The sequence below is a fragment of the Hyla sarda genome, chromosome 2, assembly GCF_029499605.1.
Source record: "Hyla sarda isolate aHylSar1 chromosome 2, aHylSar1.hap1, whole genome shotgun sequence".
NCBI lineage: Eukaryota > Metazoa > Chordata > Amphibia > Anura > Hylidae > Hyla > Hyla sarda.
This window is the reverse complement of record NC_079190.1, coordinates 338,524,915-338,813,272: the sequence shown is the minus strand read 5'-3', so window position 1 is coordinate 338,813,272 and position 288,358 is coordinate 338,524,915. Positions and strand designations below refer to the sequence as shown.

Below are 288,358 nucleotides of genomic sequence, written 5' to 3'. Positions count from 1 at the left end.
GTTTAACATTGAAGTTACACAGGGGAGTACCCCTATCTGCTTGGATCATCAAGAAATCGGTGATGGCTTTTCTTTGTTCGTATAGTCTGTCCAACATATGGAGAGTGGAATTCCAACGTGTGGCAATGTCACAAATAAGACTATGTTGAATCACACAGAGAAGGGTAAAAGACCTCTGGCCACCATCTTAGCTGGTCTGGATCCCAAGATCTGAGGTGCATTGGCGATCACGCCAATGTCTGGAATTAGTGGTGAGCCCTGGCTACTAATAGCAATGAAAACTTACTGGATTTGAAGCAAGCTCAGAGCCTCAGCTCACTTCAAAGTCATGTCCGTCAGTGTCATGTCAGTGTCCTCTAGGGGTTAAAAACAATATGCAAGGGATAATGCAAGGGATAATAAAAATGACCTATATAAATTGCATTACAAATACAGACTAATAACTGCATTAAAATATAAAATGTACAAAAAAGAAAGTTGCAACAGCACTCGTGCCACACCCTCCAACTTACAAAGTAAAAACAAAAGGAAAAATAGCCAGCACAACAACTTAATACACAGGTGCCCGCTGCTGTGGCAAATACAAAATGTACAAAAAAGAAAGTTGCAACAGCACTCTTGGTCAAAAAATGGAGGCTCTTAGCGCACTTTTTCATCAAAATGTGTCCCCCCATCCACCACGCGGAGGTGGCCTCATATCGGATGGGACCCTAACATGATAACTCACCTCTGCTGTGCATATAGCTTCTGACTGTGTGTTTTGATCAAAAAGTGCGCTAAGAGCCTCAATTTTTTGACCAAGAGTGCTGTTGCAACTTTCTTTTTTGTACATTTTGTATTTGCCACAGCAGCGGGCACCTGTGTATTTGGTTGTTGTGCTTGCTATTTTTCCTTTTGTTTTTGCATTAATATATATATATATATATAAAAATATTACTTCACATTTGACAGGTTACACTGTCATAAATTATACCTCCAGCTGCTGTAGCTTCAATGTCTCTGACTGCAGGCTCTCTGTATATGACTGTGGATGGTTGTGGCAGGCGGCGGATCAGCAAAGCTGTGTAGTGAACAAATCCCATCAGAGATATTAGTCTATTATATTCTCTATACCAGCTCTGCTGCTCCTCGCCTGGGTCTATTATTAATAGGGGCGGAGCAGCAGAGTTGTATAGAGAACATCCAGAGTTCTGCACATCACGTTGTACAGTAACAGCTCTATCACTCAGAACAGATGGCGTCATGGTGACAAAAATTTCACTTTAAGAGTCACTGAAGACATTTTTTTTATTTTATTTTATTTTTTTACACTAATTGGACCAGAATTTGGTTGTCTTTAAAGTTTTTAACCTACAGAAGATTGGACAAGCACCTCAAACAATAATGTACACACAAAAAACATAGGTCTAATCCTGCTGCAAAATAAGGCAGTGTGAGGTTTTGAGACCAGACACCGGGAATAAGACCAATGGCAGGGCCCAATAAGTCACACTGCTGCTCAACCAATCACTGACCAAGGTGCCACACTGAATCCAGCCAATGATTAGCTGAGCTAAAGTCTAATGCATTGACCACCTGCACCAGGAAGAGGATGGCAGCAGAGGCCACGGCAGCGATACTGGAGGAACGGTGGAGTGACGGGAGGTAATTAGAGTTTTTGTGATTAAAGCCTGGGCTGTTTATTTTTATTTTAAATTTTTATTTTTTTTAAAAGGAGCACTCCTTTACTACCTATACCTTTTTACATTTTCCACCTACAAACCCATTTTGGGCTTGTTTTTTGCTTCACCAATTGTAATGCCCTCACTCATTTTACCACAGTAGGAAATTACATTATTTGTAGGGTGAAAAAAGCAACAAGGCAATTTTGCAACTTTTGTGGGCTTCAGTTTTTACGTAGTGCTCTTTTCAGTACATATGACACGCTATCTATATTCTGTAGGTACATATGATTACAGCTATACCAATTTATATAGGTTTTGTTTTATTTTTACTACTTTTAAATTTTTTTTTACTTTTTGTAAGAAAATTAATGAGGGAGATTTATCAAAACTTATGTAGAGGAAGAGTGGGGCAGTTGCCTACAGCAACCAATCAGATTGCTTCTTTTATTTTTTACAGGCCTCTTTAAAATGAAAGAAACAAGCTGATCGGTTGCTATGGTCAACTGCACCACTCTTCATCTACACAGGTTTTGATAAATTTCCCCAAATATGCTTAAACTGCACCACTCTTCATCTACACAGGTTTTGATAGATTTCCCCAAATATGCTTAAAATTTTCAAATTCTGACCCCTATACGGCTGGGTTCACATATGTCTGGCATCTGGCATTGGTGTGTTCCCCTGTCCGGTGACCTCTGGCGTGTCCAACCATCCGTCGTCAAAATTGGGATGTTGGATGATTGTAAACTATCCCATTCAAATGAATGGGATCAGTTCTAGGATAATTTTCCGTCCGATGCACGCCAGGGAAAATGTGCCGGACGCCACACATATGTGAACTTATCCTAACTCTTCTATTTTCAAATATACAGGGATATAAGACAGGTCATTTTTGTGCCATAACCTGTAAATTTTATCAAAACCTTTTTTTTATATAACTGTTTATTTATTGAGTTTTTAAAATGTTTAAACAAAGCATTGTCCACAATTCTCAGCATAAGACAACAACACCGATCCATCTGCACATATGCAACATTGGAATAAATCAATGTTTCTATTTGCAGTTGGCATACAGGATTTGCAGGTTTTCACAAGAACATTTACACTTAACAAGGTAACAGTAGTGTATAGTTGTTTAATAATATATTTTTTTAAAAGAGCAAATACTTAATCTTTACTATTCGGATGTAGCCTATGGAGGTACTGTATAGAACTACAGTCATGGCTGTAAATGTTGGCAACCCTGAAATTGTTCTAAAAAATGTTGTATTTCTCACAAAAAAGGATTCCAGTAACACATGTTTTGCTATACACTTTTTTATTCCCTTTGTGTGTATTGGAACTAAACAGAAAAAGGGAGGACAATAAAGCAAAGTGGTCATAATTCCACGCCAAACTCCAAAAATGGCATGGACAAAATTATTGGCACCCTTTCAAAATTGTTGAAAAATAAGATTGTTTCAAGCATGTGATGCTCCTTTAAACTCACCTTGGGCAAGTAACAGGTGTGGGCAATATAAAAATCACACCTGAAAGCAGATAAAAAGGAGAGAAGTTCACTTAGTCTTTGCATTGTGTGTCTGTGTGTGCCGCACTAAGTATGGACAACAGAAGGAGGCGTAGAGAACTGTCTTGAGAACAAAAATTGGACTTGAGAACCAAAACTGTGGAAAAATATCAACAATCTCAAGGTTACAAGTCCATCTCCAGAGATCTAGATTTGCCTTTGTCCACAGTGCGCATCATTATCAAAAAGTTTGCAACCCATGGCACTGTAGCTAATCTCCCTGGGCGTGGATGGAAGAGAAAAATTGATGAAAGGTGTCCACGCAGGATAGTCCGGATGGTGGATAAGCAGCCCCAAACAAGTTCCAAAGATATTCATGCTGTCCTGCAGGCTCAGGGAGCATCAGTGTCAACCCAAACTATCCGTCAACATTTAACCCCTTAAGGACTGTCACGATTCGGCTTACAGGTAGTGGATCCTCTGTGTCAGCGAGGGATTGGCGTGGACCGTGCTGGTGGACCGGTTCTAAGAGGCTACTGGTTTTTACCAGAGCCCGCCGCAAAGCGGGATGGTCTTGCTGCGGCAGTAGCAACCAGGTCGTATCCACTAGCAACGGCTCAACCTCGCTGACTGCTGAGAAGGCGTGGGACAGAAGGACTAGGCAGAGGCAAGGTCAAACGTAGCAGAAGGTCGGGGGCAGGCGGCAAGGTTCGTAGTCAAGATGGATAGCAAGGGTTCAGGTAACACAGGCTTTGGACACACTAAACGCTTTCACTGGCACAAGGCAACAAGATCCGGCAAGGGAGTGCAGGGGAAGTGAACAGATATAGTATGGGAGCAGATGGAAGCCAATTAAGCTAATTGGGCCAGGCACCAATCATTGGTGCACTGGCCCTTTAAGTCTCAGAGAGCTGGCGCGCGCGCGCCCTAGAGAGCGGAGCCGCGCGCGCCAGCACATGACAGCAGAGGACCGGGACGGGTAAGTGACCTGGGATGCGACTCGCGAGCGGGCGCGTCCCGCTGTGCGAATCGCATCCCCGACGGCCATGTCAGTGCAGCGCTCCCGGTCAGCAGGACCGACCGGGGCGCTGCAGGGAGAGACACGCCGTGAGCGCTCCGGGGAGGAGCGGGGACCCGGAGCGCTAGGCGTAACAGTACCCCCCCCCCCTTAGGTCTCCCCCTTTTTTTGTCCGACAAGTGCTTTACCTGGGACGAGGACACCGGGAGTGAATGGAGGGTTTCCTCAAAGGCAGGGAGTACAGCAGGAGTGGGAGTGGGGAGGGAGGGCAGAGGGTGAAGCTTGGCACGGGGCAGGGTGACACAAGGACGGGGGCCATGAGGAGGCACTGAGGCTTGCCTGACGGGACTGGGAGGGGGGGAGAGGCACTTCCTATGGCAGGCAGAGTCCCAGTTCTTGATCTCCCCGGTGGTCCAGTCAAGGGTGGGAGAATGAAGCCGGAGCCATGGCAGACCGAGGAGGACCTCAGAGGTACAGTTGGGAAGGACGAAGAACTCGATCACTTCGTGATGGGGTCCAATATACATCAGGAGGGGTTCTGTGCGGTAACGTACGATGCAATCCAATCTGACTCCGTTGACCGCGGAAATGTAGAGCGGCTTGACGAGACGGGTCACCGGGATGCGGAATTTATTCACCAAAGAATCCAGAATAAAATTCCCAGAGGCACCAGAGTCCAAGCAGGCCACGGCTGAGAGGGAGGAGTTGGCTGAAGGAGAAATCCGCACGGGCACCGTGAGACGTGGAGAAGCAGACTTAGAACCAAGAGACGCCACACCCACATGAGCTGTGTGCGTGCGTTTCCCAGACGTGGAGGACGAATAGGGCAATCCACCAAGAAATGCTCGGTACTGGCACAGTATAGACAAAGATTTTCTTCCCTACGGCGATTCCTCTCTTCCTGGGTCAGGCGAGACCGATCCACTTGCATGGCCTCCTCGGCGGGAGGCCCAGGCGTAGATTGCAACGGATACTGTGGGAGAGGTGCCCAGAGATCTAAGTCTTTTTCCTGGCGGAGCTCTTGGTGTTGCTCAGAAAAACGCATGTCAATGCGGGTAGCCAAATGGATGAGTTCTTGCAGGTTGGCAGGAATCTCTCGTGCGGCCAGCACATCCTTGATGCGACTGGATAGGCCTTTTTTAAAGGTCGCGCAGAGAGCCTCGTTATTCCATGATAATTCGGAAGCAAGAGTACGAAACTGGATGGCGTACTCGCCCACTGAAGAATTACCCTGGACCAGGTTTTCACCAGAGCCCGCCGCAAAGTGGGATGGTCTTGCTGCGGCAGTAGCAACCAGGTCGTATCCACTAGCAACGGCTCAACCTCGCTGACTGCTGAGAAGGCGTGGGACAGAAGGACTAGGCAGAGGCAAGGTCAGACGTAGCAGAAGGTCGGGGGCAGGCGGCAAGGTTCGTAGTCAAGATGGATAGCAAGGGTTCAGGTAACACAGGCTTTGGACACACTAAACGCTTTCACTGGCACAAGGCAACAAGATCCGGCAAGGGAGTGCAGGGGAAGTGAACAGATATAGTCTGGGAGCAGATGGAAGCCAATTAAGCTAATTGGGCCAGGCACCAATCATAGAGAGCTTCAGAGAGCTGGCGCGCGCGCGCCCTAGAGAGCGGAGCCGCGCGCGCCAGCACATGACAGCAGAGGACCGGGACGGGTAAGTGACCTGGGATGCGACTCGCGAGCGGGCACGTCCCGCTGTGTGTATCGCATCCCCGACGGCCATGTCAGTGCAGCGCTCCCGGTCAGCGGGACCGACCGGGGCGCTGCAGGGAGAGACACGCCGTGAGCGCTCCGGGGAGGAGCGGGGACCCGGAGCGCTAGGCGTAACAAGGACTCAGGGTTTTTCCGTTTTTGCACTTTCGTTTTTTCCTCCTTACCTTTTAAAAATCATAACTCTTTCTATTTTCCACCTAAAAATCCATATTATGGCTTATTTTTTGCGTCGCCAATTCTACTTTGCAGTGAAATTAGTCATTTTACCCAAAAATGCATGGCGAAATGGAAAAAAAATCATTGTGCGACAAAATCGAAGAAAAAACGCCATTTTGTAACTTTTGGGGGCTTCCGTTTCTATGCAGTGCATATTTCGGTAAAAATGACACCTTATCATTATTCTGTAGGTCCATACGGTTAAAATGATATCCTACTTATATAGGTTTTGTCGTACTTCTGGAAAAAATCATAACTACATGCAGGAAAATGTATACGTTTAAAAATGTCATCTTCTGACCCCTATAACTTTTTTATTTTTCCACATACAGGGCGGTATTAGGACTCATTTTTTGCGCCATAATCTGAAGTTTTTATCGGTATGATTTTTGTTTTGATTGGACTTTTTGATCACTTTTTATTAATTTTTTAATGGTATAAAAAGTGACCAAAATACGCTTTTGTGGACTTTGGAATTCTTTTGCGCGTACGCCATTGACCGTGCGGTTTAATTAATGATATATTTTTATAGTTCGGACATTTACGCACGCGGCGATACCACATTATTAGGGAAGGGGTTAAATGACCTTTATTAACACTTTTTTTGTAACTTTTTTTTTGCAGTGTTATAAGTCCCATAGGGACCTATAACACTGCACACACTGATCTCTCATCCTGATCACAGGCCTGTATTAACACGCCTGTGATCAGTGTTATCGGCGCTTCACTGCTCCTGCCTGGATCTCAGGCACGGAGCAGTCATTCGCCGATCGGACACCGAGGAGGCAGGTAAGGGCCCTACCGGTGTCCTGTCAGCTGTTCGGGACGCCGCGATTTCAGCCGGGTCACTTTCGCTTTAGAAGCGGCGGTCAGCCGCCCCCCCCCCCCCCCCAGCCTCCTCAGTAACGTCCCCCTCAGTAACGTCCTCCTCCTCCTGCTGCACATACCTCTGTATACAGCTCTGCAGTCAGACAGAAGGGGAGGGACTGCAGGTTGCACCTGAAAGCAGAGAAGTTGGCCATGTGTTAAGGGACAGCAGTACTTCAAGCTGTGTTAATCAATCTCTTTACAACCTGTAACATATAAGAATTGTTATATTATTACTCATTTGGAATTGACGATATAAAAGTCTCAAGTTGGTTAAATGACTGTGTGTGCTGTGACTGTGTGACATAGCCCACAAAGAGGCCGTCATTTTCCTCAATCCAAAATACCTGTGGTCCTGCCACAAGCGCTGGACAGTGTTGGCTTAGCCTACCTTTACACCACATTTGTGCAATATGGATGCCCGTGGGGGAATTAAAAAAAACAGCCGCTGCGGTATCCCTGCTGGACCCGCGTCACAACCCCATTCATTTGAATGAGCCAAACAGAGTAACATAGTCATTCCAGTAAACTCATTTTTGGACCGTATCCGGCTTTGTTGCCGGACTGAAAACCACGGACTACCATGGTTTTTAGTCCAGCAATAGAACTGATTGGCTCGTTCAAATGAATGGGGTGTGACGTGGGTCTGGCAGGTAACCGTCAGCTGCCAGTTTTTTTATTCCCCTGATGAATTTGGTGTCTGTATTGCACAAATGTGGTGTGAATGCACCCTTACACATATCTTAGATAAAGGTGTTGTATTATTGATCTGTAAGGGCAGTAACAATGAATTTCGGTTTTATGTGGCTTCTCTTCTCTATATTGGCAATGCTGTTGTAGGAATAGTGTATTCGGAAATCACATATAAAGACTAGGAGTTTAGAATTTCCTAAAATGAGGCACATATAGTTATTTAATGTAACTGACAGATCTAGTATAATTAGTGATAATCCACTAGTGACATCTTTTGGTCAGTTAGGGCATAGTTTCCCACTCCATATATCTATTTAAGGCTGTGTTCACACTACATTTGTAGTGTATGGGAACCGGATATGGCTGGGGGGAGCGAAAACCAGGCGCTCCCGTATCCCGGCCGGATCCGGCCCGAACCACATTCATTTCAATGAGCCGACCGGAATCAAACACTGACTCCGGTCGGCTTACTTTTGCCCCCTTTACAGTTTTCTGACCGGCAAAAATTAGCCGACTGGAGTCAGCATTTCACTCCGGTTGGCTCATTGCAATGCATTACAGACGGGCCAGGGCTGGCTGGAATACAGGAGCACCTGGTTTTGGCTCCCCTCAGCCATATCAGATTCCCGTATTGTCAAATCGTAGTGTACACCTGCCCTAACTCGGGGTAGGAGTCAAACGGTTTTTCCTGGTTCAAGGAAACCAGTTGTTAAAAATCCCAGCCTGTTCACCTGCTTGCCTAAAGAGACATTGCCACAATCTTGTCAGAAGAGTCTGGAGGAGGACAGAGGGGATGAAAAACAGTCTTATAAAAAAATTGCAGACCAGCCCCACAGCATTTTGTCAGCCACATGCAGATTTATCACTTTAAACTACACTATCTATCTATTAAGGAAATAAATTGCCACTGTAGTTCACTATATTAGAGCCATTTTACTTTTTTATATAAGTGCATTATCAAACTGTATACCTCTAAATGAGTCATACATTAACCAAGTAACAATAGTATAAAGAGGAAAGAAAATATCACCACCATACTGTAACTGACCTAATTCTTAAGGCTCTGTTCACACTTCAGAACATCTGCACGGAAAATCTCTGTGCCGACATTCTGCAGACTGCGGGCGCCGATATAACTTGCCAACGCTAGGACCCCACAGGAATGAGCTGCCTGATAGACGACAATTCATTCTGTGGGAGTCTGCAGAAAGAATGGACAGGTTCATTCTTTCTGTGGTCACAGAAATCGGAATTTCAGCACAGCAGAATCCCAGAATTCCAATGCAGAATTCTACACGGAAATTCTGACGTGTGAACTTGGCCTAATACTGAGACCAATATTACTATAATATTACTAATAATACCAGTATACAAGGAGGAATATTATCACTATACATATCACCATCATACTGTTACTGACCAAATCCTGTATACTGAGACCAATATTACCAATAATACCAGTATACAAGGGACAAATAATACCAATACACTATGACCACTACCACAACAGAATGACTAATACCCCCACACTGCTATTGAATTATCAACTGTACAAAGACCAATATTTCCCCCATACAGTTAGCATATACAGGTAGATATACGATCTGCAGTGCCTGTGTAGGTTTGATAAGTGATTCAGTTAGGGACTCAAAGGTAATGTCTTCTCTAAGTTAATCACATCTGAGGTTTTCTTTGTTGAAAGTCGTTCACCTTTCCTTTTCTTCTTCATCTGTCCTGGGTATCATGAAGACTTCTTCCAGTCAAGACTTGACTCCACATAATCTGCCAGACAAATATTTTAGGCTCCTCGATTAAGCACCATCCACACCTCTATACAAACTTACCATCAATATTACACATAGTAATAGTGCCCTCATATAGCGGTTAGGCCCTTGTCACGTATGGGCAGGGAACATTGAAGCCCTAACTCACCCACAGCCACTGGCCCTACCTATCTGCCCTAAGTGACGGATCGATGTGTTGTCAAAATAATAAAATACAAAACATTCTGAGTCAGAGAACAGTTGGAGACACACAAAATTAACAGAGATAAATCTAGACAAGCACAAATTAAAGCAAGTTCGGACTAGCTGGGGTCGATAACAGGAGTAGGGAGACTAACAGAACACTAAGCAGGAGAGTAGTCAAAAAGCCGAGCCAAAGATCAAAAACTAAAGTCAGAAACACTAAGATTACTGGTTACTAAAAAGAGTCTTTCACTGGCAAGGACTAGAAGCACACTGCAGGTTTAAATAGCCAGCTACACAGGTGCGATCTCAACATGGTCAGCTGACCAGTCCAGATAGCTAGGGTGTAGCCAGCAACCAAACCAAGCCAGCTCAAGAGAGTTTAACCCTTCGGGTCAGACACGAACGAGTCATTACAGCCCCTCTGTGCCCTCATATAGCACTTAGGCCCCCTCTGTGCCCCCATATAGTAGTTAGGCCCCCTCTGTGTCCCATTGAGTAGTTAAGCTCCCATATTAGCTTGGAAGAACATTTCAATATTAGGAAAGTAGGCTTCTCCCCCTCTCTCCCTTAATATTAGCTAAGCATATCTCCTCCCCCACCCTCTTATATTAGGCAGGTTGGAGACTTCTCCCCCTCCCGTTAGGTAGATAGGTGCCTTCTTCTCCCCCTCCCCTTAGATAGGAAGGTAGGTGGCATCTTAGGTAGATAGCCACTTGAGGGGGGGGGCTGCCTAAGTAGATGGCTTCCCCTTCCCTGTTCTTAGGTAGGGAAGTGGCTTTAGTTAAAGGAGTACTCTGGTGCAGACTACTCCTGCTCCGTACTGCCTGGGCTGCAAAAAAATGAAAAAAAAAATCATCACTCACCTTCCTGGGTTCCCGCGGAGCACCACTACAGCTGATCGGTCCTCCGGTCCATCTTCTTCATACTTCCGTGTGAACGAAGCGTCACATGGCGCTCAGTCTATTTTGGGCCGAGGCAGAACATCGCGGTATCCGGCGATAGGCTGAGCGCCATGTGACGCTTCAGAGAAGATGGACCAGAGGACCGATCAGCTGTAGTGGTGCTTCGCAGGAACCCAGGAAGGTTAGTGATGGTTTATTTTCATTTTTTTTGCAGCCCGGGCAGGACGGAGCAGGAGTAGTCTGCACCAGAGTACTCCTTTAAGTTCCTCCCCCCCCCCCCTTAGATAGGTAGGTGGTTTTTCCATCCCCCCTTGGGTAGGTGGCTTCAGCTCCCCCTCCTTAGGTAGGTAGGAGGTTGTAGTGGGGAAACAACTGGAGGCACCCTGTGGTGAAAACAGTACGGGTGTTACGGCGATGGCCCCACGTTATAGAAAGGGAGCAGACTCAGGGCATACAGGTACGCTCTGGGTCCTTAAGTGGTTAAGGCCAAAATGGTCTTGGTCCTTAAGGGGTAAAGGAGGAGTGGAGATGGTTTGGGAGTTGAGCCTTTTCCATATTTGGCGTTTGTCAGCATTTTTCAGTCCAGGTCAAGTAAATTACTAAGAGTATGTTCACACTTAGGAATCTATGCTCGTGGAATTCCAATCAGGAAAACCTTCGGTGGTAGGACCACACAGACCGGCGCCATCACCATTTTGGGGGATCAATTTCTGCTGTGGAATTCTCCACCCGTGAAATTTCATAGTGGAAATGGGTCAGAAGAAGGCCCATTCATACCAATGTTATGGTTCACAAAGCAGAATTCAAGAGTGCAATTTCATGTGCGCAAATTCCATAGTATGAACATACTCTAAAAGGAAATTAAAATATTTGATGTATGGCTGTATATTTTGTGCTACAAGCAGGATATGATCTCAGGGTGGAGTAGGGTGGGATCTAGCTGGTTCTCCTCAGTTCCTGCAAACCTAAATCACAGGCAGTTCCCTGAATAGGGAATAAGCAGTACCCTAATCCTTACCCACTATCAATCTTTTTTCCAAAACATCCCTTTTTTAGCACAAAATTTACCGCTCCGATATGGTGTTGTAAAAACGCGATATGACTGGCAGGTGTAAAAAGACACTTTTGGTGTGAATAAAGCTATATCTTTGGCAATCATCAAAAAAAATGAAGATTATTTTGCACAGCTGTAAACCTGCCTCATAATGGAAGTTTTGGAGAGAGACTTCGGCTTGATATAGTTGCCTTGGATACAGGACCACTGGCACTAACACCCTGCTGTGAGATTTTTCCTTTGATCAGGAGTGGTGAACAGCCGTAATAACTGTAATAAATGTAAATAACTTTTTAGAGATTTTTCACATTGACATTAAAGGTTTTTTTTTATAGTTGAAAAGATATTTTAAAAAATTAAAATAATAATCTATAGTGACTGTATGTATTATTGCCAGTTGCTTGCTCTACGTGTATTAAAAGATGTGGTATTTAGATTGAACCCCATATTTAAAAAGTCAAGGTTCACTTTTTCTAACACTTATCACAGTTATTGCAATTTCCATCAGCTTTAATTTGAACCTGAGAACAGTGCCAAAGTTTTCCATTATTTCCTATTTATGTATATGTAATGAAATATAATAGGTAACTCAATGTTTTGCAGTAATAAATAACTTCTTTCTTCTTCCATTTCTATGTTGCTGTTACTACCACGGGAGAAGTAGGGACAAGACACTGCTGTAAATGCTGTGAGAATGTTTGCTACTTTAAGGGTACATTCACACGGCCGGATCTTCTGCGTAAATTCGAGAGAAAAAAATGGCCCCATTTAAGTCAATGTAATCTGCTGTGGAAAATCCTCCTTGGAACCACCCACCACGGCTTAAACTTGCAGTGTGAACATACCTTAAGGGAAAGTAGTTTCTGTGACTATAGCGGGGGACAGGGGTGGTACCCAATTTAAAGAAAGGAGAACACTGCCATGACAATCTGTAACACAGTAACATGGTTTGTAAGGCTGAAAAAATATTTTGATACTATTATTCTGCAATAAGCAGAAAGAAAAACGGCAGCACAGCACTCACCCTTCCAAAAAGGACGTGGTTTATTCAGGGTCCATGCAGTACAGTGGGACGGGGGGAGGTGAAGGAAAGAGGGCTCACCTGAGCCCAGAAAACGACAGCACCGTTTCGTGGAGTGACCAAGCGGTTTTACCGCGAAACGGTGCTGTCGTTTTCTGGGCTCAGTTGAGCCCTCTTTCCTTCACCTCCCCCCGTCCCACTGTACTGCATGGACCCCAAATAAACCACGTCCTTTTTGGAAGGGTGAGTGCTGTGCTGCCGTTTTTCTTTCTGCTTATTGTACGCACCTGGGTCTACAGTATCCTGCACCACCATCCATTACAGTACAGATATCCCGATATCTACAAGTGATTGCTCACAGGTTCCAGTGCCAGGTACTCATATCTATTTTTGCAACAGCAAATTATTCTGCAATACTGTCCAAAGTATGGGGGGCATTCACACCATGTTTTTGTGGTGACCCAGTACAGAGTCATGTACTCCTCCGTATTCCTGCCCATCCTGGCTCTCAGATCCTGCTCGATATCTGTCATGGGTCCCCTTTTCCTAGAACTCTCTTTATTGTACTAAAGAATGCACTTGTTACCTAAGAGTTAATATATTGTGTTGTATATGTACTGTTACCTTAAAGGAGTACTCTGGTGCAGAGTATTCCTGCTCCGTCCTGCCCGGGCTGCAAAAAAAATGAAAATGAACCATCTCTCACCTTCCTGGGTTCCCGCGGAGCGCCACTACAGCTGATCGGTCCTCTGGTCCATCCTCTTCATACTTCCGTGTGTAACGAAGCGTCACATGGCGCTCAGCCTATCACTGCAGCCGCGATGTTCTGTCTCGGCCGGCGATAGGCTGAGTGCCATGTGACGCTTCGTTACACATGGAAGTATGAAGAGGATGGACCAGAGGACCGATCAGCTGTAGTGGCGCTCCGCGGGAACCCAGGAAGGTGAGAGATGGTTCATTTTAACTTTTTTTGCAGCCCGGGCAGGACGGAGCAGGAATACTATGCACCAGAGTACTCCTTTAAATCTATGTTGCTAATGAGTCTTTGTTGCCAAGGGGAGTATGCAAGGTGAACAGGTGGCTGGTCAGTGACCAATGGGATCTCTCTAAACTGTCCCCCCTATATAGTGAGGTCAGGGTTCAGCTCACTCTCTTGAGCTCTAGCTCTCTTGCAGCTGAGGTACAGTGAAGACAAGTCTGAGGAGTCTCTGGAGTGTTCCTAAAGGAGGAGGCCTGAGGCCTAGTCCAGCAACCACATATCTGCTTCAAGTTAACTCCTGCACCGTGGGTGAAAGTCAAAGCCAACGGTAGGATCTAAACATAGTGGGGAATTCTGTTGAAGTCCAGTCCAAGTAGTCAAGTATGTAAATTACTAAATTCAAGCATGGTTGCATTAGTCTATACAACTGCAAGTCCCAGCAAGCCCATAAGCTTCCCTAAGTTCACCCTGCATCTCCTTAGTGCCTATCTGAGCTGTATGGACTTTAACACCTTGTCTACTTCAGTAAAGCATACCAGTTAACTGTAACCTTGCATCTGAGTGATTATTTGCCCCATGCCTGGCACAGGTGAAGCTGGTCTACCTCAGATGGTGTATAGGTCAACCACGACCTGGCGTCACGAAGAGGTTACTACATATAATACCCCGACCGACACCACATTTTATGTCTTTGGGAGACCTAGGCTGGAGAATTTCAAAACCGCCTGCTGCTATATCCATGTCGGACCCATTCCATACTGCTTTCTATCCAATGAGCTGGACAAATCCTTTTAGTGACTCTGGTCAGGTGATTTTCCAATTGCATTCAGCTTTTCTCTTGGACAGAAAACCATAGCAGACCATGGTTTTCAGCACAAAGCGTGGTGTGAATGCACCCTACGACAAGAAATCTCCATTAGGGGATTTTTCAAATTTTGGGGAACATTTTTTTTCCTAACCTCATATCTGGCAATTGGAATAAATCCTGGATCAGAGGATAGACCATCAACTTAAAAAAATAGATGACCTTGTTAAACCTCATCTGCCTCGTCGCTGTTCAACTCATCCAGATCCATTTGTAACAGTGCACTGTCCTTTATAGAGAGTTTATTATCATTTGCAAAACTCAATCGGGGACATTTGTCATCGTTGCTTTGGTATGCAAGATCTGTAGGCATTTTTTTTCTTTTTTTTTTAGTTTTGCTTATGTGTGACATTTATAATACTATCACAGGGGGTTGATAAATTTTGCTCACATAACTCAAAAAACAATAAATCCCTTTTCAATACCATTTTTTTAGCACACATAAGCAAAAATCAATAAATTACTTCAGAACACCAATTTGCAGCTTTGAAAAAAATGTGCGATATATATGTTTATTACATTTTTTTTAACCACTTATTTTCCTCTAAATGTACTAACTATTTTATTTTTTTACTTCTCATTTCAGATCCATGTATCCTGTGGATTACTTTAGATTCGGAGGAGTATGGCGTGTTTTTTAAATGGTTACCGAGGGCTTTTGGGGGAGTGTTTTTTTGGAATACATTTTTTTTTAAAACATGTTGTATTTTTATTTCCTTGACAGGCTTAGTAGAGGAATCTGTCTTATAGACAGAATCCATTACTAAGTCGGGCTTAGTGTTAGCCACAAAAACAGCTAACCCCCAATTATTACCCCGGCACCCACCACCACATGCAGTCCACTGAATCCGAAGTAGTCCACAGGATACATGGATCTGAAATAAGAAAAGAAAAATAGGTTAATACATTTATTGTCACCCGCCCGTGCATCTCCCATGCTGCACGACTACAACTCCCAGCATGCCCTTACAGTAAGGACATTCTGGCAGTTGTACTCATGTGGTGCGGAAGATGTGCGGGCGGGGACAAGTTTGTCACCTAACCCCCACTGCTCGATTACAACTCTCAACATGCCCTTACAGTAAGTTCTGCGGCAAGTGACAAGCTTGTCACCTGCCACACAAGTACAACTCCCAGTAGGGATGCATGATATGGGTAAAATGTGCGATTGCGATTTTGGGCCTAAAATTGCGATTTGCGATTGTGAAATCCCCCCATTTCATGTCCAATCGCCTCTATTTCACATCTATCCACCCATTTTATGCCCACCGCCTATTTCACTATTGCAGACAGTCTGTGGACCCATTCAAATCAATGGTAGTGTAACTCACAGCAAGTTTCCCGCAGCGTGAAACGCGCTGCAAGTAATAGCGTGTGAACACACCCTCAAATTAGTTAACACAGTTACAAAGAAGTTAGACTGTTACCAACCTGAACTTAAACCTAAAGAGAAGAGTAAGGTGTACCAAGAAAGAAGCCCTTACCAGCCCAGCTGCTTTTAAGGGAAAGGCTTTTTGTGGTTCAAGTCTATCCTGGTTGCCAGCAGTTGGAGCCTAGTTTATCCATGGAGACAAAACTACTGTCTGGCTGGATGTAAGTACAAGACATACCCCAAAGTTTGGAGGCCCTCTGGAATGCCAGTGAGAAGCTAAAACAGGCTAGTGCAGTTTGGTAGTGAAAATCTTAAAATCTGCTAGGGACTCTTGTTGAAGAATGGTTGTTAAGTAAACCGTTCCTCATTGCACAAGCTCCCTGGTTCCTGGTGTCTGTCTCTCTGCACCCACATGATGGGTACCCTACACTCCACCAGGCAGACACTGTAATGAGTGGGACTCTGGGATCTATTATAACATCTTGTGATTACTGTTGTGACCCACAGAAAAGTGCCACAGCCAGAAAACCCATGATGGTGGTTGTGACAAGTTTCCCTGTTGCTTGTGCCAGCTGTCTTGTTCCCTAACATCAGGGCTACTCCTGCTGGGTCAGAGCACCCATATCAAATGCTTCATAAAAATCAGGATATATAGGAAGGAGAGACATGACATTGTAAAGATTTCTGTGGGGAAAGCCACTGCTGTTGATTGTTGTGAAGGAAAGGAAAGCAAAGCACTGCCAAGACTTCTGTGGTTGATGGGAGCAAAGCACTGCCGTGACTACTGTGAATGATGGGAGCAAAGCACTGCCGTGACTACTGTGAATGATGGGAGCAAAGCACTGCCATGACTACTGTGGATGATGGGAGCAAAGCACTGCCGTGACTACTGTGGATGATGGGAGCACAGCACTGCCATGACAACTGTGGATGATGGGAGCAAAGAACTGCCGTGACTACTGTGGATGATGGGGCAAAGCACTGCCGTGACTACTGTGAATGATGGGATCAAAGCACTGCCGTAACTACTGTGAATGATGGGAGCAAAGCACTGCCGTGACTACTGTGGATGATGGGAGCACAGCACTGCCGTGACTACTGTGGATGATGGGAGCAAAGTACTGCCGTGACTACAGTGGATGATGGGGCAAAGCACTGCCGTGACTACTGTGAATGATGGGAGCAAAGCACTGCCGTGACTACTGTGGATGATGGGAGCAAAGCACTGCCGTGACTAATGTGAATGATGGGAGCAAAGCACTGCCGTGACTACTGTGGATGATGGGAGCAAAGCACTGCCGTGACTACTGTGAATGATGGGAGCAAAGCACTGCCGTGACTACTGTGAATGATGGGAGCAAAGCACTGCCGTGACTACTGTGGATGATGGGAGCAAAGCACTGCCGTGACTACTGTGGTTGATGGGGCAAAGCACTGCTGTGACTACTGTGGATGATGGGAGCATAGCACTGCCGTGACTACTGTGAATGATGGGAGCAAAGCACTGCTGTGACTACTGTGGATGATGGAAACAAAGCACTGCTGTGACTACTGTGGATGATGGGAGCACAGCACTGCCGTGACTACTGTGGATGATGGGAGCAAAGAACTGCCGTGACTACTGTGGATGATGGGGCAAAGCACTGCTGTGACTACTGTGGATGATGGGAGCATAGCACTGCCGTGACTACTGTGAATGATGGGAGCAAAGCACTGCTGTGACTACTGTGGATGATGGAAACAAAGCACTGCTGTGACTACTGTGGATGATGGGGGCAAAGCACTGCCGTGACTACTGTGGATGATGGGAGCAAAGCACTGCCGTGACTACTGTGGATGATGGGAGCAAAGCACTGCCGTGACTACTGTGAATGATGGGAGCAAAGCACTGCTGTGACTACTGTCGATGATGGAAACAAAGCACTGCTGTGACTACTGTGGTTGATGGGGGAAAAGCACTGCCGTGACTACTGTGGATGATGGGAGCAAAGCGCTGCCGTGACTACTGTGGATGATGGGAGCAAAGCGCTGCCATGACTACTGTGGATGATGGGAGCAAAGCACTGCCATAACTACTGTGGATGATGGGGCAAAGCACTGCTGTGACTACTGTGGATGATGGCATCAAAGTTCTGCCATAACTACTGTGGATGATGGGAGCAAAGCACTGCCGTGACTACTGTGAATGATGGGAGCAAAGCACTGCCGTAACTACTGTGGATGATGGGAGCAAAGCACTGCCATGACTAATGTGGATGATGGGGCAAAGCACTGCCGTGACTACTGTGAATGTTGGGAGCAAAGCACTGCCGTGACTACTGTGAATGATGGGAGCAAAGCACTGCCGTGACTACTGTGGATGATGGGAGCAAAGCACTGCCATGACTACTGTGAATGATGGGAGCAAAGCACTGCCGTGACTACTGTGGATGATGGGAGCAAAGCACTGCCGTGACTACTGTGGATGATGGGAGCACAGCACGGTCGTGACTACTGTGGATGATGGGAGCAAAGAACTGCCGTGACTACTGTGGATGATGGGGCAAAGCACTGCTGTGACCACTGTCTATGATGGGAGCAAAGCACTGCCGTGACTACTGTGAATGATGGGAGCAAAGTACTGCTGTGACTACTGTCGATGATGGAAACAAAGCACTGCTGTGACTACTGTGGTTGATGGGGGAAAAGCACTGCCGTGACTACTGTGGATGATGGGAGAAAAGCACTGCCGTGACTACTGTGGATGATGGGAGCAAAGCACTGCCGTGACTACTGTGGATGATGGGAGCAAATCACTGCCGTAACTACTGTGGATGATGGGGCAAAGCACTGCCGTGACTACTGTAGATGATGGGATCAAAGCACTGCCGTAACTACTGTGGATGATGGGAGCAAAGCACTGCCGTGACTACTGTGGATGATGGGGGCAAAGCACTGCCGTGACTACTGTGGATGATGGGGCAAAGCACTGCCGTGACTACTGTGGATGATGGGGCAAAGCACTGCCATGACTACTGTGGATGATGGGATCAAAGCACTGCCGTAACTACTGTGGATGATGGGATCAAAGCACTGCCGTAACTACTGTGGATGATGGGAGCAAAGCACTGCCGTGACTACTGTGGATGATGGGGGCAAAGCACTGCCGTGACTACTGTGGATGATGGGGCAAAGCACTGCCGTGACTACTGTGGATGATGGGATCAAAGCACTGCCGTAACTACTGTGGATGATGGGGCAAAGCACTGCCGTGACTACTGTGGATGATGGGATCAAAGTACTGCCGTAACTACTGTGGATGATGGGAGCAAAGCACTGCCGTGACTACTGTGGATGATGGGAGCAAAGCACTGCCGTGACTACTGTGGATGATGGGATCAAAGTTCTGCCCTAACTACTGTGGATGATGGGATCAAAGCACTGCCGTAACTACCGTGGATGATGGGAGCAAAGCACTGCCGTGACTACTGTGGATGATGGGAGCAAAGCACTGCCGTGACTACTGTGGATGATGGGGCAAAGCACTGCCGTGACTACTGTGGATGATGGGATCAAAGCACTGCCGTGACTACTGTGGATGATGGGAGCAAAGCACTGCCGTGACTACTGTGGATGATGGGGCAAAGCACTGCCGTAACTACTGTGGATGATGGGGCAAAGCACTGCCGTGACTACTGTGGATGATGGGATCAAAGTACTGCCATAACTACTGTGGATGATGGGATAAAAGCACTGCCGTGACTACTGTGGATGATGGGAGCAAAGCACTGCCGTGACTACTGTGGATGATGGGAGCAAAGAACTGCCGTAACTACTGTGGATGATGGGAGCAAAGCACTGCCGTGACTACTGTGGATGATGGGAGCAAAGCACTGCCGTGACTACTGTGGATGATGGGAGCAAAGCACTGCTGTGACTACTGTGGACGATGGGAGCAAAGCATGCTGTGACTACTGTGGGGGATGGGGCATTGCTGTGACTACTGTAGGGGAATTGGGCATTGCTGTCACCATTTTGCAAAAACGAGAAATAAAAAAAAAAGTCTAAGACGTGACAACATCTACTGTGTAATCCCTGGTGCAACTATTAATTTCTCTACAGACATTAGTCGCGCCACTGTGATATGACCGTGCCAATTTTCAGTCACACAGTAGTATTATTCACAGCTATTTATAATTACTATATGCCATATTAATAATATTGCTCCCTAATGAGAATAAAAGAGCACCATTCATTGTAACCATCAGAGGCAGACTTTACCACCTGGGGTACAATTTGGTTACACAAAACATCCAACCCTTAGGAAGGCAGAGTAAAAAGTAAATTTATTTTCTGTTACAGTTAAATAGTAAATTAAGCACAAACCAAGTGGTACACAGAGTGAAGAATTTAATATACAGTTGTATTTATTCACTAGCTTCACAATGTTCTAAGAAAACATATTCATTTAGATAATCATCCATCCACCTCTTCTCCCTGGAGGTTTACTGGCAGCTATACAATGATCTGTGCCCCCTTGAAATAACCTTCTCCTTCCTCTGCTAGTACTTACCGAGTAAAACAGCAGCCACAGTAAAAGTACATAAACTGAGCATGAAGGCATCTTAATGTTGGATGATGTAAATCCTCCTCCAGGAAAAACACAGGGAGTAGTAATAAGCTTATTAATACTCGAGTAGCACATCTACATAGGGGAGCATGCAATGGAATTACTGTAGAAGTTACCATCAAACTATTATAAGTGCTTTAAATTTTATTTTATTATATATACAGGAGGATACAGCAGCACACTGCTATCACAAAGATACAGATAAAACATGAAATGCTATATTGTTACAATGCAAAAAATGCAAAAATGAGGTACTTAGCTCACAATTTGGCGGCCAAATAGTTTGGACCATCCCATATATATATATATATATATATATATATATATATATATATAGATATAGATATATATAGATATATATATATATATATATATATATATATATATATATATACACACACACACACACACACCATTATTGGTTCTGTAATATCTAAATGGTGTAGCTTCTGCCTTACTAGAAGCTATTACATTACTGGTTGTAATACTCTACATGGCCAAAAGTGTATGGAAAAACTTATTCTAAGTGCATGGACATTAACTGAGAAGAAAGTGATTTGACCTATAATCATAATTAGGTGTTTTATAAATACGTTTTTAATATTTAGATATAATGTAAGACAATGTATATTTCTTTCAGTGTCAGGGGTCAAGTTGACCACATGACAAAGACCCAGAGTCTGTTTATGTGGACAAATATCTAAAAATAATGATATTGCTAGGTTCTTAACAGGTGTGATAATACAAATTAACTAGTCCATTGTCAACCTTTCTGCGGAGAAAGTAAACTATAAGCTATTCAATGTACTCTTGGAAAAGTGTAGCATAGCGCAGAAACGGATTTTGCTGAAACAGCCAGAGAAGTCCCAGCACGACACTGATGTGGATAGTAAGCACCGTTCCATTCACAACAGATTGTAAGATGAATCTTACCAGAATTTCCATAGTGTGAACAGGACCTAAACAGTTCTCAGTCTATATGCTCACATGTAAAGATTCTAAAAAATAACCACAAGGTGGAGCCATGGATTAAACCAGAATGTGGTACTGTAATGATTTCCATAATATTAATGGTCTGGGTGAATAAGAAAGAATTCTGTGGTTTCCCCCACAGTCCAAAAGAGTTCCAAATTCATTCCTTAAAGAGGTTTTACGGCTAAACACATTTATCACCTGAATTTATTCAGAATTTGTTCCCTTATGCTGGAGACAATGTGGAATCATATTCTTTGGTTATGCCCTCTTACTCTGAGTTACTGGTCACAATTTAAGAATATTCTATAGAACATTTTTCAGTATAAGATATTTTTAACACCTTGTCTGACTATTAATTCATGTGCTCTCCTTTTAAAATCTTATTTTGCTAAATTGTTTCTATCCCGCCACTGGAAATCATCCACTATACCACAATTGGAAGAAGAGATTTCGAACATAAAAAACGCCATTTATAAAAGGATATTGGCATATAATCACTCCTGTCATTTAACTCAATATGGCTCCCATGGGAATGTAGCATTTACGTCACCTTTAGTTACTATTCACAAGTTTCCATGTGCTCTTTATGAATGGAATGGTAGTGCACTTACCTGACCGCCACTCCAATCACTACTATGGAATTGACGGAGATCATGCTCAACAATCTCTGTTCCCATAGCAGTAAATGCAGCAGCAGTCATGCAAGAGAACTGCTGTTTATTCACAAAAGGCACTTTTTAACCTTCATTCTCATGATCAATGGGGATCCCAGTGGTCGGACCCTCAGAGATCACACATTTGTCACCTATGCTTTTATTGGTAAAACCCCTTCAAGGACAGGGTTGGCAACAATCCATAAATTTATGGATCTCCCACAATAAACAGGTGTTTTTTTTTCTTATGTCCATAGTGTCAGAGATAACATGGTCTGTGATTGTTTTTCTAATGTTTTCTCTGCACATACCAAATACCTAGTGCATACAGGGTCTCTCAGGTAGCCATCACCAAGCTATGTGGAAAAGGGAGTAAGGATGGTCTGACTCTCGAACCGGAAAGTTTCATCAGGTAAAAAGAACAGCAGCAGACTGGTATGAGTCCAGACAACAGAAGAGTTACATACTGCTGTGCTGGTGGGAGTGAACAGAGAGGAGCAACATGTAGTGGTGAGAAAGGGAGTTTGATGAGGACTTAGGCTACTTTCACATTGCTATTGTGCCCTGTCAGGAACGGCCGTCATTTTAATGGGGCAACACCGGGTCCCGATGTACCCCATTATAGTCAATGGGGTCCGTCGGGCGCCACTGTTTTTCAGTGGGAGTAGCGGGAAGAAAAGACGGTACAAGCAGTATTTTTTCTCCTGCTGTTCTCCTCAGAGGTAGTGAGAAATTAGCCTCAGAGGGTCTCTGGATATATAATATATAATACTAGACAAGCAGAAAGTGTGGTACTTTCCCTAGGTGCAATATGCCTACTAACTTTTGCGCACAGTAAAAACATTTGGACTGTAACCAGGAACAGCACTACAGTTGTCAATAGTCCCAAATTTGTGTTCAATGATAACTTTTGCCAACACAGTCCAATGAACAATGATGCTTGCAGTATGAAGTGTAATCTCCTTCAACCTCTTAGTACTGAATGGAGAGATGGCCATGCAAGTGCCACTTCTGTTCCATTCACAAGGGGCACCCAGGGACCTCTGGGTTTGCTGGGGCTCCTGGGTGCCAGTAACTAGCAATCACCCATATCACCTAGCTATCCAGCAGATAGCCAATAAATGCTAAGTATCATTAGTTAACTCCGTTTTCAAAGTTATTATTTTTTTACTTTAAAAAGTATGTGGTGGCTACAGCAACATGTCAGACTATGTCGAAAGTAATAGTTCCTGATAGATGTGTCATGTAGCTGAGTGGCGTTAACCAGTAGTTACTCTGGGAACCCCACAATAATCTTTTTTAAATGAAGCTGTCCCTGTATAAGAAGCCCAGGAATGAGCTTCCAGTAAACAACTTCAAACTTTACTAAACTCATTTTGCAAATGCAAAAATACACAGCCTCTGGTATATGACTGTGACAGTGCTGCTTTGGAATTTAGAGAATGATGAATTGGTCAATGTCTCTTTAAATAATACTGCTTTTGCCAATGTTTTGCTGAAAAAAATCTTTAGCACCTGTATGTAGAACTGCATTCTCTACAGGTATGTGTAAATGTTTAGGGCTATTTAGGGTTAGCTTGCAAGTTCTAATGTTCAATTTACTAAAACGCTTTACAAGTAGTGTTGAGCGGCATAGGCCATATTCGAATTCGCGAATATATGGAGGAATATTTGTCATATATTCGCTAAATTCGAATATTCGTAATATTCTCATTTTATTTTCGCATATGCGAAAAATCGCGTTTGCGAAAATTAACATATGCTAAAATTAGCATATCAAAAAATTAGCATAAGCCAATTCGCACACCAGTCTCACATAGTATTAGAGCCTTCTTTACACCACACAAGCTGGAAGCAGAGAGGGGTGATCACTGTGATGTGTACTGTGGAAAAAAATATGAAAATAAAAAAGAATATTCGTAATTACGAATATATAGTGCTATATTCGCGAATATGCGATATTCGCGAATAAAATTCGCATTGCGAATATACGCGAGCAAAACACTATTTACAAGTAGTAAACTATGGTGTGATGCAATATAAAGGACTCCATTTTACTTAAATTTTTGTTGGCAACAAATCATATCCAGGGAATCCTCTCTGACTTGGCAGATAGGCTAGCACTGGTGTGACCAGAGGCCAAATAAAGATCCAGTGAAAGGCAGAACTGTTCTTGAGAAATGCCTCTTGGTCTAGCAAGACTAAAGACTGTATCTTTGCAAAAACTGGAACTTTAGCTGACAACTCCTGCTCCTGCTCCTATACATGTGAGGTATGCTTAAATGGGCACTGTCATGAAAACAAAAAATTGATATGTTGTAGTACTTCAGTACTACAACATATCTCTAATATAGTTTAATTAAAAAAAGTGATTTTAAAACAGTTTAAAATCACTTTTAAATTCGGCCACTAGGGGTCGCCCTCCTAGTGGCCGAATGCATTCAGCAGTGACGTCACCACTGAATTTCGACTCGTTGAAGCCTGGCAACGAGTCGAAATTCAGGCACTGCAGTGCTCGCTCCCGCCTGTCAATCAAACAGGCGGGAGCGAGCGCTTTGAAGGAAGAAGACGCGCGCAGGCTCGGGGACAAGGTAAAGTATTATGTTCACTGTATTATGTATACTGTTCACCTATACAGTATGCCTCCAGTTCCCCCACTACAACTCCCAGCATGCCCTGGGAGTTTTAGTGGGGAAGCCTGGAGGGACACTGTATAGGTGAACTGAGGGGTAGTGGGTTGAGCGGAGCAGCGGGGCCGGGGGGGGGGATTTGCGGGCTGCTCGGCGTGGAGGGAGTACTCTGGGTGAACTAAGGGGGAGGGGGGGGGGGGGAGTTGAGTGGCGCGACGGGGGCGGGGGGGGGTTTGCGGGCTGCACGGCGGGTGATGTGCTCCGGTGTTCATCTATACAGAGTGCCTCCAGTTGTTTCCCCACTACAACTCCCAGCATGCCCTGACAGCCAATAGATGTCAGGGCAAGCTGGGAGTTGCAGTGGGGAAAAAGCTGGAGGCACCCTGTATAGGTGAACTACGGGCGGAAGTGCCGGCCCCAGCAGGCATCAGTGACGTGGTGCCTGCTGGGGAAGTCTGCCTGGTAGTGAGCACACTACCAGGCAGACAAAAAAGCATTTTTAATATGTAAAAAAAAAAAATTAAAGGCAGGGAGGGGGTTAGGGATAGATGGGTAATAGGCAGGGACAGAAAAGAAAAAAAAAGTGATGGTGGGAGCTACCCTTTAACATTAACCCCTTCCCGCAGAATGTCATATATAAACGCCGGGTTGTGCAGTGCGTTCGCGCATCCCGGCGTTTATAAATGACATTCAGTTAACCCGGCGATGCGCAGCATCGCACGGGTTAACTGGCAGAAGTCCCGCTGTTTCCAGCAGGGGACAACTTCTGCTTCACCCCCAGGACCATCCATTGATGGTCCTGGTCAGCGATCACTGTGATTGGTCCATGTGGACCAATCACAGTGATCTGGGGTGAAAGTTTAGATCCCCCGCACTGCCCGCCCCTGGAAGTCGGGCAGAACGGGGGACGAAGGCTGCAGGGACTCGCGGGGACCTGCGGCACACGGGGGGAACAGGTGGGGACCGGCGGACTTACCTGGAGCAGCGGCAGGACCGAGGAGCAGCGGCAGGACCGGCCACGTGGACGAGCAGCGACGGGACCGGCAGGTAAGTATGTAGTCCTCAGAGGCAGCAGTGAAGATCTTCACTGCTGCTTCTAGGAGTCTGAAAACTACAACTCCCAGCATGCCTAGACAGCCTTTGGCTGTCTGGGCATGCTGGGAGTTGTAGTTTTGCAACATCTGGAGGGCCCCCGTTTGGAGACCATTGTATAATGGTCTCCAATCTGTGCTCTTCCAGCTGTTGCAAAACTACAACTCCCAGCATGCACTGACTGTCCAGGCATGCTGGGAGTTTTAGTTAAGCAACATCTGGCCCTTCAGATGTTGCCGAACTACAACTCCCAGCATGCCCTTCAGCTGTCTGGGCATGCTGGGAGTTGTAGTTTTGCAACAGCTGGAGACACACTGGTTGGGAAACATTGTTTCTAACTCAGTGTTTCCTAACCTGTGTGCCTCCAGCTGTTGCAAAACTATAACTCCCAGCATGCACTAAAAGACCATGCATGCTGGGAGTTGTAGTTTTGCAACATCTGGAGGGCCCCAGTTTGGAGACCATTGTATAATGGTCTCCAATCTGTGCTCTTCCAGCTGTTGCAAAACTACAACTCCCAGTATGCACTGACTGTCCATGCATGCTGGGAGTTTTAGTTCAGCAACATCTGGCCCTTCAGATGTTGCCGAACTACAACTCCCAGCATGCCCTTCAGCTGTCTGGGCATGCTGGGAGTTGTAGTTTTGCAACAACTGGAGACACACTGGTTGGGAAACATTGTCTGTTTCTAACTCAGTGTTTCCTAACCTGTGTGCCTCCAGCTGTTGCAAAACTATGACTCCCAGCATGCACTAACAGACCATGCATGCTGGGAGTTGTGGTTTTGCAACAGCTGGTGCACCCCCCCTCCCCCCCCCCTGTGAATGTACAGGGTACATTCACATGGGCGAGGCTTTTACAGTGGGTTTCTCGCATCTTCAGATGCAGCAAATTTTGCGCTGGGAAACTCGCTGTAATCCCCCGCCCATGTGACTGTACCCTAAAAACACTACACTACACGAACACAAAATAAAATAAAAAGTTAAAAACACTACATATACACATACCCCTACACAGCCCCCCTCCCCCAATAAGAACGTCCGGTACACCACTGTTTCCAAAGCAGAGCCTCCAGCTGTTGAAAAACAACAACTCCCAGTATTGTCGGACAGCCGTTGACTGTCCAGGCATGCTGGGAGTTTTGCAACAGCTGGAGGCACCCTGTTTGGGAATCACTGGCGTAGAATACCCCTATGTCCACCCCTATGCAAATCCCTAATTTAGGCCTCAAATGCACATGGCGCTCTCACTTTGGAGCCCTGTCGTATTTCAGGGCAACAGTTTAGGGCCACATATGGGGTATCGCTGTACTCGGGAGAAATTGCGTTACAAGGTTTGTTTTTTTTTTCTTCTTTAACCCTTCATGAAAAGGAAATGTTGGGGTCTACACCAGAATGTTAGTGTAAAATTTTTTTATTTTTTACACTAACATGCTGATGTTGCCCTATACTTTACATTTTCACAAGAGGTAAAAGGGAAAAAAGCCCCCCAAAATTTGTAACGCAATTTCTCCCGACTACAGAGATACTCCATATGTGAGCGCAAAGTGCTCTGGGGGCACACAACAAGGCCCAGAAGGGAGAGCGCACCATGTACATTTGAGGTGATTTGCACAGGGGTGGCTGATTGTTACAGCGGTTTTGACAAACGCAAAAAAAACAAAACCCCACATGTGACCCCATTTCGGAAACGACACCCCTCACGGAAGGCAATGAGGGGTGCAGTGAGAATTTACCCCCCACAGGTGTCTGACGGATCTTTGGAACAGTGGTCCATGAAAATGAAAACTTGTACAGCCCACTGTTCCAAAGATCTGTCAGACACCAGTGGGGGGCAAATGCTCACTGTACCCCTTGTTACGTTCCTCAAGGGGTCTAGTTTCCAAAATGGTATGCCATGTGTGGTTTTTTTTGCTGTTCTGGCACCTTAGGGGCTTCCTAAATGCGACATGCTCCCCGAGCAAAATTTGCTCTCAAAAAGCCAAGTATGACTCCTTCTCTTCTGAGCATTGTAGTTCGCCCATAGTGCACTTCAGGTCAACTTATGGGGTACCTCCATACTCAGAAGAGATGGGGTTACAAATTTTGGGGGGTATTTTCTGCTATTAACCCTTGCAAAAAGGTGAAATTAGGGGGGAAACACACATTTTAGTGGAATTTTTTTTTTTTTTTTTTTACATATGCAAGTCGTGAAACACCTGTGGGGAAATAAGGCTCACTTTATTCCTTATTACATTCCTCAAGGGGTCTAGTTTCCAAAATGGTATGCCATGTGTTTTTTTTTGCTGTTCTGGCACCATAGGGGCTTCCTAAATGTGACATGCCCCCCGAGCAAAATTTGCTCTCAAAAAGCCAAATATGACTCCTTCTCTTCTGAGCATTGTAGTTCGCCCATAGTGCACTTCAGGTGAACTTATGGGGTACCTCCATACTCAGAAGAGAAGGGGTTACAAATATTGGGGGGTATTTCCTGCTATTAACCCTTGGAAAAATGTGAAATTTGGGGGGAAACACACATTTTAGTGAAAAAAAAAATTTTTTTTTACATATGCAAAAGTTGTGAAACACCTGTGGGGTATTAAGGCTCACTTTATTCCTTGTTATGTTCCTCAAGGGGTCTAGTTTCCAAAATGGTATGCCATGTGAGGGTTTTTTGCTGTTCTGGCACCATAAGGGCTTCCTAAATGCAACATGCCCCCCAAAAACCATTTCAGAAAAACGTACTCTCCAAAATCCCCTTATCGCTCTTTCCCTTCTGAGCCCTCTACTGCGCCCGCCGAACACTTTACATAGACATATGAGGTATGTGCTTACTCGAGAGAAATCAGGCTACAAATATAAGTATACATTTTCTCCTTTTACCCCTTGTAAAAATTCAAAAATTGGGTCTACAAGAACATGCGAGTGTAAAAAATGAAGATTGTGAATTTTCTCCTTCACTTTGCTTCTATTCCTGTGAAACACCTAAAGGGTTAAAATGATGACTGAATGTCATTTTGAATACTTTGGGGGTGCAGTTTTTATAATGGGGGCTTTTGTGGGGTATTTCTAATAAGAAGACCCTTCAAATCCACTTCAAACCTGAACTGGTCCCTGAAAAATAGTGAGTTTGAAAATTTTGTGAAAAATTGGAAAATTGCTGCTGAACTTTGAAGCCCTCTGGTGTCTTCCAAAAGTAAAAACTCGTCACTTTTATGATGCAGACATAAAGTAGACATATTGTATATGTGAATAAAAATTTTTTTTATTTGTAATATCCATTTTCCTTACAAGCAGAGAGCTTCAAAGTTAGAAAAATGCTAAATTTTCAAATTTTTCATCAAATTTTAGGATTTTTCACAAGGAAAGGATGCAAGTTACCACAAAAATTTACCACCATGTTAAAGTAGAATATGTCACGAAAAAACAATCTCGGAATCAGAATGATAACTAAAAGCATTCCAGAGTTATTAATGTTTAAAGTGACAGTGGTCAGATGTGCAAAAAACGCTCTGGTCCTTAAGGCCAAAATGGGCTTGGTCCTGAAGGGGTTAACAGTACTCTGACCCACTAAATTTAGTCTCCTCAGCATTAGCAGGTCTGAGGGACAAGACATGTGGTTTTGGTGAAGGGCAGATTAAAAGGGTTATCCACCATAAGGTGATTTTAGAACGTACCTGCCAGACAGTAATGGACATACTTTGGAAGGATCAGCGCTTGTCTCGGGGCTTAATGGCTATGTTGTGAGATTAGCATAACCTTGTGGCTATCTTTTTGTGAACTGGCTATTTCCTGTTGGAATTCGTTCACGCAAACTACAAATCCCATAGTTCCTTGTTTGTAAGTGTGAAATCACTTTCCTCCCTCCCACACATCAGCCACCCCACCCATTGAAACAAATGAGCTGCATTTCATTCAGAAGACCAGTGTTTTCTAACCATAGTTCCTCCAGCTGTTGCAAAAATACAATTAGTTGCAGAATGATCTCTCTCCCACCAAGCGGTCGCTCCATCCACTGAAGCAGGACAGGCTCCCTTTGCACACCTGACATGTGATGTCATGTCTCAGCTGCACTGCAACCTGAGAAAACCTGAGTAATTTTGTATGCTGTTAAAAATAAATATGGAGGCGAAATACACATAAGAATTGCGAGACCACCGTCACACAGGTACCGACACTATATTATGAACTACAGACTCTGTAGCATAGTCAAATAAAATTAAAAAAAAATGGAATACCCTTTAACATCACCAGAGCAAAGGTAAGTCAACCTCTTTTCCCCAGGAAAGGAGGACAAACATGGAACTGGCTCCTGCATTCACTGGACAGGAGTCTGTATGTGAAAAAATCATAATTTTAACTAAACAGAAAATGCAATGCACTGTGAGCACTTTAAAGGATAATTTTTTTCCCCTATATGCCTGGGCTTCCACAATAAAGATAAAAAACATAAACTTTCCTTTTGCCCCCGCCTCGGTTTCGCTGGAGTCGTTCTCCTGCCCTCCGTCTTCTTCCAACTTCTAAAACAGCACACTGTGGTCAGCTAATCCACAGTCACAGAGACGTCTCACCTCGAACGGTGATTGGCTGAGTGGCAGTGTCATGTAACTAGCGGCAGTGTCATATAATGAGCTGCAGTGTCATCATGTATTGAGCCCGGGCCTGTTACATAAAACAAACCAAAAGGCAGACACAGCAAAAAATAAAGCTGCCATAAGCTAGATGTATGGTAGCCCTTGGGGGGTGTATAGTAGTGGGGATGTTGTATCGGTATATGAGGGGTTAATGTTAACCCTATAGTTCGTGACGCCAGGCTGAGGGCTAGTATGCTGAGGTAATTCTCCGGCCTATCGCTGCCCTTCCTAGTAATGATAGGTGCATGAAATGACTGAAGGTCCAGAAGGAGATTTAACTTGAACTTGAACAACTTTACTTAATTGCTTACGGTACATCCAAGGCACAGTAACAGTCTAATATAACAGTCCTTATATTGCTCAGTGACTGCCAGTTGTTGCGGACCTTGAGGTATTTAGAAAGTCTCTGAATTTAGGGTAGATATTGCAGATCCGTCCGGATTTAGGGGTTAGATTAGGTCCGGTGATACTGCAGAGTGTCTGGGGATTGATACACTCTCGATTTAGTATTGATCAGCCGTCGCCGCAGGCGAGAATAGCTGTGCAGGTCCTTCTCGGTTGACAGCCCAGGAACAAGAGAGAAAATAATGGCCGCCGCTCCCTTATATGGGCAGGGGCGGGGTGAATCTGATTGGTCCGAATACCTGTCATTCACTCGTACACAGAATGATGGGATTGCATACGTCATAGGGACCTCCACAGGTCCTCAAGCAGAAATACCATAGAGTTCACCTAGTCACATGACCCGCAGGTCCTGGTACACTACTCGCAGGTATCTAACTATTCATTTACAGTTATATAACTATATTTACATAAACCTTGCATAAGTTACTGGCTTACTAGATGGAATAGAGGTGACAAGGGGTAGACTATACAACATGGACCCCTATGTCCTAGGGACTCTGGCTATGGGGACCCATACACATAAAGGGACCGCATAGGATGCGGTACCAGGCCACCACTAACCCCCTCACTTAAGATAAGTCGACCTCGACGTCTGTCCCCTGAGACAGAGGGACTAGGACTAGAACAGGATGCTCTGAAAAGTGATTGGCAGAGCATTGAAGTGGGTTTTCAAAGGTACTATGTGTGCAGGTACTAAATGTGAGTCCTGGTACCTTATGGGTAGTTTGCCCTGTGTAGTCCTTTGAGATCGCTGCAACACCACCTCCGAGTCATCAGGAGTTCCTTCACTTGAGGATTCTTCAAGAACTTCAGTCCCCGAGGGACCAGCAGGAGGGCTGGAAATGGAAGCAACATCTTCGGTTGAACTGAGGGATTCTCTTAAGACAGGAGGAGTAGTGGCATCAATATCTGGAGCAGTCACTGGAGCAGGACTGATGTTGGGTGTAGCAACCAATGGTAGTTGACAGGGAGCAACAGCTACTGGCAACTGACTGGGTGGTGCAACCAGTGGCGGGTGGCTGGATGGAGCTGGGAACGGTATACCCCAATACATGGTAGGCTGCTGAGATGTGAACAAAGGAACGTCCATAGTGGGATGAATTCCTTCTCCCGGCACATATTCTCTCATTGGCCTTGGTGGAGGTGGAGTAGAAGAAGCAGGAGGATCAGAAGGAGTAGGAGGAGATGGGCCAAGCACATCTTCTTTCAGGCACACTTTTATCCTATTCCGGTGAACCACCTGTGGCTCGAACCCGTCTTTTTGTATCTCGTACACGTCCGTTTCGGGATAAGGAACCGCAGTAATGGTGTATGGCTCCGTTTCCCACAGGGAGTCCAATTTATGGGTTCTAGGAAATTTTCTGAGCCACACTTTATCTCCAAGCTGCAAGGGCTGAGCCGAAGCATGTCGATTATAATCTTTCTGCTGGCGTTCATGAACTTCACCAATTTTCTTCTCAACAATGTCCTTGGCTTCCTCAATTCTTCGTTGATGCTCTGACACCCAACCTTGGGAAGCCTGAGGAGAATTGTTGAAAGGTGCCTGTAGCCTGAAGGTTCGATCGTTTGGCAATTGGCCGTGTCGGCCCATCATCAGGAAAAAGGGCGTATACCCTGTAGAACAGTGAACAGTGTTGTTGTAAATTTCCAGGAGTTCAGGCAACAGCTGAGGCCACTCTTTATGCTTTGAGACAGAGGCTGCTCTGAGCATCTGGATGAACACTTGATTGATCCTCTCGCAGAGCCCATTTCCTTGGGGATGGTAGGCCGCTGTCCGGAGCTTCTTGCAATCATGCAACTGGCAAAGTTCCTGGAACAACTGGGCTTCAAAGGCGGTTCCCTGATCCGTGAGGACCGATTCAGGACACCCCAGAGATTGGATCCAATGTTGATAGAAGAGTTGAGCAGCAGTCTTGGCGGTAAGATCCTTGACGGGGACCACAACCACCCACTTGGAATAATGATCCACCATAGTTAGAGCATGACAATAGCCAGAACGAGTGGGGGCCAGCTTCACATGGTCCAAGGCAACAATTTGATTCGGCCTATCTGTACAGATGGGATGCAAAGGGGCTCTTGCGTCCCTCCGGGGGTCCTTTATCACGTTGCACACAGAGCACTCGGCACACCATTTCTCGATGTCTCCCCGCATCCCAATCCAATAAAATCTCCTTCTGACGGTGATCTCTGTCTTATGGACCCCGAAGTGTAACGGATTGATCATGATAGGCATTCAGAACCATGGCTGCATCCCTTCTGGGAACCACAATCTGGTGTATGCGGTCTCCTGAGACTGGGTCCAGGGAATTTCGGTAGACCAACCCCTTGTGCAGGAACAGGCGATTCCTCTGCCGCCACAGCCACTTCAATTCAAAGTCTCCATGGGCCTTGCGCACCCGAGTAGGCACTTTCTTGTGGAGGCAATAGTCGAGGAGGTCCCCAATAACCCTGCTTTCATCCTGAAGCGTCTTCCAGGTGGACAGATCTTCAGAGACTTTGGGAGATTCAGGTCCGTCACCCACCTGGGCAGTTACAGCATTCTGGCTCACGAACCTTCGGTAGAAGGGAGGCATTTCTACATCTTCCTACACATCTTCAGTAGGAGGTGCTTCTCCCGGGGCCATGCGAGAAAGTACATCCCCATTAACATTGGTTTTTCCGCTGCGGTACTTAATGTTGAAATCATAGTTGGCCAACCGAGAGGCCCAACGCTGTTCAAGAGCTCCCAACTTAGCAGTGTTCAAATGGGCCAAGGGGTTGTTATCAGTGTAGACCGTGAAGGGAGTAGCAGCCAGATAGTCCTTAAACTTCTCAGTAATAGCCCAAACCAGGGCCAGGAGCTCCAGCTTGAAGGAGCTATAGTTAGCATCATTCTTCTCAGCACCTCGAAGATGCGGGCTGGCATAGGCAATCACCCTCAGGGCTCGAAAGGCATCTTCTTGTTCTTCGGCCCACTGGATGGGAAGCCTCCCATTATAATTATCCCGGGCAGTCCCTCTCAGTAATTCGGTCAAGGGTCCAGCAATTTGAGCAAAATGGGGGATGAAGCGCCGGTAATATCCAGCAAACCCCAGGAAACTTTGGACTTCTCGTACCATCCTGGGTGTAGGCCACTCTTTCACAGCACTCACTTTGTTTGGATCAGGCTGGACTCCTTGAGCACTGACGACATGTCCTAGGTAGTGCACTTGTGGCTTTAGTAAGTGACATTTGGTAGGTTTAACCTTGAGTCCATGTCGGAGAAGGACTTGGAAAACTTCTTTCAGGTGATCCAGGTGTTCCTGATATGTTCGAGAATAGACGATAACGTCATCTAAATACAACAGAACACTCTGGAAGTTAAGATCCCCCAAGCATCGCTCAATTAGGCGTTGGAAAGTAGCTGGTGCATTGCACAGTCCAAAGGGCATACTTTTGAACTTGAAGAGACCCATAGGGGTCACAAATGCAGTCTTCTCTCTGTCCTCTTCTGCCATTGGCACCTGCCAGTAGCCACTCGTCAGATCCAGTGTGGAAAAGTAGGCGGCAGACCCCAACGCTGTCAAGGATTCTTCGATGCGAGGCAGAGGATATGCATCCTTATGAGTTATGTTGTTCAATTTCCGGTAATCCACGCAAAAGCGGATAGTTCCATCTTTTTTCTTCCCCATGACCAAAGGTGCAACCCACGGACTCTGGCTTTTTTGGATGACATTGGCCTCTTTCATCTCAACTAGCATTTTCTTTATGGTCTGATACATCCCAGGAGCCACAGGGCGATGCCTCTCTTTAATGGGTGGATTGTCTCCGGTGAGAATCCTATGTTTGATCATGGTGGTCCTGCCAAAGTCTGTGGGGAACTTGCTGAAAGCTTCTTGATGTTTCTTAGCCACCTGGATGACTCATTCCACCTGTTCCTTGGGGGTATCTTTGCCTCCTATCTGTAGTTGGCTCCACCAAGGTTCCACAGGAACTGGTCAGGTCCTCGTTGGACCACCTGTGACTTCGAGACTACATCTCGGACGTCTAGATGCTGTAGAGTAGCCACTGGGGTATACTTGGGTAGTTGGACCGCAACTTGAGAGAGATTAATAAGTCTCACTGGAACCTTCCCATTACGTACGGTTACCAGGCTTCTAGCAGCTCGCACCAAGGGACAATCTTCCAGTAGAAGGGGTTCCAAGAGCACTTGGTAATCTTGATTTTTCTCCCCGGGTCGGGCATGGCACCAAATAACTGTCTCCGTCTGTGGCTGTAGACGAACAGCTCGGATATCTTGAATCCTTACTCAACAGATTTCTCCTTGATGATTCACGAACTTCTGTTTCCCCAAGAAGACAAGTGCGGCAACTGGGGCTCCCAACACATAGGGAGAGACTGAAGGTGGACTTATTGGGTCCTGTTCCGCCTGTGCTAGAGGTCTCGCTGGAATCACAGGCAGAGCACGTCCTTGTGAGGTCGAAAGTGTTGGTGAAGGCGGCAACACTCTTCTGGCTTGGGGTGGAGACCCCATTGGTAGGGCCACTGGAGCATCGCCCCCTTGCTGTGCAGGTGGGGACTGTGGGACTGCAGGTTCTGACATCTCTGTATTTGGTATGCTGGCCCTTTAAACAGGTCTTGAGTTCCTAGGTCCCAAAGAAATACGCAGTTGTTCTCTGATCTGGAACTTGAGAGCGTAGATTTCAAATTTGAGAGCGGTGACCTGAACTCAACGGCCTTTAATTGCAATTTGAGTGCGTTGATCGTTAGCTGAAGCGACTCTATGCGGGACTTCAATTCGGCAATCTGATGTCTCAGAGTCCCGTACTGTTCCAGTTCCTCACAGCTTCCAGCCCGTTGTCGCACTCTGCGCCTTTTCCCGCACTGACCTGTCTCTCTTTGTTGGTTTCTGGCACTAGACTCCAACATAATGGCCACCGCGGCACCGAGAGCTTCGGTGGGCTGGGTCTCTGGATCATGTGCGCCGGGATGTCCCGCGCTAACTTGTAGCTCCGCTGTACTGTTCGCCTCCCCCTTACTTTACATGTGCACTTCCTCCACACAGCACCGTGTGCTCAACCCCTTACTCCGGAGTATAAGTCACAGTACATAAATAAAGTCTGTTATCTGGGGGGGGGGAGTACACTTTCACTTATGGCGACTGTAGTAGGCACACACCCGTATCCTGTTCGTGCAACGCCAAAAAGGCTTTGTGGTAACCCTTTGGGGGTGTATAGTAGTGGGGATGTTGTATCGGTATATGAGGGGTTAATGTTAACCCTATATTTCGTGACGCCAGGCTGAGGGCTAGTATGCTGAGGTAATTCTCAGGCATACGATTGCATACGTCATAGGGACCTCCACAGGTCCTCAAGCAAAAATACCATAGAGTTCACCTAGTCATGTGACCCGCAGGTCCTGGTACGCTACGCGCAGGTAATTAACTATTCATTTACAGTTATATAACTATGTTTATATAAACCTTGCATAAGTTACTGGCTTACTAGATGGAAAAGAGGTGACAAGGGGTAGACTATACAACATGGACCCCTACGTCCTAGGGACTCTGGCTATGGGGACCCATACACATAAATGGACCGCATAGGATGCGGTACCGGGACACCACAGATGTATATATGTATGTTAGATATGTGCGTATATTTATTATTTGTGCACGGTGGGGCAAAAAAGTATTTAGTCAGCCACCAATTGTGCAAGTTCTCCCACTTAAAAAGATGAGAGAGGCCTGTAATTTTCATCATAGGTATACCTCAACTATGAGAGACATAATGAGAAAAAGAATCCAAAAAATCACATTGTCTGATTTTTAAAGAATTTATTTGCAACTTATGGTGGAAAATAAGTATTTGGTCACCTACAAACAAGAAAGATTTCTGGCTCTCACAGAGCTGTAACTTCTTCTTTAAGAGTCTCCTCCACTCGTTACCTGTATTAATGGCGCCTGTTTGAACTTATTATCAGTATAAAAGACACCTGTCCACAACCTCAAACAGTCACACTCCAAACTCAGGTGCTTCGAACCCACGATACGTCAGTGATGCGGGGGGCACCAAAATGCACCTTTGTTTAGACAAAAATCCTTGCATGCTATGCACACAGTAGTATAATATTACCAAAGAATTATAAAAAGTATATAAATACCCAAGTACATATAAATACAGTCAAGTGATGTGCAATACCAAAACACATACAACCTAAAGTGTCATATATGCCCTCAACAATGTCAAAAACAACTGTGCCTAAATCTCTGACCCATCCATGGGTCAGAGTCTCCTCTAGTACCACCCCTGATGTGGCGTGTGCTGCCGCCAGAAGCGGGGGAAATAAGAGACCATAGCCAAACGGAAGTATGACAATGTGCACTAAAAAAGTAATGCACCACTATATTTCATACCCGGTGCGCATGCACCGGAAGTGGGGCACCGTCCTCACCAATCCCAGAGTGAAATGTAGAAGAACTGGAATTAGGACAACTATAGTTATGCCGGAAGTGGGGCTCCAAAGTCCCCATTACCAGACGGAAGTGAAGTATATGAACAATTATAACTAAATGGCATACTAAATAACAACAGGTACAACTTCCGCCCTCTCTCTCAGCATAAAAGAGGCAGCCAATCATGGCAGGGCTCCTCCATCCCTTACACATGCAGAATGGAGGGGGATCGGAGCAGACCTGCCTTGCTGCTGCACACAGTATTCACCCTCCCCTGCATAATTGAAAGGCAAAGAGTGTGCGCTGTGCTGTGATCCGGTCCCACCCCAGTTTTCCTGACCAAAACCCCAGCGTGAGGAGACAGGGAATCTGGGCAGGACCTGAAAGGAGACCCCTGGTGGCCAAAATTTTTGTATTGTTTTTAACTAAATATATTAATAATATTTAATATAAGTATATTAGAACATGTATTAGAACAGTACAGACTACAACATATTAAATTGTGCCAGTTGTACCAGGAAGTATAGAGTATAATGTGCTCTCACATACAAAACACTACCAGTCCAGGGAATTCCTTAGAATAATAGGCGTTGTATGTAAAGAGTACCTGTCACTTCACTCTTCTCAGAACAGTAGTTACAGGTCCATTGAGGTTACATGTTTTATGTACAAACCCTCCTGTGTTCCTTAGTAATTATACTGCCTGCCCAGTGCAAAAAAGTGGCCCTCGTGCTTATAGATGACAAATTATTCTCTGTACATACAGTCAAGCTGTGATTTGTCAACTAGAAGGAGGACAGAGGGCAGTCTTAGTCTTGAAAATATAATAGATATGTGAATTCAAATAGAGGGGGAAAAAAACATGGTCGCACATCTACAACATGTACAGTGATCTAAGGCTTCTCAGCAAAATTTAAACAGGTCGTTATTGTACGTTATGATCATGAAGCGCAAGCCCGCTAGCCACGTCATGGCCACTTGTAAGTAGCGGTTCCCTAACAACCCTAGCATAAAATTGCACTGCACTGGTGGGAACTGGTGTTGGTCGCCGCTCAGTGTGGCGCCATTTTATGCTAGAGATGTTAGGGACCCGCTACTTATAGGTGGCCATGACGTGGCTAGCGGGCTTGCACTTCATAATCATTAAATACACTAACCGCCTGTTAGTGTAATACATTTTGCTGAGAAGCCTTAGATCACTGTGCATGTTGTGGATGTGGGACCAGGTCTGTTTTTTCTCTATTTGAATTCAAATATAATAGATATACTATTATTATTCCCAGGATGATTTGGTGATTTGGTGCTCTGAAAAAATGTCTTTTGTCACATTATAAAATAAAATGCTTCTTTATCATAAAAGGACCGCCATAGTTTCCTGTGTGAACACTCTTCTCACAGACATGTTAAATGTGAAAAGAGTGTGTGGCATCAGGTTTTCTTTTATATGACAAACTTTTTTCTATTTTTTATTTATTTATTATGCCCTATCCTTATTACCGTATATACTCGAGTATAAGCCGAGTTTTTCAGCACGATTTTTCGTGCTGAAAACACCCCCCTCGGCTTATACTCGAGTGAACTCTCCACCCGCAGTGGTCTTCAACCTGCGGACCTCCAGAGGTTTCAAAACTACAACTCCCAGCAAGCCCGGGCAGCCCCCTCTAACCCCCTTTACTTCTGTACAGTTCTCGCCTCCGCTCGGCGCTGGTCCGGTGCTGCAGGACTGTCCGGTGAGGAGGTCATCCGGTGGGATAGTGGTTCCGGGCTGCTATCTTCACCGGGGAGGCCTCTTCTAAGCGCTTCGGGCCTGGCCCCAGAATAGTCACGTTGCCTTGCCAACGACGCAGAGGTACGTTCATTGCCAACGTACTTCTGCGTCATCGTCCAGGCAACGCCCCCAGTGAAGATAGCAGCCCGGAACCACTATCCCACTGGACGACCTCCCCACCGGACAGTCCTGCAGCACCGGACCAGCGCCGAGCGGAGGTGAGTACTGTACAGAACTAAAGGGGGGTGAGAGGGGGCTGGATGATGTCGAAGGCCGCAGTGGTCTTCAACCTGCGGACCTCCGGAGGTTTCAAAACTACAACTCACAGCAAGCCCGGACAGCCGATGGCTGCCCGGGCTTGCTGGGAGTTGTAGTTTTGAAACCTCTGGAGGTCCGCAGGTTGAAGACCACTGAGGGCGGATGATGACAAGAGGATGATGAAGGGGGGGTGTGGGATGATGACAAGAGGATGATGAAGGGGGGGTGTGGGATGATGAAGGGGGGTGGGGATGATGACAAGGGGATGATGAAGGGGGGGGGTGTGGGATGATTACAAGGGGATGATGAAGGGGGGGTGTGGGATGATTACAAGGGGATGATGAAGGGGGGTGGGGATGATGACAAGGGGATGATGAAGGGGGGGGTGTGGGATGATGACAAGGGGATGATGACAGGGGATGATGATGAGGGTCTGGATGATGACAGGCGGTGATGATGATGAGGATGTTAATGACGGGTCTGGATGATGACAGGGGGGGATGATGTATTTCCCACCCTAGGCTTATACTCGAGTCAATAACTTTTCCTGGGATTTCGGGTTGAAATTAGGGGTCTCGGCTTATACTCGGGTCGGCTTATACTCAAGTATATACGGTAGTTCAAGAAAAAAGCAGTGTCTGCAAATTCGATTGAGCTTGGTTTTGCGTGCTGAGCTTAATATTATATTAGGCCACATAAAACATTTTAATAGCTTCTTTATGTCTGTGTTTTTTTGCCATTACCATTCAGGATACATGTCCTCTCTCTCTTTATAGATCCTAACTATGCCACTAGTAGGTCTTGGAAACTCGTGGACATTTTTTGGGGGGGGGGTGTTCTGGGGCTGAAGGGCATTTGTTTTATCCACCTAGGGCACAGATACCTTGCCCTGGGTTGTTACCAATTATGTATGTTTACATTTTTTTTTTATCACTATGAGGGACTAAAGTTACTGTGGCGTCCCAGTACTGGAGTGGGTCCTGTCAGGTAAATATTGCCTCGGGTACCTGTGCTGTGCCCTACTGCTTAGGGCAGGTGATGCCTTGATATGTATTACAGTGTGGTAGAGCCTGGTTTACCTGTTGATTTATAATGTTTTGCACTGTCTCTTTAAGGATATCTGTCAAGAGGAATGATGCAGAGTAAGTCATATGACCATGATGCCCAATGGGAGGCCCCGAGCTAGCCCATATATATATATATATATATATATATATATATATATATATATATATATATATATATAGTGTAAGGGGAGAAGAGTTATTTAGTCTAGAGAGTCTGGAGAGTTTTTTCAATGCAGAGCTCAGTGGGAGCTACAGTGTGGAGAGGAGTCAGTAGGAGTGTGAGGCGATTAAAGGAAAGCCTAAAGAAAATCTTCAAGTGATGGCCATGCTGCAAGTGTTCCCCGCCCAAGAGAAGTCGGAAATTCCTAACTGTGGGCACAGGAGCCGGTGAGTCGACAGGTCAAACAGTGCTAGTTCGGTATAGATACAATAGAAAGCCTATTCTAGGCAGCTGGATCTCAAAGGCTAGTTCATACCCTAGCGGTGTAGCTTTAATTAGACATTATCGAAACCCTAGTCAGCATGGGATACCTCAAAATACCTAAAAAAAAGTCCTATGGGGGTCCTGAAACACGTCCAGCCTATGATATACTGATATCTGTTACCACCACTAGTACCGCATTGTGCCCTATTTGACACTTATTGACTTTTTTACCCAAGGAATATTTGCCTGTCATCAAGCACCGGCAGGCGCCTGTAACATACACGAGGATGCCACCGAGTGTATGAGCTTCCTTTACTGCTGAAGCGCTGCAGTCCACCGAGTCAGAGGCCACTGTACCCAGCACTGCGATTCTGTGAGATGGCTAAGTCTCCAGCAGCGCTCGTTCCTCCAAGGAGAGGCGGCACAGATGATTAAGCCCAGCGTTACAGGAAGGTAAATTTTCCTCACCTTTATCCAACATTCTAGGATTGGCAACATTGCAATCAAACGTACTGTATGCATTGCTTTTATACCTCTGAGGATACTAACGGAGTACTATCCTCAAGTCTGCTTGTATAGCATACCAGCCGAGTAATTTTTGCACTAAGAGACAGTAACAGAACTTGCTATTTGAAATACTTGGACTAGTTCTATTAGATGTATGGTCACATGTTATATCAGTCTACTCTCTTTTATATATTTTTTACATTTCCAATGATCTGAATAGTATTTTATTGATTAAGAGGTGACCCAGACAACTCACAAGGGCCCTGTGAGTCGCAGGTCATATTTTATTATATAATTGTGTATAATTTACTTTTAATGAACCGTTTATTAGTTAAATATCCACGACCCTGAGGCCCATATTTTTTGTACTATAATAGTCTAAAGTATACTTGAAAAAAACCTTTATATTTTAATAGATCGGACAGTTTCTCACTCTGCAACACCAAATATGTTTATTTATTTTTTAAATTGGCAGAGGGGAGTGATTAAAACTTTTATTGGGGGAGGGGTTTTGACATTATTTTTTACACTTTTTTTTGTCCCCATAAGGGACAAAAACCTGCATTTGTTAGATTGCTAACACTGTTCAATGCTATGCCATAGGACAGCATTGATCAGTGCTGTTGGTGCTCTGCTTTTCCAGCCTGCTTTGGCAGACTTGGAGTAAATATCAGATTGCATGGAGGCAGGTAGGGACCATCTTGCCATCATGTCAGATGATCAGGAAACCACAGTCCCATCTCCCCTCCCCCCCCTGCCCCCAACCAACCGATAACAGAAATTTATCTGCCCCCCCCCCCCCAACCAACCGATAACAGGAATTTACCTGTTTTAGGTCCCATGATCTACATTGATCATAGGATCTAAAGGGTTAAAGGCTTCAGAGGATTAATAGACTATTGTCTGCTATTACCTGTTGCCCTGGTGCCTGGTATTGAGCAGGATCATGTCAAAATCCTACTCCAAAGCCTGTCCCTCCTCTGCAGGACATACCCATATGTCCTACAGTGGTAAGGGGTTATTAGTGATAGTAGCAGTAGTAGTATCCCATACATATTACATTGTTACGGCGTCCATTTTAGGACATCGTCAGTCATCAGCAGTAACTCCGTCCCAAAACAGCGTCCCGCCTCCTCCCTTGGACCAATCTCCGTCAGGAGTCAGCCACAACTCCCTCCTCCATCATCCAAAACTCCCTCATCCGAAACTCCGTCATCCCTCAGACGAAAAACTTCTTGCTATGTAGCAGAGCCGAATCGGTGTCGGCTTTGCTATATGGGTTCTGCTGTACATGCTATTCAGTGTCGGCTCTGCTATACAGACTCTGTAGAACATGTAGTGTCTGTAGTACACGTGCAAGTTTCACAGTTTCGATTCTGCTATACATGCTATGCAGCGTCGGCTCTGCTATGCGGCAGGAAGTTTTGTCTGAGGGAGAATCGTGTGAGGGATAACAGAGTTTTGGACGAGGGAGTTTCGGATGAGGGAGTAGCAGCTGATGACTGACGGAGGATTGGTGTGAGGGAGGCAGAGGTGTACCTAGTGCCCCTTGCGCCCCTGGCAAGGTGATGTATCGGCGCCCCCCCCCCCCCTCCCCCAAAATACATATGGATTAAATACTCCTCTTTGCTGTTTGGATTAGATACTGGCTTCCCCTATATGGATTAAATACCTTGCCCCCCGATATGCATTAAATACTGTCCTGGTATGATACTGTGCCCCCCCCCCTCCCAATGGATTAGATACTGTGCCCCCCCTTATGGGTTTGATACAGTGCCCCCTTAATGGATTAGATACTGTAAAGGTATCATACTAGCCCCCCCCCCCCCCCCCCCACAGGGATTAAATACTCTGCTACCATGTATGGAAAAGTTAAATGCACCCATATATCTAATCCATACATGGATCCATATGGATTAGATACTGTGCCCCCCATATGGAATAGATACTGACAGTGCCCTCCCTCTGTATGGAATGTGGCCTGCTGGAATAGGGTAATATGTGGCTTAAATCTTCTATATATACTTATTAAAGATAACTAAATAAACATTAACTTTTTGAACTACTCTTGTATGCTCCAGAGACTACAGGCCCCGCCCAGATTGCTCTGGGCCCCCCTGCCAGACTGGGAACAAAACTAAGCCTATTTTTAGTGGGGGTCCCACTCCTGGGACCTCCATCAAAATTACCTCCAGTAGCCAGTGTGCCTCAGGCATGATGGGAGTTGTAGTTTTGCAACAGCTGTAGAGCCACAGATTGGAGTACAGTTTCACTCATCATTACTGCAGAACTTGCAAGTGACTCCAGCTATGATGGGACAGTCAGGAGAATACACAATGATATCAGTGACCTGAGTGATGTCTTCTCTGTTGTCTTTCCTTTTCTTCTTCATGTACTGCTATGGAGGAAGCACAGTGGCATGTATTGTCACATGCTTCTCCATAGGCAGCTATGTATGGGCAATAAAAGTCCAGCTGTAGGCAGGGACAGAATACCGGGCCAAAACGGAGCAATGTGACAGAAGCCTCGGAGTATGTATAAGTAATAAATCATACTCATAGCAGGGTTAAAAGTCATGTTAAAGCTGTCCAACCCCTTTATTGCACCAGGACGTACATTCATAGACTGTAAGTGACGGATGCTATCAGTCAGTATCACTGTCATTAATCCCTTAATAATTGTTGTAATCAAAAGTGATCACTGCACTTAAGTGCTGCCATCAACAATATTCCCCCTAACAATCGGAACCCAATAACATGTATGCAGGGGTCGGATTGGTTTGAATGCCCGCCGGAGGTCCTCTCAGCTGCTCCTAGTGGGTTTCCGGTTTGATATGCTGATTAGACCCTGCTGACTGACTCATGCTCTATCAGTAGATCACCAATAACACTCAGCAATGCTATGCATAGGATAGGGGATAATTTTTCTTTTGCTGCAGATATCCTTTAAGGGATAAAACAGGCATGCTGTCTAAACGCTATGTTCAGACAAGGAAATGTCTGCACGGAAAATCTCAACTTTCCACTGACAGCAGACAGCAATACATTTCCGTGCAGACTTTGCAGAAAGAATTGACATGTCCATTCTTTCTGCGGACACCAGAAGCTGACTTTCCATGCCAGAAACATCTTGCGTGGAAATTCTGCCATGTGACTGTGCAGCAGAATACTAATGAAATCAATGGGACTATGCTGCTGCAGAATCTATTCTAATGCAGAATTCTGCACAGAAATTCCATTGTGTGAACATAGCCTGGGTACGTTGACACTGCGGAGCAGAATTCCGCCCAGTGAACGTTACCATCAGTGTGAATGGGTCTTCTGCAAGACCCGTTCACACTGCAGAATGTTCATTCTTTGCACGGAGTTCCGAGAGTACTGCATAGCCGTCAATAGTGACGGCACAGTGCCCCACGTCCTACTACCGAAGTATTTTCGGCGGTGGGAACCTAACAGAATCTCCGCTCGCGGAATTCCGCTCAGAGAGATTCCGCAGTGTGAACGTAAGGGAGAGACAATCAAAGAGAAATGGAAACTTTTATCTGTTTCTGTAAAAGCAGGAGGACAGGCAAAACTGTTAGGTGTAAAATAATTTTTCGATTTGGCCTTTGCCTAGTTACATAGACTACCCGGAAAGTTGTGTGGCAACTAATATTGAGCGCACTGCATGGGCTAACATATGTATATATATATATATATATATATATATATATATATATATATATATAATTTTGTGGGGAAGCCACAGGGGTGTCTTGGGGTGCAAAGTTGAGGTAGATGGGGCAGATGTTGTAGCCCAGGGGCAAGTTGTTATTAACCCCTAAATGTTTGTGACACCAGGGCGTGGTTTTCCCGGTAACCACTCGAACAGTAGTACCGCTATCCCAATGTTAGGCAGGGCAATAATAGTCCAAGGCCAGGTAAGGGTTAACGGTAGCTTTAGACAGATAGAAATGGTCTTTACAGCTAGGCCAGGATCCTAGAGAGGTGGCCAGTAACACAGAAGGAACTTGCAGCTTGCTGGGACTTGTAGTGACTTTGATAGACTTTATTTCAGCCACGCAGACTATAATAGACTTGACTTTGGACTTGACTGGACTGTAGGTAGTGACAGCAGACATAGACTTGACTTACTGGCATGTGGCTGTAGGTAGGCTTGAGGCCTCCAGATGTGCTGGACAGTAGCTCTGAGACATCTGGTCTTTACTGTTCCTCAGGATCTAAGAGAGAGATGGTAATGGCTGCCCCTCTTATAAAGGGGGGCTGAGCCAGAAGCCCATAGGTCAAGCTGCAGGTCACCTGGTTAGCTGGTGCTCTCTGGGTAACAAACACATCATGTAACTAAATCAAAGGTCCTTAATACATAACACACATAACACTATACATTCTATATATTATTATGGGGGAGACGCTGCAGGAGGACCCCTAGGACACAGATGGACTCAACCTGACAGGGCTTAAGTACTGTACGGGACTATATCCTGTAATGGGACATCACAATTTACTTCTCTCTACAACCTTGTTTCCCAATCAGGGTGCCTCCAGCTATTGCAAAACTACAATTCCCAGCATGTCCAGACAGCCAAAGGCTGTCTGTGCATGCTGGGAATTGCAGTTTTGCAACAGCTGGAGGAACCCTGTTTGGGAAACACTACTCTACAGAAATGGTGCTCTTTGAGGTTGTGGATGAGGAGGGAGGTTTATTACAGGTTATCAGTGATCTGACCTGTCACTGACCTCTCCAGGCTTCCTTCCATAAGCAGTGTCTTCTCTCCTGTTGCTTCCTTAACATCGGGGTGCAGGAGTGTTGCTAGGTCTCCAAAAGACCTAGGGCTAGAGCCCTTCGCACAGCCACACCCCTAACCACACCCCAGACAGGGCCCTCTTTTTCCACTACTATACACAACACCCCACACATATGCTACCAACATTCCATTTATGGTTTAAGGAGCAGTGCCTCTCCATAGAGCAGTGATGTCCAAACCGATTTTGGAAAACTACAACTCCCAGCATGCCTTGACCGTTTGCTGTCTGGGCATGCTGGGATTTGTAGTTTTGCGACATCTGGAGGCACCCTGGTTGTACAACACTGCCTTGGAAGGCTTGTAAGGCAGCGTTCCCCAACCAATGTACCACAAGCTGTTGCAAAACTACAACTCAGCATGCATGCTCAAACAGATTTTGGCTGTCTGGGAATGCTGAGAGTTGTAGTTTTGCAACACCTGGAGGCACCCTGGTTGTAGAACAATGGTTGGGGAACACTGCCTTAGAAGCCTTCCAAGGCAGTGTTTAGAGATGAACGAAGTTATTGTGATTCAATTCGTCACAAACTTCTCAGCTTGGTGACTTTAGCCTGCATAAATTAGTTCAGCTTTCAGGTGCTCCGTGGGCTGGAAAAGGTTGATACAGTCCTAGGAGAGAGTCACTTAGGACTGTATACACCTTTTCCAGCCCACCAGAGCAACTGAAAGCTAAACTAATTTTTTGCAGGCTAAAGTCACCAAACGCTGAGCCGCAAGGTTCGTGACGAATCGAATCACTGGAACTTCGCTCATCTCTAGCAGTGTTCTACAACCAGGGTGCCTCCGGGTGTTGCAAAACTACAACTCCCAGTATGCCCAGACAGACAAAATCTGTTTGAGCATGCTGAGAGTTGTAGTTTTGCACACAGCCTTTGGCTTTCTGGGCATGCTGGTAGCTGTAGTTTTGCAACACCTGGAGGCACCCTGGTTGTAGAACACTGCCTTGGAAGGCTTCTAAGGATCCGATCCCCAACAACTCTCTGCATGCCTAGACAGCCAAAATATGTTTGAGCATGCTGGGAGTTGTAGTTTTGCAACAGCTTGAGGTACATTGGTTGGGGAACATTGCCTTACAAGCCTATGTACCTCAAGTTGTTGCAAAACTACAACTCTCAGCATGCTCAAACAGCCTTTGGCTGACTGGGCATGCTGGGAGTTGTAGTTTTGCAAACCTGGAGGCACCCTGGTTGTGGAACACTGCCTTGGAAGCCTCAGTTTCAATGAAGTGTTTTTTTACCAATATGCCTCCAGATGTTGCAAAACTACAACTCCCAGCAGGCCCAGTGAAAGGTGTAGTTTTACTATATCTACAGAGGGACATGGCGGTGGGGTGGTAGTGTGTCATATACCTTGCTATGTCCTGCCAACCCTGTCCTGTAACGCTGTGCCTCCTGAATGTATACGCTGAGCCTGCAATGCAGAATGCCACGCACCACTGCGCGAAACTGAGGGGTGGGCCGCCGTTTTTTGGTGCGCTAGAAGACGCATGCCCTCCCCACTTGACCTCCCATGAGCCACCACATTTGTAAAGCTGCATTGGCAAATAAAAAAAAAATCCAGCCTGAAATTAGACCCGGGGCTATTGGAAGGACACCCGGGGCTAAAGCCCATTACGCCCCCCCCCCCCCCCTAACAACGCCACTGCTGGGGTCGCGGGAGGGAGCTCAGGAGACCAGGAGGCTTCCTTATCATTCTGCACTGTTAACATTTAGGGAGCACAGCACATGGTGTTCTCTGTCATTCCCCTGTACAGTTTTTTTCTTCAATTGAATGTCCCAGCCATTCACTACTAGAAGAAAGGAGATCAGAAGAATATGCAGGGCCATGGATGAGGTGGAGTCTCCAAAATGTGGCTGTCTGGAGACTCTGCCTGGTGGTGCAGGGGAGAGGGAGGAGCATAGCTCCGTGCCTTCCAAGGAAGTCTTCGGCACGTGTATGTTATAATCTTGTATTGTGCCGGCGCTCCCCCAGGATGTGCGCCCTGCTGGGGGCCGGGTTCACCAAACGGTAGGTACGCCACTGGAGGGAGGAGGCGGGATGCTGTTCCGCCTGACGGGGGACAGAGTTATGGTTGACGACTGACGATGTCCTAAAATGGACGCCGTACACTGTGGCCATGGCTGAGTTTATTTCCCTACCACAAAGATGTGTATACAAAGAAGCTACTGCCCATTTCATATGCAAATATTAAACCGTCCTGTATATCTATGTTGTGGGCGTAGAAACTGAAGCAACAGGTGCACATCTAAACTGAAAAAAACTTATACACATGGGTTGTTAAATCTCCAACGTAATTTGCAAAATCATTGTAAATGACAAACCTTTTGTTCTGCACTAATACATTGTTACTAAGAGACTTCCAGAAGAGGGACACAGTCCTAGCAAATAAAATCTGCCACTACCTCTGCTCCAGTCTAAGTATGGAAAACGTATTTGCATCAGCACCTTGATGTGATCTAAACCCATGTCCTTTGTTGTTTGAATGGACCGCTATGGTATCCAAGCAGTACCATGTTAAATCATGTCTCCTAGACATACACTGCTCAAAAATAAAGGGAACACTAAGATAAAACATCCTAGATCTGAATGAATGAACTAATCATATGCAATACTTTTGCCTTTACATAGTTGAATGTGCTGACAACAAAATCACACAAAAATTATAAATGAAAATCAAATTTATAAACCCATGGAGGTCTGGATATGGAGTCACACTCAAAATCAAAGTGAAAAACCACACTACAGGCTGATCCAACTTTGATGTAATGTCCTTAAAACAAGTCAAAATGAGGCTCAGTAGTGTGTGTGGCCTCCATGTTCCCGTATGACCTTCCTACAATGCCTGGGCATGCTCCTGATGAGGTGGCGGATGGTCTCCTGAGGGATGTCCTCCCAGACCTGGACTAAAGCATCCACCAACTCCTGGACAGTCTGTGGTGCAACGTGGCAATGGTGGATGGAGCGAGACATGATGTCCCAGATGTGCTCAATCGGATTCAGGTCTGGGGAACGGGCGGGCCAGTTCACAGCATCAATGCCTTCCTCTTGACGAAACTGCTGACAGACTCTAGAAACATTAGGTCTAGCATTGTCTTGCATTAGGAGGAACCCAGGGCCAACCGCACCAGCATATTGTCTCACAAGGGATCTGAGGATCTCATCTCGGTACCTAATGGCAGTCAGGCTACCTCTGGCAAGCACATGGCGGGCTGTGTGACCCCCCAAAGAAATGCCACCCCACACCATTACTGACCCACCGCCAAACCGGTCATGCTGGAGGATGTCACGTCTGTCACATGTGCTCAATGTGAACCTGCTTTCATCTGTGAAGAGCACAGGGCGTCAGTGGCGAATTTGCCAATCTTGGTGTTCTCTGATAAATGCCAAACGTCCTGCCCGGTGTTGAGCTGTAAGCACAACCCCCACCTGTGGATGTCGGGCCCTCATACCACCTTCATGGAGTCTGTTTCTGAAAGTTTGAGTGGACACGTGCACATTTGTGGTCTGCTGGAGGTCATTTTTCAGTACTCTGGCAGTACTACCAATGTGTTTTACAAATAAACATATAATGGTATAATCTATGTTATATAAACGGCTTTTCTTCACAACAGGTACACTTTAAAAACCTGCCACAAGGTGGCAACCAGCACAAGGAGTTTACAGTCTCTACTACTGGAACATGTCAGGAGATGATAAAAGAGAAAAGTTCTGTACAGAAATCAGAACAGAAACTAGAAAGATATATATAACAAGGCATTTATAGAATGAGCAAATGCTAAAACACTGATATAAGTTCACATGGCATTTTCCTCATAAGTGTCAAATAGGGATGTCGACATATGCAACACAAGAAATGACAGCATGCTTTTTGAGTTTCATAGACCAAATGTACTCAACCAGAAACTACATTAGGTCCATTTCCTGAATGTAAACGAGTATTTTGCAAGACCTAATAGTGTGGTCTGCTTTGTTTTTTGAGTCCCGCAAGATGACCGCAGAATACCTGTGTGAAGTTGGCACCCCATGTTCACAAAAGCTGAATATGAATGCACCATTCGTTTGTGCTGCGTTTGTGCTGGTTTGTGCCGGTTCGGTTCCTGAGTTATTGTAAGTTAGATTTTTATGAAGCCCCGCCTACTTTCCACCCCATGAAGTCAAAATTAAAAAACAAATACACCATTTGTTTGTGCTGGTTTGTGCTGCAAAAATTAACGTTTGCGCCGCTTTGGTTTCCGAGATATTGTGCGCTTGATTTTCTAAAACCCCGCCCACTTTCCACCCCATGAAGTCAAAATTCAAAAACAAATATACCATTTGTTTGTGCTGCGTTTGTGCTGGTTTGTACCGCAAAAATGAACGTTTGTGTCGCTTTGGTTTCCGAGATATTGTGCGCTTAATTTGCTGAAACCCCGCCCACTTTCCACCCCATGTTGTTAAATTTCAAAAACAAATACACCATTCGTTATTGCTGCGTTTGTGCTGGTTTGTGCCGCAGAAATGAGCGTTTGTGCCGGTTCGGTTCCAGAGATATTGCACGTTAGATTTTTGTGAAGCCCCGCCCACTTTCCACCCCATGAAGTCAAAATTAAAAAACAAATACACCATTTGTTTGTGCTGCGTTTGTGCTGGTTTGTGCTGCAAAAATGAACGTTTGCGCCAGTTTGGTTTCCGAGATATTGTGCGCTTGATTTGCTGAAACACCGCCCACTTTCCACCCCATGTAGTAAAAATTCAAACGAACGTTTGTGCGGCTTTGGTTTCCGAGATATTGTGCGCGCCATATGTGGGAACCCCGCCCACTTTCCACCCCATGTTGTCAAAATGTAAAAACAAATACACCATTCGTTAGTGCTGCGTTTGTGCTGCTTTGTGCCGCAGAAATGAGCGTTTGTGCCGGTTCGGTTCCAGAGATATTGCGTGTTAGATTTTTATGAAGCCCCGCCCACTTTCCACCCCATGAAGTCAAAATTCCAAAACAAATACACCCATTCGTTTGTGCTGCGTTTGTGCTGCAAAAATGAGCGTTTGCGCCGCTTTGGTTTCTGAGATCAGAGAAGTTAATTTAGCATTATGGGATTAACATAGCAATATATGATTTATTATGATATACACACAGTTATTACTACATATTACTACAGAGGTGAAAATGTCTGTATGTGCGTCTGTATGATGTCATAGGAATGTCATAGAGATGTCATGGAGATGTCATAGGGACGTCATAGGGATGTCATAGAGACGTCATAGGAATGTCATAGTGTCAGAGATGTCATAGAGATGTCATAGGGACGTCATAGGGATGTCGTAGGGATGTCATAGTGTCAGAGATGTCATAGGGATGTCATAGTGTCAGAGATGTCATAGAGATGTCATAGGGACGTCATAGGGATGTCATAGGGATGTCATAGGGATGTCATAGTGTCAGAGATGTCATAGAGATGTCATAGGGATGTCATAGAGATGTCATAGAGACGTCATAGGGATGTCATAGTGTCAGAGATGTTATAGAGATATCATAGGGAAGTCATAGGGATGTCATAGAGACATCATAGGGATGTCATAGTGTCAAAGATGTCATAGAGATGTCATAGGGACGTCATAGGGATGTCATAGTGTCAGAGATGTCATAGAGATGTCATAGGGATGTCATAGAGACGTCATAGGGATGTCATAGGGACGTCGTAGTGATGTCGTAGGGATGTCATAGGGATGTCATAGGGACGTCATAGGGATGTCATGGGGATGTCATAGGGATGTCATAGGGATGTCAAAGAGACGTCATAGAGATGCCATAGGGACTTCATAGGGAGGTCATAGAGATGTCATAGGGACATCATAGGGACGTCATAGGGAGGTCATAGAGATGTCGTAGGGACGTCATAGGGATGTCATAGGGATGTCATAGGGACGTCATAGGGACGTCATAGGGACGTCATAGGGATGTCATAGGGATGTCATAGAGATGTCATAGGGATGTCATAGGGAAGTCATAGGGACATCATAGGGACATCATAGGGATGTCATAGGGATGTCATAGGGATGTCATAGAGCTGTCATAGGGATGTCATAGGGACGTCATAGGGACGTCATAGGGATGTCATAGGGATGTCATAGGGACGTCATATGGATGAGCATTCTGTAATTGCTAATGTCCACTCTGTGTACATTTTATTATACACAATGGAGGTTATTGGCTGAGCAGCATTAGTTGACACTCTCAGCTGTTGAAGGGGGGGGTGAAAGACTGTAGAATCAAGAGTTTGTCCGGCGCAGAAAGGAACCATCAGGGAGCAGGATAAAATCAAGGGATTTATTAAATGCAATGCGTTTTGCTGCGCATGCGCATCTTCTTCAGGCATGATGCTCCCTGACGGTTCCTTTCTGCGCCGGACAAACTCCTGATTCTACGGTCTTTCAGCCCCCCTTCAACAGCTGAGAGTGTCAACTAATGCTGCTCAGCCAATAACCTCCATTGTGTATAATAAAATGTACACAGAGGGGACATTAGCAATTACAGAATGCTCGTCCCTATGACGTCCCTACGACATCCCTATGACATCTCTATGACATCCCTATGACGTCCCTATGACATCCCTATGACATCTCTATGACATCCCTATGACATCCCTATGACGTCCCTATGACATCCCTATGACATCTCTATGACATCCCTATGACATCTCTATGACATCCCTATGGCGTCCCTATGACGTCCCCATGACATCCCTATGACGTCTCTATGACATCCCTATGACATCCCTATGACATCTCTATGACTTCCCTATGACGTCCCTATGACGTCCCTATGACGTCCCTATGACATCCCTATGACATCCCTATGACGTCTCTATGACATCCCTATGACATCCCTATGACGTCCCAATGACATCTCTACGACGTTCCTATGACATCCCTATGACATCTCTATGACCTCCCTATGACGTCCCTATGACATCTCTATGACATCCCTATGACATCCCTATGACGTCTCTATGACATCTCTATGACATCTCTATGACCTCCCTATGACATCCCTGTGATGTCCCTATGACATCCCTATGACGTCTCTATGACATCCCTATGACATCCCTTTGACATCCCTTTGACATCCCTATGACATCTCTATGACATCCCTATGACATCCCTATGACATCTCTATGACGTCCATATGACATCTCTATGACCTCCCAATGACGTCCCTATGACGTCCCTATGATGTCCCTATGACATCTCTATGACGTCCCTATGATGTCCCTAAGACATTCCTATGACGTCTCTATGACATCCCGATGACATCTCTATGACCTCCCTATGACATCTCTATGACATCCCTATGACGTCCCTATGACATCTCTATGACATCTCTGACACTGTGACATCCCTATGACGTCTCTATGACATCCCTATGATGTCCCTATGACATCTCTATGACATCTCTGATACTATGACATCCCTATGACGTCTCTATGACATCCCTATGACATCCCTATGATGTCCCTATGACATCCCTATGACGTCTCTATGACATCCCTATGACGTCCCTATGACATCTTTATGACATCTCTGACACTATGACATCCCTATGACGTCCCTATGACATCTCTATGATATCTCTGACACTATGACATCCCTATGACATCCCTATGACATCCCAATGACATCTCTATGACATCTCTGACACTATGACATCCCTATGACGTCTCTATGACATCCTTATGACGTCCCTATGGCATCTCTATGACATCTCTATGACATCTCTATGACATCTCTATGACATCATACAGACACACATACAGACATTTCCACCTCTGTAGTAATATGTAGCAATAACTGTGTATATATCATAATAAATCATATATTGCTACGTTAATCCCATAATGTTAAATTAACTTATCTGATCTCAGAAACCAAAGCGGCGCAAACGCTAATTTTTGCAGCACAAACAAGCACAAACGCAGCACAAACAATGGTGTATTTGTTTTTACATCTTGACAACATGGGGTGGAAAGTGGGCGGGGCTTCATAAAAATCTAACGCGCAATATCTCTGGAACCGAACCGGCACAAACGCTCATTTCTGCGGCACAAACGCAGCACTAACGAATGGTGTATTTGTTTTTACATTTTGACAACATGGGGTGGAAAGTGGGCGGGGTTCCCACATATGGCGCGCACAATATCTCGGAAACCAAAGTGACGCAAACGTTCATTTTTGCAGCACAAACCAGCACAAATGCAGCACAAACAAATGGTGTATTTGTTTTTGAATTTTGACTTCATGGGGTGGAAAGTGGTCGGGGTATCAGAAAATCAAGCGCACGATATCTTGGAAACCAAAGCGGTGCAAACGTTCATTTTTGCAGCACAAACCAGCACAAACGCAGCACAAACAAATGGTGTATTTGTTTTTTAATTTTGACTTCATGAGGTGGAAAGTGGACGGGGCTTCATAAAAATCTAACGCGCAATAACTCAGGAACCGAACCGACACAAACGCTCATTTCTGCTGCACAAACGAATGGTGCTTTCATATTCAGCTTTTGCGAACATGGGGTGCCAACTTCACACAGGTCCGCAAAATGAACATGTGCATTTAGAAAATTGACTGAAAGCATGAGTTTTCAGTCATTTCAATTCCACACTGAAATTACTTGATAATGCTCCCTACTTTTCCTAGGAATTTCATCTGTGCTTTATTTTGGTACGAAATGGGGGACACACATAGCAGTTTACCCTGCCTCATCAAAACTTTAAATAATGCTCCAAAATATGCTCACCTGTTTGGTAATTACAGTTCCGGGGCGCGCTTCCATCCACTGCTCCATGTCAGACGCCGATGACGCCATCACATGGCACCGAGCCCATCGCGTTACGTGATCCGGCTCACGTGATCGCACAGCCCACCCCACGGCCGAGGATGGTCCTCCTCCATAGGGCAATGCCAGCGTCACTGATGTGCTGAACAAGTGACGCCATCCAGTCCGACGGCTGCATACACTGGAGGGAATAAACAGAATATGAGGCAGGCAGAATGGATACCACTTATGGTGCATGCGCACCCCGTTTTTGCTAAACAGTTCCCATATACGGTTTCAAGTTAAAAAACCATATGGAACTGTATAGAAAACTGTATGCATTGACTTAACACTGTCCAGTTTTTTACCCGTACCCAAAACCGTAGTCTACCACGTTTTTTGGTCCAAGTGAAAAACTGTATTAAACCGTATACGTTTTGTTTTTTTTTTAACATGGGAGTCAATGGGAACCGTACAGAACTGTATGTGCGTATGGTTCCATCAGGTTTTCACCATACGGTTTTTGACTTTGCACAGTTTTTTTTCTTGGAATTACAATCAAACAAGTGAAACTTTATTCAAAATGGAGGGAAAAGTTAAAAACTTATACAACCGGACAATCACAGGTTTTGAGGAATCCGTTTTTCATCAAAAACCTGATACGGGAACTATATTGCAAAAACGTGGTGTTCATGCACCCTAACCCAGAGCAAGGGAGTTGCATGGGACAAACATTCACTTATACAACCTAATACTCAGTGAGGAGTAAACCAACAAAGGTTAAGTGGACATAGAACTATAAAAAAAATATTTACAAAATATATACAATATCCTGGCAATAGATGAAAATGTCTTATTAAAAAGAATGGAAAGTTAATAATAATAATAATAATAAGGTAGAATAGAAGGAGGAAGCATACTGGTATTTAAAGGAACACAGATATGTCTGTTTTGTCATAAAGACCTGGGGGGCCCATTGCGTCCGTCTTCAATATCCATTTAGCTTCTTGTTGGAGCAGCAGCTTATTCCTATTACCCTCATTATGGGAATTATATACTATTTTCAACCCTGCAAACTTTAGGATGTCAGGGTTACCCCCATGTTCTTTTCTGACATGTTCGATTAAACATGGGGATCCGATGCCCGTGCGGATCAACTTGAAATGCTTTTGCACCCTAACATAAAGACATCGAATCGTCTTACCTGTATAATATAATCCAATAGGATTGCATACACCACATATTTGATTTTACATATGATAAAGCTCCTAATCTTACATTCAATACCTCCCAGTCCCAGGAATTTAGCTTCTGAATTAAATTTACAGTGAGTATATTTCCTGCACTTGTGATTACGTTGGGGGGAGGCACTCTCTAGCCATTGTTACGCCGAGCGCTCCGGGTCCCTGCTCCTCCCCGGAGCGCTCGCGGCGTTCACCTTCTTGCAGCGCCCCGGTCAGACCCGCTGACCGGGAGCACTGCATTAATGTTACCGGCGGGGATGCGACCCGCGTAGCGGGACGCGCCTGCTCGCGACTCGCATCCCGGTCTCCTCATCCGTCCTGTTCCCCGACGGCTCAGTCCAGGCGCGCGTGGCCCCGCTCCCTAGGGCGCGCGGGCTCTCTGCGATTTAAAGGGCCAGTGCGCCACTGATTGGCGCCTGCCCCAATTAGTGCTCACACCTGTGCCCTCTCTGTATAACCTCACTTCCCCTTCCCAGTATTGCTGGATCTTGTTGCCTTGTGCAGTGAAAGCGTTTCCTTGTATGTCCCAAGCCAGTGTTCCAGACCCTCTGCAGTTGCCCCTGACTACGATCCTTGCTGCCTGCCCTGACCTTCTGCTACGTCCGACCTTGCTCTTGCCTAATCCCTTGTACCGCGCCTGTCTCAGCCGTCAGTTGGGGTTGAGTCGCTATCGGGTGGAACGACCTGGGGGTTACCTGCCGCTACAAGTCCATCCCGCTTTGCGGCGGGCTCTGGTGAAAACCAGTAACCCCTTAGACTCCGTTCCCCTGGAATGGCCCACGTCATCACCCCACTGACACAGAGGATCCACCACCAGTATCCTCACAGTATCCCGATCCTGACAGCCATGTTATAGATGTTGTTCTGAATTGATTGCTCCCAAGACGCTTCCTATTGTTTTATTTCTACGGTAGCTAAATAATGGACGCCGCTCTGCTATTTCTTTTTGTTGGAGTCACTTTCGATGATGCACCAATGTTTGCGTACAGCATTTTAGATGACTTCATCCATATTAGTATGCTTTAAAGAAAAGACATATCTTTTGTCTGATTTTTTTCGGCGTTTTTCTTTCAGCAACTCGTTCCTATCTAAAGATTTAGCTTTTTCATCGGGACAGTGGGACTCTGCTGCTGCAGAATGTCTGTGCAGAAGATTCATGTGGAATGCTGCTGTGTGAACATAGCATAAATAGCATAGCATAGCCTAAGACTCGCACCTATCTACTGAACAGGGCTCCCCCCTGTAACCAGATGGAACAGTGGTCACGCATGTGTGCATACCTCTCTCTATTTTCATGTAGCTTCAATCACCCCACGCTTAACAGCAAAAAAGATCTTTATCTCAGAGCTGCTCTTATGAATAACAATCAAAAATGAAAGAAACAAAAAAGACAGCAGGGAGCGTCCTTCGTGAGGACCGCTAGGGTATAATGAAGCAGTAATAAAATTGTCTCCTTACCCTTAGGTGTTGCTCTCAGAGCACAACACCTACAGTAGCGTTGGGAATGTCAAGGTATGTGGCAGCTGCCACAGGGAAGTGCCGGAGATGACACTGTCAGTCCGGTATATTGATGAAAATCGGAAGGGTATGAAAACTTGCTTCCCTAGATGAAGGCGCTTGTTCCAGGAGAGGTACTAAACAATTTTTATTTAATGTTGGCTACGTGTTTCGATCCCAAACTAGACGAAGATCCTAGTTCAGGATCGAAATGCGTTGCCAACCCAAAAGAAAAATTGTTCAGTACCTCTCCTGGAGCATTCGCCTTTATCTAGGCAAGCAAGTTTTCATACCCTTCCGATTTTCATGAATAGGAATCAGGCAGATATGTAGCATCACTAAACCCCAAGGAAACAAGAACTGACCTCTAACTCTAAAACCTAGTATGGTTAGTATGAATAGGAAGAACTGCAGTTCTCCTTTGGCCTCTCACTAAGGAAATTATTACTTACAAAGAAGAAGTCCACAACGCTTGTGAGGATACATTGCATATGGAACTTCTTCATTGCCCATAGCAGGACAGAACATGTGAGGAAAGGTCAAACACTAGCACTCTCCGCTAAGTGTTTGACTTGTCCTTACATCTCCTGTCCTCCAATATAGCAATACAAAAGTCTTATTTTCAACGTATCCTCACAACTGCCATGAACTTCTTTTAAGTGACTTTCAATGACCTTGCTGAGCGCACTGAGCACCATGGTCTGTTACTTTAGATGTGTCCCAGATTATAGTAAACTGCATGTAGGAAAGCTTAGTAGTGCCCATCCTATTAATCTTCTGTGTATTTGCAATTTATTTGAGGGGCAATTATTTCTCCACTTGTAAGAGTCTCCTATATGCTCAAAGTTCTCTCCCCTTCAAAGGTATTTGTGTCATAGTGGGAAGACAATATCATCTTTACTGACCTCAATCTATTTGCTGGTAGTATTTAGTGGTAGTATTTAGTGCCCAAGGGATACTAGATAATGAAGATGACCAGATGCAGACATGTATTTTGTCCTCTTTTCAGCTGTCTATTGAACACATCTCGGTATTGAGAAAAGGACTAAGGTTTACACCAACGCCTAAGTGTGACCTGTTTAAGTGAACAAAAGATATAAACTTGTTTGCACACAAATTAGATTTGGATAACTTCCATACAAATATGAAAGGAAATCCAAATATGGCTATACGTAGAGAGCAGCAAGTGATTGCTACTTTGGGGAACTGGAACAAGAAAACGAAACAGGGTTTAGACTACTAGAGCCACCATTTTCTAGTCTACATCTCAGGTGTACCTTTAAACCACACTTTTCCCATTATTCTGTAATTCATACATTTGTTAAAATGGTGACCAGAGATCTATCTAAATTAAAGTTCCACAATGTGTCATTGCCTTCCAATTTATCCAATGGTGAACCTAAAGTGCTTAAAGAGATTCAAGAGAATGACCACATTATTTGTAAACTGTCAGATAACGGTGGTAATATTGTAATAATGCTCTGCCATGACTACAAAGATATGGTCATATGACTCCTTCAAGATGAAGAGACCCGCTATTGCAACAGTTTGTGTAACCCGAGATCCATGAGTGCAGTCACCCTGTCCCTGGCACTCAACTTTTTCTCATCATTTTCTGCCCCCTTTCTTACAACCTTACCATTGTATATTAGAGATACCAAAGATGCAGTCACAAAGCTGCAGGAGATCACATTTCCTCCTTATAGTTTCATTGCCATCTTAGACATGGAGTCTTTTTATACAAATATAAAGCACAATTTGATTTTATCAGCTGTTCAGCACTTTTTGAGTGCAAAAGATATACAGTAGACTGTACACAACCAATTAATTTTGGCACTACTACACCTTTTTTTTATTTGATCAATGGTTTTACGGGAACCCCATGAGCACCAAACCATGTAAATTTATGTCTTGGGTGGTGTGGAGACAGAATTGTTTTTTTCAGAGGATTTCCCTAAATATCATATTTAGTTTTGGGTCATTTTTGTCACGTCTATGCAGGGAAAGAGTGGAGCCCTGAACTCACCCACAGCCTCTGTGACTGCCTACTTACGTACCTGCCCTAGGCAGTGGGTCCATAACCATGGCGCCAGTCCCTTCCTATATAAGTGATGGCCGTAACAGTCAACACAATAAACTGCGAAAAGCAGGAACAGTATGGAGGCACACAAACTAACAGAAATAATACTAAACAAACACGCAATAAAGTCAAAGTCAACTAGCCAAGTCTGCAACAGGAAATGTTGGGGTACCAAGAAGCAAATACAGTAGAAAAGTCAGAAAGCTAAGCCGAGATCAAATAACAAATATCAGGAATCACAGGGAACACAATGCTAGTTACTGGAGACAAACTATTTCACAGGCAAAGCCTGGATATGAAAGGCTTCTTTAAAGGGGTACTACGGTGGAAAACTTTTTTTTTTTTAAATCAACTGGTGCCAGAAAATTAAACAGATTTGTAAATTACTTCTATTAAAAAATCTTAATCCTTCCAGTACTTATTAGCTGCTGAATACTACAGAGGAAATTATTTTCTTTTTGGAACACAGTGCTCTCTGCTGACATCATGAGCACAGTGCAGTATATGTTTGCTATGGGGATTTTCTCCTACTCTGGTTCATTCTTAAAATGGACAGAGATGTCAGCAGGGAGCACTATGCTCATGATGTCACCAGAGAGCTCTGTGTTCCAAAAAGAAAGTAATTTCCTCTGTAGTATTCAGCAGATGATAAGAGCTGGAAGGAATAAGATTTTTTAATAGAAGTAATTTACAAATCTGTTTAACTTTCTTGTACCAGTTGATTTAAAAAAAAAAAAGTTTTCCACCTGAGTACCCCTTTAAAGGGGTACTCCGGCGCTTTGACATCTTATCCCCTATCCAAAGGATAGGGGATAAGACGCCTGATCGCGGGGGTCCCCCCGTGTGACGTCACGCTCTGCCTCCTCAATGCAAGCCTATGGGAGCTGTCACGCCCCCTCCCATAGGCTTGTATTGAGGGGGAGGGCGTGTCGTCACACGGGGGCGGAGCCGTGACGTCACAATGCTCCGGCCCCGTGATTGACAGTAATCAGACCCGGAGCGAACACGATCCGGGGTCTGATTTTAACGGGGTGCCGCGGGGACCCTTTGGGTAGGAGATAAGATGTCTAAGCGCTGGAGTACCCCTTTAAATACACTTGGGAATCTGCAGGAGAACTCAGCAACTGATCACACCCAGAAGCACATGTGTAGCCCTAGCAACGAAAATAAACAAAAACTCTCAGGGATGTTCAAACCCTTTGGGTTATTACAGTTTTATAGACAACATTTAGATTTTTATGGCACTAAACAACACTTTCTTTTTGTTAAATCACTTAATTCAAACACAAAAGGAATGCACTTCACTTCAGACATTCACAATAATAAACTTTTTTTTTTTTTTTTAGATCTAGCAATTTAATTGGACCGTAATGGTCATGGTCACACAGAGTAAACCCAAGTCCACAAATTGTCTTTTAAAGGGGTACTCCTTTGAAAAACTTTTTTTTTTTAAATCAACTGATTCCAGAAAGTGAAACAGATTTGTAAATTACTTCTAGTAAAAAAATCTTAATCCTTCCAGTATGTATTAGCGGCTGTATACTACAGAGGAAGTTCTTTTCTTTTGGGATTTCTTTTCTCTCATGACCACAGTGCTCTCTGCTGACACCTATGTCCATTTTAGGAACTGTCCAGAGCAGCATATGTTTACTATGGGGATTTTCTCCTACTCTGGACAGTTCCTGACATGGACAGAGGTGTCAGCAGAGAGCACTGTGGTTGTGACAGAAAATAAATCCCATAAGAATAGAATTTCCTTTGTAGTATACAGCCGCTAATATGTACTGGAAGGATTAAGAATTTTTAATAGAAGTGATTTACAAATCTGTTTAACTTTCTGTCACCAGTTGATAAAAAAAAAAAAAAGGTTTCCACCGGCGTACCCCTTTAAGTTGGCAAAGCTTTCATCCTAAACCTCCTAAAAGGGAGATCCTAGTAAGGCAATACTTAAGAGCCATAATAAATTGGGGGAGATTTATCAAAACCTTTCCAGATGAAAAGTTGCTGAGTTGCCAATAGCAACCAATCAGATTGCTTCTTTCATTTTGAAAAATGAAAGAAGCGATCTAATTGATTGCTATGGGCAACTTTTCCTCTGGACAGGTTTTAATAAATCTCCCCCATTGTTCTGATCCCCAAAAGTTTCAGAAGGTGTGTGATCTTCTGTATCGTTGCTTTGTGGCCCATGGCTATCCAAAGAAAGTCTTATACAGGACTTATGCCAGGGCCAGGGTGACTCAGCGAGAGGATCTTTTAGTGGATAAACTAAAGACACCGGAGACTAAGATTATCAGGTGCATATGTGCCTATGACCAAAATAACAGAATAATCTTGTGTATTTTAGTATTGCTCACCATTCCCATCTTTAAAGGAGTACTATGGCACTTTTTTTTTATTAACTCTCCGTGCCCGGGCTGCAAAATGAAACAAAACAAACTTTAATTCACCTGCCTACATTCCCCCATTGCTCCGATGTCGGTGTCCCATTCTCCGATACCTGTCTTCTTCCTGAGGGTCGGTGAGTCACACTGCTCTAAGCGTATCACCGGCTGCAGCAATGTCCCGCTGCGGCTGGTGATATGCTGAGAGCAGCGTGACTCACCGACCCGCAGGAAGCAAAAGAAGACAGGGACCGGAGAATGGGACACCGACATCGGAGCAATGGGGGAACATAGGCAGGTGAGTTAAAGTTTGTTTTGTTTCATTTTGCAGCCCGGACACGGAGGGTTAATATAAAAAAAAAAGCACCATAGTACTCCTTTTACTTACTGTCATGGATGGAATTTTAGAGATCAACTATTATGCAGGTGTTATGCTGAGAAACCAATGGTTATTTGATTCCTATAAAAATTGGCACACCCTATTTGAGACACATGGGAAAAATCCTACACATTTAAAATTCTGAGGGATTACCCAGTGTAAATTGGGCCCCAGAAAAGGAAATGTATATAAAGTTCTGTTTTGTAAAGGAGTACGATAGATACATGATCTTCAGGTCTTGAGTGCTTTGGGACTAAACAAAGGCTTTCCAGTAACCTGTAATTTAATAATAAAGTGAATGCCTTGGATGCATTTTTTATAGCCAAGTTCAGGATGATGTCTGATTTACTATTCACATAAAGTTTGAGATGCAAACTCCTTTATCAGCAGTATTGTCTACTAATTGTATGCTGTACATGCACGTAGAGATACACGAGTTATGCTAGTGTTATTAATCCCTTGCTGACCAGGATTCTAATATAGTTTTGTATCTTGAATTGTCATTTAAATATCTGCTATCAATATCTTGTTTTATCAAAATTCATTTGATATCTGGCCTCTCATCAATATGGCATGCCTTAGTGACTATTCCAATATGGAAATAGATGTATGAATCCCTTAGCAGAAATATCTGTTATGAGTATTGTGGTTCACCAAAATATGTTTAATATTGTTCTGTTACCAATATGGTATATGTAAGGAAATGGATATATGAATTCCGTAAGATCAATGTAAGAACTCAAAGGGTTAAAGCCCCCTGAGGTTTGGTTTGGCCTAGTTGCTTGGTTACGCCCTAGCCAATCTGGGCTGTGAGCAGCTAACCAGGCTGAGCCTGCACCTGTGGGGATAACTACTTAAATCCCGCCCACTCTGGTTGCAGTTGCCAGTGAAAGAACTTAGTTTGAGTAACCATCATTGTTTGTCTCTGTTATCTGTATATTGATATTGGCTTGGCTTTTGAACTTTCTTCTGCTCTTGTGTATTGGTACTTCGCTATCTCCAGTTACTGACCTGGCTAGATTTCTGTATGTGTGTTTAGATTTACTTTTGTTAGTTCTGTATTCCTCCAGCTGTTCCCTGACTCAAACTGTTTTGTATTTTATTGTTTTTACTCTGTCTGTCCCTGCACGTAGTTAGGAAGAGACCGTCCTCGTGGTTGTGGACCTGTTGTTTAGGGCGGGAACGCAAGTAGGCATGGACAGAGGGTGTAGGCTTCACTCTATCCCTGCCCAACGTGACGATCAATATATGATATTGCCCCTATGAATGTAGTTTAGTAATATGGATGCATAAGAGAGTTCTCATTCTGGAGGGATTTTTTTGTACCCCCATTTTTTGAATTCCTACTTTTGTAGTGACCAAAAGCAGTCTTTTAAGTCCATGGTACAGAAAGCTGTAATATAAAGCAAATGAGAGACTTTATGTAATGGACTGCAATATGTCCACCAGTGTTATGTTATGTCCAACTTATTTAATGATATAGCATAGTATGAAATGTATTGTTTATTAAACATGATTTGGATTTAAAAACTCTATATGCAAACTTGACCTATGGAATCAGGGCCGGCTCTACCCATAGGTAAAGTAGGCGGCTGTCTAGAGAGCCCCCCTTATGAGGGTGCTGCCTGTGGCCACAGTTTCTTTTAGTGAAGCCGGCGGCATTACACTTGCTCCTCTATCTGGTTGTCAGGAGCACAGCACTGTATATGTGATATGATGTGACAGTGCTGACGGCCGTTAGCCTGATAGAGGTGCGCATGCTCCTCCACGGCACAACCACGATTATCCAGGGCTCGATTTCTGCAAGACCAACCCTAGAATTATGCTTACTCCTCCCTCCGCCTCCTCTCCCACCCGGCCTACTAGATGGTGAAGGTGATTGATGTCAATCAGTAGTATGAGATGCCAATCAGCAGTTGCTCCCATGGCATTACAAATCATGTAGATACTAGGTGCTGATTGATTGATGTAGCTGTTAATCGTGTGAGCATCATTAAAGGGAGGTTATATAACCCCCCAGCCTGGCTAACATAAATGTAATTTACCCATTTGTCCTTAGAAAAGCCACTGCAGTGGTCGTGTGTGGTGGTGGGGATACAATTTAGGATTTTAACTTCCAACCCTCTGGTCTAAGTGTGAAATAGCAAGTGTGGACTGCAGCCATGTTTGGATAAAAGAATCATCTAGTCTGGACACATAACAATGAAACCAGTGGGTTAAGGTTTCTAATCTTTAGTTAGCACCTTCATAAAAGTTATGTTTTGAACATAGGATGGTTAATTTTCTTGTGATCACCTAGGTCAGTGGTACTCAACTATTTTTAGTGAGCGTCTTATCCAGGTCTGCCATCCGGTGAAGGTCCAAGCTAAACGCTAAAGCCTGGTTTACCTAGCGGCCACAGTGCCATGAAAGAAATAGGCGCTGCCTGTTGTAGAACATTACTATTGCACTAATAATAAGTCACAGGGTTAAATGAGCGACTGAAGTGTGGAGTATGCAAATTTACTCTCCCCTGTATGACATAAATGCTGCCACACACTGTGCCTCAGGATATCATACTGCCGCATGCTGTGGTGCTGAATATTATACTGCTAAACACTGTGCACTGAACATGTTACTGTCACACACTGTGACCCTGAATATTTTACTGCCACACACTGTGACCCTGAATCTGTTACTGCCACACACTGTGCCCCTGAATATTACTGTCACACACCTCTGAATATATAACTGCCACAAATTGCGTGTAATACTGCCACACGCTGTGCCCTCAAATATAATATTGCCAAACACTGTGCTCTGAATCAAATAATTGTACCTGTGCCACTAATGAACTGTGTCATTATGCCCCCCATGAACTGAGCCACTGTGCCCTCAATGAACTTTGCCACCTCATAAACTTTGTCATTATGCCACTATGTCCCCCATGAACTGTGTCACTTTGCCCTCACATGAACTGTGCCACTATGCCCCCCCATAAACTGTGCCACTATGCCACAACATGAACTGTGCCACCATGCCCCCACATGTACTGTGTCATTATGCCTCATATGTGCACTTAAATAATTTCTTGTGATTCTTCAGCTGTTGTGACTACAGAAGATCATGATGGGAGCTGTAGTTTTGCAAGAACTGAAGAGTCACACGTAGGGGAACACGAGCAACTGTCTCCCTGTCCCACGCTGATCTGCTGCTCTGGCACCTTCTAGTCCGGCCAGGCATAACAAAATGATGCAGGCGGTGCAAACTGCACCACCTGAATCATAGGAGAAGCACCGAGGAGGTGGGCAAGGAACAGAATTTTCTCTTGCTCCGGGCCACACTCAGCTACTCATTTGTATTTGTGTCTTAACGACTCCAATACAGATGAACGTAGGGAGAGTGGATAATTGGTGGCCACGGTCCGGATCTTCCAGTTAAAGGGGTACTCTGGTGGTCAACGTGTTTTTCCGTTTTTGACTTACCCTTTTTGTTTTGTTTCATTTCTTTTCTTGTTTTTTAGGCTACTCTATTTCCGTTCTTTGTTGTCTTTTTATCCCCCACTTTGTTTTCCTACCTTTGCTTCTATTTCTTGTTTTTTGCTGTGCTGAAAACTACAAATCCCAGCACGCCACACGCCTTGCTGGTTTGGGGCGGCTCCTTTTTTTTTTTTTTGGTCCACCCTTTACCCACCCTACTATTTTCCCGGGTCGGCCCCCTTATATATAGCACACTAATATAATCAGCCCTGGTTGGGATACACTGGCATACACACACAAAAGGGACTACAACTCCCAGCATGTGTCATTCAGGAGTCTTTAGTCTATGGTATAACACCAGCATGCTGCCTCTGTAGTCTCTGGGTGTTGTAGTTCACCACACCTATATAGGGCATACACCAGTGTTTTTCAACCAGGGTGCCAAAAGCTGTCCTGGCATGCTGGGAGTTGTAGTTTTAATACAGCTGAAGACACCCTGGTTGGGAAATAATGCACTTTGTTTGTAATATACTGAATATGCTAGGCCAGTGTTTCAAAATCACTGTGCCTCCAGCTGTTGCAAAACTACAACTCTCAGCATGCCCAATGGCTGTCAGGACATGCTGGGAGTTGTAGTTTTGCAACAGCTGGAGGCACACTGGTTTGTAAACACTAGCATACACACACATAACATTGACTACAACTCCCAGCATGTGTCATTCAGGAGTTCCCCCCTTCACACATAGAAATCATCCCCAGTTTGAGATTTATTCCCCTGCAGTCTATACATTCCGAGACCATGCACTTTGTTATCCTCCCCTTCAGATAACACTCTTATTTTCTCGGTCTTCTTTCAGTGCAGACCTGCATCCTCAGAAAACAGAGCAGGGGAGGGGAGATGAGGAGCTGTGCATGTCCTCTCTCTCCCCCTGCTCTTGCTTCTTTCTCATGCACACCTGTGTCCTCCAGGAGGGGGAGATGAGGGGGCGTGGCCTATTTCTCTCATGCACACCTTTGTCCTCCAGGAGGGAGAGATGAGGGGGCGTGGCTTATCACTCTCATGCAGTTCTGAAAGAACAGAGAAAAAAAAGCCCTGACATGTTGTCCACAGCCTCATCCTAACATGTGGACAACAGTCAGAGATCCAACACAGAACTATAGAACTTCCTGGCCCACAAACAGGTAAGAAAAAAGACAAATGGTACACAAACATATAATATATGTCAATTGAAAAAAACATGAACATTAAAAGAAGATGCAATATAGCCAAAAATCGTAACCACCGGAGTACCCCTTTAACCACTTAACCCCTTAACCCCTTAAGGACACATGACGTACTGGAACGTCATGTGTCCACTCCCGATCTATAACGCGGGGCCACGGCGTGGCCCCGCGTCATAGCGGGTCGGGCCCGGCCTCTAACAACGGCCGGGACCCGTGGCTAATAGCGCGCGGCATTGATCGCTGTGCCGCGCGCTATTAACCCTTTAGACGCGGCGTTCAAAGTTGAACTGTTGAGCAGTCATGCGGCAGAATCATCGATCACTGGTTTCTTATGAGAAACCAGTGATCAATGTAAAAGATCAGTGTGTGCAGTGTTATAGGTCCCTATGGGACCTATAACACTGCAAAAAAAAAGTGCAAAAAAAAAGTGAATAAACATCATTTAACCCCTTCCCTATTAAAAGTTTGAATCACCCCCCTTTTCCCATAAAAGAAAAAACACAGTGTAAATAAAAATAAAAATAAACATAAATGGTATCGCCGCGTGCGGAAATGTCCGAATTATAAAAATATATCGTTAATTAAACCGCACGGTCAATGGCGTGCGCGCAAAAAAATTCCAAAGTCCAAAATAGTGCATTTTTGGTCACTTTTTATATCATGAAAAAATGAATAAAAAGCGATCAATAAGTCCTATCAATGCAAAGATGGTACCGTTAAAAACTTCAGATCACGGCGCAAAAAATGAGCCCTCATACCGCCCCATACACGGAAAAATAAAAAAGTTATAGGGGTCAGAAGATGACAATTTTAAACGTATTAATTTTCCTGCATGTAGTTATGATTTTTTCCAGAAGTCCGACAAAATCAAACCTATATAAGTAGGGTATCATTTTAATCGTATGGACCTACAGAATACATATCAGGTGTCATTTTTACCGAAAAATGTACTACGTAGAAACGGAAGCCCCCAAAAGTTACAAAACAGCGTTTTTTTTTAAATTTTGTCGCACAATGATTTTTTTTCCCGCTTCACCATAGATTTTTGGGCAAAATGACTGACGTTATTACAAAGTAGAATTGGTGGCGCAAAAAATAAGCCATCATATGGATTTTTAGGTGTAAATTTGAAAGAGTTATGATTTTTTAAAGGCAAGGAGCAAAAAACGAAAATGCAAAAACGGAAAAACCTCCGGTCCTTAAGGGGTTAAGGACCAGGCCATTTTACACCTTAAGGACCAGAGCGTTTTTTGAAAATCTGACCACTGTCACTTTAAACATTAATAACTCTGGAATTCTTTTACTGATCATTCTGATTCCGAGATTATTTTTTCGTGACATATTCTACTTTAACTTAGTGGTAAAATTTTGTGGTAACTTGCATCCTTTCTTGGTGAAAAATCCCAAAATTTGATGAAAAAAATGAAAATTTTGCATTTTTCTAACTTTGAAGCTCTCTGCTTGTAAGGAAAATGGATATTCAAAATATATTTTTTTGGGGTTCACATATACAATATGTCTATTTTATGTTTGCATCATAAAATTTATGAGTTTTTACTTTTGGAAGACACCAGAGGGCTTCAAAGTTCAGCAGCAATTTTGAAATTTTTCACAAAATTTTCAAACTCACTATTTTTCAGGGACCAGTTCAGTTTTGAAGTGGATGTGAAGGGTCTTCATATTAGAAATACCCCATACATAACCCCATTATAAAAACTACACCCCCCAAAGTATTCAAAATGACATTCAGTAAGTGTATTAACCCTTTAGGTGTTTCACAGGAATAGCAGCAAAGTGAAGGAGAAAATTCAAAATCTTCATTTTTTACACTCGAATGTTCTTGTAGACCCAATTTTTGAATTTTTGCAAGGGGTAAAAAGAAGAAAATTTTTACTTGTATTTGTAGCCCAATTTCTCTCGAGTAAGCACATACCTCATATGTCTATGTTAATTGTTCAGCGGGCGCAGTAGAGGGCTCAGAAGGGAAGGAGCGACAAATGGTTTTTGGGGGGCATGTCACCTTTAGGAAGCCCCTATGGTGCCAGGGCAGCAAAAAAAACACATGGCATACCATTTTGGAAACTAGACCCCTTGGGGAACGTAATAAGGGGTAAAGTGAACCTTAATACCCCACAGGTGATTCACAACTTTTGCATATGTAAAAAATATGCACAGTAGTTTCTCGCTGGCAGTTTGAGCTGCGGCAGAAAATTTGCCGCAGCTCAAACTTGCAGCCAGATACTTACTGTAATCCTCCGCCCATGTGAGTGTACACTGTACATTCACATTGGGGGGTGGGGTGGGTGAACATCCAGCTGTTGCAAAACTACAACTCCCAGCATGTACGGTCTATCAGTGCATGCTGGGAGTTGTAGTTTTGCAACAGCTGGAGGCACACTGGTTGTGAAACACCGAGTTTGGTAACAAACTCAGTGTTTTGCAACCAGTGTGCCTTCAGCTGTTGCAAAAGCTACAACCCCCAGCATGTACGGACAGCGAAAGGGCATGCTGGGTCTTGTAGTTATGCAACAGCTGGAGGCATACTACTTTGGCTGGGGATGCTGGGGATTGTAGTTATGCAACAGATGGAGACACACTGGTATGCTACTTTACTCAGTGTGCCTTCAGCTGTTGCAAAACTACAACTCTCAGCAGTCACCGACAGCCAACGGGCATGCTGGGAGTTGTAGTTATTCAACCACCAGATGCACCACTACAACTCCCAGCATGCACTTTAGCTGACTGTGCAAGCTGGGAGTTGTAGTTATACAACAGCTGAAGGTACACTTTTCCATAGAAAGAATGTGCCTCCAGCTGTTGCAAAACTACAAGTCCCAGCATGCCCATAAGGGCATGCTGGGAGTTGTGGTGGTCTGCCTCCTGCTGTTGCATAACTACAGCTCCCAGCATGCCCTTTTTGCATGCTGAGAGCTGTTGCTAAGCAACAGCAGGAGGCTGTCACTCACCTCCAACGATCCAGCCGCATCAGGTCAGTCCCTCGTCGACGCCGCCGCCGCTGCTCCTGGGGCCCCGATCCCAACATGGACGCCGGGGATCGGGGTCCCCAGCACCCGGGGTGCACGTCCCGCACCCGCTCACGTCCTCCGGAAGAGGGGCGGAGCGGGTTGCGGGAGTGACACCCGCAGCAGGTGCCCTGATTGGTCGGCCGGTGGCTCTGGCTGTTCGGGGCCGTCTCTGACGGCCCCGATCAGCCAATAATTCCGGGTCACCGGGTCACTGGAGACCCGATTGACCCGGAATCCGCCGCAGATCGCTGGACTGAATTGTCCAGCGACCTGCCATCGCCGACATGGGGGGTCATCATGACCCCCCCATGGCGATATGCCCCGATGCCTGCTGAACGATTTCGGCAGGCATCGGGCACTGGCTCCGCTCCAGATGATTGCGGGGGCCGGTAAAACACATGACGTTCTCATACGTCATGTGTCCTTAAGTACTCGGAAATGGAGACGTATGAGGACGTCATGTGTCCTTAAGGGGTTAAGGACCAAGGACGTACAGGTACGTCCTTGGTCCTGCTCCCGTGATATAACGCGGGGGTTACACGGTAACCCCGCATCATATCACGGCGGGCGCCGCGCGCTATTAACCCTTTAGCCGCGCGCTCAGAGCTGAGCCGCGCAGCTAAAAGTGAAAGTAAAAGCTGCCGGTTAACTCAGTGGGCTGTTCAGGATAGCCGCGGCGAAATCACGGCATCCCGAACAGCTTACAGGATGGCGGGAGGGCCCCTACCTGCCTCCTCGCTGTCCTGAGATCCAGACATGAGCAGTCAAGCGGCAGAATCATCGATCACTGGTTTCCTATGAGAAACCAGTGATCAATGATAAAGATCAGTGTGTGCAGTGTTATAGGTCCCTATGGGAGCGATAACACTGCAAAAAAAAAAGTGGAAAAAAAAGTGAATGAATATCATTTAACCCCTCCCCTATTAAAAGTTTGAATCACCCCCCTTTTCCCATAAAAAAAAACACAGTGTAAATAAAAATAAACATATATGGTATCACCGCATGTGGAAATGTCCGAATTATAAAAATATATCGTTAAGTAAACCGCTCGGTCAATGGCGTAAGCGCAAATAAATTCCAAAGTCCAAAATAGTGCATTTTTGGTCACTTTTTATATCATTTAAAAATTAATAAGTCCTATCAATGCACAAATGGTACCGTTAAAAACTTCAGATCACGGCGCAAAAAATGAGCCCTCATACCGCCCCATACACGGAAAAATAAAAAAGTTATAGGGGTCAGAAGATGACAATTTTAAACGTATAAATTTTCCTGCATGTAGTTATGATTTTTTCCAGAAGTATGACAAAATCAAACCTATATAAGTAGGGTATAATTTTAATCGTATGGACCTACAGAATAAAGATAAGGTGTCATTTTTACCGAAAAAGGTACTACGTAGAAACGGAAGCCCCCAAAATTACAAAACGGCGTTTTTTTTTTAAATTTTGTCGCCCATTTTTTTTTTTCGTTTCACCGTAGATTTTTGGGCAAAATGACTGACGTCATTACAAAGTAGAATTGGTGGCGCAAAAAATAAGCAATCATATGGATTTTTAGCTGCAAAATTGAAAGAGTTATGATTTTTTAAAGGCAAGGAGCAAAAAACGAAAATGCAAAAACGGAAAAAACCCCGGTCCTTAAGGGGTTAAGTACCGCTGACCTAGGTGACCAATTGTATATAAATTAGGTGATGTGGAGTATTTTAGTTTTTCCTTTTTAATAATTTATCAAAGAGTTATCTGTTAATATTTGTTTTTGCTTTGTTATTACGGGGTATTAAGCACAGATTGATTGGGGGGAGGGGCATCATTTTTTTTAGGCCACAACATAACATAAAAAAAAGCATGAAGACTTTCCAAGTGCATTGTCAGGTTTTTACTGGTGGGAAATCATTTCAGACTTGCAGGATTCCACCTTATTTACTATGGGGATCACACATTTACAAGTCGGGAAAAGTTTCTGACCAGCTTTTTCTAGGTAGAAATTTCCAGCCATTTATCCACAGGATTTACTGTGAATTCAATAGTAAATAGGTCGGGTTGTGAAACCACGCCCCTGTTGGGCCGACCACACCCCTTTGCGACAGACCATGCCCCCTTTGCGGCTTTTCACAGTGCAATGTTGGGTTTGTCAGATTTTCCTGACACACACTGTCGAACACTGGCGCAGACTGGCACAGACATGTCGCAGACACTGGCCCTTATTTACTAAGAGTGTTGTGTAGGTTTCTTTGTTGGTTTTAATTCCCTACAATTTATTTTCCACTGTATTTACTAAGGTTTCCCTACATTTTCCACTTTTCCCTACACTTTGCTTTTTTTACACATGCTCTGATCTGTCTGGTTTTCCTCAGCTCAAATCCACCACATTTTATGTGGAAACCTTAGTAAATATGTTGGATTTTTGTGAAAATGTCGGGAACACGCCCCTCTTCGGTGACCACACCCCTTTCCCGGTGGCCATGCACCTTTTTCAGGTTTTCTTAGCAAAATGGAGAGTTAGTCTGGGTTTTTTCAATTTTGGCGCAAATTCTGGCACAAAGCCACATCTGGCTCAGACAGAATTTCTGGCACAATGCGACAGAATCTGGCGCACAACCCGACAAAACATGCCGGGTCTGCAATAGTAAATGAGAGCCACTCTGCGCCATAATAACCCGACAAAAACTGGTTGGTTTCAGCTTAGTAAATGAGGCCCATTGTCTTGACTTATTAATACCACCATACTGATTCTGAATTAAAAACACTGTGCATAGACCAGTATCACCCCATACAGTGACAATAGAATGCTGATCCAATCTCTACACAAGTTTTGCAAACCTCATAAGTGATTACAGTGCAGTTACATCCAGTAACTCACAAACAGAGGCTTTCTGGAGTTTTTCTCTTTTGTTTTCTTCTCTATCTGGCTCAAAATGCCACGAATACTTTGTTCAACCAAGATTTATGTCTGCACAATCTGCCAAACATCTTAGGCTCTGCACTTTTCCAGCAATGTATTAACATCCCAGTTTAGGACCCTGCAGTCATAGCCTGTGGTATGGTTACTAGTTCGGTAGCCTGACATGGACAAGAGCTAAGCCCACATCTACGTAAAGTCCCCGCAGATGCGGCTTAAGCTCTTGTTGATGTCAGGCTACCGAACCAGTAACTGTACTACAAGATAGGACTGCTGGGTCCTGACCTGGGATGTCATTACTCACAGTACCAGCAGATGTATTGGTCCTGTTTTCCTTACAGGACATATAAAGTCACCTGCATTTCCATTGTTTAGAGTTTCAGCAGATGTTTTGATGTTGCTAACCGTACAGGATGTATGAAAAGACATCTGTAACGCTGCTGAATAATATTGTGTGACTCTTTGTAGTGGTGTTTGGTTGGCACTGAACAGTATGAGAACTATATGGTCAATAAATACTACATACCTGCTTGTAGTGGTTGGCCCAGCCGGCGATTTGTCCTACTTCATTTTGGCATTTTCTATTTAGGGGTTCAAATTCTATTTAGGTGTTCCAATAACATCCTGTGTTGTTGTTTCCTAGTGTACATTGCAAAGTTGTGATATTCTAATCCTGCTCTCCTGTTTATCCTGACCTAGGACAATTTTCTGGACTACAATTCTGCCTCATCTGTACTTTACTGTAAAATCCCTCCTGTTGCTGACCCAGATTGCTGATCTGAACCACTGCCACCTGCCTCTATCTGCTTGTATCGGACTTTACCTCTACCTCTTCCCTGTTACCATTTTGACTCTCCAGATTACAACCCAGCTGTTACGCCGAGCGCTCCGGGTCCCTGCTCCTCCCCGGAGCGCTCACGGCGTCTCTCTCCCTGCAGCGCCCCGGTCAGACCCGCTGACCGGGAGCGCTGAACTGACATTGCCGGCGGGGATGCGATTCGCACAGCGGGACGCGCCCGCTCGCGAATCGCATCCCAAGTCACTTACCCGTCCCGGTCCCCGGCTGTCATGTGCTGGCGCGCGCGGCTCCGCTCTCTAGGGCGCGCGCGCGCCAGCTCTCTAAGACTTAAAGGGCCAGTGCACCAATGATTGGTGCCTGGCCCAATTAGCTTATTGGCTTCCACCTGCTCCCTGGCTATATCTGCTCACTGCCCCTGCACTCCCTGGCCGGATCTTGTTGCCATTGTGCCAGTGAAAGCGTTTCCTTGTGTGTTCCTAGCCTGTGTTCCAGACCTCCTGCCGTTGCCCCTGACTACGATCCTTGCTGCCTGCCCTGACCTTCTGCTACGTCCAACCTTGCTCTTGTCTACTCCCTTGTACCGCGCCTATCTTCAGCAGTCAGAGAGGTTGAGCCGTTGCTGGTGGATACGACCTGGTTGCTACCGCCGCTGCAAGACCATCCCGCTTTGCGGCGGGCTCTGGTGAATACCAGTAGCAACTTAGAACCGGTCCACCAGCACGGTCCACGCCAATCCCTCTCTGGCACAGAGGATCCACCTCCAGCCAGCCGAATCGTGACAGTAGATCCGGCCATGGATCCCGCTGAAGTGCCGCTGCCAAGTCTCGCTGACCTTACCATGGTGGTCGCTCAGCAATCGCAGCAGATTGCCCAACAAGGACAGCAGCTGTCGCAGTTGACCGCCACGTTACAGCAACTTCTGCCTCTGCTACAGCAGCAACCATCTCCTCCGCCAGCTCCTGCACCTCCTCCGCAGTGAGTGGCCGCTCCTAGCCTCCGCTTGTCCCTGCCGGACAAATTTGATGGGGACTCTAGACTCTGCCATGGATTTCTGTCTCAATGTTCCCTGCATATGGAGATGTTGTCGGACTTGTTTCCTACAGAACGGTCTAAGGTGGGGTTCGTAGTGAGCCTTCTTTCAGGAAAGGCCTTGTCTTGGGCCACACCGCTCTGGGACCGCAATGATCCTGCCACAGCCACAGTCCAGTCCTTCTTCGCTGAAGTCCGTAGTGTCTTCGAGGAACCAGCCCGAGCTTCTTCTGCCGAGACTGCCCTGCTGAACCTGGTCCAGGGTAATTCTTCAGTGGGCGAGTACGCCATCCAATTTCGTACTCTTGCTTCCGAATTATCATGGAATAACGAGGCTCTCTGCGCGACCTTTAAAAAAGGCCTATCCAGTAGCATCAAGGATGTGCTGGCCGCACAAGAGATTCCTGCCAACCTGCAAGAACTTATCCATTTGGCCACCCGCATTGACATGCGTTTTTCTGAGAGACATCAGGAGCTCCGCCAGGAAAAAGACTTAGATCTCTGGGCACCTCTCCCACAGCATCCTTTGCAGTCTACGCCTGGGCCTCCCGCCGAGGAGGCCATGCAAGTGGATCGGTCTCGCCTGACCCAGGAAGAGAGGAATCGCCGTAGGGAAGAAAATTTTTGTCTGTATTGTGCCAGTACCGAGCATTTCTTGGTGGATTGCCCTATTCGTCCTCCACGTCTGGGAAACGCACGCACGCACCCAGCTCACGTGGGTGTGGCGTCTCTTGGTTCAAAGTCTGCTTCTCCACGTCTCACGGTGCCCGTGCGGATTTCTCCTTCAGCCAACTCCTCCCTCTCAGCCGTGGCCTGCTTGGACCCTGGTGCCTCTGGGAATTTCATTTTGGAGTCTTTGGTGAATAAGTTCTGCATCCCGGTGACCCGTCTCGTCAAGCCGCTCTACATTTCCGCGGTCAACCGAGTTAGATTGGATTGCACCGCGCGTTACCGCACAAAACCCCTCTTAATGTGCATTGGACCCCACCACGAAAGGATTGAATTTTTCGTCCTTCCCAACTGCACCTCTGAGGTCCTCCTCAGTCTGCCATGGCTCCAGCTTCATTCTCCCACCCTTGACTGGACCACCGGGGAGATCAAGAACTGGGACTCTGCTTGCCATAAGAAATGCCTCTCCCCCCCTCCCAGTCCTGTCAGGCAAGCCTCAGTGCCTCCTCGTACACCTGGTCCCCCCAAGGCTTATCTGGACTGTGCCTTGCCTCCTCATGGCCCCCGTCCTGGTGACACCCTGTCCCATGCCATGTTTCACCCCCTGCCCTCCCTCCCCATTCCCACTCCTGCTGTACGGCCTGCCTTTGAGGAAACCCTTCAATCACTCCCGGTGTCCTCATCCCATGGGAAGCAGTTGCCAGACAAAGAAAGGGGGAGACCTAAGGGGGGGGGTACTGTTACGCCGAGCGCTCCAGGTCCCTGCTCCTCCCCGGAGCGCTCACGGCGTCTCTCTCCCTGCAGCGTCCCGGTCAGACCCGCTGACCGGGAGCGCTGCACTGACATTGCCGGCGGGGATGCGATTCGCACAGCGGGACGCGCCCGCTCGCGAATCGCATCCCAAGTCACTTACCCGTCCCGGTCCCCGGCTGTCATGTGCTGGCGCGCGCGGCTCCGCTCTCTAGGGCGCGCGCGCGCCAGCTCTCTGAGACTTAAAGGGCCAGTGCACCAATGATTGGTGCCTGGCCCAATTAGCTTATTGGCTTCCACCTGCTCCCTGGCTATATCTGCTCACTGCCCCTGCACTCCCTGGCCAGATCTTGTTGCCATTGTGCCAGTGAAAGCGTTTCCTTGTGTGTTCCTAGCCTGTGTTCCAGACCTCCTGCCGTTGCCCCTGACTACGATCCTTGCTGCCTGCCCTGACCTTCTGCTACGTCCGACCTTACTCTTGTCTACTCCCTTGTACCGCGCCTATCTTCAGCAGTCAGAGAGGTTGAGCCGTTGCTGGTGGATACGACCTGGTTGCTACCGCCGCTGCAAGACCATCCCGCTTTGCGGCGGGCTCTGGTGAATACCAGTAGCAACTTAGAACCGGTCCACCAGCACGGTCCACGCCAATCCCTCTCTGGCACAGAGGATCCACCTCCAGCCAGCCGAATCGTGACACCAGCCAGCTGACTACATTTACCTACGAGACCCCATTGTGCCACTAACTGGCACCATCTGACCTGCTGTAAAATCCCAGACAAGGACCAAGCTTGTGGAGCAACCTGATACACTCTAAGGGTGCAGTCACACCACGTTTTTGCAATACAGTTACCGAATCAGGTTTTTGATGAACAATGGATTCCTTAAAAAAAAACATACTAAACTGTATCAAAACGTGTGTACAAATTTTAACCCATATAGAGTTAAAAACCGTATACGGTTTTAAAAATGATGACCGGTTGCATCCGCTTTAAAAAAACAAAAAACATATACGTTTTTAACTTTTCACTCCATTATAAATAAAGTTTCATTTGTTTGAATGAAATTCCAAGAAAAAAACTGTGCAAGTCAAAAACCGTATGGTGCAAACCACATGGAACCATACGCACATATGGTTCTCTACGCTTCCCATTGACTCCCATGTTTTAAAAAAATGTATACGGTTTCAATACAGTTTTTCACCCAGACCAAAAACCGTGGTAGGCTAAGGTTTTGGGTACGGGGAAAAAAACGGACAATATCGTAAAAGACGCCAAACGGATGCAACTGTATGCATTGTTTGGCATATAGTTTTCAATGGAGAGTAAATGCATACGGTGTTCAATACGGTTCCACACGGTTTTCAAATTGAAAACATATGCGGGAACTGTATTGCAAAAACGTGGTGTGAATGCACCCTAACAGCAAAAGTCCAGGTTCCTGGAGTTAGAAAAGGATGAAAACCTAGAGGGTCCTTAGAGTTCTGAGCTTGGCCCAAATTGGGTCTATGCCTGTTGCCCCTTACAACTGGCAGTTATGTGTGTGCATATTTACACTGTACATTTCTGAATATACATTGTTTGAAATGGCAGAAATGTCACCTGGGACTTACATCTATTTCTAAAACAGCATTCCTGCCCAGTGGTCAGGATTACGAAAACAGATGAGCAGGACAGACTTCCGGTTCCGTCGCTGCTATGAGAGGACGCGGCTGAAAGAGCTCCCGCGCCTCCCGACAACGAACGCACCTCTCAACCTGCTACAGCGGTTTCCCGGGACTGCCTTCCACCCGGGACCCTTCTCCTGCTCACCGGGCATCTGCATGGAGAGATACCTACTCCGCAGCTCCCGCGATTCACCGGCAGACCGGACTCCCCGCAAGGCCTCGGAGCGTGCGACCGCAACGCCACGTGACACGGCGCCTGCAGAGGACTCGCCACAGCAGCGCCTCTCCCAATACGCATACCGGCAGCGGAGGAGACAAAATCGGGCCAGCAGCAACCGGAGTGAGCCACCCCGCTCCCCTGCACGATCTACTCCTGGGAACAAGGTCAGTGCTATTCACAGTGTGTCCCCCACTCCTCCCCTGGACTCTGCATATACTGGGGAGCACAACATGGAGGTAGGAGGATCCCTCATCCCCCCTCTGACTGGGGCTCCTATCTTACCTGCTCAGGACTCCTTGCCTACTACAAGTACTCACCTCAGCCCCACCATGTGCACTGAACTGATATCGGGGGCTGCAGCTACAGTCCCTTTACCCTCTGATCTCTCACAGGGCTTTGATTTTAAATTGCTGGCAGCTAAGATCATCGCACAAGTTATGCCTGATATCCAAAAGTCTCTGGAGGCAACTCTGCAGGCATCTTTTGCTTCTCTACGGCAGGATTTATCCCAAACCAATTCATCAGTGGCTACTCTTAAGACTGAAGTGGCTATGTTGCGCCAGCATCACTCTGATACCTAGTCCCAAATGTCGGAGTTATTGCAGGAAAATGCCAGTTTATGGGCCAAAATTGATGACTTGGAAAACCGTTCGAGACGGAAAAATTTACGTATCGTGGGCTTATCAGAACAGGTACCTGCCTTAGACCTCCAGCACTTATGTGAAATCGAATTGACGGAAGCACTGGGCATAGATCACTACTGCAGGGTGGAGAGGGCGCACAGACTGGGCCCGGACCAGGGAAGTCGGGGGGATGCATCTCGCCCACCACAACCGGGACAATCCAATCGACCCCATCAGGTCATTTTCAAGCTTCTTGACTACAATGATCGCCAGGCTACACTGAGGGCTTTTAGGAGGCGCTCCACTCCACTGATTATCCGTGACTGCACTATACTCATATTCGTTGGCTAGACGACGCAGGGCATTCAGTGGAATATGTTCCGAATTGTTTTCCCGCAAGATCAAATTTCAGCTGCAATTTCCTGCTTCCCTACGTGTCTTTCATGGAGATTTATTTACATTTGATCACTAAGTGATTACTAAGACCCTAAATTTACCACCCATCAAATGATATCTAAAATATAACTTTTATTCCTTGCCATAAACATTAAAATTTAAAGTGGATTTGTCTCCGGTAGAGATTATGATCAATGCATGATACTACATGCTATTGTATGTATGTCTGCATTGCTGTGGCTGCAGCCCACAAGCAACATTGCTGGGACTCCACTCTATATTAAAAACTGTCACACACTACCCCCCCCCCCCCCGACGTTTCACCACAACCTGTGGCTTTATCAAGGGCTATGGGGTCAATGGCGTGTGTTTGGGCTCCGTTTGGGGTTTTATAACCTCCTATTTAGTGATGTCATCAAAGGAAATGATCTCACAAGCAAATAGACCCATATCATTGGTATTTTCCATGATTGACTTCTGAGGGAGCCAATCCCCTCTTCTCACAACACAGTATCCAGTCATTCGATTCATTATGACATCATGATGGACATTCATAGTCTCCAATCACTGCTTCAACCTTATCCTTACCTTTCTTATTGGCCAATCTACCAACTGCATCTCTGCGCTAAAGCTTCCTGCGCGAACTGATAGTATTTCCAGTGCTTTTCTTGCTTATTGCGCAGGCGTCCCTGTTTTGTTTACATACCTCTTGATTGGCTCCTTGGTGGTGACGTATATGCGCTAACAGCAGCTGCGCGTACTGTTAGTGTGTTATTCAGTTCACGTCCCACTGACGTCTTACTTCAACCATGTTCTACATTCAGGCTCCCTGCCCCTCCACTCCAACACAGCCACTATAAAACTCCTTCTGAAGCCAGGGAAGGACCCACTCCAGCCCCAATCATACCGACCAATTTCACTTATAAATCAGGATCTTAAAGTGATTTCCAAAATATTGGCTGATCGCCTTAGCACATTTCTGCCCACACTGATTGGCCCCTCCCAGGTTGGGTTTGTCCGAAATCGTTCCGCAGTCACTAACATACGCAAAGTACTGACTGTATTAGACAGGGTGCAGCACTGTCCCGAGCCAGGTGAACAGCCGGTGTTATTGACACTAGACGCCGAAAAAGCTTTTGACAACGTGAGATGGGACTGGCTCGGGATGGTGCTGGACAGGGTCGGTATCACGGGGAGTTTTTAGAACCTTCCTGGGCAGCCTTTACGAAGCCCCTATGGCCCGAGTGTTTACATCAGGGCTCCTGTCCCCATCATTCCCCCTCTTCAAGGGAACCAGGCAGGGATGTCCCTTATCCCCTCTCTTATTCAACCTGGCACTTGAACCATTGGCCCGACATCTAGAAGATTCGACAGTTTATAGGGGTATTACCATTCAGCGGGAGGCTATCAAATTGACCCTTTTCGCAGACGATATTCTTATCTTTCTAGCAGATCCGCAAGCCCATTACCATGCCCTGATGTCTACCCTGTCACATTATGAGACATTCACTGGATACAAAATTAACCAGCTCAAAAGCGAATTATTACCGCTAGGTCCACCCAAACCTGCATCCTATTGGGCTTCCATGGGAATTTCGACAGGACTGGTAAAAACCTCCATCACCTACTTAGGAATTAGAATCGGCAAGGTTCCCTCTTCTCTCTACACCTTAAATTATCCACCGTTGTTTAAACAGATTCGTGATGAACTTGAGCGTTGGCATCACCTCCCCATCACATTTTTGGGAAAATGTCATCTAATAAAAATGGTCAGCTTCCCGAGACTGCTCTACCAGCTCCAGACCCTCCCGATTCTGCTAAAACACGCGGACATCGTCTCCCTTAACACGGCATTCTCACGATTCATATGGGGGGGGAAACGCCCGCGAATTTCGTTGCAAAAGTTGATGCTTCATAAGGCAGATGGCGGGGTTGGCTCCCCTAACCTACGGGGGTATAATTTAGCCTGTCTCCTTAGACATGTACTGGACTGGCTGTATGAGTCCAACTTCCACTCAAATCATACCATTGAAGCCGATTATGCCTATCCCTGGAATCTAATGTCCTGCCTTCACGCTCGAATCGCGGGTCTCCCCTCCTACATAAAACGATCACTCGTGATCAGAGACACTATCATGACATGGCGTGCGGTACGTAAGACATACGGTCTCCCATTCTTGTTATCCGGGCGCCTCAACCTTTGGGGCCACCCGGAGTTTACTCCGGGTAGGGAGAACAAATTATTTGACGAATGGCGTTTCAGAGGGGTGGAGGTGGCCAAACAATTGATGCATGTCGAGGAAAAACGTTGGTTATCACCCAATGAAGTGCTACAGACATTTGCTTTACCGGCCACACACTTCCTACCGGTGTTACAAATTCTGTCATTTTGCACATCCAGATTGCGTGATCCCTCTCCCGAGGTGTCCCCCTCCCCTTTTGAGAGCTTGGTGGGTACTCAGCCTAGAAAAACTTCCATATCTTCCCTGTACAGGGCGCTCAGTGACCGCTTACTAAAGGTATCCAAACATGACATTTTCACTAAATGGGGGTCAATCTTGAATACACCTGACGTTAGAGACCATATCTTAGAGGGCTGGTCAAGGGTCAGGGCCACTGTGATCAATGAGCGCTGGCGAGAATCATATTTTAAAATGATGCACCATGGTTTTTTAGGGTTCAACATTCCTGTCACGTCTGCTTTCCCAAACAGGATCACCTCATGCCCAAAATGTGGTACTCCCTCAACTAATTTTTTTCATGGCATGTGGTCCTGTACGGACACACAACATTTTTGGAGTGAGGTAATTGGTTATGTGGTCAAGCACTGGAAGGTCAGACTTCCGTTGTCACCCCTAACGCTTCTGTTTCAGTCTGTCGACCCCGCCATGGCGGACTCGGTAGGCCTTAGCACTATCCCAAAATTTGTCCATGTTATCCTGCTAGTCGCAAAACGAATCATTCTGCGGGAATGGATCAAACCGGCAATGCCGTCCATATCCGCAGTGATCGAGGAATTAAAGGACTTCCTGGAGGTGGACAGACTAGACACAGAAAGACATCGTGAGCGACATGCAAAGAAATTTTTCGCTAAATGGCGCACTTTTATGATTGCTCATCTCTCCAGGGACCAAATTGAGGCCATTGTCATTCCATTCAGGCATACGGAGTGGTACTCTCTAGCCTCACTGAGCAACACCTTAGGTCCATTAAGATTATCCGATCTTTGAGAGGCCTGTTTCAGAGATCTGGTCGTCCTGTCCTCAGTCTTCCCTTTCATTACCAATTCTTTAGCACATCAGATACCTCCTTCCCTAACCTGAGACTTTTTTTATTTATTTTTTTTTAATTTTTTTTTTATTTATTATTTTTTTTTCCTCTTCACCCCCACCCCCGGTGTTTTATTCGATTTAATTATACATTTCTTTTTACTATTTTTATTTTGATTTGTCTGAATGAAAGTGTGTGTGTGATTGGCCAAGCTTATCCTTTGTGTATTGTTGTTTTTCCCAGGATATATCTATGCCAAATGGTACAGTTGTTCTCTTTCTGCATTCGCTGACCATTCGAGTTTCTTATATGTAATAGTATATGCTGATGGATGTTCTTTGCATTCTTTATTATTACTTTGTATGTTTTAAATACTGAAAATCTTTACTAAACAAAGTTTAAAAAAAAAACAAAAAAAACAGATGAGCAGGCTGGTCAACGCTGTTTTTGTAATACCCATAGATATATAGACAGATATTTACCCTGCAGCATTACACCTGTATTAATTTTGGGAAATCCTATGCCTGCTTACATTAACATGCACTTGGATGCACATACTGTATGTAACATGTATCTTGTTAGTATTTGAAACATCACAACCTATAGGCGTAGGATGAATTACAAGAAATGATAGAGATGGCAAAGACTTTCTCCATTTTACCAGTACCAGATCATTTTCGACTTATTTGTAGGAGAATGACATAGAAACAGGGTGGGTGTAGAGACATCCCCCAAAGCTCTAAGTGTCCTAGTGACAATGATGCAGCTGTATTTTGTACCAGTCATGAATGCTTGTATTACTAACCCTTTGTGCCAATACAAACAGGCCTATTAAGTGTTCCACAGCTTTGCCTGTTACACATCTCAGAGAATTTATACATTTTTAGAAGAAGCAATGATGCCAGACTTCCTTGGTCGAATAACAGCTTTACAAGTCACCTTTTTGTAATCTGACAACAAAACACTGCCTTTAGGGTCACCAGTCCTGTCAGTGCTGGTACTGCGTATTGCAGGTTGTCTCATTAAAGTGAATAGGATGAACTGCAAAGCTCGGTACAGCCTCTGCCAAGAGTATGGCACTGTGACTGGTACAGAGTAAAAGGCTTTAGTACCCACAAGCCCCCTCAATTGATTATCCAAGAAAAGGTCAAATGGAGGACAACACTTAACAAATGAAAGCACTTCATTGCAGTTTTTCAGCCTAGCAAGTATGATGAAGACCTGTTGCTGGGCTGAAACATTGCAATGCTGGATTAAAATACCAATTTACAATAAGTCCAAGGCACGTAAAGTAGCTGACAGAGCTAGCAAGGAACTATCATTACATCATAGCATCTAATGGGTTAATGCAAGAAGGTTCTCTTTAAGCTCCTAACCTCTACTTAAGGCCAAAACCCTTCCATTCCACAGATAATAATTCTTCTAGCCAAAGTTCTTGGCAACCAGGATATCCTTTACTTCAAAAATATTGTCAGAACTCATTGTCACTGAAACTGGAATGGAAGCAGCCCTAAAATAATGGAACGGGTAGTGGAATGCAAGAATGCTGACTGCACAGTATAAAAAATAAAGATGACCCAGGGGATTCACTAGTATGATAGTTGTAGGAGAATTCTGCCCACAGGAAATATACACCTAGTTGTCATGTTGGTTAGATAATAAATATTGTAGATAATTTTTTTAAACTTGACCAATTAACCCCTTAATGATGCAGGACGTAAATGTACGTCCTGGTGAGCTGGTACTTAATCCCACCATCCTATTTTTATTTATTTTTTTGCTAGCCCGTTCCCTCCTCCCCCCCCAGCCCCGCATACCCCGCTACCTCATTACACTTGCAGTTACTGCAGAGTCCTGCAGCGGGCGTGCAGGCATAGCGGTGGCAACGAGGCGGCGGCGGTGATGTGCGGGAGGAGTGGCCTCCCAGCCAGTGGCCGGGGAGCCAATGCGCTCGCTCCCGTCTGTCTGATTGACAGGCAGGGAGCGAGTGCAGCCTAACTGAAAAAGGACTGATTGCCACTCCAAAATCAGTCCTTTTTCAGTGACCGGTTTTTAAATGTAAATTAAACCTTTTTAATGAAAAAAAAAATTATAAAAGTATATTAGAGATATGTTGTAGTACATAAGTACTACAACATATAAAAAAAATAAAGTTGGTGACAGTGCCCATTTAACGCACCAGGACATACATTTACGTCCTAAGCATAACCGCGAGCATCGGAGCGATGCCCGGATCATGTGCGGCAGGTCCCGGCTGCTGATCGCAGCCAGGGACCCATCCGTAATGGCGGACATCCGCGATCCCGTGGATGTCCGCCATTAACCCCTCAGATGCCGTGATCAATACAGATCACGGCATCTGCAGCATCGCAGTCAGTAAAATGGATGATCGGATCGCCCGCAGCGCTGCCGCGGCAATCCAATCATCCAGCATGGCGGCCGGAGGTCCCCTCACCTTGCTCCGCTGCCTTCCCGGCGTCTTTTGCTCTGATCTGCCTTCCCGCAGACCAGAGCAGAAGATGACCGATAACACTGATCAGTGCTATGTCCTATACATAGCACTGAACAGTATTAGCAATCGAATGATTGCTATAAAAAGTCCATTATGGCTACTATTCAAGTGTAAAAATAAAAGTAAAAAAAGTAAAATGATAAAGTTAACAAAAATGTGAAAAATTTTCCCTATTTCACCCCCAAAAAGTATTTAAAAAATATTTTATATACATATTTGGTATCGCCGTGTGCGTAAATATCTGAACTATTAAAATAAAATGGAAATGATACCGTACGGTGAACGGCGTGAACCAAAAAGAAAAAAAACCTGCTTTTTTATAACATTTTATTCCAAAAAAAATTAATAAAAAATGGATTAAAAGTTTTATATAAGCAAATATGGTATCAATAAAAAGTACAGATCACAGTGCAAAAAATTAGCCCTCATACCTTATTCCGCTTATACGGAAAAATGAAAAAGTTATAGGTCTTCAAAATAGGGGGATTTTAAACTAATTTGGTTAAAAAGTTTGCGATTTTTTTTAAGCACAACAGTAATAGAAAAGTATGTAATCATGGGTATCATTTTAATCATATTGACCCAAAGAATAAACAACACGTCATTTTTACTGTAAATTGTACGGCGTGAAAACGAAACCTTTCAAAATTAGCAAAATTGCGGTTTTCTTTTTAATTTCACCACACAAATAGCCTTTTTTTTGGTTGTGTCATACATTTTATGGTAAAGTGAGTGATAGCATTACAACGGACAACTGGTCGCGCAAAAAACAAGCCCTCATACTAGTCTGTGGATGAAAATATAAAAGAGTTATGATTTTTTGAGGGCGAGGATGAAAAAAGGAAAACGTAAAAATAAAATTGTCTGCGTCCTTAAGGCACAAATGGGCTGCTTCCTTAAGGGGTTAAATAGGGACAATACCCAAAAGGGAAGTCTAACTTGCTTGAGTAAGGGTTCGGGTGCTCTCTAGAGTTTTAAAGTAAACTGAAAATCTCAGTCAAAAACTATGTGCTGTTACAGACCATGGAGACATAAAACAATGTTCCACAAAGAGTCTAGTAAGACAGATATTTGAACACAGACCAGGAAGGGGAACAAAATAAGCCATCTTAGAGAAGTGGTTCACAACTACTCAGATAACAGTAGTACCAGCAGAAGATGAGAGATCAGTGATGGAATCCATAGAAATGTGTTGCCATGGGGCATATAGAACAGGAAGAAGCAGAAGTAAGCTTGGACCTGGAGGCTTTGTTTTGAGCACAAATTGTACAGGCCGGGGTGTACACATGCACATTTTTTGAGAGTGTAGGCCACCAGCGGTGTTGGGACAGAAGCTCAATTGTATTGTGTATCTCTGGATGCTCAGGCAAAAATGCATCTCCTTTTGGCAAAGGTATGAAAGTCTTGCCTGGAGGGATATTCCTGATCAAGACTTCTGCACCGAAACCAGTGGAATTGATGATACATTCAGGTTTTTTATCTTGATCCATAGAATAAAAAAAAGACAGAATTCAGATTTAGATTAGATGCAGAGTTATATGCATATAGGTAAGATTTTCGTCTTTGGTGTAGGTGACCACCAGATGCAGCACATCCTCCAACACGTATGGTACTTCTTCTCAGCAGAGAAATAGAGCTTAGGGGTTTTCTCTCAGGACTGTTGCAGCTCCAACAGAGGCATTGACTTCTTGGAAAAAAGTGCTTGGAGATGTCCGGATGGTATAGCACTGGGGTTCAAGTGTAATTTTCTTTTACTGCATGCAGCCTCCACCTCTGTCCAGTCCATGCTTTAGTCTGAAGACATTGGGGCACATATTAATAAAAATTTGCACCAAATTTGCACAATTTTTACCATGATTTAGAAAAATCTTGACTGTATCTCAACAGTACCGCAAATAAAATGAAACATGCAAACACAACCGCAAGTGTTTCTTTGTCAGCATGTAAAAAAAACTTTTTGGGGGGATTTTAACTTTTTTGGCTTATTTTTAGCAGTTGTGTTCTTATTAACATCAATATTTTATTCAGATGCTGATGTTTCAAATGAAGTCTTTAGCCATGTGTCTTTCAGATAATTTTTTAGTTGCAAAGTCAAGGCAGGCTTTCATGTGTCTTTTTCTAAGGAAAGAGCTTCTTACTTCCCATAAAGCTCAGATTGGTAGAGTGCTGCAGTTGACATTCAGGAAGTTTCTCCGATCAGAATCTTGGAGCTCAGCCAGAATTATCCTTCTTCCCTGATTGGTGAGGTATTTAGTTCCAGGATGAGTCCTGGTTGTTCCAACTTCTTTTATGTAAGATTTATGGAGGCCACTGTGCTCTTGGGAACTTTCAGTAAAGCAGAAATTTGTGTACCCTTCTCCAGATCGGTGCCTCCACAAAATCCTGTCTCTGAGCTCTACATGCAGTTCTTTCCCACTCATAGCTTGTTTTTTGCTCTGATAGGCATTGTTAGCATATAGGGTTGTTACCATATAGGATAGGGTGTGTCTTTCCAAATTTGTCCAATAAATTTATCAACTGAGGTTTACCAACCAACGTGTATAAATATCTCAGATATGATCAAGAGAAATGGGAGGCCCACAGAGCTAATTATAAGTGTCATAGCAAAGGATCTGAACACTTGTGTTCATGTAAAATTTTAGTTTCAGTAAACTAGCAAACATTTGTAAAAATCAATTTTCACATTCTCTGTTTCAATCTTTTCATTGAATTTTGCGATTAACAATAGAACATGCAATAACAGTGCAGTAAGTAGTATTTTCACATTCTTATTATGAATTATTGCAGGTAGAATGATGGGGGAAAATAGATGTTTTTTTTTCAATATCAGCACAAGGTCTTAACAGAATAAAATGTGAAAAAGTGAAAGGGTCTGAAAACTTGAATGCATTGTATCTTGTTTCTCTTCTTATCTACATCCACAACTCGACTGCTATAACTTGTTGCTCTTTGTTTCCCCTGCCCATGATGCCTTGTCTTTCTTCACTAAGGCTGTCAGCGGAGACCCTTCATGACTACTACTTTCATCTAATTGAACATAATTTATGAAAACCAATTCCTTCACTTGGATCTTTTTTATTTAACTCCCCGACCAAAATTAATAACATTTTCATTACTGAAAGAAACATGTTAGCACACCCAACTTCTTTTTAGGGCAAATGCTATGGTCAGGGATAGGTTGTGGATAGTGTTGGGTAGATCACTCAGTATATTTTGTCTTTTTATTGATCTTGTAGCCCTCATTTAGGGTTTATTAGGGCTAATGACAGCTAGTGATAGGCTTGTCATTTACCAGAACTGAAGTTGGGTAGTTGACAGTGACAATAGAAGAGAGGAGAATGGATATTGGGATAATTTTAATGTCTGTCTCTTGGATTACAGTTTTTTTTTTCTTATCTGTTGGTTAATAGTTTTCCGTTTTCCTTTTTTTCAAGTACACTAAGGCTCATTTTTATTTGTACTTGGAAATCCATTTGACACCATATTCCATGGTCTTATATGGTGTTGACTTTTAAAAGCAATACATACTATGTTTTATAATCTCACCCTCTCTGTGTCATAATCATATATATAGTAAAACAGCAGTGTTCAGGAAGGTGCTGTGATCCTGTGTACAGTATTGTTCTACTTAGGCTTCTTTCACACTGCTGTTTGAACAAGGCAGTGCAAAGCATGTCAAGGAAACAGGGGAAAATAGCGGGAGAAAATACATCATGCCATGTCTTTTTCTCCAGCTACTCCCATTAAAAAACAACAATGCCCGATGGACCCCATAATAGTGAATGGGATCTGTCAGTACTCGTTGTTGCCCGTTGTGCCCCGTCCACATAACGGCCGTTAAAGGCACAACATTTTTTATTTTATTTTTTAAAAGAGCATTACGGACATTTTCTGACGGGGCACAATAGCAGTGTGAAAGGGGCTTTACCTTCCATTATAGAAGGACACTTTTTTTTTTTTTTAGAAATAAATGAGTTGCTCCTGATGTGACTCTAGGGGCCAACAAAAACTGCTCACTGTGTTACTAATGTGTTGCTGGACATTCATAAATACGGTGTCTGGCATAAAGCCCATCCAGTTTGGGGCAATAGGGCATGTATCGGATGTCAGTACATTAATACATCTGACATTAGTGCATTTATCTATTAACTAGGGATCGACCGATATCGATTTTTTAGGGCCGATACCGATAATCTGTGGAGGTTAAGGCCGATAGCCGATAATTTATACCGATACTCTGGTATAAATTATCGGCTATTTCTCCTCCCTCCCCCCACGACGCCACTGCACATCATTGATTTAAAGCGGGCGCTTTAAATCAATAATGTGCAGCGGCTTTTGCGGTGCCAGAGACTGCCGCCGCCACCGGCTTCTCTCCCCCTGCTTGTCCTGGGGTCTTCCTGAGTCCTACCACTGCCGCTTCCCCCCCCCCTACCTATCCTCTGCCCAGAGACCGCTGCCGCCCGCTTCTCGCCCCCTGCCGGTCCTTAGTCCAACCACCGCCGCTGCCCCATTGCCTCCCCCATCCCCGGGCTCTGGTGGCGTCCTGAGTTGTCACTGTGCACAATGACGGTGACGTCGCGTTGAGGACATCACTCATCATTGTGCAGCGCACAGCGTAACGCAGGACGTGGCAGTAGCCAGAAGAAGTGCGGACCCCAGGAACAGGTAATTATAAAACCGGGGATGGGGAGGCAAAGGGGCAGCGGTGGCAGCGGTCTCTGGCCAGGGCGGTGTGGTGGGGGGTGCGGTGCGGCGGTCGGGGCATTATCAGATTATCGGCAAGGTAATTGCCGATACCGATAACGTCCAAAATCGTGAATATCGGCCGATAATATCGGCCAAACTGATAATCGGTCGATCCCTACTATTAACAGCAGTTTAATACACCTAATATGACTATATTGATACATCTGACATTATCTGATAACTGTACATTGATATGCATCTGACATGTTGGTAAATGAATACACCTGACAGGACAATATTGATACATGAAATAATAGTGTATTTCTCTGATAACTGTACATTGATATGCATCTCACATGTTGGTAAATGAATACACCTGACAGGACTATATTGATACATGAAATAATAGTGTATTTATCTGATAACTGTACATTGATATGCATCTCACATGTTAGCACACTGATACACCTGACAGGACTATATTGATACATCAGATAATAGTGTATTTTTCTATCCAATAACAGTACATTGATACATCAGATATAAGCGCATGAATCTGATAACAGCACGTTGAAATATCTGACAGGACTATAATGATATATCAGATATTAGTGTATTTATCTGATAACAGTACATTGATATATCTGACAGGCCTATATTTATATATATCAGATATTAGTGTATTTATGTGATTAATAGTAATAGTACATTGATATATCTGACAGGCCTATATTTATATATATCAGATATTAGTGTATTAATGTGATTAATAGTAATAGTACATTGATATATCTGACAGGATTATATTGATACATCAGATATTAGTGTATTTATCTGATTAATAGTACATTGATATATCTGACAGGATTATATTGATATATCAGATATTAGTGTATTTATCTATCTGATAACAGTACATTGATATATCTGACAGGACTATATTGATATATTAGATATTAGTGTATTTATGTGATTAATAGTACATTGATATATCTGACAGGATTATATTGATATATCAGATATTAGTGTATTTATCTATCTGATAACAGTACATTGATATATCTGACAGGACTATATTGATATACTAGATATTAGTGTATTTATGTGATTAATAGTACATTGATATATCTGACAGGATTATATTGATACATCAAATATTAGTGTATTTATCTGATAACAGTACATTGATATATCTGACAGGACTATATTGATACATCAGATATTAGTGTATTTATCTGATAACAGCACGTTGAAATATCTGACAGGACTATATTGATATATTAGATATTAGTGTATTTATCTGATAACAGTACATTGATATATCTGACAGGACTATATTGATACATCAGATATTAGTGTATTTATCTGATAACAGCACGTTGAAATATCTGACAGGACTATATTGATATATTAGATATTAGTGTATTTATCTGATAACAGTACATTGATATATCTGACAGGACTATATTTATATATATATCAGATATTAGTGTATTTATGTGATTAATAGTACATTGATATATCTGACAGGACTATATTGATATATCAGATATTAGTGTATTTATCTGATTAATAGTACATTGTTACATCAGATATTAGTGTATTTATCTATCTGATAACAGTACATTGATATATCTGACAGGACTATATTGATACATCGGATATTAGTGTATTTATGTGATTAATAGTACATTGATATATCTGAAAGGACTATATTGATACATCAGATATTAGTGTATTTATCTAATAACAGTACATTGATATATCTGACAGGATTATATTGATACATCAGATATTAGTGTATTTATCTAATAACAGTACATTGATATATCTGACAGGATTATATTGATACATCAGATATTAGTGTATTTATCTAATAACAGTACATTGATATATCTGACAGGACTATATTGATACATCAGATATTAGTGTATTTATCTAATAACAGTACATTGATATATCTGACAGGACTATATTGATACATCAGATATTAGTGTATTTATCTGATAACAGTACATTGATATATCTGACAGGACTATATTGATACATCAGATATTAGTGTATTTATCTGATAACAGTACATTGATATATCTGACAGGACTATATTGATACATCAGATATTAGTGTATTTATCTGATAACAGTACATTGATATATCTGACAGGACTATATTGATACATCAGATATTAGTGTATTTATCTGATAACAGTACATTGATATATCTGACAGGACTATATTGATACATCAGATATTAGTGTATTTATCTGATAACAGTACATTGATATATCTGACAGGATTATATTGATACATCAGATATTAGTGTATTTATCTAATAACAGTACATTGATATATCTGACAGGATTATATTGATACATCAGATATTAGTGTATTTATCTGATAACAGTACATTGATATATCTGACAGGACTATATTGATACATCAGATATTAGTGTATTTATCTGATAACAGTACATTGATATATCTGACAGGACTATATTGATACATCAGATATTAGTGTATTTATCTGATAACAGTACATTGATATATCTGACAGGATTATATTGATACATCAGATATTAGTGTATTTATCTAATAACAGTACATTGATATATCTGACAGGACTATATTGATACATCAGATATTAGTGTATTTATCTGATTAATAGCACATTGATACATCACATATAGGCGCATGTATCTATCAGATATGGGTGCATGATCCCCCTTACACTAGCCTGTGAATGGTCCCCGTGCAGGACCACCTTGTATAGAATGGCCGGGGTGTGCCGGGAGTCCCGTCCACCATATGCTCCTGTAGGTTCCTCTATGCATTGTTCTGCTGTCACTCATTCACACTCCTCTCCACAAGGCAGCGCGCTCCCGGCCCGGCAGCTGTGAGGAGAGTGTCGCGCGCGCGCGTGGATCTGCTCTCGGGGACGCGCACGCAGGTTTCTGCCCTAATGCGGTGCACGAAGAGAGGGACAGCTCCCTGACAGCCTGTCACACAGCACCGAGCGCCCGGCAGCCGCAGCTCATCCTGGTCAGCGCTCAGCCGGGGGAGGGAAGCCGCAGCTACACCCGCTCCATGCATCACCCCTCATCTCCGTACTCCGTGCCCGTATAGGAGCGCCCCATCCACATTCCTGCATCATCCAGCATCCTCCGGCGGATTGCGCAGTCAGGACCATTGCGGTCACCTACATTGTGCACGTCGGGACCGGCAGCCGGAGATGTGACAGGTCAGCATTGCGGGTGCAGGGAGGGGGGGAAGGCTCCTATCAGATCTCCTGTATCCCATCTCCCTGTATGGTGGGAGCACTGCTCCAGCCTCTTACCTGCCTCATTGTCCCCACGGCCATACCTCTGTGTCACACTGTCTTTGTGTGTTCTGCACTGAAAACTCTTCTGGCTCCTGTCCTGCTCCTGCCCATAGTCATTGTGCTTTCTCCTTGTGGATCCTCTGGTACTGAATAGGTTAATCCCCTGTCTATGGCTTTGACATTGTAAAGTCATCAATATGGTTCCTATAGACTGCATCTTTTTATGAGGCTGAACCTCAACTTCACCCAAGCATGGCCTGCAGAAGAGGGGGACCCAAACCTGGACCTTATCCTTGGTACTTACCACACTCCCCCATCCTGGGATGGGGGGCTAAATGGTTTATACCACTTCCCAACCAGGGTGCCTCCAGCTGTTGCAAAACTACAACTCCCAGCATGCCCGGACAGCCGAAGGCTGTCCGGGCATGCTGGGAGTTGTAGTTTTGCAACAGCTGGAGGCACCCTGGTTGGGAAACACTCTACTATGTGGAATAGGAGGCCTGCACTAGCCTCATAGTAGCTGCATAGGCTGCCTGTAGGGTGCTGCCCTCCTAATATTTGGCACAAGGTTGTTTCATTGATCATGTGATGGGATTATTTAGATCCTATCATATAGTTTAATATTTATTCCTATACGACTCATCGTAATATTGGCGAATCATAGGGTTAATATGGCAGACCTGTGTGTATGAGTATTTTCAGCTCTGTTCTCTTTCTATTGACCTTGTATCAGATCAGAATGTTTTTATTTACAGTTTGTTTATTTTTTTTTTATTTTTTTTAAGATTCATGGCCGGGCTGCATAATATTTGTGACCCAGTGTATTAAAGGGGTACTCCCCTGGAAACCTTTTTATTTTAAAATCAACTGGTGCCAGAAAGTTAAACAGATTTGTAAATCACTTCTATTAAAAAAAATCTTAATCCTTCCAGTACTTTTTAGGGGCTGTATACTAAAGAGAAATCCAAAAAAGAAATGCATTTCCTGTGATGTCATGACCACAGTGCTCTCTGCTGACCTCTGCAATCCATTTTAGGAACTGTCCAGAAAAGGAGAAAATCCCCATAGCAAACATATGCTGCTCTGAAAAGTTCCTAAAATGGACATCAGAAGTCAGCAGAGAACACTGTGCACAGGGCATCACAGGAAATGCATTTCTTTTTTTGATTTCCTTTTAGTATACAGCCCCTAAAAAGTACTGGAAGGATTAAGATTTTTTTAATAGAAGTGATTTACAAATCTGTTTAACTTTCTGGCACCGGTTGATTTAAAAAAAAAAAAAAAAGGTTTCCACGGGAGTACCCCTTTAATTCAGTATCCTAGATCATACCAGAGGGGGGGGGGAATGCTACTCATACCCAATATAAAGTTGGTAGTCACTTCCTACTTGAGAATGTCCAGTCAACTCATGGAAATATGCATAACATTTTTCTGCCTGATCTTAGACTACTGTAACCAAACATTGTGGTCACCCAAATATCACCCAACAAATCAGTATAGAGGCCTCTTGTGACTTTTCATGATCTGTTTATTTGCATGTACAGTCACGGCCGTAAATGTTGGCACCCCTGAAACTTTTCAGGAAAAGTAAGTATTTCTCACAGAAAAGGATTGCAGTAAACCATGTTTTGCTATACACATGTTTATTCCCTTTGTGTGTATTGGAACTAAACCAAAAAAGGGTGGAAAAAAAAGCAAATTGGACATAATGTCACAACAAACTCCAAAAATGGTCTGGACACAATGATTGGCACACTTTCAAAATTTAGGAAAAATAAGATTGTTTCAAGCATGTGATGCTCCTTTAAACTCACCTGAGGCAAGTAACAGGTGTGGGCAATATAAAAATCACACCTGAAAGCAGGTAAAAAGGAGAGAAGTTCATTTAGTCTTTGCATTGTGTGTCTGTGTGCCACACTAAGCATGGACAACAGAAAGAGGAGGAGAGAACTGTCTGAGGACTTGAGAACCAAAATTGATGAAAAATATCAACAATCTCAAGATTACAAGTCCATCTCCAGAGATGTAGATTTGCCTTTGTCCACAGTGAGCAACATTATCAAGTAGTTTGCAACCCATGGCACTGTAGCTAATCTCCCTGGGCGTGGACAGAAGAGAAAAATTGATGGTGTCAACGCAGGATAGTCCGGATGGTGGATAAGCAGCCCCAAACAAGTTCCAAAGTTATTCAAGCTGTCCTGCAGGATCAGGGAGCATCAGTGTCAGCGCAAACTATCCGTCGACATTTAAATGAAATGAAACACTATGTTAGGAGACCCGGGAGGACCCCACTGCTGACACAGAGACATAAAAAAGCAAGACTACATTTTGTCAAAATGAACTTGAGTAAGACAAAATCCTTCTGGCAAAACGTCTTGTGGACAGATAAGACTAAGATAGAGCTTTTTGGTAAAGCACCTCATTCAGTGAAATATGGTGGAGGTTCAATGATGTTTTGGGGTTGTTTTGCTGCCTCTGGCACTGGGTGCCTTGAATGTGTGCAAGGCATCATGAAATCTGAGGATTACCAACGGATTTTGGGTGGCACTGTACAACCCAGTGTCAGAAAGCTGGGTTTGCATCCGAGATCTTGGGTATTCCAGCAGGACAATGACCCCAAACATACATCAAAAAGCACCCAGATATGGATGGCAACAAAGCGCTGGAGAGTTCTGAAGTGACCAGCAATGAGTCCAGATCCAAATCCCATTGAACACCTGTGGAGAGATCTTAAAATTGCTGTTGGGAAAAGGCGCCTTCCAATAAGAGACCTGGAGCAGTTTGCAAAGGAAGAGTGGTCCAACATTCCGGCTGAGAGGTGTAAGAAGCTTATTGATGGTTATAGGAAAAGACTGATTTCAGTTGTTTTTTCCAAAGGGTGTGCAACCAAATATTAAGTTTTTGGTGTGACATTATGTCCAATTTGCTTTTTTAACTCAATGTTTTGGTTTAGTTCATATAAACACAAAGGGAATAAACATGTGTATAGGGAATAAACACATGTTACTGCAGTCTTTTTCTGTGAGAAATACTTCATATTCTTGAAAAATGTCAGGGGTGCCAACATTTACGGCCATGACTGTATTATACATTGCATGGTGAGTAATGCAGTAGTTTGATGCAAGTGGTTGCTGGTATGTAATATGGTCCATCCATCCCACAGACGACTCTTCCATAGCCCATTGTTATATCTTTTTGTTATACCCAGTTGTTTCTGGGTATCCAGGCTGGTCACAGGACTCCTAGCATCAATCATATTTGGTTGAGGATAGGAAGCTTAATGCTATCTCCTCTGTGTCTTGTTCTGGTTAATGCAAGTTCAGATGCAGAGCGAGAGTCTTCATGGTTTGGCTGATAGCAGATCTGTTTCTTATGACCCAGTAAGTGCTCTAGACATGACTGCACTTCTACTTAATGGATAGAGATACATTATATAAAAATTTTAGTTTTAAGTCTGCTTTTTGAGACACATAGGGTTTTTATTACCACTTATAATAATTCTATATAGGAAACATTTGACAATGATCGTTTCTGATATCACTTCAAATGATAAGGACAGGCAGAACAACTTAACCTAGAGCGGTATGACCAAACATGTGTTTCACAGTATTTTTGTAACTTATGGAGGTTTCACGGTATGTAACAGTATTTCTCCCCCCCCCCCAAATCATGTGACCCGCGAGCGCTGTTCTCCTTCTCCCTTCCCCCCCAATTAATTATCAGCCCAGCGTTGCGCTGTCCCCATCGGGGAACTACTTACATGTCACCCTCATGCTCTGCCCTCCTCGTCTTCCTGTTTGTTGCAGGCCACCGGCGCTGGAACTCTATACTGTACGCTGTATCCCTATGCCCGGGCTGCAAAAGATAAACAAAATAAACTTTAACGCACCTTCCTATGTTGGCCTCATGCTCTTCCTGGGGACGGGAACGTTGAAGAGCCGTCAGCCTATCACCGGCCGCAGCGATGTTCCGCTTAGGCTGGCTTCTTACTTGACAACATCGCTGCGGCTGGTGATAGGCTGACAGCTCTCAGACGTTCCCGTCCCCAGGAAGCAGGTCCGGACCAACGGGGAACGTAGGAAGGTGCGTTAATGTTTATTTTGTTTATCTTTTGCAACCCAGGCATAGGGATACAGCATACAGTATAGAGTTCCAGTGCCGGCGGCCCGCAACAAACAGGAGGAGGACAGCGCATGCGGGTGATGTGATTAGTTCCCCCGATGACAGCGCAGCGCTTGGCTGTTAATGAATTGGGGGGGGGGGGGGAAGCAGAACAGCGCTCACCGGTCACATATGATTAGTTCCCCGATGTGGGGACAGCGCAGCGCTGGGTTGATAATTCATTCATTCCCGAGGGGGAGGGGCCCAACCAATATTGCGATATGGGAAAATTTTATATCGTGCAGCACAAAAATTTCGGTATTCGGTATGAAACGGTATACCGCCTAGCACTATCTTAACCTTCAGAATATGGGGGTTGGATGAGACACACTCTCCATACTCCTACAACTATGGGTTAGATGTATCTGGCAAGAAGTGTCCATAACCCTAAATTCCTGATTGTTAACAACATGACATCCCTTAATGGTTTTCTTAAATATGTTACTTCCAGGAACACCAAGCATTTTAGCATAACCCACTTCAGCTATTTGCTTACGACAATTTGTGAAGTATACTTTAATAGAAAGTGAAGTGACTACTAATTCTGAACTCCCCACTGTTGGTATGGCCTCACACCCACCTCTGCTCATACATTAAATGGAGCACAGCTCAGTACAGTGGTCATAGCGTCTGGTCACATGGGGACCTATTAGAGATCTTCTGAAACCCCACAACATTTGGGCTGTACAATATACCAAGGCATACCTGCAATGTACTTATTTTTTGTCTAGTAATGACCATTTATACCCAGCTAATTTTTAGAAATGAATTATTATTATTCTAAATGGCGTGAATGTTGCCAGCACTACTGTTGAGTTAGTAGTTGAGCCAGTAGGAGATGAACTACTAACTCAATGTTGGACTTTGCACTTAGACTTAGGCCTTATGCACATGCCTTTGTGCATTTACTCCTGTGAGATAGTGGAACCTTATTGCGGCTCATATAGTTCTATGTGGTATGATATCATAGACCACGTTTTCTCCTAGAGAACAGAAAACAGTGCTGCTAGGGGGAACATAGTTCATATACTGCAGACAGTGAAACATGCGGCAACCCCCATGTACTGCTAAATTTTTGTAAGGGAGTATACAGGGCAACATTGAAATACATAAAAACTAGAGATATGCCAAAAGTGAATCTTAGATTGGCCACAGCATGGTCATGAGGTCTTAGGCTGCTAAATAACCTATATGACGTTTTTGTGCTATGTAACATACTGCTATACCTCGCAATATGATCTAAGTGGTAAGGGTATGCTGGCAGTTGTAGTTTCACTAATTTTAACTTCAGAACTTAAATGTAATTCCAGCTCTGATAGGACATACACAGAATACCCTATATTATCACTGACTCACTGGTGACATCTTCTCTATTGTCTTTTTTTTCTTCTCCATCTTATCTAGACCACCAAAACTTCTTCTAGCTACATCTTCTCTGTGAAGTTTGATGCTCGGACATCTTTGGTTTCTCACTTTGTTGGCAGATCCTCATCCTTTATATAAAGACAGTAATTAATATAACCCTGCCACACACTGTGCCCCCTGAATATGTAACTGCCACACACTGCGCCCTCTGAAAATAACCCTGCCAGATGTTGGTAGTAGTGTCTTCAATAAGAAACCTGGCTTGCTATAGACTGTGTCGTCTTTAGCAACAAATCCAGGTTCTGTTTGGGATCCAATGACAGCGGGGTTGGAATATGAAGATCTTGTGGGGAGCTCTTTAAAGGGCTACTCCACTGCTCAGCGTTTGGAACAAACTGTTCCGAATGATGGAGCCGTCGCTGGGAGCTCATGACGTCATAGCCCCGCCCCCTCAATGCAAGTCTGTCACGCCCCCTTCCATAGTCTTGCATTGAGGGGGCAAGGCGTGAAATCATGATGGGGCTATGACATCACGAGCTCCCGGCGCCGGCTCCAGCTTTTGGAACAGTTTGTTCCAAATTCTGAGCAGTGGAGTACCCCTTTAATCCTGCCTTTGCTGTCATCACATACAGTAGGATAGTTGGTCACCACTAGTAGTGATACGAGTGACACTAACAGCTCAGCCATATGTGCAGGACACCCTGGAGCCACATGTGTCGCCTCTCATGGCTTACAGCTGGCATTATTCAGCAGGATAATGCTTTCCTACTTAAAACAAGGGTTTCCCGTGAATGTCTCGACCAGATTGTAACACTTCCTTGACCTGCCCAGTTTCCAGATTTATTGCCATATTAGCATTTATGGCACCAGCTTCAGCAACCTACAAGTGTGCAGGATCTACAAGCCCAGTTGTAACATTTATGGGCAAATGTGCTACAGGATGCCATATTCAACCTGTATACTTCCATGTATCCCAACCCTATCTCATGTGGTATCCAGGCTACAGGTGCCCAACAGTTTACTGGAGCCTTCATGTATCCCAACCTTATCTCATCTTGTATCTTGGATTGAGGTGCCCAACAGTGTACTAGAGTTTTCATGAATCACTAGCATATCTCCTATATCCTGGCTAGAGGCACCTAATAGGGTACTACTGCTTTCTTTCAATTGTACAGTTTTCTCCAACAAACTTCTTCTTTCACTGTAATATTGTAATTATATATACCCTTATATCCAGATTTTATCTATTTATTATATATCTATCTATAATATATATATATATATATATATATATATATATACATATATATATATATAACATACGCATGGAGATGGCAATTGCCTCTTCACCCCTACACGACCTTCAGCTCCAGGCATGGTCCCCAGCGTGCGGCGCCTGCTCAGAGACAGGGACAGTGCAGTTATCCAGATCAGTGGGAGCAGGGAGCTGCAGAGTTTAACTTTATGTGTGTCATGAGAGAAACAGATAAAGTTGAAAACAGAGATGCATGCTAGTGGGCCCTGCTCTAGTGGCACGGCTAGTTCTTTTGGCAGCCAATGCCCTCACCCAGTTCCAAAATCAATGGGGGAAAAAAGGAGGCACAAAGCATTTAAGAGGAGGGACAGTTGCTTCCCCTTGCCCCCCTGTAGTGACGCCATTGCTATTTATTTTAAAGAGTAAATGCTGTTTCAGCATATTTCTATATTTATGCATGATTATCTTTTTTACCTTTGGATATATACTGTTGGAGAGTAGTGCAGACAGCCATTAGTACAATCTATATACATCATTGATTATCTGCACCTGCACTTTATTCTGTGGCTCTTGTGATTACTATATTTCTTATAGGGTTTTGAGCCCTCTCTCCCTTGATTCTGGCTGTCTGTCCTTAGTATGCACTCTCATCTATGTGAGCAACTCTACATGTTTGTCACTTTAATTCAATAAACATGTTTCTTTTATTATTGGCAGCAATTGGTCTACAGTGTTTGTGGTGGTGTTGTATATAAATATGGAAGACTGCCAATACTTGGGATACTGAGATGTAACCATACATAATATTTTTAAGCAGCATTTCTAGCATACCTATTTTGGTTTATGCAGAGGCGGCTCTAGCATTAGGCCACTTAGGCCGCCACCTAAGACCTCACGCTGGTGGGGGCCTCTGTTAGGCCCCACCCACAACTAAAGTTTAACTTGACCAGTGCCTGCGGGCCACGACACTGTGTCCGACCAGCCCCTGCTGCCCCTTTGCGAGAAGGGGCTGCTGGGGCTTGTTGCGTCTCTGCCCCCGGCTGCTCACCGGAGTCCTGGAACAAGAAGAGAGAGTCACTGTCTCACAGGCTTTGCCTCTCTCCTCCTGCAAGCTGCGACCCGCAAAGCAGGTCAGGGCCTTCAGTCCTCCATTCCCGTTTCCCAGTAAGCATAAGGGCCCGGCAGGCTGTCTGAAGATATATATTGCTTGTTACTGTATGCCAATGACTGTGCTGTGTGTGACCACTGTCTCACCATATGATATATGTAGTATGGGCCAGCCAGAGCAGAGGGCACAACACAGTCATTGGTATACAGACAGTGACATAATACTGCAAGGGATATATACATCAACTGTGCTGTGCCCACTGCCCTGTTGACCATATACATGCATATATATCGTGGCCAGGGCTTATATATAAGCAAAGAGAGAAGAAGCTGCACTCTAGCTGAAAGAGATAGCATTCGAATGCTATAGACGAGGGGTCCCAGTTCGCGGGCCGCAGATGAAAACAAAGAAGAAGAATGATCGTAGCACGCAAAGATGAAGGGAATGAGTGTAACTTTAGTCCAATACCTGGGTTGGAATAAAGCTAAACTCATTCACTAAAGCTAAACTAATTCTTCTTCTTTGTATATATATATATATATATATATATATATATATATATACATATATATATATATACATATATATATACATATATATATATATATATATATATATACCATGCAGTATAGTATACTGTACATTAACCCTGTACTGTGGCATCACTGTGTATATTAACCCTCTACTATAGCATCACTGTGTATATTAACCCTGTATTGTGACGTCATAGTACAGGGTTAATATGCACAGTGACGTCACAGTACAGGGATAATAAACAAGGATGTCACAGTACATGGGGCAATACACATGGGGAGTTTGCAAAGAGGGGGGAATGGTGCTATAGGAAGGAACCGAAAATGTTTGTCTGGCAGATTCTGCAGAGATAAGTCTAAACAGGGAGAAGTCATCAAGGCGATCTGAGCCAGATAGAGAAGAAAAGTAAAAGTAAATGACTGATCAGAGAAAATGACACCTGTGAGATTCTAGATGTAACTGTACTCACTTATGTGGTCTGTAGATGGCTCAAGTACAGCTACAATCTACCACTATATGGTCACTGTATGTGGGAATATTGATCTTTATATTGTGGATATTACACTGTAACGGTTTTGTGGTGCTAGTCATTAGTCAGATGCAATGGTAGTCGTGGTCATGGTATTATTTGTACCTTGTTGGTAACACACACAGTGTGCACCTGTGCACGTATTTCATTTTGTCTGGAAGTGCTCACATTTTTTCTTGTTTTGTACTGGTATTATTGGTAATATTGGTCTCAGTATACAGGACTTGGTCAGTAACAGTATGATGGTAATATGTATGGTGATAATATTCCTTCTTGTATACTGGTATTATCCGTAATATTGGTCTCAGTATACAGGATTTGGTTGGTAACAATATGATGGTAATATGTATGGTGATAATATTCCTTCTTGTATACTGGTATTATTGGTAATATTGGTCTCAGTATACAGGATTTGATCAGTAACAGTATGATGTAATATGTATAGTTATAATATTCCTCCCTATATACTGGTATTTTTTGCCATGGGGCTCACAGGACACTAGTTACACCTTGATCTTATATTCTTAATTTTGGTGCTCTGGCAGATCGGTTCAGGATGGTAAGTCTGCAGAAAATGATGTGGGGCCTCATGTTCGAGTTTCGCCTAAAGCCTTACAAAGTCTTGAGCCGCCTCTGGGTTTATGATTGGTTCTTTGTTAGTAGATGCCAGATTTTTAACATTTCCAGAATATAAAGTGGTGGAATACCAGAATGTGACTGGACCATGGGGCTGTTCTGCTCACATGTATAATTAATTTTAAGTAATGGTCATCCTTTATAGGTGAACATTTAAATGCTGGTCTTTGGATCAAAAGAAAATGACAAAAATAAAGGACTCTGTAATTAGAAAATATAACCAAAAATATATAAAAGGCACGAAATACCGTAGTATAGAAGTAATACAGTACCGTAATTCATTATATGGCTAGTGGGGCTGCAACCAGGCTAATACTATTTTAGATGGATTATAATAAAATATTTAGTGAACTGGCAGTGACTGGGAAGAATGAAACGGATTTCTATCAGCAGATTAAGGGAATTAGAAGCATTTTTAGACATTGCACATCATCTTCTTATATCGACACACCAATACCGCCATGCATTATAGAACTGGAGAGTAATGATATGTTAATTCCAATGACAGATTACTTAGAAGCAGGATAGTCATTTACAGTGTTTGTTTCATTCTAATACTGGATTATCCGTATTTTATTCTCAGCTAATCTTTACATTATTGTTTATATGTATGTACAGTTTTACCAAATGTGCACAACTGCTTGAACAAAATAATGTCAGAAGGGATACAGAACTTATGCAGAAGTCCTAAAAAATTGAAATTTTACCCAGCGACAGCGCCTCATTGCAATTTGGGGAATTTTCTACATCATGTCATGTTACTTAGGGTCTCGACATGCCATTTAGCTGTGGGTTTAAGTCTATAAAAACCTTTTTGGCAAAGGCAATAAAATTAAGAAGCAGGGATTGTCGTGAACAAAAGTAGTGATGCACAGGGTTACCTTTTAATATTCTTATCCAACCATAGTTGTATTAGTTCTAAAACATAGTGGAGAAGATTAACTTAGCTGTGTGTGCCAAAAATCGGTTCATTTGCACCAAAAACTGGCGTTCTTGACCTGTACCACGTCTAGTTTGTTTTAGCCACTTTTGTACTTCTCTCAACAAGTGGGAGCGGATTGCTGGGAAGATGGCTTAAATTGACACTATGTGCCATAAATGCGCCAAAATTGTTCCATAGTTTTGCCATAATATAAATGTATAAGTCTAAACGTAGCCCAGACAGTCAAAATGATGTGCCAGATTATCAAACAGCCTGAGCCACTGTGATACATTTTGTGCAATTTCTGACAGTGCTAAAATTTCCAGTACGTATGGATTGTGTATTTGAAATCCATCCAATGTACTGTACTGTGAATTGCTGTAGATTTGCAATGTGGAATCCTCACCACAAACCTGCTGCAGATCTGCCATGTCTGAATTTGCCCTTATTTATCTTTATAAAACTGCACTGCGAAATAGAATGCACTTGTGATGAGACAAAGGCATGTTAGATATGAGAAATAGGTGAATGAATACGTGATATAAGTGCCCACTCCATATGCCATCCAGTAGAACTAGTTAACAAAGCTCTCCCATCTAAAAGGAGTCCTGTCTATCTGTCAATCCCACCAGGCAACATCTGGAGGTCCGCAGGTTGAAGACCACTGGTAGAGGAAGTTGTACTCACCTGTCCCCGCCGCTTCGGACTGTCACCGCTCGTCACCACTGCCCAGGATGTCGCCTTCCATTGCTGTCGTCGCGTCCCCGTGGTGTCCCCGACGCTCCGGCAAGGCCTCTGCTTCCCTGGCATCCTCGCTCTCCGTTGCCGCTCTCCGTCACCGCCATCACTTCGCTACGCACGCCGCTCCTATTGGATGACGGGATAGCGTGCGCAGCGACGTGATGACGATGATGGAGAGCACCGACCATGCAGGGGATCCCGAAGAGGACGTGCCGGAGCCCCGAGGACAGGTAAGAGATCGTCAGTGGACCACACGGGGCACCGTAAACGGCTATCCGGTGGCAGCTAAAGAAATCTGCGCTGCTGGATAGCCGTTTATGCGATGGCCCCGACGTACAAAAGCATCGTATGTTGATGCTGCCTTCAACATGCGAAGGCCTCTGAGAGGCCATCGTATGTTGAAATGATCGTATGTCGGGGCCATCGTAGGTCGGGCGATCACTGTATTATACACTTGTCTCAGGAGAGCCGTGCTTTAGGATTACGTTTTTTTTTACCTCAGAAGGGAATTTATGTCAACGGTTGGTGGCATTACAATATAAGATACTTTAGCATAGGTCTTATAGCACATTTAAATATTATTGTTCTGCATGCTATATATAGGAATAGCTCTAGTCAGCTTGCTGGAGATATCTGTGCATCCACGTTTCCTACTTCCATAGCCACTGGGATCAGTTATGGAAACCAGTGTAAACTAGCAAATCATTTTTACCATTTTCTGGTAATGATAAAATGATCTTCTGTAATTCATTTGGTTATTATTGGCAATGCTCCCAGTTTTTAGAGTCCACATACAGTTTGTGAGTGTAGCTTCCTACTTAGAACCTCAAGAAAGTAGTCCCTCAGACACAAGGCTCCTGGTTAATGGCAAACCTAGGAGGATTTCTCTAAAAGAAATACAAGCCCTGGACAAAACTGGAAGAAGACATATCAACTAAACGTCTATCATACTCCTTCTCCCGCTTCTCCTCTAGCATGTGTTCACATTTTTGTTCCTATTCACACTCAGCTCCACCTCTACATCTGTCCTGTCTCTCTCTTTATCTCACTGTATCCTTTCTCTTTGAGCTTATTTAGCTTTATTTCTATTAGTCTCCATATCCCTTTCAGTTCTTTCCAAGTACCCCCTGCTGTTTTACCTTCTGTCACTCTCAAAGCTTTTTCTAGATTATCACACATTGACACCCTTCTGCCAAAGATTTCTCACAATATGGTGGCATGTGTGTACCTCCAGTATGCCTGCAGATATGGCAGTGTCCTACCATAAAATGTTATGTACCTGTGGTTTGTTATGGGTAGGTCTGTGGGCTTCTCCCTCCCTGTTTCCTCGAAATCATAAAGTCATCAGTGCTTCTTTAGTCCGACCCATCTTGACTTCTGTATGGAGTGAAGAAAGTCTTCCTCAGCAGAGTCTATTTCATACAGAGGACCATACAACACTTAAAACTGGGTAAGAAAACCCTCAAGATCAACCCTAACACAGGCAAAAATGGAATTTTCATAGTTTTTGCTCTAAGGTAGGTTTCTGGCTACATATATTCAAATAACCTGTTAGATTATTGAGCGGGGATGCCTGTTCAGACTCTTCATTTATCCAAAACAGAGTAGAGAAATATGGAGGATGATGCCTGTCAGTGCCTTTCATTCAGCTCATTCCATTGGGGGAGATTGATCAAAACCTGCCCAGGAAAAGTTACCCAGTTGCCCATAGCAACCAATCAGATTGCCTCTTTCATTTTTAACAAGACCTTAGAAAAATGAAAGAAGCGATCTGATTGGTTGCTATGGGCAACTGAGCAATTTTTTCCTCTGCCCTGGTTTTGATAAATCTCCCCCATTGTTTTTAATGCAAAATGTGTAATACGTCATATCTTCCTTGCTGATACTGCAGGGAAAATAAAGGGGCTTTCTGGGCTTAAAAATGCTTGTGCCTGTTAAAGCCAGTGATTGGCCGCAATGTCTTGTGCACAGTGCAGGGGGGTGTCACCAGATTACAGATCTATGATGGGGATTACAGTAGTGTCACTCTCTATGATCATTTTATAGAAAGGTAACTCTTCTAATAAAGAGCAAGTGTCCAATCCAAAGTAGAAAATACCTTGAACATATGAAGAGCCTTTAGAATAAGTTGTGTATGCACCAGATAGTCACTCAGCATTGAAAGGTCAGTAAGGCTGCTTTCACAATATGAATTTCTCCGTTTAGGAACTTCCGTCAGAAGTTCCGTCACTACAGCTGCGAAACCCGGCCGTTACAAAACCCCTGACGGCCGTGACTAAATTGCATTGCAGCCTATGGGGTTTTGTAACTGCCCGTTTGCACCCGTATATATGCCCGTAATTCATTACGGACGTTATACTGTGACGGGACATCGTGGCGGAAAAATTACTGCATGCATACGGGCATATACGGGTGCAAACGGGCATTTACAAAACCCCATAGGCCGGGTTTCACAGCTGTAGTGATGGAACTTCTGACGGAAGTTCCTAAACGGAGAAATTCATAGTGTGAAAGCAGCCTAATTCTAGGTTTCCACACAGGTTTTTTTTTTTGGGCATTTGATTTATCAAGGATGGTGTAGATGAATGTATTTTGTATACCTAATTTTTGTAGCAACAATGTGTATGTGCACCAAAGGTATTAAATGATTACAAATGATAAATAGGTGCTAGTACATTTTTTTAGTTATAATTCAGTATATCACTTTATTTGGTTCCCCCTCTGCAGTGTGTATGTGCAATTTTTTAACCCATTGTGCCAAAATGTGTAACTTTTTATAAATGCTGTCCACAGCCAGTTTTGTAAGCCAGGTCTGGGCTGGTGTAGGTTTGCGACAAATTGAGTGCTTTACAACAAATTGTTTAACAAATTGCACATGATAAATTCATGACCACTGCAAAAAGTTATCGAGATTATGGCATAGCTACACAATAAAAGAAAAAAGCATCCAAAGCAAAAGTCACAATAAAAATCTCTAAACAGTAACAGAGACAAATTGTGAGACAAAGCTGCACCACAAAAACAGGGTAAGGCTTCTTTCACACTGCCATTGCGCCCCGTCAAGAACGGCTGTCAAACTTTCTTTGTTTTTTATGCTTTTGACGTCCGTCATTGTGACGGGGCGCAACAGCGGGTCATGGTGGACCCCATTATAGTCAATGCGGTCCGTCGGGCACCACTGTTTTTCAGCGGGAGTAGCGGGAGAAAAAGACAGTGCAAGTATTTTTTCTCCCGCTATTTTCCTTGACTGCCGTCATGCTACCCTGCCACAACGAATGTGTAAAAGAGGCCTAAAACCAATAACAAATTTCTCCCATTGTTTATATTTTTATTGGAAAATAATGACTAATGATTAACCTTTCATAGTCCCATATGGGACCAGAGCTTGATGACTTTATTAGTGGGTATAAGTTGAAGTGACTTCACACCATGAACAGCAGTCATGTTTCACAGTGAGAAATGATATTTCACCTCATCGAATCACAAACCAGTTTAGTAGATCTTATACTTTCAGATGTCTAGGTCAGACTTGGACCGACAAAAGACAGAGCAAGAAAAATAGTACGAATCAGGAAATATTAAGCAATAGTTTTGAGTTTCTGTGTTTTAGAGCGCAATCTGGATGAACTTTCTCTGGGTATTGGTCAGTGGTCAGAAGGTAGAAACTTCTTACTTTCTTAATATGGTAAAAGGACAGATGTCCAGCATGAGACAGCTGACCTCCCATTGTCCAATGACCTTAGTTGGACCAGACAAAGGAGCTTCCAGCCAATGGTCAGCAGCTGCTCAGCTAAGGCATAAGCCTTCTGCTTGTAACATCAGCTGTGACATCTGTGGATGAGGGGGATACATAGACTTACAGGGTAAAAAACTGCTGTCACTGGAAGGTCAATTCTATAACAAGGTTATTCACATTTAATAAAGAGTGTGTGCAGCAAGCAACTTATATATGGCCTCAACTGAAATATACAGTAATAATTGGTGTTCAGTGTGCATGCCCTTGGAGAATTGATAATTCATGGACCATGTTTGAGGGATCAGGCAAAACAAATTTCTTTTATTTCTTATGGGATTCATATTCAACTGTATGTTGTAATAGAATAGAATTGTTGTAATAGAATAGCACAGTCATAAAACATGGCAGCAAATAAAATAATGAAATGACCCCTCTTCAAAAGTCTACATACCCCTAGTTCTTAATCCTGTTGTATTGCCCCCTTTATCAATGACCGTGTACAGGCTTCTGTAATATTTGTCGATGAGGCCCTGAATTCTTGTAGGTGGTATAGCTGCCCATTCGTCTTGGCAAAATGCTTCCAGGTCATGTAAAAGCTTTGGTCGTCCTGTATGTACCCCACAGTGGCTCGATGATATTAAGGTCAGGAGACTGTGATGGCCACTCCAGAACCTTCACCTTTTTCTGCTGTAACCACATGAGGGTCAACTTGTCCTTGTGCTTAGAGTTATTGTTGTGCTTGAAAATCTAAGAGTGTCCCATGTGCAGATCTTTATACAGAAGAATGCAAATTGGCAGTATTTTCTGATAACATGCAGCATTCATTTTGCCATCAATTTTTACAAGAACCCCCATTCCTTTAGAGCTCCCCCCCCAAAAAAAAATAAAAAAAATAATCCACAACGCTTATGGTTGTCACTATAAACCTCTATTTTGGTCTTTTCACACCAAATTACAGTGTGCCAGAAGCTCTGAGGCATCACAAGGTGTTTTGGGGCATATTGCAGCCAGGCTTTTTGTGGCATTGGTGCAGTAAAGCCTTCTTTCTGACAACTTGACCATGCATCTCATTTTTGTCAAAGTATTGTCGTATTGTGGTCCATTAAACAACCACTGTCTTTTTCCAGAGAAGTCTGTATCTCTTCTGAGCTAACCTGTGTGTTTTTTTGTATCCTGAACACATCTTATAATCAAAGATAATCATCAATTCTTTATAAAAAAAAATTATCAGAACTTTTATCATGTATATATTTATTCTTTTATTTGTTCTGTTATAGAAATTTGCACAGTTTCATATCCACTTTACTTTGGTAAAGAACCCATAGTACTGTTCATCCTGATTTCTTTGGTTTATCATTATGCCGATGTGAACCAGTAGGGATTCTGAATATGAACTATATATGCTTTATCATATACCAGGACAGCTCAAGATCTTTTCAAAGGTGACTGTAAAAAAGTGACCTTATTACCCATATCAACCCATCAGTCTGGCTGCAATGAACAACAAAATGACTGCCTAATGCAGGAGATCGTCTTATGTTTATTAACATGTAATGCCATTTTACCCACACATGTCAGGGAAATGATACTCAATAGCTTATAGTGGTGAAATGGTTAATTAACTCTGTCAATGTATTTGTGCAATGCCACTTCACAGATGTCACAGATGTCCCATCCATATGCAGTGGTAGAAGGAGGTAGTGTTTTCTGTGTTTGGCAGATGCAGGATTATAAAGAATGAGGCAGTGACGGAAGGAGGTGGGGGTGGGAGATGATCTGCAGAAGGAGCAAGCACCAGCCTGGTACCCAGCACTCTCTGACACAGTCCGCATAAAGAATTCCTCTACTGGGTGATTAATAATGGGGAACATTTCTTAAACTATATGGAGCAGGCTCATAGTGACCCCTATATATTGTTTGTACTATCATTGGACTATAATGATAGGTGATAGGCATTATTTAGTGGAGGGGTTATGTTAGAGGAGAATAAACCAGTTTGTGTTTCAAAGGGGTTTCTGTGGTTAAAGCTTTTTAAATATTTGTCTGGGAATGATGTAAAAATATTTAAAAAAAAGCTATACTGACTTAGCCCTATACCCCTCAGATGCCGTTCCAATGCTCCTGGTCACTATTCATTACTGCTCCTTCCTGGTGTTGTTCCTGCAACTTCCCATTCAGCTAATCAGTGGCGACAGCAAGCGCTGGCCCACATCAGTCAGTGACTGGCTGAGTGGGAAGTTCTTGCAGTGACAACACATCACTAGGAACCAGGAAGAAACGGTGACGAGCATGGATTGGAAGCCATCATAACGGCAGCTGCAGGGGAATGGGGTAGGTAGGTATCACTTCTTTTTTTATTTCTAAACCATCCCCATCTAGATATGAAAAATGTTTAATCCTGGGGAAACCCTCTTAACTCCGTTTTATGCAATTAGATGAAAAGTTATGTTTGCATGGACACTTATTTAAGGGTGTATTCACACCACGTTTTTGTAATACAGTTCCTGTATATGCTTTAAATTTGAAAACCATATGAAACCGCATTGAAAACAGTATGCATTGACTCTCCATTGAAAACTTTATGCCAAATGATGCATCCAGTTGCATCCGTTTTGCGTCTTGTACGGTTTTGTCAATTTTTTCCCATACCCAAAACCGTAGCCTACCACAGTTTTTGGTCCGGGTGAAAAACTGTATTGAAACATGGGAACCGTAGAGAACCGTATGTGCGTACGGTACCATCTGGTTTGCACTATACGGTTTTTGACTTGAAATTTTTCTTGGAATTTTCTTTAAAAAAAACAATGCAACCGGACGTCATTTTTGAAATAGTATACGGGTTAAAATTTGTACACACGTTTTGATACAGTTTAGTCAGGTTTTGAGGAATCCTTTTTTCATCAAAGACCTGATACGGGAACTGTATTGCAAAAAACGTGGTGTGAATGCAGCCTTACATCGTATTTAGGCTCAAACTGGCCCCCAGGGGAAGAGGTGGATCATCGAATGGGCTCCGGAGTATTGCCGAGACATGTTTCTACATTTTGCTGCAACACAGTCGTGGTACTGGTTTTGCGTAAATCATGAAATATTTGTGGCTCATCCTGAAGGTCTAAAAAGGGTACAACACCCACTGTACAGGGAACTATAGCACAGCTCCATTCAAGTGAATGTGACAGTATGGTAACTCCATGCGCAGCAGGTGGTAGATCAGTAAAGATGCAGCAGCACTACCTGATGCTGGGTAGATCACATCATTTCCTTTTATATGGTATGTGTTCTCTTGTACTATTCAGTAGTGACCGCACCAGTTCACTACTTCATAGATCTGTTCAATGTTCTTCCTTTTTTGTTGAAAATATAACACTCTTATGGAATTATCTGAACAGTTTATTCAGATAGAGTTGTTCTTTCCATTGTGAGATGAAATTAAAGATGAATAACATGTCACAGAACAGGACAATGGAATGAATGGCTTTATACAACGACTTGTATCCAGCAGCAATCCTTCTTGTGTTTACACATCCAGGCTTGATAGCTGTCATTTATAACACTAGCCTGGACTGGTTTCCTCTCCAGTCAGGGGTAATAGATTGGATACACAAGTGATACATTGATTGATACAAAGTGACACATAATTTGCATGTTTCATGTCAGTCTTCAGACATTGGGCACATCTGGGAGGCTAATAAACAGCTCCTTCATCTTCTAAAGACTAAATAACATTTATCAAATCATTAGCTTTGTACCATATGAGAACTGTGGATGTCAATTCTCCAGAGAGAGAGAGAACTGGTCTTTATCAGGCCACATAAAGCCTTGTCTGTGAGGATGATCTTGATTGTAGAGCACATAGATACTGTAGATGTGGCACATATATGGTACAGTACTCAGTAAATAGTGCTTTGAGGCTGATAAACCACTGCATTTAAAGGGGTACTCCAGTGTAAATTTTTTTTTTTATCAACTGGTGCCAGAAAGTTAAACAGATTTGTAAATTACTTCTATTAAAAAAATCTTAATCCTTCCAGTACTTATTAGCTGCTGAATACTACAGAGGAAGTTCTTTTCTTTTTGGAACACAGAGCTCTGTGCTGACTTTATGACCACAGTGCTGATATCTCTGTCCATTTTAAGAACTGTCCAGAGTAGGAGAAAATCCCCATAGAAAACATATGCTTCTCTGGACAGTTCCTAAAATGGCCAGAGATGTCAGCAGAGAGTACTGTGGTCCAAAAAGAAAACCATTTCCTCTGTAGTGTACAGACCCTAAAAAATACTGGAAAGATTAAGATTTTTTAATAGAAGTAATTTACAAATCTGTTTAACTTGCTGGCACCAGTTGATTAAAAAAAAAAGTTTTCCACCGGAGTACCCCTTTAATATGGGAATATATCAATGAAAATTATTTCTTCTAAGCAAAATAGAATGTTAAAGTGTTGTAATCATCTGTGCTTATTCACATGGGGTTCCATAGTCCTCAGTACCACATAGAAGAATGGCAGTGCTTTGTGATGGCAGCGAGGAGTCACATGACTGTAATAATGCTACCCTATACAAAGATCAACTCACAATATGCCCCAAAATAGTGATAGCTCCCAGCAACGAAAGATAATATACACTGCTCACAATAATAAAGGGAAGATCTGAATGAACTAATTGTATGCAATACTTTCGTCTTTACATAGCTGAATGTGCTGACAACAAAATCACACAAAAATTATCAATGAAAATCAAATTTATCAACCCATGGAGGTCTGGATATGGAGTCACTCAAAATCAAAGTGGAAAACCACATTACAGGCTGATCCAACTTTGATGTAATGTCCTTAAAAAAGTAAAAATGAGGCTCAGTAGTGTATGTGGCCTCCACGTGCCCGTATGACCTCCCTACAACTCCTGGGCATGCTCCTGATGAGGTGGCGGATGGTCTCCTGAGGGATGTCCTTCCAGATCAGTATTAAATCATCCGTCAACTCCTGGACAGTCTGTGGTGCAATGTGGTGTTGGTGGATGGAGCGAGACATGATGTCCCAGATGTGCTCAATCGGATTCAGGTCTGGGGAAATAACGGGCGGGTCCATAGCATCAATGCCTTCCTCTTGCAGGAACTGCTGACACCCTCCAGCCACATGAGGTCTAGCATTGTCTTGCATTAGGAGGAACCCAGGGCCAACCACACCAGCATATGGTCTCACAAGGGGTCTGAGGATCTCATCTCGGTACCAAATGGCAGTCAGGCTACCTCTGGCAAGCACATGGGAGGGCTGTGCAGCCCCCCAAAGAAATGCCGCCCCATATCATTACTGACCTATCGCCAAGCCGGTCATGCTGGAGGATGTTTCAGGCAGCAGAACATTCTCAATAGCGTCTCAAGACTCTGTCACATCTGTCACGTGCTCAGTGTGAACCTAATCTGTGAAGAGCACAGGGCGCCAGTTGCAAATTTGCCAATCTTGGTGTTCTCTGGCAAATGCCAAACGTCCTGCACAGTGTAGGGCTGTAAGCACAACCTCCCCCTGTGGACATCTGGCCGTCATACCACAGGGGTGTGGAAATTTTATAAAAAAACTACTTGTCCACGGGACTAAAATGGAGCAAAATCTACTTGTCCCTCATGACGATCCACTTGTCCGGGCCAATTTTCGCTTTTACGCTCTAATTTTTTCCTCCTTGCCCTATAATAGCCATAACTACCTACTATAATGATAACTTTTAATTTTTCAATAACATATTCTCTGAACCCAACAAAAATATATATATTAAGGGAAGTGAAATTGAAATAGTGAAAGATAATTTAGCAGATTTGGTAGTTTTCTTTTCTGCGCCATTTACTTTGTGGTCAGATAACATGTTAGTTTTATACTTTAGGCCGCCTGATTACAGCGATACCAGATTTGTATAGTTTACGTCATGTTTTACTAATTCTGAACTTTTTAAAAAAAATTTAATTGCCATCTTTTAACCCCTGTAGCTTAATTTTTTTTCCGCATACCAGGCTGTATGAGGGCTCATTTTCTGCGCCATAATCTGTTTTTTGTATCGGTACCATTTTGGTATTGATCTTACTTTTTAATTGCTTTTAACTTTTGTTTCTGGGATATTATAAAAATTGCATATTTGTGGTTTGGTATTTTTTTTTTATTTACCATACGGGATACATAATGTTATATTTTAATAGTTTGTACAATTACGCACGAAGCGATACCAAATATGTTTATTTTTATTATGTTTACATGTTTTTATATAGGAAAAGGGGGTGATTTGAACTTTTAACATGGAACGGGTTAATGCAGCGGTCTTCAAACTGTGGCCCTCCAGATGTTGCAAAACTACAACTCCCAGCATGCCCGGACAGCCAACAGCTGTCCTGGCATGCTGGAAATTGTAGTTTTGTAACATCAGGAGGGCCACAGTTTGAAGACCACTGGGTTAATGTGTGTCTTTTGTGTCAAACTTTTATTAAAACCTGGCCAGGATCTATCAATGACAGAGCCACAGGACAGCAGGGAACAGAGGTAAGCCCTCCGGCTACCTCCATAGTGGACCGCCCCCCTGCGATCGCGCTGCGGGGGGGCGATCTACCCCACTAGCCCACCAAGGAGCATACACATGTCCCTTTAGACACCGCTGTCAGCTTTGAGTCCGGAGTCCGGGGCCCGCTCCATACAAACTGCTGAGCGCCGCATGCAGTCTCCCCGTGCAGACTTGCGTCCGCTCCTCCCCCCAGCTCTCCGAAGCTAGAGCTGGGGGAGCGAAGGCAGAGGACGCAGGTCTGCACGGGGAGCAAGAAGCCACGCCCCCTCATCTCCCCCAGCAGATCTGCAGAGCAGGGGAGAGAAGACAAATACACAGCTTCTCATCTCCCCTGCTCTGCTTTGGAGGACACAGTTTTTTACAGCCGGGGGCTGCAGAGTATGGAGCGGGCAGGAGTCAGGAGCCCGCTCCATACAGACTGCAGATCGCCGCCACGCTTGTCAGGTCCGGCCCTGCTTGCCCGAAGCCGGGCTAAGGGCCGGACAAATTCACCTGCCCGGCGCCCGAAACTGCATGTTCCGGGCGTCGGGCGATAGGAATTCCACATCCCTGTACCACCCTCATGGAATCTGTTTCTGACCGTTTGGACACATGCACATTTGTGGTCTGCTGGAGGTCATTTTGCAGTGCTCTGGCAGTGCTCCTCCTTGCACAAAGGAGGGTTGTTGCCCTCCTACGGCCTCCTCCACGTCTCCTGATGTACTGGCCTGTCTCCTGGTAGCTCCTCAATGCTCTGGACACTAAGTTGACAGACACAGCAAACCTTCTTGCCACAGCTCGCATTGATGTACCATTGATGTGCCACTTGTGTGGGTTGTAGACTCCATCTCATGCTACCACTAGAGTGAAAGCACCGCCAGCATTCAAAAGTGACCAATAGCCAGGAAGCATTGGAACTGAGAAGTGGTCTGTGGTCACCACCTGCAGAACCACTCCTTTATTGGGGGTGTCTTGCTAATTGCCTATAATTTCCACCTGTTGTCTGTTCCATTTGCACAACAGCATGTGAAATTGATTGTCAATCAGTGTTGCTTCCTGAGTGGACATTGTGCTTTCACAGAAGTGTGATTGACTTGGAGTTACATTGTGTTGTTTATGTTTTTTTGAGCAGTGTACAAAAGAACATGCGTATAAAGATCAAAAAATATCCATCTTTATTGAGACATAGATGCAAAGCACAATACATTTTAAATAATATAAAATATGTAGTGAAAACAATACACACAATCTAGAAGAAGCACCCAGTTACATGAGTGAAAATTAGTGAAAATGGGGCTCCTGTGAGAGTCTAAAGATAGATGAGAACACAAATAATGTATGGAAGGGGAATGCATATACAGTATACACATACACAGTTCCCCACCATTGGGGCCTAATAGTACCACAAATATCAGCAAATTGCATTGCATTATTGCATTATTAACATATCAAAGACCATTGGTGCAAGTATAATGTAAAGTGGGAACAAAAAAACACCTATGCATAGTAGAATACCATATATACAAAAAGCATGCCAAGAAGTGGAGAAAGTATAACAGGAGGACCCATTAACACAACATTTCGCGCTCACTGGCTGACTGGCTTCTGCAGTGCAGGGAACACTCCTTCAGTTTTATGACAGTTGACCAATGGGAGAACTCAAAACAAGGATACAATGGCCAGCATTTATCATTGTAGTGTAAGTGAAGCATTTTATACACCTTTTTTTTGTGTGATGGTAATATGTAGGAGCACCAGATTTATTAAATGGTCGCAGAGCATTTGATACATTTTGTGCAGTTTCACATTTTCTGAAATTTCTCTTTTCACATACACCAAAAAGCTAAGCTAAGTCTGGGCTGGTGTAGTTTTAGAGACTTTTCAGTGGCACAGTTCATAAAACCCTTCCATATCATATGTATTGCCAAAATCAGTGGATTGTAACTAAAAATCAGCAGAAATGTGTAAACCAAAAGGCGCAAAAAAGGCGCAAAGAAACCCTGCTCACGCCTTTCTTGCGCCTCTTCTAGACACAAAAAACAGTCTAAAGTCAATGATAAATGTTGGCCAATATAACCAAGCCAACAATGTAGGAAAGGGGGATCTAATACTTATACATTGGCCCTCATTTACTATTCTAAACCCGACTTGTTTTGTTTTTTTTTTTGTCGCATCTTTGTCTGCAACATGTCGCAGACATCATGCGCCAGTCTGCGACACGATGCAACATTTTTTCCCGACGGACCCCATGTGGATTCTCCCAAACCCGAAAAAGGGGCGTAACCCGACATTTCTGAGCTTTCCCACGTATTTATAAAGGTTTCCAACCCAAATTTGTTGAATTGTTGTGGATTTTTTCCCGACAGCTCAGAGGAGTTGGAAACCAAAACCAACAAAACCCACGTGCGACAAACAGGATGCGACATAATAATAAATACCAGGGGAAAAAAGCAGTCGGATAAGAAAGCAAGATAGACTTACAACCTGATTTTCTAAGTAAATGAGGGCCATTATGTTTTTGGATTATAGTGCACATGAGAATTATTAAAAATTTATAAATTAATTATGTATAGAAATGCATGCATAAAATAATGGTCTGATTGAAGTCAAAAGTCAAAAATCTGCAGCAAAATAGGTGCATGTAATCGTACCCTGAGGGTGAGGTCACTTGTGCCGTATTTTGTTGTGTACTTTCTGCAGCAGATTTTGTTCTCCATTGACTTCAAGATACACAGCAAAATACGGCACGTGTGACCCTACCCCAAAGGTGTTTTCTGAGACTGTACCACTGATGATGGTCTAAGCCAGCAATGGTAAAAGTGTATTTCAGCTTGAGCAGACAAATAATATTGCTTGTATAATGAAAACTGTTTACAGTGGGGGAAATTTTAAAGCCATTATGTCTGGTTTCAGGATTTAAAAAGTTGCAAATGTTTGTGAAAACCCCTGGTTTGTGTGAGCATTTGAGACTTTTTGTAATTTATGCTGCTCTTGCCACTTTTAGTTGAGTGAGCGGTGCTTATCAGAAAGGGGGCCTCCCATGCATGGCAAATTTACTACAACTTACACTAGTAAACCAGCTCAAAGCTAGCGTAGGTTTCAGAGCACTGCACAGGCAGCCACAGCAGAACTGGCAGATTTATTTAAAAGGTTCTTGCCTCTTAATAGATCTGCTGATTGGAATGCCAGTGGGTTTTGTGTGCAACAACAAACACAAAAGGGGAGCACTGCGTATTATATTTGTACATATCAAAAACATAAAGGTGGACGCTTACTTATAAAAAGTACCTGTCACCAAATAAACTTTTATTAAACTAACTCAGGCTATGTTCTCTAACTACTCCTAACACCCCTCCCACATTAAAAAAAAAAGCTTTAAAAAGCTGTATATGTTACATTTATTCTTGCTCACAGAGTGCAATCTCCAAGCAGTAGAAAGTGGGCGTTTCCCAGCAGGTATGACATCACTGAAGTCTGCTGGAGGACCACTTCTGCCATCGTTGCAATGCTGGGATGAATAGAAGACATCAGGCTCTTTGCAGCTGTCAGTGAGGCTCTGTGCAGCTGTCAGTGAGGCTCTGTGCAGCTGTCAATCAAGGTCAGAGCAGAGAAGCACTTCCTGAGTTTGGTCTCCTGCCAGGCCTGGAGGTGACCAAACTCACTGTATTAATAGCAGCAGGAAACAAAACAGAGCCACCTAGTGGCTGTTTATTCTATTACATTTTAATCATATTGATATATGTTGATAATTTTAAAAGCAAGTGAATGGGAAAGTGTCAGCTAACTACACAAGGAACACAATAGTAAAAGTTTTATTTGGTGACAGGTTCTCTTTAAGAGTTATGCAAAGTTATAGGTAAAACAGACATAGATAAATCCGCCACTTTGCTCCTTTTATTGATGTCCAAAGCCCCTTTTGCAGGAGGTAGGAATTTCGAAAGCAAATCACAACCAAGTCTAGGTTGTGAAGGATCTGGGACTCTGGGTGCTTGCCATCTGGGTGCTTTCCATCAACGATCGCTCAGAGATTCCCGGATTCCTGACAACCCAGTCCTGGTTGTGATTTGCTATGACTTAAGACTAGCATATGAAACACCAGTCTTCCCTCTTCTTGTTGTCATTCAGTAGGAAAATTCACTGATTAATTCTCATTGCTAAAAATTAGTCCTGGTCACGTTATGGACACACAAGTCCATAACTCCCAAGTACATGACTCACAGCTAGGGTAGGTTCAGATGTACATAATCTGCTAAGGATTTCCTACTGCGGATTTTCCACCCATTGAGGTCAATAGGTGGCAACATGATCTGCTGCAGATATTCTGCAGTGGGTATCTGCAGCAGAATTTCCACAGTGGATTGGACATGTTCATTCTTTTGGCAGAATCCGCTCGGAAAAGCCCGTTATTCACTGAGCCTTTTATTTCCAACAACTATTACTGCAGTAAAATGATGTGCAAAATAAGGAACTATTCTGATCGTTGTAGATCTGTTGATGTAATTCAGCAAGGAATTCTATTTTAATTTCATAGTGTGCGTGGACCATAAGGTGTATTGTAACTAGCCATGCTGCTGTGTGTCTCTCACAAGACCAGATAGAAGGGAGGACTTCCAAGGGATGAATGGCTAAAGATGGCGCTGACAAGGACAATCCTCCTTCTCCTGCGGTAGACAGCCAAACAAGCAGCGCAGATCGAAGAGGTTTGTCAAACCTCTTCGATCTGCGCTGCTTGTTTGGTTGTCTACTGCAGGAGAAGGAGGATTGTCCTGTTCAGCGCCGTCTTTAGCCATTCATCCCTTGGAAGTCCTCCCTTCTATCAAGCTTTGTGATTTGGAAGGCTGCAGACCGGGCATTATTACCCCTCCATGCTTACCATTGTTGTGTGTGGGGTCACGCAACCATCGATGGTAAGAGTTCCTAGTTATTATACCAGATTACCTGAAGGTGGTTTTACGCTATGGAGCGCTCTCCTCTTTTCCTTTGATTTATACAGATCTCACAAGACCAGGACAGGTTTATACCTGCTAGAAGTAAACAATCAAGGTTCCTAGTTAATGTCTGTAAGCAGAGATATTGAAAACAATCAAATATTGCTTTGGAAAGTATGTAATATATTTCTTTATATAAAGAATAACATTTATTTGCTAAAATTGAATACTCCTCTTCTGCAGGGTGAATCGGCCATGGTGGCCATGAGAGTGCTGCCCTCTTTTCCTTCTTTACAGAAAAAATATTTTGAAACAATTCAAGATATACAGCTATAGATGAAGACACATGCTTGAGTATTCCAGCTTGTTCATGTCTTAGTGTCCAAATGATGTGCCCTTCCAGTGGCAATAGATACAAAAGATGGACGTGCCAGCCAAGATTTATTATTGTCTGTAACAAAGGATAAAAGGAGCCTTTTGCAGCTGAAACGGCCCCAATTTCGTGTCAGACATCAAAGTGAGTTAATCTGCCGTCCTTGAAGGCGATGGAGCTACTTTTAATGTTTAATGATTATCTGTTAAACCAGGAATCTCTGGAACTAAACATGTCTCTGAAATTATAACTGGCCACCATCTGATGGAAAAGATTTTGCTTTGACATAAAGAAGGATACAGTATGTTATCACACCATAGATATATGAAAAGAAGAAGTCTAATTGAATACTTGTAGCAGGGGATATAGACAGCAGGGGCTTCTGGAAAAATCTGGTATTATCACCTCTATTGTTTGGTCACAAGCCAAGACACACGATTGCCTTTGTCTACTGAACGTGTCTATTGCTGAATATATACTAAGGTTAAATTGTGGGGCTTTCCCTTAAACATGGGATATATATAAAAAGACACGATGACAGAATCTTAGTAGTGGAGAAATCTAAGCTTTATGCAGTGACTTAAAAACTAGTTTTCTTTAGGGCTGGGCGGTGTACCGGTTCATGCCGAATACCGAAATTTTTGTGCTGCAAGATATGAATTTTAACCCATACTGCAATACCAGTTTGGCCCCTCCCCCTCGGGAATGAATGAATTGTCAGCCCAGCGCTGCACTGTCCCCACATCGGGGAACTAATCATATGTGACCCGCAAGCGCTGCCCTCCTAGTCCTCCTGTTTGTTGCAGCCGCCGGCGCTGACACTCTATACCAGTGGTCTTCAACCTCCAGATATTTCAAAACTACAACTCCCAGCATGCCCGGACAGCCGTTGGCTGTCCGGGCATGCTGGGAGTTGTAGTTTTGCAACATCTGGAGGTTTGCAGGTTGAAGACCACTGCTCTATACTGTATCCCTATGCCCGGGCTGCAAAAGGTAAACAAAAATAAACTTTAACGCATGTTCCCACGTCGGCCTTATGCTCTTCCTGGGGACGTGAACGTCGGACGGCCGTCATCCTATCACCGGCCACAGCGATGTTCCGCCTCGGCCGGTGATAGGTTCAGCCCACTGTCATGTAAGAAGCCGGCTTCTTACATGACAGTTGGCTCAGCCTATCACAGGCCAAGGAGGAACATCGCTGCGGCCGGTGATAGGATGACGGCCGTCCGACGTTCACGTCCCCAGGAAGAGCATAAGGCCGACGTGGGAACATGCGTTAAAGTTTATTTTTGTTTACCTTTTGCAGCCCGGGATTAGGGATACAGCTATAGAGTGTCAGCGCCGGCGGCCGCAACAAACAGGAGGACGAGGAGGGAAGCGCTTGCGGGTGACGTGAGTAGTACCCCGATGGAGACAGAGCAGCGCTGGGCTAATAATTAATTTATTTTTTTTGGACAAGCTTGCTGTATCTAAGGAGATCTGAAAGACCACCCCAAAAATCTTTATTATTCTACCCTTGTAATAATGGGAGTAACTGGGAGACCTTTGGGTGGTTACAATACTCAAATTAAAGCAAGATACATTACATAAGTTCATGTGACAGTATATTGGCAATATCTTATAGTAGAGTTTAGGTAATACTTGTTACTGACATCCTATTGCACATAGAGGCATATTCTTAGGTTACAGCAAAATCTAAAGGGAAACTTTCTTGAGGATATAAACGCAGCTGCTTCACTACAGAGGCTGCAGCACACTGGGCGACACACTGGATCTTCTTGCTCTTGTGTTGATCACCATTTCGCTACAGTGTGTTGATGTGCAGAGACATAACTGAAAGCTTCTTAGCTTCTTTGCAGTAATGTAAAATCTGTAAAAGGCCCCCTATAGCTTTGATGTACAGTTTATAATAGTAGAGTTTTCTTGTGTTGCATAGTTGGCATCTGAGCCCACTTAGGCATTGGGTCCTCTGTGCTACTGCTACAGTCTTATTTATTATGTCTGTAGTGATCTCTTTTTTTGTTATAATTATCTTATGAAGCAAAAATGTCGACCTGCTATTCTTTTTTTTTTTTTTACATTTTTTTAATTAGATGTTGTTTATTGAAAATTTGGGGTAAACTAACTAACTGTGAGAAAGTTTTTAGTGGGTGAACGCTTCCAACACCACCCCTGACCATGCCAAATGTTTACTCCATTTCTTCTCAAACTTAACATGGCTCTCTGTTTTATGTACAACCGCCTATTAGAATAGTCATGTTAACAAAATTAATAACTTCCCTAATGGACAGCACTTTCTCCTGGAGCCAATATTTTGCTATCATTGTAGTATCGCTAGTAGTTCTACTTCAGGGCTTGGCGAGTCACCCACATATCCCAGTAGTCCAATAGTTTTCAGGAGTAAGAGGTTTGGAACAGCAAAAACCTTGTAAATAAACTCTCTTATCTCTCACAAAAACACTGCCAGCAAGCTACACTGCAAGAATATGTGTTTCAAGTCGACTACTTCCTCTGGACATTTTAGACACTATGCATCTGGCCGATACCCCATTTTATACAGGACCAGTGGGGTTATGTACATCCTACAGATAAGAAATAGTGGGGATCTCCAATGTGCTACATTAATAGAGAGAACTTTAGGGGACACAACCACATTCTTCCGCTCTCCCTACTGTAACCCCCTGACATCTACCTACCACTCACCTGCACCAGCTGGTCACACGTGATGTCAGACAACAATTTTCCATAAGCCATTGATATTAGGACTTTAGTACTGGAAGTGACAGGTAGTACAGAAGCATTGTAATGTAAATGTTGTTCGGACAGGTAGACACCATGTAAAACATTTAGTGATGTGTCTACATAGTCTGCAGTGCTTTGCAAATGAATGATGAAGAGGATCTATGTTGTCTTTCCTGTAACACGCTGGTAAATAACGCTGACTCATTCTTGTCCCAAATCTGGGACTGCCATCCACTTAGCTGCTTTCAGAAAATACTGCTAGAACAAGCTAAATATACATTGTAACATTACGGAGGATTCAATCTACTGAGAGACGCTCTGGAAGATGAATCATCAGTATGGTTTTCTGTGGCTATGCGCTATATGCCTACACTGGCATTAAATATAATTTATGTACATAACTTGTACATATTTGTCTTCTCATTTTAAAGGAAAAGGGTCACATTAAAAAACGTATCCTCTATAGAAGGGAAAGGGGATACATTTTAGATCACGGGGGTCCGACCTCGTTGTCCCCCTGTGATCTCCTGTACAGGGCTCTGCCTCTCTCTGGGAATGGAGTGCCACAACCCCGGCACAAAGCGTCAGCCGATACGTCCCCTCCACATATCTCTATGGGAGAGCTGAAGATAGCCGAACAGCTCTCCAATAGAGATACATGGAGGGGGTGTGTCGGCTGCTGCTTCATGCGAGAGTTGGCACGACCAGCCCACAGGGAGAGCGGGGCCCCTGGCAGGAAATTGTGGGGGTCCCAGTGGTCGGATCCCCCATGATCTAAAACTCATGGATCCTTTTGATAGGGGATAGGTTTTTTACCGTGATATTTCCTATAAGGATCTCAAACTTTATAAGGTAGCCCTATTGATTTTATCTATATCTTGTCTTAATTAGGCATTTGCCCTGATTTACTAAAAGTGGAGTGTCGTTTTCTTTGTGGGTTTTGATTCCTGACAGGTATTTTCCAATGATATTTACTAATGTTTCCCTACAGTTTTCACTTTTCCCTATGTTTTGCTTTTTTTTTTTACAACTGCTCTGAGCTGTGGGGTTTTCCAGAGCTCAAATCCACAACATTTTCTGTAAAAACATTAGTAAATATGTTGGGATTTTTTGAATATGTTGGGGACACGCCCCTTTTTACGAGTGGTCACGCTCTCTTTTCAGGTTTCCAGATTAAAATTGAGAGTTGGTTGTAGAGACTGCACATAAGCGACGCCAATCTTAATGGACCTTACCTGGTCTTCTTTTGAGTATTTGGTAAACAGGGATCCAATAGACTGCATTTCTAACACCTCTGTTAAGCTACACCTCTGGTGTCTGTCTACAGTTTTTCTCACATTCAAACTAGAATGTATGTTAATGGGGGTTCAGGGATAAAAAATGTTTCTAGACTACAGTTATCTAATGTGCTTTAACCCCTTAAGAACATGCACCGTAAATGTATGGCGCTGCATAGCATCACTTAGCGCACAGCGCCGTACATTTACGGCGCGGCTGTGACATGAGTGCAGGAGCTGTGTTCGATTCATTCCCGGCGGGTCCCGGCGGCCTTCAGCAATCGCAGACCCGCTGGTAATGGCGGACATCAGCGGTCGCACGGATGTCTGTCATTACCCCTCAGGTGCCGTGCTCACGGCATCTGTGGCAGTGCGACACTTATAATGGCTGATCTGATCATCCACGGCACTGCCGCGGTGATCAGATCAGCCAAGATGGCGGATGGAGGTCCCCTCACCTGCCTCCGTCCGTCTCCTGGGGTCTTCTGCACTGATCTGCCTTTCAGCAGACCAGAGCAGAAGATCGCCGATAATACTGATCAGTGCTATTCATCTTACAAATTATTTTTTTTTGTTTCAGAGCATAAGTTATGGAAAAATGAAAGGTGTCGTTACAAAGTATAATTAGTCCCCCAACAAACAAGACTCATATGTGTCTGTAGATGGAAAAATAAGAGTTATGGCTATTATAGGGCGAGGAGATAAAAACAAAAGACCTTATTTACAAACTATTTTGGTTAAAATTATTTTGTTTACCAGGACAAGTGGATTTTCATGAGGGACAAGTAGTTGTGTCCCGTTTTAGTCCCTTGGACAAGTAGTTTTTTATTTTTTTTATTTCCACACCCCTGGGGGATATGTTATTTTTCGACGGAGCACTCATTTAAAGTTAAAAAAAAATCCCCTAATGTTTAAAGATTTTAGATTATATTGTAGTTAGGCTAGGTTTACATATGTCAGTTTTGTCAGGCTCAGTTTTTTTTTACTAAACTGTTCACAACTGATGGCACGACTGATGCTCAAAAAGTGCATAAATTGTCATCAGTCAAAACCATCAGTTGCCATCAGTTTGAGCAATTACAGTTTTTTTTCCAAGTTTTGTACCACTAGCCCAACAGGATTGACGATGCCTTCCTTGAAAATAAAGCTGTGGGGAAAGGTAGGCATAGTCAATCCTGTTGGGCTAGTGGTACATGACCTGAAAAAAATAAAAAATAAACTGTAATTGCTCAAACCAGGGTGCTTCTAGCATTAGACAGGGTGCCTACAGCACTTGAACTCCCAGAATGCCCTCTGGGAGCTGCAGGAAGTTGTGGTTTTGCAACAGCAGGAGGCACCCTGGTTGTGTAGTACCAGTCCTCCAAACTTCAACTGTACTTTCTGTACAGTGAGGATCCCTCCCAAAATCAATCCCAGCAGCCGAGATGGAGTGCTGGCGGCAAAAGCCGATGCTTGCAATATGCTTTCAGTTCTGTCTGGTGATGCCTCCGGCGCTCAATAGATGAACACAGGGTCCGACATCTGAAGCGCTTGACAGGTATGCAGCATGGACAGGGGAACGCAGCAAGATGCGAGCCAAATCATCCGGAGTCTAAACTGAGACGCCGGATGATTGTGAACAGTCCCATTCAAATGAATGGGATCGGATCTGGTTTCATTTTCCCTCTGGCGCAGATTTTGCAGCGCCGGAGGGAACTGACAACGGATGATGTATATAATAAAGGGACCCTTAGATAGTTTATATTGTAGGCGTTACAATAAGATGGCTATACAATAAATCATATTGCTGATTTACACAATTTTCTACTAGTTAACAGCACCTTGATATGGACAAGTGTGACAGATATCTGCTGTATTGGATTCTTTTCATTTTTGCTGTAGTGGAAAGGTTGGTCATGCTTAAAGGGGTTATCCAGGAAAAAACTTTTACTTTAATTTTACTATGTGGATTTGCTTCTAAACTGGGCGGTTCCCGAGACAAGTATCATCAGAGAGCACTTAGACAGAAAAGAACAACCTTAACTTCAGAAGCTCATAAGTACTGAAAGGATTAAGATTTTTTAATAGAAGTAATTTACAAATCTGTTTACCTTTCTGGAGCCAGTTGATATATATAAAAAAAAGTTTTTTCCTGGAATACCCCTTTAATCTGCATCCCCTAAATAGGAGCCCTGATCACTGCAGATCAATCTGTGACTTTGTCATAGTATCATCTTAGCTTATGGCTTTGATGTCCAAGACAACAACTTTGACAGATCATCTTTAACTTATTCTAGTTGCTAAGGTAACACCACAATAAAGTAACATTGTTTGAATGAATTCTGAAATAGTCTGACCACAAGAATGTCTTTCTTGCATAACATTAGTTATTAAGATTTGTAAGTGGTCAGGACTCCCTTCTAACATCTGTCAGCAGAACAGCTTATCCGTATACAGATAAGAAGATGCCAGATGTTCTGACAGCCTATTCCAGATGAGTTCTTAAACACAAAAAGATCCAAACCCTTCTTGAGAGAACACACAGAACTAAATATGTATGTACATAGCTTAAGGGTTTCTTCACAGAAGGATTTGCAAACCCACCAATAAATAAATAGAATCAACACCAGATACACTGCAATAAGGTTCTTCTGGCCTTCAGGCTAAGTAGGAAATCACTTGAATGCCTTTGGCTCCTAAGTAGTAGTAAAATTATGTTTTTCCGTCACTGTATAAAAATTAAGAATATTGCAAAAGTGTTTGCACAAAACTGCCGACTAAATGGCTGCAGTAAGACTGACCAACAGCAGGGTTTACAATGGACTGTGACTGCCCAACCAGTACGTTTATACTAAACTGTGGACTGATCACAGAATTTACTTTCTATACTGTACATCCTGGTTACCTGCAGACACCAGTAGAGGGATGGTAGGTACTTACTGCATACTATCATACATTGAACTCAATAATAATATAGCATGCAGAGAGCTCATGTGCTTCCTTTAGTGGTGTCCTTAGGCCATCTATGCAGCTGAGCTGCAGGCTATCTATTTTTGGTCTCTTTGGCAAACACTTTAGTCACCATGTGAAGCCCTTTTATGTTTTTGTTGTTATAGGGTGTTAAAGGGGTTATCCAGGAAAAAACTTTTTTTTATATATATCAACCTGCTCCAGAAAGTTAAAGGGGTACTCCGGTGCTTAGACATCTTATCCCCTATCCAAAGGATAGGGGATAAGATGCCTGATCGCAGGAGTCCCGCCGCTGGGGACCCCCGTGATCTTGCACACGGCACCCCGTTTGTAATCAGTCCTTGGAGCGTGTACTGATTACCGGCGACTACAGGGCCGACGGCATGTGACGTCACGCCTCCGCCCCCATGTTACGTCACGCTCCGCCCCTCAATGCAAGCCTACGGGAGGGTGCGTGATAGCTGTCACGCCCCCTCCCATAGACTTGCATTGAGGGGCGGAGCGTGATGTCACACGGGGGCGGAGGCGTGACATCACACACCGCCGGCCCCGTGATGGACAGTAATCAGACCCGGAGCAAACACGCTCCGGGGACTGATTACAAACAGGGTGCCGTGTGCAAGATCACGGGGGGTCCCCAGCGGCGGGACTCCTGCGATTAGGCATCTTATCCCCTATCCTTTGGATAGGGGGTAAGATGTCTAAGCACCGGAGAACCCCTTTAAACAGATTTGTAAATTACTTCTATTAAAAAAATATTAATCCTTTCAGTACTTATGAGCTCCTGAAGTTAAGGTTGTTCTTTTCTATCTAAGTGCTCTCTGATGACACCTGTCTCGGGAAATGCCCAGTTTAGAAGCAAATCCCCATAGCAAACCTCTTCTAAACTGGGCGTTTCCCGAGACACGTGTCATCAGAGAGCACTTAGACAGAAAAGAACAACCTTAACTTCAGAAGCTCATAAGTACTGAAAGGATTAAGATTTTTTTAATAGAAGTAATTTACAAATCTGTTTAACTTTCTGGAGCCAGTTGATATTTAAAAAAAAGTTTTTTCCTGGCATACCCCTTTAACCCCTTAAGGACTCAGCCCATTTTGGCCTTAAGGACTCAGACAATTTAATTTTTACGTTTTCATTTTTTCCTCCTCGCCTTCTAAAAATCATAACTCTTTTATATTTTCATCCACAGACTAGTATGAGGGCTTGTTTTTTGCGCGACCAGTTGTCCTTTGTAATGACATCACTCATTATATCATAAAATGTATGGCGCAACCAAAAAACACTATTTTTGTGGGGAAATTAAAATGAAAAACGCAATTTTGCTAATTTTGGAAGGTTTTGTTTTCACGCCGTACAATTTCTGGTAAAAATGACGTGTTCTTTATTCTGAGGGTCAGTCCGATTAAAATGATACCCATTATTATATACTTTTATATTATTGTTGTGCTTAAAAAAATCACAAACTTTTTAACCAAATTAGTACGTTTATAATCCCTTTATTTTGATGACCTATAACTTTTTTATTTTTCCGTATAAGCGGCGGTATGGGGGCTCATTTTTTGCGCCATGATCTGTACTTTTTTTTGATACCACATTTGCATATAAAAAACTTTTAATACATTTTTTATAATTTTTTAAAAATAAAATGTATTAAAAAAGTAGGAATTTTGGACTTTTTTAATTTTTTTTCGTTCACGCCGTTCACCGTACGGGATCATTAACATTTTATTTTAATAGTTCGGACATTTACGCACGCGGCGATACCAAATATGTCTATAAAAAAAGTTTTTTACGCTTTTTGGGGGTAAAATAGGAAAAAACGGACGTTTTACTTTTTTATTGGGGGAGGGGATTTTTCACTTTTTTTTTACTTTTACTTTTACAATTTTTTACATTTTTTTTTTACACTTGAATAGTCCCCATAGGGGACTATTCATAGCAATACCATGATTGCTAATACTGATCTGTTCTATGTATAGGACATAGAACAGATCAGTATTATCGGTCATCTCCTGCTCTGGTCTGCTCGATCACAGACCAGAGCAGGAGACGCCGTGAGCCGCACGGAGGAAGGAGAGGGGACCTCCGTGCGGCGTTATGAATGATCGGATCCCCGCAGCAGCGCTGCGGGCGATCCGATCGTTCATTTTAATCGCGAACTGCCGCAGATGCTGGGATCGGTATTGATCACGGCACCTGAGGGGTTAATGGCGGACGCCCGCGAGATCACGGGCGTCGGCCATTGCCGGCGGGTCCCTGGCTGCGATCAGCAGCCGGGATCAGCCGCGCATGACACGGGCATCGCTCCGATGCCCGCGGTTATGCTTAGGACGTAAATGTACGTCCTGGTGCGTTAAGTACCACCTCACCAGGACGTACATTTACGTCCTGCGTCCTTAAGGGGTTAATGAGTATTAAAACAAACCCTTAGACATGCTTTGTTTTCAAAGTGTCCCTGTTATTTAAAAAGTTGTGATCGATCAGGGTCTTAGTGTTGAGACCCCGACCAGGAGAATGAGCAAGCATAAGTGAGTGACTTTCTGGGGATTTAGCTATGAAAGAACAATGAGAGCCAAGGAGTAAAGCACATACTTAACCCAGCTCGTTCTTTTGATTGGTGGGGTCTCTTTCACAGGTACACTTAAGGTCACACATTGACATCAACATTTTGCTCCTAGATGTGCCCGTATGACTTTCATAAATATGAAGCATTTTATCATTCTTAGCCATGACTTCATTTTCCCTCTTTGTGTTGGAGTATAGCAACAGCTAAACGTATGTTCTTACTGGTTATATGTAACGTTATTCTTGTTGATAAGTGCCGATGCTTCTGGTCAAATATTCAACTTTTTGTAGTTAGGCATAAAAAGATTCTAAAACACAATAAATGTGACGTATGTCAGATACTCTGTTTTAGGCTTTTGTTCACATCTGCATGCGGATTTCCATTTTTTTTATTCTATTGTAGGAACACAAAAATGAAAATAAGGCCAGTGCCAGATCCTGTGCCTGATAGACACAAGCTATCAGGTTTCCAGTGAGTTACTGTATTTTTCACCCTATAGGACGCTTCGGCATATATGACGCACCCAATTTTAAATGAGGAAAATCTAGAATACAATGTAAAGTATAGGTCACAGTGATCTTCAACCAGCGGACCTCCAGATGTTGCAAAACTACAACTCCCAGCATGCCCGGACAGCCGTTGGCTGTCCGGGCATGCCAGGAGTTGTAGTTTTGCAACATCTGGAGGTCTGCAGGTTGAAGACCACTGGTATAGGAGGTAATACTCACCTGTCCCCGCCGCTCCGGACCCGCCACCGCTCGTCACCGCTGCCCTGGATGTCGCCCTCCACCGCTGTCCCCGGGGTGTCCTCGTCGCTCCGGAACATCTCTGCTGCCCGGTATCCTTGCTCTCCGTCGCCGTCATCACGTCGCTACGCACGCCGCTCCTATTGGATGATGGGGCGGTGTGCGCGATGACGTGATGACGACGAAGGAGAGCGCCGGCCATGCAGGGGATCCCGGCACGGAGCGGACATCGAGGAGGCAGGTAAGGTCCCTCCCGGTGCAGCCGGGTTAGTGTCACTTTCGCTTCAGACACGGCGGTCAGCTTTGATCGCGCGTCTGAAGGTTTAATACAGGGCATCACCGCGATCAGCGATGTCCTGTATTAGCCGCGGGTCCCGGCCGTTGATGGCCGCAGGGACCGCCGCGATAGGTATGTATTCGCCGTATAAGATGCACCAACTTTTCCCCCCCTGTTTTGGCGAAGAAAAAGTGCGTCTTATATGGCGAAAAATACGGTATCTGTCATTTTAATGGAAAAAAAATTAAATAGCTACAGTAGGTTGTGCTATTTTTCCCAGCTTTGTTGATGGAATGATGGATGGAGCCTTTGATGCAGATGTGAACATAGTTTTAATGCAAATTGCACGTGACTTCAGGTGCATTTTGCTTAGAATTGCTACATAAATGAGGGCAAGGTAACGGGAAAGAAATTAGGGCCCTGTCTCGCTCTTTATCCTCCACTGTCTTAAAGTGGATTTGTCTTCAGTATATTTTTCTCTATTTAATGGTAGCATTTTACAATGACAGATTCATTGGGCTATTATACCAAATGGCATACAAGTACTGTGTAGCTGGTTTATAGCAGTTACAGCAGACTCATAGTTGAGGGTACATTGTAGTCGTGAGGAAAGAGCTCCCCCCGCCTCCCACGCCTGACCAGTCATTCGTGACTATAACTATGCCTCCGCTGTATTATTTTATCGTGGCTATTTTCAGATGACACATCGGGCTGTGTTATAACATAGCCCAGCATATCTGTCCTTATCGTATGCTACACTTAGCATGTCAGTAGGATATCCCATCACTTTGTGATCCATTAGGGTCCGATTTTTAGGATCCTCACAGTCCAGTTGCCCCTTGAAAGGTTTCCATATGTTGTTTGGGAATAATATTTTTCTCTTTAAAGCAATAGAGGGGTTTATTGGATGTCAAAGAAGAAAAGCCCTATTGTAAAAATAGAATATGAGATGGAAGCTTTGTCCTTTGCACTGACGGACAGGCAAATAAAAGAAAAGCTCCTTTGTATCAAAGAAGTATGGCACTGCGCTATAAATATTTTAAAGTCCTCTCGGCTGTAGAGGCATTGCAAGGGAACATTTTCACAAGTGATACGACACCTAAAGTCAAGGACCATTCCTAGAAAAACCAAGGGTGATACAGTCTGGAATATGAGTGACATGTGTCTGTCTTGTGAGGGTATTATTACTGTACTATGATTCCCTGCAGATCACTTTATGTATATAGAAACGTGTTTGACAATCTTTTAATGTATAATGATTTTCCCTTTGTTTTCACATTTTGCATAGTCCTCTGGGAAATGCAGTGTTTGTTGCCACAGAGACCAAATTCAAGCCAGTCCCTTGAGGTGATTCAGGAGATTCACGGAAGGGACAAGAGCTATTGATTAATCAGTGATGGGTGCATACATCCAGAAAACTGCAGCTTAATCTTTGCCCACAGGGACCCATCATGTCTCTCCTAGCTTTACATGGACAGACACTGTGGAACGCAGGAAATGTCAGGGCCACAGTCACAAGAATATTTTTCATAACACACCATGAACCGACTAATAGATCCATAACTGCATTTGCCGCCTACTCCCACACTGCAGCCACAAATCCATATGGATGAGGCTTAGCTGCCTGCGGGGAGAGGGCAATGTTCTGTACTCATCTGCATATTAACTGGTCTGCCTGCTGATCTGCTGCACCAGGCCCTCTGGCCCCGCTCCATACAAACACTCAGACCCCGGCCTCCTGCTTTTTTCCATTCCTAGAAGCATCAGGATTGAATATTTGTAACTAAGACTGCAGACTGTAAAGGTTAAAGGGTAAATGGACTCATTTTCTGCTGGAAAAATAGACTCGCAATAAAGAAAGCATTTATGCACGGGCCGGCTGCTATGTAAATAGTGGTTTAATGAATGTGTGAATGCATCTTCATACATTACAAATGTTTAGACATGGAGCAAAGATTGCTACCACGGAGCTGGGAAATATGTGAGTAGGATACAGTAATGTCACACTGAGGAGAGGGTGTAGATTGATACAATTATATGGAGCATCCAGAGTGTCCATAGCAGAGAGTGGAGGCCTTGTGGTACACAGAATGGGATGGAATTAGTGTCTCTATATATGTTATATAAGGGTATTCACAGGCATGTCCTATCTAATTCTTGTCAGTAGGCATTCTTCTTGTGTTGCAAAAATTATGCTTGCAGTATATATATATATATATATATATATATATATATATATATATATATACAGTCATGGCTGTAAATGTTAGCACCCCTGAATTTTTTCTAGAAAATGAAGTATTTCTCACAGAAAAGGATTGCAGTAACACATGTTTTGCTATACACACATTTGTTCCCTTTGTGTGTATTGGAACTTAACCAAAAAAAGGGATGAAAAAAAGCTAACTGGACATAATTGGCACCCTTTCAAAATTATGGAAAAATAAGATTGTTTCAAGCATGTAATGCTCCTTTAAACTCATCTGGGGCAAGTAACAGGTGTGGGCAATATAAAAATCACACCTGAAAGAAGATAAAAAGGAGAGAAGTTCACTTAGTCTTTGCATTGTGTGTCTGTGTGTGCCACACTAAGCATGGACAACAGAAAGAGGAGAAGAGAACTGTCTCAGGACATGAGAACCAAAATTATGGAAAATATCAACAATCTCAAGATTACAAGTCCATCTCCAGAGATCTAGATTTGCCTTTGTCCACAGTGCACAACATTATCAAGAAATTTGCAACCAATGGCACTGTAGCTAACCTCCCTGGGCATGGACGGAAGAGAAAAATTGATGAAAGGTGTCAACGCAGGATAGTCCGGATGGTGAATAAGCAGCCCCAAACAAGTTCCAAAGATATTCAAGCTGTCCTGCAGGCTCAGGGAGCATCAGTGTCAGCGCGAACTATCCGTCAACATTTAAATGAAATGAAACGCTATGGCAGGAGACCCAGGAGGACCCCACTGCTGACACAGAGACAGAAAAAAGCAAGACTACATTTTGCCAAAATGAACTTGAGTAAGCCAATATCCTTCTGGGAAAATGTCTTGTGGGCAGAGGAAACCAAGATAGAGCTTTTTGGTAAAGCACATCATTCTACTGTTTACCGAAAACAAAATGAGGCCTACAAAGAAAAGAACACAGTACCTACAGTGAAATATGGTGGAGGTTCAATTATGTTTTGGGGTTGTTTTGCTGCCTCTGGCACTGGGTGCCTTGAAAGTGTGCAAGGCATCATTAAATCTGAGGATTACCAATGGATTTTGGGTCACACTTTACAGCTAAGTGTCAAAAAACTGGGTTTGCATCCGAGATCTTGGGTCTTCCAGCAGGACAAAGACCTCCAAACATACGTCAAAAAGCACCCAGAAATGGATGGAAACAAAGCGCTGGAGAGTTCTGAAGGGGCCAGCAATGAGTCCAGATCTAAATCCCATTGAAGACCTGTGGAGAGATCTTAAAATTGCTGTTGGGAAAAGGCACCCTTCCAATAAGATAGACCTGGAGCAATTTGCAAAGGAAGAGTGGGCCAACATTCCGGCTGAGAGGTGTAAGAAGCTTATTGATGGTTATAGGAAGCGACTGATTTCAGTTATTTTTTCCAAAGGGTGTGCAACCAAATATTAAGTTAAGAGTGCCAATAATTTTGTCCAGCCCATTTTTGGAGTTTGGTGTGACATTATGTCCAATTTGCTTTTTTTCCTCCCTTTTTTGGTTTAGTTCCAATACACACAAAGGGAAGAAACATGTGTATAGCAAAACATGTGTTACTGCAATCCTTTTCTGTGAGAAATACCGTATTTATCGGCGTATAACACGCACTTTTTAGGCTAAAATTTTTAGCCTAAAGTCTGTGTGCGTGTTATACGCCGATACACCCCCAGGAAAGGCAGGGGGAGAGAGGCCGTCGCTGCCCGCTTCTCTCCCCCTGCCTTTCCTGGGGTCTAGAGCGCTGCTGTCGGCCCTTTTCACCCCCTGGTTATCGGCGCCGCTGCCCGTTCTGCGTCTTGCGTCCCCGGCGTCATTGCTATGCGCTGAACGGCGCATGACGTCAGTGCGCCGCGCCGTGCATAGCAACGACGCTGGGGACGCACGACGGAGGCCTGGAGCAGCGCGGACCGGACTCAGGTAATTATGCCACCGGGGATGGGGGGAGGCAACGGGGCAGCGGCGCCGGCAATGGGTGCCGCTGCCCCTTCTCTCCCCCTGGCTGTTGGCGCTGCTTCTCTCCCCCTGGCTATCGGCGCCGGCACCGATAGTCAGGGGGACAGAACGGGCAGCGGCGCCGATAACCAGGGGGTGAAAAGGGCCGACAGCAGCGCTCTAGACCCCAGGAAAGGCAGGGGGAGAGAAGCGGGCAGCGACGGCCACTCTCCCCCTGCCTTTCCTGGGGGTATATCGGGGTATACACGCGCACACACGCACCCTCATTTTTTCATGGATATTTGGGTAAAAAACTTTTTTTACCCAAATATCCGTGGTAAAATGAGGGTGCGTGTTATAGGCCGGTGCGTGGTATACCCCGATAAATACGGTACTTCATTTTCTAGAAAAATTTCAAGTGTGCCAACATTTACGGCCATGACTGTATGTTACTGTATAACTTCCAAACAGCTGGAAATATTTTGATAATACTCAGTCACGTTACTTATATGTCCACTAAAAATATAGGATAGTTAATTTAACCCTAACCTTCCCTCATTTGCAAGGGTCGAGAGTTTTGTTTAAAGTCCAATGCAAATCTATGGGAAATGTATGTTCCAGCATAACTTCCGTGCGGCTGGAGATATTTAGATAATACTTGGTCACATGTTACTTATATGTCAAATAAAAATATATGATAGTTAAATTAACCCCTAACCTACCCCCATATGTGAAGGATGTTTTTTTTGCTTCAAGTCCCCTGCAAGTATATAGGACTTCTGGTACTATACTCCACAAGCTCGGCTCTGCATCTCCTGGTGAATGCATCAGTCCGGCTGGCAAGCCACACCCTCCCTGCATTCCATGCCCTATCTTGCAAAGACACGCCCACCCTTTAAGCCACACCCCTTTTATTTTCAGCTTACAATATCTTTACCACAATGCAGCCCCACCTGAGGACGGGATATGATAATCAGAAATGAGGATTAGATATGGGGGCGGGATATGAAGACGGGATATGAGGACTGCATATGAGGACTGCATATAAGGATGCGATATGGGGACAGGATATGAGGTCAGGATATGAGGTCGGGATATGGGGAGGGGATATAGGAATGGGATATGAGGTTTAGATATGGGGACGGCATATGAGAAGGGGATATGAGGTCGGGCTATGAGGTCAAGATATGAGGACAAAATATGAGGACAGGGTATGAGGTCAGAATACGAGGAAGGGATTTGTGGTCAGAGGGGATATGGGGTCAGGATTTAAGGACGGCATATGGGGACAAAAGCTTCCTACTTTGTAGCTTTTCCTCCTCCACAAGGATAAAGTAGGAAAAACTGGGCAGCGCTGGGTACTCAGCTAGTATGCTATAATTTACATTCGAAAACTGGCGTACATTGCAGCTAGGAGCTGGCATAGATTTCTCTCTGAGTTGCAAGGACACCTGCAGAGGCAAATCATCACTTTACTCCCTGTAACTGAAATCTGAAGTGTGAAATGCCAGTCTTTAGTGGATCTGCTCTTTTGTGTGCAAACATCGTATGGATAGAAAGTCCTGTTATAATAAAGAGCCCAAAAATTTCCTGGTGCTGCATGTTAAGGGTATGTTCACATGGGGAAAATTCAGCAGAAATTTTTTCCAGCAAAGCTTGCAGAATTCTGCTGAACTTCAAGCCCCATTGATTTCAATAAGATTCCACTAGTCTAATATTTTGACAGAATGCAAAAAGCAGAATTGTGGAAATTCTTCTACCTGGAAGGGACTGTGAAATCCCATTCAAATCAGTATGAAGTAAATGATGGCGGAATTTCCTTCTGAATTCTTCTGCAGAATTCCGCACGGAAATTCTGCCTGTGAAAATACCCTAACACTGCGAATGAAGTAGCAGAATGGGCAAATTATATGAGCATAAATATTCTTTTAAATGAAAGATAAACTTCTGAATTAAGAGAACTACCTTACATGTAAGGTACTTCGTACCCCAAGTGTTTAGACCCTGAGCGATTGCTAGAACGAGCAGGGAGAGAAGCGCACAGCTAAGCACTTCTGTCCCCGCTCCATATTTATGTAAGCAATAAGGTCCCATAAGCATACATAATGAGTCCATCTCAGTTACGTGACACAGAGTCAGGAGTAAATTTCTCCCTGCTTGTTTTATTTAATCGTGAGAATAGTTTTTAACTTCTCTTGAGATTGTGTGACACCCCTGCCAGGCTTCCTTCTACGTTCCTCTTCCAGACATGATGGTAATGTCGGTTGGAACTTGGTGAACCTCTGGATGAGGAAGGCCACTTGTAAACGTTTAAAATCAAGAGCTTTCAACATTAATAACAAGTAATGTCTTTTAATGGGAAAGTCAAGGTCGCTATACAAATAGTTATATAGCAGAGAAACAAAGTGACGTCCAAAGACAAAGTGTGGGTAACATTCCATTCCATTGATGGCCGCAATGTGGGCAGCTGAGAACATTTCCCAACCTACTGAAACACAGACTGCTCAATGAAGTTGAACTTGTCCTTTGTGTGAAATGCCAAATCTGTTGGGCGGATGGGGTGGAGCTCGAGCGCTGGGTAAACATGCACAGTTTCAGACAAGCTTTGAGCATGTATATTGCGTTACAGTTAGTATTCTCTCTTTATATCATGTTTTCCGGAAGAGCCTCTGGATGTAAATAAGAATGTTTCCATTCACGGATAGCGGCAAATATCTTTCAAATAAAGAATCAATATATATATATATATATATATATATATATATATATATATATATAAATATATATAGTATGTTAGTACGATACAGGACTAGGGATCGACCGATATCAGTTTTTTAGGGCCGATAGCCGATAACTTATACCGATATTCCGGTATAAGTTATCGGCTATTTATCCCCCCGCGACACCGCTGCAGATCATTGATTTAAAGCGGGTGCTTTAAAACAATGCACTGCAGTGGCTTTTGCGGTGCCATAGACCGCCGCCGCCACCCGCTTCTTTCCCCCTGCCTGTCCGGGGGTCCTGAGACCTATAACTGCCACCACTCCCCCCGCCGCGCCGCGCCGCACCGCGCCTAGGGGTGCCTCCAGCTGTTGCAAAACTTCTACTCCCAGCATGCCCGGACAGCCGTTGGCTGTCCGGGCATGCTGGGAGTTGTAGTTTTGCAACAGCTGGAGGGCCTCAACAGCTGGAGGGCCTACTGTAGATATAGTATATTATACAGACCCCTGTCCATCCCAGAACCCTGACTCACCTTCCCAGTTACTGCAGGGACCGTCCGGGGAGGGTGGTCCGGGCCATCCATCCTTCCTGTAGTGTCCGGCGGCATTCCGGGTGGAGGGTGAACCGGTCCGGGCTGTCCTACTTCTCCGGGGGTCCTCTTCTCCACTCCGGGCAGGCTCCGGCCTAGTAACGCTGCGGGGGGGGGGGGGGGGGGGATGAGTTCGCGGTGCGTTGGGGGCGGGGGGCGGGGCATTATCCGCTTATCGGCAAGGTAATTGCCGATACTGATAATGCCCAAATCGTGATTATCGGCCCATAATATCGGCCATACCGATAATCGGTCGATCCCTATACAGGACTTTACATTTTACAGTAATTACTTATAATCTGAAACCCCCTTTTAACCCCTGCAGGACTGGGCCTTTTTTGACCTTGTAACATTCTAAGAGCCATTACTTTTTTTTATTTTTCTGTTAATGTGGCAGTTTTTTGTTGTTGCAAAAGACAATGCATTTTTTTATTATTAAAAAATACCCTTTTCTATGCATATAATGATTATTTCTTCAGAGAATGGAAAAAAACAACAAACTTCTGGCATTGTTTATTTGCATTTCAAATGATGTGCCATCCCTCTGCAGCATAAATAATGCATGAATATAGTGATGGCAAATATTTCTTTTTTATTTATTTTTTTATCATTGCACAATAAATTGTTTGGAATTAATGTAACACTTTTACTAAATTAATCCACTTTTTTAAATGGAAAATTATTGTTTTTTTACTGTGCTGATTTTTTTTTTTAAATAAACTTTATTTGAATAATATTTTACTCCTACTAGGGATTGCTTGTATAATGCTTTGGTATACCAGTAAACTGACATGCAATCTGTTAGGGTATATTTACACTGCAGAATCTCCACCCAGGTCAGAGATTCCAGCGTCCGCATGGACCCGTGCTGTCACCATTAAACATAATTCCACTGCGTGAATTTTTGCAGCAGAATTTTCCATCACTGAAATTCCACAGTGTAAATGGGTCAATGGAAAACTTCTTCACACCAATCAGTTTTAATATTTTGTATTCAGTCCACCGGACATTTTAAAGATTTGAATAAACTGGATAAGCTTAAACCATTCCTGAGTGCTGGACTATCTCTGGATGAGGAGTTTCGTTTTCCATGCTTCACACCAATGCTACATAAGGGCAGCAGAATTCCTGATCGCTCTTCCGGGGTGAGATTCTGCTGTGTGAACATACCCTTAGACAGTGTCATTTCTATGGCCTTAAAAAATTCCTGTCACCAAATAAACCTTTCTAAACTAACTCAGGCCATGTTCCCTAACTACTCCTAACGCTCTTCCCACTCTTAAAAAGTTCTGTATCGTACCTTTATTCTTGCACACATAGTGCAATCCCCCAGCAGGAAAAAGTGGGCATTTCCCAGCAGGCATGACATCACTGAAGCCCTCACTTGGTTGCAGCTCTGTGATGAAAGATCTCAAGCTCTGTGCATCTTTCAGTGAGGCTCTTTGCAGCTGTCAATCAAGCTCAGTGCAGAGAAACACTTCCTGATTTCAGACTCTTGCCAGGCTGGGAGGAGACCAAACTCACTGTATTTATTGCAGCAGGGAACAACAGAGCCACCTAGTGGCCGTTTTTTCTATTACATTTTAAACATATTTATGTTGATAATTTTAAAAGAAAGTGAATGGAAAAGTGTCTGCTAATTACACAAGGAACACTATATTAAAAGTTTTTAAATCTTAGGGATGTGTTGCCTGGGATTTAGGGACCATTTGTCAGTTTTAAAGATCAAAAAAGTTCTTATTCAAATCCACAGTTGTGGCTTTTGCTGAGAATCCACAGCACATTTGCTGCAAAATTTTCAACACCTCCAGATTTCAATTTCCCGATATCTACAATAAATCTACAACACATTTTATCTGGAGCATATGGGTGAGATTTCTCTCATCCAATTTGCTGCTACTGCATTTGCATGGAGATGCTATGTGACAGTGTCAATACAGTTATGGCCCTCTTTAAGGCTTTGTTAGGGCCCTTGCACACTACTGAATTTTCACTCAGAATTATCCAGAGCGGAATCTTCACTTGCAGCAGCCTCCGACGAGATCGGAGTTTAAAGGGGTACTCCACTGCTCAGCGTTTGGAACAAACCTTTAATGGCCGACTCATTGACTGCAACTCAGTTTCAGACGGAAGTCGAATTTGCCTCCGAAATTCCGCTACTGAATTTCTGTAAGGTATACAGTGCAGCAAAATCCTATTGAGATTAGTTGGATTCTGCTGCAAGTGGAATTCCACTCTGAACAGTTCAGAGCAGAATTTCCATAGTGTGCAATAGCCCTTAGGTCCCCACATGCCATGGCAGCTCATCTGAACTCAGATCATGCTCATGGGGCACTGATGGGTTCTCACTCCCTCTGACTAACCATCTAACCTGCCAGATGTAACCCTACACCCTTTGCCATTACAGCACCAAAAAAATGGGCATACAGTTGACTGGTTGCAAAGTTACACTACTCTATAGTTACATGTCTCTTATGCTAGCACAAGAGGACCCTACACAATATTAGACAAGTGGTATTATTGTTAGGGCTGATCGGTGTATCGGAGTATGCAGAAGCCTGATAATATTCTTTTGTAACCTGTGCATGCTTTGCTTTATAGCAGAGCAATTTATCTCCCTGTACATGGAGGTTATGACATATAGTTAAGGTGTTTTCCTGGAGGGGAGCCTGTTTTTTCTGATGATAATACATAGTGATGGATGCCAGGATGTTTTAACTTTAGGTTATAAAAGCAACTGATAAGGAGTTGCCTTTTATTTGACAGAACCGGCGGGCTAAGAATGTAAAAATAGACCTAGCGCAAGAGCAATGTGTCCCAGGAGCTATGAACATCACTGACACGTCTGCTTGTCTACCACTTACCATCCTGGGAATCACAGCTGCTAATCTCTGGATTTGCTCATTAATTTCCTTGTGTGTCATTTACATCAGGACGTCTATCCCTGTTTCTGTCTACTGTATAGCATTGGATTCCTTTCACAAGAATCCATTTGCCTAATTTTACTTACATATGTCACATTTGGGTACCATGCAAAGCGTGACTAGTTTGGCGTCAGAATGGGATTTATTGGTCAAAAAGACATTTGCATGTAAAAGTGTGCACATAACACCACAGTATATACACATTACATGGCAGCTGAATGCTAAGTATATAATATAGCTTAGTGAAATGGATACTTTTTGACAGAAACAGAAATACAAATAAGGCTGAGTTCACACTACTATTTGCAACTACGATTCCCGTATACGGCTGGGAGGAGGGGGGCGGGGCTTAATCACAGCGCCCGCACTCAGCCGTATAGGTGAACCATATTTAATGCATGTCTATGAGCCGACCTGAGTGAACCGCAGCCTCCTGTCGGCTGCGTTTTCGTCCGTATGCGGTTTCCCGACCGCAGGCAAAAATGTGGTCGACCGCGTTTTTGCCTACGGTCTGGAAACCGCATACGGACGAAAAAGCAGCCGACCGGAGGCTGCGGTTCACTCTGGTCGGCTCATAGACATGCATTAAATACGCTTCCCGTATACGGCTGAGTGCGGGCGCCGCGATTAAGCCCCGCCCCCTCCTCCCAGCCGTATACGGAAACCGTAGTTACAGATCGTAGTGTGAACCCAGCCTAACACTACGGGTTAGAGTTATCAATAGTGCTGTAAACTGCATCATTTTTCGAAATGGTGAAAATGGAACAATGGGGAGATTTATCAAAACCTGTCCAGAGGAAAAGTTGCCCAGTTGCCCATAGCAACCAATCAGATCGCTTCTTTAATTTTTAACAAGGCCTCTGAAAAATGAAAGAAGTGATCTGATTGGTTGATATGGGCAACTTGGCAACTTTTTCTTTGGACAGGTTTTGATAAATCTCCCCCAGAGTGCGTTAAACTGATAAAAAGGGTGCACAGAGTTATAAATCTGTCAGAGCAGACTCGACATGGTAGACCTCACCAGTATATTAAAGTATACATTGAGGGGGAAAAAAAACTTGAGAAAAACTTTTTTATTTGTATGATATGGTTGTTATAACCCTGAAGCTTCAGAATCCATTACTGTATTTCTTATGAATTTAAACCCAGGACCCTAGCCCTGTCAGGCAACAATGCCAACCCCTGAGCCACTCTTCTGAGCCACCATGCTGCCCATATCCATTGAAGTAACTAAGGAAAAGTACAGAATGTATAATTTATTATACCACAAGTTTGCCCGACCATGACTTCTAGGAGGAAGATCTTTTACCTTTGAAACTGTATCTCTTATCATTGGTTTATCTGTTTGTAGGTTTTGCTGTATACAGTTTTCTCATGTATATTTTAGTGTGCCACAAACCATTTCAGATTACAAAGGCAAAATAATACAGTGGTCCCTTAACATACGATGGTAATCTGTTCCGAACGGACCATCGTTTGTTGAAACCATCGTATGTTGAGGGATCCGTGCAATGTAAAGTATAGGACAGTGGTCTACAACCTGCGGACCTCCAGATGTTGCAAAACTACAACACCCAGCATGCCCGGACAGCCGTTGGCTGTCCGGGCATGCTGGGAGTTGTAGTTTTGCAACATCTGGAGGTCCGCAGGTTGAAGACCACTGGTATAGGAAGTTGTACTCACCTGTCCCCGCCGCTCCGGACCGTCACCGCTCCTCACCGCTGCCCTGGATGTCGCCCTCCATCGCTGTCGCCGCGTCCCCGGGTGTCCCCGACGCTCCGGCAAGGCCTCTGCTTCCCCGGCATCGCTCTCCATCGCTGCCATCACGTCACTACGCACGCCGCTCCTATTGGATAACAGGACGGCGTGCGCAGCGACGTGATGACGACGATGGAGAGCGCCGACGATGCAGAGGATCCCGTGAAGGACGCGCCGGAGCCCCGAGGACAGGTAAGTGATCGTCAGCGGACCACACGGGGCACCGTAAACGGATATCCGGCTGCAGCTGAAGCAGGCTGGGCTGCCAGATAGCCGTTTATGCGATGGCCCCGACATACAAAATAATTGTATGTTGATGCTGCCTTCAACATGCGATGGCCTCTGAGAGGCCATCGTATGTTGAAATGATCGTATGTTTGGGCCATCGTAGGTCGGGGGGGTCACTGTATATAGCTTTCTGTTTTATTTTGTACCTGACCAACAGGCGATCCAATAGTTAGACATTGTGTTTACCCTGATAGGTTTGTGTGGGACTATTTCTAAGATGCTTACTTACCAACGATATATTTTCTTTTAGATTGAAGCAAAAGCTACAAAAGGAAAACGGAGACGTGTAAAGGTAAGCAAATAGTATAATATTGTTTCTCCACAATTCTATGTGGTATATAGCATGACGAGTATAAGAGTGGGGCGATTGAGGGGATTTTACAGGGTGTTTAAAAAAGATGGGTCAATTTCCAAGCAGTATGTTTCACAATGTCAGAATTACATTAGAACTTACGAATGATTTATTGAGTGATCATGTTTTAGTGACCATTATATAAATGATTTTGTGCCCTCCACCTACCTGATGTATGGACAACATGGAGACGTTAGTTGATTTTGTCCCAAACGCCCCTCCAAGTGTCTTCTCCCATTGAGGTCACTGCAGCCATGGTTCTGTTTTTAAGGTTATTCAGATTAGCTGCTAATGCTGGCACAAAAATACAGCCTTTGACATATGCCCCTCGAGAATAAGTCACAGGATGAAGTGTCTGGGGATCTCGGGTACCAAGAGGGCACCAAGAGTCTTGGGGTACAATATGGCCTGTGTAGTGTTGATGCCTTGTCATTTTACAAAGCATTGAACCTGCAGGACCAATGTGGTGGTGCTCTGTTGTGCTGAAAAATAAAATCATTAAGTTGTGAAAAGAACCAGTTCTGCAGCATTTTACACATTTGCTCCGTAACTGCATTTCCTTAGAAGAAGAAACCATTCTTTGAGAAAAGAATCAAATTATTTTTTTGTGAAGGCTGAAAGTACAAAGTAAAAATCCTCAATACATAATAATCGTCTTTTCAGTAGTTTCACCATTTCTGGCCATTCACTGACCCAAAACGTTATGCACCAATGACTGGAGACATGGGCCTTATTTCCAGTCCCTACTATGGATTGTAAAGCAAGACAACAATAAATCAATTACTGAAGAATATCACAGAAATATCTATGTTCAAAAAACTATAATTTGCAGCAATGGCATAAGAAGATAAATGAATAGGAGCAACTCACCCAAGACCCGAGAGGTAGTAGCAAAATCTTACTTTATTGCATTTCGTGCAGACATAGATGCAAGCCACGGGGGGCAGATGTCACGGTGGGGGAGTAGCAGACAACAGCGGGCCACGGTCCGTATCGTGCTATCAAAGCACTTCGTCAGGCCCCTACAGGGTAGGGGCCTGACGAAGTGCTTTGATAGCACGATACGGACCGTGGCCCGCTGTTGTCTGCTACTCCCCCACCGTGACATCTGCCCCCCGTGGCTTGCATCTATGTCTGCACGAAATGCAATAAAGTAAGATTTTGCTACTACCTCTCGGGTCTTGGGTGAGTTGCTCCTATTCATTTATCTTCTTATGCCATTGCCATTTGGACTATACCGCACAGTGTGAGCACCACCCGCAGCAGGCACATTACTTCCTACGCCTTTTCCACAATATACAGGAACATATACATACGTCTCCAGCTTATACTACTAGTGCCAGGCTTCTTTGCTTCCACTATATTGACTGTCTATAATTTGCAGCAGATTTCTCACAGCAGATCTTGCTACCAATTGAAGTCAATAGGTAGCAAAATCATCTGCAGAAAATCTGCAGCAAAATTTGCCATAGTGAATGTACCTTTACACTTCTATGTATTTACTCAGGGCAGTGTACAATCTTGCATTTTAATAGAATGCTTTTGGTACCTTGGACAGTTCAGTTGGTTTAATATACAAGACTTATCCTTGCATGAAAGCCCATCTCAAGTTACTCAGAAAATGATTTGCAAGTGACTCAGAAGATCCACAATAAAATAAGATGTGCTGCGTGCAGGAATTTATTATTGTTACTTATGTGCACATGGAAGCATTTTGTACAGTGTGTAGTAAGATAATCAAATAATGGCAACCCCTTTAGGTACACATTATGAGCATGTTAACATTGTTACAGAATTTACTTTACACCTTAATATAATATTTTGCGCTAATGATCATACAGGTTCATATTCTGATCTAAAGTTGTTTTTTTACACACAAATATACTGTACATAGTGAATCAATAGTAGGAAGTAATCACTATATGCCAAGGTGTACTCCTGCTGCATTTACAGTATTATGTAGTGATGGTTCTGCATTAGCTTTAATGGGAGTTAAGCTGCAGTAATGCGGCACCACTACTACACCATGAATGGCACACGGCTTCTGGTCCACCATTTACTGTGTAGTGAACAGCTAAATGGTGAAGGTGTCAGAGATTGGCACGCTGCTGATCAGCAATTAAGGTCCTATCCTAAAAATATTAAATTATTATTTAAGCCCAGAAAACCCCTTTAGGTTAGGGTCACACGTGCGTATTTTCTGCTACAGATTAGCTGTAGCAGATTTTGCTACCCATTGAAGTCAATGGGCAGCAAAATCTGCAGCAGTTATGCAGCAAAAATACGCACATGTGAGCGTACCCTAAGGGTACGGTCCTACGTAGCTACGAAGCGTATTTTGCTGTGTATTTTCTGCAGCTGATTTTGCTACCCATTGATCTTAATAGGTAGGAAAATACGAAGCAGCAGATACGCAGCAAAATACGTTGCGTATACGCTATGTGGGATCTCCCCCTAAGGGTGTATTAACACACAAACTATACGATGCATATTTGAAGCTCAGGATTTAAAGCTGCATATTTGAATACTTGTTCAGTCATTTAGCTTTCAAATGACCATAACACTGGTAGGAAAACTGGTACGAAAGGACCTGCATATATAGGTAGGGGTAGGTTCACACCACGTTTTTTGCAATACAGTTTTTTTTCAGGTTTTTGATTAAAAAAAACGGATTCCTCAGAACCTGACTAAACTGTATCAAAACGTGTGTACAAAGTTTTATCTGTATATGGTTGAAAACCGTATACGGTTTGAAAAGTGATGTCCGGTTGCATCCCATTTTTAAGGAAAAAAACGTACACGTTTTGAACTTTTCACTCCATTATGAATTAAGTTTCACTTGTTTGATTGAAATTCCAAGAAAAAAAAACTGTGCAAAGTCAAAAACCGTATGGTAAAAACTGGATTGAACCGTACACACATACAGGTCTGTACGGTTCCCATTGACTCCCATGTTAAAAAAAAAACGTATACGGGTCAATACGGTTTTTCACCTGGACCAAAAACCGTGGTAGGCCACGGTTTTCTGTCCAGAAAAAAAAAAGTAAAAAATCGTGTGGTGTGAAAAACGGAGACAACCGTATGCAATATGGTGCATACGATTTTGAATGGAAAGTCTATGGCCACGGTTTGCTGTACGGTTGCATATGTTTTTTTTTTTTGGTTATTTTTTTAACGTATCCAAAAACTGTATAGAAAATCGTGGTGTGAACCCACCCTACCTCACACAAAATGGGAATATATTTTTCTCACATTTAGTCTATTGGTTCAGTTAAATGCAGTTGTAGAGGAGCGGAATATGAACAGTTAGTAGACATTATAGGATGGGAATTGGCTGATACAGTGTCCCTTTATTCCATTAATAGATAGGAAGACATGTCAGGAACGCTCTCTTCCCACAATCAAAAGATTTTATTGAATTGTTATAAATTCTGATCAAACATTTGCTTATATTTTGGCTGCTATTAGACGTTAATAACAATGTTGGCAAACCTAAATCTTTGGATCTGATGCTAACAAATTTCCCACTTATGTCACGTCTGGAAGGTGTCTTTTTCCTAATTCTGTATATGGCACCTGCTCCTTCTCGATGAGCGATAAGATATGTTTATTCATGCTTCATTTGCCTAAATGACATCCGAGAATAGGTAAAGGACTTTGACTTCTCGTCTAGTCAGGTTGGTGTCATCCAATACCTTCCTTTCACTATATGTGACATCTCTCACGTCATTCTGCTGTAATGGTCAGATGAACTTCCGGGGTTAGACCACAATGGCCATTACCACAGAGGTGGGGGAGGTGCTGTGACGTAGGCAGCAGCTGGCTTTACAAACAGATGGGCACAGAGCACGGCCTGAGGCTTGTGCAAATGAGAGTTAAGAGAGGGGGCAAAAAGAGAAGAATGGAGTGTGAATCCATCATAGTGTAATGGACTCTTAATGCACTATTGTACTTCTCCTCCTAACTTGCAGATTCCATGTTTGTCTGAAAAAGGCCAGGACCAAGTTGTGATAAAAATGTATTTATTTTATTCATTCAATGCCGTACAGAAAGGAAATATACAGAGTTTGTTAAATGAATAAATAAATAAAAACATAACATTTGTCTTAACTTTATATTTGAATTATTGACATACAGGTTTCAGAACAAGTATTTGTATACAGTACAGTGGTCCCTCAAGTTACAATATTAATTGGTTCCAGGAAGACCATTGTATGTTGAAACCATTGTATGTTGAGATCATAACTCTATGGACACCTGGTAATTGGTTCTGAAGCCCCAAAATGTCATCCAAAAATAGGAAAAAGTGAAGATTAAAGATGAATAAGTAGATAACTAATATAGCTAAAGCAAATCCTTACATATAAAAGTAATAAAGATCGGGGGGCGTGGCTTGGATGGCTGCCTGAGCAGACGTGTGTGAGGGGAGCTCCTGCCATCCTGTAATCCATCCTGCAGATATCTCACCCATCCTGCTTCTACCTGTGTGCTGCCTTGCCCTGTAGGACCCGTGCTGCTTGGGGGATCCCTGTGGAGGAGTTATTTGGAGGAGAGAGGGCATGGATTGCGAGCCCAGCTGGGCGGAGCGATCTAGGCCCTGAAGCCTGCGGCCTCTGCTGCCCCTTCTGGCCGTCATCTGGGCGTCGCTGCACTCCCTGGGGAGCTGAAGAGGCCTCTTACCGGGACTTGTGGCTCCTTGCGGACGGGACCGGAGACCGGACCGCGTTAGCAGCAGGAGGCCTGCGGTGGAGACTGGCGGGGATCCTTTCCTGGGCCGCGGCGGGATCCTGGGCGCCATCTTGTGACACTCCTTCCGGCCCTTTGTCTCCGGCTGCTAGTTTTTGCGTGGAGGTGCGTGCTGGTGCCTCCGGACACCTGCGCTGTCTGCTGGGCACCTGCGCTGTCCTTGGAGGCTGTGGAGAGCGGCGAGGACCTTGGAGGTGCGGAGGGACATTCCCGTGGTGCGGGAAGGAGAGCGGCCTCGTGCGGTGCCGGCCGCCATCTTGCAAGCCTGCAGGGCCTCTTGCCGAGGTCCCTGCATTTTGCTCAGTGAGTACCTGGCCCTTCTGAGGGTAGTCAGTGGACAGTGTCCTGTGTGAGAGGGGCGCCCACCATACTTGGAGTCTCAACAGTTGGAGGTCCCCTGGGTTGCTGTGTGAGGAGCTGTGGGGGGCATTGCTGAGGGCGGGGGGGGGGGCTACTGTAGCTTGGGGGACCCCTCCTGCCCTTTGCACCATACCTGGGTGAACAATCACGTCATCTCTTTCTTCCCTGATTTCTCAGCGGAGGTGCAAAAGAAGCGTGCCTCTTTCTTGGATGTCAAAAAGAGACTGCGGGCCTTGGATGTACAATATTCCATGCTGTATCCTGCCAGGTTGAGGGTGGTTGCCTTGGGTACCACCCACTTTTTTGAGGGAGTGGATGTTGCTGTGAGATGGTTGAATTCCCATGATTCCCAGCTGCGCCGGAGGGCCTGTGGAGCGGACCCGGACTGATCTGTTCCTCCCTGTGCTCATGCTGATGTTGTCATGTTGATATTTGCTATTACCTGAAGTTGTTGACTCATGTATTTCTCTGCATATTATAGCTTAGGTTACCATGTAAGACATATTGGGCATTATTGTTAGCGGCCCTTTTTGATTATTTTATCTATTCTGTTTTTAGTTCCATGTGTGGGGCCTCTGTATTGCCTTAATGTCTGACCGGTCTTCTCTCCTGTCTTTCCTTTGAGGGGGGGGGGGGGGAGTTGGATTCTGGAGGGGATAGCGCACATAGGCTTACTGTACGAGATATCTGTGACTTGTTTTCGTTTCTGGAGTTGTACAAATGCATACTTGCCTGTGTTCGGTTGGCCGATTGTATGCCTGCTGTATGCTCTCACTTTACTGATTTTCTCCTGAAGTGTTTCCTTGGTACGACTGGTTATCAGTGGTGTGGGTATACTAGCGCCCCTGAGTGCCGTGTGACGCGGCGACTTGTGTGGATGTATTTGTACCTTGTTTTGGGGTGTTTGTTTGTTTTGTTTTCCGTCTCTCCTTTTGTTGCTATATGTACTGTCTGTAGGTTTCCTGGGAATGTACGGGTGGGCTCCCCTGATTTCAGTGTTGACATAATAGCCCTTTTCTGCTCCAGTATCCCTGATGGCTTTAATTTTATAGGATGGAATGTTAGGGGGTTGGGGGATGTGGCGAAACGCTATGCAATATTTAACTCGGTGAGACAGTTTCACCCTGCCATACTCTGCCTCACTGAAACTCATCTGACAGCTGAAACCACCTCAGCCCTTCATAGGGCATGGGTCGGTCACTCTTACCATTCTACCTTTTCCTCTCATGCTAGAGGGGTTAGTCTGCTGGTCCACGAATCTATTCCGTTTAAGGCTGTCTCCTCTAGCACTGACCCGGATGGTAGATTTGTGTGCGTATTGTGTGAGGTGTCTCATCGACTGCTTATTATAGTTGATGTATATATCCCTCCTCCTTATAGTGGTGATGTCGTATGGCGTATTCTAACAATATCTGGATTCCCAGTGGCCCCTGTGCTTATGTGTGGTGATTTTAATCAGGTCTTGGATGCTTCTAAGAATAAGTTTTGGGGTACTCAGGCCCCTCTCCCTTCTAGACCTACTGGTCTTGCTAAGCTGTTGACCGAAATAGACCTATTCGATCTGTGGCGCCTCCGTAATCCCAGTGTTAGACAGTTCTCCTGTTACTCGGCCACGCATGGCACTCTATCTAGGATAGACATGGCAGTTGGGGATGGGACCATGGCTGGACTGGTTGGAGAAATTGCATATCTGGTCAGGGGGTTGTCGGATCACTCCCTGATCCGTTTGCGACTTGATTTATCGAGGGGAGCTGGTGGGGTGCGCCCTCTGTGGAGACTGAACCCGTTCTGGCTACATTTGCTGACTACTACTGAACTAGTTTGTGCGGAACTCAGGGACTTTCTTGCCCTTAATGAAGCCTCGGCTTCGGTCTCCATGGTTTGGGACTCTCTTATGGTGTTCCTCTGCGGCCTGTTTATTCGGGACATAAGTGTCCACAAGTCCTTCACCAGAGAGAGGGAGGAATAGTTGACACTATTAGTGACTGAAGCTGAAGCTAGATATGTTTTGCACCCTACCCCTGGATCGAGGGAAGTGTGGCTGAGGACGCAGGATGATTATACTAAATACTTGGAGGAGACGGCCGAGCATAAGAGGTTTTTTAGTAAGCAGCGCTACTTTGAGTGTGGTGAGGGAACGGGCAAACTGTTGGCTTCCATTGATCGGGCTCAGCAGGGGGTTGCGTATATTGGCTGTTTGAGGGATGATCGGGGGAGTGAGGTCACGGAGGTGTGATGGTAGACTTTTATAAGGAGGTTTAATCTACTAAGGCTTCTTGTACTGGGGAGGCCTTGGGGGCGTATGTGGGCAGGGCATCACTTACTTCCCTTTCTCTGGAGCAGAGGGACGAGCTGGACTCGCCATCTCTCTGGAGGAATTGGAACTGGCTCTGAAAGATGCTGCTAATGAAAAGGCCCCTGGCCCAGATGGCCTTCCGAGTGAGGTATACAAAAAATTCTCAGGGATACTCCTTCCCCAGCTGTTGCGAGTGGTCGAGTCGGCGGCTTTGGAGGGCGATTTGCCTCGATCCATGCTGGAGGCCATCGTAGTACTTATACCTAAACCGGGCAAGGACCCTTTATGTGCTGGTTCTTACAGACTGATCTCATAACTGTGTGCTGACGTGAAGTTGCCGCCCCCACCTGGAGCCCAATAAGCAGCTAACCCTGGTACAGGTAAAGAGTAGCACAGAACATGTAATACCTCCCTGTACTGTAGGGGGCGCTATCCGACAGGAATTCAGTGCATGCACTTTAGGAATACATGGGGTTTTTCCAGTGAATGCCCATTCTGATTGGTCGGTTCTTCCAGCCATTGACACGTTTCGCAGATTCCATAGCATTGAATGTTGAGTCTGGTTTCAAGTTACAATGGTCCAGAAAAGACCATTATATGTTGAAACTATTGTGTTGAGGTAAGTTGAGGGATGACTGTATGACAGGATTTCTCGGAGAGGAGCTAGGCGGTCATGTACTGTTGCTTTCCTGTCAGCACCTCTTCATTAGTCAGTGGCCAGCTGCTATGCTGAGAGTTGTAGTTTTACATGCGTTACATGAGGCAAACCACTGCTCTATAATTTGGGTCACTGGAGCAAACTACACACCCATATAAATAATGGGCATGCTGACACAGTCTCGCAGGATACTATATCATACTATATGGTAACTATGGACCGTGTTATTAATAGCCCTTTTTTCTATTGTTGCAGATCTGCTCTGCAGGCGTGAAAGGAGGCGCACTAACCCTACATCCGAGGAACAGAATGAAGTGTCACCCGAGTTTATGCATATCTTTTATTGTGTTCCTTCTTCACTTGGTCTGTGCTATTAAAGTTCCTCAGGACCGTAAGTTTAAGGGGAGAAGGGTACGATGTATCCCAGGGTTTGTTATTCTTTGTCTTTGTTATTCATGCATAGAGTGAAATATATTGGTAGATTCATTTTACATAAGAATATATCATTTTTAATCAGCCATCTATAATCATAGTCATTCATGTTTATGGACCCATGACCAATCTTTTACCTGTCCAGTCTGAGAAGAGACGTGAAGCAATCCCCATTGTGCAGATGGTTCTTAAGAAGCAGCTGTGTCTCTTAGCATCCACCACTGCCCCCATACAATAGCTCAATGACCCTGTCATGTTTAGGCTCCATTGGTGACAGGGGACTAGTGAGCATACACAATGAGGACTCACTCTGTCCGGCATTGCAGGTGGTAGTTAAGAATAAACCCAGCAGCTGCCTCTTTCTGGGGATACTTTGTTGTAGAAACTGAACTTTATGCTTGTCATCCTCCTCTCCGCAAGACGAGGAAGCAGGATCTCTAGACATCTTAAGTGTCAGGCTAGACAGTACATGCAGCATGAACTTGAGAACATGTCAGAGGTTCAGTCACTTAGATGTACAATGTAAAAAAAATACAAGTCTGCAGCCCCTTACAATAGAGCCTCTGAATTAAAAAAATATATATTTTCCAGGTTTCAGAAATAATTTTCTCAAACATTTTTATTATTTTTATTGTTTCCATTATGGTTCTAATTCAGTAACTTTGCAAGTTAATGAATTAGAACAATTTTAGAGCTCTAAAGAGAAAAAAAATAATAATTAAGCAATCTGATTTGTTGCTATGAGCAACCACTCTCCCCCAAAGTGTGTTTTTTAGGACTGATTTCTCACACATAGGGGGAGATTTATCAAGACCTATGCAAAGGAAAAATTGACCAGTTGCCCATAGCAACCAAGCAGATCGCTTCTTACATTTTTCAGAGGCCTTTTCAAAAATAAAAGAAGCTAAAAAAAGAAGTTAAGTACCAGCTCACCAGGACGTACAATTACGTCTGGCATCGTTAAGGTGTTAAAAATGAAAGAACAGATCTGATTGGTTGCTATGGGCAACTCAGCAACTTTTTCTCTAAACAGGTCTAAACATAGGGGGAGATTTATCAAAACCTGTCCAAAGGAAAAAATGCTGAGTTGCCCATAGCAACCAATCAGATCTGTTCTTTGATTTTTAACCCCTTAACGACGCCGGACGTAAATGTATGTCCTGGTGAGCTGGTACTTAACGCACCAGGACGTACATTTACGTCCTATGCATAACCGCGAGCATCGGAGCAATGCTCGGGCCATGTGCGGCAGGTCCCGGCTGCTGATAGCAGCCAGGGTCCCGCCAGTAATGGCTGACATCCGGCATCGTGCGGATGTCCGCCATTAACCCCTCAGATGCCGTGATCAATACAGATCACGGCATCTGCAGCATTGCGGTCACTAAAATGGATGATCGGATCACCCGCAGCGCTGCCGCGGCGGTCCGTTCATCCAGAACGGCAGACGGAGGTCCCCTCACCTGCCTTCCATGGGTCTTCTGCTCTGGTCTGCGATCTCGGAGACCAGAGCAGAAGATGACCGATAATACTGATCAGTGCCATGCCCTATGCATAGCACTGAACAGTATTAGCAATTGAATGATTGCTATAAATAGTCCCCTGTTGGGACTATTAAAGTGTAAAAATTAAAGTAAAAAAAAAAAAAAAGTTAACAAAAATGGGAAAAACCGCCTCCCCCAATAAAAAGGTAAATTGTCCCATTTTCCTTATTTCACCCCCAAAAAGTTTAAAAAAATATATTTTATATACATATTTGGTATCGCCACGTGCGTAAATATCCAAACTATTAAAATTAAATGTTAATGATACCGTACGGTGAACGACGTGAAAAGTTTTATATAAGCAAATATAATATCAATGAAAAGTACAGATTACGGCGCAAAAAATGAGCCCTCATTCTGCCGCTTATACGGAAAAATTAAAAAGTTATAGGTCTTCAAAATAGGGGGATTTTAAACGTACTAATTTCGTTAAAAAGTTTGCGATTTTTTTTAAGCGCAACAGTAATAGAAAAGTATGTTATCATGGATATCATTTTAATCGTATTGACCCAAAGAACAAAGAACACGTCATTTTTACTGTAAATTGTACGGCGTGAAAACGAAACCTTTTCTTTTTAATTTCCCCACACAAATAGTATTTTTTTGGTTGCGCCATACATTTTATGGTAAAGGGAGTGATGGCATTACAACGGACAACTGGTCGTGCAATAGTTTTGTACATTCGGATGATATTCCTAGTCTGCCTCTTGAGATTGTGATTACTGAGAGACCTGCATAAAGTGACATCTCTGAATGAATATATTCTACCCCTGCTAAATCCTGTAATATCTAGCTGGTGAAGTATTTTTCCATATCCAAATTTAAGGGCCATATTAGGTGGGCAAACCTGCTTTGTATACAAGGGCCAATCTCTACAAAGCCTGTTATATGGGTCGAGCAACATGTGGGAAAGACCATATGAATGGATTTGGATTGTTCGTGTGCTCCTTTGTGGCAGTCAGTCGTCATCCGCATAACCCACACAACAGTATTGTATGGGAAGATATGTGGCCAAAGACCAATGATTTATTAGCCAGTCAAGATGACCTGATCTCCTGATAAACAAAGCATTTGCTCATTCATCAGCTGACGTTGTCAGCCTGTTCGGGTGATAATTGTCTAGTGTAACAGGGCCCTAGGTATTTTTTTGTCCCAGGGACAGTAGAATGAATACAGTTTTGTCTTGTTATCATTGCTAAATAAAACCCACCCTGTTTTCTACTGGTAACAGTCCTTACAATGATGATTTGATGATTTAATATTAACATCATATAAGCCACTCTATCCCCAATCATATAACTTTGTGTACTGTCATGTGCATATCCAAGATACAAGCATGTCTGTTGTCTGTTTTCCTATGGATTCCCGATGTAGTCTCATTAGAATCGTCACCATTTCTGTTTATTTCCTCAGTTTTTGTTTGTTAAATGTAATTTTGTGTTTTCTAACTTTGTCTCTTCCTTAACTTCCCATTTGCTCTCATGGAAACTAACAGCAACCATTGAACGAGACCGTAAGTTTCCCTGATCAGTGTGATGTGTGCGTAATATGAGAAAACTAGAGAAAGACGATGATAGAACTCAAACTGGTCACAGACTGGAAGTTTTTCCCCAGTATTTATACATAAATAGTATCTATCATTCATAACTGATTATAAGGGTACGTTCAGACGAGCGGATTCACAGCGTATTTTACACTGTGGATCCGCCACTGAAGGATCGCTACAGGGTGCCTCTGGATGTGTCTGCTCGGAGCGGCAATACGCTGCTACGAGCAGACCCACTGAAGCGATGTGCAAGTCGCCGCGCATGCGCGGTGTGCTCGCACACATCACGGCCGCTCTACCTGTTCCATGAGCTAGGCTAAGTATACTGCGCATGCGCATGTTGACTCGCACGTCGTTTCAGTGTGTCTGCTCATAGCGGCGTATTGCCACTCTGAGCAGGCACATCTAAATACACCATGTAGCGGTCCTTCAGCGGTGGATCCACAGCATAAAATATGCTGTGGATCCGCTCATCTGAACGTACCCTTAGGCTCTGTTCACACTTGCACAGTTTTAATATGGAAAAGAAACCACAACACATTGCTTAATCTGTTGCACAATTAATAGCCCAGGGTCTAACAGTGGAGTCAATATGGTTTCTATTATTTTGACTGAAAGAATAAGGCTAGATTCACACAATGTTTTTGTCTCTGTTTAACGTATATGTTTTTTCAGAAAACAGATGCTAAAAACAGATGCTAAAAATGGATGCTGCTGTGCACAATAACGTGGTTGACTGTTTTTGCATACAGTAAGATTAAACGGACTATAATGGATACAGTGTAGCAGAAACTAAAACGTTGTGTGAACCTAGCCTAAAGCTGCATACTATTCTTCCTGTCAAATGACAGCATTGTAATTCACTCTAATGTTTCAGTCTTCTGTATGTATAGTTACACTCACAAGCCTTCTACCAGGCTCATCCTAGTTCTTACAGAATCTAACATCTGAGTAAAAAAAAAAAAAAAGCCTTCTTAATTAAGAATTTTTAATCTTCATAGGGGTGTGCAAGTTACTGTATTTAGGAGCCACATACGGCAATAAAAACTTTTATAAAAGTCAGTAGAAAACATCCCAAAAAGCCAGGTGCCACCAGTAAGTTTTCTGACTCCCGGGATGTGTCCACCCTGCCACAGAGGCAAGCTGTCACTGGTTGGATTTGTGCTGTAGGTAGCCAGCCGCACATTCAGTGCTGTGATACCACAGTCGCCTGACAATGGAGATAATATGACAACATTTTCTCTTCTCCCTGTTCTGTAGTATATCAACCCCCAACCATCACCAAGGAATCAGAAAAGAATTATATTGTTGACCCACGCGATAATATCATAATTGAATGTGAGGCTACGGGAAACCCTTATCCAACGTAAGTAATCTACTAGTCTACATTTTAAACCAAATTTAAACACTTTGGGATAGATTTATTAGATTTATCAAAACCTGTGCAAAGGAGCAGTTGCCCAAAGCAACCAATCAGATTCCAGCTTTCATTTTTCAGAGGTCTCTTTAAAAATAAAAGCTAGAATTTGCTTGCTATGGGCAATTGCTCCTCTGCATAGGTTTTTATACATTTCCCTTATTTATGATAAAATCTGTAACTTTTATGCTACATTGTACCCATGTGTTGCAGCAAATATCTTACCTTTTTATATTGCGGTTTTATACTTTATACCCATAGATTTACATGGACACGGAATGGGAAGTTTTATAACGTAGCCAAAGATCCAAAAGTCTCATTCCGCAGGCGGTCTGGGACCCTTGTCATTGACATTTATGGAGGGGGTCGGCCTGAAGACTATGAAGGGGAATATCAGTGCTTTGCTCGCAATCGGCATGGTACGGCCCTTTCAAACAAGATTTTACTGCAAGTGTCAAGTAAGTACCCAGGTTGGACTTAAGGCACAGCTGGCTGGCAAAGTCAGTCTGCCATCTTGTTTTATTAACAATTGTACATCATGACACAGCATTTCTAACGGCTAACTAAGAAGGAAGCTCTTAACATTAAGAGATATGCAATAGATATGCATACAGGAGGATATGGTTGTTTCCGCTTGTGGATATTAGAGCTGCAAATTCTGCATGTTAGTGATGTTTACAAAGCAGTTTTCTCGCTTATGTTCACACATCTTTATTTTTGCTGTAGATTTTCTGCAGCAAATTTTGCTAATCATTGAAGTCGATGGGCAGCAAAATCTGCTGGAACAAATCAGCAACAAAAATAAGGACATGTGAACTGATCCTTAGGGTGTATTCACATGTACAGGATCTGCTACATATTTGATGCTGCAGATTTCAATGTAACCTAATTGATAAAACATAAATATGTTCCTGTATGTGTGATTACACACTAAAGAGTGTATGCACATTTAGTTCTCACTCTGACATGCCATTCAGACTTGCCAATAGATGTTATTGGTGGGGCCCGTCATTTAATACAAAGAAATTGTTGAAACACTATCACAAGAGTCATGACCCTTCGGCTTCTGTTGCTTTTAGGCTGTGTTTCCACTTGGCAGGTTTTTTTTTAAACTGCCCCTGCAGTTTTTGTGCCAAAGCCAGAAGTGTATTCAAAAGCAATAGGAAATATAAAGGAAGTACCGTATTTTTCGTCCTATAGGACGCACCGGCGTATAAGACACACCCAATTTTTAGATGCAAAATCAAAAAAATTTAAGATTTTGAACCCAATAGTGGTCTTCAACCTGCGTACCTCCAGATGTTGCAAAACTACAACTCCCAGCATGCCCGGACAGCCAACGCATGCTGGGAGTTGTAGTTTTGCAACATCTGGAGGTCGGCAGATTGAAGACCACTGCATAGGAGGTAATACTCACATATCCCCGCCGCTCCGGACCCGTCACCGCTGCCCTGGATGTTGCTCCATCACTGTCGTCGTGTCCCCGTCGCTCTGGAACGTCTCTGCTGCCGGCCGGGTATCCTCGCTCTCAGTTGCCGTCATCACGTCGTTACGCACGCCGACGCACGTACGCGACAACGTGATGACGAGGAAGGAGAGCGCCGGCCATACCGAGAAGGCAGGTGTCTTCAGTCGGGCTGTTGGGGACCGATCGGTGATGACCTGTATTAGCCGCAGGTCCCGGCCATTGATGGCCGCAGGGACCGCCATGATAGGTGTGTGTATTCGCCATATAAGACGCACCGACTTTTCCCCCCCAGTTTTGGGGAAGAAAAAGTGCGTCTTATACGGCGAAAAATACGGTATTTATATTTTCGTTCCTACTGGATCCACTTCTGGCTTTGGCTCAAAAACTGCAGTGGCTGTTTAAAAAAATAAATAAAAAATTGCCAAGTGGAAACACAGCTTAAGGGTACAAACACACTACGTATCTGCCAACAGTAATCATATCGGACGGCGATCCCCTGAAAACGGGATGCCGACGCTTACTGTTAACGGGAGTAGCGGACCCCATTAACTTCATTTTGGGACATATGTGCTATTTTAAACTGACTTATGATGGGGGGCTGTTCCACTTTTGAAATAGCACACACGTCCCGAAAGGAGTTACTAGGTGACTCCTTCCGGCCACAGAAGTGAATTAGGTCTGCTGCTCCCATTAACAGTATATGTCGGCATTCAGTTTTCAATGGATATGATTGACGGGGGGCAGAAACGTAGTGTGATCGTACCCTAACACATATGTTTCTCTTAGTCAAGCTGACATTGGACCCATAAAATCGAATGGAAATGTACTGCCCATTGATGTCCTTATCTTGTTGTTAAGAATTGGGAATTCTCCAAAATTATCTGGCATTTCCATAGATATTAGTTTTATTTGTTTGATCAGTCAATGACAATGTTATATTTGACAGCCAGGGCACATTAAAGGGATATTTCTATCTGGGACATTTATGGAGTATCGACAGGATATACCATAAATGTCTGATAGATGTGGGTCCCAACTCTGAAACCTGCAGCTATCTCGAGATCCATGGCCCCCGAAAACAACAGAGCACTTTGTGTAACTCTCATAGAGGTAAGCTCATGGTGCTATGCTGTTTACTTATCTACCATTAAACCTAATGGGAATTATGCAAAATGCATCTAATGTAAGTGGCTTCCTGCACCTGAGAATACCCCTTTACATGCCATCTAGACATAGACACATATGTAGATAGACAAGAGTTCTTTCCTCTGTATATCAGGGCAGTTCCAGTTTCCTTATTCCTACCTCATTCTCTTATTGGACTGGAGAGAATACAAGTTAATTCTAGCTGTAAAGATTGTCTTTGGTATCATTTTGTGAGGGATGATTTTTTTCGTATTGAAACACCAGAAAGTACATAGAAGACATAATCATATTTAGTGTAAAAATATTACTGGGTGGGTTCTATAAATTTTATGATTTTTTTCTAATTCTTCAATTTAATTGTATAGGATCTCCATTGTGGCCAAAAGAAAGCCTGGATCCAGTTGTTGTAAATGAGGGAGCTTCCCTCATTCTTCAGTGCAACCCCCCACCGAGTCTTCCCCCTCCAGTCATATTCTGGATGAGCAGCTGTAAGTTGGAGATAACGCTGTGCTATGGTATATATTTGAAGGTCTAATATTTCACCTAGGAGATGATACTATTCTTTCCCATGTCTTCCTTTTGTAGCAATGAAGCCTATTGAACAGAATATACGGGTGTCTCAAGGTTTGAACGGGGATCTGTACTTCTCTAATGTCTTGCGTGAAGATGCACACACGGATTATAGCTGCAATGCCCGTTCTCATTTTACACACACCATCCAGCAGAAGAATGCCTACACTCTTAAAGTGCTGACCAGTAAGTGGACATTCTTTACAGTTCGGTGAATTGAAACACATTTCCTATATACCAGTTTTGAGTGTATATATATATGTACGGATTCTAAAAACTGTCACAGTGAACACAACATGGGGTAATATTTTAAAGAAGACCAAAATTTTTTATTTTTTACCATATGAGTTGGTTTCACAAAATAAGTTTATTTTCGTATGGTACCTATAAAAAACTAACCATATGAAAACAGTCATGTACATGTGATTGTAAATATAGAATACTTTCTTAAGCCTAGCGTAGTGTACATTTTAAGTCTTAGATTTCTACAAAACAAATCCTTATTCAATGTAGTGTGATTCCTGATCTACAGTGCACTTGTGATAGACAGGTTGGTAGTACAGTACAACACAATAGGTTTTAGAAGTTTATGATAGTACCAGACATTACTCTACAGGAAGAGTAAATCTGCAGTTGCTTCTTGCTTTTATTTGTTTTTTTTGAGCATTTTTTTGCCTGCTTAAATTATTATAACATGTGGCTATAGCACCTGCAGTTCTTTTTTGTTTCTTGATGCAGTTTGTTTGGACTTGTCTTGCCTTTGCTTGATGTTGCTATCACTGTATGCTTTTCTGCTATGTTGATATAATTTTAATTGTATTTACCACAATGACCTTTGCTCACATAACCCTCCATTCAGTGTATGTCTCTCTTGTCATTTAACATTATCCATTGGCACACAAGTTTAACCCCTTAAGGACCCATGACGTACCGGTACGTCATGAGTCCGCTCCCGATCTATAACGCGGGGCCACGCCTGTCATAGTGGGTCGGGCCCGGCCTCTAACAACAGCCGGGACCCGTGGCTAATAGCACGCGGCACTGATCGCAGTGCGGCGCGCCATTAACCCTTTAGACGCGGCGATCAAAGTTGATTGCCGCGTCTGAAAACAAAAGTGAACTGTTCCCGGCAGCTTAGTCGTGCTGATCGGGACATCGCAATAAAATCGCGATGTTCCGATCAGCTGGGACGCAGGCGGAGGTCTCCTTACCTCTCTCCGCTGCGTCCGATTGTCGATTGATTGCTCCAAGCCTGAGCTACAGGCTTGAGCAATCGACCGCCTATCTGACTGATCCCTGCAAAGCTATGGCTTTGCAGGGATCAGCATAGGAGATCAGTGTGTGCAGTGTTATAGGTCCCTATGGGAGCTATAACACTTATAGGTCCCTATGGGAGTTATAACACTGCAAAAAAAAAGTGGAAATAAAAAAGTTAACAAAGGTCATTTAACCCCTTCCCTAATAAAAGTTTGAATCACCCCCTTTTCTCATAAAAAAAAAACTGTGTAAATAAAAATAAACATATGTGATATCGCCGCGTGCGAAAATGTCCGAACTATAAAAATATATCGTTACTTAAATTGCACGGTCAATGGCGTGTGCGCCAAAAAATTCCAAAGTCCAAAATAGTGTATTTTTGGTCACTTTTTATATCATGAAAAAATGAATAAAAAGCGATCAAAAAGTCCAATCAATACAAAAATGGTACCGATAAAAACTTAAGAACACGGCGCAAAAAATGAGCCCTCCTAACGGCCCGTACGCGGAAAAATAAAAAAGTTATAGTGGTTAGATGATGAGAATTTTTAATATATAAATTTTCCTGCATGTAGTTAGGATTTTTTTCCGAAGTACGAAAATATCCAACCTATATAAGTAGGGTATCATTTTAACCATATGGACCTACAGAATAAAGATAAGGTGTTATTTTTACCGAAAAATGCACTGCGTAGAAACGGAAGCCCCCGAAAGTTACAAAATGAATTTTTTTCTTCAATTTTGTCGCACAATGATTTTTTTTCCGTTTCGCCGTGGATTTTTTGGTAAAATGACTAATGTCACTGCAAAGTAGAATTGGTGGCCCAAAAAATAAGCCATCATATGGATTTTTAGGTGCAAAATTGAAAGCGTTATGATTTTTAGAAGGTGATGAGGAAAAAATGAAAATGCAAAAACGGAAAAACGCTGAGTCCTTAGGGGTGGTTTGTGGTTATTATGTTCTCTATTAAAAAAACAGACAAGTGTGTTTCCTTTCAACATATATGGGGGAAAATCACCGAACATGGACTATGGAAAATGCAGGAAATCCAATTCCAACCAATGGAAGTCACGAGGTATAAACTAGGCAAAAATCACCAATAAGGATACCTCTTGATCAACAGCAATGTATTAAAACATAACCTTTAATAGCTAAATATAAAACCACTGAGTAAAAAAGGTGAAATAAAGCTTGGACCAAGCATGACAAGACCCTCACATGCCTATTTGCCACATGGATGGCATGTAACATCTATTTGGGGATAAGTGTCATCTCCTAGGTGTGCCATTACACACCATGGAACATTTTTCTCTGTTTATTGTCTGCAGCCACTTATCGGACTAGTTGTTGAGCTGTACTGCTTGTGGATTTTCTATGATATGCCTTAGGGACATCTATTATTTGTATACTATCTTCTATGCACTATGTATATCCAATAGTGTTCTGGGATTGCCCATTGCATCGTAGTGCAGTCATAGTACACATGGTAACCGGTTGCTACTATATGTGGGTCGTCATTTTCAGCTGCTGCTAGATGGCTAGATATCACTACTGCTAGGAGTGTAGTGTCTCTTGTTATACAGTATATTAGCTGGTCCTCGCTATCGACCTAGCCTGTGTCATCATTTTTTAGTTGTTTTGGCATTAACCTGTATAAGGTATCTACCCGTATTGAAATTGTATTCATTGTTGTTGAGCTGCATTGGATTACCAATGTGTGTAACTAACTGCTTTGCTCTAAATTGTAGTTTGTTACCAACGTCTATATTCCCTGATGATCCTGTGACAATCTGACAGGTGAAACGCGTTGGGATTGGGAATTGGTTTATATTGGAGATTTTATCTCACTTATGTGGTTCACAATTTTTTGTTTGGTTATAGGGTGTGTGGGTTCATGGAGCTCTGCAGTGTGTATTAGACCACTATCTCTACCCTTTGCCACCAATTTGTTGTTTTGTCCTTCATTTAGGATAGAGCAGGGTCCGGCACCGTGGTTGAGGCCACCCTATTAAGGAGGTGGGTCCCTCAAAAGGCAGGGACAGGGGTACGGGCACCTTAGATCTAGTGGGAACGCAATCCCCCCCTTACTCCTTCTAGTCCTATATATCTGCCCACTGTGACCATTGGCTGACTTTAGTCTACCCCCAATACCATCGTATGTATAGGACTGGTTACTATCTTGACTACTAGGGGAGACTGATATACAGTGACTATTAGGAGAGACTAATACACCTCAGAGCTCTGTGTTAACTAACTATTTTTGTATTATTTGTGGTGATTCACATTTTCTTCACCTTTTTTACTCAGTGGTTTTATATTTAGCTATTAAAGGTTATGTTTTAATACATTTTTGTTGATCAAGAGGTATCCTTGTTGATGATTTTTTTTTTAACAAATATTGGTGAACATGAGTTGTGTCCAAATGCACTTTGGATATTTCCCAGATATAAGCCTTCTGGCTGCCCCCGAGGTTTTGACATCTGGCCCATAACAATATTATTTACTGGTGGACATTTCCTATACCCTGGAGCTCTTGTATTGTAGGGAATTACCACACCGATTACATCAGTGGTAAATTGGGCAATTATGGATTCTCTGTTTAGTTGTAGCTTAAGCAGTAAGAAGGGTGCTCTTACACAGGGCAGTTTTTGCTGCAGTTGTAAAGCCAATTCAAGTGTGGATCATAATAAATTAGATAATACAAAGAGCTGATGATACTTCTACTCTGTTTTTCTATTTTTTTTTTATCCATTTCACAGTAGGGGTAGATAAAAAAAAAAAAAGAGTAGAAGTAGCATCTCTTTTTTTTATATTATCTGATTTATTATGATGCATGCACGGCTTTGGCTGCAAAACTGCACTGTGTAAGAGCAGCCTAACAAGTTCAGGATCTAACACATTTATTCTTCCAGATACTGGTATTAGAAATCATATTGATGTTCATACTCCACTTAACTATTCAGTCATGTACTTTCTCCATTTGGTTTTCTACCAATTTTGTGTGTGTTCCTGAGCTCTATGCTTCCTGCATGTATGTCTCGCCTCATCCCCTAACATTTGCTCCTTGTTTTGTCCTCTATTAATGCTTCATCTACACTCTCCACAACTGAATCTCTTGTCTTATTGGCTGCTCCAATGTATGTTGCCCTGGGGCTCTCACCCTATCTTGTTTATTACAGAGAATTCCCGTAATGACTCTGCAGTACATTCCACAGTGAACTATACTATTATGTACCATGGTGAGTCCTTGGGGTCTCCAGACCTCCATCCTACCTCACCTACTAGCTAACCACTCTCACTATATTCATAACAAGACTCAAAAATGAAAAAAATCCAATATTCCATGCTCAGTAATTCGAACTTGGAGCCCTTCAAAGCACTCATGCATCTTTTATCACTTTATAAAAGAATGTTCAGATTGCCCAATGCTGGATATAACACACCATGGGGGGGGGGGGGGATTTATCAAAACCTGTCTATAGCAACCAATCAGATCGCTTCTGTCCTTCGTCACAGGCCTTTTCAAAAATGAAAGAAGCGATCTGATTGGTTGCTATGGGCAACTCAGCAACTTTTCCTCTAGACAGATTTTCATAAATCTCCCCCATATTTCCAACATGGAATAGTTTGGAAAGGCACAGAACAGCATGCTCTTCTCTAGAAAGGGGATTTATTACTACGTATGAAAAACTAAACTTCACGATATAGAAAAAAAATTATAAAAGTGAAGCAAATATGTGTGTTTAATAACAGTAAACAACAGTAAATACAATTCTGTACATGAAGAAAACATATTACTTCTTGGGAAGTTACATGAACTAATAGGAGACAAAATATAAAATCCTTTCTCACATATTTATATGGGAGATATAAAGCGAACTTCGAGGAAGATAGGAATTCCGGCGCTGACCAAGGAGAAGACAATAGAGCCAGGTGTGTAGCGAACAGATTTAATCCAATGCGATGTGTTTCACCGCGCTTGCGCGGTTTCATCATGATGCCTGATGAAACCGCGTAAGCGCGGTGAAACGCGTCGCATTGGATTAAATCTGTTCGCTACACACCTGGCTCTATTGTCTTCTCCTTGGTCAGCGCCGGAATTCCTATCTTCCTTGAAGTTCGCTTTATATCTCCCTACTATTTCTAGGAAGGCTGCAGACCGGGATCATTATATCAAACGCACATCTTGGTTGTGTGGGAGTGCACACAACCTGGCAGGGTGAGCCTTCACTTTTTCCCTCCCCTCCCACACACCTGTGATCCCGTTGGTTCTTCACAAGGGAGCGCCTGTTTTTCTCTTTGTTTTACACATATTTATATGGAATTAGGGGGAAATTGGTTTTTAAAGGGGTACTACCGTGGAAAACTTTTTTTTTTTTAAATCAACTGGTGCCAGAAAGTTAAACAGATTTGTAAATCACTTCTATAAAAAAATCTTAATCCTTCCAGTACTTTTTAGGGCTGTATACTAAAGAGAAATCCAAAAAGAAATGCATTTCCTGTTATGTCCTGACCACAGTGCTCTCTGCTGACCTCTGCTGTCCATCTTAGGAACTGAAGAAAATCCACATAGCAAACATATGCTTCTCTGAACAGTTCCTAAAATGGACAGCAGAGGTCAGCAGAGAACACTGTGGTCATGACATCACAGGAAATGCATTTCTTTTTTTGATTTCTCTTTAGTATACAGCCCCTAAAAAGTACTGGAAGGATTAAGATTTTTTTATAGAAGTGATTTACAAATCTGTTTAACTTTCTGGCACCAGTTGATTAAAAAAAAAAAAAAGTTTTCCACGCTAGTACCCCTTTAAATCCTAACTAATTTAGTGATATATTTCTTGCCCTTTTAAGAACTGAGTGAACAAAGAGCAGAAGTGAGCAAAGACTTCTTATTTTTAAGCTTCTGTGAGGGGGAGGCTGTGAGTGTGCAGTGTGTGTACAGTGGGAACAGCTATCTGTCTTGTTCACATAGCGGATTTCCAAGCAGAACCAGAATGAAACATTCCGTTGCAGCAGAGTCCCATTGTTTTTAATGGGATTCTGTTCTGTGGTACCGTGCACACGGCAGAATTTTTGCGGTGGAAATATTTGCTGTGAAAATTTCAATTCTGGCCTCCAAAGTAAAAATTGGCAGGTCAATTCTTCCTGCAGAATCTGCTCAGAAATGCATTTGTACTTATGGAGATGGGACAGTTCCGAGTGGTCCTAGTGCCGACATGTTCTGCTGGTGCCCGATGTTTGTAGAATGTCCAGCCAGACATTCTACATAAAGGGGGGTATTTATCAATTTTGCCCGTTGACAGTTTCTTTTTACCCTTTTTTTTTCACTTTGTTTTTCGTGGACATGTACCAAATTTATAATTTGGTGCAAGTTGTTAGTAATTTTGTCTCTCATCTTGAAATCAGCTGTTCACAGCGCCTTTTAGGCTAGGTTCAGACTACGGAATTTCCGCCGGAATTTTTCGCTTAGAAATTTCTGGCAGAAATTCCGCTTACTATAATGCATAGTGTAGTGAATGGTTTTCCGTTCACAAATTCACACTTCGGAATTTGTGAAGCGGAAAATCCGGATGAAAAATCCGCTAGAAAATTTCCGCCTGAAGAAAGGGGTTGCTCTTTCTTCAGGCGGAAATCCTAGCGGAACACATAGCAGTCTATAGGAGACTGCAGTGTCCGCACGGTCCTAGCGCCGACTAATTCAGTCAGCGTAGGCGGAACTCGGAATCTCCGGGCGGAAATTTTCTGCCCTGAGATTCCGTAGTCTGAACCTAGCCTAACACAGAACTTACCACCACATAGGACGTGTATTTTACCCTGTAGGGCAGCCATTTCGGAGTCCCTCCTGCAGTATATCAGCAAGTGACGTGAGTTATTTTCTTTTGTGGGGTTTATAGCCACCATGGGAAATGGATTTTATTTTCAACTTGAGTTTTTTTTTTTTTTTTTGGTTACTTTAGTGCAGTGGTCTTCAACCTGCGGACCTCCAGATGTTGCAAAACTACAATTCCCAGCATGCGCGGACAGCCAACGGCTGTCCGGGCATGCTGGGAATTGTAGTTTTGCAACATCTGGAGGTCTGCAGGTTGGAGACCACTGCTTTAGTGCTTACCTTTCCTGAGCCTGTGTGGCCATGTCCAATGCTGGCTCAACGGAGGGTGAAGGTCCCTCAGAGACAACTATGTCGCAGGATAGTATTGAGCAGCCCTGGAGGCCTTTTGACACCTTTACATTTTCTGACATTGCTAAGTGTGTTTTCCATGTGCAAAATTTCTTGGTGGTGATTTGCGCCAGAAAAACCCCAAAAAGGCGCAAAATTGCGCCAAAGATCGATTTTCGCAAATGATGAATTACTGACTAAAGTTAAAATCACACACAGGACCGTGTGATTTTGATAAAGTTGTAAAAATGACAGTGGAGAAAATGCGCCAAAGTTACGATAAAAAAACCACATAAATCCTTTGATAAATACCCCCCAAAGTACTTAGTGTGAACATAGCCTTATAGGGAAGTCACAGTTCTCTTCCACTTTCTCCGCAGTGTGTGGCTGTTGCTGGCTCTATGTGTGTTGTAGTGAAGGGCTAAGAGTAACCCTTTACAAGCAGCTGTACGGAGAGTAGATTGGGAAAACGTATCACATGGCTGATACATAAAAATATCCTGTACGATGTAAAGTCAGGCTACTAGTTCAATGTTTCCAAACCAGGGTACCTCCAGCTGTTGCAAAACTCCAACAGGGATGCATGCTCAGACAGCCTTTGGCTGGGAGTTGTAGCTTTGTTACAGCTGGAGGCACCTTGGTTGCAAACCAGTGTCCTAATCAGAGAAGACAGGAAGGAAATCTCACAGAACAGTTAAAATCTCACACAATTAAAGAAAAAAATTGATTCCCTTTAATGCAGAGGGAAATCTGCTGAAATGGTTTGTATAATTTTATTTACTGTTAGTTTTTGTATTTTTTCCAGAAGTGAGAGGTCCTCTTTAATAAACAATTTTGATAAAATTGTATAGACCACAGTCACTATAGGTTTATTGATACCTGATATAATTTATTCTGATATGTATGTACATATGTACACACACACACACATAGATATTTAAAGGGGTACTCCCGTGGAAAACTTTTTTTTTAAATCAACTGGTGCCAGAAAGTTAAACAGATTTTTAAATTACTTATATTAAAAAAATCTTAATCTTTCCAGTACTTATTAGCTGCTGAATACTACAAAGGAAATGGTTTTATTTTTGGAACACAGAGCTCTCTGCTGACATCATGACCACAGTGCTCTCTGCTGACATCTCTGCCCATTTTAGGAACTGTCCAGAACAGCATATGTTTGCTATGGAGATTTTCTCCTATTCTGGACAGTTCTTAAAATGGACAGAGATGTCAGCAGAGAGCACTGTGGTCATGATGTCAGCAGAGAGCTCCGTGTTCCAAAAAGAAAAGAATTTACTCTGTAGTACTGGAAGGATTAAGATTTTTTAATAGAAATAATTTACAAATCTGTTTAACTTTCTGGCACCAGTTGATTTAAAAAAAAAAGTTTTCCACGGGAGTACCCCTTTAACCCCATATCCAACCTTTATTGGCATGATGCGTGTGACTCTCCCCAAAGCTTCTCAATGTTTCTTTCCTGTCTTGCTGTTGCTTTTTGTGAGTTTGTAACCAAGGCTGGCTTTGCGCTTTTACTGATGGCATTTGCACTAGACTATTACATTTTATGTAGCTGGATTTATATAAATGGTTCCTTATAGAATATAGGCTTTAGTAACAATATTCTGTCATCAACCTTGAAATGGGCCCATCCTTGAAACGTCATTAAAACTACAAACATATTGGTCCAGATTTATTAAACTGTGTGAGAGAAAAAAATTTCCACAGCAACCAATCACAGCTCAGCTAACGAGCTCTGGTAAAATGAAACTTGAGCTGTGATTGGTTGCTGTGGGGAAATCACAAAATTTTTTTCTTTCAGGCTAACACCCTGCGGCCAGATGTTAGCTGTAAATCAATGAGAAATCGCAAAATTCTTTTTCCACTTGGCGTTTTTCAGTTTGGCTTTTTTTTTAATTTTTTTTATCCTTTTGGCTTTTTTTCAAATTTTTTTTTTAAGCTCCTTGGCAGTTTTGCAAAGTCGCCAATGGTGTTTTTTTTCCCCTGAAATCGTGGTGGATTTTCCCATAGAAGTCTATGGTAGTAAAACAACGCCAAGAAAAACGACATGTAGGTTTTAACTTTGGCATTTTTGCAGGCGGTTTTTATTCTTTTTTGGACTTTAGCAATCCAAAAAAGTGATGGAGATACCTTTTTTAATAAAATTTGATAGGGTACCATTAAAAAAAAAAAAAAAAAAAAAAAAGATACAGTAGTAATGGAAAAAATTGTATCTAACGAAATGTATCTTTTTTTATAACAACATTTTTGTAAAGTTTTAGAACAGGGATCAATTTATGTGGGCGGGCAGGGCACTAAAAATGTAGCCGACAATAATAAAAATGTAGTGTGTGTGTGTTTTTCCCTTTTTTCTTTATTTTTTTTTTTTTTTTAGGTAGTACTACTACTCCCACCATGGAACACACTGTTCCATGATGGGAGTAGTAGTACATGTACTAATTGACAGATCACCCCAGGTCTGTTGCGATCCTCCTGTATAATGTATAGATGTGGCCGGCCGCTCTTCTTTGGTCCCCTGCACTGCTGTATATATACACCTATTCATATTTCCCGCAGAGAGCTGTAATTGGCCAGATGTTTCCAGCCAATCACAACTCTCTGTGGGAAATATGAATAGGTGTATATATATATATGTCAGTGCGGCTGCATTTATACATTATACATTACACAGGAGGATCACAGCAGGTGTCAGGAGTGACATCCGCTGTGATCTTTCCTTAACTGCAGGTACTACTACTCCAAACATGGAGCGCACTCTCCTCATTGCTGTTAGCTGTAGTACCTGCATTAATAGACAGATCACAACATGTGTCTGAAGTTACGCTTGCTGTGATCTGTCTATTAATGCAGGTACTACAGCTCCCAGCATGGAACAGAGTGTGCTCCATGTTGGGAGTAGTAGTACCTACAATTAAGGACAGATCACAGCAGGTATCACTCCTGACACCTGATGCGATCGTCCTATCTATTGCAGAGATGTGGAGCTGCTTTCTCCTGCGCTCCACATCTCTGCACTATACTCCGGCCAGTGATGTGAGAGTGGTGATTGGCTGCAACCATCCGGCCAATCCCCACACTGGGTGGAAAATTTGAATGAGTGATGTGAATTTCTATTCACATCACTGTCCGGACAGAGAACAGAGCAGAGATGCGAGCGCTGTATAGAGCTGCTTCGCATCTCTGCTATATTATGGATGATCGCATCGGGTGTTATGACTGCAATTTCCACTCAAATGCAATAAACGCCAGAAAGAAAAAAAAAATGACAGAAAAAAATACCAAACACGGGAAAATGCTGTGGTGTTTTTTCTGGGGTTTTTTTGGGCCACAAAAAAAACAAGTAGAAGCCATTGTCCCAGATTTCTCAATCTGCATGAGACAAAAATGTGTCTGCTTTACCTATAGCGACCAATCACAGCTCAGCCTTCATTCAACAAATTGCTCTAGTAAAATGAAAGCCGACCTGTGATCCGTAAGGCTAGGTTCACACCATGATTTGTACTTCCGAGGCACAGATACATTGGGGAAATGTAAAAACATCATGCCGACATGTCTGGCATGGATAGGCAGGGGCCCCAATCCTCTCAATATCCCGAGCATAGTCAGCTTGGGGTTACATTCCCAACGTGTCATTTTGTCTCGGACTGAACATTGCTGTAAGCTGCGTTTCTCAGTCCTAGTCAAAACTTGCATACACTCGGGAAATGACCTGATCGTAGTCACTAGCTGACTACTAGAGGGCCATTGGAATTAATAAGGCTTGTGCCTGTCCAAGCACAGACACGTTGGCATTTCATTTTGACATTTTCCCGATGTATGATGTGAATGAGGCCTTACTGGAGACTAAACAAACACATTTTTGCCTCATGGGGTTTGATTAACCTGGGCCAACCTGTCCACATTGTGACATTAACCATTGCTTCTACAGATAATGATATTGTTAATGATAACTTTGTATTAAGAGCATTTATCATGGGAAGTGGAACCTCTGGAACATATACAGGTAATGACATTGTATTATTCAGCAAAAGAACTTTTCAAACTCTATAATCACAGGAGGGAGGAAAGCTTTGCTCGATTTTCTATGTGTTCCTTTTTTTTTTTTTTTTTTTTTTTTAAATACACCATTTAAAGAATATACTGTCATTTTGCTTGAACACAAAGCACAGATGTCCTCACTCATCTGTCCTGCAAAATGACAATATCGGAGAGATTTATCAAAGCCAGAGGGCTCTTCATAAATGAAAGAAGCGATCTGATTGGTTGCTATGGGCAACTGGTCAACGTTTCCTCTGCACAGGTTTTGATAAATCTCCCCATGTGCTCAGAACATGGACCAAATTTAGTCACTAGCACCGTACACTCCTTCCATTGTGTTCCAAGTGTGTAACTCTTTAAATACACTATTACGGAACAAGTTTTAGTTTAAAGATTTTGTGATCCAACCTATAAAAATCCAGTACACTGTGTGCAAGAAAATGATAGGATGAGGAAACCGTAAAATGTGTAAAAGCTAAAGATTATTAGTGCAAGTACATTAGTTACTTTGTACTTTACAGTCTATTGTGTATGACAAGAGGTTTGTGTTTTGATGTTCAGATTTTATTACCTCATTTACAGTCTTTTCATTGCAGTATTCATTTAGTTTAATTATAAAACTATCACTGGATCTAATACATATTAGTGGCCTGGGAAGAGAAGCAGATGAAGTGCTGAACACGGATGTGCAGGCAGGAGATGTTCCTATAATAAACCTTCGGATGGGTTCTGTCTAATTAACACATAATTGACTAACGCTATTCTCCAGACCCATGGGAGGTCCCATGAGGCCTGTAAATAGATCCTTAAACAGACAGCAGGTGCCGCCATAACAGATTGAACATTACCAAAGAGACTAAACCGTTGATTTCCAATGAGATATAAATTAAAGCAGCAAGTAAAATGGAGAGATAAACATTTGTGTTTGCTTAGGACATGTGGAGCACATAACAGTGATGCTTTTACCTTGTCCAAAATAACACATTTTCTTGGTAAGAAGTTGAAACAATAGCGGACATAAGAGATAGGTTGTCTTGCAATTGCTGCTTTAGATACATTCTGGGTATAGTTGGTAGTGTGTGCTCAAGGACACGCTTAGTTTTGTATAATTGTCACTTTATATGCTGCAACTTAAGTGACTGTGGTTATTTTTTGTGACTAGCCCGTGGAGTACCAGAGAGAACTCCAACATTCCTGCTGCCTACGGGCACTTCCAGCACTAAGCTGGTGTTGCGGGAAGAAGATCTCCTGCTTGAATGCATTGCTTCTGGAGTGTAAGTACTATAATAGTGATTATGATCTTATCCTGTACATTACATGTCACCGTCCTCTACTAGTCTTCCCTATAATTCGATATAGAATATATATATATTATTATTATTATTTTTTTATTTAAGGGGAAATCTGAGTTTATTTCTAATATCTTCACCAAATAAAACCATAGGCTTTATTGTCCAACACTGTTTTCAGGTTTCCAAATGCTAAATGTAGAGTAAGGCTTAATTCAGAGGCTTTGTAGTTCCTATTTTTATTTTTTATTTATTCATTCATTTATTTATTTGTTTAGTTTTATTACTTACTTTATTACTTTATTACCAGGGAATGCATTAATAAGACGCTTTCCCAGGTAAAAGCTCCTGACGTATGTGATTAATGGACTCTCATTGAAAAGTGTACTGTATGGTATGTACATGGTAGATGCCTTAGCATGGAGTATTGCATAATGTCAAGTAGGGGTATTTGGAAACAAGCATTCCTAAGGCAGTGCTAAAAATACACTGCTTATGTGGTGTGTAAAAGAGCCTTTCCTTAAACATGCACTTTTCTAGCACATAACCAGAGTTATTTTTCAGTATTATAGTAAGAGAAACACTTTGCAGAGGGAGAGTGAGTCAATTGATTTACATGTAATATTTATCTTATTTAATCTTGAACTTTTTTTTTCTTTCTTAAGACCAACCCCAGAAATCATGTGGTACAAGAAGGGAGGGGAGTTGCCAAGCCAAAAGCTGAAGTTTGAGAATTTTAACAAAACTCTACGTATTTCACGAGTATCGGAGGAAGACAGCGGAGAGTATTTTTGTCAAGCATCGAACAGGATGGGCAGTATAAGGCACACCATTTCTGTTCGGGTGAAGGGTAGGAACCACAGTCATCAGTTAGCTTTTTGAGCTTGATAACCCCACAGATTAAACACTGAGTTGAAAGTTAATGTATGTTGGTGTAAATTTTGGTTGTATTCACAAGGTCATGGTGGCCAAGATTTAGTTATGTGTGTGGGAAGTGAAGACTAGCCCTTCTGGTCTGATTCCAAAGAGCTACTGTAACATAGCCACCAATCAGATTGCTTGTTTTATTCAAATTTTCTATTTTTTTTCCATTAAAGAAGCAATCTGATTGGGAAAGTTTTTTGGGCATATTTGTTTAGTTCTTACAGTATTGAGTAATCTGAAGGGCTTAAAGGGGTTATCCAGGAAAAAACTTTTTTTTATATATCAACTGGCTCTGGAAAGTTAAACAGATTTGTAAATTGCTTCTATTAAAAAATCTTAATCCTTCCAATAATTATCAGCTGCTGAAGTTGAGTTGTTCTTTTCTGTCTGGCAACAGTGCTCTCTGCTGACATCTCTGCTTGTCTCGGGAACTGCACAGAGTAGAAGAGGTTTGCTATGGGCATTTGCTTCTACTCTGGACAGTTCCCGAGACAGGTGTAATCAGATAGCACTTAGACAGAAAAGAACAACTCAACTTCAGCAGCTCATACGTACTGAAAGGATTAAGATTTTTCAATAGAAGTAATTTACAAATCTGTTTAACTTTCTGGAGCCAGTTGAGATAGAATTTTTTTTTTCCTAGATAACCCCTAAGAAAAGAAAACGCTATTAAAGCCCTTTAATAATGCACCCCCAGCATAACTGTACACTAAAAGCTAAACAAAAATATCACAATAAAAGTATGTAATATAATCCTTTACTAGTAAATCACAAAAATATATATAAATAATCTTAAAAAGAAATAACGTTAAACACCAGACCAGAGATGGTGGGTGGATGCTATACCATGTTATCAAGCAGTATTAAGACAGTTATATCAACAGTGAGTCACCTAGTAAAAGAATGTACAAAGCAGTTGATAGGGGGATGCCTTTACATATATTACAGATGTATTGCAGTTTTTTTTTATATATCTGTTTTATTTTGGCAGCGGCACCTTTTTGGTTGGATAGACCTAAGGACCTGATCTTGGCTCCAGGAGAAAATGGTCGATTGGTGTGTCGCGCTAATGGCAACCCTAAACCTACTATCCAGTGGATGATGAATGGAGAGCCCATCTCAGGTAGAGGTGCAATTTTGTTTTTTTGTTTTTTAATTTTGGGACAGAATCAAACAAAGACAACAAAAACATTTTGGGACAGACAAGCAACAAAGTCTGGCCATATTCATATCACTGATATGGCAATATTTGCATAAATTACTTTTTTACTTTTTTTATTCAAATTTTTATTATACAACGTATGCAATTACAGATTACAGACATATAATGCTATAACAACTTTAGTTATAACCCCTGCCCACCCACCATCCCAGGTCAGAGTCAGAAATCTACAAAAATAGTACTTGCTCACCAATACCAGTTAAATAAAGCTTAAACAGAATCTTCCATTGTATAAGCCTATAATTACTGTTGACTGAGATTGTATTTAGATTTCTAGTAATCTGATGCCATTGAACCATCATTCCCCTAGATCTTTCTCCCACTGTGTAACAAATGTATTTTTCTTGCGCCTAAAATTTTCTTTACCAAGTGCACGATAAAAAAACACCATTGATTTTTTAATCATAGCTTTATCTAGCAGAAATCCCAATAAAGGTGTGTGTATTATATTGAATACATTTTTATCAAATGTGCAATGAAATGCGTGTGACAGTTGCATATACCTAAAAAATCGATTTTGACGAATCCCAAATTGCACCATCATATTATCAAAAGAAATCAAGACCCCTTCAATAGTAATCTGTGAAATATACTGCACCCCGTGCTTTAAAGGGGTACTCCGGTGAAAACCTTTTTTCTTTTAAATCAACTGGTGGCAGAAAGTTAAACATATTTGTAAATTATTTCTATTAAAAAATCTTAATCCTTTCAGTACTTATTAGCTGCTGAATGCTACAGAGGAAATTCCTTTCTTTTTGGAACACTGATGACATCACGAGCACAGTGCTCTCTGCTGACATCTCTGTCCATTTTAGCAACCATGCACAGCAGATGTATGCTAAGGGCAGCATGGTGGCTCAGTGGTTAGCTCTGCTGCCTTGCAGTGCTGGGGACTTGGTTTCAAATCCCACTAAGGACAACAATAAATAAAGCAGTATTATTATTATAATAACGTCAGCAGAGAGAACTGTGGTCGTGATGTCATCAGAGAGCATTCCAAAAAGAAAAGAATTTCCTCTGTAGTATTCAGCAGCTAATAAGTACAGGAAGGATTAAGATTTTTTAATCGAAGTAATTTACAAATATGTTTAACTTTCTGCCACCAGTTGATTTAAAAGAAAAAAGGTTTTCACCTGAGTACCCCTTTAACCAAAAAGACGGATCTGGGATTGATATAAATTCTGGAAATCCTTGATTATACCATATAGGAGTATTTAAGATACTACCTTTACCTACAAATTTTTTCCTAAAATTCCATCATCCCTTTACCATCATTTTACAATATGATAATTCTAATTCAACAGTTTTTGCTTCAAAATTTTCCATTAAAGAACCTGTGCTGTTCTCCAGTACCATAATCTGAGAGTCACACAGCCCTATTTGTTCATTTATAATATTATTCAAAATTCTGGTCATAAAATAAACTTTAACCCATTAAAGGAGTACTCTGGTGCAGAGTACTCCTGCTCCGTCCTGCCCGGGCTGCAAAAAAAATGAAAATAAACCATCACTCACCTTCCTGGGTTCCCACGGTGCGCCACTACAGCTGAGCGGTCCTCTGGTCCATCTTCTTCATACTTCCGTGTGTAACGAAGCGTTAGGGCGGTATACCGGTTCATACCGAATACCGAATTTTTTGGGCTGCACGATATGAATTTTCCCCCATATCGCAATACCGGTTTGGCCCCTCCCCCTCGGAAATGTATTATCAGCCAAGCGCTGTCCCCACATCAGGAACCAATCCTATGTGACCCGCCAGCGCTGTTCTGCTCCCCCCAATTAATGATCAGCCCAGCGGCGTACTACTCACAGATGTCACCTTCAAGCACTGCCCTCCTCCTCTTTGTTGGGGGCTGCCGGGCGCTGGAACTCTATACTGTATGCCAGTGTTCTCCAACCTGCAGACCTCCAGATGTTGCAAAACTACAACTCCCAGCATGCAGCTGGAGGTCCGCAGGTTGGAGACCACTTCTGTGCGCTGTATCCCTATGCCCGAGCTGCAAAAGATACAGAAAATAAACTTTAAACTCACCTACGTCGGCCACGCTCTGGGGACTGGAACGCCGGACAGCCATCAGCCTATCACCGGCCGGAGCGATGTCCCGCCTCGGCCAGTGATAGGCTGAGCCCACTGTCATGTAAGAAGCTCTGGCCGGCTTCTTACATGACAGTGATCTCCACCAAGATGTTCTCCAGCAGCTGTGGGTCTTTCCCCACCTCCCCTCTAACTACTCCCTCATCCTGCTGAAGGACCTCAAATCTTGAGCCAGTACAAGTTGTGGAGGGTGAACGAGCCTTACGATCTTTAGCTATATTTGTCTGTGCCATTGGGGAATACAGAAACTTTTCTATACGCCCTGTTGCCAGTTTATCTTTGTTAGGGGAGACCCCTTACTTTCTTGGTTTGGGAGCTATTCATATGAGCTGTAAAACAAATAATAAGAGTCCTATTCCAGTGTCACTGCACAGCCTTATTATACATATTTCTTATATGTCCGCACTTACAAAGTCCAGGTAGAGTCTGAGGGCATCAATTGTAGGCAGTGACCAGCACCCCTTCTTACCACTAAAACATGGAAAATATAATAAAAACATATCAGCATAAACCTTTCATCTCAAGCAGCAGTTGCTTTTAATAATCATATATAGTATACCCTCTGCGAAGTGTCCCTCAAAATTCATCCAGGAGAAAAACAGGAAGCTGTACCTTCCTCCAACAAACACCCTGCGTGCAGGAGAGAAGAGCAGTGAGACACTTAAAGGCAACCGCTCCCGTGCAAATCCAATTAGATTGTATATAGTTAAACTTAATATAGGTGGCCGGTGCGTTCACACTGAGGAATTCACGAGGAATAATTTCAGTCAGGAAATTGTTGCCTTCTCCATAAAGCGGAATTCAAACGGAATTTCCATTCGGAAATTAAGAGAAATGAAGGAGGAGGCTATCTAATCTACTTTTTTGAATTCCGCTCGAATTCCGCTTGAATTCTGCTCGAATTCCGCTTGAATTCTGCTCGAATTCCGCTTGAAAACGATGTCGGGCAGAATTTTTTTTTACCATTGACTTCTATTTGGATCGGAGCAACGGCACCTACATCAGGGCATCCCCCCCCCCCGATAAATTACTCTCTCTTTGAAGTAAGTGTAAACCATAGCAGACTGATAATCTTTAGAAATATCATGAGTTGAATACATGCCATCTTGTACATTTCTTTGAACTTTTCTCTTCCTATTCTCATCAGGATGTTAATATAAAGCCAGTATAAAAATGTTAGTGGCCTGTATGCAACATCCTCTTCTCACCCACTGCTACACAGGTTAGGGTGAACAATAAAAGTTGTGAAATGTCATAAGCACTTTTAGTGCCCTCTTGTGGTGGACTGATGAAACTGAAATCAAAAGCAGTTTTATCAGTGCTCTGTCCATGGTACTTAAAGAAAATAGTAAAATTTAATAACACAAAATTATTTTTTTTAAGCAAGCACTCATTTACTTAATAGCCAAGTATCAAAAATCTTTTTAGCTTTAAGCTTAATAGCCAAGTATCAAAAAGCTTTTTAGCTTTAAGCTTAATGGCCAAGTATAAAAATGCTTTTTAGCTTTAAACTTAATAGCCAAGTATCAAAAGTACTCTCCAATGGTGTGCTTATACTCGATCTAGCGGGGTACATATAACATTGTGTTACTTGTCTTTAAGGGGTACTCCGGTGGAAAACATTTTGTTTTTAAATCAACTGGTGCCAAAAAGTTAAACAGATTTGTAAATTACTTCGAAAAAATCTTAATCCTTCCAGTACTTATTAGCTGCTGAATACTAAAGAGGAAATTCTTTTCTTTTTGGATTTTTTTTCTGTCTGTCCACAGTGCTCTCTGCTGACACCTCTGTCCATTTTAGGAACTGTCCAGAGCAGCATATGTTTGCTATGGGGATTTTCTCCTGCTCTGGACAGTTGCTGACACGGACAGAGATGTCAGCAGAGAACACTGTGGTCGTGACAGAAAATAATTTCCTCTGTAGTATACAGCCGCTAATTAGTACTGGAAGGATTAAGATTTTTTAATAGAAGTCATTTACAAATCTAATTAACTTTCTGGCACCAGTTGATTTAAAAAAAAAAAGTTTTCCAACAGAGTACCCCTTTAATATTTTTTTCACTTTTATTTTACAAACCATTTTCTATGCCTTTTATCTCTTATATAGTAACAGAACCAAACCCCAATTTTGAAGTTGCTGGTGACACAATCATCTTCCGAGAAGTGCAGAGTGGGAACAGCGCAGTGTTTCAGTGTAATGCATCCAATGCCCATGGCTATTTGCTGGCTAATGCCTTCATCAACATACTTGGTAAGTCAATTTATTACATATTATACTTAGTTTTGTTGCTTATGGTTCACAATCAACTGGCTCCAGAAAGTTAAACAGATTTGTAAATTACTTCTATTAAAAAATCTTAATCCTTTCAATAATTATCAGCTGCTGAAGTTGAGTTGTTCTTTTCTGTCTGGCAACAGTGCTCTCTGCTGACATCTCTGCTTGTCTCGGGAACTGCACAGAGTAGAAGAGGTTTGCTATGGGGATTTGCTTCTAAACTGGGCGGTTCCCGAGACACGTGTCATCAGAGAGCACTTAGACAGAAAAGAACAACTCAACTTCAGCAGCTCATACTGTTTAACTTTCTGGAGCCAGTTGATATATAAAAAAAAAGTTTTTTCCTGGATAACCCCTTTAACATTGATATAAAATGTCTGTATTGTGTATATAGAGGATTAGACACTGAATCTGTACTGTGTTGTGCACTGTAAATGTATGTATGCTGCAGTTTCTTATCTTTATCACTAGCCTCTTTTAGACATAGATCCTGGGGCTAAGAGTGTTATGGTATGCTCACACAGGCAATTAATGCGCTGTTTTGAAACAAAAGCATTTTTTGCATCCTAAGCAGAGCCTGCCCTAAACCCTGCTACCATTGACTTCTTTTTTAGCATGGTGTAGTGTTGAAGCATCCATTGAAGTCAAATTATCTCTTTTGAAGTAGCCCCTAATGTTATACTCTGACTGCATAAGTACATTCAGATAGGATAGGTTTATAATGTATATGCCTACAGATAGGTCCTATACCATAAATATCAGTGTGTTATCATAATTTGTATTCTATATAGTTATTTTATCTATTAAAGAAATAATGTGTTGTACCAGTTTCTAAAGTTTTGCATTGTATGTTCTTGCTTCAGATGTTCCATCACGAGTACTAGGCCCCCGGAATCAACTGATAAGGGTTATTGAGTACAACAGGACTCAGCTAGACTGTCCATTCTTTGGCTCTCCTATTCCCACTCTTCGATGGTATGAATTGGTTCTGCTTTATACAAATTTGTTTAGCAATGCTGCTACAGTTGTTCAGTGACAAGGTGAATTAAGAGACTGCTTTACATTTCTATATCTTCACATGTGCAGGTTTAAGAATGGGCAGGGAAGTAACCTGGATGGAGGAAATTACAGAGTACATGAGAATGGGACTCTAGAGATTAGTGTTGTGAGGAAAGAAGATCAAGGCAAATACACCTGTGTTGCTACCAACATTCTTGGAAATGCTGAAAACACTGTGCGGCTGGAGGTCAAAGGTAGAACTGCAAAGTGACCGTACTTGTTTACTCTCTATAAGTTTGTCTTAACACTTGGTCCACTTTCTTTTTTTCAAAATAACCCCCTATTGAACCCCTGGTGCACAGCTACTTTTAATTCTCTCCATTTTGGGGAGGGTATCAGAGCTGGCCAGCAGTACTTACATTTGGACTTCCTTTCCTTACTTCTCTGGTTATTGTCAGAGGAGCACATACTCACAAGCCTTCATGCCTATGTGACAGCAGTTTGCATGAAAGTGAGACACACGTAGGGGCCAAAACGTTAGGGCTTTTTACTGGAGTAATTTTTGCCAAAATGCAGGGAGGTTGTTTGAAAAGTCAGTGACCATTTAAAATGTTTTTTTTTTATAATAAAAACTCTGGACATGTCAGTGCTGAGACCCCCCAATCAGTAGAACAAGCCAGGAGAAGCACGTGGTAGTGCTCTTCATTTCCCGGCTATCAGCAATCTATATCCTGCTTTACAGTATAGCTCATAGCTTTATAATAGGACTGTGAGCCAGAGTGTGAATCGCTCCTCCCTGCTGTTTCTACTGATCGGTGAGGGTATCAGCACTGAGGCCTTGACCGATTAAAGCTTCTAACATGTCTCTGTAAAATGTCATAAGTTTTTTGAGATGACATGAACACTTAATTCAAGGTTTTGTGACAAACTATTTTGACTTGTCCTATGCAGCAGATTATTCCCCTGATGTAAACGTGTAACAACCCCAATGCCTTTTTTCTTGTTCGCTCTTCATTGGAGAACAGACATACTGATGGGTATATGCTCTTGCCACTAGAAGGCACTGACACTAGGAAAAAAAAGTTGGCTCCTCCCTGGCAGGATATACCTGCCCACTGGAAGTTAAGTAATCAGTTTTAGCTAGTGTCAGTAGGAGGCAAGACACAGGTCTGGGAGCTCCCCAGACTTGGTCTATTTTATTATTTTCTAGTTAAGTACGTCTAGTTAGGTTCTTTTTCCTTTGTTATTTTCCTAGGTTGGGCGACAGGAGCATGGCGCTACCTGATCTCCCACATGTGACAAAGGGGCACAGAACATAACAGTATGGGCTGTCAACCCCTTATTGCCAACGGCCAGCGCCTGGAGGTTGTACCTTGAGTTGGGGTCTTCCACTGCCCGTGCTCGCCTTGCTATGGCAGCCTGGCATGATGCAGTGTGGCAATAAGCTGGCTGATGCTGTCTGGGTGAGTATAAGAAGAAGGAGTCCGTGGGTGAGTATGTACCCTCCCCCTTCTTTCCTCTTTTAGAAAGGTATTTCTGGCGGGCCTGTGGCAGAACTTGAGGGGTTGATATTCTCCCTGGGTCTCTGTTAGCGCAGTCACTTTGTAGACTGGCACTTGTGGTTTGAGGATACGCCAGTCCACAACAGGGCAATCTCAGGGCCAGGGTCCCAATGTTAAGAGGGGTCTGGACTCCCGCCGGCAGACTCACCAGTCGAGTTACAGCGGACGTTTCTGTCTCAGGGCAGCCGCCGGCTTTTGCAGCGGCTCCCTGTACTTTCTGTGGCCACAGACTTTCCCCCCTACCTTTTTGTCTCAGCTCTTCAGCTGTTCGTTTCTCCTCCGATGCTGTGGTGGCTGGCGGGAGCCATAATGGCGACAGGTAGCTCCGCCCCTTCTTCCTGAGCTCGGCACAGGAATCTGGAGGTTAGCTGAGGGGGACTCTCTCCCCCGTCTGTCGGCGCTGCCTTGAGAGCGCCCCACAGGGAAAGATCGGCGCCATTCTGCGCCTCTCATGAAGGGAGCTTAGCTCTGCCCCTCTCCTCCTCACAGCCTACCCTCCAGGCTTGGGGTGCTGCAGGAGTTGTTAGCGCTACCAGGGATGTCAGAGGCTGTATCCCTCCTCTGACTCCCTGGTTCAGGGCCGTGGTCTCCTCCAGCCCGGCTGGAGCCTTCCTAGCCGGAAATGGCTGTTACCCCCATAGCCTCGGAGCGGCAGTCGCTCCTACAGCGTACTGCTTGCCGCTCCTGTTTTTCGCCCGCATGGAGTTACTGGAGGTCTTTTGGGGGTTAATGGCGTCACAACGCGGGGCACCCTGCATCCCGCACCATGTTTAAAAATAAATAAATATACACTGCTCAGAAAAATACACTACAGGATGATTTAACTTTGATGTAATGTCCTTAAAACAAGTCAAAATGAGGCTCAGTAGTGTGTGTGTGGCCTCCACGTGCCATTATGACCTCCCTACAATGCCTGGGCATGCTCCTGATGAGGTGGCAGATGATCTCCCGAGGGATGTCCTCCCAGACCTGGACTATAGCATCCGCCAACTCCTGGACAGTCTGTGGTGCAACATGGCGTTGGTGGATGGAGTAAGACATGATGTCCCAGATGTGCTCAATCGGATTCAGGTCTGGGGAATGGGCGGGCCAGTCCATAGCATCAATGCCTTCCTCTTGCAGGAACTGCTGACACACTCCAGCCACATGAGGTCTAGCATTGTCTTGCATTAGGAGGAACCCAGGGCAAACCGCACCATCATATGGTCTCACAAGGGGTCTGAGGACACCATTACTGACCCACCGCCAAACCGGTCATGTTGTAGGATGTTGCAGGCAGCAGAACGTTTTCCACGGTGTCTCCAGACTCTGTCAAGTCTGTCACATGTGCTCAGTGTGAACCTGCTTTCATCTGTGAAGAGCACAGGGCACAAGTTGCGAATTTGCTAATCATGGTGTTGTCTGGCAAATGCCAAACGTCCTGCACGGTGTTGGGCTGTAAGCACAACCCCCACCTGTGGACGTCAGGCCCTCGTACCACCCTCATGGAGTCTGTTTCTGACTGTTTGAGTAGGCACATGCACATTTGTGGCCTGCTGGAGTTCATTTTGCAGGGCTCTGGCAGTGCTCCTCCTGTTCCTACTTGCTCAAAGGCGGAGGTAGCGGTCCTGCTGCTAGGTTGTTGCCCTCCTTCGGCCTCCTCCAGGTCTCTTGATGTACTGGCCTGTCTCCTGGTAGCGCCTCCTTGCTCTGGACACTACGCTGACAGACACAGCAAACCTTCTCGCATTGTTGTGCTCGCATACTGTATGAGCTGCAATACCTGAGCCATTGTGTGTGTTGTAGAGTCCATCTCCACTAGAATGAAAGCACTGCCAGCATTCAAAAGAAACCAAAACATCAGCCAGGTAGCATAGGAACTGATAAGTGGTCTGTGGTCACCACCTGCAGAACCACTCCTTTATTGGGGGTGACTTTCTAGTTGCCTATAATTTCCACCTGTTGACTGTTCCATTTTCACAACAGCATTTGAAATTGATTGTCAATCAGTGTTGCTTCCTTAGTGGACAGTGTGATTTAACAGAAGTGTGATTGACTTGGAGTTACATTGTGTTGTTTAAGTGTTCCCGTTATTTTTTTGAGTAGTGTATATATACATACAATTGTCTACTCCGGGTCTCTCAGACCATTTGGGGACGTTTGGTGTTCTCTTGTGGCTGTTAATTGTATTGTTCTTATTGTGGGCTCCCTCTAGTGGCAGCCCACAGCTTTTACAGTGTTTTGTCCATAATATCTGTTTTTATCAGATTAATATCTGCTGGGTTCCTATTCTAGAAACTGTATATGGGGTCCGCCTTATTTGCCCGATAGCACAACCGGCACAATGTAATTTACCAATTTACCCTATGCCTCTGTCATACCTAATTCTGTAGGGTTCTCACTCTGTGAGGGAGCATATGTGAACGGCCGTGGCGGGTCCTTGCACGGTCCCTGTTGATTCCGGAAATACATTCAGTGCCTGGTTTCCCCTATCGTTGAGTGCCTTGCCATGTCTGCTGTGCCCATGGCCAGTTCTAGTCCCTCCCTATTGGGCACGGCTCCGGTCCGGTGCCCATGCAGGGCTTTTGCATTCCTGGCAGATGCTTAGGGACCTTTTGAGGTTCCTCCTCTGTCATATCTCCACCTTTTTTTGGGCGCCCCTTTGCCTAGGGAGTCCGCCATGCGACTTTTATTCCCGGGAGGGTACTGAGCGGTGTTTTCCTTCTCCAACGGTCATCCATCAGGGGAGGATTTTTGGAGTTTGCATACACTATGATTCCCTCCTCCACAGGTCACCAATTTCATAGCAGCTGTATCCGTGGCTGGCATTCGGGTACCCCTCTGCTAGTACGAGGTGTCCGGAGGAGTGACTCGTTGTATTCTATGGACCCATACCAGTAAGCCAGAAAGTGGTATGCCTGGCTTCCTCCGCCGCCTGTCATTTATCACATGCCTGATATCTCTGCCGCCGGAATTCCGGTACCCCACTGCTAGTGTGCGGTGTCCAAATAAGTGACCTGGTGTGTCCTATGGACCCTATACAGGGCTCTTTAGGCTCCCCCGATCTCCCAGGGTGGCAGGGATTCTATCCATGGTTCCTAGCCCCCCCCCCCCCCCCCCCCCCTCCCACCTGCAACTAAGGGGCGTCTGCATGGTCTCCTACACTACCAGGTCGCCAATCAGATCGGCCGCACTCCAGTCCCCCACTTTCTGTGGGAGGGTTCAGAGGAGTGACCCTGTGCATTCAGGAATCCTAAACCGGTCAGCCAGGCGGTTGTCTGCATGGTTTACTACTACCTCGGTTTACCTACCATACACTACCATACACCTACCATACACTGCCAAGGTGTGGTTCCGAGTGAGTGACCCCATGTTGCTCCATGGGCCTTTTACCATGCACCACATAGTGGTTCACAGGGCTGGTTATCCACTTTCAGTGTGTGGTTCTGAATGCGGGACCTGGTGTGTCCACGGTCCCTATGCCAATTAGCCAGACTGTGTCTGCATGGTTTTCTAATCCACCAGGTCACCTTCCCCATTCCTGCCGCTCCAGCGTCTGAAGTCCTTTGACTCACTTTCAGTGTGCAGTTCCAAAAGAGTGACTCTGTGCGTTCATTGGATCTTTATACCTGTAAGTCAGACTGTGTCTGCATATTTCCTACTTCACATGCCTCCTTCGGACATATCTCTTTGTTGGCTTCTCCTACTGCTTTGTGACAAAACTGATTACCTCACGGTATATCCTGCCAGGGAGGAGCCAACTTTTTTTTCCCAGTGTCAGCGCCTCCTAGTGGCAAAAGCATATACCCATCAGTATGTGTGTCCCCCAGTGAAGGCTATGAGAAATAGAGTTTACGGTTAGTAAAAAAAATCTCCTTTTTAGCCTAGGAAAGGAAAGGAAAGGAAAGAATGTCCTTTGGACAGTATACCCCGATATATCTTTGTATTTGACTTCAAGGGGAATAAGAGATAGAACACTTCACTAGGAACATTCACTGATGTTCATATACTAATAATGGTAACGCCGATGTGTTTCAGGTCCACAGACCTTTTGTGATGGCATTACTAAATTCCATAACTAAATGTTTATGGACCTGAAACGCGTTGGTGTTATGAGGAATCCTCCTTGCTGTAACCATTATTATATTTCCTAGTGTGCTGTTTTATCTGCCTTCCTGTTTTGGAGTATTAACCATTTGGAATAAAAGATGTTTTTAAAGGGGTATTCCAGGAAAAAACTTTTATATATATATATATATATATATATCAACTGGCTCCAGAAAGTTAAACAGATTTGTAAATTACTTCTATTAAAAAAATCTTAATCCTTTCAGCACTTATGAGCTTCTGAAGTTAAGGTTGTTCTTTTCTGTCTAAATCCTCTCTTATGACACCTGTCTCGGGAAACGCCCAGTTTAGAAGAGGTTTGCTATGGGGATTTGCTTCTAAACTGGGCATTTCCCGAGACAGGTGTCATCAGAGAGGATTTAGACAGAAAAGAAAAACCTTAACTTCAGAACCTCATAAGTACTGAAAGGATTAATATTTTTTTAATAGAAGTAATTTATAAATCTGTTTAACTTTCTGGAGCCAGTTGATACATAAAAATAAAGTTTTTTTCCTGGAATACCCCTTTAACTAGTGCTGGCTACAAGCTATTATTTTATATATTTCTTAGTCATATTTGTCCTTGTGATAGCAGTATCTACTGAGGACACGGTAACATTTTGACCTGTATTATCTGGGTATTGATATTGTTCATTGTATGATAAGGGTAAAGAAGATATAGGTTAAAAATTGTTTCAAAAATAGTTGTATTTTAATGTTTCTATTTGCAGAGCCTACCCGTATTATTAAGGGTCCTGAAGATAAAATAGCTAGACGAGGCTCGACAGTACGTCTGGACTGCCGAGTAAGGAGTGATACATCACTAAGATTAATAGTGACATGGATGAAGGATGATAGTCAGCTGTACATCAGCAGCAGGTGAGTATGAGCAGAATATACTGAATTCCAATTCCAAATTATGTTATGCATACATTATATATATATATATATATATATATATATATATATATACACACACACTCTCTCAATATATCTCAACATAGCTATAAGATAATTTTCTAGGTATAATAATACTATTCCTCTAACCATCATCATGCAGTTACCAAATAACACCACTATACAAGGAGTCAATATCATTATACTGATACTAAAATCATCATACTAATACCGAGGGCAAATCCCAGTATACTGAGGCCAGTAACATTACCAATAATGCCACTATACATCGGATAAAAAATACCATCATATCCTGGCAATGTTACTACTACTGAACAATTCTATGATACAATGTCAAAATTATTCTGCTACATCATAACCACATAGTGACTGGATTGTACCACCATACTGGTACTGAATAAAATCCACTATATAAACACCAGTATTTATAGAAACCTATCCAGTCCAGACCACTATTGATGACTTCTACCAGCCAAAACTTATTTTCACAGAATGTGCCAGATAAACAAAAGCTCCATATTTTTCAGCATCCTCCCCACCTCTTTACAAACTCCCAATCCATTGTGCCCCAAACAGTAATAATGCCAACACCGTAAGCCTCTTTTGTTCCCACACATGTTTTGTGCCCTTGCACTATAGTTAAGCCCTCTTTAGTACTTCTACACATTTTTAGGTCACCTTCATTCTCCCCAAACTATTATTGTGCCCCTTCTGTGCACTTAAACTATTATGCCCCTTTATGTGCCCCCTACTGTCACGATCACACCCTATCGGTCCAGCCAAGACGCTAGAGAGAGTGTGATGGTGCAAGGGTTAAAGCCACCAGACCTCTGGGTATCCACTACTAGTCCCAGCAAGTCACCAAATTAACCCTTTGATAAACATGTTTCACCAGAGCTTCCTTCAGAAAGATGAGCTCCTATATTTAGAGATCAAAGACCAGAGCTGGTTAATTAAACATTTAAAAAAATGTATCACAGTGCTACTAAACAAATGACATACAGGTACAAAAATATATAAAAGAGTTCAGCAAGACAATTTCAGAAAACAAAAAGAAAAGTCCTTACAGCATAAAGGTATAGCAAGAGTGAATCTCCAGCTGTTGCTTAGGGTCTTTGTCCAACTTTTGGCCAAGGTTTTGTCCAGCATCTCAGTTTTATATTGGCTCTTTAGGAGGGAAAAAACTCCATCCCCCCTCCCTCTGATCCCTCCAGGTGGGGGGCATCTCTCTTCCGGGTCCCTTATCTCATGATGGGACCAGAGGCATCTCATATCCTGCTGCTACGAATGCTTTTGTCTTCAAAAGAAGTATAACACAGGCAGACAGACCCCTCAATAAAACTGGAATACACAAAAACAAATACACAGTCTGAATGAACCCTCACCCATGCCTTAGATTATACATTATACACAAATACAATTATAATACACATGACACACTATGCATGATGATGTCATCATATAGCCTGTGGGCCACAAACTTAAAGAGGCCTTTGACCTACATGCAGAAGTCACAATTCAGAGAGCTGGTGCTTCTCAGTGTTGTGATAGCTTTAAACCATGGGTTTGTCCAGGAGGTGGAGACACTGTTGAAATTGGGACTCGACCAGAGATCTGGGCATGGGCTCTGGATAACCGGGAAGGCCTCCTGTCGTGCCAGACCCAATTGGCCAGTTGGACAATTTTATTCATGATGTTTGCAGTGTATTTGACTTGCACCTGTTAGTTAACTGCATTGCCATGTCATTTGAATTTTATGGCTTTTTTGATTCTAGAATGAAGAAAGAGGATGATGCTCTCACTATTTTTGGGGTAGCAGAGAAGGATCAAGGTGCATACACCTGCGTGGCCAAAACAGAGTTGGATCAGGACTTTGCTAAAGCCTATCTCACCATTCAGGGTACTTACATTTCTTACAATTTGTTTACATACTGAGACTGATACAATAGGGTTAAGCCTGTAAGTGGCTGTATTTGTGCGAGGGCTGTGAGTATCCATCACCCCCTCCACCTATAGGCAGGGTTATAGGAGTTCCGGCGGGGAAGGTATGTGTAATTAACGCCCTCTTGGACAGAGTGTACGTGACGTTTTTGGAACCCGTCTATAGGCGTGCCCTTGAACTCGATTTATGTCACACCTCGTACTGCTTTACTAAAGTTATTTTATATTCATACAGGTAGGTATGCAACGTGTTGCAGCCATAAGTACGAGTTTGTAGCCCCGAGTACAAATAGTATTGATAATGCAGAAGAAATTGGTCTCTTGTGCAAAGGGGCATTTATGAAACATAGTAAATGATCAAAATAGGGAAAAGTTAACTTTTCCCTTAATTTACCTTTCTGACTATTCTTTGGTTAGGGCCGGTTCACACCACGTTTTTAGTAATACGGGACCTTATCCGGCTGGGGAGGGGGGGAAACACCGTGCGCTCCCGTATCCCAGCCGGACCCGGCCTGTATTTAATTCATTTCAATGAGCCGACCGGAGTCAAACGCTGACTCCGGTCGGCAAATTTTTGCCCCGTATACGGTTTTCTGACCGGACCTAAAACCATGGTATACCACGGTTTTAGGTCTGGTTAGAGAACCGTATACGGGGCAAAAATGAGCTGTCCGGAGTCAGCGCTTGACTCCGGTCGGCTCATTGAAATGCATTACATACGGGCCGGGTCCGGCTGGGATACGGGAGCGCCGGCTTTCGCTCCCCCCCCAGCCGGATACGGTCACGTATTGCTAAAAGCATGGTTTTAACCCAGCCTTACTCACCAATGTACTCCAGGTCCCTTGTCACTGCAGGGTTTATGGCCTTTGTTAACAAGGATAATGGAACATGTGCAGTCATCATACATTCACTGCCTGCCATGATGACGTTATTGATATCACATCACTGCTATAAGTAGTGATTGGCTGTGGTAGTCATGTGATGTGTCGTGACTTTAAACTGTGACTTGCAAAGAAGAAATTGTCCAGCTTAGCAGGTCAGGAACGAAATGTAAATTTATTGTGAATTAATCACATGGAACAGGGTGAATGCACCGGATACAAGGTGACGGTCACACCAGCCCTATTCATACCTGACTTCTACCTTTTGCTATAAACTGTGAGTTGTGTTGGTAAAAAGAAGAAATATTGAATATTTAGAATGGTTGTTAAACTGCTCAATTTAAAAAAATGTCTTGGTGACCCTTCTGACGGGGATATACAAAGGGTATGTTACCATGTGTATCTTATGTGCTTATATACAGGTTTATATAGCCTCAGGTTTGTATACAACAGACACACCCATTTTATTATTCACATACCACTACACATAGGTATTGGTTTACTCACCAGAATGGAATTATAGACAGACTGTTGTTTACCTTACTAAAGGTAAATGCATCACAAAGATTGGTAAGTGCTGTATGTAGTCTTTTGGATGTTAGCACTATATTTAGAATGATATTTCTATACAATCTCTACATAATGTTTGAAATGTATTAGAGCAAAGATTATCCTGTCATAGCATATATAGCATACATTTTCTTTAAACTGTTCAAATAGCCTAAAGAAAACCAATTAAAGGTACATTTACAGAGTGGCCATTACAAGTCAGATATATACAAAAAAACTAGAACAGATGGACAGTCTTCTTCCATAAAAGGGTGTATGGGGGATGTCATACTAAGATTTATTAAGTATATTCTTCTCTATCCAGAATGGCAGCTTCTGAAATGTGTTAACAAGTCCAATTTAACAGAGAACTTTCCTATCCTAAATAACCTATTGATGCTTATTTCCTTATGTATATTCTAACAGTCCTATTTCCCCAACTAAAGGAAAAGTGTAGACCTTTTGTAACCCAGTCAGACAGTGTGTTTAGCTTTGTTGGTTTCTTCAAGGGAAACAGTACCAGTTAGATGAAGCCTATGTCCCCCCTCACAACTAATATTTCCTAATTGTTCCAATACATCTATAATGAAAAATGTAGCAATGTCTTAGGTAATAGTTAAACATTTTCTACCACGTTGTTTCTACACCTTCTAAACTGACTTAAAGGAGAACTCTAGTGATTTTTTCATCCATTATGTCCAGGCTGCTAATTAAAAAAAAAACTTAACTTACCTTTCGCAGCTCTCCCAGTGCCTCCAATATCGCTGTCCCGTTCTCTGGCCCTGGTCACCTTCCGGTTTTTGCAGCTCAGCTAATCGCTGGCCGCAGCGATGTCCGGCCTTGGCTGGTAATAGGCCATTGTTATGTAATGGGACCTAGGCACCAGGAAGAAGGCCAGTCCTAGGATCGAATCATGACTCTGCCTCTTAGTCATTGGCCGAGACAGGACATCACTGTGGCCAGCGAATAGCTGAGCTGCAGCGTCATGTATCGGGCACCAAAGCCAGAAGAAGACCGGGCCAGAGGACAAGACGGTGATATCAGTAGTACCAGAAAACGGCAAAAGGTAAGAAAGTTTCTCCTTTAAGGCCCTTTTACATTGGCCAATCATTACGCAAATGAGCATTCCTAGGAATGCTCTTTCTTGATAATCTGCCCGAAATCTGCCGATGAACAAGCAAGTACTTGTTGGTCAGCTGATTTTATACACATCGCCCTGTGTAAACAGAGGCTGTGTGGCCAAAAAAGATGAAATGAAGGGCCACACGAATGATTCAGCCTTCTTCCTCCTATTGGGGCTTTTATGTCCCTTCAGTGTCATCAACCAACAGACCGTGTACAGTCTGATCCTACTGTCATACTCCCATCTATCTGAACATGTACACTAGCATGAAATAAGGGACAAATGGAAGGATATAGCCCTGGAGGATTAGATGTCAGGAAATGCTTGTGGTATGTTAACATGAAGATGCACAGCCTGTATAGAATTTATAGAAACAAGACAGTAGAAATGTTTTTAATGAAGACTTTTTTAATTTAGAGGAATTGAGAAGAAAAAAAATGATTGAGGAGATGTACATATCCTTTAATTTATTCTTAAATGGATTTTCTGGGCTTTGTAAAAAAAAAAATTGGACAAAGGCAGAAAATGGAAGTGAGTTTATTCACCCCTCTATTCTTTCATATGACCACTAAAGCCAATGATTGGCTGGAGTGTCCTAAGCTCAGTGTACAGAGAAGTCATCACAGCGCTTCCAGCTGGGACTTCAGAGCGGTAGCACTGGACTGGCAGGGAATTTTATTTTTACAGAGTCCTGAAAGCCCCTTTAATCATATGTTTCAAGTTTAGATATACACAAACCAAGGCCAATATGCAGTTACTTTGGCCTTTAAATCCCAACATGATATTAACCAGATTATCAGTAACATTTACTTATTCATTTGCAGAAACCTCCACCTCACCTACTAGCCGACTGACATCAGTACAGAGAGGTAACCTTTCCCTACTAATCTTCCCACCTTGCTGACCATATCATGGAATGTCGAGTGAAATACAGATGCTTGTTGTTATAGTAGGATGTACTTCTTACAAATAGTTTTAAGGATGTTTTGTTTATTATAGCATTATTGTAAAGGTATTTTCTGTGACTTTCATATTAATGGCCTAGCCGTATTAAAGTAAAGGGGTTGCAGGGGTTCTACCACATCTCATTGTGTATTAGTCACAGCTCCATACATTTTCTAGCAGCTGTGGCTAGTATTGCAGCTCATTGCTGCCCAGTCCCACTCAAGTGAATTAGGCTAAATTGCCATACCAGACACAGCCACCACCAAATACATGTAACGCTGATTGGTGCACAATGAATGGGACACAGCATTTAGCAGTGCTGAGGCCCTTCAATCAGTTGATCAATGGGGTTCCACGTATTATAACCCAGAGAAATCCCATATTGATGGTCTATTCTAGGAAACAATGTTATAAACCCCCTTTAGTATTCAGTCCGTTAAAGGGGTTCTCCACCCCTAAACATCTCATTCCCTATCGAAAGGATAGGGGATAAGATGTTTGATCATTGGGGTCCAGCCGCTGGGACCCCTGCGATCATCCGGTGCACGGAGCGAGCTCCGCTTCATGACAGATGATAGTCGACCACAGCCGTCACGCCCCCTTCATTTATATCTATGGGAGGAGGCGTGATGGCTATGTACTAGCCGTTACGCCCCCTCCCATAGACATGAATGGAGGGGGTGTGGCGTGACGTCATGAACATGGAAGCTCCAAGCTTTCGTGTTCAGAACGCTGTGGTGCCGGCCCCGACATCGCTTGGGTCCCAGCGGCCGAACCCCCTGCAATCAGACATCTTATCCCCTATAGCCATAAGGCCATTTTTTGCGTAATTGCCAAGCAGGCTGTGTTGCAAAACTCCACTGATATTAATGGGAAGTGTTCATATAGCTTAGCACAAGGAGCTAAACTGTTTACATAACTTTGGAAGTAACATTCTGCATTCAGTTTAAAGCTATTCCTTACAGGTTCATACATTGTGTATCCAATCGAAAGGTTGTATGTACCATAATTTCATGTATGCCCTCTGTAGATAAACCAGACCCTCCCATGGATTTAGAGTTAACTGACCTTGCCGAAAGAAGCGTCCGACTCACATGGACACCAGGTGATGATAACAACAGCCCTATAACAGGTGAGTTTTTGGTTTAGTCACAGATGAGACGCTTCAAAAGCACATAAGTGGACCTAAAGGGGTTGTCTAGCAATACAAATATTTTTAAAGAGGTCAGGCTGGCTCAGAAAAAAGGGGTTACTACTCACATGCTTGAATGCCCTGCAGCTGCCATTCCCACATAGCTCCCAATAATTTCTACTTTGTGATCCCTCTCGACATAATAAATGTCCACTTGGCCATTAACTGGCTCAGGAAGTTTACTGCTGCAGCCAGTGAGTAACTCTGTGGACATGTCCTGTGTCAGGAGGGGAACTAGGATGTGCAGTTCAATGAGGATTTGGGCACTGTTCAAATGGCAGCAATAGGGAATCAGGCAAGTTTTTAAAATATTGTGTCACTGGACAACCCCTTTATGTGCCACAAAGAAACAGGCAGGACTCTGGGTTCCAGCTCCTAAATGCTGAGCCAAAGGCACAAAAGTCATGTGTAACTCTTGGAGCCACTACTAGTGGTTTCATGGAGACTCATTGAAAACTGTTATAAATAAATGCAGTGTATGACTGTATGTAGAGAGCTTTTACACTCCCTCTATGGGCAGCTGCAGGTAGTCAGAGCTTAGAGAATGTAACCTGTATGGTCAGACCACAGCCTAGTGTAAACATTGTGGTCAGTAAAAATTTTCAGTTATTACTTTCTTTATTTTAGATGTAAAAATTTAATTTTTTTATTCAGTGAACAAAAATATTACTTGGCTTCAAAAATGTATAGACTTAAAATTGTACGCCCAAGTATTTTTATTTTTTTTTAACCGGGAGCCCTATCAGACATGACACAGATCAGCTTGTTTTGTGCCTGTGTACTTTATTGGCTTGTCGGTTACATATTAAATTTCAATTTGATGGTCTCTACTTGTTTTACTCTTAGGGCTCGTTTACATTTGACAGATTGTATTGCAAGATCACAGCATGTTTCCTGCTTCGAGTTAGAATGGGGGCGGGCTCTCCTCAGTAGATTTTCAAAAGCGGAATTTCTGCTGAAGAATATCCGCCACAGAACCCATTGACCTCAATGCAGTCCGTGGAAGATTTTCTGCAGTGGAAATTCTGCTGGCCCGAAAATCTGCCACGAGAGCCTGTCCCCATGCAAACAGCAGGAAACATGCTGTGATCTCGCAATACAATCCGCCCATGTAAACGAGCCCTTAGGGTAGGTTCCTATTATTGTATTTCCTGCATATATTCCGCAATGTGTTTGCTGCAGAAAATCCAATATATTTTGCTACTTTAAAATCCTCAAATCTGCCACAGATCCACTGCAGATTTTGTGCAGCAAATATGCTGCTGAAAATCTGCAGGAAATATGCCTGTGTAAACGTACCTTTTTAGTGTACTGGAGCTGAAGAACAGCTGAACAGGCACAGGAAGAGTCTTTTTCAGCTATCTTTCAGGACTAGTGAAAGACATACCAAAAATGATCTACCATAGTGAGTTTTTGGGATCACCGCAGGTTTTGCTGCTGTTTTCTTTTCTAGTCATAGTCAGTAGTGGATTCATGGGAATGGGTGGGAAATAATGAAGGATTGACTTATGTTTATTCTTTCAGGGGGTCCCGAGTCAGTTGTCTGAGTTGTGTAGTGGTCAGCCTTGCATACTCCTTTATTTGTCCTCAATGGGACTGTTGGGGACAGTCAAGTACAGTGTTGACTATGATCCCAGCTGTTACAGCAGGGGCCTGGCTGGAAGTCATTCCTAGGCTACTGGTTCTGTGCCATGTCTGTGTGGTTTCTATGATTTATGTAGGGATTCATAAAAAAAAAATGCTTGCTTTTTTCTATGTAGCCTTTATGAGCTTTTTATGGTCAGACATGCTCATTTGTTTTTCGTACTCATCAGGTTTCATCATACAATTTGAGGAGGACCGTTACCAACCGGGTACCTGGCACAACCTTGCTTCAGTTCCCGGTAATGTGAATTCTGCTTTGCTTCGTCTCTCTCCATATGTCAACTACCAGTTTCGAGTTCTGGCACTAAATGATCTTGGGAGCAGCATGCCCAGCCCATCATCTGAGCGATACCAGACTAATGGGGCACGTGAGTGATAAGTTCGTGTTTGTATAATTTCTCATCTAGACTATCTTTAGGTCTAGTTAAACAAAATAGTGCACCCCAACTATAAATCCCCATTCTAATCATTGGTTATACATGTTCTAAGGGTGCTAGGATCTCAAAACACTTTATATACAGTATAGCTCCAAATGGACTATATGGTACTGAGACAAAGGAGCAATAGCTACTGAATATATATCTTTATTAAATACTATACACATACAGGAAAAATAAAAAGGATTTCAAATCAAATATGGTAAGCAGAGTGGCTACATGAATACACTGTACTGTGACATTCTGATAATATGCACGTTGTATATTAATGGGGGCAATACCAGATTAACCCATGAATCATAAACCATAAACAGTCAAATACGTAAGTAAGGTGCGCTGAGACAAATACGTCTCAGGATTAAGGTGTCTAACTGGATGGTGGTTATAAAGTATCAAACTGGATTCACTCACCCATTAAAAGTGCCAGTTCTGCCTGCCCCAACGCACGTTTCATCTTTCCACGACATTATCAAGGGACTTCTTTATATCTAGACTATCTTTAGGTCACGATCATAGTTTTCAGAATTTTTGTATTACCTTATTCTGATATTGTTTTATAATGTTTTTGCAATTTGTTTGAATTTTTAGCCCCTGAAGTTAATCCAAGCGATATTCGTGGAGCAGGAACTCGCAAAGACAACATGGAGATCACATGGACAGTAAGTAATATAAGATACAGATTCCTAGGTTCCTATATTTTAACCCCTTAAGGACTCAGACCATTTGGTCCTTAAGGACTCAGACAATTTTATTTTTACGCTTTCGTTTTTTTCTCCTCCCCTTCAAAAAATCATAACTCTTTTATATTTTCATCCACAGACTAGTATGAGGGCTTGTTTTTTGCGCGACCAGTTGTCCGTTGTAATGCCATCACTCACTTTACCATAAAATGTATGGCACAACCAAAAAAATACTATTTGTGTGGGGAAATTAAAAAGAAAGCCGCAATTTAGCAAATTTTGTAAGGTTTTGTTTTCCCGCCGTACAATTTATGGTAAAAATTACATGTGTTTTTTATTCTCTGGGTCAATACGATTAAAATGATACCCATGATTATACACTTTTCTATTACTGTTGCGCTTAAACAAATCGCAAACTTTTTAACCAAATTAGTACGTTTAAAATCCCCCTATTTTGAAGACCTATAACTTTTTCATTTTTCCGTACAAGCAGTGGTATGAGGGCTCATTTTTTGCGCCCTGATCTGTACTTTTTTATTAATACCATATTTGCTTATACTTTTATTACATTTTTTATAAATTTTTTGGGGAATAAAATGTTATAAAAAAGCAGCTATTTTGGACTTTTTTTTTACGTTCACGCCGTTCACCTTACGGGATCATTTACATTTTATTTTAATAGTTCGGATATTTACGCACGCGACAATACCAAATATGTATATAAAATAATTTTTTTACACTTTTTGGGGGTAAAATAGGGAAAATGGGACAATTTACGTTTTTATTGGGGGAGGGGGTTTTTCTAATTTTTTGGCTTTATTTTTTTACTTTTTTTACTTTTATTTTTACACTCTTATAGTCCCCATAGGGGACTATTTATAGCAACCATTCGATTGCTAATCCTGTTCAGTGACATAGCACTGATCAGGGTTATCGGTCATCTTCTGCTCTGGTCTGCGGGAAGGCAGATCAGAGCAGAAGACTTCCGGAAGACAGCGGAGGCAGGTGAGGGGACCTCCGCCTGTCGTGCAGGATGATCGGATCGCCGAGGCAGCGCTGCGGGCGATCCGATCATCCTGTTAAGTGATCGCGATGCTGCAGATACCGTGATCTGTATTGATCACGGCATCTGAGGGGTTAATGGCGGACATCCGCGGGATCACGGGTGTCCGCCATTACCGGCGGGTCCCCGGCTGCGTGCATGATGCCGGCATCACTTCGATGCCCGCGGTTATGCTCAGGACGTAAATGTATGTTTAAGGGGTTAATAAATCTTCAAATAATTGCATAGTTGTGTTTCATCTGTTGATTATCAACTTATAGAAAACAAAGAAAACAATAAAGTAGGGCCCCAACAATTTAAAATCGCTAATCAAATCTTAAAATGAAATTAAATATTATTACACTCTGTTCCTCTCTCAGAATGTCCACATCCTTAGGCTGGGGAACATGTCCACTGCACAATCAGCTGGGGCCATAGCCAGGTTCAGGGGCAGACTGACCGGCCGGTCCATTCGGACATTGTTCTAAGGCCCGGTCGGGAAAAGGGCCCACCGTCCGCCCTAGTGCCTGCCTTGGAGAGGAGCTTAGGTCACGTGAACCTTACGTCTAAGCGTGGCAGCGCTGGAGTTCACTGCTGCCGCCGAAGACCAATTCACCCGCCCTGCTTGTCCTCAGTGTACGGAGCCCTGCTTGTCCTCAGTGTAAGGAGCCATGCTTGTCCTCACTGCACAGAGCCCTGCTTGTCCTCAGTGTAGAAGGCCCTGTTTGCCCTCAGTGTACAAGTCCCTGCTTGTCCTCAGAGTACAGGGCCCCGCTTGTCCTCAGTGTACAGGGCCCCGCTTGTCCTCAGTGTACAGGGCCCCGCTTGTCCTCAGTGTACAGGGCCCCACTTGTCCTCAGTGTACAGAGCCCCACTTGTCCTCAGTATACAGGGCCCTGCTTGTCCTCAATGTGCAGAGCCCTGCTTGTCCTCGCTGCACAGAGCCCTGCTTGTCCTCAGTGTACAAAGCCCTGCTTATCCTCAGTGTAGAGAATCCTGCTTGTCCTCAGTGTACAGAGCCCTTCTTGTCCTCAGTGTACAGAGCCCTGCTTGTCCTCAGTGTACAGAGCCCTGCTTGTCCTCAGTGTACAGAGCCCTGCTTGTCCTCAGTGTACAGAGCCCTGCTTGTCCTCAGTGTATAGAGCCTTGCTTGTCCTCAGTTTACAGAGCCCTGCTTGTCCTCAGTGTACAGAGCCCTGCTTGTCCTCAGTTTACAGAGCCCTGCTTGTCCTCAGTGTACAGAGCCCTGCTTGTCCTCAGTGTACAGAGCCCTGCTTATCCTCAGTGTACAGAGCCCTGCTTGTCCTCACTTTACAGAGCCCTGATTGTCCTCAGTGTACAGAGCCCTGCTTGTCCTCAGTTTACAGAGCCCTGCTTGTCCTCAGTGTACAGAGCCCTGCTTGTCCTCAGTTTACGGGGCCCTGCTTGTCCTCAGTTTACAGAGCCCTGCTTGTCCTCAGTGTACAGAGCCCTGCTTGTCCTCAGTGTACAGAGCCCTGCTTGTCCTCACTATACAGAGCCCTGCTTGTCCTCAGTGTACAGAGCCCTGCTTGTCCTCAGTGTACGGGGCCCTGAGCCCCGCTTGTCCTCAGTGTCCAGAGCCCTGATTGTCCTCAGTGTACAGAGCCCTGCTTGTCCTCAGTTTACAGAGCCCTGCTTGTCCTCAGTGTACAGAGCCCTGCTTGTCCTCAGTTTACGGGGCCCTGCTTGTCCTCAGTTTACAGAGCCCTGCTTGTCCTCAGTGTACAGAGCCCTGCTTGTCCTCAGTGTACAGAGCCCTGCTTGTCCTCACTGTACAGAGCCCTGCTTGTCCTCAGTGTACAGAGCCCTGCTTGTCCTCAGTGTACGGGGCCCTGAGCCCCGCTTGTCCTCAGTGTCCAGAGCCATGATTGTCCTCAGTGTACAGGGCCCTTAGCCCCACTTGTCCTCAGTGTACAGAGCCCTGCTTGTCCTCAGTGTACAGAGCCCTGCTTGTCCTCAGTGTACAGGGCCCTGCTTGTCCACAGTGTACAGGGCCCCGCTTGTTCTCAGTGTACAGGGCCCCGCTTGTCCTCAGTGCAAAGAGCCCTGCTTGTCCTCAGTGTGCAGAGCCCTGCTTGTCCTCAGTGTACAGGGCCCTGCTTGTCCTAAGTGTACCGAGCCCCCCTTTTCCTCAGTGTACAGAGCCCCACTTGTCCTCAGTGTACAAGGCCCCGCTTGTCCTCAGACTCATAGACATCACCAGACATTGCTGGATTTCATTCCTTGTGATGCTCTGCTGTTCTTGGGGCATTTTTCCTTCAGGTTTGTATTTAGAAAGTGAAATGGATGCTCAATCAGATTCAGGTCAGGTGATTGACTTGGCCATTACATAACATTCCACTTATTTCCCTTAAAAAACTCTTTGGTTGCTTTTGCAGTATGCTTTGGGTCATTGTCCATTTGCACTGTGAAGCGCCGTCCAATGAGTTCTGAAGCATTTTGCTGAATATGAACAGATAATTTTGCCCTAAACACTTCAGAATTAATCCTGCTGCTTTTGTCAGCAGTCACATTATCAATAAATACAAGAGAAGCAGTTCCATTGGCAGCCATACATGCCCACGTCATGACACTACCACCACCATGCTTCACTGATGAGGTGGTATGCTTAGGATCATGTTCCTTTCTTTCTCCATACTCTTCTCTTCCCATCACTTTGGTACAAGTTGATCTTGGTCTCATCTATCCATAAGATGTTGTTCCAGAACTGTGAAGGCTTTTTTAGTTGTCGTTTGGCAATCTCTAATCTGGCCTTCCTGTTTATGAGGCTCCCTAATGGTTTCCATCTTGTCTTCTCTTGATTGTTGACTCTGACACACATACACCTACCTCCTGGAGAGTGTTCTTGATCTGGCAAGCTGTTTTGCAGGGGGTTTTCTTCATCAGGGAAAGAATTCTTCGGTCATCCACCACAGTTGTTTTCCTTGGTCTTCTGGGTCTTTTAGTGTTTCTGAACTCACCTGTACGTTCCTTCTCTTTAAGAATGTTCCAAACAGTTGTTTTGGCCATGCCTAATGTTTTGGTTATCTCTCTGATGGATTGTTTTATTTTTTCAGCCTAATGATGGCTTGCTTCACTGATAGTGACAGCTCTTTTAATCTCATCTTGAGAGTTGACAGCAACAGATTCCAAATGCAAATAGCACACTTGAAATGAACTCTGGACCTTTTATCTGCTCATTGTAATTGGGGTAATGAGGTAATAACACACACCTGGCCATGCAGCAGCTGAGAAGCCAATTGTCCCATTACTTTTGGTCCCTTAACAAGTGGGAGGCACATATGCACACTGTTGTAATTCCTGCACCGTTCACCTGATTTGGATGTAAACACCCTCAAATTAAAGCTGACAGTCTACAGTTAAAGCGCATCTTGTTTGTTTCATTTCAAATCCATTGTGGTGGTGTATAGAGCCAAAAATGTTAGAATTGTGTCGATGTCCCAATATTTATGGACCTAACTGTATATATCGGGTCAGTCCCGGCGGCTATAAATGACCATCACCGTGATCGGTTAATACCGAACATCACCGATCGTGGTGATGCCCGGTATTAACCCTTTAGACGCAACGATCAAAGTTGATCTCCACATCTGAAGTGAAAGTGAAACCTTCCCGGCAGCTCAGTCGGGCTGATCAGGTCCACCGTGGTGAAACTGCGATGTCCCGAACAGCTGTATGGATACAAGCAGGGTCTCTACCTGCCTCCTCGCAAATCAGGAAATCAGTGTGTGCAATGTTATAGTCCCCTATGGGGGCTATAACATAGCAAATAAAAAAAGTGAAAATAAAGTGTTAATAAATGTGATTTAATCCCTTCCCTAACAAAAGTCTGAATCTCCCCCCCCCCCTTTTCCCATTTAAAAAAAAAAAACTATGTAAAAAAAAAAAATATATAAAAATATGTGGTATCACCTCATGCGTAAATGTCCGAACTATAAAAATATATTGTTAATTAAACCGCACAGTCAATGGCGTACATTTAAAAAAATTCCAAAATGGCGTATTTTTTGTCTTTTTTAAAATCATAAACATTTTTATAAAAAGCGATTAAAAATTCCGATCAAAACAAAAATGGTATCGATAAAAACTTCAGATAACGGCACAAAAAAATAAGCCCTCAAACATCTTCATATGCGGGGGAAAAAAAGTTATAGGGGTCAGAAGATGACATTTTTAAATGTATTAATTTTCGTGCATGAAGTTATGAATTTTTCCAGAAGTACGACAAAATCAAACCTATATAAGTAGGGTATCATTTTAACAGTATGGACCTACAGAATAAAGATAAGGTGCCATTTTCACTGAAAAATGCACTACATTGAAACGGAAGCCCCCAAAAGTTACAAAATTGTGTTTTTTGCTTTTTCAATTTTGTGATTTTTCTTTTGTTTCGCCGTAGATTTTTGGGTAGAATTGGTGGCGCAAAAAATAAGCCATCATATGGATTTTTAGGTGAAAAATTTAAAGGGTTATGATTTTTAAAAGGTAAGGAGGAAAAAAGGAAAATGATAAAACTGAAAAACCTTAAGGGGATATATTAATTTAAGGAACATGAAGTCTTCAGTGTGTTATCCATTTATTCTGCATGTTATGTATTGATGCCTTGTATACATTTGTATAAGTGCATGCAAATGCTAACTATGATAATATGCTTCACTTTAGCTGATGACTGTTCATTTAGTGTTCCTGTTTAGAGTTCTTTTGGGACCCACTAGAAGTTTGGTTGCTCCATGCCAACACAAAAAGAAGAAACCCACAATCTTACTAGATATACTTTAGTAGATTTTATATTAGCATTCCCTAATGGAAAAGCTCTTCACCAAAGCTTAGGGAAATACCTGCTGTTTTACATTTGTTTTATATAATATGTGAAATGTATTTTGTGCCTATTACTAGGATATGATCATATTGTATATAAACATTCAGAAGATTATGGAGGGAATTTATCAGCCACAAAAACTAGTGTTTTGACATAATGTGGCTAAGTGTAAAAGATAGGGTGGTCTAAGCGCATACCAGATTTATTACAACTTACGCCAGTTTACATTATAGTTTTAGTTTAGTTTTAGCTATAATCTCTGCCAGGTCAGAGCTGGTGTACATTTTAATGTGCAGCGCACAGGCAGCTACTGAAGAGATACATTTATTAAGAGATGTGTGCTCCTTAATAAATCTTCAGAACGGAATGCCTGCAGATTTTTACTGAAGACAGGCATGTGAAATGCCAGCCTTAGTAAATAAGTCTCTTTATCATCATTACTTTAGTACTAATTTTTTTTTTATTATTCTTTTTACTACCTGCAGCCACTTAACTCAACACAGGCATATGGACCCAATCTACGCTACATTGTGAAATGGCGCCAGCGTCACACAGGAGAGGCATGGAGCAATGTCACGGTGTGGACAAACAAGCATGTTGTATGGAACACCCCAGTGTACACCCCTTATGAAATAAGAGTGCAGGCAGAAAATGAGTTTGGCAGGTCACCAGAACCGAGCACTGTGATTGGATACTCTGGAGAAGATTGTGAGTAAAAAAAAAATAATAATAATAATAATTTGATTGCTTTATGCACTTTTTCTACTACATTTCCATGTCCATTAACGTATACAATCAGTTAATGGGCAAAATATCATTAATGAATTGGTAACCGTAGCATAACCATATGACAGAAACCATCGTAAAATGTACATTACATGCGAACATATATGCATATATATATATATATATATATATATATATAAATAGATAGCAAATTGAATTTAATGTTAAATGAATATAGTAACTATAAAGTGCATATACACATCAAAATTAAGTGAAATAGCAATAATCCATTAAGCAATTGTGTGCCTTAAATTTTAAATGAATGGAAGTTATAAAGAGGAGTTTCCATCTCCAATACATATGGTATATTCACAGGATACAACTGTCTTTGATGTGAATTGCGGGGCGCAGTCCGATGCCAGACTTGCCATAAAAGTCTCAGATGGAAATACCACTTTAGAGGAGTACTCCAGTGCAGGAACCCTTAGAGATACATGGGGGGGGCATGTGCGGGGTTCCACACGCTCCCATCCTGGAGACTGCTGGGGTACTGCGCAGGAGATCACGGGGAGGGGAATTACTTCTTTAACCTTTTAACAACCAAGGACGTGTATACACGTCCTTGTGCCGTTAACAGTGTATGGTGCAGGCTTCTGGCTCAAGCCCACACCATACCGGGCGGCCCTCGGCTTATTCCTCTAGCTGAGGGCTGCCATTAATTAACCCTGAAAAGCTGACAGCGGTTTCTAAAGGGACCTTTAAAGGGTTATTCCAGGAAAAAAACTTTTTTTTTTTTAGATCAACTGGCTCCAGAAAGTTAAACAGATCTGTAAATTACTTCTATTAAAAAATATTAATCCTTCCAATAATTATCAGCTACTGAAGTTGAGTTGTTCTTATCTGTCTGGAAACAGTGCTCTCTGCTGACATCTCTGCTTGTCTCAGGAACTGCACAGAGCAGAATACGTTTGCTATGGGAATTTTCTTCTACTCTGGACAGCTCCTGAGACGTGTCATCAGAGAGCACTTAGACAGAAAAGAACAACTCAACTTCAGCAGCTCATAAGTACTGAAAGGATTAAGATTTTTTAATAGAAGTATTTTACAAATCTGTTTAACTTTCTGGAGCCAGTTGATATATATAAAAAAGTTTTTTCCTGGATAACCCCTTTAAACAGTCCCTGATGGTCCAGTGGGGTGAATCGCCCCTCTGCAGCACGATCATGGAGGAGAGATCCACTGCTGAGGTAGCCAGAGGGATCACCTCTCCTCCTGTGGCTCTGAGATTGATAAAGCCTGGCTAAACCAGGCTTTATTAATCGAGTGCAGAGCACAAAGATCAATGTAGTTTTATGGAACTACATTGATCTGTATGAGGAATCTAATAATTCTTCCTAAAATTTCCCTAAGAGGACCAATAAAGTGTAAAAAAGAAAGTTGAATAAAAGTTTAAAAAAACACCCATTAACCTCTTCCATATTGAAAGTTTAATTTACCCCCCCCCCTTTTCTCAAATTCCATATAAAAAATATGTAAAACATAATAAAAAATAAACATATTTGCTATCGTCGCATGCATAGTTGTCTGAACTATTAAAATAAAACATTATTTATCCGTATGATGAACAATGTAAACGTTAAAAAGTACCAAACATAGTGCTGGGCGGTATACCGGATCATACCGAATACCGAAATTTTTGTGCTGCACGATATGAATTTTTCCCATACCACAATACCAGTTGGGCCCCTCCCCCTCGGGAATGAATTATCAGCCTAGCGCAGCGCTGTCCCCACTTCGGGAAACTAATCATATGTGCCCCCCAATTATCAGCCCAGCGCTGCGCTGTCCCCATCGGGGTAAATACTCCCATATACCCTGCAAGCGCTGCCCTCCTCGTCCTCCTGTTTGTTGCGGGCCGCCGGCGCTGACACTCTATACTGCACGCTGTATCCCTATGCCCGGGCTGCAAAAGATAAACAAAATAAACTTTAACTCCAATTCCCCGTCGGTCCGGACCTGCTTCCTGGGGATGGGAACATCGGAAAGCTGTCATCCTATCACCGGCCACAGTTCCGCCACGACCAATGATAGGTTGAGCCCACTGTCATGTAAGAAGCCGGCTTATTTCATGACAGTGGGCTCAGCCTATCACCGGCCGAGGCGGAACATCGCTGCGGCTGGTGATAGGCTGACTGCTTTCCGACGTTCCCATCCCCAGGAAGAGCGTGATGCCAACAAACAGGAGGACGAGGAGGGCAGCGCTTGCGGGTGATATGTGAGTATTTACCCCGATGGGGACAGCGCAGCGCTGGGCCGATAATTAATTGGGGGGGGGGGGGTGTTTGAGAAGCAGAATAGCGCTCGCAGGTCACATGATTTGGGGGGGGAAATACCGTTATATACCGTGCAACGCCACAAGTTACAAAAATACAGTGATACACATATTTGGTCATACCGCCCAGCTCTAACCAAACCCCAGAAAAGCTTTTTTATGACATCTCATCTCAGAAAAAATTAAGTAGTAAGCAATTAAAAAGTCCAATAAATACCACAATGGTACCAAAAAAAATTACAGATCAATTACAGATGCAAAAAATTAGCCCTCATAGAGCCCAGTAAACAAAAAAACAAAAAAAGTTATAGTGGTCAGAAAATGGCAATTAAAATTTTTTTTTCTCTAAAAAGTTTAGAATTTGTAAAACATGATCCAACTATACAAATCGCACCGACCTAAAGTATCAATTAGTTAGTTTGACTGCACGGTGAATGGCGTAAAAAAGAAAAGAAAAAAAATTAGCTAAATTCCTTTTTTTTTTTTTCAATTTCACCTCACAAACAATTTTTTTCTATTTTGGAGCATATGTTATGAAAAAATTAACGAAGACATTACAAAGTACAATTGGTCCCACAAAAAATAAGCCCTGTATGGATGTTTAGATGAAAAAATAAGAGTTATAGCTATTAAAGGGGGAAACGGCCATCACGCCCCCTCCCATAGACATGAATAGAAGGGGCGGGTCACGAGGGGACGTGGCAGTGATGTCACAGTGCCAGGCACAGAATGCCAGGGGCTGTACCAAGATCGCGGCGGTCCAAGCCACGGGACCCCTGCGATCAGACATCTTATGCCCTATTATTTGGATAGGGGATAAGATGTCTAAGGCCGGAATACCCCTTCAATGTACATTCACACGTATGCAGATTTGATGCACAGGATTTTCTGCTGGAGATTTCAATGTAAACTAAATGACTGAGAACAGCTTCTAATCAGCAGTTACAAATCTTGCGCATGAAATCTGTGCAGGATCCTGTATGTGTGAACGTACCCTTAAGGGGTTAAGCAGAATCCAATATTTTATCCGATAACAACATAATGCATACTAACAACCAATTACTCCCACAGGCATGCAAACAGTCCTGGTTGCCTGATGGATATCAGTGTCCTAAACAAACCGCATAAACAATACACAAATAATCAAATAAATACATTAAAGTTCACAAACATTTTATCAAGACACAACACAGAATAAGAGAGAAAATGGAGGAACTGCGTGGAAGAGCAATGGATAAGTCACAGTGTTTTATTTGGTTACTTGTGTCTTGTTAATTGTGGTTTGTTTGACAAATTAGCATAATGCATACCGTATAAAAATAGAGCCTTGCTATGTGAAGAAATACTAGGTAATTCAAAAATAATGCTAAGTAATTCAAAAATTATAATAATAAACATGTCAGTGTATGTAGTAATCTTATATATGCTGCTAAATAGTGTTCAAATTATGTAACTTGGTTGAACTTGATTAAAGGGGTACTCCGCCTCTAGACATCTTATCCCTTATCCAAATAATAGGGGATAAGATGTCAGATCGCCGGGGTCCCGCTTGCTGGTGATCTTGGCTGCGGCTCCAGCGATACAGGGGCCGGAGCATCATGATGTCATGGCTCCGCCCCGCGTGACGACACGGTCCGCCCCCTTAATGCAAGTCTATGGGAGGAGGCGTGAGGGCCGTGTTGTAATGATGCTCCGGCCCCTATATTGCTGGTCATTACGCACGGAGCGAGTCTGCTCTGTGCAGTAATGATAGCGGGGTGCCGCAGCAGAGATCCCCGGGGTCCCCAGCAAGTGGGTCCCTGGCGATCTGACATCTTATCCCCTATCCTTAGGATAGGGGATACGATGTCTAGGGGTGGAGTACCCCTTTAAGTTTAATTTGCTACATCTGTACACTATTTTACTTGCTACATCTGTACACTTTTCTATTATATTATACTTTATATCATGAACTATTTCTAAACAATTTTGGCTGTAGAACATAGTATCCTGATGTATTGGTGTATTCCTACAAAAAGGTGAATTTTTGTTCAGCTTTGAAATGGAGATCTAGCTGTTTCAAATTTCTAAGAGATGCATTTTAACCTGTCTAGTGCAGTTTGCAATTACATTTCAGATTTTCACATTTTATGAAAACTACGTTTCATAACTAAGTGCATTTTAAAACAGTAGTTAAAGGCAACCTGTCACCTGTTTTATGCTGCCCAGACTGCACTCACGCTATGATTTACTCTGGTAAATAGTTTTTAAAAAAAGCCACCGGGACCCAGATCCCGACGCAGGAAGCAGTCCACATGGCTGCTTCACCAGCCCTTAGTTGTTTACAAGTGCTTTGTACCTACAAATGCTATATAATAAGTAGCAGATGGTGAAAGGTATTCCAGGGTTTTTCTGTTTACTTGAATGGGACAATGCTGTAATACTTCGAAATGCTGCTACAAATAGTACAGTTTTTTTGTTTTTTTTTTAAGAGCTGAGGAACGTGCTCTTGAATCACCCAAAGTGCAAGAAAAAGTGCAAACGTGTTACACAAAAAAAAAAAAAACGTGCACAAAGGATGCGGTCTATCGCAAGCCCTTCTCTGATTGGAGAGAGGTCCCCCAACAAACCTTATCCTTCGCCTCCGGACCAAAAGGTACCCGCGAGGTTCCAGGTTCGATATCCCTTTTCGTCTAAGCTACTTAGGGACAACAAATGCTCTCGGCATACCCCTTGGCGTTAGCCAAGGTATCTGCCTGAAGAGCTGATAATGGTCAGTACCCTGCCCATGCAGGAGTACCCGGGGTTTTTGCAGGGAGGTGAGGAACCTGATGGCCACACACACCTCCCCTAGAACGCTAGGAGGGACACCCAGAAGGGCTACCGCATCCTAACAATCCTGTGAACACACAACACGTAAAAAGTGACACAGTGACAAAAAATAAATAAATAAGTGAATGTGTGCAGGTATACTGCCCGAACATCCGTCCGGATCTATAAAAATTTCTCGGATCCTAGCCAGAAGGCTGGGAATCAATTGGTGAGTGCCACAAGGTGAAGAGTCCATGGTGCCCGTGCTTCCACTCCCCGAGGCACTAAAGTACCTCGGCTCTAGACCCTCTCAGCCTCATGGCGAGACCCGGAGGAAACAGGTCACATTGGGGCAGCCATCGAGCTGATTTCTCAGAACCAGCCCCGGAACGCCCTGGTACACCTGCCCCCTACCATGCAGCACCCATCCTCACCAGCTCCACACCGGCAAGAAACTCATAAGAACAGATACTACACTTGATCTTAGCCAGTGATGCAGGTATGAGCACTTCTACACATTGAAGAGGCTGCAGCTTTCACACGACTGCCACAACCCCTTCAAACAGCTGATCAGCAGAGTTGGAGTCCCACCAAACTAATATTGATGACATATCATAGGCTATGAAAGTTTCCTTTAAGATGTTAGATGCAATTCAAAAAATTCTAAAATAGATTTATGCATGGTGGACTGTCTATAATTATGACATTTTGGAACAACTTTTTGCTCTGAACTGTTCATATTGTGCTATTGACAACACATGTCTCCTTGGATGAGAAGTGGCACCTGGGAGCCCTACTCTTTATCCTATAATCTATCCTAAATATATTTAAGTGTCTTAATCGCCGCTGGTATTTCAGGTATCATTATATAGGAATGCCATAAAGAACCAGTGGACTATCCTGTAGGGGAAGAAATACAGTCGAAATACATTACATTGTACTGCATAGCTATATTTGTGTTGGTCTGCATAAAGTTTTCTTCACCCTCAGATCCTAAAGCAGCACCAACTGACATTAAACTAAGGGTCACGAACAGCACTGCCATCTCCCTACAGTGGACACGTGTGGCCCCTGCGTCAGTCCAAGGAAGTCTTGTGGAATACAGAGTGAGCAGAACGGCTCCTTATTAACAGCCCGCTTTTGTCTAATTTATATATAATCTGGAAGGAGGGGGGGATGGAAATAACATAACATTCCCTTGATTTATCTCTGTGGATCTATTAACCATTGTGACACCCTCTCCCAAGCATGTGAAAACTTTCCATGAAACTTAACCAGGGAAACTAATCATTGAACTCCTGTTTAAGTGGATAAAACCTGTCTAAATGATAACCCAGACTGACAGGCCCTTCAAATTCACCCCTACTAATATATTAAGGCTTTCTGTTAAATGACTGGGCTGTGTATTTCAAGGCATATTACTGGAGGGAGAGTAGTTTCCTGAAAGGAATTTGGGTCTCCCGAAAGAAGCTGCAGCAGAGTTTTATCGGGGATCGAGTACGAGGGATTGTGTCCTTCCTGATACCTTACAGTAACTACAAATTATACATGGTAGCAGTGAACGGGAGAGGGGATGGCCCGAAGAGCGACATTAAAGAGTTCACCACACCAGAGGGAGGTAGGTGCTCAGTACAAGAGCATTATTAGCTAATAACAGGTCTTTAAAGATAATGCTTAAAACAGCTGTATATGTGACAACCTCTATGCTGAACTGCTAACTGAATTGTGGCTTCCTAAACTAATGTACAGTGGTTTTACATATTAGCAGTATAGTTTGCATTTGTTTGGCTTTCATCTAATTCCTACTCATTTTTCTAGTGCCCAGTCAACCCAAAAACTTTAGATTCAGTGAACCGAGCCGTGAAGTCATTATGTTAGAATGGAGTCCTCCAGAACACCCCAATGGGAATCTGACGGGATACAACTTACGCTACCAAGCATGTGAGTGAGCACCATTTATAATTATTTCTCCTATATTATTTTATGAGATACAGATTACTAAGTATTCTAGTCTTGGGACATTGGTTGTGGAAGAAGGATGGACTTTTGTTATAGTAAATGACTAACCAAACAGTTATTTCCAGAGATGTCATAATACATGTCTTTTGTACCAAATGGGTCTCAGATACCAGGTCCACTGTGTACTTGCTACCTCTGCATGATATATACGATCTTGATTGTTTTAAAAGCAATGGGGCAGTCCAATCTGAGGTTAGTTGAGGGGAGATCAGAAGAAATGTCATAAAATAAAAACAATCCAGACCTCTCTTCAGAGGTTACTACCACTGTAGCGCACAGGGGTTTAATAAAATCCAAACAGTACAAGGAGCCTACATATATGTACAGCAAAATTCAAATCTTAATTTAAGGGCTGCAACCGGAGGTTATTAATTCAAAAATCACACAGATATCTTTGTGCAGCACTTAAAACTATCCTCAAGGCTATAATTTCCTCATATATATATATAAATAATAAATGTAACTACTGCTCAAGATCTGAATATATGGCAAATGTTTTATTAAGATAATTAAAAGGATATTTTTGTCAACATTACACAATGCTTCCCCCAGCAGGGCCCTTGCTGGTAGGAGGCAATCAATATATACAAATAGATAGGATAAGGTAAAATAGTATAAAATGCTGAATGATAAAAATAGTGAGCCCAAAATTGGCTGCAACGTTTCCCTGATTGAGGTAGTAGCATAACAATAGCAAGTTTGTATAATAAGTCTATGAAAAACGTAGGTGGTACAGCGTACCGCTCACCCAATTGTCGGTCTCCTGGTTCTTGCAGCCGGGTATGTGATGTGCAGATTATCGGTGCAGACCTAGTTGTATCAGCGTGGATCTCCTGGTTCTTGCAGCCGGGTATGTGATGTGCGGATTATCGGTGCAGACCTAGTTGTATCAGCGTGGATCTCCTGGTTCTTGCAGCCGGGTATGTGATGTGCAGATTATCGGTGCAGACCTAGTTGTATCAGCGTGGATCTCCTGGTTCTTGCAGCCGGGTATGTGATGTGCGGATTATCGGTGCAGACCTAGTTGTATCAGCGTGGATCTCCTGGTTCTTGCAGCCGGGTATGTGATGTGCGGATTATCGGTGCAGACCTAGTTGTATCAGCGTGGATCTCCTGGTTCTTGCAGCCGGGTATGTGATGTGCAGATTATCGGTGCAGACCTAGTTGTATCAGCGTGGATCTCCTGGTTCTTGCAGCCGGGTATGTGATGTGCGGATTATCGGTGCAGACCTAGTTGTATCAGCGTGGATCTCCTGGTTCTTGCAGCCGGGTATGTGATGTGCAGATTATCGGTGCAGACCTAGTTGTATCAGCGTGGATCTCCTGGTTCTTGCAGCCGGGTATGTGATGTGCAGATTATCGGTGCAGACCTAGTTGTATCAGCGTGGATCTCCTGGTTCTTGCAGCCGGGTATGTGATGTGCGGATTATCGGTGCAGACCTAGTTGTATCAGCGTGGATCTCCTGGTTCTTGCAGCCGGGTATGTGATGTGCAGATTATCGGTGCAGACCTAGTTGTATCAGCGTGGATCTCCTGGTTCTTGCAGCCGGGTATGTGATGTGCGGATTATCGGTGCAGACCTAGTTGTATCAGCGTGGATCTCCTGGTTCTTGCAGCCGGGTATGTGATGTGCAGATTATCGGTGCAGACCTAGTTGTATCAGCGTGGATCTCCTGGTTCTTGCAGCCGGGTATGTGATGTGCGGATTATCGGTGCAGACCTAGTTGTATCAGCGTGGACCTCCTGGTTCTTGCAGCCGGGTATGTGATGTGCGGATTATCGGTGCAGACCTAGTTGTATCAGCGTGGATCTCCTGGTTCTTGCAGCCGGGTATGTGATGTGCGGATTATCGGTGCAGACCTAGTTGTATCAGCGTGGATCTCCTGGTTCTTGCAGCCAGGTATGTGATGTGCGGATTATCGGTGCAGACCTAGTTGTATCAGCGTGGATCTCCTGGTTCTTGCAGCCGGGTATGTGATGTGCGGATTATCGGTGCAGACCTAGTTGTATCAGCGTGGATCTCCTGGTTCTTGCAGCCGGGTATGTGATGTGCGGATTATCGGTGCAGACCTAGTTGTATCAGCGTGGATCTCCTGGTTCTTGCAGCCGGGTATGTGATGTGCGGATTATCGGTGCAGACCTAGTTGTATCAGCGTGGATCTCCTGGTTCTTGCAGCCGGGTATGTGATGTGCGGATTATCGGTGCAGACCTAGTTGTATCAGCGTGGATCTCCTGGTTCTTGCAGCCGGGTATGTGATGTGCGGATTATCGGTGCAGACCTAGTTGTATCAGCGTGGATCTCCTGGTTCTTGCAGCCGGGTATGTGATGTGCAGATTATCGGTGCAGACCTAGTTGTATCAGCGTGGATCTCCTGGTTCTTGCAGCCGGGTATGTGATGTGCAGATTATCGGTGCAGACCTAGTTGTATCAGCGTGGATCTCCTGGTTCTGGCAGCCGGGTATGTGATGTGCAGATTATCGGTGCAGACCTAGTTGTATCAGCGTGGATCTCCTGGTTCTTGCAGCCGGGTATGTGATGTGCGGATTATCGGTGCAGACCTAGTTGTATCAGCGTGGATCTCCTGGTTCTTGCAGCCGGGTATGCGATGTGCAGATTATCGGTGCAGACCTAGTTGTATCAGCGTGGATCTCCTGGTTCTTGCAGCCGGGTATGTGATGTGCAGATTATCGGTGCAGACCTAGTTGTATTAGCGTGGATCTCCTGGTTCTTGCAGCCGGACAAGCGATGTTACAGTTGCTGTTGCAGATCTAGTGTCAGCAGCGTGGGGCTGCGCACAGAGCGATAATGATGATGATATGCCAACGATGTCGCTCCTCTCCTGTGATCGTGCACGCCTCCTAATTCTTGCACTCACTAGTAGCGTGCAGACCTGAATGTATACAGAGATTCCTGTAGTGATATTGGAGATGCCAGTTATGTTGTTGGAGATCGCGCTGGTTTGTGGAAGCAGTGAAAGCAAAAAAAAAAAAAACATGGAGTCCTCGTGGCAGGGAAGTGCAGGAACAGGGATATCAAATGGTATATGTTCCTGCACTTCCCTGCCACGAGGACACCAATTTTTTATTTATTTTTTCTTCTTTCACTGCTACCACAAACCAACAACATGCATATCCAATATCACTACAGACATCTCTGTATACATTCAGGTCTGCACGCTACTAGTGAGTTCAAGAAGGTGCGCACGATCACAGGAGAGGAGCGACATCGCTGGCATATCATCATTATTATCGCTCTGTGCTCAGCCCCACGCTTCTGACGCTAGATCTGCACTGGTGACTGTAACATCGCTTGTCCGGCTGCAAGAACCAGGAGATCCACGCTGATACAACTAGGTCTGCACCGATAATCTGCACATCGCATACCCGGCTGCAAGAACCAGGAGAACGACAATTGGGTGAGCGGTACGCTGTACCACCTACGTTTTTCATAGACTTATTATACAGACTTGCTATTGTTATACTACTACCTCAATCAGGGAAATGTAGGCAATTTTGGGATGAACATTTAAACCTGTTGACTATTTTTACCATTTTACCTTATCCTATCTTTTTGTATATATTGATTCCCTCCTACCAGCAAGGGCCCTGATGGGGGGAAGCATTGTGAAATGTTGACAAATATATCCTTTTAATTATTTTAATAAAACATTTGCCATATATTCAGATCTTGATCACTAGTTACATTTGTTATTTATATTTATTATTTTATAGACACCTGCGGTTGGTGTTATACTAGTTGCCCGGTCTATACACTGTTTTTTGAGTATAAGAGAGCCATCCCATTCTATTTTTTCATATATATATATATATATATATATATATCTTTAACACTGTGTCAAGTTGTTTTCCGGGAAGCCTAAAAATAAATCAGATAGATACTTGCTATCTGCACTGAATACAAGTAAAATCTCCCAATAGCAGACATTCACGGGGAATAAAAAAGTGTCCGCTACTGAGAGATGTCCGCTATTGGGAAAAAAGGTTTTAAGATCTTTCTAAATGACGAAATACTGTACTGTATCTATAAAACATGATAAAAAGCAATATTACAGTACAATCTCCCAGTGTCGTTTAATTACCCATTATCACCCTCTGTACCATTTCATCACCTTTATACCCTGGGCCACTCTATTCCCACTGTGCCTTGTGGCAAGTCATCCCTCCCCCTTACCCCCTCTGCCACATCATTTCCCCTTGACCCCTTCCTGCCATTTCATTCCCCCTTTATTGTCTGTGTGCAAATTCATTATCTCCTCCTCTTTACCAAATCCTATGCCATTTCTCCCCAAATTATCCTCCCTCACCCTTTGTGCCACATCACTTTTCCCCTTCCCTCTTCCCCATGTTATTCTTCTCAGGTGCAGGGGCTCTCAGTAGGTTTGACGTTTTCCTGATGTCCTCTGCGCTTCACTTACTGATAGCAGCAGCGGTGGCTGCGTGGTCTCACGAGTGACGTCAGGAGCTTCACTCGTCAGTGCTTGCAGCTGCTGCTCTCAGCACACAGGATATCAGGAGAACTTCAAACCCGCTGAGAGCCCCTGCACCTGAACCTACTGGCCAGATAAGAAGAACAGCAGGGGGAGGAGGGAAGGAAAAAAGTGATGTGGCATAAGAGGTGACGGAGAATGATTTGGCACAGGGGGAATAAAGTGGCATAGGGGATAAAGGGGAAATGAAATGGCACAGGGGGGATAATGGGGGAAAACAAATGGCACAGGGGGTGATAATATGGGGGAAAGAACTAGCAAAGGGGTGGAGTGCGGTCAAGGGGAAATGATGTGGCACAGGGGGTAATGAAGGGATCCGGTAGAGGGGGGGTGAATGATATGGCTGATGGTCGTACAAAAGCAGGAGACCACTGTTTAAACAGCGGTCTCCTTCGTCTGTGCTGGGGCTGCTGCAGAGTGGTGCACCACAGTCCCTGTGTAGAAGGTAGGGCCAGCACATAAGTATGGTTGTCCCCTATTGGGAGTGTTTTGTCCCCTATAGGGAGTGTTTGGTCCCCTATTGGGTGTGTTTTGTCCCCTATTGGGAATATTTTGTCCCCTATAGTGAATGTTTGTCCCCTATTGGGTTTGTTTTGTTCCCTATTGGGTGTGTCCGCGTCCGCTATTGGGAGTGTTCCCTATTCGGAGGGTGCAAATATATTAAGTCCTATGGAACTCTGTAGGGGAATTAAAAACTGTCCCCTATTGGAAGGTGTCCGCTAAGGGAGATTTTACTGTATTTATATATACTTGCTCACCTCCCTCTTCTCAGAGTAGTCCTTGATTCATTTATAGTAGCAGGTTGGAGCAACTAAGGGTAGAACTTTTGGGTATTAGCAATAAAAGGAAGAACTCTTTGAGTCCATGGAAGTAGCAAGTAGTAACTGCAATCTTTTTCTGCCAACAATATAAAAAAACAGAAACAAGCAGGGGAACTTCATGTGCCATTATGCATTAGGAAACTCAGAAAGACAAATAGACACTCATCTTTTCAAGTTGTGCTGCGGGCACAACAACCTTACAGCATTTTTGTGGGATTTGGGATGCAGCCTTCACCAAACCAAAGATCCAGTTTTACTATTTTAAATAGTTTTTGCGTTGTCATCCTGATCAGTTAAAAAGAATACATAGGCATAAAAATCTAGACTTCTTGCAAATGTATCACTTTCTAGGATGACTAAGCAACCAATGTCAAATGGTTGTGAATTTTGTTGTAGGTTTCCCACTCAGACCTGCGCATAACTGTCTTCATTTTCTCCAAACAGTCAATGGTTCCAGATTTGCAAGACCAATAGTCGAGTTACTGTCACCAAACCAAACAAAGTACACTTTAGCAAGGACGGATCCGATCTCACGTTATCGCCTAACCTTAAGTGCAAGGACTCAGGTTGGAGCTGGGGAAGTGGTCACAGTTGATACCCCACTCAGACAGGATGAAGGTAAAAAAAACATTATCCTATACTAGTTTCTTCCACACTCTCATACATTGAAATAACAATTTGTAAGCGGTATTTTTATCTTAGAATGTGATGGCATAGGATAAGCCTTAACACTCTGATCCCTGTGGGTCTGACCTCCAGCAACCTAAATGATCTCAACATTTAAGACACTGTTGCCCCTTCTGCAGTTTTCATGCACACTGGTGCTCCTGGCAACCCACTGTGCATGGGCCTGCAGTATAGCGCTGTTAAAGTGAATGGTATTGCACAGTAAGAATCAGCATGTGGAATCTAAAAATTATGACTTATTGGCTGTCAGCCCCTCCACCAATAAAGAAGTGATAGGTTATCCAAGTGTCATACCATCACTTCTTATAGTGATAAAACTTTTACTAAATATCTATATTTGCATTAAAAAAAACAATTATCAAATCTTGTAGGAGACAAATGAAAGGTTTTCTGCTAATGTAAGATTTTTCAGTTGTGTTAACTTTACTCTACTATGCTAAGGTACCATCCACTAGAGGGGCATTATTCTGTACCTGAAATAGGCATTCAAGTTAAACTTATCTCAAGTGACTTGCACAGGAACCAGCCTTCTCATTTTCTCTCTTTCTTTGTGTTAAAGAGGCCCTAATACATCTTATCCCATTTCCAAAGGATAGGGGATAAGATGTCTGATCGTGGGGGTCCCGCCGCTGGGGACCCCCGCAATCTGTCATTCAGCACCCACCTTTGCGAGCTCTCCGCAGCTCTTGAGGCTCCAAGGTGGGTGCTGAATGACAGATTGCAGGGGTCCTTTGGATATTCCTTTGGATAGTGGATAAGATGTATTAGGGCTGGAGTACCCCTTTAATGTATTCTGCCCTTTTATTCTTTCTTTTTTTCTTTGCTTTTCCCTACTCTTGGCTTTCTTTGAGGTCTACAGTTCCCCCAACTTCAGGTAAAGTAATAAGATATCAAGGTAACACGCATGGGCTTTAAGCATGCTATGAGTGTGGCATGGTATTCTGTCTTTCAAAGCAACCACCATGTCTGCAGACTATAGTAGATTGCTTGTGGTAATGGCCTCCTTCCTCAACTAAAAGCATTTATTCTCTACTGGGAGTATCGTCATTGAAAAAGTAAACATCATCAGCTCTTTTTCTGTTCTTTTTTTCCTCTAAGTATGAGTCAAAGTAAGAGACAAAGTAAAAATGTAGTGTTTGTGCACTGAAAACAGACATGGTTCTAGCATATTTAATATGGTATATTCTTACAAAAGACCATAGTATGTGCATATAGGAACCAACAAATATCACCTTACAACTATGCCTAAACCTCTTAAAGCGTACCTGTCAGATCCCGCAAGAAAAAATGATAATATCTTTCTTTGCTTCTTTGACACATCTGTTGTATTAGTTGCATTAGCTTGTATCCATTTTTTAAATTATCCTTTTTTTTTTGATGTGCTAAAGTTAGGCTCCTTTTACACTGTGTTGAGCAGTTTTCATCCCATATGTATGATGGATGCCATTTAGCGGCATCCAATGTAGGTACGTTCTTATGTAACAAAACAAAAAATATATATATACTGTGCATATATGGAGGGGTCTATGTATACTGTATATATATGGAGGGGTCTATGACCCCATGTAATGCATGAGCCAGAATTGCAAGTTGTATTAAAGGGTTTATTCCACGAAAAAACTTTTTTTTTATATATATATATATATATATATATATATATATCAACTGGCTCCAGAAAGTTAAACACATTTGTAAATTACTTCTATTAAAAAAATCTTAATCCTTTCAGTACTTATGAGCTTCTGAAGTTAAGGTTGTTCTTTTCTGTCTAAGTGCTCTCTGATGACACATGTCTCAGGAACCCAGTTTAGAAGAGGTTTACTATGGGGATTTGCTTCTAAACTGGGCGTTTCCCGAGACACATGTCATCAGAGAGCACTTAGACAGAAAAGAACAACCTTAACTTCAGAAGCTCATAAGTACTGAAAGGATTAAGATTTTTTAATAGAAGTAATTTACAAATCTGTTTAACTTTCTGTAGCCAGTTGATATATAAAATTTTTTTTTTTTTTCCTGGAATACCCTTTAAGTCAAGAGCGGATGCCAAACAGGATCCCTATCCTGCAGCATTGCACACTATATTAATAGTACAATAGTATTGCATTGTACAAAAAAACAAATCCATCAGGAACCTGTGTTTAGAAATTGACCTGCCTTGCAAATTTACTCAATTGTCTTCAATTAGGAAGTCCAAATAAACAATAAACCCGCAGGCATTGCAGATTTTGCATAGAACGGCATTTATCCACTGCAAAAGCTGCAATTTTTTTAGATCAAAATGTCTGCACCGCATTTTCATGATCATCACCATTTATTATATACATAAAGATATATTCTTTCGTTCTCCTACAAAGTGGATCTGTCCTTAAAACTGGTCTAGGGGAAAAGATAGCCTTTAATCTTCCTTAGTGGATGCCTCATAAATTACAAAAGATGTATTTAGAGTCATAAAAGAGTACACCCTAGTTAGATTGCAAGGTTGGAAAGATACTTAGCCATTGGTTTGACACAACAAGGATGATGCCTCCCTCCTCCCCTATAATGGAGCCTATTGTTTAGAAATATATAAACAGGGAAAATGTACCGTAAATAGAAAATGTTGAGTCTTTATGCTTTAAACCAGTAATTTTTACTGACTTTTAGTCATATATACACCGGACACATTTATTTAAAATATTGACAGAAACAGACCTGTACTGCATGCAAGTATGACAGCCAAGAATGGTAAATTTGCAAATGCAATGCATACTGAGAGTTGTGTGCATGGCTATTCAGGAGCTAGTTGTGCTCAGTTGCCTGTAATCCACACTGCATGACTGTTTCTCGCTTCAATGCAGAGTTTTTTTGGGGGCTTAAAAAAAAAAAAAAAATAAATAAATAAAAAATACCGCATATACTCGAGTATAAGCCGACCCGAATATAAGCCAAGGCCCCTAATTTCACCACAAAAACCCAGGAAAAGTTATTGACTCGACTATAAGCCTAGGGTGGGAAATACATCCTCTCCCCATGTCATCATCCAGACCCCCGTCATTAACACCCTCATCATCATCCAGACCCCCGTCATTAACACCCCCCGTCATTAACACCCCCGTCATCATCACCCTGTCATTTTCACCCCCATCATCATCTCCCCCCCTTCATCATCACCCTGTCATCATCCCCCCCCCTTCATCGTCACCGCCTGTCAATCCCCTCAGTGGTCTTCAGCCTGCGGACCTCCAGATGTTGCAAAACTTCAACTCCCAGCATGCCCGGACAGCCATCGGCCATTCGTCATCAACCAAACCCCTTTAGTTTTCTACTCACCTCCCCTCGGTGGGAAGGAAGGGTGAGCTGGTCCGGGCCATCTATGCTGCAGGGACCGTCCGGTGGGGAGGGTTTGTCGTTCCGGGCTGTACATTTTCACCGGGAGGCCCTCTTCTCCGCTCGCTCTGGGCCGGCCCCGGACTAGTGACGTTGCCTTGACGACGACACACAGGAACGTTCATGCGCATGAAAGTTCCTGTGCGTCATCGTCAAGGCAATGTCACTAGTCCGGGGCCGGCCCGGAGCGAGCGGAGAAGAGGGCCTCCTGGTGAAAATGTACAGCCCGGAATGACTAACCCTCCCCACTGGACGGTCCCTGCAGCATAGATGGCCCGGACCAGCTCACCCTTCCTTCCCACCGAGGGGAGGTGAGTAGAAAACTAAAAGGGGGGTGTCTGGATGATGACGAAGGCCCGCGCAGTGGTCTTCAACCTGCGGACCTCCAGATGTTTCAAAACTACAACTCCCAGCATGCCCGGACAGCCGATGGCTGTCCGGGCATGTTGGGAGTCGTAGTTTTGCAACATCTGGAGGTCCGCAGGTTGAAGACCACTGATGAAGGGATTGACAGGCGGAGAGTTCACTCGAGTATAAGCCAAGGGGGGCGTTTTCAGCACGAAAAATCATGCTGAAAAACTCGGTTTATACTCGAGTATATACGGTAATAGTATAGCAATATAAGGTAAAAAGCACATATCCTTCTTTTAAATTCCTTCTCCATTGCATTGATCCAGTGGTCTGTTTTTACCATGTGGACATGATGGCATGATGTATCAGTATGTGACTACAGCTGTCACATGCTGTACATACTGACATGACTGCTATGGCCGGGCTGAAAGTGTCACATGCCGGTATTATTACACAACATCACTTCAAGATGGTGAACAGGCTGAACAGAAGACCAGTAGGTAAGAAGCACTAAAGTGGCTGGAGATTTAAAAGATGAGAACAAGACCCTTTTCTCCCTTTTTAGGCAAGGAAAACCCTCTAAACTACCATAAATTACATTTATTATAAATACGTGACAGCTATAATTCACATAGATACGCGGTACTGTAAAAGCAATGCATTTTGTCACTGCAGTGCATTATCTGTGAATGGAACACTGTGAAAAAGCGAAGCTCTTTATTGGTACAGTGCATTGTCTGTGAATTGTGCTTATACATCGCCATGTGCATGCCGGGTTCATCAGTTGCTGTGATCTCCCATGCTGTGTATTGTTCGTAGAGCAGCTGGACAGCTTCTTTCTCATGGTCAGACGGCTTGGCTGTGATAAAATATTATATCTGCATATACATGCATATTCCTTCTGCTTGCTTACCATTGAAGTATGAGCCATGTCTTCAGTGTTGCATTATACAAATTGTATGTAATGTTTTCAAGTGCATCTCTATCTGAAGTAACAGCTTTGTTGAATTTTGTCTTAGAAGGGCCGGCGTATGACTGTTTTGGTTTTTCATCCTTAAATAAGTCTTTTTTTGTAATGTTAGATCTTTGCATTGTGTCGTTGGAGAGTCTGATACACAGTATCTGACATAACTAAGGCGTTTGATAAAATGGAAACAGATAAATGAAAGACATTAAGCATAAAAAATTATGCAAACCAAACAGTTCACAGCCAGATCATTTTTGTTTAGGTTAAAAAATAAGTGATCTGATTGGTTTCTACAAAGTGATTCTCTCGATTCATTTTGGATGGAGAAGAAAAACCTTTTTTACATACTGTATTTCTACTCCATTACAAAAAACTCTGGCATTGGTTTGAAATTGTATAAAATGCCATCAAAACAGCACATGTGAAAGCATGTTAGGCCCCCTTCACATATGGGCGTTGTCCGGCGGCGTTTCCCTGAGGCACTGTAAAAAAAAGCAGAGGCACACTGATAGTAGAACTGATGCCATTTATTTGAATAGGACAGTTCACTTTCATCCAGCATCTCAAGTTGGACGCCAGGTGGTGAAACATGCTATATGGGTATCAGACGATTAATAAATATTGAATCCTAGACAGCTAATGCACTTTTGTTATCAGTTGTGGCATCAGTTCTGGTGAGTTTAGGCTGTACCCCGGACATATGTGAACCCAGCCTTAACAATCTGCTACATTTATACGCAGCTACTAGTCTGTTAAACAAAGTTTGTACACTGGAAGTTATTCACAACTTGTTGGCAAACCATTTCAACATATTATTTAAATGGGACATGTGTTCATTTTAGAAGATCTCTGTTACACACGATTGACACAAAACTGTAAAATCACAAAGTGTGTCGCTCACTTTGGGGTAATAAGAATAATGTCAAATTCTTCTTAACAGTCATCTTTTCTATCTTTGGATTTCTCTTTAATAGAAACGAAAGTTGAGTTAAATGAGTTATACAGTGTCAAAAACTTATCCCCAAAGCTGTGGCTGACACACTCCCTCACTGCATCTCTGTTGGAGAGCCGAAGGTACAGCGTTTGGGTATCTCTGGCTTTCCTTCCCATAGAGATTCACAGAGGGGGCCTGTCGGGCACAGCTGTGTGTTCAGGTCGACACCCTTCATTTCTGTATAGAGCCGAAGCGTTAGGCTGGAGATAGTGGAGGGTCCCAGCAGTCAGACCCCCCCCCCCCCCCCACGATCTGACACGTATCCCCTATCCTGAGGATAGGGGATATGTTTTTTGATAATGGACTACTTCTTTAATATAATAGTTCCAGTATTTTCCAACCCAACTAACTTCAGCACTTGACTACTAAGTGTAATTTGTTTACTCAGCAATGATATTAGCTTTTATATTTTCAAGGTCACAATTATTCCTCTCGGAAGTCTTTTACAGGAGACGGGCAGTAGAATACTAGAAAACTAGTCCCTTAGTTTGGGTTTTGTATATATCTGAAAATAAGGTTGAGCTCTTAGGAAAAAGTGCCACATCTTTGCCCTCATTTAGACCTCTCTCGAACAACATAGTAAAGTAAATCCATGGTAGTAGTGGTGTGTGTCCCGCAAGTGTTTATGAGAAGGGCAAAATCCATATATCAAGATTTCTGAAGCTGTTAAATTCTGGAAGACATGCATTTCTCTGCTCTTTTTTCAGTCTACTTTTCACCTTGTTCTCAGTTGCTCCCACGTCTCCAGCACCTGTTACAGATGCTCCTACAGAAATCCCAACTGTTCCCCCAACCACTTCCAGTGCTACCACTACTGTCCTCAGCACAACTATCACGGCCAGACCCACTACTACTACTACTACAACTGTTCTTACTACTACTGGTACTGAGAGCTCTCCAACAACTGTGGCTAGCATCCTTGAAATAGGTACTGCACTTCAGAAGGTACCAATGTAATTGTTACATATATAAGGCAGCAAGAGAACTTACATACCGTACTTATATTATTATTGTATTTACACATATAAAGTTTCAATCGATTCCGACAACTCCTCCTTGGTGCATTATTCTTTTGGTCAATTAGTGTATAATGGCTATAAGTTCATACACTACTATTTGTAAAAGAATAGCAGGTTCCAGTATATTGCTTCAATATATATTGAATAAAAGATAATCAGTCATATAAGATGATTTTCTGTATAGCATGCTGTTTAATCTAACTTGTTGTACATCACCTCCCCAACAGCACCTGAACACTGGGACGTCAAAATTTCCCCCAACAGCCACTGGGCAAACATCACCTGGGTATATAATGTACAGATGGGCACTGAGGTTATGGTTGAGTATATTGACAGTAAGCATCATTTTGCATGTGGAGTGTGTGTAGCTGGAATGGACCTACTAGGCACCACCCACAACCACCAAAGGCTGCGCCATGCACAGACATAATATACAATGGCATTTCAGGAGTTGGTTGTCAATGGACATATAAATATGCAGAATATATTTCTGAATAATACATGCACCATCTTAGAATATACTGGTAGTTAAGTAGAGCTCACTCAGTGCACCTTAGAATGTATTGCACCACCACTCCTGGAGTGTCTGCATTGCATTTATTTAGCTTGTATAATAAAAAAATGATAAAAAACGCTATCATGTATTTACATAGACATTTATGGGAACTCTTATGGAAATTTGCGGTAATCCTTGACAAAACTTGGACTTGACTTTCTTATTGGCTTTCTAAATATAGTATTCAGACATTAAGTCTCAGTATGAAAGTCTCACATATGTCTATGTATGCCGTTTTGTTAAACATGACCATATATATGAGGTGGCTCGGTGTGTACAGAAATTGGCCATGCATAGAGGCACTGCATTTCTATCATTTCTTTTCTGAATGAAGACCTTGTCACCTCATATATTACACATTTGGTCAGCATGCTGTGAATTACATATGCTTTGTCTCTTTTTCAGTAGTCATAAGATTGGGTCCTTCTAAAATGTTGTGTGCTAGGTGCCATCCAGATTGACATTTGTTGAACTATGAAAATGAGAGTATTAGATTAGTGATTAGAATGGAAATTCTAGCAGAGAGGTTTAGTGGTTTTCGGGTTACTCTTCTACACACTGCACAAGAACTAGTAAAAAGTCCTATACATAGTGCATTGTGTTGTCAGCTCTATTTGGACTGGGAGGTGAGGACAAGCGAGGAAATGTGCCAGGAGTGTCAAGAAACAGCTCAGCCCCACCTCCTTGACACTTGGCTAAAAAAATAAAACTACAAATTTATAAGCTTGGAAGCCACCATCAGCTCTAGGAAAGGTAGAGTTTGCTCTTAGCTCTTAGCAGCAAATAGAGATGAAGGAATTATTTTATATGTAGATTATTAATAGATTATATACATTAATTTGAGGGTTGATACTTTGAGCTTTTGTCTGCAGCCTAGACCAACATTTTCTGCATTTCTTTCTTGCATATATAGTGATATAATAATATAGACTTTCAGCAGTTTTAATAGATAAAGTAGAAAATATTAAGGTGAATGGAAAATCCATGGAACATGTTGTGCACTCCAGTAATTTTTTGGAATGTAAAATACTAATTTACCAGCAGTATTCGTACAGAACAGTTTGTTCCATTCCGGTGACCGGCTCAGTTGCAGCCATACATATTGAACCCTTTCAATATGGGCACCTTTGTCATTCAACCATTAGTTGTGTTCCCCTTTATAAACAGAAGATCAGTCTGAACATCTGTCCGACCCCTGCTCTCCAACCAAGTCTTGCCCTCCTTGTTCCTTAGAATGCTCCCCCTTTAGTGCTACTAAATATGTCATTGCTGCCCCACCAAAGGGACCAGTGTAGCAATACTGTAATTGAGTCCATACAGTCCATCTGATAAGTTATAAAACTCCTTTTTGATCTACTATAGGCTAAGTCCATTCTATCTTATAGGATGAAGTTCACACTGCTTTCCCCTGCTTCCTGATTGTAATTTATAATTTTTTCCCTGTTCACTCCACTCTAGTATTTGCAGCCATTAGATAGGACTTAGTATAGTTAGTGCTCTGTAATGAGACTCCACTACCTCTGCCATAATTAGATGCAGGGCTATATACGGTATGTGACTGCTTAAGGGGAACCAAATGAGAGAAAAAAAAGGAGACAAAATTATGGATGACAGTTATGTGATGCATCAATAATGACAGATATACACAAAGAGTACTCAAGAGCCTTTGCAATATTCTTTAACCATTTCCCAATTCAACCATTTATGTTGAATATCAGTTCAGAGTGTATGGAACGTGCTGCATACATGGTGGCTGCTATCTACAAGCCGATGTAAGCTAAGATAACTGCAATCAAAGCCATTTAACTCCCTAGATGCCATGGTCAATAGCAACTGCACCATAAAGGCTGTTACAATACATGTGGTGGTCCCTTCTGGCCTTTAAATGGGCCCGCTGCAATGCAGTTGTTGTGATGGCAGCTTGGAGCCTTTTGAAGGCCTTCTCGCCTGCCATACTTTTGCTCCTAATTCACCTTGCCATAGGCAAGATGTTAAAGAGATTAGCAACTGCATATTAAAGTTCCCATTGGGGACTAAAAATTGTGTCAAAAAAATGTAGAAATTGTTTAAAAATTTGAAAAAAAATACATAATAAAAATACTAAGTCTTAACTCCCCCAAAAAATTTACAAATGCCTACTGGTAATTTTTTTGTCTAAGGAAATGTCCAAGCATTTAAATGTCACATTACTCTGCACAGTGAATATAATAAACAAAAGAAAATACAAAATATCAGAGTTACAGTTTTCTGCTTACCTCACATAAAAAAAACACACAGATTAAAATGTATTCAGAAAGTCCTGTATTCCCTTAAAATAGTAGCAATAAAAACTATAGATTACTACTCAAAAACATTGGCCTCTATAACCTATTTATTTTTACATCTACTTCGCTTGTAAGGAAAATTATGCTGAGGAAAATTACTAGTGAATTTCAAAAACTCCCACAAAATTGCACAATTGTGTTTTCTTGTCATTTCAGCCGACGCATTTTTTTTTTAACTACTGTGACCCCGACTTATCACACAAATTAAGGTCCTGAGTGCTCTTTTGTGAATGAAGCAGCAGTATTTTTTGGACTGATTCAAATACATTTATACAAGATATGTAGGGCTAAATGCACACTACACTTCAAGATGAGTGCCTTAAGGTGTGTAGTTTCCAAAATGTGGTCTTATGGGGTTGGGTGATCTGCTACCTCTGCTCCTTTTCAAAACCAATAAGGTGCCTAGAAAAACCCTCAAATAAGAAGACCCCAACATTTATGTAGTGCTCTTTTATTTCTGAGACTTGCATGTGAGTCAAGCAGCACACATGGGATACTTCTAAAAACTGCAGAATCGGGGTAATAAATATTGAATTGGTTTGTCACCACCCCTAAACACAGCCCCCAACCACAGTAATTCAAATGGATTAGATTGGTTACATATATAAATATATATATATATATATATATATATATATATGTATTTAAATTTCACCTCTACTTTGCTTTAATTCATGTATACCATATAAAGAGTTAACAACATTCCTAAATCCTGTTTTGAATTCTTTAACCCCTTAAGGACCCAGCCATTTTACACCTTAGGACCCGGCCATTTTTTGAACATCTGACCACTGTCACTTTAAACATTAATAACTCTGGAATGCTTTTACTTATCAATCTGATTCCGAGATTGTTTTTTCGTGACATATTCTACTTTAACATAGTGGTAAAATTTTGTGGTAACTTGCATCCTTTCTTGGTGAAAAATCCCAAAATTTGATGAAAAATTTGAAAATTTAGCATTTTTCTAACTTTGAAGCTCTCTGCTTGTAAGGAAAATGGATATTCCAAATATTTATTTTATTTTATTCACATATACAATATGTCTACTTTATGTTTGCATCATAAAATTGACGTGTTTTTACTTTTGGAAGACACCAGAGGGCTTCAAAGTTCAGCAGCAATTTTCCAATTTTTCACAAAATTTTCAAACTCACGATTTTTCAGGGACCAGTTCAGGTTTGAAGTGGATTTGAAGGGTCTTCATATTAGAAATACCCCACAAATGACCCCATTATAAAAACCGCACCCCCCAAAGTATTCAAAATGACATTCAGTCAGCGTTTTAACCCTTTAGGTGTTTCACAGGAATAGCAGCAAAGTGAAGGATAAAATTCACAATCTTCATTTTTTACACTTGCATTTTCTTGTAGAACCAATTTTAGAATTTTTACAAGGGGTAAAAGGAGAAAATGTATACTTATATTTGTAGCCCAATTTCTCTCGAGTAAGCAGATACCTCATATGTCTATGTAAAGTGTTCGGCGGGCGCAGTAGAGGGCTCAGAAGCGAAGGAGCGACAAGGGGATTTTGGAGAGTACGTTTTTCAGAAATGGTTTTTGGGGGGCATGTTGCATTTAGGAAGCCCCTATGGTGCCAGAACAGCAAAAAAAAAACACATGGCATACCATTTTGGAAACTAGACCCCATGAGGAACGTAACAAGGAATTAAGTGAGCCTTAATACCCCACAGGTGTTTCACGACTTTTGCATATGTAAAAAAAAAATAAAAAAATTTCACTAAAATGTGTGTTTCCCCCCAAATTTCACATTTTTGCAAGGGTTAATAGCAGAAAATACCCCCCAAAATTTGTAACCCCATCTCTTCTGAGTATAGAGGTACCCCATAAGTTGGCATGAAGTGCACTACGGGCGAACTACAATGCTCAGAAGAGAAGGAGTCATATTTGGCTTTTTGAGAGCAAATTTTGCTCGGGGGCATGTCGCATTTAGGAAGCCCCTATGGTGCCAGGACAGCAAAAAAATACCCACATGCCATACCATTTTGGAAACTAGACCCCTTGAGGAACGTAACAAGGGGTACAGTGAGCATTTACCCCCCACTGGTGTCTGTCAGATCTTTGGAACAGTGGGCTGTACAAAATATTTTATTTGCACAGCCCATTGTTCCAAAGATCCGTCAGACACCTGTGGGGTGTAAATTCTCACTGCACCCCTCATTACATTCCGTGAGGGGTGTAGTTTCCGAAATGGGTCACATGTGTTTTTTTTTCTTTTTTGCATTTGTCAAAACCGCTGTAACAATCAGCCACCCCTGTGCAAATCACCTCAAATGTACATGGCGCACTCTCCCTTCTGGGCCTTGTTGTGCGCCCCCAGAGCACTTTACGCCCACATATGGGGTATCTCTGTAGTCGGGAGAAATTGCATTACAAATTTTGGGGGGCTTTTTTCCCCTTTACCTCTTGTCAAAATGAAAAGTATGGGGCAACACCAGCATGTTAGTGTAAAAATTTTTTTTTTTTTACACCAACATGCTGGTGTAGACCCCAACTTCCCCTTTTCATAAGGGGTGAAAGGAGAAAAAGCCCCCAAAATTTGTTAGGCAATTTCTGCCGAGTACGGAGATACCCCATATGTGACCCTAAACTGTTGCCTTGAAATACGACAGGGCTCCGAAGTGAGAGCGCCATGTGCATTTGAGGCCTGAATTAGGGATTTGCATTGGGGTGGACATAGGGGTATTCTACGCCAGTGATTCCCAAACAGGGTGCCTCCAGCTGTTGCAAAACTCCCAGCATGCCTGGACAATAAACGGCTGTCCGGCAATACTGGGAGTTGTTGTTTTGCAACAGCTGGAGGCTCCATTTTGGAAACAGTGGCGTACCAGACATTTTCATTTTTATTGGGGAGGGGAGGGGGGCTGTGTAGGGGTATGTGTTTATGTAGTGTTTTTTACTTTTTATTTTATTTTGTGTTAGTGTAGTGTAGTGTTTTTAGGGTACAGTCACACGGGCGGGGGATTACAGCGAGTTTCCCGCTACGAGTTTGAGCTGCCGCGCAAAATTTGCTGCATCGCAAACTTGCAGCCTGATACTCACTGTAAGCCCCCTGCCCATGTGAATGTACCCTGTACATTCACAGGGGGGGGGGGGGGACCTCCAGCTGGTGCAAAACTACAACTCCCAGCATGCACAGTCTATCAGTGCATGCTGGCAGTTATAGTTTTGCAACAGCTGGAGGCACACGGGTTGGGAAACACTGAGTTAGGAAACAGACAATGTTTCCCAACCAGTGTGCCTCCAGTTGTTGCAAAACCACAACTCCCAGCATGCCCAGGCAGCCGAAGGGCATATTGGGAGTAGTGGTTACGTAAGAGCTGGAGGAGAACAGTTTGGGGACCACTGTGTAGTGGGGTCCAAGCTGCAGCCCTCCAGATGTTGCAAAACTACAACTCCCAGTATGCCAAAACTGTCCAGGCATGCTGGGAGTTGTAGTTCTGCAACATCTGAAGGGCCAGATGTTACAGAACTACAACTCCCAGCATGCCTGGACAGTAAGGGCATGCTGAGGATGTGTAGTTTTGCAACATCTGGAAGGGCACAGTGGTCTCCAAACTGTGGACCTCCAGATGTTGCAAAACTGCAACTCCCAGCATGCCCAGACGCCAAGGGCTGTCTGGGCATGCTGGGAGTTGTAGTTTACAGGGTCCCATTACAGCAATGCATGTCGCTTTACGGCGACGTGCATTGCTGTAAAGGGCCCGACCGCGGCTGAAGATCTACTCACCTGTCGCCGCCGCCGCCGTCTTCATCGCCGGGATCCGGGTCTTCAGGGACGAGGTAAGTACCGGGGCTGGTCCCCAGCACTCCCCCGTCCCCCGCCGCGTCCTCCGGTCTTCCTCCCGTCCTCTCCGGACTTCAAGGGGCCGGGCAGGACGGGAGGAAGTAACCGCCCCCCCTCCTGCGATTGGTCGGTTAACTAACCGACAGATCGCAGGGTATAGGAGGAGGTGGCAGGCTTGCCACCTCGCTCCTATACGTTAGCATGGTCCTGGCTGTCTGTGACAGCCGGGATCATGCGAAATTACCGGGCGGTCGGGTCCCAGAGACCCGATCAGCCCGGTATCGCCGCAGATCGCAAGGGCGATTTCCCTTGCGATTTGCGGCGATCGCCGACATGGGGGGCCTACATGGCCCCCCTCGGCGTTTGCCCTGGATGCCTGCTGAAGCATTTCAGCAGGCATCCGCTTCCGATCTCTGCCCAGGGCGCGGCAGAGACCGGAGAAACACCAGGACGTACTAGTACGTCCTGGGTCCTTAAAGCCCAGGGTGCCAGGACGTTCTAGTACGTCCTGGGTCCTTAAGGGGTTAAGGGGTGCAGTTTTTTTTAAATTAGGTAATTTATGGGGGTTTCTGGCTTACACTCCCTTTCAAATCCACCTGATATTTTGGAATTTTTCATAAAAATTTGCTTCTAAACTCCTAAGCTCTCTAATATCATAAAACAAATGTCAACATAACCTTTACAAAGTTATTACCACATAAAGTGAAACAGGTCAGGTTTAAAAAATAAAAAAAAATTACCCTTTTTCCTGAAGGCCATGAGTGGGTGCGTCCTTGGGTTAAAGACAAGGAGGAAAAAACGGAAATAAAAAAAACTATTCACAATAAATTGCTGGAGTGCTTTAATGTATATGGATAAGGTGAAGGAAGGGCATAAAGACTTGGTTCAACTGAAAGAAAGTAGAATGCAAAAGTAAAGTCTTGAGAGTGGAACAAGGGTATTGGCATTGCCATATGTTGTGGTTGATTTATATCAACATTGCATGTTTTTTTTTATACAGTGTGTGTAATGCTATAGGGAAAGATTAAAGGGAATCTGTCAGCTCTAGATCATGTTTAGAGCTTATGTGTCAAGGAGGCAGTGCTTAGCCCCAGGTTGCATGCCTCCTCCCTCCCCCACCCTTTCCTGCCTTGACAGATTGAATGGTATGGGTCAGTCCTAGAAGAGGACCCCTTTACATCAGTCAAGAAAAGCAGTAGGGTGGGAAGTGTGCATTCAATGGCTCAGCACCCCTCTTTGACACTTGAGCTCTGATCATGATCTAGAGCTGACAGTTTTCATTAAACAACTGATTATTTATGCCCATCACGTATACGAATATTGGTGTTCGCTTCATTTGCATGAACCATCTGCTCTGGCTTCCCTTTCCCATACTATCAAGTCAGACGACATTCATCCTCAGCTCTTTCCTATCAGGTAATAACATGAGCAGGACTGTTCCCGTTAGGGGTCATCCCCCCTCAGCAATTCAACTGTCTGACCTGGTCCCTGGGATGACCTACCGAGTACGGGTTTATTCCCAGGAGCACCACTCGGTCACAAGCCCATTTGTGACTTTCGAAACCAACTCAGGTGAGGGATTTATCTTTTGTGACAACATAGACGCATTGTTTTATTGCTTAAAGGACGTCTGTACTGCATGAATTTTACATATTCCTGTGCCCAGACTGCAAAAATAAACAAACTAAACTTTAACTCACCTTCCTACGCTCCCCCGTTGCTCCGGTATCGGCCTCACGATCCTCTTGCTGCTTCCTGGGGACAGGAACGTCACAGAGCCGTCAGCGTATCACTAGCCGCAGCGATGGCCGGCTCCTTATATGACAGTGCGTTCAGCCTATCACCAGCCGAGGCAGGACATCGCTGTGGCCGGTGATGCGCTGACGGCTCTGTGACGTTCCCATCCCCAGGAAGCAGCAAGAGGATCGCAGTGGAGGACTGTGAGGCTGGTATCGGAGCAACTGGGCAACGTAGGAAGGTGAGTTAAAGTTTAGTTTGTTTATTTTTGCAGCTCGGGCACAGGAATATGTAAAATTCATGCAGTACAGATGTCCTTTAAGAGTGACGTCCACTTCATATGGGAGATGCTATTACAATACATACAGTAGTTGATCTCTTGCTAGAAATGAACATATCGAGGTTACACTATAAAGACCCGGATGCAACTTCACAAGAAATGCTAAGTAATGAAGAGAAAAATTGCTGAACAGTAATTGTACCATAGAAGCTCAATGTTGCCTACTGAGTGTTGAGCTTTGCCCATTATTGTTTGCTGATTTAGCTTTTCTAGTCTTTATGAACCTTTATTTTTCATAATTTTTATCTATATTTTTTTCTGATAACTATTTGATGTGATACTTAAACTCGTCCATGTTTTTGCCAAGAGGTTCAGAGTTGAAACAATTATTATTATTGTGTTGAAAAGTGCTGTCTATATGTATTCTTTAGAGATAAAAACTGATACATTTAGAGCGCCTTCTTTCTACACACAAGTACTGTAAATGTTGCTAATAGATCAGATGTTTTCTTCTTTATGAAGAGCATTTATGAATTGTGTTTCTGCAGCCATGGCCATACACAGAAATTTTTCATAAGATTAGCAGAAAATGTGGTGTATTTATTTAGCTGAGAAATATTAACGGATTATTTGGAACTGTTTCATTTTTGTTTTTACATATTAGCCCTTTTACTAATGTTTGCATATGGACAAATATGGTAAGATATCTCATAATAGTTGAGATGTCTTATTTTCCTTACCCCAGTGTGCTACATAGTGAAAACTTAGGCTCTGTTCACACTGCCGTCATGGATTTCATTATAACAAAAAGTAGGAAGGCAGTGTTGTACATTTCTAATGACAGACATCAATGGTGTGATTTATAATGGAGTCCATTAGGTTACATCATGGTGGCCATTGTATTGACTTTAAAAAAAATGCTGCATGCTATGAAAATCCTGTAAACTTAAACCGAATTCCGACGGATGCTCCAAATGCAACCCTGGTGTTATATAGTAACATAGTTCATAAGGTGGAAAAAAGACAAACATCCAAGAAGTTCACCCTGTATCCCTTCTGTCTCCCTACTGTGTTGATCCAGAGGAAGGTAGAAAAACCTCATGAGGCTGATGCCAATTGCCCGTTACCAGGTGAAAACATTTCTTTCTGACTGATTATGGCAAACAGAATAAATCCCTGGATCAACATTCGATCTGTATAAATCAAGTATCCTTAACCTGCAAATGCGTCCAGGCCCCTTAAAATTAGTTCACCATGACCACCTTCTCTGGCAGGGAGTATCAAATTCTCACCGCTCTTACAGTAAAGAATTCCTGTCTCTGTTGGTGTACAAACCTTTTCTCCTCTATATGTACAGGATGCCCCCTTGGTATAGATACAGTCCTGGCTATAAATAGGCCATAAATCATAGGAGAGATCTCTGTACTGTTCTGTCCCATGAGATACAGTCATGGCCGTAAATGTTTGCACCCCTGAAATTTTTTAAGAAAATGAAGTATTCCTCACAGAAAAGGATTGCAGTAACACATGTTTTGCTATACACATGTTTATTCCCTTTGTGTGTATTGGAACTAAACCAAATAAGGGATAATGTCACACCAAACTCCAAAAATGGGCTGGACAAAATTATTGGCACCCTTAACTTTTTTGTTGCACACCCTTTGGAAGAAATAACTGAAATCAGTCACTTCCTATAACCATCAATAAGCTTCTTACACCTCTTAGCCGGAATGTTGGAAAACTGTTCCTTTGCAAATTGCTCCAGGCCTCTCTTATTGGAAGAGCGCCTTTTCCCAACAGCAATTTTAAGATCTCTCCACAGGTGTTCAATGGGATTCAGATCTGGACACATTGCTGGCCACTTCAGAACTCTCCAGCGCTTTGTTGCCATCCATTTCTGGGTGCTTTTTGATATATGTTTGGGGTCATTGTCCTTCTGGAAGACCCAAGATCTCGGACTCAAACCCAAATTTCTGACACTGGGCTGTACAGTGGTAATCCTCAGATTTCATGATGTCTTGCACACATTCAAGGCACCCAGTGCCAGAGGCAGCAAAATAACCCCAAAACATGATTTAACCTTCACCATATTTCACTGTAGGTACTGTGTTATTTTCTTTGTAGGCCTCATTCCTTTTTCCGTAAACAGTAGAATGATGTGCTTTACCAAAAAGCTCTATCTTGGTCTCATCTGTCCACAAGACGTTTTCCCAGAAGGATTTTGGCTTACTCAATTTAATTTATTAAAATGTAGTCTTGCTTTTTTTTGTATGTCTCTATGCCAGCAGTGTGGTCCTCCTGGGTCTCCTGCCATAGTGTTTCATTTCAATTAAATGTCGACGGATAGTTCGCACTGAATATCTTTGGAACTTGTTTGGGGCTGCTTATCCACCATTCGGACTATCCTGTGTTGACACCTTTCATAAAATTTTCTCTTCCGTCCACGCCCAGGGAGATTAGCACTGGCTACAGTGCCATGGGTTGCCAACTTCTTGATAAAGTTGCGCACTGTGGACAAAGGCAAATCTAGATCTCTGGAGATGGACTTGTAACCTTGAGATTGTGGATATTTTTCCACAATTTTGGTTCTCAAGTCTTCAGACAGTTCTCTTCTCCTCTTTCTGTTGTCCATGCTTAGTGTGGCACACACAGATGCACAATGCAAAGACTAAGTGAACTTCTCACCTTTTATGCTTTCAGGTGGGGTTTGTATATTGCCCACACCTGATACTTGCCCCAGATACGTTTAAAGGAGCATCACATGCTTGAAACAATCTTATTTTTCCACAATTTTGGAAGGGTGCCAATAATTTTGTCCAGCCCATTTTTGGAGTTTGGTGTGACATTATGTCCAATTTGCTTTTTTTCCTCCCTTTTTTGGTTTAGTTCCAATACACACAATGGGAATATACATGTGTATAGCAAAACATGTGTCACTGTAATAATTTTCTGTGAGAAATACTTCATTTTCTCGAAAAATGTCAGGGGTGCCAACATTTACGGCCACGACTGTGTGTGTACATTATATATACATACGGTCTCCAGTACTGCGCACAATATTCCAAGTGAGGTCTCACCAGTGTTCTGTACAGCGGCATGAGCACTTCTCTCTTTCTACTGCTTATACCTCTCCCTATACATCCAAGCATTCTACTAGTATTTCCTGCTGCTCTATTACATTGTCTGGACACCTTTAAGTCCTCTAAGATGATTATCTGTAAATCCCTTTTATTAGATACTGAGGTTAGGACTGTATCAAATATTCTATATTCTGCCCTTGGGTTTTAACGCCCCAGGTGCATTATTTGCATTATAATAATTAATATATATATATATATATATATATATTATACATTGTACTAATAAATCTCAAAAGTGTAACAAAAGCAAGTAGATCAACTCATGTAAATTGAATCTTCTCATAATCTTATGTAAAATATGTAATCTTATGTAAAATATGAGTGTGGCCAGTCGTCTTGTGCATCATCTGAAATGGCTCAGGTCAATGTGAGTAGATTAAGAAATGTATGCATAGATATTCCTTGGTTTTTAATGTGAAGATTATTTATGCCTCCGTACGTTTGTACATGATTCACCATCATTCTCATTGTTGCATGTATGTTATATTGCTGATGATGTTACCTGCAGCGTGTGGGTTTGATGTAGATGTTTCTTTCATTGTTCCATCACTGGTTAAGAACTGTTCTCTTCTGATTTCCTCTTGCTCTTGAATATTTAATTAGAGGATTTCCCATCTCTGGTCCTCAACAGCCCCCCCAAAAAACTGAATTTCTTGGTCTCTTCACATGAGCTCCAGAGAATCTTCCTGACTCATACGTAGCCAACTTCTTTGCTGTAAAGAGATCCTAAAAAGACTGCACTGTCTGAGTTGCTTGAAAGACAAGGTTGGGGATCAGTATTCCACAAATCTGTGATTTACAGCGTTTCATCATTCTTTTAATGCTACTATTTAAACTTTTTTCTTTCTCTGTGTTAATTTTGTGTTTTTTTGTTATACTGTACATGTCATCAGTGTTACCTCCATGCATGGGATATGCAGAAGTCTTTTTTAACCGATCTTTTGCCTTTCTTTGACAGCGTATACAAAAAACCAGGTGGACATTGCTACACAGGGCTGGTTCATTGGACTCATGTGTGCAATTGCTCTTTTGGTGCTCATCTTACTGATCGTTTGCTTTATCAAGAGGAGTCGGGGAGGAAAATACCCAGGTAAGGGGCACATACTTCAACAGTTTCCTCAAATGGTTTCTTGACAACATACATATAAAACATTCCTCAATTTATTGTGCTAGTTGCTATAAGTGGCTTTTTGAGAAGCATGGGTGTGCTGCTAAATATAGTGTGTCCCAAAATTTCCCTCCATCCTCATACGGACAGAGAGCAAGGAGCTGTCAACAGCACCTGACAGCTGTGAAGGCTTCTCCTGCTCCCTGTGTAGTGTCCTGTGACAGGAAGCAGTTTTTGGTTCCTCTCACATGGTCCTGCTGGGAGCACTCAAAAATGACTGCTACACGTTCCCCGGGGGAATGTTTTAGGTCCCTAGAAGAAATGATCCAAGTGCAGATCCTCACGTTTCACCTTTCCTCCTGTGTTCAGTACAGGGAAGATAAAATGTCTGCTCTCATTCAGGTAGGAGAATGTCCGTCTGTCCTCTCTCTCTAATATAGCTCTATCTCCTATCTGTAACGACAGTGGTTGGTTGCCGCTAATGTGCAGCACATCCCACTGCTTACCTTGGCCAAGTTGTGCGCTAAGTTCTCCCTCCTCACCGCAAGATCTGAACTTTCTTCAGGCAGCAAGTTTCTAGTGCACATGCATGTACTGATCCTTTAAGGGTTTGTGCATGTCCCTGATTCCTGCTCTCCTACAATCCCTACCAGTCACCAACTATATAATCCTGCTGCACCAGTTCTTTGTGCCTTAGCAACATTGTGTATCCACACAGCGAAGGTGTCTGTCTGCTATTTCTGTGATCCTGTGTTTCTGACCTTAGCCTGTTTTTCTGACCCTGCTTTTGTCTGATACCTCGGTACCTTGCTGATTCTCCTGTGAATCACCTGGACTGTCGACCACGCCTCTGCATTCTGAGCTAGTTAACACTACCTGGCTGCTTTTGAACTATTCAGTAATGCTACAAACACGACCTTAGCTCTGCTACATAAGGCTCATTTTGCTGCGTTATTACCATCTACAGCGTCAGCTCGCCCAGTCTGCCTGTATATTAGCAAACGGGTATCTCTCCTGCGGCTGAAGTCCTGTTTCCGCATTCCTGGAGCGGGATAAAGGGTGAAAACCAGGGAAATACTTCAAAGGGAATCCACTTTAAAGTTTGTCCCTAAGACAAACCAGTAAATGGTACAGCTGGTCCACTCTCATTGGGGTGTAAGAATATCTTTCTATCTATATCATATCTATCAGTGTATCCATCTCATAATTATTTATCTATCTAACATCTATCCACATCATATCTATCTTTCTATCTCTCTTAATATATTTCTCCATCTATCACACATCCATCTATATATCTATTTATCTATCTCATATCAATCTATGTATCATCTATGTTTTTATCTATCTATTTATCTATCTAACTAGCTATTCCATATCTATCTATCTATGCATTGTCAATGGGAGCAGTGAAGTACATCGCTTGTGTATCTCTTGCTCTCCCATAGAGAATGCATGGAGCCTGTGTTGACATGCCGCTCTATGCAGAAGGAGAGACAGGGCCCTGTTCTGATCACAAGAGGTCTCAGCAGTCAGACCTCTCGCAATTAAACACTTATTCCCTATCTGCATGAGTTTAAAGTAGTGAAGTCTCCCCATAAAATGCTCATCCTTGGAAAGATTTCTGCAGACATCCATGTAGAGAAGGCTAGCATGTGGCCAATAAACAATGCACATAGTAAACAACACTATTCATATGCACAATGTTCAATCTGTATTTAGAAGCTTTTGTATACCATAAAAACGTTCCCACACCATACAACACCTAACTTGAATCTTTGACATATGTCCAGATGGATCAGTGAATTCATGTGGTTTATATTGGTCCTTACCAGATTCACCAAATAAGGGGAACATTTATATAATATTGGTGAACCTGTGTGCTGATACATTTTATCTACAGGAGAATAGAACACTTGCTGTGAGGTTTCCACACAGTTTAAAATATGATTGCTGGGGGTCCTAGCAACAGGACACCCTATGACCAGGTATAGAAGACTCTTGTAACAAAAAGTTTAAATAGGTTGTCAAACATGGCAGCTTTTCAGAACAATACAGTTACCAAAAACACCAAACTAGTGTATTTGGCTAGCTTAAGCATGCATTTAGAGCTGAGTTGTTTAACAGTATATGAAAGAATTAAGAAATTAAACCAATATAAATCAGATTCAAACATTTTTGTTTGACGAGTGACACAAATAAGAGTGACCTTTTTGTTTATACCCTTCAGTGAGGGAAAAGAAAGAAGTGGCTCTAGGCCCTGAAGATCAAAAAGATGAAGATGGTTCATTTGACTACAGGTAAGAAAAGAAATTTATGTAGAGTAATAGATCAAGACATTCATACATGCTTACATACATATGCTGCTCAAAAAAATAAAGGGAACACTAAGATAGCACATCCTAGATCTGAATGAATGAACTAATTGTATGAAATACTTTCGTCTTTACATAGTTGAATGTGCTGACAACAAAATCACACAAAAATTATCAATGGAAATCAAATTTATCAACCCTTGGAGGTCTGGATATGGAGTCACACTCAAAATCAAAGTGGAAAACCACACTACAGGCTGATCCAACTTTGATGTAATGTCCTTAAAACAAGTCAAAATGAGTCTGAGTAGGGTGCGTGGCCTCCATGTGCCCGTATGACCTCCCTACAACGCCTGGGCAAGCTCCTGATATGGTGGTGGATGGTCTCCTGAGGGATGTCCTCCTGGACATTCCGTGGTGCAACGCAGCGTTGGTGGATGGAGCGAGACATGATGTCCCAGATGTACTCAATCGGATTCAGGTCTGGGGAATGGGCGGGCCAGTCCATAGCATCAATGCCTTCCTCTTGCAGGAACTGCTGACACACTGTTATCTGGCAAATGCCAAACGTCCTGCACGGTGTTGTGCTATAAGCACAACCCCCGCCTGTGGATGTCGGGCCCTCATACCACCCTCCTGGAGTCTGTTTCTGACTGTTTGAGTGGACACATGCACATTTGTGGCCTGCTGGAGGTCATTTTGCAGGGCTCTGGCAGTGTTCCTCCTTGCACAAAGGCAGAGGTAGCGGTCCTGTTGCTGGGTTGTTTCCCTCCTATGGCCTCCTCCACGTCTCCTGATGTACTGGCCTGTCTCCTGATAGCACCTCTATGCTCTGGACACTACGCTGACAGACATAGCAAACCTTCTTGCCACAGCTCACATTGATGTGCCATCCTGGATGAGCTGCACTACCTGAGCCACTTGTGTGGGTTGTAGACTCCGTCTCATGCTACCACTAGAGAGAAACCATCGCCAGCATTCAAAAGTGACCAAAACATCAGCCAGGAAGCATAGGAACTGAGAAGTGGTCTGTGGTCACCATCTGCAGAACCACTCCTTTATTGGGGGGTGTCTTGCTAATTCCCTATAATTGCCACCTGTTGTCTGTTCCATTTGCACAACAGCATGTGAAATTGATTGTCAATCAGTGTTGCTTCCTGAGTGGACAGTGTGATTTACTTGGAGTTACATTGTGTTGTTTAAGTGTTCCCTTTATTTTTTGAGCAGTGTACATACATACAAAATGTGCACTATACATAATACATAATTACATACATACATGAACAAAGTGTCAACATTTCTGTAGACTGTTATTTACAATGATCATTATTTTGTACATAAAACACATTACGTATTTCTACTGCACAGATTTTTCTTATTGTCCACATAAACAAAATGTTTAATAAAAAAATACCACCGTTCCTTAGTATCTCAATGTTACACTTGTTCAGTGCCCAACACAACGGTTTACAGTGTCACACACAGGACAGTCCTCCACCGCTGTCCAAGACCGGCCTGTGCATGTAACGACTGTGCCTTTGTCTCCCACTCGCTACCCAGGAAGGAGCACAGGTGAGGGGACGTCACTGCCTACGTGTCACCCTCTGTGCTTTGTGTGTAACAAACACCTCCCTGAAGTCCTGAAACAACCTTCTCAAATAATTGAATGTATGGACTATCTCTAAGAATGGCTTGGACATATTAGTGCCTCTCCATCCAAATCCTTGTTGAATGATGCTACCAGTAAAAGAGCAAAGCTGGATACATTTCCAGACCTAACTACCTAAACTTGATTTTAACATGACGTCACAGGACATACATTTTTCATGAGCCACAGTGTTATGTGCAACCCTGCGTCATATTCTCTAAAGTGATCATTCTTAGCATATATGTCCATGTGATAGCAACATGGTGTCTCTTACTGTTATTACAGTGTCTGCTTCTCTCTCCCTCCACTTGTCTCTCATCTCTTTCTATTCTATCACATATGGCCCTGTCACTTCTCTTCATAAAATATGCTCATATATCCATTTGTTCCATGAAGGTTTTTCGGAAGGTAGGATAAATCCTTTTTGCCTTGGGGCTTAAAGCTACTGTTACTAACTTAATGTTATCCACTTTAATCCCCTTAACTTTAGCTGATTATACAGTCATGGCTGTAAATGTTGGCACCCTTGAAATTTTTCTAGAAAATGAAGTATTTCTCACAGAAAAGGATTGCAGTAACACATGTTTTGCTATAAACATCTTTATTCCCTTTGTGTGTATTGGAACTAAACCAAAAAAGGGAGGAAAAAAAGCAAATTGGACATAATGTCACACCAAACTCCAAAAATGGGCTGGACAAAATTATTGGCACCCTTAACTTTATATTTGGTTGCACACCCTTTTGGAAACAATAACTGAAATCAGTCGCTTCCTATAACCATCAATAAGCTTCTTACACCTCTCAGCCGGAATGTTGGACCACTCTTCCTCTGCAAACTGCTCCAGGTCTCTCTTATTGGAAGGGTGCCTTTTCCCAACAGCAGTTTTAAGATCTCTCCACAGGTGTTCAATGGGATGTAGATCTGGACTCATTGCTGGCCACTTCAGAACTCTCCAGCGCTTTGTTGCCATCCATTTCTGGGTGCTTTTTGACGTATGTTTGGGGTCATTGTCCTGCTGGCAGACCCAAGATCTTGGACTCAAACTCAGCTTTCTGACACTGGACTGTACAGTGTGACCCAAAATCCGTTGGTAATCCTCAGATTTCATGATGCCTTGCACACATTCAAGGCACCCAGTGCCAGAGGCAGCAAAACAACCTCACTGTAGGTACCGTGTACTTTTCTTTGTAGGCCTCATTCCGTTTTCGGTAAACAGTAGAATGATGTGCTTTACCAAAAAGATGTTTTCCCAGAAGTATTTTGGCTTACTCAAGTCCATTTTGGCAAAATGTAGTCTTGCTTTTTTATGTCTCTGTGTCAGCAGTGGGGTCCTCCTGGGTCTCCTGCCATAGCATTTAATTTAAATGTCGACGTATAGTTAGTGCTAACACTGATGCTCCCTGATCCTGCAGGACAGCTTGAATATCTTTGGAACTTGTTTGGGGCTGCTTATCCACCATCCGGACTATCCTGCGTAGACACCTTTCATCAATTTTTCTCTTCTGTCCACGCCCAGGAAGATTAGCTACAGTGCCATGGGTTGCAGACTTCTTCATAATGTTGCGCACTGTGGACAAAAGCAAATCTAGATCTCTGGAGATGGACTTGTAACCTTGAGATTGTTGATATTTTTCCACAATTTTGGTCTCAAGTCCTCGGACAGTTCTATGCTCCTCTTTCTGTTGTCCATACTTAGTGTGCCACACACAGACACACAATGCAAAGACTAAGTGAACTTCTCTCCTTTTATGTTTTCAGGTGTGATTTTTATATTGCCCACATCTGTTACTTGCCCCAGGTGAGTTTAAAGGAGCATCACATGCTTGAAACAATCTTATTTTTCCACAATTTTTAAAGGGTGCCAATAATTTTGTCCAGCCCATTTTTGGAGTTTGGTGTGACATTATGTCCAATTTGCTTTTTTCCTCCCTTTTTTGGTTTAGTTCCAATACACACAAAGGGAATAAACGTGTTTGTATAGCAAAACATGTGTTACTGCAATCCTTTTCTGTGAGAAATACTTCAGGAGTGCCAACATTTACGCCCATGACTGTAGCTTATTTGTTAATACAAAATAATCTGTTTAATTTATACTAATGTAGCTTGTAGAATAGAATTGTGTATTTTACAGTTTTTAGAAATAACCTAAAGTATCGCATATAGTAGAGCCCTCATGTGTCAGGTTTTTCCCTCAGCTGCATGCTGTACCTGTTTTAACTAAAAAGGGGAATGGATAAAAAACTATTCTAGTCTCTAGAGCAGTGGACCCTAACCATTGGCAGGAACCACATGGGACTTGTTACCTACTGCTGGCTCACTATAGAATTCAGTTTTCCATATATACTGGCCACTGACATTATTACAGACATATCCATAACCACAAGATAGTGCCAACTTGGATCCTATAAATTTTAGTGTCACATTTAACACTAAAATATTTATAAGCAAAGTTTGCAATTTTAATATTTTTTGTCTTGCCAAATTTTTTCTCTTCTAACCATGACTCAAAGATGAATGTGGCTCACAAGATACAAAAGGTTGGGGCCCCTGCTCTAAAAAATGCAAGCAGAAGCCTATAGTTTGCTATATAATTGACAGGTGATGCACCCATGAAAAGAAAGTCTGTTAAAGAGTTGTCCATCCCTTCCTTTAGTCTCCTGGGTCCTTGTGTGTCTTGTTTATTTTGGAAAACATGTACTGACTGCAGCAGAGGGATACATAAATGTGTATTTGTACCCTTTGTGATATTTAGATGTTGTACACCTTTACCTCCTTCAAGACACAGCAGTTTACAGGTAGCTTAAAGGAGTACTCCCGTGGAAACCTTTTTTTATTTATTTTTTAAATCAACTGGTGCCAGAAAGTTAAACAGATTTGTAAATTACTTCTATTAAAAAAAATCTTAATCCTTCCAGTACTTTTTAGGGGCTGTATACTAAAGAGAAATCCAAAAAAGAAATGCATTTCCTCTGATGTCATGACCACAGTGCTCTCTGCTGTCCATTTTAGGAACTGTCCAGAGTAGGAGAAAATCCCCATAGCAAACATATGCTGCTCTGGACAGTTCCTAAAATGGACAGCAGAGAGCACTGTGGCCATGACATCAGAGGAAATACATTTCTTTTTTGGATTTCTCTTTAGTATACAGCCCCTAAAAAGTACTGGAAGGATTAAGATTTTTAATAGAAGTGATTTACAAATCTGTTTAACTTTCTGGCACCAGTTGATTAAGAAAAGAAAAAAAAAGTTTTCCATGGGAGTACGCCTTTTAAGTAATGTCTCTGTAATTTTGACTTGTTTTAAGGTGCAGGCAAGGGTGCTTGCCCCTGGTAGTTCACACAAATGGCCAGGCACTGAAGTGTAAATGTTTGGTGACTAAATGTAATAATACATGCCTTCCACACACTGAAAGCTCTTCACACCATTCACACCATTCTTTATCTGGGAAGCTCTCACTTCAGCCTGATGAAAGACCTTGGCCCAAAATGTTGCTAAGTAACTGTACAGCTGCACAGCTATATCCTCTGGAACATAGATTAATACATTTCATCGCCAAGCACTTACATGCACATTGGTGTGCCGATTTTTTGTGATACCAGGAATGGCTTCCTCTTTGCCATAAAGTTGTTGTATGCACAGTCTCTCCTGTCGTAGTCATGAAAACGTGTGATTCCTTCAGAATTGCTCTAGTTTTCTTAATAATTTCGCACTTTGCCAGTCTGTCTTTGGGAGCTGTGCCATACGCTTTGTTTAATGTTTCAGCTAACTGTACTATGAAGGATATTTATCAACCTCCTGAGTAGTACATTCCAGTAACCTTGTTACAGATTTCTTTGGAGTGATCTTGGGTTTTTGCTGTGTTGTTCAGTAAAACCTTCACTTTCAGAAGTGTTTATACCACAGTCACAACTGCAGTGCTTCGGTGGGAGAATTCCACTGGAGTAAGGCCTGTGATGAAACACGATATCCTTTCATTTACCTAATGTTAGTATTAGTTAGCATTGAATAAGCCCATGGCTATATAGGGTTTCTTATTTCCATTGTAATTTTTATTTTCCAGAAATAAGCTTTTTTGTTAACATGTAAATGATGCTCAAGTGTCCAGGGTGTGTTCCCCGGTACATCAAAAGGCCAGGTAGTCCAGCCCATCACCTCTTATTCACCACCTCCATGCCTACTTCCCTTAAAGTGACATCCACTAGGGTGCAAGCAGGCATGGATGCAGTGAATTACAGGACATGACCTGAACTTACCTGGGTTCTTGCTTTTGAGCCTCATTTGCATAATAACAAAAGGACAATAGAGATAAAAAGTATGCCTGGAATCCTGATGACTAACCCTATCTAACCATGGGCTTAGTTACACTTAGCACATTTTCCAACTAAGAAATTAGGTAAACAATTATAAAATATTTCCAAATCTGCATAAAAATGAAACTCAAATAGCAGATTATACCTTGTGTAAATGACACGCTTAGCCATTCAAATAATACAGATATTACGTTTTTGAGGGTGTTTTTTTGGGAAAGCCAAAAACAGCAATTTAACAACATTTATTTGGCTTCAAATCCCAGTTTTAATTAAAAACGGATCCACATACTGCATGAGTAAGGCATCATTGAATGTTAGATTACATAAGTAGTATGCAGCTCAGTGCTGATATTTATTCTGAAATATATTCTCATGGATAACTAAAAGTCACACATTATACCAGGCGTGAAAGGTTTCAGGGCATGTCCAGCATTTCAATTCTCATTTACTGTATCTGCAAACCACTGCATCGTCCAATTTTTCTACATGCCAAAAAACAAAACGCCAAACTCAGCATATTTTGTGCATTTATATACAATTTGCCTTTCTCAGCACTGAAGGCCATCTGCAGTTGATGGCTAGCATAGGGTGCTGGGCAATGTACTTTCCTCCCTGTTCCTTTAACACTAGGAAGCTCGGCGGCAGCTCTAACGCTGCATCTCATGCATAACAGATCAGTGTAACCACTACAGTATTACATCAATTCAGGTGTGCTGTTAGGACCCTTCTGGACCCTAGGGGTAAAGAGCTTGGAACTCCTCCACTGTTATATTCTGTCGCTAGGTCTGCATTTTTTCCGTTTTAATTCCGTTTTCAATATTACTGTTTTGTCACCAACTGTAACACTGTCATTTCCCTTAACTTTTACCACTCAGTGCTATTTTCTCACTGATCAATGGTTTGTTAACAAAGTCCAACCGAACAGTTATACTTACCATCACATTCCCAGTCTCATGGAAGCTAAGATCCTACACCTACTAGGTTGTCCAGCATAAATATACTTGTTCCTTGTTCTTTTCTAGTGATGAAGACAACAAACCACTTCAGGGCAGTCAGACTTCGATAGACGGAACCATCAAACAACAGGAGAGCGATGACAGTCTTGTCGACTATGGTGAAGGAGGAGAAGGACAGTTTAATGAAGATGGCTCCTTTATAGGGCAATATACAGTTAAAAAAGACAAGGATGAGACAGAAGGTAATGAAAGTTCAGAAGCCACCTCACCGGTCAATGCCATATATTCCCTGGCATAGGACAATTTCCACCTCCCATCCAGTCTCAGATACTACCACCTCCATGTCTTTGCCTCTAAACTCTCCTGGGAACAAAAGATACCCTTTCCACCAAGCTAGATTACAATAGGAAATATGCGTCTGCACAGATTGCTACTATTCCAACAACCTCATCTGCAGTTGTGAAAACAGCCAAGAGACATGGAATCATGGACGGCTATCCTCTTCTACAGCTGCTACAGTCTTTGTCCAAGCTACATACACAGTATTACCTGCTGGGACATCTCCCTTAGCCATGCCTTGCAATCTATTGACTATAGTTCCATTCAGTTCCACGGGAGGGAGACGGTGACCTTATAATCACAGCTGTCTGATGTGACTCTACAGGATTCATTCTACGAAACAAAGAATTACAGTCTTTCACCTAAAGATCGTAGATTTGCCCCGTCAGTGACAACTTCTGATTGGGATGAAAGGAACTTTTTTTTTTTACTTTGCAATATCAGAAAGCAATGGGATGGGTGATCTAAAACATCTCTTTAACTAATCCCCATCGAGCAAAGAGGTTATGTTAACTATTAATTTTCCCCTACCTCCTATTTTTAATGTGAACTTTTTTTTTTTTTTTGTGCTCCAGGGTATTCTGTAATATAGACTGTATAGGGCAATAAGGCACTCTGGATTTGTGTTGCTTCATCCTCATTTCCCTCAGGACAGTATTGAATCCACAGCTATAACTTGTGGGAGCCTGGCACTGCCAGTGGACATGCCCCAACATCATGGAGCTGTCGTCCATTGATTGTAGCTGCTACCTTAACATATCTCATTGTCTGATTTCCCAAGGGCAGACTTCGGCTATTGATCTGTTTGCTGCCAGAAGGATAAAAGCAGAGCCACACATTTAACCCTACCAGAGGAACAAAGGAAATGGTACTAAGGACATATGCGTCCTCCATTATATACATACATCCATCCTTACTCTTTGTGCCACTAACAATCTATGCAGAAATATGTCCATCTATGTCCTCTGTTTTTTTTTTTTTCCAGATCACCCATCTTTCTCCTTTTCTTTTTTGTTTTGTGAAATAGTAGTTGAGGGATGAGGCCATCACTGACAATGGGTGCCCAACCCTTGCAGCACCCAGGATGTGTATAAATGATTGTGAATATGATGAATGTTTGTGACATAGGAGGTGGCACTGCTGCTGATTGTGTATAAATGTGTGTAACGTTGGCATTGCCGCTGTGCATGTGTACATATGAATGTCTGTTTCCCCGGGAAGTGCGGCATTCTTGCTGATCATCTGTTGTATGTATGTCAATGTCATTGCTGAGGTGCAAGGAGGACTTACAGATGTGCTACCTGTGCCGAACCTGAGCTAATATTGCCTTTGGTGTGCAAGGAGGAGGCTGGATCTTCCACTGCTGTACCTGTAAATACATATCAGGTTTGGCAGAGTGTGTACATATTAAGCGGAGCTGGCACTGCCTTCATATATCTAAAGCTGTATTCTGAAGCTTTGCCAAATCTGGCCTTAACAATCACCAGAAACAAATGGTAGAGTCACACATAGATGCCCCCACCTCTGGTGTTATAGACCACACACTCTGCCTTGTCTCTCCTTTTGCACTAAAGATTCCTTCATATCTTTTGTTTGAGTATGCCTTGTACATATTGACTTATATCCATATTTAAATACCACTAATATATTTATATCGTCTTCACTGTACATTAACCACACGCATAATACTGGACTCTATGATAAGGATCGGGTAGCCCATATTGGTCTTTGGTACTGGAAGGGTTAATTGTATAACAAGCATAAACCCCACAGTGCATTCATAAGGAGACTCATCGTTTTCTTCAGCCCTTTTCTTTGCCAGTCCTGTTTCATGAGAAGAAGGAAAAACACGCTCTCATAGTAGGAGACTCGGTAAACTCTTAGATGCTGAAGAGTCCTGCCCCTTAAAGAATGAGATATCAGTGTTTTCGCTAAAGAACCTCTTGTTGTATATTTATTTCTGTCTTCTTTTTTGTTCCGAGCGAGCAGAGAACTGCATGAACGTCACTAATGGGTTTCTATCTGTCTTTTGTCTGTTCCTCCTTTTGTCTTTTTTAATCACTGTAAAACAATGAAATAAATTCCTTTTTTTTTCTCTTTTTTTCCCATGATTTATATATAATATTTTTCCCATAATTTATAATTATATGAAATATGTAATGGTAGCATGCACAAAAATGTAAACATTTTCTACACCAAACTATTGGTAAAAAGCAGTGTTTTCCAAACAGGATGCCTCCAGGTGTTGCAAAACTACAACTCCCAGCATGCACAGACAGTGCACCGAATCTTATCAGCTGGCTTGTACAATAGCGAGAATCACTGCTGTCTTCTTATAAGGTTCAAGGAATGTTTGCTTTTTCATAATTGAGTTCTGTAATATATAATAATAATATAAATATACCAACCTGTAAATATAAGGACATGGTATTTGTTTTGGGCAGTTTTACATCCAATAATAAATGTGTGAAGATTTTCACGCATTTATTGTTGCATATTTTTTTTCATAAACACTTCAAAATGTAACTTATAAATTGCAAGCAAAGACTGGATTAAAAAAAAACATGAAAAAGAACAAAATCTGCCTAATAAAAACACAGAACACATAAAAAATATATTTGTGTTCAGGGCTTCAAACTCGTGCTCGTGGTTACAGCAATACATATGTACCTGTATGAAACATTACACTAAAGCTTACGGTCAGATTTGTGCCCAATGACCGCGACGGAGGGCACGCCTTTAGTGGGAATACCCTGTAGTGGATAATTTGAAAAAGAGGGAGGGTTGGGAGGGGTCCGCAAAACGTCATAGGAGCAGGGGCATTATATACCCCCGCCCCTACCCACGAATACTCGACGCCCCGCTTGAACGTGCTGGGGGGGGGGGGGGGGTTGGAGATACTCCCGCCCCTCACACAAATTCAGACAATAGGCTTCCCGCATATTGCTCTAGGACAGTTCACATGGACAGGTCTACAGAGAGTTTGCTTTTGCAGGTTTGAAGTCAATATAACCTGCCGCTGAGATTCTACTCGAGATAAAAACATAGCGGAAACAAGTATCTAACAGGATATAGACAACAGAACATTTATTTAATTTTTTTTTGCCTGATTAAACAGAATAATGTATTATTTTACCCCTTTGCCTAGTTAAAGTGTTCCTTTTATTTAGAAAAAAACTAAAACTTTTGACATGTCAAAATTTTTGTTCGGTCAGCTTCCACCATCATGCATTAGAGTAGGTGGGGAGAAGACTGTTGTGAGCCAGGGAGTAAAGTACACAGCCAGGGGCATAACTAAGAAAGGCCGGGCCCCATAGTAACAATCTGAATTGGGCCCCCCATCCTCCCATGGATTCAATATACTATACCAGCTGCTGATGGCCACGGGTGGGTTATGAGGTAAAAATATCCTTAATCCCACCCCCCACATAAAAGATGTACATTAAAGGGTACTTTTTGCTTTAAAAAAAAAAAACTTATGACGGTGGGGGGTCAGGATGCTGAGACCCCCGTTATTGCTAGAACATAGGGGGGTTTCTTTGTTAATCTGCTCAGTTACGCTCATGAAAGCAAAGTGAGTAGTATATGGATTTGCAGAAAGTGTCAAAGAGATTTTTTTTTAAATCCATATACTTCTCGCTTTGCTTTTAGGTGCTGACCACACCTGTCCCTTCATTCTAGAGATCAGCCAGACCCCCACTGATCACAAAATTCTGACATGTCCTATAACATGTAAACCTAGGAGTGTTTACATCTTGACAGTTGACGAATGGTGCGGACCGCTCCTACATGGGCATCGCTCAATTCATTGTCTGTGTGGCTGCCAAATATTTCCCCATTGGATCCCCATAAAGAATAAATGAAGTGGTGATCAGTGTGGTTCATGCCCCCCTCTCATGTCTGTTAACAGGGTAAAATGTCTTCAGGTGCTCCGTAGAGGCATGTCTAGCAGTGAACAATCTCACCAAGAATTACACTATTTTATAGGGCAACAGGGGAAGCACTTGTACGACCCATTGTTGCAAGACCTAGTGTCTAATCACACCACCCCTGTAATGATTTACATACCTGCCTAAGACATAACTGCATGCTGAGTTTTAAAGAAATCTGAATTTCTATTGGAGTGTATTATAAGATTTTTGGCAATGAGAGTTTTTGCAGGTCTGCACCAAAATCTGCACAAAATGGTGTGGATAAGCCACTCCAGATCTACCTTTACAAGCATGGTGGGATTTCAGGCTATGGAAAATCCACACGATTTCTGTCCTGTGTGAATGTACCATTAAAGTGAGGTAAATGGGTTATTGAGAATAAATAATAAGTCTAAACATCTCAGACTGCAGCAACCTTGTATAACTCGGTAACAGAAGATATTGTAATAGTTAGTGTATGTAGTAGAACACAATATGTTATAGCAGTGCCCTGACCAATACAACTCCCATCTCTTTCCATGTTTAAAAAACAAATGCAAACAAACATTTATTTCCAAACACTGTGCGCGCGCTGTGGGGGGTCGCCCACGCCCTCTCATGACATCAGGCCACGCCCCCTCAATGCAAGTCCCATAGACTTGCATTGAGGGGGTGTGGTCTGACGTCATGAGAGGGAGTGGCCAACCCCCACAGCGTTCAGAAATAAATGTTCCGAACGCAGCCGGAACGCTGGCCAATGGAGTACCCCTTTAAGCCTGCTACAGTTTATACTGCAGTTTAAATTAGCACTTATTCTTCTGCTAGAAGAGGCCTTTTTTTATACATTCCATATAGTCATATTGATCAATCTGCAAAGATTGGTGAAGAGGTCCTTCTATGGACATCCTTTAACCAAGGACAGATTGACCAGATAAGATCAAGAAGATCAAAACCCTCAGTTTATCTTATGGCCCAACATTCATCAAATTTCTTAGAATAAATATAGAGAAAGCCTTTCATTTAAGACGGCACTGCCAAGGTTATAGGAGATAATTGAGGTTGGTGAAGGTGAACATCAATCTCTGTCCATGCAGACCTACACATTTGTGATGTCTTTCTTAAACATAATGTGCAACCTAAGCTAGTGCAAACTGTGTATAATATACTATTCTACTTTAGTTTTATCTTGTTAAACCTAAATGGGGATACACTGTACTCTACAATTTATGTAATTTCCTTAAAAAGTGTAAGAAAAAAAATGTAACTGTCATGGCCGTAAATGTTGGCACCCCTGAAATTTTTTTTATAAAATGAAGTATTTCTCACAGAAAATTATTGCAGTAAACCATGTTTTGCTATACACATGTTTATTCCCTTTGTGTGTATTGGAACTAAACCAAAAAAGGAGGGAAAAAAACAAATTGGACATAATGTCACACCAAACTCCAAAAATGGGCTGGACAAAATCATTGGCACCCTTTCAAAATTGTGGTAAAATAAGATTGTTTCAAGCATGTGATTAGAGATGAGCGAATTTACAATAAATTTGATTCGTCACGAACTTCTCGGCTCGGCAGTTGATGACTTATCCTGCATAAATTAGTTCAGCCTTCAGGTGCTCCCGTGGGCTGGAAAAGGTGGATACAGTCCTAGGAAAGATTCTCCTAGGACTGTATCCACCTTTTCCAGCTAAGGCTGGGTCCACACTACGTTTTGTCCCATACGGGAGCGCATACGGCAGGAGGGAGCTAAAACGGTATGTGACCGTATGCGCTCCCGTATGCCATTCACTTCAATGAGCCGACCGGAGTGAAACGTTCGGTCCGGTCGGCTCATTTTTGCGCCGTATGCGCTTTTACAACCGGACCTAAAACTGTGGTCAACCACGGTTTTAGGTCCGGTTGTAAAAGCGCATACGGCGCAAAAATGAGCCGACCGGACCGAACGTTTCACTCCGGTCGGCTCATTGAAATGAATGGCATACGGGAGCGCATACGGTCACATACAGGAGCGCGAGCTTTTAGCTCCCCCCTGCCGTATGCGCTCCCGTATGGGACAAAACGTAGTGTGGACCCAGCCTAACAGGAGCACCTGAAAGCTGATCTCATTTATGCAGGATAATTCATCAACTGCCGAGCCGAGAAGTTTGTGATGAATCGAATTTACTGTAAATTCGCTCATCTCTACATGTGATGCTCCTTTAACCCCTTAAGGACGAAGCCCATTTGGGCCTTAAGGACGCAGACAATTTTATTTTTACGTTTTTGTTTTTTCCTCCTCGCCTTCAAAAAAATCATACCTCTTTTATATTTTCATCCACAGACTAGTATGAGGGCTTGTTTTTTGCGCGACCAGTTGTCCTTTGTAATGTCATCACTCACTTTACCATAAAATGTATGGCGCAACCAAAAAAAATACTATTTGTGTGGTGAAATTAAAAAGAAAACCGCAATTTTGCTAATTTTGGAAGGTTTTGTTTTCACGCTGTAGAATTTACGGTAAAAAATTTTTTTGTTCTCTGGGTCAATACGATTAAAATGATACCCATGATAACATACTTTTCTATTACTGTTGCGATTATCTGTCATCCTTTTCTGTGAGAAATACTTTATTTTCTAGAAAAATTTCAGGGGTGCCAACATTTACAATAATGTATAGACCACCAACAGGTGACCCAAAAAGAACCCTAATTTCCCATATATCCAAAAAGTTGTAAACTTTATTAGAACACATACAAAAAAGGTTAAAAATGAGGTGCTAATACTCCTATTGTAAGGTGCAAAATGTGTAAGGATCTATGCAATCTCATTTCATACTAGTAAACAGCCTGCAATGTACATTGAGGATTGAGCACTCTCTTAGAGATTTAACTCTCAGCCCCCCTCTGGGGGGATCACCTGTTGGTGGTCTATGAGTTATTGATACTATTACCCTCCATATATTAATCTTGAAATTGGTAGGTTAATCTATATTTACAAGCACAACTTTTATAGTTCACAGCCTTATCTGAAGAATCTTTTGCTTTCAGGCCAGACTGAGACATCAAAGCTCTAAAAGGTAAAAGTAGTTTGTGATGACTGTATTTATAACACATACAATTACAATTAGATGGGAAATGTTGGTTGTAATCATAGTCATAAGATGGAATTATCATTTAATACAAGTAAAGCACCTCTTTTCACTTAGCTTTCAGACCTACAATTTCCTACATTAACAATCATTATTGTGTTCCTGTTGCCACCACACTAAAATGCTTAGAACATTTCAAGATATATCCACACAAGAACCTAAAATTGTTTCTGGAGAACAAACACAGGTCAAGCAGATGCACACAGTACATCTATAAGCTGTGATGTGTTTTTATAGAGCATCTACAAGTGGGGACAACAGGGCTGCTGATAAGCATCAAACATTGTGTTATATGGTGACACGAAAGCTTTTGTACTGGGGCCCAGGAGCGTCAAGTTGCCACTTTTCTATACTTATTTGTCATGAATTCTTTTGCCCTCATACATGGCCCCATTTAGTATGAAGCTGATGTAAGGCTTACATAAAAATACATCAGCTGTAACACTGAATGCCTCTGGTTTCTTAACCCTTTGCGGACACAGTAAACCTCACATTTTTGTGTTTTCTTTTCTCTTTCCCTTTCAAAAGCCATAGTTCTTTCAATTTTCTATCTTATTTTATGCTGGAACAATTGGTCTTTGTAATGACATCACTCATTATACCACAAAATCTATGGCAAAATAAAAGAAATAAAATAATTTTGAAGAGTTTTGTTTACGGTAAATGATCCTTGGTCCTTAAATATCAGGACGCAAGGGCGTATCCATATGCCAGTGGTCCCCAACAGGTTAAGGGCTCTAGTGGCAGTTCCTCAGGACCGGCGCATAGCAAATATGGTGCCAATATTCAAAAAGTGACCAAAGGAATGATAGGCCGGTTAGTTTAACCCCCCTCATAGGTAATTTGAGGGTTTTCTAAGAGATGCTATTTTGGAGTATCTTGATGAAAATAAGTGTATGACTCCATATTAGCATGGGTTTATGAGGGATCAGTCTTTTCAAACTAGCCTGATCAGCTTTTATCAGGAGGTGAGCTCCAGACTGGATCTTGATTTTTCCAAAGCATTTGATACTGTGCTACGTAAAAGGTTGGTACATAAAATGAGTGGGGTACCACAGGGGTCAGTTTGGGGTCCTATTATTTTTAATATATTTTTTAATGACCTTGTAAAGGGATTGTATAGTAAAGTATCGATATTTGCAAGCTCTTTAAAGTGGTTACCACAATACGACTTGTACGAATGGATCTGGATAGGTTGGAGGGTTTGGGCTGAGAAGTGGCACATGAGGTTCAACACTGATAAATGTAAGGTAATGCACATGGGCAAGAAAAATCTGGGCTGGGATTATGTATTAAATGGGAAAATACTGAAGACGACTGACATGGAAAAGGTCTTAGGAGTTTTAGTTAATAGTATATTTAACTTTACCGACCAGTGTCAGACAGCCAAGGCAAATAAAATCATGGGGTGCATCGTTAGGGGAATAGATGCCCACGACAAGGTAATAATTCTACCACTGTACAAATCACTAGTCAAACCACACATAGAATACTGTGTACAGTGTACAAGAAAGATATAGTTGAGCTGGAGAGGGTTCAAAGATGGGCAACCAGATTAATATGGGGAATGGGAGGACTACAGTACCCAGAAAGATTATCAGAATTAGGGTTATTTAGTTTAGAAAAAAGACTTACCCCTAAAATTTTTCAAGAAAATGAAGTATTTCTCACAGAAAAGGATTGCAGTAACACATTTTGCTATACACATGTTTATTCCCTTTGTGTGTATTGCTACTAAACCAAAAAAGGGAGGAAAAAAAGCAAATTGGACATAATGTCACACCAAACTCCAAAAATGGGCTAGACAAAATTATTGGCACCCTTTCAAAATTGTGGAAAAATAAGATTGTTTCAAGCATGTGATGCTCCTTTAAACTCACTTGGGGCAAGTAACAGGTGTGGGCAATAAAAATCCCACCTGAAAGCAGATAAAAAGGAGAGAAGTCCACTTAGTCTTTGCATTGTGTGCCTGTGTGTGCCACATTAAGCATTGACAACAGAAAGAGGAGGAGAGAACTGTCTGAGGACTTGAGAACCAAAATTGTGGAAAAATATCAACAATCTCAAGGTTACAAGTCCATCTCCAGAGTTCTAGATTTGCCTTTGTCCACAGTGCGCAACATTATCAAGAAGTTTGCAACCCATGGCACTGTAGCTCTAATTTACTTTGGCATGGACGGAAGAGAAAAATTTATGAAAGGTGTCAACGCAGGATAGCCCGGATGGTGGATAAGCAGCCTCAAACAAGTTCCAAAGATAGTTTGCGCTGACAGTGATGCTCCCAGCTTGAATATCTGTCGACATTGAAATGAAATGCTATGGCAGGAGACCCAGGAGGACCCCACTGCTGACACAGAGACATAAAAATGCAAGACTACATTTTGCCAAAATCCTTCTGAGAAAACGTCTTGTGGACAGATGAGACCAAGATAGGGCTTTTTGGTAAAGCACATCATTCTACTGTTTACCAAAAATGAAATGAGGCCTACAAAGAAAAGAACACAGTTCACAGAGTGAAATATGGTGGAGGTTCAATGATGTTTTGGGGTTGTCTTGCTGCTTCTGGCACTGGGTGCCTTGAATGTGTGCAAGGCATCATGAAATCTGAGGATTACCAACGGATTTTGGGTCGCACTGTACAGCCCAGTGTCAGAAAGCTGACTTTGCGTCTGAGATCTTGGGTCTTCCAGCAGGACAATGACCCCAAACATATGTCAAAAAGCACCCAGAAATGGATGGCAACAAAGCGCTGGAGAGTTCTGAAGTGGCCAGCAATGAGTCCAGATCTAAATCCCATTGAACACCTGTGGAGAGATCTTAAAACTGCTGTTGGGAAAAGGCGCCCTTCCAATAAGAGAGACCTGGAGCAGTTTGCAAAGGAAGAGTGGTCCAACATTCCGGCTGAGAGGTGTAAGAAGCTTATTGATGGTTATAGGAAGTGACTGATTTCAGTTATTTTTTCCAAAGGCTGTGCAACCAAATATTAAGTTAAGGGTGCCAATAATTTTGTCCAGCCCATTTTTGGAGTTTGGTGTGACATTATGTCCAATTTGCTTTTTTTTCCTCCCTTTTTTGGTTTAGTTCCAATACACAAAGGGAATAAACATGTGTATAGCAAAACATGTGTTACTGCAAACCCTTTATGTGAGGAATAATTGATTCTCTTGAAAAATTTCAGGGGTGCCAACATTTACGGCCATGACTGTATAAGTATGTCAGTGGACAGTACAGAGATATCTCCCATGATCTATTTATACCCAGGACTGTATCTATGACAAGGGGGCACCCTCTACCCTCTATCTTTAGAGAAAAGGTTTCTAAACCAGCACAGTTCTTTACTGTAAAAGCAGTGAGACTGTGGAATTCTCTACCGGAAGAAGTGGTCATGGGGAACTCAATAAAAAAAAGTTTAAAAGGGGCCTGGATGCATTTCTAAAGAGTGATATTATTGTAGATTATAGTCACTAGATTCTGGAGAAGGGTTAATAATCTAAGGATCTATTCTAATTGAAAGACTTGGAGTCAAGAAGTAATTTTTGTTCCGAAAAAGGAAGAAAATTGTCTTCAACTTCATGTTTGTTTGTTTTTCCTTCCTCTGGATCAGCACTATATGGTAATTGGCTAACCTGGATGTATGTATGTCTCTTTTTTAGCCTTACAAACTATGTTACTATATCTCCATCTATACAGCAGCTAATGAAACCTAGTAACAGAGTCACTGCTATACGCTGCTATACGTTGTATTATTCAGAAATGAAAACCACATTATCTGCAGGGAAAATACAATGCATAAGGCATGAATATATTCTTATTTGGGATGATCTCTTTAACAATAACATTAGTGTAGATAGATAAGAAAAATTGTGATCTGTCAAACATAACTGACAGAAACCAATTTTCCTGTTGAGCATCTGACAAGCTACTTCCCTCACAATATCTCATTTTATGTGATCTATAAATGAGTTGACAGAATCCTTATGGTATAAATCTGAGGTGGAATAAATGTTGAATCCAGATACCGTATTTTCCAGCGTATAAGATGACTGGGTGTATAAGACGACCCCCTACTTTCACAGTTAAATTATAGAGTTTGGGATATACTCACCGTATAAGACTACCCCTTTACTGCGATGTACGGTACCTTACCATTGTTCCCCCACACTAGGTAGGCAGCATAGCTCCCTCACACTAGGTAGGCAGCATAGTTCCCCCCACATTAGGTTGTCAGCATAGTTCCCCCCACATTAGGTTGTCAGCATAGTTCCCCCACATTAGGTTGTCAGCATAGTTCCCCCTACATTAGGTTGTCAGCATGGTTCCCCCACATTAGGTTGTCAGCATAGTTCCCCCACTTTAGGTTGTCAGCATAGTTCCCCCACATTTGGTTGGCAGTATTGTGCCCCCCCCCCGTCCCCCCCATAGCATAGCCATAGCAGTAGGTCCCGGGACTGGAGTCGCGGTGGCCCCTGCGTTTTTAAAGTTAACGCGGGGCCGCAGAAAGGTAACCGGGACATCCTTGTGTCCCAAAAAGATCATTCGGGACACAGGGATGTCCCGAATGTGATGGGGGGAAATTAATCTCAGCCGGGACACCTGGGGTATGGATAATCCAAACCCCGGGCGTCCCGGCCGACTGCAGCACCCGGCATGTAAGACGACCCCCAACTTTTGAGAACATTTTACCTGGTTTTAAAGTCATCTTATACACCGGAAAATATGGTATATTGGAGCCCATCTTGTCCAGTTCAGTCAATACAGAGACAGCTGTTACATATGGCTAGTATTCCATGGAGGAGCATGCACTGGGCTGAGTGGGATTTACATTGCACCATTACTGTCAATCACACCTTCTCTAATTCACTAGTCAATTATCTTCATGTCTTAGGCTAAGTTTTTTTTTTGTGGCCCAAAAAATGCCACAGAATTTTCCTGTGTTTGGCGTTTTTTTCCTGAGTTTTTTCTGGCGTTTTTTGTGAGTGAAAATTGCATTTTTGGCCCCTTTGACATTTTTTACCAAAAAAAAAAAAAAAAAAAAGGATGCAGTAGTGATGGCGAAAAATTTATTTAATGAAATTAATATTTATAATAACTACATTTTAATAAATTTTTTATGGTGTGTGTGGTTTCACTTTTTTTCTCTATTTTTAATTTTTTTTAGGCAGCACTACTACTCCCAGCATGGAACACACTGTTCCATGATAGGAGTAGTAGTACCTGTACCAATAGACATATCGCCCCAGGTGTCACTCCTGAAACCTATTGCGATCGTCCATAATATAGCAGAGATGCAAAGTGGCTTTATACAGCACTCGCATCTCTGCTCTGTACTCTGGCTGGCCAATGATGTCAATAGAACATCACTCATTCATATTTTCCACCCAGAGTGGGGATTTGCCTGATAGTGGCAGCCAAGCACCGCTCTCAGAGGGAAATATGAATGAGTGATGTTCTATTCATATAACTGGCCTGTCAGAGTATAGTGCAGAGATGCAGAGCGCAGTAGAAAGCTGCTCAGCATCTCTGCAATAGATAGGACGATCGCATCGGGTGTCAGGAGTGACACCTGCTGTGATCTGTCCTACTCCCAAGATGGAGCACACTCTGCTCCATGCTGGGAGCTGTAGTACCTTCATTAATAGACAGATCACAGCAAGTGTAACTTCTGACACCTGTTGCGATATGTCTATTAATGCAGGTATTACAGCTCCCAGCATTGAGCAGAGTGTGCTCCATGTTGGGAGTAGTAGTACTTGCAGTTAAGGAAAGATCACAGTGGATGTCACTCCTGACACCAGCTGTGATCCTCCTGTATAATGTATAGATGCGGCCGGACGCTCTTTTATGGTCCCCTGCACTGACGTATATATACACACATATTCATATTCATATTTCCCACAGCTCTCTGTGGGAAATATGAATAGGTGTATATATATACGGCAGTGCAGGGGACCATAGAAGAAAGGCCACCCGCATGTATACATTATACAGAAGGATCGCAACAGGTGTCAGAAGTACATGTACTACTACTCCCATCATGGAACAGTGTGTACCATGCTGGGAGTAGTAGTACTACCTAAAAAATAAAAAAAGGGAAAAACCCACACACACTACATTTTTATTATTGTCGCCTACATTTTTAGGTCCCTTCCCGCACACATAAATTGATCCCTGTTTTAAAAATTAATAAAATTTCGTTATAAAAAATCTAATAAATTTCATTAGATACAATTTGTTCCATCACTACTGTATCTTTTTTTATAATGGTACCCTACAAAATTTTATTAAAAAAGGTATCTCCATCACTTTTTGGGATCGCTAAAGTCCAAAAAGGAATAAAAACCGCCTGCAAAAACGCCAAGGTTAAAACCCACGTGTTGTTTTTCTTGGCGTTTTTTTTTTTTTTACTTACATAGACTTCTATGGGAGAAAAACGCCACGATTTCAGGGAAAAAAAAGCCATAGGCTCAACATGCTGCGACTTTGCAAAACCGCCGAGGAGCTAAAAAAGAGTGAAAAACGCCAAAAGGATAAAAAAAATGCCAAACTGAAAAACGCAAAGTGGAAAAATTTTGCGATTTCTCATTGATTTACAGCTAACATCTGGAAGCAGCGTTTTTTCAATGAAAAAACGCCATTGGTGCCATTTTGTAGTTTTTTGGGGAAACACGCACACAAAAACAAAACAAGTAGAAACTTGATTGTAGACAAGTAGAAGCCTTAGACTGTATCCAGGTTTCTGTTACGCCAAAAATAACATGATACAAGTTTACGGAAGAAACCATATGCATTTTGCTCTTCAGTTTAAAGGTCCCATATTTTAAAAGGGATTAAAGGTACAAAAGCTGAGTTAGGCTGGGTTCACACCACGTTTTGTTAACTACGGTTCCCGTAAACGGCTGGGAGGAGGGGGGCGGGGCTTAATTGCGACACCCGCACTTAGCTGTATTCGGGAACCATATTTAATGCATGTCTATGAGCCGACCGGAGTTTCCCGACCGTAGGCAAAAATGCGGTCGACCACGTTTTGCCTGCGGTCGGGAAACCGCATGCGGCCAAAAACGAAGCCGACCGGAGGCTGCGGTTCACTCCGGTCGGCTCATAGACATGCATTAAATACGGTTCCCGAATACGGCTGAGTGCGGGCGCTGCGATTAAGCCCCGCCCCCCTCCTCCCAGCCGTATACGGGAACCGTAGTTAACAAAACGTGGTGTGAACCCAGCCTTACCCTAATTGAAAAGTTAAGCAGCCCTTTTGTGCACCAGTTCTTTAATATTCTGCATGCTATCAGTAAATTAAGTAAATTTACTTTCATATTTAAGGTGGTTTTCGTTCAAAATATATGACCATATTACTTTTAGGTCTATACGGTAGTAAAATATAAAACTAACTGCCCCAACTTTATCAAACAACATAAGACACTCTGATACGTTTGGCGCTTAGTCTAGGTTTACACTTTCTTTTTTATCTTCAGTAAAGTCTCTATTGACAGCATTTAAAAGGAAACTGTTGGTTCAAATAACTTTCCTCGAAAGAATTCAGAGATTCTCTGGTGACTGGTATTGTGCCGAGGAACTGCTGCGAGGTAAATGTGGTAACAATCTTCAAAATGTCACAAGGTCATTTCCAAGTAATGTCTTTTGAGGAAAAACTATTTAAAGGGAATCTGTCACCCACACTAACCTTTTAGTACAAGCTGGTAGTGCTCGTAATAATAACGTTACGGTACGTGGTTCCTTTTGTCTGTTTTCTTTCTTATTCTGGCTTATTCTGCCTTGGCTCACAGCAGAAGCATGCTGATAAATAGGACAAACAGGACCACGAATTGGGGGTAGGTAAGTATTGCTATCATCAGTGTGACCTGCACTCTATCATCAGTGACACTGATGACATATTCCCTTTAACCCCTTAACGACCACGGACGTAAATGTACGTTCTGGTTTGGCGGGACTTCCCGCACCAGGACGTACAGTTACGTCCTGTGTATGACCGCGAGCATCGGAAGGGTGCTCGCGTCATACACGGCAGGTTCCGGCTGCTAGCAGCAGCTGGGGACCCGCCGGTAATGGCCGATATCCGCGATCTCGCGGATGTGCGCCATTAACCCCTCTGATACCGTGATCAATACAGATCACGGCATCTGCGGCATTGCGGCACTTTGATAGAATGATCGGATCGCCGGCAGCGCTGCCGCGGGGATCCGATCATCCAGCATGACAGCCGGAGGTCCCCTCACCTGGCTCTGGCTGCCTCCCGGGGTCTTCTGCTCTGGTCTGCGATCGAGCAGACCAGAGCAGAAGATCACTGATAATACTGAGCAGTGCTGTGTCCTATGCATAGCACTGCACAGTATTAGCAATCAAACGATTGCTATAGATAGTCCCCTATGGGGACATAAAAAGTGTAAAAAAAAGTTGAAAAATGTAAAAATAAAAAGTTTAAAAAAAGTGAAAAATCCCCTCTCCCAATAAGAATGAAAATTGTCCGTTTTTCCCATTTTACCCCCAAAAAGCGTAATTTTTTTTAATAAACATATTTGGTATCGCCGCGTGCGTAAATGTCCGAACTATCAAAATATAATGTTAATGATCCCGTATGGTGAATGGCGTAAATGTAAAAAATAAAAAAAAAGTCCACAAATGCAGCTTTTTTTGTCACATTTTCTATATAAAAAAAAATTTTTTTTTTAATTATCTAAAAGTTTTATGTATGCAAATGTGTTATCTAAAAAAAGTACAGATGACGGCACAAAAATTGAGCTCTCATACCGCCCCATATACGGAAAAATGAAAAAGTTATAGGTGGTCGAAATAGGGCGTACTGATTTTGTACAAAAAGTTTTAGATTTTTTTTAAGCGGTACAAAAATATTATAGTATCTAGCCATGGGTATCATTTTAATCGTATTGACCCACAGAATAAAGAACACATCATTTTTACCATAAAGTGTACAGTGTGAAAACAAAACCCTCCAAAATGTGCAAAATTTTGGTTATCATTTAAATTTCGTCCCTAAAAAATTTTTTTTTTGGGTCCGCCATACATTTTATGGTAAAATGAGAGGTTTCATTACAAAGTACAATTGGTCACGCAAAAAAAAAAAGCCCTTATATGGGTCTGTACATGGAAATATAAAGGAGTTATGGATTTTAGAAGGCGCGGAGGAAAAAACGAAAACGCAAAAATAAAATTGGCCCTGTCCTTGAGGTGAAAATGGGCTTGGTCATTAAGGGGTTAAAGGGACTTGTAAGGGACTACTCAAAGGAATGTGGAGGGGCTGCTTATGTTATTTATGTTAGCCAGCATGGCTTTAAAAAGGAAAAAAAAATATCAAAACAATCTAAATAGCTTTTAACAGGTGAGTATAAGCCCGTATAGGTGGTGGCTGTAGATATAGTGGGGGAGATTTATCAAAACCTGCCCAGAGGAAAAGTTGCTGAGTTGCCCATAGCAACCAATCAGATTGCTTGAAAAGGCCTCTGAAAAATGAAAGAAACGATCTGATTGGTTGCTATGGGCAACTCAGCAACTTTTTCTCTGGACAGGTTTTGATAAATCTCCCCCACTGTTTTTAGACTTAGTACAAGCATTTGACACTGTCCCTCATAGATGCCTAGTAGGTAAATTAAAGGGGTACTTCGGAGAAAAACTTTTTTTTTTTTTTTTTAATAAACTGGTGCCAGAAACAGATCTGTAAATTACTTCTATTAAAAAAATCTTAATCCTTTTAGAACTTTTTAGCAGCTGTATGCTACAGAGGATATTCTTTCCTTTTTGAATTTCTTTTTTGTGTTGTCCTTTCTCCTGCCAGGAGCTTATACAATGTGAGCAAAGGGAAAGGTATGATACACAGCTTTTTAATGCTCGAAAATTTTTTAGGGCAGGAGGGGTGTTAGGAGTAGTTAGGGATTATAATCTGAGTTAGTTTAGAAAATATGGTTTGATGACAGGTACTCTTTCATGATATAGAGGATGGGATTAACAGCTCTGTTTCTATTTTTGCAGGTGACACCAAGCTTTGTACCATGATACAGTCTATAAAAGACAAGTATAAGTTACAAGCCAATTTAGACACATTGAGGGGCATTTACTAAGGGGTTTAGTCATTTTTTTCTGACTATTTTTGGCGCAAAACTGTCGCAATTGCGCCTACCCTATAAATTGTGCGACTTTCCCTAGCAAGAGCTAGAAAGTCAAAAAAAAATTTCCCGCTTAATTTACGCAAGTTTTCAGTTTTTACTTGCAGTGGTCAGGAATTTATTAACTGAGACAGTCGCAGTTGCGCAATAAACTGTCGCAACGGCCATAAAAATTGACTAAATTTACTCCAGCTCCAACATGGAGCAGGAAAAGCTACTGCCGCCCGGGCTCCGACATACTTTCTCCCCGCTGCCCTCACTGCGCTACCGGGACACTACAGTGATTTACATCCCCCCCCTCTCACCTGCCAGCGCCACACAACTCCCATCTGTCTGCTGTTGCAAGACTACAAGTCCCAGCATGCCCTTACAGTGAGGACACGCTGGGAGTTGTAGTCTTGTAGCAGCGGGAGCTGAGCGGCGCGGGCGGGAGACAAGGGGGGGGGGGGGTAGCGGGGAGGCCGTATGAGGAGCCCGGGCGGGAGACAAGGGGGGGGGGGGGGTAGCGGGGAGGCCGTATGAGGAGCCCAAGCGGCTGCACTGTAATGTCAGCCCGGGCTCCTGCCCTGAGAGCCATAGGCTTTGGCTGTCAGGGCATGCTGGGTGTTGTAGTTTTGCAACATCTGGAGGCAACCTGGCTGGGAAACACTGGCCTAAAACAGTGTTTCCCAACCAGGTTGCCGACAGATGTTGCAAGACTACAAGCCCCAGCATGCCTGGACAGTCAAAGGCTGTCCAGGCATGCTGGGAGTTGTAGTCTTGCAACATCTGTAGGCAACCTGGTTTGGAAACACTGGCCTAAAACAGTGTTTCCCAGCCAGGTTGCCTCCAGATGTTGCAAAACTACAACTCCCAGCATGCCTAGACAGCCTTTGACTGTCCAGGCATGCTGGGGCTTGTAGTTTTGCAACATCTGGAGGCACCCTGGTTGGGAAACACTGGCCTAAAACAGTGTTTCCCAGCCAGGTTGCCTCCAGATGTTGCAAAACTACAACTCCCAGCATGCCTAGACAGCCTTTGACTGTCCAGGCATGCTGGGACTTGTAGTTTTGCAACATCTGGAGGCACCTTGGTTGGGAAACACTGTTTTAGGCCAGTGTTTCCCAACCAGGTTGCCTACAGATGTTGCAAGACTACAACTCCCAGCATGCCTGGGCAGCCTTTGACTGTCCAGGCATGATTGGGCTTGTAGTCTTGCAACATCTGTAGGCAACCTGGTTGGGAAACACTGTTTTAGGCCAGTGTTTCCCAGCCAGGTTGCCTCCAGATGTTGCAAAACTACAACTCCCAGCATGCCTAGACAGCCTTTGACTGTCCAGGCATGCTGGGGCTTGTAGTTTTGCAACATCTGGAGGCACCCTGGTTGGGAAACACTGGCCTAAAACAGTGTTTCCCAACCAGGGTGCCTCCAGATGTTGCAAAACTACAAGTCCCAGGTTGGGAAACACTGTGCCCGGCCTCCGCCCCACCTTACTGTAAGGGCATGCTGGGAGTTGTAGTCCTGCAGCTGGGGGCAGGGGACAAGCTTGTCACTTGCCCACACATCTCCTGCACCACACAACTACAACTCCCAGCATGTCTTTACTGTAAGGGCATGCTGGCAGTTGTAGTCGTGCGGGGCGGGAGATGTGTGAGCAGGTGATAATAAATGTACTAACCCATTTTTTTTGTTTTCTTCTCATTTCAGATCTGTGTATCCTGTGGACTCCTTCGGATTCGGTGGACTACTTCGATGACCAGCGTTTTTCTCTGTTTGATTTTAATAAAATGGTTAACGAGGGCTTGTGGGGGAGTGTTTTTTGTAATAAAAAATTTTTGAAACCTGTTGTGTTTTTTTCTTACTTTACTAGACAGGCTTAGTAGTGGAAGCTGTCTTATAGACAGAGTCCATTACTAATCTGGGCTTAGCGCTAGCCACAAAAACAGCTAGCTCTAACCCCCTATTATTACCCCGGTACCCAACGCCACAGGGGTGCCGGGAAGAGCCGGTACCAACAGGCCTGGAGCGTCAAAAATGGCGCTCCTGGGCCTAAGCGGTAACAGGCTGGCGTTATTTAGGCTGGGGAGGGCCAGTAACAATGGTCCTTGCCCACCCTGGGAACGTCAGGCTGTTACTGTTTGGTTGGTATTTGGCTGAGAATGAAAATAGGGGGAACCCTATGCGTTTTTTTTTTTTTTTAAATAAATAATTAAATATATTAAAAAAACGCATAGGGTCCCCCTATTTTTATTCTCAACCAAATACCAACCAAACAGTAACAGCCTGACGTTACCAGGGTGGGCGAGGACCATTGTTACTGGCCCTCCCCAACCTAAATAACGCCAGCCTGTTACCGCCTAGGCCCAGGAGCGCCATTTTTGACGCTCCGGGCCTGTTGGTACCGGCTCTTCCCGGCACCCCTGTGGTGTTGGGTACCGGGGTAATAATTGGGGGTTAGCGCTAGCTGTTTTTGTGGCTAACGCTAAGCCCGGCTTAGTAATGGACTCAGTCTATAAGACAGCTTCCACTACTAAGCCTGTCTAGTAAAGTAAAATAAAAATAAAACACAACAGGTTTAAAAAAAAAAATTATTACAAAAAACACTCCCCCACAAGCCCTCGTTAACCATTTTATTAACATCAAGCAAAGAAAAACGCTGGTCATCGAAGCAGTCCACCGAATCCGAAGGAGTCCACAGGATACACAGATCTGTAGAAGAAGTAACCAAAAAAAAAAAAAAAGTGTAAGTACATTTAGGGAGAAAAAAACTGTGTTAAAAAAATTTAATAAACACACACACTAAACGCCGTTTACCACTTCTGAGCCATGACTACAATTTACAGTGATCCCTCAACTTACAATGGCCTCAACATACAATAGTTTCAACATACAATGGTCTTTTCTGGACCATCGTAAGTTGAAACCAGACTCAACATACAATGCTACAGACAGTCCAGATCTGTAAAACGTGTCAATGGCTGGAAGAACCAACCAATCAAAATGGGCATTCACTGGTAAAACCCCTGTATTACTGAAGTGTATGCACTGACTGGTCTCAGGTATTACATGTTCTGTACACTTTACCTGTATCAGGGTTAGCTGCTCTTTTGGACACCAGGTGAGGGTGACTCCATTACTTGTTTGGGACATTGCCTGTACTGTACAGGACCCTGAAGAAGCTCCTGTCCTCTACATAGACCAGTGTTTCCCAAGCAGGGTGGCCCCATCTTTTGCAAAACTACAACTCCCAGCATGCCCGGACAGCCTTTGGCTGTCCAGGCATGCTGGGAGTTATAGTTTTGCAACAGCTGGAGGCTCCCTGCTTGGGAAACACTGACATAGACAGTAATTTACAGCTCCCAGCAGATCTTTATTACTTTTATATGTAAGGATTTGCTTTATCTATATTAGTTATCTACTTATTTTTCTTTGTCACTTTTTCCTATTTTGGATGACATTTTGGTGCCTTTAGAACCAATTACCACGTTTCCATAGAGTTATGGTCTCAACATACAATGGTTTCAACTTACAATGGTTTTCCTGGAACCAATTAATATTGTAACTTGAGGGACCACTGTAGTTATTGAATTATTTAGATGTGGTGAAAAAGCTAAAAAAAAAACTCAAAAACAAAAGATCCAGAAGGAAACCAGCAGCCAAACCTATTCAGACAGCAGGAAAAAGGAACAGACTATTTTTTCTACTACATGAAGTAAATTTCCCACTTTTGCCTATGTGCGCCAAATTTATTAATGCCGTGCAACAATTTAGTAAATTTGTCGCACATAGTCAAAAATGAAGTAGAAAAAAACAGGGTAAAAACCAGACTACATAGTAAAAGATTAGTAAATGCCCCTCATTGGGATTATGAAAACCATCTTTATGTAGCATATTATTTTTATCCGTTTTTTTTACCAAATAATGTGGTATCAAAGTTGTTCTAATTTTTTTCGTGCTTATCCTGTCCACATTGTAATAATATAATAAAAGGCGAAAGCATCCATCATCCAAAAAGTGGTAAGAAAATTCAAAGCAAAGGCTTTTTCACATGCAATTCTGATAATGTTATTTATATGTTAAAATGCCCTTGTGGCATATGTTATGTGGGACAAACCAGTAGAAAAAGAAAAGATAGAATCATGGAACATAAAAATAACATTAGAAAAGCCATTAATACTAAAATAGTAGGTGAATCATCTAAATTCAGTGAAACCACTGTTGCAAAACACTTTCTAGAGAAACAACATAACGTTGATGAATTAAGATGGCAAATCTTGGAACAAATTCACATTGAAGTGAATGATAATATTAACCGCATGCGTCTCTTGCAAATAGAAGTATATTGGATAACGTACTTGGAAACGATTTCCCCATCAGGCTTGAATGAAGTCTGTAGTTTGAAAGCTAATCTTTGAATAATTTTGTAATCCATGATGTTTAGTTCAGTGCACACCGCACATAATTTAAAATAATATCCTATCTTTTTAAATAGAGGCGAATGTTCCATTCAGAAATACTTCTTGATTAAAATTAGGTGTGTACTCTAGTGTACTCTAACACGCATAAGTAAGGGGGTGTTCCCCCGAAACGTCACATCAGACCCTGATGGCTCCCGACTAGTGTTTTTAATCTCTGCTGGGACGGTTGTATGCCGAATTTACATCTGCAAGCTTCAAATATTCACAGCTCTGAATTTTTCTACGAAAATGATCGAATAAAGAAAATACTACTGCAAAGCATCTAACAGTGAGTGTCTGAATATTTAGCATTAAGCATTAGCTGCACTGCTCATGGTACTATCTTACATAGATTTGGAAATAACTTCTATTAAAAAAAATCTTAATCCTTCCAGTACTTTTTAGGGGCTGTATACTAAAGAGAAATCCAAAAAGAAATGCATTTCCTGTGATGTCCTGACCACAGTGCTCTCTGCTGACCTCTGCTGTCCCTTTTAGGAACTGTCCAGAAAAGAAGAAAATCCCCATAGCAAACATATGCTGCTCTGGACAGTTCCTAAAATGGACAGCAGAGGTCAGCAGAGAACACTGTGCACAGGGCATCACAGGAAATGCATTTCTTTTTGGATAATAAGTGTCTCCCCAAATATTAACCCCTTAACGACGCAGGATGTATATTTACGTCCTGCGCCGGCTCCCACTATATGAAGCGGGGTCGCGCTGCGTCGGTCCCGGCGCTCATCAACGGCCGGGACCCACGGCTAATACCACACATCGCCAAAAAACACTGATCACAGGCGTGTTAATACATGCCAGTGATCAGCATGAGAGATCAGTGTGTGCAGTGTTATAGGTCCCTATGGGACCTATAACACTGCAAAAAAAAAGTTTAAAAAAAAAGTGTTAATAAAGGTCATTTAACCCCTTCCCTAATAAAAGTTTGAATCACCCCCTTTTCCCATAAAAAAAATAAAACAGTGTAAATAAAAATAAAAATAAACATATGTGGTATCGCCGCGTGCGTAAATGTCTGAACTATAAAACTATATCATTAATTAAACCGCACGGTCAATGGTGTACGTGCAAAAAAATTCCAAAGTTCAAAAAAGCGTATTTTTGGTCACTTTTTATACCATTAAAAAATTAATAAAAAGTGATCATAAAATCCGATCAAAACAAACATCATACCGATAAAAACTTCAGATCACGGCGCAAAAAATTAGTCCATACCGCCCTGTACGTGGAAAAATAAAAAAGTTATAGGGGTAAGAATATGACATCTTTAAACTTATAAATTTTCCTGCATGTAGTTATGATTTTTTCCAGAAGTACGACAATATCCATCCTATATAAGTAGGGTATCATTTTAACCGTATGGACCTACAGAACAAAGATTAGGTGTCATTTTTACCGAAATATGCACTGCATAGAAACGGAAGCCCCCAAAAGTTACACAATGGCGTTTTTTCTTCGATTATGTCGCACAATGATTTTTATTTCCATTTCGCCGTGAATTTTTGGTTAAAATGACTAATGTCACTGCAAAGTAGAATTGGTGATGCAAAATATAAGCCATAATATGGATTTTTAGGTGAAAAAGTGAAAGAGTTATGATTTTTAAAAGGTAAGGAGGAAAAAACTAAAGTGCAAAAACTGAAAAACCCTGAGTCCTTAAGGGGTTAAACTACAACATCTAAATGGAATATATTTGACCAATTTGGACAATTCCTTTAAGAATAGTTTACTCATGGCATCTCTCTTTGGAGAACCGAAAGAACGTAAAGTAACTAGCATAAAGTAGCTTTGAAATGGAAATAAAATGAATCAGGATGTATGCAGACATTCTTAGAGACATTTGGGATTAGCAATTGGAAATATAAGTGAACATCTTTTTTCTGAGATCAAATCTTAACAGAATGGAATTATTCTAGATATAAAAATAATCATTCTCTCCCTGTCATGCCAATGTCTCCTTCCTAGCTGCCTCTGCCAGTTCCCAAAAAGACAACAGGAAGTTTTATTCACATGTCAGCGTTTCATGACGTTTCCATCTGTTCTCTGAATTCTCTTGTCTGTGGGGTCTAAGATTAATCTCCACTCTCCTCCCCCCTAGTATCAATTGCATTAATGAAACTGGTCTTCAGATCAGTCCAATTAACCCCACAAGAGCCATCAAATAGGCAGATTCCATTTGGGTAATGGCTAATGTAATTGATCTTCAGTTTTAATGGTGGTTGAGGATAAGTTTTGGGGCATTTAGAGTCCCTTGGGTTTTATAAGCAGTGCCTGTATTTACCATCAATTCCTTACATTATATGAGGTCCCTTTAACATTCCAGCAGTAATTCAGGATGAGGGCAGGCAGATAAAATGTCACATAATACTCTGTTTTTCTCCATCATCTAGATATCATTTAATATTGGTGAGGAGCATCTGTACCTGAAATGTACTGGGCATGTATTAATATGAGGTTTATGTCAATTTTCACCAGTAATGGTGATGCCTGACGCTGGCTCTTGTTATTGGGACGCATGGTTCTTATCTGCCGACACATTCTATATTTCTGCTGTTGTCACTGTCTCCTCCAGGCTGTAGATGTGAAGGCTATTGGTACCCATCATTTCGTCCCTTACCTGCAGTGGGCTGGATTTTGTTTCCTGTCTGGCTTGTATGCTGCGTCCTAGGGCCTAGCTGGCAGCAGATCCTATGCCTTACACTGGCATATGTGGCTCTACTGCCTTTTGCCCACAGCTTGCAAAGATTATTTGGCTTTTGTTGGATGTTATATGGCCACAAACTGGGCCAAATGCCAGTTATAGAGTACCCCTTAAAGAATGATTGCAGATCAGAGAGTTGAACAGATGACTTTGTTTTCTCACACGTAACAGGGGTACAAATTCTTGAAGTTGCAGTGGCATAATAATAATAATACGCTTGAAGGTATGCTTACATATATTAAAAAGGCTCAATGGAAAGCTTAAATGGGTTGTTCAGTGGTAGACAACTTATTTCCTATACACAGGATAGGGAATAAGTGTCTAATTGGAGGGGTTCAACCGCTGGGACCCCCAGCAATCTCCTAGATGGGATCCCAGCTCTCCGAGAGGATCGTGTTCTGCAAATGCCACGTGCTTCAGTCATTTATATGGAAGTACCGAAGAGACCCGAGTGATGTACTTGGGCATATCTGGCACTCTTATAGAAAAGAATAGAGCATGTGTCATCTACCGCATGTGCTCCTCTCAGAGAGTCGGGGTCACATTCAGGAGAGTGTGGGGGATCCCAGTGGTTGGACACCCTACGATCAAACACTTATGCCCTATCTTGGGGATAAGTTGTCTTTCACTGTACAATCCCTTTAATGAGTGTAGCGTACACATACAAACATAGTACTTGAATACAGAGTAGTCACACTTAACTTCATGGTTCTTTTTCTCACTAGGACTGGGGACTGTACAGTGTGGATAAGAGTTACGTTTTTAAATGCTGGAGTACCTCATTTCTCTCATGGGAAGCAGCTGGAACTGCTGTACTGGGACACCACACCTTTCCCCAGACTTTTCCAGAACTTACACAGTCCACACATTCTCACCCAGAGCTAGTATCCTCTAGGGGTCATGTCTCTTTAAGCCACAGCAATAGATGCTTGCCAAGTGGGCATGGTTTTGCATGAAGGGGGAGCGGCCGCCCACACAAATTTGTAACAACTTAAACTATAATGTTATTTATCCTGCATGGTGAACGCAGTAGAAAAAGAAATTATGCCAGAATTGCTCATTATGGTCACCTTGCTTCCAAAAAGGCTGAATAAAAATGTATTGGAAATATAATATCAATAAAAACTACAGCTTGTCCGACAAAAAAATAAGCCCTCACACAACTTGGCCAGCAAATAAAAATGTTATGGCTAGAGATGAGCGAATTTTTGAAAAATTTGATTAGGCCGATTCGACGAATTTTCCGAAAAAATTTGGTTTGATCCGAATTTTTTTGTGGCGAATCGCTATTAAAAACAGCTATTTCCGGGCTACAGCGAGACTCAATAGGGGTGTAGAACACTTTGCCTTGTCATTACACTCATAGGAAGTGTGCTGTGTTAGTGAAATAATATTGTTATTCAGTATGACATGCAGATTCTTTTGGAAATGTCCTTCATGCCATGAGAATGTAGTGAGAAGAGTTACCTTCCATTCTCGACTTCTTACCTGGCTTTTAGTATAGCAATTATTTATTTAAATTATATTAAATATTATTTAAGAATGTACAAGCCACTTTTCATAAATTATAAAACGTTAAATTATAAAACTGGTCCTTAAGGACCAGGCCATTTTACACCTTAAGGACCAGAGCATTTTTTGCAATTCTGACCACTGTCACTTTAAACATTAATAACTCTGGAATGCTTTTAGTTATCATTCTGATTCTGAGATCGTTTTTTCGTGACATATTCTACTTTAACATAGTGGTAAATATTTGTGGTAACTTGCATCCTTTCTTGGTGAAAAATCCCCAAATTTGATGAAGAAAATGAAAATTTTGCATTTTTCTAACTTTGAAGCACTCTGCTTGTAAGAAAAATGGATATTCAAAATAATTTTTTTTGGGTTCACATATACAATATGTCTACTTTATGTTTGCATCATAAAATGTATGAGTTTTTACTTTTGGAAGACACCAGAGGGCTTCAAAGTTCAGCAGCAATTTTTACATTTTTCACAAAATTTTCAAACTCAGTATTTTTCAGTGACCAGTTTAGTTTTGAAGTGGATTTGAAGGGTCTTCATCTTAGAAATACCCCACAAATGACCCCATTATAAAAACTGCACCCCCAAAGTATTCAAAATGACATTCAGTAAGTGTTTTAACCCTTTAGGTGTTTCACAGGAATAGCAGCAAAGTGAAGGAGAAATCTTCATTTTTTACACTCGCATGTTCTTGTAGACCCAATTTTTTTTATTTTTACAAGGGGTAAAAAGGAGAAAATTTTTACTTGTATTTGAAACCCAATTTCTCTCGAGTAAACACATACCTCATATGTCTATGTAAAGTGTTCGGCGGGCGCAGTAGAGGGCTCAGAAGGGAAGGAGCGACAAATGGTTTTTGGGGGGCATGTCACATTTAGGAAGCCCCTATGGTGCCAGAACAGCAAAAAAAAAACATAGCATACCATTTTGGAAACTAGACCCCTCAGGGAACATAACAAGGGGTAAAGGGAACCTTAATACCCCACAGGTGATTCACGACTTTTGCATATGTAAAAAAAAAAAATAGTTTTTACCTAAAATGCTTGGTTTCCCAAAAATTTTACATTTTTAAAAAGGGTAATAGCAGAAACTACCCCCAAAATTTGAAGCCCAATTTCTCCCAATTCAGAAAACACCCCATATGGGGGTGAAAAGTGCTCTGCTGGCGCACTACAGGTCTCAGAAGAGAAGGAGTCACATTTGGCTTTTTGAAAGCAAATTTTGCTCTGGGGGCATGCCGCATTTAGGAAGCCCCTATGGTGCCAGAACAGCAAAAAAAAAAAAAAAAAAAACACATGGCATACCATTTTGGAAACTAGACCCCTCAGGGAACGTAACAAGGGGTAATATTAACCTTAATACCCCACAGGTTATTCACAACTTTTGCATATGTAAAAAAAAAAATTTTTTTTTACCTAAAATGCTTGGTTTCCCAAAAATTTTACATTTTTAAAAAGGGTAATAGCAGAAAATACCCCCCAAAATTTGTAACACAATTTCTCCCGAGTACGGCGATACCCCATATGTGTCCCTAAACTGTTGCCTTGAAATACGACAGGGCTCCAAAGTGAGAGCGCCATGCGCATTTGAGGCCTAAATTAGGGGCTTGCATAGGGGTGGACATAGGGGTATTCTACAACAATGATTCCCAAACAGGGTGCCTCCAGCTGTTGTAAAACTCCCAGAATGCCTGGACAGTCAGTGGATATCTGGCAATACTGGGAGTAGTTGTTTTGCAACAGCTGGAGGCTCCATTTTGGAAACAGTGGCTTACCAGACGTTTGTCATTTTTATTGGGGAGGGGGGCTGTGTAGGGGTATGTGTATATGTAGTGTTTTTTACTTTTTATTTTATTTTGTGTTAGTGTAGTGTAGTGTTTTTAGAGTACAGTCGTACAGGCGGGGGTTCACAGTAGTTTCTCGATGGCAGTTTGAGCTGCGGCAGAAAATTTGCTGCAGTTCAAACTTGCAGCCGGATACTTACTGTAAACCTCCGCCCATGTGAGTGTACCCTGTACATTCACATTGGGGAGGGGGGGGGGGGGAGAAACATCCAGCTGTTGCAAAACTACAACTCCCAGCATGTACAGTCTATCAGTGCATGCTGGGAGTTGTAGTTTTGCAACAGATGGAGGCACACTGGTTGTGAAACACCGACTTTGGTAACAAACTCAGTGTTTTGCAACCAGTGTGCCTTCAGCTATTGCAAAAGCTACAACCCCCAGCATGTACAGACAGTGGAAGGGCATGTTGGGACTTGTAGTTATGCAACAGCTGGAGGCATACTACTTTGGCTGGGGATTGTAGTTATGCAACAGCTGGAGACACACTGGTTTGCTACTTAACTCAGTGTTTCACAACCAGTGTGCCTTCAGCAAAACTACAACTCTCAGCAGTCACCGACAGCCAACAGGAATGCTGGGAGTTGTAGTTATGCAACCAGCAGATGCACCACTACAACTCCCAGCATGCACTTTAGCTGATTGTGCAAGCTGGGAGTTGTAGTTATACAACAGCTGAAGGTACACTTTTCTATAGAAAAAATGTGCCTCCAGCTGTTGCAAAACTATAAGTCCCAGCATGCCCATAAGGGAATGCTGGGAGTTGTGGTGGTCTGCCTCCTGCTGTTGCATAACTACAGCTCCCAGCATGCCCTTTTTGCATGCTTGGAGCTGTTGCTAAGCAACAGCAGGAGGCTGTCACTCACGTCCAACTGCTTTTCCACACCGCCGCCACTGCAGGTCAGTCCCTCGCCGCCGCTCCTGGGGCCCCGATCCCAACAGGGACGCCGAGGATCGGGGTCCCCAGCTGTCGGGGTCCTCTTCTTGCACCCGATCACGTCCTCCGGAAGAGGGGCTGAGCGGGTTGCGGGAGTGACACCCGCAGCAGGTGCCCTGATTGGTCGGCCGGTAAACCGGCCGACGAATCAGGGCGATCGTGAGGGGCACCGGTGCCACCTCACCCCTGCTGGCTATGGCTGTTCGGGGCCGTCAGAGACATTATAAACACAAACCTTACTTAAAGGGGTACTCCGGTGCTTACACATCTTTTCCCCTATCCAAAGGATAGGGGATAAGATGCCTGATCACGGGAGTCCCGCAGCTGGGGACGCCCATGATCATGCACGCGGCACCCCGTTTGTAATCAGTCTCCGGAGCGTGTTCGCTCCGGGTCTGATTATGGTCGACTGCAGGGACGGCGGCGTGTGACGTCACGCCTCCGCCCCCGTGTGACGCCACTCTCCGCCCCTCAATGCAAGCCTACGGGAGGGGTCGTGATATAACCTGAGTACCCCTTTAAAGTCAAATCAGCACTTTAATTAAATGATTTAATGGCTATGGACACCTATGATGTTTTTGTAAGACTTTCTTCACATTAGTGTCACTTCTACAGCACTCTTCATATCCAAGCTATCCTACAAATCTCCCACATTCACACTCCAATCCAGACAGCTGTGTAGCTTTTCATTTATGTGAATAAGTGTTTATTTATCTATAGCCTGTTAGAATGTTACATTGTGATACATTATGATTGTTTATGAAATTTACAAGTCACTTTTTATAAATTATAAAACACCTTTAAACAAAGTCTGCAAACTACAAGGCTCTCATAACAGCGATCAGATACTGAAAGTGCTAAACATTGTTACATGATGTGCATTACAGACAGAGCTGTAGCTAGCTCTTTTTGCTCCTGAGGCAAGAAGAACAGAAATTTGTGCCCCCCCCCCCATTTTGGCTTGGGGCACCCCTTGGAAAAATAGGAATTAGCGGGAAACCCTTACAGAATAATTTTTTTAATATGTGTCTTATGTAGATTACAGTACGGTTTTATGCACAAATGACATATTCACTGATCAGAGTCATTCTCTTTTTTTTTCTTCCCCATCTAGCACAGGACATCATGATAATCTGTTTCCACCAAAACTCATGGGCAGAACCTGCAAAACAAACATATTAGTATTAGGCTCTGCACTTTTCCAGCATTATCCTCCCCTTTTCCCTACAAATGACTCCAGCCTCCTTCAAACACAATGCCACCAGCCTTTCCACAGCGCACAAGGGTGGAGATTTATCAAAACATGTGCAGAGGAAAAGTTGCCCAGTTGCCCATAGCAACCAATCAGCTTGCTTCTTTTGTTTTTAACAAGGCCTTTGCAAAAGGAAATAAGACATCTGACTGGTTGCTATGGGGCTATTGCCAACTTTTCCTTTGCACAGGTTTTGATAAATCCCCCCAATGCTTCCAGCCTCACCCAAATGCCTCCAGACCCCCCCCCCCCACAAGCACACACAATGCCTCCTGCCTCACCCACACACAATGCCTCCAGCCTTAACCCACACAGTGACAGAGGGGTGTACATGGGTGACAGAAGGGCATACTGGGGTGACAGAGGGGTGTACGGGGTAACCGTGGGGTGTACAGGGGTAACAGAGGGCTTTAGAGGGGTGAAAGAAAGGTGTAGAGGGATGACAGAAAGGTGTACAAGATAACAGAGGGGTGTCCAGGGGTTACATAGATGTTACAAGGGGTGACTGAGAGGTGTAGAAGAGTGAAAGAAGGGTGGGTGGGCACTACCTGAAGCTGAGTAGGCCTCTGTCAGCGCTGCTCCTGCTCCTTCCCTCCATCCACATCATTCTGCTGAGGGACCAGGGAGAATCCAGAGTCCCGAGCTGCTTCACAGGAGAGGGAGGATACACGAGGATTGGAGCTGCAGCGACACCCGTCCCTGCACACAGACTTCTCTCCCGCCTGGCCTTCACGCCAATGACTCACAGGTGCGCAGGCCTGGGCAGAAAAAAATAAAATAAAATGTTAGCGCCACATTTCCCACCAGAGTGTCCTGGCACCCTGGTTGGGAATCAATTCCTCAGTATAATGTGTGCTGGACCCCCCTTGCACCCTCTTGCAACAGCGTACCTGAGGCGATTGCCTCACTTGCCTCATCGGAGCTACAGCCCTGATTACAGAACATGCAAGTGCAAAAAAATACAATTTTAAATAAACACTAAAATCTGTGATAAAAGTGCTATCAAAAAGGAGGTAGTATTAAATGTGACAAGGTCATCAAGGGTGGATTTAAAAGGGGGGCAGTTTAAGTTGTAGAAATGTCTGCAACAGTCCTTTCTATAAACCTGAGTGAGGGGAACTCTAAGATTAATGTTTAGCCACCAGTTGGTTTCAAAACAATTTTATCCAGATTTGTAATTTTCTTCTACTTAAAAATCTTAACACTTCCACTACTTGGAGCTGGAATAACCAGAGCTGCTGGCACCGGACTTGCCCTCCAATTGGTCCTCTAAAAAAAAAAAAAGAAGTTTAAATTATTTTTAAGAATTAAAAAAAATATTTAATTAAAATAATTAAATAAAAAAATGTAATCTCTTCAATTGTGATGCCATATGGTCTCCCGACCCTCCTGCCACATCCAGACGCTCTGCGGCAGTGATTCTAATAGTGACGCCTGTAATCTGCATGTGACTTGTACATTTTGAAATAATATTTCATATAATTTAAACAAATAATTGCTATACAACCCATTGACTGTTGACTGGGGGTGTCGGATGTCACTTGTGATGAAGTGGTTGACCGAGTTAACTAATTAATGATGGCAGATGGGTTGCTGGTCAACACACGACTGCTAGCTGATACCGGGAGCTCAGGCCTCTCGCTGCGACTCCTGCTGCCACTCGCCCCTAGTCTGCTGCGACCTCTGCCTGATGAATTTAGGCTTTTGCCACTCCACTGTGCACGTCCTGGCACTTCTCTGCCTGACATACTTAGTGCGTATATGAGTGGAGGACAATACGCTTCACTATGCTTAAAACAGTATTTGTCTACAACACCAGCAGGTGTGTACTTTTGGCTGGCCTTTCACATTATCTAGGCCCTTAAGACTTTAACAGAAACAAAATAGTACACCACTTAGATGTATTTATGTGGTATGCACTTATCAGGGGAGGACAATGCGCTCCAGTATGATTAAAACAGTATTTGTCTACATACATGGAGACTAGTGCAAGGATTTACATACAGTAGCATTTCGAGCCTCTAATGAATAACAAGTTAGTTGGTTCTTTCCACTAAAACACAACTGAAACTATGAAATAACATTGGTTGAATGTGACTAAAGCTCAAGCAAAGTTACGTGAAGCAAATACAGTGATCCTTAACCTTACAATGGCCTCAGCATACAATATTTTTAACATACAATGGTCTTTTCTGCACCATTGTAACTTGAAACCAGACTCACCATATAATGCTACGGACAGTCCAGATCTGTGAATCGTGTCAATGGGTGGAAGAACTGACCAATTAGAATGGACATTTTACATCTGGTGGTTTTCTGGACAAAAGAACCTGTGAAGAGTCTAGTATCATTATTTCTGGCTATTACATAACTTTTTCACTAGTTTTCCCCTAGCTTCATTATAAACTAGGGGAGGTGAAACCATTTGGTTCCTGACTAGGCCCCCCCGTCATAGCCATGGTGTACCTTGCCTACTGTATATGGTAGGTACGTCACTGATTATAGATTAGTACTGAGCAGTGTAATCTGTGTATCAAATATTGGAGTAAGACATAACTTACTACAGGCTGCTGCAGTCTCTTTGTGTGTCTCTCTATGGGTAAGATGTACTTTCATCTATTTTTCAGTGAATGGTGACATTCTTGTCTACCAAAACATATTACAAGGTTTCTTATATTTGCTTGTACTATTGATTTATGCCAAGTTTGATGAATATGTAGTTACCACTTAAGAGCTCTGTTCAGTCATTTCTGCACCACTGTTTCTTACATTCCTAAACCCTTATAAATGCCTAGTGTGATAATTGAAGAGGTGGTTCCACATTGGGCATTTATCACCTATCCAAAGGAGTGAGAAGACAAATGTAGCAATTTTATCCTATGAAGTTTCTGTCAAAATGAGGTGTAAACGGAATAATAAATGTTGCCTATTGAGCATTTGACACACTTAACAAACAGAAACCATCGGCATAAGATTAAGGAGCACTCTTAATTCTTTTTCTAGATCACTCATTCTTGAACAAGATTTGCTTTGAGAAGAACTAAGGGATGAGTATAATGAATCCTATATTTAATGATATAATGGAGATAACATCAGATATAATACACACAAAATAAATTCCCACAGTAAACATTGTTATATACAGGGTAGGGTCACACACTGCACATCTGCAGCATTTTTTACGCTACTGATGCGCTACCGACAGTCACAGAGTGGCTGCAGAGCAAGCTCTCTGTAGCTCTGTGTGTCTGCTGGTGTCAGCAGATTTCTTGCCGGCAGTCATGAGTTGGCACACACTGCTGGCAGCGCATCCACAGCATATTTGTGACCCTACCCGTAATGTAAAATCAATGGTTTACAATTCAAAGTAACATCAAAAACAATATGTAAGTCAGAGGGTGACTACTTTATATTTCTTTCCTTGCTTTCCTGCTTTTTAGTTTAGCTCCATTACGGCCAATCTGTGATGTGCGACTATAGTTTAACTACAGTGCCTACAGGGATTCTGAGAGATGTCTCCTGGGTCATCATAGGTTCAGGCTGCTGCTCACACCCCCTGCCATTGTCATATTATTGGTTTCAGGGGGAACACTGTTGAGTCCATAATGTTATGGAAAACTGGTCATTGGTTCCGGATCCACGAAACCATTGTATGTTGAGTCCATAACTTTATGGATAACTGGTAATCGGTTCCTGCATGAGAAAGAAAAATATACAGTACTGAACAATATGACTATCAGTACTAAGCACAAAGAATAGCAGTGTTTTCCAACCAGGGTGCCTCAAGCTGTTGCAAGACTACAACTCCTAGCATGCCTGGACAGCCTTTGGCCATTCGAGTATGCTGGGAGTTGCAGTTTTGCAACTACTGGAGGCACCCTGGTTGGGAAACAGTGTTTTGGTGGTTTTTCATGCATTGTCCAATACAGGCTGCCCTATTAATCAGATTTCTTTTAAAGAATAAATATAGTTAAGATAATAAAAAGTAAAGTGATCCTTTTTAACTTTCCTATCAAGCATGAGGATGACTTTTAGTTCAGGATATTACAATTTGGCATCGCACACTAACACAGTGCAGGAACTAGTCTCCGTAACAACACCCAAGCCCAGTCATCAGCTATCAGCCTGTCCACCTCATTTATTACGAGTCTCCAGCTTCAGCCCACATTGCAAACCCCTGCTGGATCTCAGTAGGTAATAATGGCGGATGTCTCGATGCTCGCTGTGTACACTAGAGGTATTTGTGGGATGAGGAGGGTAGCACCATTGTAAGTAGAGGGTTCACTGTATTACTATACTATACTGTCAGTTACAATCCATCAATCTGAGAAAGAGGTAGGGAGGTGATATTTGTAAAAAAAAAAATCCTTATTGCCTTGCTTAAAGGGTACCTTTCATCAAAACATTTTTTGATATATTGTAGATCAATGTATGCAGAATAACTTTCCAATAGCATGTTATTAAAAAAATATTCTTTCTATTTAATTTTCCACTTTGAAAAAATGACCACTAGGGGTCTCCCTACCAGTCCATTTTTTTTTTTATAGACTCAGACTCATGCTGGAGTTCTAAATCTCAGACTGCAGCAGGGACAAAGACAAACTCACCGCTGGCCAGTGGAGTACCCCTTTAACCCTAAGCCCATAAGGTAAACTATATTACATTACCATATAATTCTTCACTTAATGCTCCAGTGCTTCCTTTTCAAAATGCAATGTACTGAAGAAGACTCCATTCGGCACTGTACTCCACCAAGTCCAAGATTCAAGAATAAGCAAGAAATTATTGAAGACTAAATTTAAAGGGGTACTCCACTGGCCAACATTTGGAACTAAATGTTCCTTAATGGCCATGCCCCCTCCTATTGACTTGCATTGAGGGGGCGTGACCATGACATCACGGGGGCATGGCTGACCCCCGCAGCACTGCAAAAAGAGCATTCGGAACATTTATGCCTATTGACCTTCTACTTCCCTACTGACTACACTCCTGTGCCGTCTGCCCTGACCTCTTGCCAGCCTGACTACGTCCTGTCTATTCCTTCTGTGCCACGCTTCACCTCAGCCGCCTGTGTGGTCGAGTCGTGCCAGGGGTAGCGACCTGGGTGCCACCTGCCGCAGCAAGTCCATCCCGCTTTGCGGCGGCTCTGGTGAAAATCAGCGTCACCTTAGACTCCGCTCCCTGGCACGGCCAGCGTCATCTGTCTCACAGGACCAGTGGATCTACTACATCTCCTGCTCCAGACCACTGTGGTTTTATGGATCTACTACCTCCTGGGTACCTGTCGTCTGCGGTGAGTCTAACACCACTGCAAGTCCCAGCAAGCCCTTAAAGGGGTATTCCAGGCAAAATCTTTTTTTTATATATATATATATCAACTGGCTCCAGAAAGTTAAACAGATTTGTAATTTACTTCTGTTAAAAAATCTTAATCCTTCCAATAGTTATTAGCTTCTGAAGTTTTCTGTCTAACTGCTCAATGATGATGTCACATCCCGGGAGCTGTGCATGATGGGAGAATATCCCCATAGGAACTGCACAGCTCCCGGGATGTGAGTCATCAGAGAGCAGTTAGACAGAAAGCAACAACTCAACTTCAGAAGCTAATAACTATTGGAAGGATTAAGATTTTTTTTAATAGAAGTAGTTTACAAATCTGTTTAACTTTCCGGAGCCAGTTGATATATATAAAAAAAGTTTTGGCCTGGAATACCCCTTTAAGGTCTCTGAAGTCACTGGTCACCTCCGTGGGCCTGGCTGAACTGTATAGACTGTTCCATCTGTCACTGAGTAAAGCTACCGTTGTCCGTAACTTGGCATCAGAGTCATTATTGCCCCCGTGCCTAGCCCAGGATCCAGCGGTATACCTTTGGGTGATAAACCACGCCCTAGTGTCACGAATACAAGGGGTTAATGCCATCTGCCCCTAGGGTAATTCCATCTGCCCTGCATCTCACACCCCATACCTCAAACTCAAATAAAATGCCACAGAGAAAGGGGAGGGCAGACGCTTTCCCTGCTGGAGACTGCGCCAAAGAGAAAGTGAAAGGGGGAGAGTGGACCTGGTAAAAACGTCTAGCTGTGCCCCCTCTCTCTACTACCTGACTACTTCAACCAATCCTAGGACAGGGGAGGGATGGACAGACCCAGCTAGGAGAGGTGTGCCTAGCTCTTAACCCCTCCTGTCCCTGAGTCCTTTCCCGCTCAAAGTCAGAGTCACCTAATCCTATACGGCTCGGTGACACCCAGAGTTTAAAATAATATTAGATTCTGATAAAAGGGTCTTGTGCTCAAGCATTACATCTAGAAAAATAGAGAAGGAGCAGTGCTTCCTGATGTGATATTGTTGATATTGTTATATACACTAGCTTAGTGTGGAACATAGAAGTGGCTGGATCTGTTTACTGTATGGTGGCCATGCCTGGTTACTGCAGCACAGCTCTCAATCACTTGATAGGTCAGGATAGGTCATCAATTACTTTTGCCCGGGGAAACCCCTCCATCATACAAACCTTCTAGAGTTATGTTGATATAGGCACAACTATCTTAATTTCTGTTTACCATGTGTGGGCAGAGGTTCTGAGCCCCAATACAAAGGTCCTGAGCCCCAATGCAAAATCTGTAAGCCCCCAACCTACCATATGCCATTTATAAGAATTGATGTCTTGTGTGGGACAGGACTCAAAGTCTGGTTTACAAATTTGATACAGTATATTTGTTTATTTAACACATTGAAAGTTACGAAGTACCTGTCACCAAATAAATACTTCTAAACTAGCTCAGGCTATGTTCCCTAACTACTCCTAACACCCCTCCAACCAGTAAAAAAAAATGTCAGAGCTTTAAAAAGCTCTGTATCATACCTTTATTTTTTCTCACATAGTGCAATCTCACAGCAGGAGAAAGTGGGCTTTTCCCAGCAGGTATAACATCACTGAAGTCTGCTTGGGGACAACTTCCACCCTCACATGGTTGCATTGTTGTGATGAATAGAAGACCTAAGGCTCTTTGCTGCTTTTAGTGAGGCTCTATGAAGCTTCCAGTGAGGCTCTATGCATCTTTCAATGAGGCTCTATGCATGTTTTAGTAAGGCTCTTTGCAGCTTTCAATGAGGTTCTGTGCAGCTTTCAGTGAGTCTCTGTGTAGCTTTTAGTGAGGCTCTGTGCAGCTGTCAATCAAGCTCAGAGCAGAGAAGCACTTCCTGAGTTTAATCTCCTGCCAGGCCTGTCTATACCCATTTTAGTCGAAGCTGTGAATGTGGGTTGTCTACCAGCTTGATTCCTTCTTCTCTTGTGATATGGCTTTTCTAATGATGCCTTAATTTTCCATGATGCACCTGGATTTGCAGAGACACTTCACTGCACTAGAGTCTCATCCCTGCACTAACACGAATTACAGATTTTCAGTACATTCCTATGCAGCTTCAGTCTGTCTCCTTGTTAAAGGTTTCTCCCTGTCAGCACTTCTGTAGTGGAAAATTACTTATCCCCTATCCAAAGAATAGGGGATAAGTTATAGATCACAGGGGGGTGCAAGCGCTGGGACCCCCCGCTATCTCCTGAACGGGGCCCCAGCAGTCTGCTGGAGGGGGGCATGCTGACCCCCGCAGGGAGCGCCGGCCGACATGCCCCCTCCATGTATCCCATAGAGATACATGGAGGGGGTGTGTCGGCTGCAGCTTCGGTCAGAACGGCCGCTTCCAGCAGACTGCCGGGGGCCGCGTTCAGGAGATCGCAGGGGGTCCCAGCAGTCGAACCCCCGCAATCTATAACTTATCTCCTTTCAAGTTATCTTTCGCTGCACTACTCCTTTAAAACAGGAGGCAGGGAACGCAGTGTCAGGTTACATCTCATATGACACTCACAGGGGAGTTGTAAACTGCAACAAAATCATTGGACTGACTCCTATGACTACTATATCAGTGGTCTCCTACTCCCTTAGGCAGGACAGACATGATATTTTCAGTAAACAATGATACAGAGCTTAGAGGGACGAGGAGAGGTCTAAGAGATTCAGGTACACAGGAAAAATCACCTCCTGTTACACATAAAGCCATGTAACTTTCTGGGGGTAGTCACATGACCCAACTGCAGTAATGAAATGTATGGATGCAGCTGAGCTAGGATCATACAGGTAATTCTGCAGCAATATTGGGAGTGAGTTGAATGGGTATTCCAGGAATGTTTTTTATTTGACTATGCTACAGGGGCTGTAAAGTTAGTGTAGTTCATAATATAGTGTCTGTACCTGTGTGTGACGGTGGTCTCGCAATTCTTTTGTGATTTTTGCCCCATTATTTATTTTTAACAGCATACAAAATTACTTACTGCGCTGGAGGCTTCAAGTCTTATGTCTCCCCACCACGGGAACGGAGTATCGTGACATCACACGGGGGTGGAGTTGTGACATCACGATACTCTGTCCCCGTGGTCGGGAGGCATAATACTTGGAGCCTCCAGCGCTTCCTTCAGTGCTCACAGGTGGGTGCTGCATGCTAGATTGCGGCAGTCCCCAGCGGCAGGACCCCCTGTGATCAGACATTTTATCCCCTATCCTTTGAATAGGGGATAAGATGTCTTAGTGCCGGAGTACCCCTTTAAGGGCCTAAATTTAGACTTTACTAGTGAAGTGTTATAGGCCTCTTGAACCAAACACTATCATTTTTATGTACCGGATCTTAATGCACTAATTGAGTACTCTAAAGAGAGTACAACATTTATGCTCGCACATCCACAAACTTCAGAGGTCATATTAGCAGAGATATATATAGGATTTTGATTTTCCAGGCATTAGTGGACATAAGAAAGACAATGATATAGAACATCTCTAAGATAATTTAGATTCATTGATGCATTAGAACAAAGAGAATGGTAACAGTCATACAATATGAAGGGGCAAGCTGTGCATAACTAGCTTGCCCCCTGACTGGTGAGCAGTTAAGGGGTTAAGAAATATACAGGCAAGGTTTTTAGCCCCCTCCCCCGCCTGTAAAAACTTGTTGGTAACTATAGTGGTATGTCCCATGGGTGGGGGGGAAGGAGTGCACCAATCAGGGGTGTAATAGTTTCCCGGGCTTTCAGGGGCCCTCCCCTGGGTATTTATTGCTGTGGTGCCTCCCTTCCCCCCTCAATCTGCCCAGGACCCGGAGTTTTGCCCACCCTCCCTCCCTTTTTTGTATCTCTGTTTATTGTAAGTCACAGCTTGGCGGTAAGAAGACGGTGAAAGTGCGGTCAATCCGGGGTAGACCTCCACACAGGACGTTGTGGCAGCACCTCTCGGGTTGGTAAGAAGCCAATCGGTGTCTTTGTTACAGTTAAATTGTTATTTATATAAGTAATTTTATAAATAAAGCTGTGGCCGATCCCCACCCATAAAAAAGTTGAATTGTTGTTGTGTCAGTTATTATTTAATTATTGTAATAAGGGGGAGGGGTAGTTATAGCCTGCTAGGAGCTAATTGGGTCTCAACAGTCTTACTACTACTACTAATATCAATGTGTAAATCATTTACGCTGTATACATATATACTAATAATATCCTTTAGCATTGTACAATCTATCCTGGATGCTTAGAGGGTCCTTTTTTCGTGCAATCACATGAGTTAAGAGGGTTCTCAGATATGAGGTGAATTATATCAATCAATGGACAGGAAGCCTCCACCGCCACTGTATATGGATTGTGTATGAGGCTGAGGGGTCCTTAGAGAAGATCTCTCACTGATGAGCTTTGTCTTGTGATTCTCCATTAAGCCCCTCACTCTCACCCTGCATATTCCATTAATCCACCTGCATTATTAATGGTACTGGGAGCAGAGCAGATGGGATGCAGCGTGCCTCTATGTGACCCCCTACTATGTTTCCATTGTACTTCTGACTGTTGACACCTTCTGTCTGGGTCTGGTAGTCTTATACCCTGAAGGGTTAACCTTGTGTTCTGAGGATATATTTAAAGCAGGAAAGTAACAGATCACATTGTGAAGAAAGAATAAGCATGCTGGGTAGCTAGAGGCAGATTATACAGCCATATTCAAGACACTGTTTTGTTACTCCATGAATATTCATATAATAAGGATTCATCTGAATTTACACTGCATATTCATAAATGTCCTCCCAATGTAAAGGGCATGTCTTAAATACAGTATGTGATCTGGGTTATAATCCTATTTTACAATGATAGAAATCTACCTGCTCAATGACTTTTTTGCAATAAAGTTTTGAGATAAAGCTCTAAATCTGGTTTTCCAACTGTATTCACCCAAGCTGAATTATTATTAAAGGAGTATTCACATCTGATAACGTAGCAGTATATTGCATGGATATACCATCACTTTATAAACAGTAGGGGTCTGACATCTGGGACCCCCACTGATCCGGAGACAAGGGGCTGATTCCGCACTGTGATTTCGTCCCAGTCTTTCCATGCGCAGCAGCACCGACCCCTCTGTGCAGCTGGCCCTATGGACTTGTATGAGGAAAGACAAGAGTTCCATGCACAGTAGGTGGACAGACACTGCTGTGTATGGAAAGAAATATCCCATATCCCATCACTTTATTAGATGGCGACAATACAATGAAGAAACATTCTCACAGTAAATCTAAGGACACACAACTGTATATTAGACCCATGTCATACGGGTCAACAATCCCTCACCTATAGACTGTTATAGTCTCATTTGTCTGATTTTATACGGAGCCACATAACAGTAGCAAGACCGGTTTAAACTAAACCCCTGCCAGTGCAATGGCATACTGCACGCCTCTACATAAATACCTGAACATCCTTGCTGAGATCTATGCCAGCTCTGAGCTGGCAGAGATTGACCACACAACCTCTGTGCACAACCATGCCCCGCTACTGCAAGCCCTACCTACTTGGCAAGCAAGATACAATGGAAATAATATATTATTTGCAACTACTTTTACATTTTCTAACTTTTTTCCTTAATGGGGTACTCCATCGAAAAACATCTTATCTCCTATCCAAAGGATAAGGGATAAGATGTCCGATCGTAGGGGTCCCGCCACTGACACCCCAGTCATCCATGCATGAAGCGACCTCCGCTCCTTGTCGAATGACTTGCGACTATAGCCGCCACACCCCCTCCATTCATGTCTATGGGAGGAAGTGTGATGGCTCTCATAGACATAAATGGAGGGGGCGTGGCGGGATGTCATGAACGAGGAAGCTCCAAGCTTCCATGTTCCAGACGCCACCGTAGATGGCTTCAAGATAGCGGGGGACCCCCGCAATCGGACATCTTATCCTCTATCCTTTGGATAGGGGATAAGATATTTTTCGGCAGAGTACCCCTTTAAGCCAATATCAATTACACTAAATTAATCATATTGTTAAGCGTTGTATGATCTATTTGGTGCTTCTCACAGAGTCCAGTGAGATTGTGCAGACATTTAGCCATGTTTTAAAAAGGGACAAATAACCCCCCACCCTGGAGGACTGGTTTCCTGAAGTTGCACATATTCAGTGCATGAAGGACCTGTTGGCTGTGATGTGGACAGTTATGGCCACTTTTTCTACTCTCTAAGTTATCAGACTCTGTTGTGCCCTTCAGTTGGTTTAGGTGTAATAACAATGTTACCCCTTTGCCTCCAGCCACCTGGTCGTCATTTTTAAGCTTCTTTGCCTCTTGCTGTTGTGATGGGGCTCCCTCAGTCTCTCTCTTTTTCATTTTTTTGGTTTCCTTTCTACTCCTCCTTTTCACTTTTTTTTGTTCTCCTGATTATACGCACCTACTTTTGGCTTGGCGTTTTGCGCCAATAGGTATTTTATGGTTTCTTATAGTAAGTTGATTTTAGCTTTGTAGATTTATTGCCCTAAGTCTGGCCTCCTTCTCCTTTACTTTCCTTATCACTTTGTCATCCCATTGCATTTTCCTTATTTCCTTGTTATACTGTGTATATATCTAAAACCCTCAACCCAGCTTGGCCAGGTCCCCAATGTGTCAGAAAGCAAAACTGGCAAGCAAGACACCAATATGCCCATAAAAGATGCGAATGAATAATAAATAAGACAAAGATGGCCACGAAAGAATGGCACCAATTATGGCAAAATATAGGCAAAAGAGCCACGATAAATCCCTCTCTCCCCTCTAGGGCTAGCCAGTGGAATTTTTATTTTATTTTAATTTTTTTAATGGGTTGTGCGCTGCCCTTCCTTTCGGAGCTCCGCACGCAGCATCCGGAAGTTCATTACTCCGAACGCTGTGTGCGCGCTTCCGTGTTCGCGGCCGCCAGGCGTGACGTCACACCCGACCCCCTCGTGACGCCCCCTTCCCATAGATTTTGGTAGAGGGGGCGGGCGTGACAGCGGCCGCGAACACGGAAGCCCGCACACAGCGTTCGGAGTAATGAACTTCCGGACGATGCATGCGGAGCTCCGAAAGGAAGGGCAGCGCGCACAACCCCTTTAAATCAACCGGTGCCAGAAAGTTAAACTGATTTGTAAATTACTTCTATTTAAAAAAAATTATCCTTCCACTACTTATCAGCTGCTGTATGCCCCCAGAGTTCTTTTCTTTTTAGAGTTATTTTCTATCTAAACACAGTGCTTTTTGCTGACACCGCTGTCCATGTCAGGAACTGTCCAGAGCAGGATAGGTTTGCTATGGGGATTTGCTCCTACTCTTGACAGTTCCTGACATGGACCGAGGTGTCAGCAGAGAGCACTGTGGTCAGACAGAAAAGAAATTCAACAAAAAAAGAACTTCCTCTGGAGCATACAGCAGCTGATAAAGTATTGAAAGGACTATGATTTTTAAATAGAAATAATTTACAAATCTAAAAATAGAAAAAATCTTAGCTCACCTGGGACTTGCGCGGCTACCTCCAGACATAAAAAAAAATAGGAAAAAAGCCTGCAAGTGGAAGCATAAAAAACTTGACTTTATTTAGGAATCCTCCATTAAAAAACCTTCAGGTGGCAGACAAACATGGACATGTAAAAACATTCAAAAATAGCACATATAGAAAGGGTCCCAAGCAGTAGCTGACGCGTTTCCGATCTATCGATCCTTACTCATAGCTTGCTAGTACTCAAATGAGGCATCCTTATATATGCAAGGATGTATTCCCTAATCCACACAGGAAAGGGAGGGACAGGTTCATATCACATGTGCAAATGATTAAAACCAAGAGTGGGTGGGACCCATGCAAAAATATGTGATAGAGACCAAAAAGATAGAAAAAATATAAACATGTGTAAAAATACTAATAGTGTAATATTAAATCTGTTTTGCTGTTTAAACCATTTGGCTGGGTACTGTTCAAAAGGTAAATCCATACTGTTTCTCTGTTGTGGAGGGATTGAATGTGATCTCCTCCTCTTTTGCTATGTTTGACTTTTTCAATACCTGAGAAACGGAAAGAGGTCATGTCTGTACTATGGCATAACAAAAAATGTTTGGACACATTAGAAATGCCTGAAGTCAAAGGGCCAGCTGCATGCCTAATGTGTTCCTGCATGCGTTTTTTCAATGATCTTTTTGTGGAACCCACATATACTAAATTACATATAGTGCACATCACCTTGTAAACAACAAAGTTGCTGTCACAATTGCTGAAATCATTTATCGTATGGTTTTTGCCATCGATTGTCCCCTCCACTTTATAGCATTTATTGGCAAAAGGACAGACCACACAGCGTGTGTGGCCACATTTATGAAACCCTTTTGTACTTGGCTTGCGTGTGTATGGGGGCTTGCGGTATCTACCATAATAGGGACGAGAAGGTTAGACAGTGTGGGTGCACGTCTCGCTGAGAATCTGATCCCCGGCTTAATTATTTCACCTACCACAGGGTCTGTGGATAGGAGGGGTAGATGTTTTGTAACGATACGTTTAATGTCGTTATACTCTAAACTGAAGGTTGTGACAAAAGTCGGGCAGTCATCCGCAACAGGATTTTTTCTCTTACCGACTAGAAGATCTTTACGATCCAT

The 288,358-nt window shown here is 42.9% G+C and overlaps 1 protein-coding gene across 13 annotated transcripts; it reads left to right on the top strand.

Moving 5' to 3' along the window:
* The first annotated feature begins 92,639 nt into the window (after window positions 1-92,639).
* On the top strand, window positions 92,640-247,257 carry NFASC (neurofascin). Of its 13 annotated transcripts, XM_056558082.1 has the most exons (33): window positions 92,642-92,904; window positions 119,660-119,933; window positions 143,023-143,064; window positions 151,440-151,575; window positions 154,653-154,670; window positions 155,964-156,069; window positions 156,382-156,578; window positions 159,100-159,222; window positions 159,320-159,490; window positions 171,938-172,049; window positions 172,730-172,914; window positions 173,980-174,111; window positions 178,412-178,555; window positions 179,443-179,554; window positions 179,666-179,832; window positions 185,958-186,105; window positions 187,920-188,044; window positions 191,463-191,507; window positions 192,614-192,715; window positions 194,590-194,787; window positions 195,445-195,515; window positions 201,904-202,126; window positions 208,257-208,372; window positions 208,680-208,884; window positions 209,085-209,207; window positions 215,060-215,233; window positions 216,162-216,176; window positions 221,711-221,908; window positions 222,227-222,334; window positions 230,103-230,258; window positions 234,802-234,933; window positions 237,182-237,251; window positions 244,248-247,256. In XM_056558082.1, exons 4-33 carry the CDS (start codon window positions 151,494-151,496, stop codon window positions 244,477-244,479), a joined length of 3,990 nt encoding a protein of 1,329 aa, XP_056414057.1. In that variant the 5' UTR covers window positions 92,642-92,904; window positions 119,660-119,933; window positions 143,023-143,064; window positions 151,440-151,493; the 3' UTR covers window positions 244,480-247,256. The 13 variants fall into 13 exon arrangements, with proteins under 13 accessions (XP_056414064.1, XP_056414068.1, XP_056414057.1 ...); XM_056558081.1 differs by lacking the exon at window positions 119,660-119,933; XM_056558084.1 differs by lacking the exons at window positions 119,660-119,933; window positions 191,463-191,507 and having other exon boundaries at window positions 244,248-247,257.
* Window positions 247,258-288,358: the final 41,101 nt, after the last annotated feature.

Coding starts and splice junctions, on each gene's coding strand:
- NFASC (XM_056558081.1), top strand. CDS start 151,494: ATGAAGTGTCACCCGAGTTTATGCATATCTTTTATTGTGTTCCTTCTT. Junction 178,556..179,442: donor TGCCTTCATCAACATACTTG/GTAAGTCAATTT, acceptor TTCTTGCTTCAG/ATGTTCCATCACGAGTACTA. Junction 208,885..209,084: donor GTTCACCACACCAGAGGGAG/GTAGGTGCTCAG, acceptor TCATTTTTCTAG/TGCCCAGTCAACCCAAAAAC.